Here is a 288,358-nt window from a genome sequence, read left to right on the forward strand (position 1 = left end):
TTTATTCCTAAAAACCCATTTAGTTCCAATAACCTTCTTATTTTTTGGCCGAGGAACTAAACTACATGTGTTGTTCTTTTCTATCTGATCCAATTCCTCTTTCATAGCTTTCATCCAACATTCATCCTTACATGCTTCAACTACTGATGCTGGTTCAATTTGAGAAATTAAGCATACCTCTTCAGCTGCCAACCTTCTTCTTGTCATCACTCCTTTTCTCTTGTCTCCAATGATTTGATCTTCTGAATGATTCAACCTTACATACCTAGAAGTCTTCTGACTTTCTATTTCTTTGCTCTGATCTTCAGTTATTGTTGAATTTTTTTATACTGTCGAGGTAGATGGTTCAAAATTTTGTTGTGGTACAGGTGCTATTGGTTCAGTTATGATCATTTCCACTTCCAGTTCTCTCTCATAAGTTTTGATTTGACCTCTGTACTACTCATCCACCTTGACATTAGCACTCCACAATTCTCTGCAATTTTTTGTTATAACATCTCTATGTTTTTCTTTCATTTGAATAACCAAGAAATATCCCTTCATCACATCTAGGATCAAACTTTCCAATAGAATCATCTCTTTTGATATAGCATTTACTATCAAAGATTATGAAATACTTAAATATAGGTGTATGGCCAAACCATAACTCATAAGGTGTCCTACCGGTGTCTCCTTTGATATGAACTCTATTGAATGTGTATACCGTCGTGCTCACAACTTCTCTCCAATAGATAAGAGGCAAATTAGCTTCCATCATCATAGTTCTGGCTGCATCTAGGATTGTTTTGTTCTTTCATTCCACAACACCATTTTACTGAGCTGTCTAGGGTGCAGACAACTGTCTACTTATCCCATTTTTCTCACAATAGTTGTTAAATTCATCAGATGTGAATTCATCACTCTGATTGGATCTTAAGCATTTGATCTTCAACCCTGTCTCTGTCTCAACCATAGCTTTAACGATCTTGAACTTTTCAAAGGCTTCATATTTCTTCCTTGGAAAAGTAACCCACATCATTCTATAATAGTGATCAATGATGAGCATGAAATATCTATCACCTTGAAAACTTATTATTCTAGCAGGACCACACAAATTAGTATGAATAAGATCAAGAATATCATTGGATTTGTCTTGTATACTCTTAAAAGAAGTTCTGACTTGCTTACCCATTTGACATTCCTTACATATTGGATTATAAGGCTTCACAATCTTAGGTATATGTCTAACTACCTTAGTTGAATTAATCTTTACAATGCAATCAAAATTCACATGACACAACCTCTTATGCCATAGCTAGCTCTCATTAATATGTGCAATCAAACATTTCTTCTCACCAGAGTTCAAATGAAAGATGTTACCTTTGATGAATAATGATGAACAACAGATACCCTAACTGGTAGTGAGAGGGGGGGGGGTGAATCAGTATAGACAAAAACTTTCTCAACATCTTATCAAGTTAAAGCAATACCAACAGGCTCTCATCATTACTGAACTTAACCATGGCAATACCAGTTAAACATAGTAAGACTTCAGACACCATAAACTGATAAGTCTGAACACTTCAAATACATTCAATACTTGATAACAACTTCACCCATAAACATATGCATGTGGTATACCAGTAATACCATAACCTATTAACACTGTATGCATAATCTTTCAAACAAAGAATACATAATCATCACATGAAAAATGCACAACTCATGACACATAGATTTTTCACATGGAAACCCAAATGGGAAAAACCACGGTGGGGATGAATACCCACAAGCTTGTTTTTGAACTCTTTCGAAGCTCACTCTGTTAGGAGCCTAGTTCGGTTAAAGACTTTACAATAAGGTTATGCTAGGAACTAATCCTATTAGAGATTACTCGGTTAAGGGATGGCTATATACTTTGTTAAAGGTTGAAACCCTGTTAAAGGTTACCCCGCTAGAGGATTTGAAGAACTTAATGAACTTGAGTCACCCGGTTAAAGGATTTACAATAAGCCTATTAAAGCTACCCGGTAAAGGGATTTTCCAACTGTTGAAATGGTTAGAAGACAATAGGTAAAATACTCTGATTTGATAACATCACTACATGCTAAGGCAGATCCTTTTCAGTTCCTCTACTCTGTAATCACACTCTGCAATTTTCTTTTACTGGTCTGGCAAGTATCTCATCACTCAGATACACACACACAACATTTGCCAACAACTTACAATAACAAACATCATCGACCTTATTGACAATAGTTAGGTCAATAGCATAGACCCTAAACCCTAAGAATCTTAGGTTTACAATACAAGCGGTCCAATCCTGACCATCCAAACACATTGCATAGAGTAATACAATTTCAAATAGATCACAAGATAATCTGCATCATTCATTCTTCACCGCACATGGGAATCAGTAACTCATCACGCTTTCTTCTCATACTGCCAAGAAGAATGTTCATTCCCGAGGTAGAAATTTAATGCAGTCGATCTTCTCATGCAAGATCCTCAAGGAAATCCTTCATGTGCACAAAACTGACATGGCACCTTGATCTTATCATCATCTCTTAGCTAACTCATCACAAAATGTCATCAGTTGCATCGCACAAGCTGGATTGCCAAACCAGAAACCCTACAGCTGAGACTACCAACCAGTAGTCACACTTAGTGAAACCTTGACACCGGTTCACTGCATCTCTTCATACCTCTTCATACCGGTTCACCAACTTCTTTTAATCTGCATACCAGTTTACTTGTACTTATTGACATCAATGATAACATACATTATCATCATATCAACATGTCGGTTCATCATATGCCAACAATATCCAACAATCTCCCTCTTTGGCATTGATGGCAATACTTAGTGTAGCATTGCAATTGTAGACATCATAGACTAGTCTATCTTTATCATCAGATATCTTCTCCCCCATACATCAACTCTCTTCTCCCCCATACATCAGATATCTTCTCCCCCTTTGACAACTATGCCAAAGTGGAGGCACAAGCTTCCATACTCTACTATGTTGCTCCCCCTATGGAGTAGCATCCTTCAACACATCAATCCTAAAAGATTTGTCACTGTAGTGCCTGATTGATTCAGAGCACACAAATTTAGTTGACTTCATGAAGGGGTAGAACCCCTAATTTACCTCTCAAATAGGTAAATGTAGTCTTCAGTAAGGGCTTAGTGAATATATCTGCTAGTTGCTTCTTATTGGAAACATGTTGAAGTACAACCTCCTTATTCTGAACTTTCTCTCTCAAGAAGTGATATTTAAGCTCAATGTGCTTAGTTCTAGCGTGCAATACCGGATTCTCAAAAATATTTATTGCACTTGTGTTGTCACAAAATATATTCACCGGTTCAGATACAGGTACTTTGAAACCTTCCAATACATGTTTCATCCAGATTGCTTGAGTGTAGTTCATGAATGCTTCCACATATTCTACTTCAGCTGTAGACTGGGAAGTATAGTTCTGCTTCTTACTCATCCATGATACTAATCTTCCACCAAGAAAGAACGCTCCATCGGTTGTGCTCTTCCGGTTGTCCACATTACCTACCCAATCAATATTGGTATATACTTTGAGGTTATAGTCACCATTATATGGATACCACAATCCATAGTCAACTGTTCCTTTCAGATATCTAAGAATCCTTTTGACATCTACCAAGTGGGATTCTCTTGGACTTTTCTGAAAATGAGCTACAATGCTCACTGCATGAGCAATATTCTGTCTGATGTGCACCACATAGTGCAGCTTACCAATCATTGACCGATACTCCTTTTCATTTATAGCACAGAATAATCTTCCTTAGTCAGTTTACAGCCGATCACGATTGGTGTTCCAACCGGTTTTCTCTCCTCCATGCCAAAGGTCTTCAATACCTCTTTGACATACTTGGACTGGGTAATAAAGATACCCTCTTTCATTTGCTGAATCTATAAACCAATGAAGAACTTTATCTCTCCAATCAGAGACATCTCAAACTCTTTCTTCAGTTCATCTGCAAACACATGACTCATTTTATCATCTCCTCCAAAGATTATGTCATCTACAAATACTTCACAGATCAGAATCTGATCACCTTCAAATTTTAAGTAGATGTTGCTATCCTCACTTGTTCTCTGAAATCCAATCTTCACAAGATGAGAGTGTAACCTTTCATACCATGCCCTAGGTGCTTGTTTCAATACATACAGGGCTTTGTGTAATCTACATACCATGTCACCATCTTCTGATAAGGCAAACCCTTCCAGTTGCTCAATATACACTTCCTCTTCTAGGATTCCATTCAAAAATGCAGACTTCACATCCATCTGATAAATCTTAAATCCTTTAAATTCTACAAATGCAAGTAGCATTTGAACACCTTCTAGTCTATCCATAAGAGAAAAGGTTTCTCCATTGTCTTCTCCCTCCTCCCGAGCATATCCCTTGCATACAAGCCTAGCCTTGTTCCTTACAACTGTGCCTTCTTCACTTAGCTTATTCCTGAAGACCCATTTGGTACCTATGACATTTTTATGTTCTAGTCTGGGCACCAAAGACCATGTTTCATTCTTTTCTATATGATCTAGCTCATCTTCCATTGCTTTAATCCAATCTTCATCTGTGAGTGCTTCTCTAGAAGTCTTGGGTTCAAATTCAGAAATCATGCAAGAGTTCTCCTTCACTTTTCTTCTTGTGAGTATCCCTGCATCTTTATCTCCTATCATTTGCTTTGGATCATGATGTAGTTTCACATATCTAGGAATGACTCTAGCCTAATTTGCTAGCTTTTCTTCGTCTCCTTCACTTACCTCTTCTTCTTCTCCTACTACAGCTTCTACCAGTATAGGAACACCAAGATCTTTAAAAGTTTCTTTCTTAACCGGTTCCCAGAAGGCTATACCCGGTTCATCTTCTACTTCTTTGCTGCAGGTTTCCTCAAGGGATTCATCAACCTTGACATTGATACTTTCAACAATATTCTATGTTCTATTGTTGTAGCACTTGAGAGCTTTTCTCTTAGTGGAATATACCAAAAATATTCTTTCATCACATTTTGCATCAAACTTTCTCAGATGCTTACCTCTCTTGATATAGCACTTACTACCAAACACTTTAAAGTAACTCACAATGGGATTTTTCCTAGTCCAGTACTCCTAAGGGGTTTTATCTTTGCCTTTCTTGATAAGTACCTAGTTCATAGTATAGACTGCAATGCTCACCGCTTCTCTCCAAAAAGTGTGAGAAACCTTTCCTTGGATCAACATTGTTCTAGCCGCTTCAACTTGTTGGTATTATAACAAGCAAGGAGAGCTTGTTGGCATTTCAATAAGGATATTGAGAAGGTTGTTGATGATTATGGATATAATTGATTAAGGATGTTTTACTATCTTAATATTATTATTTTGTCATTGATGTCAAGAAATTGATTTTCTAATTCATTATGATGTTGCCATATCTTGAGAAGTATGATTTGATGAGTATAAAGATGTCGGTAAAAGACACAGAAAGAATATGATGAATAAGGGGAGGAATAAGTTATTCAATGGGCAACTATATCGAGTTAGACAATGATGAGATCATGATGTTTAGATTGTTTTGATATCATACATATGTTATTGATTGTAAGGTTAATACTATATTATGTTACCGAGCAATGAACCTAGTCGGTAAACCCTAAGGAACCTAGTCAGTAAACCCTAAGGTTATCGCTATCGGTTAATGAAGGCAGAATGTCTACCGAGTGAAGTTTAGTATTTATTGAGTTGCAACTGAGTAATAACAGAATGCATTGAATGAATAAAAGCATTATTTAATGAAGGAAGCTGATGAGTTGGCTATGATTAAATGATTGGTATGTCGTGAATGAAGTTTGTTAAAGAATCTATGGCAAAGGAAAATCGGCAGGAAGATCTACAGCTTAGATTGAACCGCAATACCCTAGCACAAGTTCCAAGAAATATATGCAAGTTCCAAGGCGGGGTAAAACATTTTCAAATCGAAGGATACATTGAACCTGGTCAAAGTTTGAAGATCTGATGGCTATGATTGGTCGTGGGAAATGTGATCAACGAGATTAAGTGGCTGGCAAATTGTTTATAAATAAGGAACTGTTGATAAACAATGTATGCGGGCAAGTGTATGCATAGGGATGCTACATAGTGATTACCGAGCATAGAAGCTTGAAGACCTGTTTGAATAAACAGAGTATAGAGCCCAGCAGATGGACAAGATTAGTCCTATATTGTATTGAGCAAATAAGAATCTGCTTTAGCATTTTAGAGGTGAAGTTGCAAATAGATTTATATTACTGTTATTTTGTGAAGTGACAGAAAATCTCTTAATCGAGTGGACTTAACAGTCTTATTTGTAAAACCCTCTAGCAAGATGACATTCTGATTGAGTGTTTGAAATCCTTTAACAAGGTCACTTCTAACAAGGTGAAGATCCTAACAGATCTGAGGGAAATCCCTTAACCGGATCACATCTAGCAATGTTTTTGTAATCTTTAATATGATTTCCTTTTAACCGAGCATACTCTAGAAGAGTATATTTCTTAGTAGGTCCGAAATCCCACAATGGTTTTTCCCTATTTGGGTTTCCACGTTAAATCTGGTGTTATGAGTGTTATGATGTTTATATGCTTTTGAGTTTGCATGTTTAGCAGTTTTGGTTATATTACTGAAGCATATGTTACCAAGGTTGAATCTGTTGTTTTTATGGAAGATTAAGTTTGTATGATTCACCCCCCCCTCTCATCTTATTAGCTTGGCATCTATACTTATCTTTAAGTATCAGAACTATCAATTGGTATCAGAGCTTTGGACTCCGGAAGAAAAAGTTTAAAGGTACTTGAGAAAAAGATCCAAAGATGTATAAGAGGGATACAACGAAGCTGAACAAGTCAAGTTTCTCTACATGGCAGAAAAGGATGAAGCTGCACCTATCAGGAGTTGGAGAATATGCTGTATATTATTTGGAGAATGATTTCATCACACTGAGAACCTATCCATTGACAATGGAAGAGATAAAGGTAATACAAGAACATATCCAAGCAATGATTGAAATAACATCTGCATTGACCGATTTAGAGTTTAATGATCTAGAAGGCTGCAATGATGCAAAGGCAATGTGGGACAAGCTCATATCTGTGTACGGAGGAGATGAACATGTTCAAAGAAAAAAAGTGGATAGTCTAATAGGACAACTTGAATCTATGAGGATGAATGAAGGTGAGAACATAACCCAGTACAATACAAGACTAAAGGAGATTGTCAATTAAATCAAAGGAGTAGGTGGAACTATTGAAGAAAAGGATATAACAAGTAAGTTGTTAAGAACCCTTCTACCAGCTTATGCAATCCGAGTCTTTGCAATCAATGAATTGAGGTCTATACCTAATATGCCAGTTTCTTTAGATGCTACTATTGGTAAGCTACATGCATTTGAGTTAAGTAACTTTGATAATAGTGGGTCATCGGTAAATAAAGTTGAATCTGCATTTAGTTCTTTTCATCTTGATGAATCTAATGATTACAATGAAAGAAAGTATAAGTATTTTGAAGGAGATCATAGTGGAGCAAGTGAAAGATTTCGCAAGAACATGGAGGAAGTACACAAACTGTATGAGGAAATCAGAAAGCAAGAAGAGTTTGAAGCACTATTAGCCAGAAGGTTACCGAGAGGCAAAGGTAAGTATAAAGGAAAACTACCTTTGAATTGTTTCAATTGTGATAAGATAGGACATATGGATTCTAACTGTCCTGACAAAGATTCTACTGAAAAGAGAGATTACCGAGATGATAGACAGAAAGATAATCATTACAGAGGACACCAAGACTTCAAAAGAAGAGATAGAAAGTCATGCTTAATAGCCGATGAGGAATCCAATGATGATAAATCAGATGAAACTGATATAGAGGAAGTAGTTTATGTGGCTATCAAAGATGGATCAGATGAAGAAATGTATGAAGAAAAAGCACTAATATCTCACATAAATACTAATGATTCTTGGATCATAGATAGTGGATGCTCACATTATATGATAGGTGATAAACACAAGTTTGTTATGTTAGAAGACTATGATGGAGGCTATGTAAGATTTGGTAATGATGCACCATGTCCGGTAAGAGGTAAAGGATCTATAACACTTCTTGACAATGCAAGATGCAATGATGTTTATTGGGTTGAAGGTTTGGAATACAATTTGTTGAGTGTAGCACAGCTAAAGAATACAGGATACTGAATAGAATTTCAGAAAGGAATTGTCAAAGTTCATGACAAGCATGGAAAGTTAGCTGCTACCGGGACACAAACAAAAGGTAACACATTTCACCTTGACTCAACTCGGAATAAATATCTGTATGCAAAGATAGATGATACCTGGTTATAGCATAAAAGTTTTTGTCATGTAAATTTTGATAATCTGATCAAAATAAGCAAGAAGCACCGAGTAAGAGGTCTACCGAGTCTTGAAAAACTTGAGAATGCTATGTGTCAAGGATGCCAGATGGGTAAAATGACAAGATCAAGCTTTACAAGTAAGTCTTACACTTCTAAGGGAATTTTAGATCTTGTGCACACTGATCTTTGTGGTCCTATGAAAGTTCAAAGTTATTATGGTGATAAATATTTCATATTATTTGTGGATGATTACTCAAGGATGATGTTCATTATGTTTTTAAAAGAAAAATCAGAAGCTTTTCAAATGTTTAAATGGTACAAGGCAAGAGCTGAATATGAAATAGGAAGACAACTGAAATGTCTTAGATCAGATAGAGGAGGATAGTTCACATCTAATGAGTTCAGCTTATTCTGCAATGATCATGGTATAAAAAGACAAGTCTCTGCACCGAGAACTCCACAACAAAATGTAATTGTTGGGAGAATAAACAGATCTATTGTGGATTGTGTTAGAACCCTGATGATTGAAAAGAAAGTGCCATAAACATTTTGGAGAGAAGCAATAAGCACAACAGTTTACACCCTGAACCGAGTACAACTGAGGAAAGGAACTATGAAGACACCATATGAAATCTAGTATGACAAGAAACCTAATGTAAGTTATTTTAAAATATTTGGAAGTAGATGCTATGTACACAAGGATGATAGAAATGGCAAGTTTGATCAAAAAAGTGAAGAAGGAACATTTCCTGGTTATTCTTCTAGAAGTAAAGCATTTAAATGTTTGATCAAATCATCTAACAAAATAGTAGAAAGTGCAAATGTGAAAATTGATGAATTTACAGAAAGAAATGATGAAGGAAATTCCAAGGAACCAGAAGATTATGATGAATTTGTCTATGTTCAACCGAGAAAACTGCAGAAGGAAATGAAGAAAATATCCAGTTACCGAGTGATGAAGAAGATCATATAGAGCCTACCGAGCCTGTATTAGCCAAGTATGTCAGAAGACATCATGCATCAAGTTAGATTATAGGAGATAAGGATGATCCAGTGATGACAAGGAACAAACTGAGATGGAACACATGTCTGATATCTGAATTTGAACCAAGGATAGTGAAAGAGACATTTAACAGTGAAGATTGGATAAATGCTATGATAGAAGAGATTTATCAAATCAAGAAGAATGACACATGGACACTGGTCCCAAGACCAAAGGATAAAAATGTAATCGGTACAAAGTGGATTTTCAGAAACAAGCTGAATGAAAAAAGAGAGGTCATTCGAAATAAAGCAAGACTAGTTTGGAAAGGTTATGCCCAAGAAGAAGGAATTTATTATGGTGAGACTTTTGCACCTATGGCTAGACTAGAAGGAGTAAGAACATTGTTGGCATATGCTGCTTACAATAATTTCAAGGTATATCAGATGGATGTCAAATTTGCATTTCTGAATGGAGTATTAGAAGAAGAATTTTTTATTGAACAACCTGAAGGATTTGCTGAAGACAATAATAAAGATCAGGTATGTAAATTGAAAAAAGCTTTATATGGTCTGAAACAAGCACCTAGAGCATGGTATGAAAGATTGCACTCTTATTTAATTAAGATTGGTTTTATAAGAACAAGTGAAAACAACAATATGTACATGAAGAATGATGAAAATGGAATACTGATCTTAGCCATATTTGTTGATGACATTATATTTTGTGGAAATGACTCTTTATGTAAGAACTTTGGAAATGAAATGAGCAAAGAATTTGAGATGTCATTAATCGTTGAGATAAAGTATTTTATAGGTTTACAGATACTGCAAATGAAGAATGAGATTTTCATTACTCAATCCAAGTACATAAAGGAAATCTTGAAGAAATTTGGAAAGGAGGATTCAAAACCAGTAAGTACTCCTATGACTACCAATTGTAAACTATCAAAGAATGATGAATCTGCATCTGTTGATGAGACACTTTACCGATCCATGATTGGAAAGTTGCAATATGTTGTTCACAGTAGGCCAGACATAGCACATGCAGTAGGTATAGTTGCAAGATTCTTTGCAGATCCTAAGGAAACACACATGACATCAATCAAGAGAATTTTCAGATACTTGAAAGGCATTGAGGATTATGGCTTAATATATCAGAAAAGAAATGATTTTGATTTAAAAGTTTATACTGATGCTGATTGGGTAGGCAACATTGATGACAGGAAAAGCACAAGTGGATGAGCTTTCTTTTGAGGAGAAAGACTAGTGAGTTGGCTTAGCAAGAAACAAGGATGTGTTTCATAGTCAACAACAGAAGCTGAATACATTGTTGCAGCATTGAATTGTACCAACATAGCATGGATCAAACAACTATTGGAAGGTATACATGAGAAATTGCCAGTAACTATATTCTATGACAAAACTAGTGCCATTAACATTTCAAAGAATCCTATTATGCACTCTAAGACAAAACACATCTCTATCAAATATCATTATCTTAGAGAAGAAGCTCAAGAGGAGAAAGTGGTGTTGGAGTATGTTAGCACAAAGGAAAAAATAGCAGATATCTTCACCAAGCCACTGCCAAGGGACACTTTTGAGTATCTCAGAAGTAAGTTAGGGGTCCTACCCCTATCTTCTACTCACTGACCGAGTTTGGTGAAGGCATCAATTCGATGACTCTACAGAATATCTTTTAGGAGTTGATGCTGATTTACACACTTTAGGAGGTTTTCTAAAGGTGTGTAGGAAACAATACATGGAACAAGAATTAAAGACAAAATGCTTTGACTGAGACTAAGTTGATACATAACAATAGGAAATCACTTCATATAGGAAGAAATTATGTTTTAGTTCTTTACTTTTTGGCATTGTTGTCAAAGGGGGAGAAGACTGGAGAAGACTAGAGAAAAGAAGAAAAGAAAGACTGAAGAATAAAAAGAAGAGAAGACTAATGTATGGGGGAGAATTCTGATGACAGAAGGAGAGCATTTCAACATTTCAGAATCTCACAACAATCCAAACCAATTAGGTCAAATCAATTGGTTTTGCCATCAATGCCAAAGGGGGAGATTGTTGGCATTATAACAAGCAAGGAGAGATTGTTGGCATTTCAATAAGGATATTGAGAAGGTTGTTGATGATTATGGATATAACTGATTAAGGATGTTTTACTGTCTTAATATTATTATTTTGTCATTGATGTCAAGAAATTGATTTTCTAATTCAGCATGATGTTGCCATATCTCAAGAAGTATGATTTGATGAGTATAAAGATGTCGATAAAAGACACAGAAAGAATATGATGAATAAGGGGAGGAATAAGTTATTCAATGGGAAACTATTACCGAGTTAGACAATGATGAGATCATGATGTTTAGATTGTTTTGATATCATACATATGTTATTGATTGTAAGGTTAATACTATATTATGTTACCGAGCAAAGAACCTAGTCGGTAAACCCTAAGGTTATCACTATTGATTAATGAAGGCAGAATGTCTACCGAGTGAAGTTTAGTATTTACCGAGTTGCAACCGAGTAATAACAGAATGCATTGAATGAATAAAAGCATTATTTAATGAAGGAAGTTGATGAGATGGCTATGATTAAATGATTGGTATGCTGTGAATGAAGTTTGTTAAAGAATCTATGGCAAAGGAAAATCGGCAGGAAGATCTACAGCTTAGATTGAACCGCAATACCCTAGCACAAGTTCCAATAAATATATGCAAGTTCCAAGGTGGGGTAAAACATTTTCGGATCGAAGGATACATTGAACCTGGTCAAAGTTTGAAGATCTGCTAGCTATGATTGGTCATGGGAAATGTGATCAAGGAGATTAAGAAGTTGGTGAATTGTTTATAAATAAGCAACTGTTGATAAACAATGTATGCAGGCAAGTGTATGCACAGGGATGCTACACAGTGATTACAGAGCATAGAAGCTTGAAGACCTGTTTGAATAAACAGAGTATAGAGCCCAGCAGATGGACAAGATTAGTCCTATATTGTATTGAGCAAATAAGAATCTACTTTAGCATTTTAGATGTGAAGTTGCAGATAGATTTATATTACTGTTATTTTGTGAAGTGCAGAAAATATCTTAACCGAGTGGACTTAATAGTCTTATTTGTAAAACCCTCTAGCAAGGTGTCATTCTGATTGAGTGTTTGAAATCCTTTAACAAGGTCACTTCTAACAAGGTGAAGATTCTAACAGATCTAAGGGAAATCCCTTAACCGGGTTACATCTAGCAATGTGTTTGTAATCTTTAACAGGATTTGCTTTTAACCGAGCATACTCTAGAAGAGTATATTTCTTAGTGGGTCTGAAATCCCAAAGTGGTTTTTCCCTATTTGGGTTTCCATGTTAAATCTGGTGTTATGAGTGTTATGATGTTTATATGCTTTTGAGTTTGTATGTTTAGCAGTTTTGGTTATATTACTGAAGCATATGTTACCGAGGTTGAATCTGTTGTTTTTATGGAAGATTAAGTTTGTATGATTCACCCCCCCTCTCATCTTATTAGCTTGGCATCTGTACTTATCTTTAAGTATTAGAACTATCACAACTATAGTCCTGTTATTTCTTTCTACTATGCCATTCTATTGTGGTTTCCTTGGGGCAGAGAACTGCCTCTTGATACTGCTATCTTCATAGTACTTGTTGAATTCATCAGAAGTGAATTCACCTCCTTGATTAGTTCTTAGGCATTTTATCTTTTTACCACTTTCTTTCTCTACTAGTGCTCTGAAGGCTTTGAACTTTCCAAATGCTTCAGACTTCTCTTTCAAGAATGTGACCCACATCATTCTTGAGTAGTCATCAGTAAGAATCATAAAATACCTATTTCCCTTAATACTTCTATTTTTTATAGGACCACACAAATCAATATGCACAAGGTCAAGTAAGTTTTTTGCTGAAAAAGACTTACCTTTTAAAGTTGAGGAAGACATCTTCCCAAGTTAACATTCTCTACACAAAGAATTCTCTGGTTTGTTTAGCAAAGGTAATCCTCTTACTGCCTTGATCTTACTAGCTTTAACAATATTGTCAAAGTTCATATGACAGAGTCTCCTTGCCATATCCAACTATCATCAAACTTAGCCATTAGACATCGACTTATCTTGGCATTCAACTGAAATAGGTTACCTCTCATCTACTTATCGGTGGCAATAAGTTCATCACTCTTCCCAATTATATTATAGACTCTGCCTTTGAATTCCAGAATGAGTCCTTTGTCATTTAGCTGAGCAACACTCAACAGGTTATGCTTAAGACCTTCTACCTAGTAGACATCATCTGCATTGCTCTTTCCATTCAGTGAGATGGATCATTTACCTTTCACCAAGCATGGTGCATCATTTCCAAATCTGACAACACCTCCATCATATTCCTCTAGAGACAAAAACTTTCTCTGGTCACCAGTCATGTGGTGAGAGCAACCACTATCAATTATCCACTCATTAAAGTTGTCAATGCGAGAGACAAGTGCTTTCTTATCTGACACTTCTTCCTTTATAGCTACAAATACTATGTCTTCATTTTCTTCATCCTCTGATTCTTCATTAGTAACACCTTCATCAACAACAATGAGACAATTTCTTCTATTTCCTCCTTTATACTTTCTAAACCTCTCTAATTTATCCTTATTGTCATTGTTAGGACAATTAACATTTATATGTCCTATCTTGTTGCAGGAAAAACATTTCGAAGGAAGTTTACCTCTATATTTTATAGGTCCATTCGGAAGTCTTTTAGCAAGAAGAGCTTCAAACTCCATCAAAATCTCTTCATCATCCATATCTCTACATTGTCTGGATTCATAACTAGTACTAGTTTCTTTTCCTGTTCTGGATGGTGCAACAGATGCTCTAAAGGCTGACTCGGTCTTCTGAACACTTCCATCATAGTTATTCAACTCATATGCAGTTAACTTTGCAATGATAGAGTTTAAGGATACCTTGGTTTTATCAATAGACCTTAGTTCATGGATAGCAGCAACTTTGATTGCATAGATTGGTAACAATGATCTCAAGACTTTACTAACAACGGTGGTATCATCAATCATTCCACCAACACTTTTGATATCTCATACCACAGTCTTAATCCTTATGCCATATTGCTGAATGGTCTCACCTTCAACCATCCTCATGTCCTCAAATTTTCCTCTAAGGCTTTCTTCATTAGCTTTCTTTACATGTTAATCACCACCATAAATGATTTCCAATGCATCCCATACATCCTTAGGTGTGTCCTTGTCTTGTACATCAATAAAATCAATATCTGACAGGTTGCTGATAAGGGCTTCTATGACTTGCCCATTTTCCTGAATCTCTCTCTTCTAATCATCAGTCAGAGTGCCAGTGGGAATCGCATAGGCATTCTCAACATAGCTCCAGTGTTGAGAACCCATACTCTTGATATAAATTTTCATTTTGTCCTTCCATATCTTGAAGTTATCTCTATGGAACTTAGGACCTTCCCTCTTCATCATTAAGGCAAGATCTTTTACCTCAAGTGGTTAAGCTAATATTACCGAGGACCTGGAGTCACTTTGATACCAATTGATGAATAATGATGAACACTAGATACCCTAACTGGTAGTGAGAGGGGGGGTTAATTAGTATAGACAAAAAATTTCTCAACAACTTATCAAGTTAAAGAAATACCAACAGGTTGTCATCATTACTGAAATTAACCATGGCAATACCGGTTAAACACAGTAAGACTTCAGACACCATAAACTGATAAGTTCAAACACTTCAAATAGATTCAATACTTGATAACAACTTCACCCATAAACATATTCATGTGGTATACTAGTAATACCATAACCTATTAACTCTGTATGCATAATATTTCAAACAAAGAATACATAATCATCACATGAAAAATGCACAACTCATGACAGATAGATTTTTCACGTGGAAACCCAAATGGGAAAAACCACAGTGAGGATGAATACCCACAAGCTTTTTTTGAGCTCTTTCGAAGCTCACTCTATTAGGAGCCTAGTCTGGTTAAAGACTTTACAATAAGGTTCTGCTAGGAACTGATCCTATTAGAGATCACCCAGTTAAGGGATGGCTATATACCCTATTAAAGGTTGAAACCTTGTTAAAGGTTACCCCACTAGATGATTTGAAGAACTCAATGATCTTGAGTTACCCGGTTAAAGGATTTACAATAAGCCTATTAAAGCTACCCAGTAAAGGGATTTTTCAACTATTGAAATGGTTAGAAGACAATAGGTAAAATACTCTGATTTGATAACAACACTACATGCTAAGGCATATCCTTTTCAGTTCCTCTACTCTGCAATCATACTCTGCAGTTTTCTTTTACTGGTCTGGCAAGTATCTCATCACTCGGATACACACACAACATTTGCCAACAACTTACAATAACAAACATCATTGACCTTATAGACAACAGTTAGGTCGGTAGCATAAACCCTAAACCCTAAGCATCTTAGGTTTACGATACAACCAATCCAATCCTGACCGTCCAAACACATTGCATAGAGTAATACAATTTCAAATAGATCACAACACAATTTGCATCATTCATTCTTCACTGCACATGGGAATCAGTAACTCATCATGCTTTCTTCTCATACCACCAAGAAGAATGTTCATTCCCAAGGTAGACATTTAATGCAGTCGATCTTCTCATGCAAGATCCTCAAGGAAATCCTTCATGTGCACAAAACTGACGTGGCACCTCAATCTCATCCTCATCTCTTAGCTAACTCATCATAGAATATCATTGGTTGCATTGCACAAGCTAGATTGCCAAACCAAAAACCCTAGAGCTGAGACTACCAACCGGTAGTCATGCTTAGTGAAACCTTGACACCGGTTCATTGCATCTCTTCATACCTCTTCATACCGGTTCATGAACTTCTTTTAATCTGCATACCAGTTTACTTGTACTTATTGACATCAATGACAACATACATTATCATCATATCAACATGTCGGTTCATCATATGCCAACAATATCCAACGACCTTTAGTTTGAGTAATGGTTGCAATCTCTAATCTAGATCTGTTGATGATTTTACATTTTTCATTTTTGAACTGTAATTGAAATCCCTTATCCACCAATTTTCCTAAACTCAAAATAGTATTCCTTAAACCTTCAACATAATCGATATTATTAGTTTTAATCTTACAACCCAATGATATAGTTCCTCTTCCTTTGATCATACATGCTATGTCATCTCCAAATCTAACCAGACCACCATCAAATTCTTGCAAAGATAGAAACTTCCTTTTATCTCCAATCATATGATATGAACATCCACTATCTATCACCCATTCATCCTCGTCTTCAACTTTAGAAGAAAGGGCCTTCTCTTCATTGTGAATGATAGCTTCTAGAGTATCTTCCTTGATAGCTAAGAATACCCATTCCTTTTCATTGCCAGGTCCAATAGTTGAATATTTTGTCGGTTCATCATCAGAATCATTAGTCACACCTTCCTCATTAGCATAGTAGCATGATTTGTCTTTGTTCTTCCTGTACTTATGCTTGTTCTGATATTCATGGTTAGGCCTAAAAGATCTTCTATCTTTTTCTTCAAATCTTGAATTCCTTTCAGGATATCTAGCTGCAAAATGACCTATCTTATTACATGCAAAACATTTGAAAGGTGATTTTCCCTCATACTTACTTCCTGTCAAACCTTTAGGTACTCTTCTAGAAAATAGGGCTTCAAGTTTCTCAAGTTCTTCATCTTCTTTCTTAATATTCTCCAGTTCCTTTGCATATAGTGCTTTCTAATCATTCTTGCCGATTGATGATGTAGATTCATGAAAAGAAGATTATGTCTTTGCAGCTGCTCAAAGACCAAATTCTTCAAGCTCAAAAGCAAATGACTTTCCAACCAAAGTATCCCTATTGACATAAGTGTTAGACATTGTTCTCATTTTATTAATTGTAGTAGCCTTCATCTTGTAAGCTGGTGGCAAATCTCTCAATACTTTAGAAAAAATCTCATCTTTGCTCAGAGATCCACCACAACATTGAATTCCCATGACAATTTCATTGACTCTTTCCATAAAAGCAGCAATTCTTTCATCTTCCTCCATTCTCGGGTACTCATATCTCACCCGATAACCATCAAGTTTAGAAATTTTAACAGTAGGGTCACCTTCATTCAGAGTCTCCAACTTATCCCGTATAGCTTTTGTTGATGATTTGTTTGTTAATCCCATTATTTGCTGATCTGAAAGGGCGCTCAAAAGGGCTTCTCTAGCTCTACAGTAATTTGCAATGTTCTTATCCAAGTCTTCCGGAGGAGGATTGTCAGATGCCAGATCATACGGAGTATAGCCTTACTCATTGATTTCCCAAATATCCTTGCTAAGACATCTCAGATGTGTCTCCATCCGAAGCTTCCATACTTTGTAATTTGTTCTTTCAATCCCAGGGTTGTCCTTTCGATAAGCAATTGAAGTTGAATGATTATTCACCATAGGATCTTCCTCAAGTGGTTAAGCTTCTACAAAGAGGACCAAGCTCTAATACCAATTGTTAGGATAACTAGCAGACAACTGAGAGGGGGGCGAGATGAGGTGAATCAGTTGTTAACAGATTATTAAACTTTAAGCACACAAAACCTTTTACCAAAATGCATAAACCAAATACCGGAATAGCAGATATATCAATTAAGCATAAACATAAACCATAAACCAAATATCATGCATCCACAACACATAACAAGGTATATGCACAAAGTTGTGGTACCAAAAAGGTACCACACTTCAATTAAAATAAAAAATGGTCATAAGGCACGTGCCTTATGACTTTGCAAACTTTAAAAAAACCCAAGTCTGCATTTTGGATGCATTCTGCATTCCCAAACCCACGTTTTGGCAATTTGGGGTGCCATTTTATTGCGCTCGCCCTTTATAGAAGCTTGATATTGGGCACTAAGTTGTCCATCTCTCATCAAAATTCTACCATGCCATCAAAGAGCTCGAAGAGGTATGTATTTTTGTTTTCTTATTGTCATTTCTTTTATTAATTTGAAGACTAAACTAGTTTTATTGATTTAAATTTATTTTCATTATCAGGAAATGAGATTAGACAAGAAAATGTTGAAAACACTCAATCACCTCCTCATGAAGATCATATTGAAGAAGAAGCACGTCAAGAACCTCCTACAATCCCTAGACTTCCCATAGGTACACAAGAAAACCTATTAGGTCAAATAGAAAATAGCCAAAAAGTGCTTGAAGGTTTAATCACAAGGCTAACAGATCCCACTGGAACAAACTCCCATAGGACAAACCTTGCCAGTTCTTTGCAATCTATTGTATCTCACATACAATCTGTGAGTGGGAAAATAAATTTTTGGTCCAGTAAGAAGGAAGAACAAAAGCAATTTTATGTTGACAAATTATCATATGCGCGTTAAAGTAATCGGGTCTTTACTTGATTAATTAAACGATATTTGTTTAATTAATTAAGTTCCCCTTTATCTCTTGTACACTTAAGTTAACATTAGGTGCATAATAATTAATTCTTTTATTAATTATTATGTACAAGCCTAGGGCTTTCCCTTTTAGGGTTTTTTGACCTATTAGAGGTTGAATTCTTTTCTTCTGTATCATTATTCTATCACACATTTTTATGAATAAGAGCTCTCATATTCTTGAGCATTTCCTGTGTTTATATTTTTTCTTTGTTGCTTCCTTGCTTCTCCTTGTAAAAGGTTTATTCAGCTTGCAAAGATCATTTGGGCTCCTGTGGTGTTGTATTTATCAACTCTCACATTGTATCAGAGCTTTAGATCTGCAACTACCTATTCTTGTTTTGAGTTTTTTTGCATTGGAAGCAGATCTGGGGTGTTAGAAGTTTTTTTGTGCACCTAGGGATAGGCCTTTTTTTAGCACTTTGGGCCTAAACTAACCTCACCATCGTGCTCAAAAGGCCCAAAAACCCCTATGGTCATATAAAACTTGAACACTTTCAACACTTGAGCCTCTAGGGTTTTTTTTTTTGTTCTGTTCTAGGTCGTATGGCCCTGGCACGTAGTTTGAGAATTTTTTTTTCAAAAAATCATTTTTTTGCCTTTTTACGGTATTCAAGCCGAAATTTGTTTTTTTTTAAAAAAAAGCATCATTCCAAAAAATTTTGCAATTTTTTTTTTTAAAAAACAATTTTTTTGGGGGGGGGTTACAACCCATGGTATGCAGGGTATTGTGGGCCTACTAGCCCTACAGCAGGCCCATATCGCACGCCACTGGCCCTGACAACTTGGGCCCGACCGGCCTCCACCCACCCATCGCTGCTTCCCGGCCACCGCCCCCAGCGCCACCGGAGCGCCGCCCCCAAGCTACCTCTGCCCGACCCTGCCACCAGACAGCCTCTGTGTGCCCTCTCTCTTGCCTTTGTAGGGGGGGTTGGTTTTTTTCTTCCTATCTTGAGCATACAGAGTTATTTTTTTGAAATGAATAGGTGTCAGAAAGCTGGTTTTGAGCTGGACCTCATGGTATTGGAATTTGTTTTTCAATTTTGTTGTTTGACTATACTTTTTTCTAGTCAAAGTGGGGTCACTTTTCTGCATTTTCGGGGCCGTAGAATGTGCAAACGGGCTCCGTTTTTAAAAAATGAATAGGCGCTAGAAAGCTTTCAGCATGCTTTATTCAGATATATGATCTTGTTTCTCAGATATTTCATTAGGTACATGATATTTCAGTTTGAATTTTTTTGCTTATGCACTGCTTCATTCTCACCAATATGTACTAGGGTTTGGGTTTATCTCTTATGGGGAGTGTTTTTTTTTCTCTCTTTTTGTCATTTATATCTGAAATCTAGAACACCAAAACTCTCAAAACAAACAAACCCTTCTTCATCTTTTGTCTATTCTGAAAGATCACATAATAATAAAAAACACAAGCAGGTACAGGTGCAGAGTTTCATGGCAGACTCTTTAGTTGAGTTGTTGACATCACACAACTATCACACCTGGAAGCCTCGCATCACGAGGCTTCTCAGGGTACGATGGTTGTGGTCTTGTTTGGATGAGGTTCAGCCTCTGTTGCAATGTCCTTTTGAGATTCTTCAACACAAAAACAAGATGGATGAGGCCATGGGTTTTCTCTCATTACATGTTTTCGACAGTCTTTTGTTTCACCTTGATGCTTTGCTCACTCCTTGAGATATGTGGTTGAATTTTGAGACTCTCTTTGGGAGAGTTAATGAGATCCAGGCATTACAGATTGAGGTAGAGTTAGTTTCCTTGTTACCCGATTCCTTTCCCACCATTGAATATTTTTTGAACAAATTCAAGACTACCAGATCTATTCTTTAGGGGTGTGGAAATACCAAGACAGACCCAGAGTGCATGCACTTGATCCTTTCGAAGCTTTAGGGTCCTTTTCAGTTTTTTGCCTCTTCTTTCTACTCCACCATGGATGGCTTGGGTGCTCATTTCACCATGCCTACCTTTGATGTATTTTGTGAGTGTTTGTCTCGTGAGCAGTCTCACCTTTCTTAGCTGGACATGCTCTCAAGGTCCAAGAACAAAGCATTGGTTGCTCAGTCATCTAAGGAAAAGCAAAAGTAGAAATAAAAGCCAAAGAAGAATTCTGTAGGCAGTGAGCATTCCTCCAAGACACCTCCTAAGTCTGATTCTAAACCACCATTTAATATGAAACAAGGGAAATCTTAGCAGTCTGGTGAGTCTTCCTCCAAGATTAAGAAGAAATCAAGAGATACTTGCAGTTTTTGTGGCAAGGAAGGACATCCAGTTTCTAGGTGTTGGAAATGATTAGAAGCTTTAGAGGAAGCCATGCAGCAGCATCACATCTCCTCACCTTAGGCGTGTTCTCCTTCCATAGGGAAAGGTCATGCTCTCACTGCTTGAGCTTAGACCTATGGGTCCACTTGGATTTTAGATTCTGGTGCTTCTCACCATATGACTCACACTCAACAGTTGGTTACTTCTCTTGCCTCTTGTGGTACTTCACAAATTGCAGTGGGTGACTCTGTTCAGCTTTTAGTCTTGGGTTCAGGTTCTATCTATTTGGATGGGGGTACTCTGCAGGATGTTCTCGTTGTACCTGACATCTCGATGAACCTCCTTTGCATTTATCAAATTTTCCATTCTGGCTTTGGTAAGACAATTGAGTTCTCACCACATGATGTGGTTATTCGGGACCGCCATGACTCTGATTTGGTTGTGGCTATTGGGAGTGTTGATACTACATCTCATCTTTACAAATTTGATGGATTTGAGCCCTCTATAGGTACAGGTTCATCTCTTATAGCACATGCAGATTCAGTGAGTAAGCTTTGGCATGAGCGCTTGGGCCATGTCAATTATAGATATCTTCAGCAGATGAGTACACATGCATTTGTTCTCGGGCTCCCACAAATTTCCTGCACTGATGGTGTTTATCATGGTTGTGTGTTTGGCAAGAATCATAGGGATCCCTTTCCAAAGGGAAGAGCCCCTCATGCTTTGGCACCTTTGGAGTTGATTCACAGTGACCTCATGTCATTCCCTACTCCTTTTTCTAGGGCCAAGTATGTACTCACATTTATTGATGACTTCTCCAAACGCACATGGGTGTACTTTCTTAAGTACAAGTCTGATGTCTTTGATTCATTTTGAATCTTCAAGACATTTGTGGAGAAGCAATTTGGTTGTTCTATTCGACGGATATGTATAGATAATGGGGGGAGTATGTGAATCAGGCTTTCAGAGATTTTTGCACTAAGCATGGTTTACAGCATTAGTTTACTATTCCCTACACCCCTCAGCAGAATGTTGTCACTGAGAGAAAGAACAAGAATTTACGAGAGATGGCAAATTGTATGATTCAGTCTAGGTCCATGGATTCGTATTTTTGGGTTGAGGCAGTCGATTGTGCCAACTACATTCAAAATCGGATGCCTCACAAGGCGGATCGACATATGACTCCTAAGGAGGTTTGGTCTCATGAAAAGCCTGATGTTTCTTTTTTCTAAGTATTTGGAAGTAAGGCATGGGCATTTATTCTTGATGCTCAGAGGAGAGAAATGGAGCAGAAGAGCCGACCCCTCATTTTTGTTGTCTACTATGAGGATGTTAAGGTGTATAGGTTGTTTGATCTTGATTTTAGAGAGGTCTTGTTTCGACGGGATGTTCAATTTGATGAGCGCCTTCCCACAGTGGATACCCTATCTCCAGTGTCTACCCCTCTACCTACTTCTCCCACTGCATCTATTCAGGATCATTTTGAGGATGATTTTGATGATGTTGTTGATGATCCACCATCTCCACCTCAAATGCCCAAGTGGGCTTGCTTTCCTCTTGAGGCGACATGATCTATGGCCAGTGATCCTTCAGATACTCATCGCACCCGTTCTCATACTGTGGGTTCTAGTATTTTCAGTCATGCCATTTTAGATGATCCTCAAAAGTTTTCAGAGGCAACGGGACACCTTGAGTGGGATTGTGCTATGGAGGAGGAGTATTCTTCTTTGATGAGGAATAATACTTGGGATCTCTATCCTCTTCCTAAGAGTAGAAAGATGGTTTGGTGTCGATGGTTGTATCGCACCAATTATGCTATTGATGGTTCGATTGATAAATACAAAGCACGTCTTGTTGTGAAGGGTTTCTCACAGGTTGAGGGTATTGATTACTCTGAGACATTTGCCCCTATCACCAAGATGAACTCTATTCACTTTGTACTATCCCTTGCAACTTATAGGGGATTTCCCATTTTTCAAATGGATGTGAAGAGTGCTTTCTTGCATGGAGACCTATAGGAGGAAATCTATGTGGAGCAGCCTCAGGGATTTGTGCAGGATAGTTCTTTGGTTTGCAGACTTTGGCGTTCATTGTATGGTCTCAAATAGGCCCCTTGGGCTTGGTATGAGAAGATGGACTCTTTCTTGCTCTCCACTGGTTTCACATGCTATCATTTCGATCACACAGTGTACATTCAACATCTTGAGGTGAGATATTGATTCTTGTGCTATATGTTGTTTATCTCCTCATCACAGGTAGCTCATCCTCTATGATTCAACATGTTCAATGAGCTTTGATGGACCAGTTTGAGATGACAGATCTCGGTCTTCTGCACTATTTTCTTGGTGTTTAGGTGATTTAGTATTTTGATGGGATCTCCATTTACTAGCAGAAGTATGCTCTTGACATGCTTCAACACTTTGGCATGCTTGATTGCAAGCCTACCCCCACTCCTTTTCAGTCAGGGGTTGTTTTTATTACTACTTTCTCCACTTCTTTAGTAGATTCTACACTTTATAGGCAGTTGGTTGGCAGTTTTTTGTACCTGACACACACTCGTCCTGACCTTTCCTTTGTAGTTGGCCTTGTCTCTCTATTCTCCCATGATCCTCATGAGAGTCATTGACAAGCTGCCAAATGTATTTTGCGGTAAATTCAGGGCTCTATTTCTCATGGCATTCACTACACATTAGGGGAACCTCACGTTGTTGGCTACACTGACTCAGATTGGGCTGGTGATGTCAATGATTGGAAGTCTACTTGTGGCTTTGTTTTCTATCTTGGCCTTGGTCCTATCACATGGTCTTGCAAGAAGCAGACTGCTCATGCATTATCATCTACAGAGGCTGAGTACCAAGTTGTTGTGCTCGCAAGTCAGGAGATCTTATGGCTTCAACAGTTGATGACTGAGTTTGGTTTTCCTCTTGATAGTCCCACTATTCTTTGGTGTGACAATCAGAGTGTTATTCACATTTCTCGCAACTCGGTGGAGCATCAACGGACGAAGCACATTGAGCTTCACATGCATTTCATCTGCCAGTTGATTTAGGATGGTTCTCTCATTTTGGAGTACATTCCCACTGCTGAGCAGGTTGCAGACATCTTCACCTATTAGACCTATTAGAGGTTGAATTATTTTCTTTTGTATCATTATTCTATTACACATTTTTGTAAATACAGGGCTCTCATATTCTTGAGCATTTCCTGTGTTTATGTTTGCCCTCTGTTGCTTCCTTGCTTCTCCTTGTAATAGGTTTATTCATCTTGTAGAGATCATTTGGGCTCCTGTGGTGTTGTATTTATCAACTCTCACAATGTAGCATTGAAGAAAAAGAAAATTAATAAATTTGACTTGTGTGCTCTTTTTACGGGCCCCCAAACGAATCAACCTTTACACCCTGGATGTAGGAGATTCCCTATTCATTGGTGTCATCATGAAGGGATTAAGAACAATTTCTAGGATAGGTGGTGGATGGTATTTAATCAGCCCCCATGTAATAATCATGAGGTACCCCAATAATTTTTGAGAAAATTGTACTGTGAGTTTGTCCTTAATGAGATCCCAAACTATTTTGATTATCTAGATTTCCAAGGTAGAGGTGGGGGTTCCTCACATGATAGAGAGGGTGCACAGCTTGACCCAAATCTCCCACCAAGACCCTTGGCTAGACCTATGGTGGAGCGTGTTATTATTCCTTCCATTGTGAAGGAGAGTATTGAGGTCGAAACTCTAGACTCCATTATCTCACTCACTCAGACCCTTATACAGTATGCTAGGCCTCTAGTAGAGGGTGATGCGGGTGATGATGGTTATTCTTCTAGGCATCAAATTCCAACTCATTTTTGTCGATCTTGTGGTTCTCTTTGCACTTATGATCTTAATAGTTATGAGAATGCATGTGCACGAGTGGAGTTTTCTACAGAGAACATTCTCATCACAAAATCCTTGTTGAACAAAACATTTGACATTGATACCCAGGTGAATTTCATTACAAGTTCATTTCATTCTTTTTATTAAATCTTATATGGAAATTTGAGAATATATCTAAATTAGTAAATTATTATGATAAAAAATTAGGGTCAAAGTGTTCACAATACTAGCAACATTCCTGCAACACCCTTTTTCACGACTTCGTCGACTCCACAGGTATTTAATGAGTGAAGAAATATAATTATTATATGCAGATAGTTGAACCTTTTGTGAATTATTTTCTAATTACTCATTTTGGATGTCAAATAGTTTGATGATAGAGATTTAACATCAACACCTTGCAGTGTATTACATCGACAATCTTTGACCCAGGTAAGCAATTTATCTTTAATGTTGTTATTAAATAATATAGATAGTTTTGGCAATTAATTAATATAGTTTGTTTAATTTTCAGATGTTTACATCAGAGACTCCTCTTGCTATCCGTGTGTCAATGGAGCGTGGTGTTGCTGCAGCAGTAACAAGTTCAACTGCTTTGACAGAAGTATGAGACATATTTGTAAATTTAGTAAATTTAGCATTACATTTGTTATCTTATTAATATGTTATTGAAAATTTTAATGACACTTGTATTTAGTTTAATTTATATTGTGATGCTTACAGGAGGGGCTTGTCACTCCAGATCATGAACGTGCACCTGTTGTGGATGAACATCATGATTATTTGTATGCAGTAAGTGACTATTCTATTATATGCCATTCTAAAATTCAATTTTTGTATATGCTAACATCATTCTTTTCATTGTATCAGGTGGAGTTACAAAAAAGTCTGGAGAGGAGGTTGAGTGGACGTGCTCGAAAGACACCTGCATCATATACATCTCCATCCCCTCAACAGGAAAAGATATCTCATGATTTGTTTCCTTCCCCTAGAGGGAAATGAATAGAATAGGGTCCTATGTTGTATACCTATATGACAATTTTGTGTTTTGTATTACGAATATGTGACATTCTATGTCCATATGGCTTTTGGCAAGCTCCTATTTGACTTTATTGGATACCATGTTGTATGCCTATATGGCAATTTTGAAGATATGTTTTGTATTATGAATATGTGACATTCTATGTCCAAATGGATTTTGGCAAGCCCCTATTTGACTTTATTGAATATCATGTTGTATGCCTTTATAGCAATTTTGAACATATGTTTTGTTTTATGAATATGTGAAATTCTATGTCCATATGGCTTTTGGCAAGCCTATTTGTTTGTATTGGATATATTTGATAGTTTTAACGGTATACGATGTTGTATGGATTTGTAGCTTTTTGATTAATGTAAATCATTTATCATGGTTATCCATAATTGCAGTACAAATGATTAAATGAATAATTGCACAAAATTTATTGTTACTTAAGCTTTGAACCTAAATATGTGTTTGTAATCCAAGACACAAGCTTATGGAGATCAACACAAATTCAATAGTTATAGTTGAAATAAGAATATATAAAGGAAACATGGAAATAACCAAAATTAGACAATGTAAGACACCATTGTACCAATACCCATTCTAAAAAAACTGCATAGCCCATACACTTCTATTCATCTCATGCATGCACTTAAGCAATTTTGCTACTAGGGTGTGGCCCGCAATGATCGGGTGAGTTGGAGAGAAAAAAAAGCCATTCCTAGTGTAAATATAGCCACCCCGATGAGTACGAGCTGACGGTTCGGTGCCGCGACGAGCGGATTGAAAGATGGGGTATTGTGCAACTTTTCATTGAACTCATGTGACGCTTTTTGTCTCAACCGAGAAAGTGTCGCCATGAGCAACTAGATCCGAGTCTACCTAAACCAAGAGACGATTTTTTAGAGTGCCATAACTCGACCCCATAGGATCAAACGACTCATTCTTATGATTAACAGGTGCCGAGAAACGCAATGCCGAATATTGACAACTTTGAGTAACTTGAGCACTTAAGCGATTTCGCTGCTAGGGTGTGGCCTGCAATGATCGGATGAGTTGGAGAGAAAAATGAAAGCATTCTTAGCGTAAATCCAGCCACCCCGATGCGTACAAGCTGATGATTTAGTGCCATGACGAGCAGATTGAAAGATGGGGCATTGTGCAACTTTTCATTGAACTCATCTTACGCTTTTTGACACAATCGAGAAAGTGTCGCCACGAGCAATTGGAACTGAGTCTACCTAAATCAAGAGAGGATATTTTAGAGTTCCATAACATGACCCTGTAGGATTAGACAACTCAATCTTATGATTAAAGGGCGCCGAGAAACACAATGCTGAATATTGACAACTTTGAGCAACTTGAGCACTTAAGCGATTTCGCTGCTAGGGTGTGGCCCACAATGATTGGGCGAGTTGGAGAGAAAAAAAAGGCATTCCTGACATAAAATAGGCCACCCCGACATGTATGAGCTGATGGTTTGGTGCCATGATGATTGGATTGAAAGATGGGGCATTGTGCAACTTTTCATTGAACTCATTTGATGCTTTTTGTTGCAACTGAGAAAGTGTCGCCACAAGCAACTGGATTTGAGTCTACCAAAACCAAGAGAGGATTTTTTAGAGTGCCACAACATGACCCCGTAGGATCAGACAACTCATTCTTATAATTAACGAGTGCAGAGAAATGCGATGCCGAATATTGACAACTTTGAGCAACTTGAGCACTTAAGCGATTTCGCTGCTAAGGTGTGGCACGCAATGATCAGGTGAGTTGGAGAGAAAAACGAAGGAATTCCTAGCCTAAACCTGGCCACCTTGACGTGTACAAGCTGACGGTTTGGTGTTGCGATGAGCGGATTGAAAGATGGGGCATTGTGCAACTTTTCATTGAACTCATCTGACACTTTTTGTCACAACCAAGAAAGTGTCGCCACGAGCAATTGGATCCGATTCTACCGAAACCAAGAGAGGCTTTTTTATAGTACCATAACATGACCCCGTAGGATCAAACGGGTCATTCTTATGATTAACGGGCGGTGAGAAACATGATGCCGAATATTGACAACTTTGAGCAACTTGAGCACTTAAGCGATTTCGCTGCTAGGGTGTGGCCCACAATGATTGGGCGAGTTGGAGAGAAAAATGAAGGAATTCCTAGTGTAAACCCAGAAACCTCGATGCATACGAGCTAATGGTTTGGTGTCGCGACGAGCAGATTGAAAGATGGGGCATTGTGCAACTTTTCATTGAGCTCATCTGATGCTTTTTGTCGCAACCGAGAAAGTGTCACCACGAGCAATTGGATCCGAGTCTACCGAAATAGAGAGAATCTTTTTTACAGTGCCATAACATGACCCCGTAGGATCAAATGAGTCATTCTTATGATTAACGAGTGTCGAGAAACACGATGACAAATATTGACAAATTTGAGCAACTTGAGCACTTAAGAGATTTCACTGCTAGGGTGTGGCCAGCAACGATCGGGCAAGTTGGAGAGCAAAACAAAGGCATTCCTAGTGTAAACCCAGCCAACCCAATGCATACAAGCTAACAGTTTAGTGTTGTGATGAGTAGATTGAAATATGGGGCATTATGCAACTTTTCAATGAACTCATCAAAGTGTCGCTACGAGCAATTGGATCTAAGTCTACCAAAACTGAGAGAGGCTTTTTTAGAGTTCTATAACATGACCTTGTAGGATCAGATAGCTCATTATTATGATTAACGATGTCGAGAAATGCGATGCCGAATATTGACAACTTTGAATAGCTTGAGCACTTAAGCGATTTCGCTGCTAGGGTGTGGCCCGCAATGATTGAGCGAGTGGGAGAGAAAAAAAGAAGGCATTCCTAGCGTAAACCTGACTACTTGACGTGTACGAGCTAAAGGTTCGGTGCCACAATGAGTGGATTGAAAGATGGGGCATTGTGCAACTTTTCATTGAACTCATCTGGCACTTTTTGGCGCAACAAAGAAAGTGACACCACGAGAAATTCGATCCAAGTCTACCGAAACTGATAGAGGATTTTTTTAGAGTGCCATAACATGACCCTGTAGGATCAGATGACTCATTCTTATGATTAACAGGCACCAAGATATGCGATGCCGAATATTGACAACTTTGAGCAACTTGAGCACTTAAGGGATTTCACTGCAAGGGTGTGCCTGCAATGATCGGGCAAGTTGGAGAGCAAAATGAAGGCATTCCTAGCATAAAACCGGCCACCCCAACGCGTATGAGCTAATGGTTTGGTGTCATGACAAGCGGATTGAAAGATGGGGCATTATGCAACTTTTCATTGAACTCATCTGACGCTTTTTGTCGCAACCGAGAAAGTGTCACCACGAGCAATTAGATCTGAGTCTACCGAAATTGAGAGAGGGATTTTTAGAGTGCTGTAGCACAACCCCATAGGATTAGATGACTCATCTTATGATTAATGGGTGCAGAGAAACGTGATGCCGAATATTAACAACTTTGAGCAACTTGATCACTTAAGCAATTTCACTGTTAGGGTATGGCCCGCAACGATCAGGTGAGTTGGAGAGAAAAATGAAGGCATTCCTAGCGTAAACCCAGCCATCCTGACGCATACAAGCTGACAGTTTGGTGCCACGATGAGTGGATTGAAAGATGGGGCATTGTGCAACTTTTCATTGAACTCATCTGACGCTTTTTGTTGCAACCGAGAAAGTGTCACCACGAGCAATTGGATCCGAGTCTAACGAAACCGAGAGAGGCTTTTTTAGAGTGCCATAACATGACCCCGTAAGATCAAATGGCTTGTTCTTATGATTAACGGGCATCAAGAAACACAATGCCGAATATTGGCAACTTTGAGCAACTTGAGCACTTAAGCGATTTCATTGCTAGGGTGTGGCCCGCAACGATCGGGCAAGTTGGAGAGAAAAATGAAGAAATTCCTAGCGTAAACCCAACTACCCCGATGGGTAAAAGTTGATGGTTTGGTGCCACGACGAGCGGATTGAAAGATGGGGCATTGTGTAACTTTTCATTGAACTCATCCAATGCTTTTTGTCGCAACCGAGAAAGTGTCACCACAAGCAATTGGATCCGAGTCTACCAAAACTGAGAGAGGCTTTTTTAGAGTGCCATAAAATTACCCCATAGGATTAGACAACTTGTTCTTATGACTAATGGGCACCAAGAAATGTGATATCGAATATTGACACCTTTGAGCAACTTGAGCACTTAAATGATTTCACTACTAGGGTGTGGCCCGCAATGATTGAGCGAGTTTTAGAGAAAAATGAAAGCATTATTAGCATAAACTTAACCTCCTCAACACATACGAGCTAACAGTTTGGTGCCGCGATGAGCGGATTGAAAGATGGGGCATTGTGCAACTTTTCATTGAACTCATCTGATGCTTTTTGTTTCAACCAAGAAAGTGTCGCCACGAGCAATTGGATCCGATTCTACCAAAACCGAGAGAGGCTTTTTTAGAGTGCCATAACATGACCTTGTAGGATTAGATAGTTTTTTCTTATGATTAATGGGCGCCGAGAAACATGATGCCGAATATTGACAACTTTGAGCAACTTGAGCACTTAAGTGATTTCACTGCCAGGGTGTGGCCCGCAATGATCAAGCGAGTTGGAGAGCAAAAAAAAGGCATTTGTAGCATAAAATTGGCCACCCCAACGCATACTATTTGACGGTTTGGTGCCATGATGAGTGGATTGAAAGAGGGGGCATTGTGCAACTTTTCATTGAACTCATCTAACGCTTTTTGTTGCAACCAAGAAAGTGTCACCACGAGCAATTGGATCCGAGTCTACCGAAACCGAGAGAGAATTTTTTAGAGTGCCATAACACGAGCCCGTAGGATTAGATGAATCATTCTTATGATTAATGGGAACCGAGAAATGCGATGCCGAATATTGACAACTTTGAGCTGTTGGCAATATTGCATTATAACAGACAATGAAAGATTGTTGGCATTTCATAAGGATATTGAGAAGGTTGTTGATGATTATGGATATAACTGATTAAAGATGTTTACTCTCTTGATATTATTATTTTTTCATTGATGTCAAGAAATTGATTTTCTAATTTAGTATGATGTTGCCATATCTTGAGAAGTGTGATTTAAAGAATATAAAGATGTCGGTAAAAGACATAGGAAAGATTATGATGAATAAGGGGATGAATAAGGTATTCAATGGGAAACTACTACCAAGTTAGACAATGGTGAGATCATGATGTTTAGATTGTTTTAACATCATACATATGTTGTAAATTGTAAAGGTTAATACTATACTATGTTACCAAGCAAAGAACCTAGTCGGTAAACCCTAAGGAGCCTAGTCGGTAAATGCTAAGGTTATCGCTATCGGTTAATGAAGGCAAAATGTCTATCGAGTGAAGTTTAGTATTCACCGAGTTGCTACCGAGTTGTAACCAAGCTATAACAGAATGCATTAAATGTTTGCATGCGTTATTTAATGAAGGAAGCTGATGAGCTGGAACTGATTAAATGATTGGTGAGCCATGGATGAAGTTTGTTAACGAATCTAAGGCAATGGAAAGTCGACATGAAGATCTACAACATAGATTGAACCACAATACCTTGGCACAAGTTCCAAGAAATGTATGCAAGTTCCAAGGCGGGGTAAAACATTTTCAGATAGAAAGATGCATTGAACCTAGACAAGATTGAAGATCTGATGGCTATGATTGATCATGGGAAATGTGATCAAGGAGATTAAGCGGTTACCTAATTGTTTATAAATAGGAAACTGTTGATAAACAAGGTATGCGGGCAAGTGTATGCACAGGGATGCTACATAGTGATTACCAAGCACAAAAGCTTGAAGACCTGTTTGAATAACAAAGTATAGAAGCCCAACAGATAGACAAGATTAGTTCTATGTCTAGATTGTATTGAACAAATAGGAATCTACTTTAGCATTTTAGATGTGAAGTTGCAGATAGATTTTTATTACTGTTATTTTAAGAAAGTGACAGAAAATCTCTTAACCGAGTGGACTTAACAGTCTTATTTGTAAAAATATCTAGCAAGGTGACATTTTGATTGAGTGTTTGAAATTCTTTAACAAGGTCACTTCTAACAAGGTGAAGATCCTAACAGATCTGAGGGAAATCCCTTAACCGGGTCACATCTAGCAATGTGTTTGTAATCTTTAACAGGATTTTCTTTTAACTAAGCATACTCTAGAAGAGTATATTTCTTAGTGGGTCCAAAATCCCACAGTGGTTTTTCCCTATTTGGGTTTCCATGTTAAATCTGGTGTTATGAGGTTTATGATGCTTTTGAGTTTGCATGTTTAACAGTTTTGGTTATATTACTGATATATATGTTACCAAGGTTGAATCTGATGTTTTTATGGATGATTAAGGTTGAATCTTATTGGCTATTGGATCTGTACTTATATTAAGTATCAAAACTATCAATTGGTATCAAAGCTTTGGACTCCGGAAGGAAAAGTTTAAAGGCACTTGAGTTAAAGATCCAAAGATGTATAAGAGGGATGCACCGAAGCTGAACAAGTCAAGTTTCTCTACATGGTAGAAAAGGATGAAGCTTCATCTATCAGGAGTTGGAGAATATGTTGTATACTATCTAGAGAATGATTTTGTTACACCAAGCACCTATCAATTGACTATGGAAGAGATAAAGGCAAAGAAAGAACACATTCAAGCAATGATTGAAATAACATCTACATTGACCGACTCAAAGTTTAATGACCTAGAAGGCTGCAATGATGCAAAGGCTATGTGGGATAAGCTCATATCAGTATATGGAGGAGATGAACATGTTCAAAGAGCAATAGTAGATAGTCTAAGAGGAAAACTTGAATCTATGAGGATGAATGAAGGTGAGAACATAACTCAGTACAGTACAAGACTAAAGGAGATTGTCAATCAAATCAAAGGAGCAGGTGGAACTATTGAAGAAAAGGATATAACAAGTAAGTTGTTGAGAACCCTTCTACTGGCTTATGCAATCCGAGTCTCTACAATCAATGAATTGAGGTCTGTACCTAATATGCCAGTTTCTTTAGATGCTACTATTGGTAAGCTACATGCATTTGAGTTAAGTAATTTTGATAATAGTGTATCTTCGATAAATAAAGTTGAATCTGCATTTAGTTCTTTTCATCTTGATGAATCTAATGATTACAATGAAAGAAAGTATAAGTACTCTGAAGGAGATCACAGTGGAGCAAGTGAAAGATTTTGTAAGAACATGGAAGAAGTACATGAACTGTATGAGGAAATCAGAAAGCAAGAAGAGTTTGAAGCACTACTAGCCAAAAGGTTACTGAGAGGCAAAGGTAAGTATAAAGGAAAACTACCTTTGAAATGTTTCAATTGTGATAAAATAGGACATATGGCTTCTAACTATCTTGACAAAGATTTTACTGAAAAGAGAGATTATCGAGATGATAGATAGAAAGATAATCACTACAGAGGACACCGAGACTTCAGAATAAGAGATAGAAAGACATGCTTAATAGCTGATGAGGAATCCAATGATGATAAATTAGATGATATAGATACAGAGGAAGTAGTTTATGTGGCTATCAAAGATGGATCAGATGAAGAAAGGTATGAATAAAAATCCCTAATATCACACATAAACACTAATGATTCTTGGATCATAGATAGTGGATGCTCACATCATATGACAGGAGATAAACACAAGTTTGTTATATTAGAAGATTACGATGGAGGCTATGTTAGATTTGGTAATGATGCACCATGTCTGGTGAAAGGTAAAGGATCTATAACACTTCTTGACAATGCAAGATGCAATGATGTTTATTGGGTTGAAGGTTTGAAATACAATTTGTTGAGTGTAGCATAGCTAAACAACACAGGTTACTGAATAGAATTTCAGAAAGGAATTGTCAAAGTTCATGACAAGAATGGAAAGTTAGCTGCTACCGGGACACAAACAAAAGGTAGCACATTTCACCTTGACTCAACTCATAACAAGTGTTTGTATGCAAAGATAGATGATACTTGGTTATGGCATAAAAGGTTTTGTCATGTAAATTTTGATAATCTAATCAAAATAAGTAAGAAGCACCGAGTAAGAGGTCTACCGAGTCTTGAAAAACCTGAGAATGCTATGTGCCGAGGATGCTAGATGGGTAAGATGACAAGATCAAGCTTTACAAGTAAGTCTTACACTTCTAAGGGAATTTTAGATCTGGATCTTCTCTACTCTTTATCATGTCTAGTATGGCCTCATGGTCAGACTCACGAACCTTCCATAGGTTCTTGTTTAGTGGTCTACCCCCATATCTAATCAAATGAACATTTGAAGCTACAAAAAGGTTAGAATAATGAAGAATCTTCCTATGTGTCTCGAAGTCCTCGAATAACCACAAGTTAGAATTCTTCACTGGGTACCTTCTAATCCATGTACCAGTAACAACTACTGATCCTATGGGGTACTCAATATTTTCTCCATCTACTACAGGGCCATCCAATTTCTTTTTTGCATCCACACAATGACATAGGTAATAATTTGTTCCTTCTTCATTGTCTTTAGCTACAATAACCGCATAAACATTCCCTGCAATGATAAAGTGAGAAGAATTTACCAAACAACTAAGGTAAAATATTAAAGTACAAAAAATTGCATGTGGATAATTTACCTGGTTGGACTAAATCTAACACATGTTCAAAGTCAACTGATGCTTCCATCTGTGTTAGTTGTAGTGCACTCGGAGGTCGATATGTCTCAAGTGGGATTAGAGGCCTCATACACCATTCATCCACCCACTCCTTTGAATTACACTCATTATAGGAACCATCTCTACATGAAGAATAATAACATGCCATCCGTCACGTATGGATAGTCCATGAACCTACATTAGAGCTTTTGAAAGAGTGTAGCTCACTTGATCCTGTCAATGTACAACAATCTTCTAATTTTGCAATGTTAGTATCATCTACCAACCAAAAAAATCTATGGACTGAAGACTTACCTTGATTACCTGGACCAATTTTACCATTACACCACTGAACAATTGATTTTGCATCTTTCAAGTTTGCAGTCCCTTTGTACTTTAACTTTTCTCGTGCTAAAGCTCTTTTAATACATGCTCCTGCACCATCATGATCCCCTTTTCCATGCCCAGCCTCAGAGAAATTCCACACATGTTGAATAGTAGTCAACTTATGCATCCTACTCAACCAATAAAACATCTAAGAGTTCTTAAATTGCGATGCACCATTATCTGACCATATGATATGTTGATGGAATGATATGCCTTGGCTAGCCAAATCATCGTAAAATATCTAAAAACAACCCTTCACAAACTCTGTAGAGTGTGAGCTATCATCACTGATGTAAAAATGATACTCCCTCAATATCTTCCTATCCTATTCCATATTATCATGTGCATGAATGAATGCTATATGCACAAATATAGCAACTTGTGTGGAGTTGTAATATTGTGATTGCACCTCGTTCTGCGGTTGTAGTGTGTAGTTCTTTGCAAAGTCAACAATTGAAACGATTGTATGAAGTGGAAATGTGTCCTTGCATAACTTAAATTGTGAGTCCAACCAACGAGCTCGATGGTTATGCCTTGCATACTCATACACTATATTCTCATGAAAGATGCCCATAAACTGATACACTGGAATCTTCTCACTAACCAATTCACATCTTTTTGCTTCTTTTCCATCTTTTCGAATGTAGGCCACTGTCATATATTTTCCAAATTCCACTAATTCATTACCAATTTCTTGTCCAATATCCATATGTTGACAAATTTGTAAATGTCACAATCCACTGCAGTGAACACATGTGCCATCCAAGCAACACTTATTGTAATATAGTTGACCATCTACTCTTTCACATAAGATGCTAGATATGAATTCCCTTGAAGATTTCGATGGACCATTTATGTTGCATTCCTGCAAAACATTGTTAGCATGCAAATCTATACATATGTGTTGATAAAAATCATAATGATTAAAAAATTTGATATGTACTCTACAACAACAAGTGCGTGTGATTTATTTTGACATAAAAAGGCTTTACCATTTCAAAGAATCTTTGACTAATTTTAATTTGAGGATACATATGTTGAAACTTGGAAAAAAAGTGTGTTTGAGTCATATCCAAAAAATGTTTTGGATGTGGATCATGGATTTTACTACCAATCCTCCTTCTTACAACATCTCTTTGATTTGGAGAGACCCTTGTGTTATTCTTCCAAAAATCTTCAATTAGGGATCTCAAGGTTTCAACAATTGCTTTATCTTTCCGTGGTAATATACCGGAAAATGCCTATAACTCATTGTTATATGGATCCTCCACTCTTTGTCGCCTTCCCATAGCTCTCATTAGAGTTTGTCTACTTAGATTCAATTGTTTACTTGTCTTCCTAATGAGGCAAGCTTTCTTAGTTTGAGTGCTTACAATTGTTGATGTAATGATATGTCGTGTGGCATTACTATCTTTTGTGTGTGAGTTAGAACCAAAAGTATCATATGCATTCATTAGATTCTTCACAATAGATTTTTCACTTGATTCAATTGATATTCTTAGCCCAAGAATCTTCATTATGGGCCTAAATTTCAGATTTCTCATCATTTCAACAAATAGTTGACATCTTCCTATCTCATTTAAAGGCTCAAAAAATATTTTCCATATCCAGTTAGCATGTCTTTGACAAGTACGCTTTGAAATGGTGTCGACCATTGGTTTCAAAACATTAGCATCAATATCAATCAAATACTTAGGCTTTCTATGCAAAACTCTAGGAGGTGTTCTCAAACCCTGAGTTACCTCAAGATTAGGAATGTCAACAATTTTAGGGATAGGTTGCATACCTTCAACTGAAGGAAAATGATGACATACCTTGAAATTGAGGTGTACAAGATGGTGTATCTCCAATACTTGATGTCAATCATGAAGTACTTGCAACGTCAAATGTCATAGAGGGAGTGCATTCAATATGAGAAGTTGTAGAGACCAACGGTGTGCCAATAAGAGATGGTGTTCCTTCAACTTGAGATGTAAGAGATGGGGTGCCTTAAAATTGAATTGTGGTAGACATTCTCTCAACCTTGGGATTCAATTGTCTCATTGCACAAAGGTTTTGCATCCATTGCCTTTGTGTGGCCAGTTCTGTCTCTCTCTTAGATTGGATGGATATTTCATGTTCCTCTTCAATTGGCAACTCTTCTTCTATGGTATTCAAATTCCTTTCTTCACGAAGTTGCTTCATTCCTTCTCTTTTTTTTGCATTCTTAGCTTCACACTCTTCTGGTGTTATATTTTTTGGTCGTTTCCTCAGCATGATGATGATTTCTATATGTACATGCACATAAAAGAGAATAAAGTTAACTCATAAAGAGATTTCAAGAGGCATAAGGGGCAGTCCTAATGAATCTATGATTGTCCTAATTATGTTAGAACATTCCTAATGCATCTATGATTGTCCTAATTATGCATATGTTAAAATGGATATATGAAATTGAAATTATTTCATGTATTCCTTTTTTAAATTATTTCATAAGATCTTAAAAAGGATGTATGAAATTGCAAATTTTATTTTAAACCACTATACAAATAATTTTCTTATGCAGCTTCCTTCAAATTAAATCTAATGTAAATCTAATAGGATTATAATAAATTTTGACTCACACTTTTATTCTAACATTTAAAAAAAATAATGCTTAATAAGTATTTGAGTTCTAAAAACAAGAAAATATTACCTCAATTATTCAAATTTGATAAAAAACTATGTTCTTCCTCTTCAACATTGCCAAATGAAAAAAAAGGTGGTGGAGAGCTGATGGAATGTATAAAATAACCTTGCATAGAATGTCAACACCATGCAAAAAGAGTTTTTTTGTCTGATCATGCACAGAAAGCAGACAAAATGAGAGAATGTGGGCTTGGGTCATGGGTCAAGGGTCCCATATAACTGTTTTTTAGTGCAGCTCATTTGGCTAGCGCCAAATGACTTCCATTGAAATTTTCTAACCTTTGATAAATTTCTACTCTATACCCTATAATCTATACTCTATACCCTATAGTTTGATAGCCACAACCATAAAAATTAAACCATTTCAAACCTATAACAAATACCCTGGATTGTATGACCCAATATGCTAAATACTCGACCCTATACAATAACCATAGACCCTATAACCCGATATGCTAAACCATATGAGGTAAGGATGGAGGGTGAGATATGGAGGGAGGGGGGGGAATATGGTATCATAAGGGGTCATAGGACACTATATGACCCCTTAGGACACGATATGACCCCTTAGGACACCATATGACCCATAGCGATACTATATGGTGTTCTAAGGGGTCACATAGTGTCCTAAGGGGTCATATTGTGTCCTATGACCCCTTAGGACACCATATGACCCCTTAGAACACAATATGGTTTTGTTATGGGTCGTATGGTGTCCTAAGGGGTCATATGGTGTCCTATGACCCCTTAGGTGTCGTTAGGGATCATATTGTGTCTTAATGAGTCATATGGTGTGTTATGACCCCTTAAGACACAATATGACCCCTTAGGACACCTTATGTTGTCATTATGGGTCATATGGTGTCCTAAGCGGTCATATGGTGTCCTAAGGGATCATATGACACCTAATGACCGCTTAGGACACTATACGACCCATAATGACACCATATGGTGTCCTAATGGGTCATAGGACACCATATGATCCCTTATGACACAATGTGAACCCTAACGACATGTAAGGGGTTATATGGTGTCCTAAGGGGTCATATGATAGTATATGACTCGTTTGGACACCATATAACCCCTTAGGACACCATATGACCCATAACGACACTATATTGTGTTCTAAGGGGTCACATGGTGTCCTAAGGGGTCATCTGGTGTCCTATGACCCCTTAGGACACCATATCACCCCTTAGGACACAATATGGGTTTGTTAAGGGTCATGGTGTCGTGAGGGGTCATATTGTGTCCTATGACCCCTTAGGACACCATATGACCCCTTAGAACACAATATGGTTTCGTTATGGGTCGTATGGTGTCCTAAGGAGTCATATGGTGTCTTATGAACCCTTAGGACACCATATGACCCCTTAGGTGTTGTTAGGGATCATAGTTTCTTAACGGGTCATATTGTGTATGGGTCATATGGTCTGTTATGACCCCTTAAGACACAATATGACCCCTTATGTTGTCATTATGGGTTATATGGTGTCCTAAGGGGTCATATGGTGTCCTATGGGATCATAAGACACCTAATAACCGCTTAGGACACCATACGACCCATAATGACACCATATGGTGTCCTAAGGGGTCATAGGACACTATATGACCCCTTAGGACACAATGTGCACCTTAATGACACGTAAGGGGTTATATGGTGTCCTAAGGGGTCATATGACACTATATGACCTGTTAGGACACCATATGACCCCTTAGGACACCATATGACCCAGAACGACACTATATGGTGTTCTAAGGGGTCACATGGTGTCCTAACGGGTCATCTAGTGTCCTACGACCCCTTAGGACACCATATCACCCCTTAGGACACAATATGGGGTTGTTAAGGGTCATAGTGTCGTGAGGGGTCATATTGTGTCCTATGACCCCTTAGGACACCATATGACCCCTTAGAACACAATATGGTTTCGTTATGGGTCATATGGTGCCCTAAGGGGTCATATGGTGTCCTATGAACCCTTAGGAAACCATATGGCCCCTTAGATGTCGTTAAGGATCATATTGTGTCTTAATGGGTCATATGGTGTGTTATGACCCCTTAAGACACAATATGACCCCTTAGGACACCTTATGTTGTCATTATGGGTCATATGGTGTCCTAAGGGGTCATATCATGTCCTATGGGATCATAAGACACCTAATGACCACTTAGGACACCATATGGTGTCCTAAGGGGTCATAGGACACCATATGACCCCTTAGGACACAATGTGAACTCTAACGACATGTAAGGGGCTATATGGTATCCTGAGGGGTCATAGTACACTATATGACCCTTTAGGACACCATATGACCCCTTAGGACACCATATGACCCATAACAACACTATATGGTGTTCTAAGGTGTCACATGGTGTCCTAAGGGGTCATTTGGTGTCTTATGACCCCTTAGGACACCATATGACCCCTTAGGACACAATATGGTGTCATTATGGGTTGTATGGTGTTGTAAGGGGTCATATGGTGTCCTATAACCCCTTAGGACACAATATGGTGTTGTTATGGGTCGTATGGTGTCTTAAGGGGTCATATGGTGTCGTATGGGGTCATTGGACACCATATGACCCCTTAGGTGTTGTTAGGGATCGTATTGTGTCTTAACGGGTCATATGGTGTGTTATGAACCCTTAAGACACCATATGACCCCTTAGGACACCTTATGTTGTCATTATGGGTCATATGGTGTCCTAAGGGATTATCGGACACCATAAGACCATACTGACACCATATGGTGTACTAGGGGGTCATATGGTGTCCTAAGGGGTCATAGGACACCATACGAACCATACTGACACCATATGGTGTCCTAAGGGGTCATAGGACACCATATGACCCCTTAGGACACAATATGACCCCTAACGACACCTAAGGGGTCATATGGTGTCCTATGACCCATTAAGACACCATATGGTGTCGTTATGGGTTATATGGTGTCCTAAGGGGTCATATGGTGTCCTATGACCACTTAGGACAACATATGGTGTTGTTATGGCTCCTATGGTAACCTAAGAGGTCATATGGTGTCCTATGACCCCTTAGGACACCATATGACCCCTTAGGTGTCATTAGGGGTCATATTGTGTCCTAAGGGGTCATATGGTGTCCTATGACCCCTTAGGACCTAGAGAGAGGAGGGAGTGAGGAAGAAACTGAGGGAAAGAGGTGAGAGAGGGAATTAGATGGGTGTAAGGATGGAGAGGGACAAAGAAGAGTATGTATCTATAAGAATGAAGAGCCCGAGAAGAGGTAAGGGGAGAGAGAAAATATGAGATCTAGTTCATAGAGAGATGGAACTACGAGGGAAGGGAGATAAAGAAGGGAGAGGTGAGATGGGGGTTTCTATGTACACATTTGGCGCTCTCCATATTTGGCGCATGCCAAATGTGGAATATGGACCACATTTGGTGTGCGCCAAATAGGAAAACCCATTCATCAAATTTGGTGCACGCCAAATAGGGCAAGCGCCATATTTGGCATGCGATAAATGACCCTTTTTAGGAAACACCAAACCTATGGGTTGGATTTGCCTTGGGCATCCAACCCAAAGGTTTGGATGACCATTTCAGGCTAGAGACGTGTTTTTATTAGAACTTTGAAAATTTTGACATATTTTTGGTCGTGCTCTCCGTCAGGTTTGCACGTGTTTCAATGAAGTTAAAAAAAATACCATGGTAAACTTGAGCTCCCTCTTAGCTATCCAACAACGTAATTTATTTCAAATTTTGATTTCGTTAAGTCTTTCATCTATAATTTCTTTTGTCAATGTGTCCATTTTTTGTCAAAAACCAACATGCACTATTTTGGGTATAGATTTTTACACATTCATTAGATTTTGAAAAAACTTATATTTTTTAGAAACTAGACTCCATTCTACACAATTTTAAAAAAAATTATTTTTGATTAGTTTTCAATGATTTTAGGGGGGAGCACGCTCAAATTTTATTTTTTTCAGGATGTGTCCACTTCAAAAATTAGTAAAAAATCATATACTCATTAAAAAATTAGCTGAAAAAAATGGCATAAACTACAAGGTGTTAGCTAATTTTCTCACTGAAGCAATTTTAAAAATTCAAAAAAAATGTTAACATTTTAGGGGGGCCAAAATAGATGCTATGTTATGTTTTTTGCATAAAAATAGGACCACTTTTTGTGGCCCCCTTTTTTGAAGCCCTTAATCTCCACCATTTTCAAAACAAATTAGTAGTTTAGAAAGTAGACTTGAAGCACTCCGACTCTTGTTCTTGTTGCATCTTCAAATTTGGAGTGTAATTAGGTTCAATTTGTCATTGAAGTTCAGACTTTGCTAATTTCAGAAAAATAAATAAATAAATTAAAAAAAGAAAAAAGTGGCATCTTAAGACCCCCTTTTGGTACCACAACTTGGTGCACATACCCAACACCAAGATTTGTACGTGGAAAACCTGACAAAGGGAAAAACCATGGTGGGAAGCCTATCCATAGTGAAATGATACTTTTGTAGTAAGTATGTGATTACAATAAGGGACCTACACATGCAGTAAGGCACATTGCCTAGAGCGCACTCCTCATCACAAAGGAGCCTCACTGACTACAAAAGATCTCCATACTACAATCTGGAAATAAAAATGAATCGCAATAATAGCATCTCCTATGCCTGAGTATAGTTTTGATTAAGCTCAATATCGGAGGTCTTAAACCTCTTACACAAACCCAATTCGTTCACCTATGATCGACCAAAACCTTTGCATATCATTACAACTTTATTCGCACATAAATAATCCCATACCATAACCATCCCATCATAATCTACAAAAAGATCTTACATCATATATATATGAACTCGGGACCTAAACAATTAGGTCGGCCACCTAAAAGATAATACAATAATCCATTACACAAACCCGCAAACCAATAATAACCTAAGTCGGCCTGAGGCCGAAACAACATTAACTTTTAGAGTAATCCTTTATTAGCTAATAATTATTTATTTAATTATTAGTCTATTATACTCTATGCTTAAACTAAACTTAGGAATCTTATAATTCTTTAGGGTTTCGAGTATCCTTTTATAAGGATTATCTCTTTGTATTTTCATAACAACTGTAATTATTGAATTAAATTCTTGTTGCACAATCAATATGACTCCTCTTTTCTGGATCTCTAAATTCTAGCCTCCATAGCTTTTTTGCTTCTCTCCTTTTGTGATAGGTTTGTATGCAGGTGATCTTTGGGAGCTGTAGAGTTGATTTTTCTTCAACTCCAATATGGTATCAGAGCTCCAAATCTACATGCCCCTATTCTCTTCATGAGAGTTTTTGGCCCTTGTTCTTCAGATCTGTGTTTTCGGGGATTTGTGCAGTTGCTTTTTTCCATTTATGGAGGTAGCTAATATTTTGGTACATTTTTGTGCCAAAAGGACCTCACGGTTGGATTCAAGAGGTCATTTCCATGAATTTTGATATAAAATTCGATATATTTTGGTGTTAGGTGTTTTGGAGGCAAAAAAAAAAGGCCCCAGAACATACGGCCTTTGCATGCAGATCGAGAAAATTTTTTGGGCAATTTAATGACTTACCCAGGATGGATTTCCAAAAAAAATAAAATGTTGCAACACCTTTCATAAAAAAGGTTTCATTTTTTTTTAAAACTTTTTTTTTTTTGGGGGGGGGTGTCGACGACCTGTGCAGGTCTGTATGCCCTGCAGCAGGTCGTGGTCCCTGTCGCTGCCTGCACAGCCCCCCGTGCCCCCGACGTCAGCTGCCCCCACCCACCGACCACCAATCTCCCAATAGCCATTAGGTTCCCGCTTCTCCCACCGCCCGCCAGGCTGCTGCCCCTGCACCACTCCCACACCGCCCAAGAGCTGCCAACCTGTTTCCGGCCCCTCCTGTGTTTTCTGGCGATTGATATTTTTTGCCGAGCACCAGATTCTTTTTGGGTGAGTTTTTCTAGGCAGATTATTTTTTTGGTGGTGATGACCATACGCCCATCAAATTTATGCTCATAGACCGATGATGTCAACACTGTGTAGGTAACCTTTAGGCCTCTTCTAGGCCCATCCGAAGCACCTTCAGTCTTTTGGCCATATATTGGGCATACAGAGGCATTTTTCAACAAATATTATATCGTCGAAAATCTCTTTCCAAGCTCTATCCAGATATGGAGGATTGAAATTTTTAATTTATAATTTTGATGGTGTTTATTGCTATCAAAGCTAGAGGTTCATTTTTGTACTCCGGGAGACATAACTTGAGCATCCAAACTTTGTTTTTCGAAAACTTTATATCATTGGAAAGCTTGTTCTGTGTTCCTTCCATTCATATGAGTTTTCTTTCCAGCTTCTGCTCCAAGTATATTTTATTTAGTTTTTTGCTTTTCGGCACTCTCGTGAATATCCTAGATGTTTCAAGTCCTGGGATCTCTTTCTCAGAGTAGGATGTCTCGTCTTTGACTGTTATTTCTATTTCCAGTCTTCTGTCTCTTCTAATCATTGTAGCATTTTATTTATGCAAACACACTGAGATATAGTGCCACAATGCATTTTATATTTGGGATCTTGCACATCTTGTGCCTTATTGTACATGCACTATTTATAAAGTGCCATGGGGGGGTTGATATATGCCTTTGTTTTCCATCTACCTTGGTCACGTGAGTGTTCCTTCCATGAAATTAGCCTCTTGATGTGTTTCAATTGAGTTTTCCTTCCACGACATTATGTACTTTCTCCGCACCTTCGATGTTCTTAGTTCTTTGTCATGCAGTTCTTGTTGGTTAGTCTTTTTAGTGAAACCGTCCCTCTCCCTTTTCAGCATTATGGGGAGGTTTGTCTTATTGCTTCTAATGCTTCCTTGGTTCGATTGATCATCTCTTCAGGCTTTGGTGTTTCATGCCATTTGTATCTTCGAGTTTAGTTGTTTGCCTTTGTTTTCCATTTGATTCAAGTAGTGTCATTTGAGGGCACTCATGCAGATTATAGTCTTCTCTACCTGGTCATGTTCTATTTCAGTGGAGGTTCTTTAGATCAGTAGTTACTCTTCAATAGTGTTTGAAGCTATTTTATGCTTTAGTGGTGTTCTTCATGCTCCTTTTTTATTCCTATCTTCTGGAACACTCTTGTTTGGAGGCTTCTTAGTCCTTCACTTGAGATTTCATCTCTTCTTGGAGAGGAGTTTGTTCCCACAGGGTTTTCTCCTTTTTCTCCACTTCACAAAGATTTTATTGTACTTGGTTACCTCATCAGGCCTAGTTGGCGGGACCCATTATTGCTTTCCTACATTTTTTACATGTTTTTTTAGTCTTTAGTTATTTTTTAGCTACTCCCTAAGTTCATCTTAAGGGGGGTGTTAGAGTAATCTTTTATTAGCTAATAATTATTTATTTAATTATTAGTCTATTATACTCTATGCTTAAGCTAAACCTAGGAATCTTATAATTCTTTAGGGTTTTCACCTTTAGGGTTTCGAGTATCCTTTTATAAGGATTCTCTCTTTGTATTTTCATAACAACTGTAATTATTGAATTGTATTCTTGTTGCCCAATCAATAGGACTCCTCTTTTCTGGATCTCTGAATTCTAGCCTCCATAGCTTTTTTGCTTCTCTCCTTTTGCGATAGGTTTGCATGCAGGTGATCTTTGAGAGATTTAGAGTTGATTTTTGCTCAACTCTAATATTAACCAATCAATAAATCCAACCGGTAATGCATCAGGAGCATCCACCAACATGTTACATAAACCGGTCCATAACCTAACAAAATAGCACTGGACCTAAAAGAGGTCACCATAAGACAAAATTAACACCACTAATCAACTGGAACACAAGCATGATAACCATCAGCATCCTAAAAACCTTCTAGAAGCTACACCAACAACACTTATCAAATCCATAAAAAGATCTTCATTAAAGCTCTGCCGGTAAAACCCTTACCAGTAACCAAAAATCTTACTTGAACATATGATAGCTTTTGGATAATCAAATCCTAAACCAACTGAATGAGATACACATTTGAATCACATGAATGACCAAACCAAACCAATTCCACCAATTAGAACATACCAGAGAATACCGGAGATGATCTCTAGATCAACATCACAATCCAGCTACTCTACCAGAACCCGATAGACAACAAAACAAGCTAGTGTTGACATCAATGACAAACATCAATGCAACAAATAATCAATTCCTCCAAAATACCAACATGTAGACATACCGTCTCCACTTGACATTGCACAATTGACAGAGATTGATCCTTTGCAGAAGATGAGTGCACTGTTGTCTAGCGATTTATTGGATTCATATACACTTCTTTGTTTAGTTCTTGGGATCCCACTTGAGGATGTACCAACACAAGTGAGACGACATGTACATAGAGGTGGATCTAAGAGCCATCATGTTAGAGAATCTTAGGGTGATATGGGGAGAGAGGAGGGAATTCCAATGCATCCTACAACCCCTCCACCAAATACATCAGTTGATCCCACACATCATCCTCATCCTATACCAGGCAATCCGACACCTGAGCCACCATGACCTACACTGTTGTTGCCTATTATTTTTACACCTCCGACTTGAGCTCATGGTCACTATACTAGTCTTCTCATTGATGGTTTATAGGATGCATCACTGGATATAGAAATTGACCACATGTCCTTCCATTCACCTGAGGTCAGCAGGATCAAGAGAGCCTTTGAGTCTCGTGAGGTACATATTGTTTTTTTTGTAAGGTCATTTGTATTATTTATTTAATTTTAAATAGTGTATTTTTAATTCAAAATTGTTGGTACAATTTTAATTTTGAATTATATAAAACATCCTATTACATTGGAGACATTAGGATATTTGCAGCCTCGTTATGTTCCTGCACATGGTCATAGTTAGCTACACATTATTTTTTCTGTAACGTCATATTATTTAATTGATTTTAAATAGTAGATTTCAACTTCAAAAATGTTAGTTAACAAAATTTCTATTTTGAATTATATATGATCTAGGTTCATGGACCACATTTGAGTTCTTCATCTCGAATACCTATGGCCCATGCACACTCTGGTGGTGCAAATGATGGATCATACCAGGTAAAATTTGCATGTACTTATGTTGAAGTAAAATTTGCACACTTATAGTTAGATAATATTTGCATGTTCTTATATATACGCATGCTTACGTGTACATGTACTTTCTTGTGCATCCCGAACAACATTCAAAACATGGATCGATGGAGGATCGACCGACTTACTTTAAACATTATCATCTTTTGATGAGATTATATGTATAAAGCATGTAATTTTTTTTACATATATGTATCTGACACTTTTTTGATGAGATTATATACATATAGGACACTTGTACATGTTTTTTTATGTATCTGACACTTGTACATATTGGACACTTGTACATGTTTGATGATATTATATACATATCAAATACACACTTGTTTGATGAGATTTCTTTTTTTATTACACGTGTCTATGTGTCTTTATGTCTATGTTATATTTTTATAATTAGTTCAAGTTACATAGAATTGATCATGTTATTTTAGATGATAAATCTTGATATTTAGTTAGTTGAATTGTTGATTTAATAAAATGAATTGTTAATTGTTTATTTGATTTAGTTAGCTGAATTGTTGATTTAATTATTAAGTTAATCAAATCAATTCAAATCAAAAAGTGATTCAAATCAATTAATCAAATCAAATCAAATGAATTCAATAAAAATTAATTCAAATAAATCCAAACCAATTCAATGAATTAATCAAACTAATTCAAATCAATTCAATAAATTAATCAAATCAATTCAATGGATTAATCAAATTAATTCAAATCAATTAATAAAATCAAACAACTCTTTTTTCTTCTCTGAATTCTTCCAAGCAGAAGAAAAAAAAGAAGCCATTTAGTCCACCTATTACTCGGTCTTTGGCTTCTAAGAGGGATCTTCAAAGTGACTTTAATGAGGGAAATATATCTTAGATTAATGTTTGCGTGAAGAGGGGAGCTTTGGCCTCCCCTCGAGGCCAATGAGGATCATTTCATGGAATGTTAGGGGCTTAAATGCCCCTAACAAAAGATGCTTGATTAAATCCCAATTGGATTTAATGAAGTGTGATATTTTGATGGTGTAAGAAACCAAATTAAATCTGTCTTCTACCAAGTCCTTGTTCTCCTCTTGGAAATTCTGGAAATTTTGTGTCTCTTCTTCTGAGGGGGCTTCGGGAGGACTTGCCTTCCTTTGGAATGATTTTAGTGTTGACCTTTCTTTGGTTGCTTCCTCTTCAAACTAGATGTTATGTTTGGTTAAAAGTAAATTTTCCAGTGCTAAATTTTGGCTTTTCAATGTCTATGAACCTATAAGTATTGTTGAGAAGGAGAAGCTTTGGGAGAGGTTGTCTGTGATTGCATCTCTGCTTAAGAATAGTTTCTTGATATTTGGGGGGGATTTAAATACTATTTCAAGCCTTGAAGCAAAATCGGGGGGTATTATCCCAAATAAGCACATTATAGCTGATTTTTATCATTTCATTAAGGATATGTGTCTAGTTGATTGTAAAACTCGGAATGGCCCTTTCACTTGAGATAACATGAGAAAGGACTTTTCTCAAATTGCGGAGAGATTAGATTGTTTTTTGGTATCTAAAATTTTTTTTAACACTGATTTGGAATTTTTTTCCTTAGTTCTTCCTTATACTGGATCAGACCATTTTCCCATTTTGTTCTCTATCCTTGAAGATATGGCTCCCCAGAAGCTCCCTTTTAAATTTGAACCTATGTGGTTCAGAGACCAATCTTTTTTGTCCCTTTTAAAAGATTGGTGGATGTCTCCTCCTTATGTGAAGGGATCTAGGATGTATCAGATTGTTAAGAAGCTTGTTTATCTTAAAGGAAGGATTAGATAATGGAATTTCCTTCATTTTAAGAATATTTTTGGGGAGAGGGCTAGGATTCAAGGTGAAAGTGAATATTTGAATGAGTTTGTTTTGAATAATGGCATGATTATGTTTCCTTTAATAAACATAAATCCTTGAAAGCCCAGATTGAGAAGGTTTTAGCTCGCGAAGAATCCTATTGGAGACAAAAGTCTAGGGACTTGTTGCTGGCTGAAGGGGATAGGAATACTAATTTTTTTCATTCCTTTACTAAATTGAAGAGTCAACGAAATAGGATATCTTGCATTCTTGATTCTAACTTTGGGATCTGCTTATTTTATGAAGGTGCAATTGCCTCTTAGGCTGTTTGGTTTTTTAAATCCTTTCCTACAACTGACAAAGTTGTTTTGGACAATAATTTTGTTGATTCTATTCCTCCTCTCATTCAGGAAGAAGATAATAGATGCTCATGGCTCCTTTTACTAGTCTTGAGCTAAGAGAGGTGGTCTTTTCCATTTCCTCGGAGAAGGCTTCGGGCCCTGATGAATTTACTGCTTTGTTTTTTCAGAAATGTTGGGACTTTGTGGGGAATGATGTCCTTCTAGCTCTTGAGGAATCTAGCCATAATAGAACTATTTTAAAAGAACTTAATGTATGCTCAAATTGTGGTACCTGCAAAAGAGACACAAACACACCAATGGGGCATTGCATTAGAGATTAAAATAAACAAAACAAGTTAGTTAATCAAAAACTCTCAAAATTGTCTCATTGTCCTCTATCTCCAAGGATCTTTTAGATTCAAGGTGGCTCTCAACTTGGAAGAGCTCTTGATCTTGGGATGACTACTCAAAGAACGAGAGATATTGTATGATCTAAGATCTAAATTGATGCAACTAAGATCTTAGTGAAAAGCTAATGATATGCAAAACTAGATATATTACCAAAATGAGAGATTTAGTTTGAGATTAAACTAGCATGAGAATGAGAAAGATGATATGGAACTAGCATGAAATTGAAACTACCATGATACTCTAAGCATGATAAAAACTAAGCTATAATGCAACTAAAATGATCTAAATGCTTAAGAGATGACAAAATGATCTCCTTGATGATCTTGCACAAAGAAAATCAAGTATAACTTAGGTGCAAAATAACTAAGATGGGATCCTTGGATTGAAGAAATGGGATCTATTTAAATAGAAAAAATGGTCAAATGGATGGCCAAGATTGAATTGGCTTAAGAAGGGTCAAGATTGAAAGTTATCAGTCCATGTGAGATTTTCAACCCAATCTCATGTTGACAAGTGTCACCATGAGGAGGCTTGAGAGGATGTTAAGTAAGCATTAGATGATTATTAAACTTGGAGGGTTAACCTTAAGAGGATGAGCCATTGGATAAAGCTATTTTCTAAGGGTGAAGGTTATTGTCCAAGTGTTAAACTCTTGTGCAAAGTTGGAAGATGGTCAAAGGGACAAACCATCATGGGTTAGCATGGTGAAGAAATGATGTCTTTTAAGAGCATTAAAGGCTCTTTGAAGACTTTGGAGGTTTAGCTTGTGTGAAGGGAGAAACCTTCAAGGTTTTAAAATAACCTGTAAATGGTTTGGAAGACTTTGAGACAAATTTGTAAGAGCCTTACAAATTTGGGGAACTCAACAAGTTAACTTTTTGAAAAGGATAAAGTCTTAAATGCATTCAGAAGACTTTATTCCAAATTTAGAGAAGCGACTTCCCCAAATATAGGGATGTGACATGATTAGAAGAATTAAGGCTAGTTAAGTGAGATTTGAGAGGTTCTAGAAGAAAGATTAGGAGGCAAGTGGGAAATGTAGGAGAATGCAAATGGGGGGGATTTTATAAATAAATATTGATTTATTTATTTGTAGAAGGGATTTTAATTAAATGTAAATTTAATTAAAGTGAGGAAAGAGAATTTAATTAAATAAATAGAATTTATTCAATTAATGGAAGAAGGGGGATTTAATCAAATGTTGTATTTAATTAATGGCTAGATAGAAGAAAAGTGGATATTAATTAAACCTTAGTTTAACTAATAGGTGAATAATTAAACAAATAAAATTCATTTAATTAAATGTGCAAGTTTTAAGTGTCTACATTTTGCCCCTCTTTGAAGTAACATGTGATCACATGTTGATTCAAAGAAAATCACTCGATATGTCACCAATTTTTTTGATTTTGTTGTCGTTGTCTAAAATTTTCAATATGATGCCCCATATACTGATTTTTAGATATGAATACTGATATGATGTTGATATGATGATGATGCCCTCTCGGGAGATGAATTGAGAAAAAATTGACAGTTGGGTCGATTTTGTTGATTTTTCATGATTTTTGGATTTTTAAAATTTTTCGATTGTTTGGGTTTTTTTTTGGATTTTTAAATTTTATTCATTTTTGGGGTTTTTAAAAAAAAAATTCTGATATTTTAGATTTTTTAAAATTTTTTGATAGATCTGTTGATAAAAAATAATTAAATTTGGTTAAAATATGGTGTGAGCATGGTGTGAACATGCCCCACACGTCCATCTAGATAACATACCTTGCTTACATCACCATGGGCTATATAAGCCTAGGGAGTCCACTTCCAACTCATTTGTGCACATGGCATTTGAAGATTGGAGTGTAGAGAGAAAAAGAATAGAGAGAGCAAGATGGTGCCACCTCATCACCACCACCGGTTCAAGCGAGTTTGTCTATTTGAGAGGCCATAACGTATGGACCTCTGGTAAGTAGATTTTTGACTCACTTTATGTGATTTTTACGCATTTTAGATAGATTTTTCAAGATTTTTAGTCATTTTTCGTGCTTTCTTATGTGCCCTAGTTTTTGCATTCTGTAGCGTCCTAAAATTGTGACACTTGCAATTTCGACCGCATTTGGGTCTTCACGATGGCGACGCAACACTGAACCTGAATGGAGACCCCGAAACTTGCTCATGACATCAAAAACTGCATTTTTCTAGCACCCTGGCCTGATCCTCCTTGCACCCTGCTGTCCCGGGAGGTGGGACCAAAGCGCCCAGCGCCCTGGTCCCCCAGGACCATGGCGCCCAGCGCCCTGGTCCCTGGCCCTATTTTGGGCCCGGTCTCCTATGGGACTTCGGGTCTTTTTGTTTGCAAATTGGAAAATAACATTTCCTGGTCGGCCTAAGGTCGGGAAAATCAGTCTTTTAACCCTAATTGGCAAGTATATAAACTACTTTTCCTCTCTCATTTAGAGGAGGATGGAAAAAGGTGGAAACGATATTCAAACATTCAAGCATTCAAGCATTCAAGCATTCAAGCATTCAAGCATTCCTTCAAGCAATTGATCATTCTAAGTCTCCATTCAAGGCTAGGTGTTGCATTCAAGACAAGGATTCAACCATTGAAGAGGAGATCACATACTACAACATACAAAATACAACATACAACAACATCTATACCTTCGCATATAAGGATACAAACATCCTTACAACAAGGTTGCAAGTACGCGGCTGAAATTGAAGATCTGGAATCCTTGTGCAGAGACGAATAGATCCCCCTTCGTTTCGCGGATTTTTCGGAGGACCGTGTGCACGCCGGGCGCCATCGTCCTGTCAACTTTTGCTCAAATTTGCAGGACAACGCCATCTCGACATTTTACTGCTAATTCCAGGTCCGCAGCTTCATATCATATCCCTATCTCTATTTATAAGTGAATCTTTCTCACTTTCTATGTATTCCTAGCTTAATCTTTCTATCTACATTCTTTACAAAAGAGGGTATCCTTGCTATCACAACCCTTGAAACTCATATAGAATCCAATCTTGCATTGCGTGGGATTGGATCTTGCGGGTTTCAACCCCTCTTTTGAATGTAAAGTCCCTCCTAAGTGAAAACCATCAACCCTAGTGACTCTCCCTTCTCTCTCCTCGGAGTTGGGGAGGGGAGGACGACTAGGGTTCGATTTTTCCGCTTTACATTTTGGTGAACCCGACGTGAACATCCTTTCTGATTATTCATAGTTAGATCTGAAAATTGGATTCCTTGATTACATTTCCATGTTTGATCTTTTGCAAAATTTTAGAGGTTAATTGCATAAAAACCCTAAATTTTCTTTTTAAGTAATTAAACTTGTGAAATGTTTAATTGTTAATGCTTGTTTCAGATCTGCCCTTCTATTACAAATTATCAATTCATATTTGTGCTTTAATTTTGAAAATTAAGTGGTTAAGTGTCAAAACCCTAATTTTTGAAACCTTCTTGATTCAACCTTTGACTGATAATTTGACTGATCAAAACACCTCCAAATCGGCTGTAATTTTGGATTCCGCAATAAAATCACAATATCTTTCATCCCTAAAAATTTGGAAAAAAGTTGCGAGGATCGTGTGCACCCCGAGCGCCATCATCCCTGACATTTTTTCTGAAATTTCGGGAGCTAGATCTTACTGTATTTTTCTGCTAAAATCCAGAATTTTGGCTGATTTTATCAATTTTAACACTTTCAAAATTAAAATCAAAGTTGGTCTAGCGATTGCTTGGATTGAGGCTTCTAATCATTCAAAAATTGTTGAAATTGAAATTTGTGTCAAAATTGTGTTTCTTACAGTCCTAAATCTGAAAAGTGTGTTAGCATTCATTCGGAATTTCAGTGTTTCATTCAAATTTTTGCAGTTTGTGACTTTTGAAATTAAGTGCTTAATTACAACAACTTTGATTTTCGCTTTCAAAATTGAATTTTTTGTGAAATTGAGTCAACTTCTAAATTTCAAAACTTGCATTGCTTTTGGTATTCCCTCTAAAATCATAAAATTCAAAATTTCAGTTTTCCTCTCTTTTTCAAAATTCAAATTTTGCATTTTTCGACAATCTTGGTAGGGTTCAATTTTGAGATTGCAACTTTAATTTGGCCTATCTACAGATTGTAAAATCACTCAATTTTTTCAGATTAGCTTTAAAATCATCATAACTTTCATCCCTGCAAAATTCGAAAAAAGTTGCGAGGACCGTGTGCACCCCGAGCGCCACGGTCCCGGACATTTTTTCCGAAATTTCGGGAGATTGTCCTGATTGTATTTAACAGCTTAAATCTAGAAGATTGGCTGGTTTTACTGAAATTTGCTACCTCTAAAATTCAAAAATCTTCTCTCTCTCTTCAGTGCATGAGTTTTACAACAATAAGCCCTACTTACACTATTCCCGTTAGACGAAGCCTTAGAATTAAGTCCTTCCAAGGTTTAATTACTGAGGAGATGGAACCTAATTTGAATGGTCTTTTTAACGAGGACATGGGTAATTCCTTTAATCCTCTTAATGATGAAGAAGCTCTCCATGAGGTTTCTGTAGAACAACTTTCAAAATTGGATAACCAATTTGATGATTTTCGACAATGGATGTCTCAAGAATACCCCGATAGTCAAGCTCTTTCATTAATTGAGGGTCTAAAACGTATGGTTCAAAGTGATAAGAATGGAATTGATATTTTGCGTGGTATTGCACACATTGTGGATTCAAATGTGATGCCTATGAAAAGTTGTGCCGAAACCTTAGGTTATACACAACCTCCTACTCAAGACAATCATTCTATTCCTTTGACGACTCCTATTGCTAGTATACCTACTTTTACATCAAATATAATGACTACTTCAATACAAGACATTCCTCCTATGATCACCAGTCATGGGGGCAATCCCTCTTCTTCAATCAACCCTCTTCATTCATTCAATCCGACTTCTTCATTCATTCCTTCAATGAGTGTGCCTATTATATCTCCACAAATGAACATGACGCAAGGGGGCAATTCATTTAACCCTTCCATTCCTCCTTGTAGTGTTCCTCCTGTCCAATCATCCCCTATGACTAACTATCATAGTGTCCCACCACCTTACTCTCTACCTTCTTTCAATAACATAACACCTCCATCACAATCTAACACGTCTAATATGAACTCTTCGACTGAAGTGACCATTAACAATCTTGCACAAACTGTCTCTTCTTTACAGCAACAAATTGCCTCTATGAATCAATCTAAGTTTAGTGTGCCCACATTTGATGTTGCGAGCCCACTTTCTCTTGACATTGTTCGAGCTATCCCCCCTAAACATGTTGAAATTCCGCATTTGGAGCTTTATAATGGTAAGGGTGATCCTCTAACACATGTTAAGACCTTTCAAACAATATGTACTGATTTTGCTTATGACCAAAGGTTGCTTGCAAAATTGTTTACTAGAACATTAAGAGACAAAGCCCTACAATGGTATTGCTCGTTGCCTTCCTATTCTATTACTTCTTTCAAACAACTTGCAAATGCTTTCATTCAACAATTTCAAAACAATATAAGTCCTAAAGTTACTTTGATTGATTTAATGCATTGTAAACAAGGTGTTAAAGAAAAAGTGACTGATTTCATTGGTAGATATAAGCATTTGTATGCTCAAATTTCTTTTCCAGTGCCTGACAATGATATTCAAAGAATCTTTATTTCTAATTTACAAAAAGATATTCGAGACAAACTCCTATTTTCTGAGTTTACTTCTTTCCAACAGTTGTGCGCAACTCTTCACAATTATCAACTGACTGTGAGTCAAATGGAACAATCACATCCTATGACTCCGAGTGATAAGGGTGATAGTAGTCAACAACCATTTGGGAAGTTTAAACCGAACAGAGAGTCCATTAAATTCAATGAAAACATCATCAACAACAATGTGAATGCAGCATCAGGTGTGTCTCCTATTTCTAAGTTTTTCAAGAGAGAAAGAAAGTTTACTCCTTTGAATGAATCATTGCATAGTATTATGAATAAGTTATTGGAACAAAATGTGCTTACTCTTCCTCCTATAAGGCAAATTGATCCTGCAAAGATTAATTCACCTTATTTTGATAACAAATCTTTTTGTCAATTTCATCGTCAACCTGGGCATGATACTGAAAAATGTTTTGCTTTAAAAGGTAAAATTCAAGATTTGATTCATAATAATACTATCTCTGTTTCTGGAGTGAATGATAAAGGCAATACATCTGTAGCTCCCCCTAACCAAAATCTTCAGATTTTTACTGATCCATTACCTTCTCATACCTCTAATGCAATTGATACTACTGATTCCTCTGTCTCACCTGATGATCTTGTGTCTATGTCTCCTAATGTGATTAACTTTGTAGAGCAGCAGAAAATCCCTAAAGAACTTTCCATCACCTTTGATTCTAGTGAAACTATCAGGGCACCTGATGGTCCTTTATATATAGTTGCAAAAGTCAAGAATACACCTTGCCGTGGAGTGCTTATTGATCCTTCTTGTATGGTTAATGTCATTACTGAAGAATTTCTTTTTACTTTGCAATTGAATCAAGTGATCTATGATGAAACAAATGTGGTTGTGAAACTATTTGATGCATTTTCTTCTCCTACAATTGGTTCTATTACATTACCTATTGAGGTCCATAACAAATCCCTTGATGTGGACTTTGCTATTATTCCATCATCCGAACAATTTCGTGTGAAGCTAGGCTATTCTTGGCTATCTTCCATGAAAGCCATTGCTTCTCCTATTCATAAGTGTTTGAAATTTCCCCATAATGGTGAAGTTGTTACTATCAATCATAGTCTCTTTAAACCAGCTGAAAGAACTTCTAGTGTTCCTATAGATTACTTTTGGCCTAAACAATTCCAATCTCTTCCTCCGCGAAGTGATCATCTTTTCAAATCTTATCAAAAGTGGAAAAAAGACATGATCCTGTCTCTAAGTGAACCTAGAACACCCAAACTTGATATTCCTATCATTCTTGAGAAGGAATTTCTTCCTTTGAAAGATAAAACTAATGTCTTTCCTCAAGAAGATTCCCAACCCATCCCTATGGATGTGACTATGCCTATGTCTAATAAACTTTCTAAGGGTAGACGTATCCCTCCTCGTCATGATGGACTTGGTCTCCTTCCTAAACCAAATATTCCTCCCTTATATGGAGCAGTTCCTCCTCCTTCCTCTTATGGAGAGAAGAGACCTTCCTCTTCTCCTATTATTCAACCTAAGAGACCACAACCTAAACACCCAAGTGATAAGGATGAGAACATTCCTCCTCCTCAATCTCCACTTCCTACTAAGACTAGACGAAATCGTTCTGCACGTGAACGCCGACGAAAGCGTCATCTTAGAGCTCAGGCAGCTGCTTCTCAAACTTTGCAATCCCCAAAAACACCTTTAACAAGCATTATTCCATTTTCTCCTCAGCCGACGATTGAGCCAAAATCTCCTAAACATAAGATGCATGATGGTCTTGATCCTGTGCGAGTTAAAGATCCTATTTTTATAAATCTTGATGATGATATAGATGAAAATGTTATTCATGATGAAAATGCTACTTCTCCTGTTCATTCTGATAGTGAATATGAACTTGTTGATATTGATAACCATTTATCTAATGAATTTTCTAAAGCACTTATCCTAGCTCCTAGACAAGAACACCGCGGCTTGGGATATGAACATAGCCCTTGTTTGGATCTTGTGATAGCTCCATTTGCTGTGTTGGATGTTCCTCCTCTAGCGTGTTTCCTACCTTCTCGAAACATTGATCAGCAAGATCGGGGGGTAGATGACATGCTAGACTAGTTTCATTAGCATAGCAGATTCTCTCCCCCTCTCTTTTGTTACTTCTTCTATGTGTTATTCTCATTCTTCTATTTTGTTGTCCTTAGTGTTGTCTACTTGAGGACGATGCAAAACATTGAGATCTCTTTTGGTCTCTCTCATGTTGACTCAAAAGACACATGTGTTCTCTTCTTCCAGGTGACCTTCCTTGATTGGGGAATGAAGAACAATTATGCATACATACATATGATATACATGAATTATCATACAGCATACTGACCCCGAGGAAAGCGAAGTCACCTTGTGTTTTGTGTTTTGTGGGTTTATCTCACACTTGGGGGCTAAATCCTTGTGATAACGTACTCCTTTCTCATTTCTTATATGTATCACTACCTTAAAACAATCACCCTCAGTGAGGCGTGTGCGATCGCTTTAACGTAGGGGGGCATACATCCCATCCATATCTTTTCAAGATACTTGAAAATTTCTTGACAAATTTAGCTTTGCCTTGAAATTTTTTGATATCTTTCTTGCATGACTCATAGTGAGGGAACCTTACTACTGATAGTCATGGTTCTCCCTCGTGATCTTCCCTTTTACTTTGTCAATCGAAGTCGTAAGATCCTTAGTCCACTGCGGGCTTGGTGTATCTTGCCTCCTTGACGTGGTGAAAGTTTTTCAATATTGTTTCCTTGTACTTTACCGGAAGTATGAGCGTACGCTTATACTCCCGCTAAAGTGGGGGCTAAATGTAGCATCCTAAAATTGTGACACTTGCAATTTCGACCGCATTTGGGTCTTCATGATGGCGACGCAACACTGAACCTAAATGGAGACCCCGAAACTTGCTCATGACATCAAAAACTGCATTTTTCTAGCACCCTGGCCTGATCCTCCTTGTACCCTGCTGTCCCGGGAGGTGGGACCAGAGCGCCCAGCGCCCTGGTCCTTCAGGACCAGGGCGCCCAGTGCCCTGGTCCCCCAGGACCATGGTGCCCAGCGCCCTGGTCCCTGGCCCTATTTTGGGCCCGGTCTCCTATGGGACTTTGGGTCTTTTTGTTTGCAAATTAGAAAATAACATTTCCTGGTTGGCCTAAGGTCGGGAAAATCAGTCTATTAACCCTAATTGGCAAGTATATAAACTACTTTTCCTCTCTCATTTAGAGGAGGATGGAAAAAGGTGGAAACGATATTCAAACATTCAAGTATTCAAGCATTCAAGCATTCCTTCAAGCAATTGATCATTCTAAGTCTCCATTCAAGGCTAGGTGTTGCATTCAAGACAAGGATTCAACCATTGAAGAGGAGATCACATACTACAACATACGACATAAAACATACAACAACATCTATACCTTCGCATATAAGGATACAAACATCCTTACAACAAGGTTGCAGGTACGCGGCTGAAATTGAAGATCTAGAATCCTTGTGCAGAGACGAACAGATCCCCCTTCGTTTCGCGGATTTTTCGGAGGACCGTGTGCACGCCGGGCGCCATCGTCCCGTCAAATTTTGCTCAAATTTGCAGGACAGTGCCGTCTTGACATTTTACTGCTAATTCCAGGTCCGCAGCTTCATATCATATCCCTATCTCTATTTATAAGTGAATCTTTCTCACTTTCTATGTATTCCTAGCTTAATCTTTCTATCTACATTCTTTACAAAAGAGGGTATCCTTGCTATCACAACCCTTGAAACTCATATAGAATCCAATCTTGCATTGCATGGGATTGGATCTTGCGGGTTTCAACCCCTCTTTTGAATGTAAAGTCCCTCCTAAGTGAAAACCATCAACCCTAGTGACTCTCCCTTCTCTCTCCTCGGAGTTGGGGAGGGGAGGATGACTAGGGTTCGATTTTTCCGCTTTACACATTCTTTTAGTGCATTTGTTGATTTTCAAAGTGCATTTGAATTTTCATGTGGCGCATTTAAATTTTATCGTGGCACATATGAATGTTTATTTAGTGCATATGATCAAGGATGTAGCGTATTTGACTAGGTTTGTAGCGCATATGATTAATCTTGTAGCACATTTATTGACTGTTTTAGCACATACAATAAATGTTATAGCACATATGATAGTTGTAATAGCGCATGCAACAATTGGTGGAGCGCATATGATAGCTATAATAGCACATTTGATTTAGCGCATACAACAATTGTTGTAGCGCATATAAGATAGAGTTAGTTTTTTATTTTTTTTGATATTTTTGACATGTACAAAATTGATGATAATGATTGTGATGATGTCCAATCCTAGGTCCAATGATCGATTTGTCATGAGGTAGTCCAATTTGTTGAGAATGTTGATTGTTGATAATAATAGGACTTGGTGAGATGTCAAAATTGATGTTTTGATTGATAGAGAGTAGGATTGAAACTCTAGTGTGACTGGGATCACAGATAGGATACTTGATTTTGATATGAGACAATCGATTGTGATATGGATCACTAAATTTGAGATGGGTCATGTGATTTGATATGGGTTCATTTGATTTTGATATGAGTCATTGATGTCGATATGGGTCACTTGAGTTGATATGAGTTAATTGATTTGATAGGAGATAACTTTGTTTTTCATATGGGATACTCTTTTATTTGACATGGGATAACTTTGATTTCGATATGGTATAACTTTGATTTCGATATAGGTCACTTTTGATTTGATTTGATTTGACAGAGGATAACGTTGATTTTGATATGGGTCAATTTTGATTTTGATATGATAGACTAAGATGAACTGACTTGTATTTGATAGCGGGACTTGCATCATTGATAGGAGAGGTCTTTGTGATTATCGATAGGATAGGCTAAGATGAACCTACCTGACTGATAGGAGTTTACCACCAAAAATCCTGAATGATAGCGTGTTTGACGTCACTGATAAGGGCTTAATGAGATTGTTTAAGATCTCACACCGAGCTGATAGAAGATTGTTTGATTGACTAATGTTGATTGATTCATTTGATAGATAGAACCGATATGGTGTTGATATTGTGATGTAGGCTCAACTTGGTGTGTCAATGCTTCAAGAGCGATACCCGAAGACTTTGGCTAAGCGAGGAGCACTGATTGATGGGGATAGAGCAGTTATTGATGCATGTGGTTTGTCACACATCATGTTCATGCCTTCCTATCGGAAGAACAAGACCCTATTGACTGTGTTAGCGAAGAAATGGCATAGTGAGGATAACACCTTCCATCTACCAACTGAAGAGATCACGATGACACCCGAGGATGTTTACAGGATACTACAGATCCTAATTACTAGAGAGTTGGTATAGTATGATGTAGAGGAGCAGGGTGGGACTGCTGCATTATGGGAGGTGTTTGTTGATCCACACCTTAGTGGCTATTCAGTCACATGGCAGGACATGGTGGATCAATATGCCCCACTTTCATCTATACTAGCAAGTTTGATTAGTGGATTTCTTTGCCCAGATACGAGATCGCATGGGTTCTCATTTGGGTGGGGATGAATACTCCGATAGATGGTGAGACAACAAATGTGATATGCCTTGGGGATCTATGTGTCATCCCATTTGTACCACGAGCTACACCAGGTTGTATATGATGAGGGTGCTAGCTTAACAATGAGGATCACATTGTTACAGATTTGGGCCCAGGAGCACATATCAGTGTCTCACCCAGTAGTAGAGAGATCATGACCAATCAGACTACCCTATCTATTCATGTATTGACAAGAAGCTTCCCAACCCATGCTCGGGAAGTTGGATTACTGGAGATAGATTATAGATGACATGGACTCAGTGGTATTGGGACCTTACATAGATTGTGAGGCATGGACAGAGGATGTGACAGAGATCCCTATCTTATTTTAGAGAAGATATTTAATAGGGAGGACCCCTATATTATTGAGAGATTTATCTTAACTTGTGTGTACCGATATTTTGGTCGTACCCAGGGGATGCCTCATAGTTCCACTATATATACCTAAGTACACAAGGAGAGGAAAAAATGGGCTCCCCCTTTGGACTTTGATACAACATAGGTCGAGTTCTAGGCTCTTCCTTATGTATGGTGGGATATGCAACTAGCAGTGATGGATCCAGGGATGACAGCTCAGTATACCCAATATTTTGTAGAGCATTGTTTCCCACGATTGATGGGACTCGGAGAGCCAGTGTCAGCTCTTGAGAAGATAGATGATGATGATGATGTCTGGGAGGACTTGGAGGATGGAGGGGTGATAGGCAAGGCTAGGTAGAGGATGAGGTAGGAGAGGTGGAGGGGTAGGAAGAGTGAGAGGACAGATTGGTCAAGGAGGAGATGGAGGAGGTGGGGATGGTGGAGGTGGAGGAGATGCAGGATGAGGGTTGAGATGGAGAGGGGGTGGTTGAAAAAAACATCTAAACCGGGGAGGGCCATTGCAGCTAGGGACCGCCGAAGGGGGTTCAAAGTCTAAGGAGACTGATGAGGAGGAGGGATCTTCTAAGGAGATCGAGTCGAAGGAGGAGGTCAAGGAGGTTATGGGTGGGATATGATGGTTTGGATATGATAAGGAGGAGGAGGAAGAGGAGGATCCACAACCCTTGGTCAAGTGGAGGAGGATAAAGATGTTACCCCCTGGGGCTCCTATAAAGGTCAGTCCAACACAGATGCCACTAGTGTAGGATCCGTAACCATCTCAACTGCCAGTGGTACAGATTATAGTGCCTCCTCACTAGCAGCAGGTGCAGATAGCTGCCCTTTAGTATATGGTGCAGGGCTTATAGGCACAGTTGGTTCAAGCCCAGGGACAAATAGCTCAGCTTTAGGGTGTACAGGGTAAACTGATGCAAGCAAATAAATAGATTGCCCAGCTACAGGGGCATGTTGCTCAATTATAAGGATAGGTCGCTCAGTTGACAACTGAGCGTGATACAAAGATATAGTGATCGGGTCATGTAGAGAAGCTTGCACAAACAATCTAGCAAACCGCAACTTGGGGTTTAACTAATGATACCTTTAGGGATCTCATGCAATAGTTTGAGAGGGCCGAGCATTACAGGAGCTTGTACCATCAGGTCCTGCTGCCAGAGTGACGAGCACCATCATTTGTACCTAGCTCGCAACATGGGGGATCACAGAGGTAGGAGGGAAGTCAGGGACTCACAAGGCCTAGGAGAGATCCCAGAGGTGGTGATACACATGTAGGTGGAGGTGGTCCTAGTGCTTGACTGATAGATTCAGGTGGCAACCACTCTTAGATTTCCCTCTAATGATGTATTTTGCTCATGTAGATGAGATGATGTATACTTTGATATTCTTTCAATCATTTGATATGATGTACTCATTGATGTATGTATGATCTTTTGTGATATGAGGTATATGATTGATCTTGGATAGTGATGATCTCGAGCTCTTTTTGATGCAGATTTATTATTTGATATGATATTCAAGGACATTTGGACATTATTCTTTCTTTTGATTCATTCTGACATGTATTAGTGCTTTTCTTTTGGATTGACATGGGCCACACATGCATGATGATATGATACTGATATGCTTTATACATGATATGGATGCATTTGCTTTGATGATCTAGATTCTTGGATATGAAAATCTACATGATTTTGTTGTTATGATATTATTTATGTGATGTGTGTGATAATGTGATTTATGATGTTGTGATCTATATGTTTTGAAGGTGATATGCCTTTGTGATGATTTTTACTGATATGGAGATGCTTAATGATATGAAAATGAGTTGATGATATGGATTTTAGATGTGATGAATGTATGTTCTATCATGCTCCTAGGATGTATTGTCTGTGTTTCATGTGTTATGAATGCAATGCACCTATGATATTGATAAAAAATTCCCTTATAATGCTCCTTAATTTTTTGATGATGAGATGATAAATTCGCGTGAGATGTTTCTATATACACTAATGATGAAATGATATGAATGAGACTAGTGAAATTTGTATGAATGGATCTATGTTATTCAATTAACAATAATATTAAATGATATGATAATGAGAATGAACTAAATGATATGTAACACAACTATATGATATTGAGACCAAATGGTAATGCATCTAAAGGATATGAATGATAATAAAATAATAATGGCACAAATAATGCAAAGTTAAAATGATGATGAAATAATAGTGTAACTAATGCAAAGTTAAAATGATAATGACAATGCAACTAATGATATGAAAATGCAATTGTAAATGATATGATATGAAATGATAATATACCTAATGATATGGAATGCCACTTAAAATGATTAATGATATGAAATGCACTCTAAATGATAATGCAACTAGTGCAAAGTTAAATGCAACATTTCAAATGATATGAAAAATGATAATGCAATGAAATGCAAATTTGAATGATGTGCAAAAAGATAATAAGATATATCTTGAAAATGAGATGCAGAATGATAGTAATGCAATCTTTAAATGATGTTAACCAACCAATGATATGCAGCTAAGTGGACATGACTAATTAATGCAACTAAATGCAAATGACTATGATATGAAATGATCCTCACGTTACTGATATAGTCATCCTTGCGATCAAATTTTATAGTGATTCCCTTTTTTTATCATCATTGAGCCTTTGATATGTTGAAAGTTGATACAAGCATCATGGTATAATTGAACCATAATGACCTGAGTATAAATTACATGGATTTTGATATTGCAAGAAGACACAAGTGTTGAGGTATAATTGAACCAAGATGACATGAGTGTTGCTTACGTAAAATGGTCAAGAGTTAACCTATGTCCTATGCAAATCTGAAATGTCCTCAGTGATATGTTACCTGATCACGTCTTGAGACAAGCTTGCACAGTAATATGGCTTCACTCACAAACAATAGACAAAGAAAAATCACACTCCTTCCTTGCGTATTTAGTTTCAAGACATCCTTGAGTCGCTCAGGAGATATGATATCAAAAATAAAAAACCATAGGTGAACTTGCATGCTAATTGATGAATACTAAGAGGGGGGGTGAATTAGTATACCAAAACATACTGTAAACAAACTCTTAAACAGTTTAGCAGATAACCGGTACAACATATTTACTAATAAACTGGTTAAGATAAATGCAAACCAAATAGCAAACAAAGAATTCACCCACAAGAGCACAATCACCATAACACAAGATATTTGACATGGAAACCCAAATGGGAAAAACCACGGTGAGCAGAAATTCACAAGTAACTATCTGTAGAATAGTAACCAGACAAGTTAATGTTATACAATGTTCTTCACTAGAATAGATCATGTTAGGAATATAGATATATGTTAGGAGATAAGTCTTGTTAAATACTACCTTGTTAAAGGATTTCAAATCCATAGTTATGAACCACCTTGTTAGAGGATTTACAAAGGCTTTGTAGGGCCTACCTGGTTAAGGGCTCTAGACTTGTCGAAGATGTGAGTAATCAACAAGTGAATGATCTAGCTAATAGCACAGTTTGCTTAATTAGATCCTTGACAACTCATTATTGATGCACTTCAGCATTACTTCAGTCTTCAATATCTCCACACTCTATCTCTTCAGACAGACCTAATCTTTTCTTCTATGATCGCACATACAAAAACCTTCTTTTTAAAACCCTAGACATGATGTCCTTATAAAGGAATTTGATTTCATGTCGGTCCAATAGGATTTGACTACAAGTTCCTAGGTTCAGTGCATCTAGACACATTTGGTAACACGGCACAAAAAAATGGCCAAAGTGTCGGTGGATGATAACTCATCACACATTATAGTAATACTGGTTGGTAACTCATCACAGAGTAATACCGATTAATACAATATACCGATTACTGGTTGTCAAAAATGAAGACTGGTAGAACGTAGTGTTCCAATCAAAAGTTAACTACCACTTGGGTCCTTCGTACTACTTGAGATCCTCGAACCGCTTGGGTCTTCATACCGCTTGGAGTCTTCAGTCAATCTGTGATCGATAAACCTTCATCTGCAAAATACTGATAGTCTAAAGACTATACATTCAATAACATATAATATCGGTTGGAACAATTATTGGTTGAGCATAACTCATACATCAAGAAAGTGTGTGTCCATCAATGACAATCAAAACATCATCAAAATGCCAACAATCTCCCCCTTTGGCATTGATGGCAATACTTAGGAAAATTTTGACATCTAAGTGTTTTACAATAACAAAAAAGATGTTATAAGAAAAATTACTCCCCCTAAGCATATGCATTCCTACCTTTGCAAAAATTACAAGTAAGTGCATGAAATGGTATCATTCACCAAAATTATAATGTACACTTCTCCCCCTTTGCCAACACTGACAAAGTAATGCAAAGTAACCCTTGTTTCCTTATACAAAAATAGAGTAAATGTTCATGACAATAAGGAATGAAACTTATCAAAAACAGATTTAAAGTCCTACATAAAAGTTTTCATGGCCAATGTCCATGACTCAAGTAATGAGGTAGCAACCTCACTTTCAGTCTTCATCTGGAATTCTAGTTCTTCCATTGCATCAATGGTACTCATCTCTTGAGTTACAGTAATAGCTTCTAGGTTGAGAAGACATTTCTAAAGAATCTATAGTCTTGGCAATAGGAGTAGTTGAAGCTCCTGCAAATCTTTAGTCCTGTTTCTGATCTCTAAGTCCATCTTGTTAGTTTGAAGCTGATAATGATGAACAGTTTGGCGATAGGTAGTGAAGGAATCGTATGGAATCTTAAAATTGTTGATATATGCCTGTAACTCTGATTGGAGTTGAGTTTTCTATTTAAGCACATCGTCACATAATAGATAGGGTTGGTAGATTTTACTCAACAATAATTTACCTTCACCCATAGAAACACTGATGTCCTTCTGTTGCTTTAGTAACTGAGTCCTCAATTCATTCAGTTGCTTGACTAAGGAAACATTGAGTGCTTTTTCATGCTTCTTCTTTGCATTTGCTTCAACAACATCTTCCAAGCATTGTACCTAGTCCTCCATAATGATATAAAGAAGTTTGAGCTTGGAAAGAGAGGAATCAGTACTGGGGAGGTTGGTACCAGGAATTAGACTGGTAAGGCTGTCAACCGCAGTTTGTATGACATCCCTTTCCTTCTTCCTCTGCAACTCTTCTAGTATCTCCTGTGCAAGTTTGATGCCTCGCAGCAGCTTGGACTCATCTGCTGACTGAAGATCAATAGGACTGGTGGTATCAACTTGTTTGGTTTGATCACTGGTTGCCTTAGGAGTCTCTGCTTGTTTGTTCTTCTCTGCTTCCTTCTCCTCTTCTATTTTTTTCTTATCCTCTTCTTTCTTCTTCCTTTCTTCTTCCTTCCTCTTGTCTTCTTCTTGTTTCCTCTTGTTTCTTCTCTCTTTTTCTCCTCTTCTTTCCTCTTCTCCTCTTCTCTCTTTTTCTCCTCTTCTTTCCTCTTCTCCTCCTCTTTCTTTTTCTCTTCCTCTTTCCTCTTGTCTTCCTCTTTCTTTTTCTCTTCCTCTTTCCTCTTGATTTCTTCTTGTCTTTGTTTTTCCTCTTGCTCTTTTGCCACTTTCTCTTTTTCATCTTTTCCTTGTCCCGTTTCTCTTTCTCTGCATTCTCTCTGTTAGGAGTGACATCCTCAGTATCTAATGCATCCACATCAATGGGATAATTTTTCTCTGTAACTATTTCACCTTGACCATCAAATACCTCATCCGGTTGACTTAAGGATAGGTCAGGTGCTTGGTCAGCCTGGTTAGCAGCTTCTGATACTTCATGCATTATGATAGCAACTTTAGCATGTGTATGTGTGTCCTTTTCCACTTCAGAAGCTCTACCTTCTAGTAGCCTGAGTCTTCTCCTCCTCATGAAGAAAATGCCTTTGTGCGTATCCATTATTTCAAATAATTCAGAATTTGAGGTATCAGGAAAGTATTGTGCAAAATTTTTCTCCCTGGTCTCCTGTTCCTTTTCAATGGCAATGCACTATTTATTATCTAAAGAATTATACAAAGAATCTGGTGTAACCGATCTAATTTTAGACTGTTCTACTTCTTCTTTCTCACTATCAGTAAAATCATCAAAATACTCCTTCAAATCATCAAGCAGTTTCCTCCTAATATTCTTAATTGTTCTTTGACAATGTGTCAAAGGTTTATAAGAGGAAATATCTATGTTTACTGGTGCAGAAGTTGCAGGTGCATTACTGGTAGACTTTGCCTTCTTGCTTGATTGCCTTGTCTTCTTTGTTTGAATTTCTAGTTTAGTGTCCTCTGACTCTGGTGAGTTGGTTTAGGTTTTCCGCTTCCTCTCAAATACCTTTTTAGGTTTCTTCTTAGCTGGTGATCGCTTGGTCACTTTTGGACTGGTAGAGGTAACTGGTGCAGATGCCGATGGCACTTCTTTGCCCTTTTTCTTCTTAGATTCCTCAACCGGTGTGACCCTCTCTAAGTAGGTACCAGTTCTCTTTTTCTTTGCATCCAGTGGTCAGGTAAGTAGGGTAGAGGCATACCCGATCAAAATGTCATTCACCACTTCATATCCCATAGGTTCCACTGCTTCCTTTCTGGGTTCCACCACTTCCATTATGCATTCATCTATCTTTATTGTGAAGCATATGTCATCTTCATACTTCTTCACTATATCACCAGATATTCTTATTCTCTAGTTCATCTTCCACTTGAATTCATTAAAGTACTTGTTAAGAACCTCAGAATATCCAGTTCCCACTGCTTGAAGACTTTCCCTAATTTGTTTGGAAACCAGTAGGTTAGTAGGCCATTGAACATCACCTACTCTAGGGAAATAGCCTTGAAAGTAGAAGAACAAACCAAGCAGAAGTTGCCCAGACCTGAACCTTAGTGAATTATCCTGTTTGATGGATTTCAGGTTCAACATCAATTGCTTTTGCAAACAGGTACATACGTCAAATGTGGTGTTTTCCTTGATCATCCCGTAAGCGGCATTCACCACAACAACAGGGACAAAATTCAGTTTTGGTGACCTTCCGAAGAGCTGGTACCTCTCCAACATTACAGAAACCGGTGATGGAATGAATCGCTTTAGGTGTGATATCATGCATCCATTTGAGGTACATCTTGTCACCATGTACTCTGCCGAGGATGATGCGGATATGTTCTTCTGTGAACTCTTCCAGAAAATATATCACATTATGCAGTTTCATCTTCTCTAGGTTACTATATTCAGGTTTGATCTTCTTATCATCGCCACATAATAGACTTAGCTGGGAATGAATCACTAGGGATCCTAGGTGTTCCAATTTATAATCTATATACCCTGAAATGTCTCCCTCTACAATAACTCCGACGGGTATCTAGGATAGGGTATTGTATTTCATTTTCTTTTGGAGAAATTCAGCTAAATCTACAGGTGCACTAGAACTAGAGAAATAGCTTCACAATCCAAAATTTAGGGTTCGCCAATGTCGCTCACAATACACCACTTCGGTTGCTAGAACACCACTTAGTGTTCTTCACTGATAGATTGAAAGGATTACTGGATTTCTCTGCAAGATTTTTGAATTCTCTTTGAATCGCTAGACGAATCGCTCTTTGTCGCTCTGCTCTTGAAAATTCTTCTTTCAAAAAACTGATAAGTGAAAATGATGACAAAAATCCCTTTTAAACAATCTTTCACCTACCATAATAAATGCATCACCGCTAGGGTATAAACCCTAATTTTTCCTTTCACTGCTTCAAATATTCTATCGATTGATAGGTAACATGTACTGGTAAGGGTCTTTACCAATATAAACCGAGGGTTCAAAATATTTCACCGATGTGTTCCCCCTAAGCTTTTCTAAAGCTCAATTTGTCGGTTCAGAGACTTCCACATTAGGTGCAGAAGCATGTTCATCTCGTGACTCTCTTTCTGATTTCTTTTTCCAAGTTTTGTTCATTTCCACTTGAGCGGTTTCAACATCAATCTTCCCTTATGAAGTGATTGGTATATCATCCAATAGGTTCTTTCTCAGTCTACAAGTTCTGGCAGTGTGTCCTGGTTTGTTGTAATGATAGCATACCATTCCAGGTGTTCTCCATGGTCCGTTATTCATATTTCCATTCTTCCTTCTGCATGTTGCAGCTGTGTGACCACTACCATGATAGATCAAACAAGTTGCTCTCCAACTAGTTGCCGCTTGATAACCGACTGATGGTCATAGTTATTGTACCGGTTGGGATTTCGGTTCATAGGATGATTCAGAATAACTCCTTGAGTCCTTGGAGGATATCTACTGGTGTTGTGCAAAACTGACCTGCATTCAAATGCTGTATGCCCAAACTTGTTGCATGCATAATAGTTTCCATTGAATCTATTGGATCTAGGCATATTGTTTTGAAAGTAAGGAAAATTGTTGTAGGCCTTGCTTCTACACACATTAGCAGTATGTCCTTTGATACAATTGAAGCAAACAAGTTTAAATATTTTCTTACCTTTATCCTTGGATGTCGGTTGCTTCTTTGAGGTTTCAGCTTTTGTTTCAGAAGTCTCACCTTTCTCATACCCAAAGAAACCAACTCCAGTGGTATCCTTTACTGGCTTTACCGATTCCAGCTTTTGCTCTAGCTTAGTAGTACTTTGATTGAATTTGGCAAGTATTTCCTTTGACTCAGCAAGCTCCTTGGAAATAGCTATATTGGACTCCATCAAGGTTGCATTCTCAGAGATAGCCATGTTTAGTTCACCTTGTATTTCTTCTTTCTCCACTTTACTCTCCTGGAGATGAGCGGTAAGGGCACCGATTTCTTGCTTCATCTTGGAGATCTCATGATCTTTTTGTTTTACCAGATCTACATCTTTCCTTATGTTCTCAAGCTCTTGACTCATTCTGATAGTTAGTCCTTCCAACTCCCTTCTCATATTGGCTTTACATTCATTCAGTTTTTCAACTTCTTCAACTAGGGCATCCATGTCAGCTTCATCAGAAGAGCTATTTTTAGTATGTTCCATCAGTTTCTCAGCATGCTCTCTTCTTTTGGCCAAAGAGGCTTTATACTTGACTTTGAGTTCATCATAGGCTCTCTCAGTTTGAGTGAGACGATGAGGCAGATAACGAGTATAGCAGATTTACTAATAAACAGGTTAAGATAAATGCAAACCAAACAACAAACAAAGCATTCACCCACAAGAGCACAATCACCATAACACAAGATATTTGACGTGGAAACCCAAATGGGAAAAACCATGGTGAGCAGAAACTCACAAGTAACTATCTGCAGAATAGTAACCAGACCGGTTAAGGTTAGACCGGTTAAGGTCATACAATGTTCTTCACCAGAACAGATCCTATTAGAAATCTAGATCTCTGTTAGGAGATAAGTCCTGTTAAAGAATACCTTGTTAAAGGATTTCAAATCCATAGTTGTGAATCACCTTGTTAGAGGATTTACAAAGCCTTTGCAGGGCCTACCTGGTTAAGGGCTCTAGACTTGTCGAAGATGTGAGTAATCAACAAGTGAATGATCTAGCTAATAGCATAATCTGCTTAATTAGATCCTTGATAGCTCATTGTTAATGCACTTCAACATTACTTCAGTCTTCAATATCTCCACACTCTATCTCTTCAATAAACTCAAAACTCGAGAACCAAAATAAAAAAATTATACATGTCCATAGGACTATATCAAATCATTCCCACAACTTTTGGTTGTGTTCCCGCTATTTCATAGTATGTTCCCATGGTTTTACGAAAAATTATGCTCGAGCTGAAATGACTTCTGTCGAAGCGAAACTCGATTTGATATATTGTATTTTTGTCTTCAACAGTCCGGAATTTGTAAACAACACATTTAAAACAACAAAAAAACATTAGATTTGACCCATGAAGTGGGTCCCACTAGGCATGCCAGAAATGTATGCAGAAAATTGTGAGCAAATAAATGAGATTAAAACAATAAAGTTAACAACCTAATCAAAACAAAAATCAACAACACTCAAGATTAGGATGTTTTATTAAAAGAAAATTTAGATAAGAAAATAGCAAACAATAAATATGCAAACTCTAGGTATCCTTTGATTTGATGGTCCTTTGATTTAATGTGTGCTTGATTTCATGCTTCCAAGGTTGTTTAAAATTTCTCTATGATGGTCAATGCAAGATGCAAATTAAGTTAATTTGGATACAAGATGGATGCTAATTATGGATGAAAAATGGGATTATAATGATGTGCTCATATGAAAGTGGATGATTTGTGAAGAAAATGGAGGGATTAAATAGGAAGGGATCGAGAGGAGAGGATACTTGGGAATGTGCCACTTGTCCCACTTGAGGACAAGCAGGAATGCAAGAGGTGATAAATGTCCTTCTTAAGGCCAAGTGTCAATTCACATGGTGACAAGTGGAATAAGAGCCACATCTCCATTTGGGAAAGAAACACGCAAATATTTGATTCTTTTCCAATTTTAATAAATAAGGCATGTACACATTGTTTGGATAGGGTTGGTTAGGAGGATAAGGTTGGTTAGAAACCAAGGCCAGTTAATGGGTTAGGCTTAGAGGAAGGGTTAAATGTGGGTTAAGGTTAGGAGCCATGTGCTCAAAATGGAATATTTGAATTATTTAATTCAAATTAAAAGGCTAGGAAGAAAAGATTGACATGAATTAAATAAAATAAATAATGTATTTATTTTATTCTATAGAAGAAGGGGGAATAATTAATTAATAAAATATTTTATAAGACACCTTAATTTATTAATTGGGTGTGGGTTCTAATTAAATTAATTTAGTCAAAGGGGAAAACATTGATTAAATATATAAATATAATTATTTAATTAATAATACATGTGGCCTAAGCAATTTTTCAATTAATGGAATTAATCAAATTTAAGTGTCTACACATGTAAGGGTGATATTGATCATATGTATCTTTAGGTGGTGGGGGAGGAGGTATGTAGTTGTTATATGAGCCACCCGGGATGTGATTTTGATGTGGTGCACTAGGCCTTGGACAAATGTAAGTATCATGACCATGGGCATAGTTGGCATTGTAGGCATGTTCTTGAGTATTCTCATCAAATCAAACATGAGGTCTTTTGGTATGCATATTATCATGATGAGGAACTTAATTATCATCTTGTTGGGTATATGCATGAGTATTTTGGTGGCCATGAAAGGTTAATGGTTGTTCTTGATTTTGGCTAGTGTAGGTTGAATGAGCACGATCGTGGATTGGCATATTGGGTTTTTGCAAAAGAGATGAAGGTGACTCCGACATAGGAATATGCTCATATCCTTGTCTGCCATTATTTCCATTAAGGTGATTTGGGTCTTCTTAGAAAAATTGTGAAAAATAAAAATCATAAGGTAATCTTGCACTATCTTGAAGCAATGTGTATAAATATCATTTTGGATCCTTTCTCAAAACTATGTCAAGAAATCTATTGAGTCTAGCATCAAATATGCAATCTTGAAGTTCTATTGATGTTAAGGACTCATTCTCAAATTTTGGTACGTTACTGTGGTTCTCAAAAGATCTAGTGTTGTAAAACTCTTCTATGAAAACTAAATACTCATACCACATCAAGTGGTTAGGCTCACTCTTCAATAACATTTAACATTTTCTCATGATCATCACTATCCAGTCTCCACTTCTGACATCCAAATGAATGTGGAATTGGATGAAGAATTAGGCCAACAATAATTACTAGGTGGATATACTGATATACCTTGTTTGATATTTAGTAAAATGAATCCCATGTTGAACAATTTTGATTTTTTTGAAATATGTCCCTTGCACTACAACTGAACTTGCATGGGAAACAAAAAATTCCAAGGTGAGAATTTGTAAAATATATTTTATGCATTTTCAAATAATTTACACATGAATTAGTGAACTTGTGGGAAACGACATTCCATCACTTGTTTCAAATTTTGTTAACTTCTTCCTCTCTTCCATGCAATGCAATAAATAATAACTAACACCTTCTATCATTCCAAAAATTTGAGACCAAGTGCTTAACAACATTTTCAATCCTATAAAAACAAGGAGCTCTACACATAATTGCCCAATTCCCTTCAGAGGAACTATCATCCAGAATCTCTCTCCTTTTCACATATTTATTGTCTTTCGACTAAAACTAAACTCAGTTGAAAGTTAAGAGATATGTCTACTTTGGGCTATTTTTTCATTTAGTATAGATGTCAACATCACTCTTCTTGACATGGTCTTATATGTTGATCGAGATTTTTTCCCTATGGAACCCAAAACTTTCTTAACATTATTTTCAACAATAGCTTTTTGTCACTGAGAACTTTTCCTCTTTTTAATTATTGTATCTGCACACAACAACTTTAATGCCTCTTTTAGATGGAGGGAACAACGTTTGCAGGGGGAAATTTGAATTCAGGAAATGGAGGGAACAACAATGCTGGGTCCTCTGGGTCTGTATCCATTGCAGCTCGAGGACATACAACTGATGATGAGGATGGAAGACAGGATGGGGACCCACGAACATGGGACCCTCCTCCCGATCCTGAAAAAGTTAAAAAACAAGCAAGATTCTTGTCCCGAGGCGGTGCAGGCTATTTTAGGTTCTACTAAGGAGGGACGAATACCTAAACCATGGAATAGCCTCTTCGCTAGACATGCCTCTAGTAAACCGACTGGTAAATCCTCTCTCCCCTTTGTGAAGGATATATCAGACAATAGAATAGGTAAACTTGCGATAGAGGTTCCTGATTTGGTTATTGATCATAGCATTTCTTTAATGACTCTCTCTTTGGTGGGAAAATTTGTCAGACCTCGACCTAATATTGAGGATGTAAGATCCTTTGTTAAAAGAAAATGGAGAATGAAAGGACAGGTTGAAGTTTCTGCACTGCCAAGGGGTTTTTTTGTGTTTTCTTTTTCATGCGGGGAAGATTTGGAAGCAGTTCTAAGTGGAGGCCCCTGGATGTTTGGTAAATCATCTCTTTCTTTAAGAAAATGGACCCCTAACATGGAACTAAATGATTCCTTTTTTGAATCTACCCCGGTGTGGGTAAGACTGCCTAGACTACTGTTGGAATACTGGGTGGAGGATGTTTTCTCAGGAATCACTAACTCCTTTGGGGAGCTTATTGCGATAGACCCAATGACTGCAGCTCGCAAGAGACTTGTGTATGCATGCATCTGCATCAACATTTCACAGAATATGGATCTCCCAAGTACCATTGATATAAATTCCAAACTTGGGGTATGGGAACAAACCATTGAATTTGAATCTCTCCCTTTTGTGTGCTTCTCTTACAAAAAAGTAGGTCAGTGGGCTAAGGCTTGTCCCAGAAACCCTAAAAGACCTATGATTAAAGACAAAAATATTAATAAACCGGTATGGAAAGAAAAAAATAACAACAAAGTCTGCAATAAGGTAGAAGAAAAAAGTGGAAATCTGTTTATAGAAAATCAGGAAAATGAATCCAGTGACTTAACTAAAGACCCTACTTTGAAGGGGAACAAGAAGAATGAAAATAAGGAGTTTGAGATCAAAATAGGTAATACCTTTGAAGCCCTTCAGTTGCAAGAAAAGGAGGATGAAATCAGTACAGAGACCCTTGAGGATGGTGAGATTGAGGATATCACTGACTCGCATCATGAGGAACAAAATGAACCCATGTTAGCGAAAGAAGAACCCTGTTTAGGGAAAGAGCTTCAGGAATAGGAAATAGAAATGAGAAGGAGCAACAAGTTTGGATCACCACAAGGAAACTTAAATGCCTTATTCCAGAACATAGAAGTAAATATGACCACTTCACCCCGGAAGAGAGAAAAGCTTTGGAGTAACATACAAGATGAATCCAGGGCAAATGATGAATCTAGGGCAGAACAACAAGAAGAAAACATGATAGAAAATGAAAAGAAAATTAGGACCAAGAAGACAGGAGGTCCTAATGGAGTAAAAACTAGAACCAGATCCAAGGCAGATTTTGGGGCATCAAGATCCCCACTAGGATGCAAAACCATGAAATGGCACAGGGACCAGGAGAGTAAACAAAGCATAGCTGATGGAAGGCAGAGAACTATCAAGGAGTCCTGCCCCCAGGTCTCAAAATGAAGGTAATATCATGGAATATCAGAGGCCTAAATGGTCTTAATAAACATGATATATTAAGGAATCTTATTCGAGATCAAAATCCGGATATTATCCTGATTCAGGAAACTAAAATGAGCAAAGAAAAAGTGGAGAAAATTAAGTTTTTTAAAAATGGGGGAGTCTGTGGCAGTAGCTCAAATGGCACCTTTGGTGGAGTTGCTATATTCTAGAATAAAAGCACAACTTCTGGAGACATGATTGAAGAGGATGGCAATATTCTATCCTTAAAAGCTAGAAATATTTTTGATGAGAAGGAATTTGTTATAACTAACATCTATGACCCTAATTCCAAACATGCTAGAAGTAAATTTTGGGAAAAAGTTTAGCAAAAAAGGAAAAATTTCTCTATGAACAGTTGGATTGTTATGGGAGATTTCAATACTCCTCTGCAAGATAGAGAAAAATTTGGAGGTAGTCAAGCTCAACCTGAAAGCAGATCCGACCTGATGGACTTTATCAATGACAATGCTCTCATTGATCTGGATCTTAGTGGAGCCTCCTACACTTGGTCAAATCGAAGAGATGGGGAAGATCTTATCCAGGTAAGACTTGTAAGAGCTCTTCTCTCTAATGATTGGATTCTTTCTCATAGTTGTTCCCTTTCTGTCATTAATAGAATTGGATCAGATCATTATCCCATTTCCTTTGTTGCTGAGAACTCTAAGCAAAATCAAAGATTCCCCTTTCACTTTGAAAAGATGTGGATATCCCACCCCAATCTTGAAAAGTCCATTGCTGAATGGTGGAATCTTGATATTAATGGAACAACCATGTATAAAGTTGCCAAAAAACTTAAACATGTCAAAACCAACATTAAGACTTGGAACAAAAAGGTCTTTGGTGATATTTTTGATTCAAAGAAAAAGCTAAAGGAGGAACTGAACCAGATTCAAATATCCATTCAGAAAGAGGGCTACACAAAGTATTCCAGAGCCATGGAAGATAAGGTCCTTGACAACATTCATACCATAATTTCAAGGGAAGAAATATATTAGAGACAGAGATCCAGGGCTATATGGCTGAAGGCAAGGGACAGAAACACTAAGTTTTTCCACATGACCTCCCTAAAACATAAGGCAGCTAATAGAATCACCAAGTTAACTGTTGAGAACAACACTCTAACAAATAAGGATGAAATCAGGGATGAAGCTATTAGATTCTTCAAGCACCTGCTGTCTAGTAATGAGGAGCTTGATCAGACCCATCAACTCAATCTGGTCAGCAATATTCCTAATATTATAAACTCTTTTCAGAATAAGACCCTTGTTGCCATCCCGTCTGCTGAAGAAATCAAAAAAGCTGTCTTCTCCTTTCAAGGGGATAAAGCTCCGGGCCCTGATGGATTCCCTATGTTTTTCTTTCAAGAATTTTGGAATATTGTGGGGAAGGATATGGTTAATGCGGTAAAAGAATTTTTTGGGTCCAGAAGAATCCTTAAGGAGTTGAACTCCACTTTTATTGCCTTAATCCCCAAAGTTGCTGGGGCAGATTCTATGGGAAAATTTAGGCCTATTAGTCTATGCAACTCTTTCTATAAAATAATATCCAAAGTGATGAAAATAAGAATGTTGGCGATGCTTCCCTTCATCATATCTGAAGAGCAAAAAGGATTTGTTCCTGGTAGACAGATTCTTGATTCAATCATTCTTGTTCATGAGAACATTCACTCTCTTAGCGCTGCAAAGAAAGAAGGTTTCTTGATAAAGTTGGATTTGGCTAAGGCTTATGATAGAGTTGAATGGGATGTTCTATTTAAAATTATGGGGGCTTTTGGTTTTGATGGTAAGGTTATCAAAATAATCAGAGAACTAATCACTACTCCTATGTTCTCTATTTTGGTTAATGGATCTCCTACAAATTTTTTTAAAAACTCTAGAGGGCTAAGACAAGGAGACACCATATCACCTATCCTTTTTACCATTCTGGTTGAAAGTATGAGTAGAATGATTCATAAATTGAAACAAAGCAAAATTATCAAAGGTCTTCAACCTTCTTCTGCCAATGTGTTTTGCACTCACCAACCGTTTGTTGATGATACTATCATCTTGGGATATTCTTCAGTCAAGGAGGCTGAAGCCTTCAAAACTGCTCTCAACTCCTATGCTTTGGCATCTGGTCAACTGGTTAACTAGGACAAATCAGCTATGTACTTTCTCAATACTCCAGTCATAAGACAACAGAGAATAGCCAATATAATTGGTTGTAAAGTGGACTTGTTGCCTTCTACCTACCTGGGTCTTCCTTTAGGGATGGCTCCACCAAACTCTTTCTGGAATATGATCATTGATAAAATTAATAAGAGACTTGTAGGATGGAAAGTTTCAATGTTATCTCAAGCTGGGAAAATGCATCTCCTCCAAGCTACTCTTCAAAATCTCCCTGTTTATGCCCTCAGTTTGTTTGGTATTCCGGCAAAAATTGCTGAAACTATGGAAAGAATTCAGAAGAGATTCTTATGGTCAGGAGTTGAAGAAAAGAAGAGAATACCTTTGATTTCTTGGGACAAGGTGTGTAGACCAAAGAACAAAGGAGGGTTGGGGATTAAAATTATTAAAACTTTTAATAAAGCTCTTCTTGCCAAGCAATTATGGAGAGCTTTTGACATTAAGAAAGACTGGAGCCAAATTTGGTTTGATAAATACATTAAGAATCAGACTATCCAAGGGATCCTCAATGATGAAGATATCCTGGCTGGATCTTTCATCTGGAATAGTGTAACCAAAGCCATAAAAGTTGCAAAAGCTGGAGTTGGATGGGTCCTTGGAAAAGGTGACAGAATAAGGTTTTGGGAAGACCCCTGGATGAAGAATGAAGCCCTATTTGATCAAAACAACAATCAAGTCATTGAAGAATGTAAAAGGAGGTTTGGGCTGATGGTTTGTGACTATTGGAAGGAGAATAAATGGGTCAATCTTGAGGACATCCATCCTGGTCTTTCCTTTATTCAAAAAGAGTTGCTGTCCTTTTCCCCTAACAATAACTATGATGATGTTTTCCTCTAGAAAAGTGACCCTAAAGGTGAATTCACAATTTCTTCTGCTTATAAAAACACTTTTTCTCAAATTCGCAATCCTTTCTGGAATAAAGTTTGAATAACATCATGATCCCAAAAGTCAACATGTTCTTTTGGCTTGCTTCCTATAATAGTATCCTTACTATTGATAATTTAATTCGAAGGGGATTCAATTTCCCTAACAGATGTGAGCTCTATCAGAAGGAGGAGGAATCAGTTGATCACCTATTTTTTCATTGCTCCTACACTTGGGAAATCTAGTGTAAAATATGGGAAAAATGGAAAATTAATTGGGTCATGAACAAAAGCATTAAGGATATAATATGGCAATGGAATTTTCCTACCAATTGCCAAATTATTAAAAACCTATGGTCCCTGACCCTCCCCATGATATGCTGGGGCATTTGGAAAGAAAGGAATAACAAGATATTTAGGGAAGAAAAGTGTAATACTCAGGTTGTCTTTGAAAAAATATGCAGGGCTGTAAAGGAGAACATCAACATCCCTCACAAGAATAATCAGCAATGGGCTATTATAAATATGAATGATATGGAAAAAGGCATTATTACTAAATGGAACCTGATTGATAAGGTCTATAGAGTGGAAAACAAGAAGAAGAGAGAAAACATTGTTTGGAGGTTCCTTGATTATGACTGGATAAAGGTTAATTTTGATGGGGCTGCCAAAGGGAACCCTGGAAAGGTTGGTGGAGCTGGAGTTATCAGAAATGCTCAAGGAAGGTGTATTGTTGCTTTTGCTTCCCCTTTTGGAATCCAAAACAACCATGTGGTTCATCAAAATAATCAGAGAACTAATCACTACTCCTATGTTCTCTATTTTGGTTAATGGATCTCCTACAAATTTTTTTAAAAACTCTAGAGGGCTAAGACAAGGAGACACCATATCACCTATCCTTTTTACCATTCTGGCTGAAAGTATGAGTAGAATGATTCATAAATTGAAACAAAGCAAAATTAACAAAGGTCTTCAACCTTCTTCTGCCAATGTGTTTTGCACTCATCAACCGTTTGTTGATGATACTATCATCTTGGGATATTCTTCAGTCAAGGAGGCTGAAGCCTTCAAAACTGCTCTCAACTCCTATGCTTTGGCAACTGGTCAACTGGTTAACTAGGACAAATCAGCTATGTACTTTCTCAATACTCCAGTCATAAGACAACAGAGAATAGCCAATATAATTGGTTGTAAAGTGGACTTGCTGCCTTCTACCTACCTGGGTCTTCCTTTAGGGATGGCTCCCCCAAACTCTTTCTGGAATATGATCATTGATAAAATTAATAAGAGACTTGTAGGATGGAAAGGTTCAATGTTATCTCAAGCTGGGAAAATGCATCTCCTCCAAGCTACTCTTCAAAATCTCCCTGTTTATGCCCTCAGTTTGTTTGGTATTCCGGCAAAAATTGCTGAAACTATGGAAAGAATTCAGAAGAGATTCTTATGGTCAGGAGTTGAAGAAAAGAAGAGAATACCTTTGATTTCTTGGGACAAGGTGTGTAGACCAAAGAACAAAGGAGGGTTGGGGATTAAAATTATTAAAACTTTTAATAAAGCTCTTCTTGCCAAGCAATTATGGAGAGCTTTTGACATTAAGAAAGACTGGAGCCAAATTTGGTTTGATAAATACATTAAGAATCAGACTATCCAAGGGATCCTCAATGATGAAGATATCCTGGCTGGATCTTTCATCTGGAATAGTGTAACCAAAGCCATAAAAGTTGCAAAAGCTGGAGTTGGATGGGTCCTTGGAAAAGGTGACAGAATAAGGTTTTGGGAAGACCCCTTGATGAAGAATGAAGCCCTATTTGATCAAAACAACAATCAAGTCATTGAAGAATGTAAAAGGAGGTTTGGGCTGATGGTTTGTGACTATTGGAAGGAGAATAAATGGGTCAATCTTGAGGACATCCATCCTGGTCTTTCCTTTATTCAAAAAGAGTTGCTGTCCTTTTCCCCTAACAATAACTATGATGATGTTTTCCTCTAGAAAAGTGACCCTAAAGGTGAATTCACAATTTCTTCTGCTTATAAAAACACTTTTTCTCAAATTCGCAATCCTTTCTGGAATAAAGTTTGAATAACATCATGATCCCAAAAGTCAACATGTTCTTTTGGCTTGCTTCCTATAATAGTATCCTTACTATTGATAATTTAATTCGAAGGGGATTCAATTTCCCTAACAGATGTGAGCTCTATCAGAAGGAGGAGGAATCAGTTGATCACCTATTTTTTCATTGCTCCTACACTTGGGAAATCTAGTGTAAAATATGGGAAAAATGGAAAATTAATTGGGTCATGAACAAAAGCATTAAGGATATAATATGGCAATGGAATTTTCCTACCAATTGCCAAATTATTAAAAACCTATGGTCCTTGACCCTCCCCATGATATGCTGGGGCATTTGGAAAGAAAGGAATAACAAGATATTTAGGGAAGAAAAGTGTAATACTCAGGTTGTCTTTGAAAAAATATGCAGGGCTGTAAAGGAGAACATCAACATCCCTCACAAGAATAATCAGCAATGGGCTATTATAAATATGAATGATATGGAAAAAGGCATTATTACTAAATGGAACCTGATTGATAAGGTCTATAGAGTGGAAAACAAGAAGAAGAGAGAAAACATTGTTTGGAGGTTCCTTGATTATGACTGGATAAAGGTTAATTTTGATGGGGCTGCCAAAGGGAACCCTGGAAAGGTTGGTGGAGCTGGAGTTATCAGAAATGCTCAAGGAAGGTGTATTGCTGCTTTTGCTTCCCCTTTTGGAATCCAAAACAACCATGTGGCTAAAGCTATGGCCATGCTTAAGAGCCTCCAGTTAGCCCAGGAATTCAAATTTAAAAAAATCTGGCTTGAAGGGGATTCCTTAAATATTATACAAGCCCTCAAAGGGATTAGTTCAGTCTCCTGGAATATTGCTAATATTATTAAAAATGCTAAGACTATCCTTAATAACTATGTTAGCATTATTTTAACCCATACTTTTAGAGAGGGTAACAAGGTAGCGTATATACTTGCTAATGAAGGGGTTAATTTGGAAAAGGGGATCAAATATATAGGGGAAGATCACATTAAGTGGGAGATTAAGGAACAATTTTTTTTGATCGCCTTAATGGAGCATGCAAATATTATGATTGAATTCTGGGGAACGAGTACCAATGACAGAGTATGGAGGTGGATGAACTGCCAGTCGATGAGTGCTTCTAGGCATCATTACCAAGAACACATGTGTGCGAGAGGTAATTGTAATAATAGCCAGGTTCGTATGAACATGAAAGACAATTTCAAAATTGTGAAAGTATCTTTTCAAGGAGAAACCAGAAACATAGAGTTTTACTTTCGGGCCGAGAGCTGTAACAGAGGTGATTGTGACCTGAAAAGCAAAATGGGAGGCAGCCTTAACAGGAATGAACCATCCGGGTGTGAGCACTGGAAGAGCGAAAGGAAGGTGTGGAGAAGGCTCCATCGACACAGGTTCACGGATTACATGGAGAAGCTCCATGGTAGTAGAAGCTCTATTTCTTAGGGGTTCGCAAAAAGCTGGAGCAATAACAGGGCTACCCTGTTTGGGGAAATCTAGCACATTGATGAAAGCCTAATCTTGGAGGTAACGAGGCTCAAGATGGAGGGGACCAAATTCTATAGGGATAGAAAGTATGCCACTGAGGCCTTCAAAAACTTCCCTAAGACGGAGGATGAGAAGAGCAACCCAGAGAAGAAGGATAATATCTCTTACTTCACCCCCCAATAGGTAAAACCTTTATGGCAAAAAATTCTTAGGGCATTAATGGAATATTTAACTATGGATGGTAGGTTTACGAAAATTTACAATTATCACTTTTCCATCCTGAACCACTTCTGCCATGGGGTGAAAATTTCTTTGCCCTTCTATCTTGCTTCTTCTCTGAACGAGAGTTTGGCCGACCACATTAAAAAACCCATCTCCTACCCTCTTGCGCACCAAGGTCTCATCCTACTGATTTATGAATATATGAAGAATAAGACTAGGGCAACAAAGGATGACCCTTTAATTCTCAATGCTCAGACTTCTGAGAAAAGCATAGACTCTGGTTCGACTGAGGAGACCAAAACCCCTTCCCATAAAAAAAGGAAGATTAATGTACAGGAAGAAACGGATGTGCTTTGTGAGGAAGAAGAAGGAAAAAATAATGAAGAAATTTCTGAAAAGGAGATCAATAAGGAGGAGGAGTATGGGGAAGGAGAGGAAGGGGGCAATTTTGAGAATTGTCAACATAATATTGTCGGCTCGGAAATTGAGAAAGAGGCTCTGAAGCCTAAGGAAGGTGAAAACCCTAATGAGGAGGAGACAGAACAAAGCAAGGATTCTGTGGAAACCATACTGAATACTGCCCGCAGTTGCACCCTTGAATTCTTCAACTTTCAGAAGTGGGTGGTGGAAAACATTACCAGCATGCAGGGTAAACAGAGGGAGTTGGAAGTTAAGATCAACAAGTTGATCAACATGTCTGATTTTGGGAAGCAGCACGAGGAGATGGAGAATAGTGAAGCGAAGGAAGAAATGGAAATGGAAGACTGGCAGGAGAAAGACTTGATTAAAGGCGACCTAAAACACCTGGAGGACGTCATCAAAATTTTGAAGGAACAGGTGGAGGAGGATAAGGACAATGTCAATGCCCGGATGGCTAGAAACGAGAAAGCCCTGAAAAGCCTTATGGATCATAGCCTCCAGGTTCTAAAAGTCTCCTCCCAGAACATGAATGCGCTGGTGAACCACTTGGAAAAGAAAAACCAGGAGAAGGACCTCGTGGTTATTGAAGATGCTCCTACTTCCAGCCTAAAACACCAGACCTCTAGGCGTAGAACCAAGCAGACTACGACGAAGAAAGAAATGAAGATGAAAGATAGCCAGACTACTCAGGAAAATACTGATTTGAGGGAAGCGGCAAAAGCTATGATGCTTTTGGTATAGGATGCAGAAGAAACCATGAAGAATTTCTAATTGTTGTCTTTTGCTGGGCTTGAGGCCAATTTCTTGCTGGCCTTTTGTTGTCCTTTCCTTTGTTGCCGGTCTTTTTGCTGGTGTTTAGTTGCTGTTGTTTTTTGTTGCTATATTGAATATCTTTCTTATATATCTGGGTTTCGGGTCCCTTAAAACCTGTTTTTAATTAATCATAAACTTTAATGCCTCTTTTAACTCATTATGAACATGTACAATTGATAACAGTTGGGTTTTATCTAGTGTATCAAGATTTTTGAAATGAGAAACAATTTCCTTTGCAGTTTTATTCATTGACCTCCTTTTAGTATGTCTAGGTCTTTCACTATAATGTTTCAATACTCCACATCCATTTCAAGTAAATGATCTAAATTTTTATAAGAAACATTTTTCTTCACTTGTTTAGCTAGATTCACAATATGCTCATCCATACTAGTAGAAGGAAGTGAGCCTAACCTCTCTCCAACCTCCATTTTTTGGACTTGGGCCTCCTCCTTATCTTCAACTATGTGTTCTTCAACCTCGTTTTCTCAAATATCTAAATTTGCCTTAGCTTCTTCTTGAGAACTTTCTTCTTGTTGAGCTTGTTTTGCACATAAAAGTTGAATATGTGTGTGTGTGTGTGTACGAGAGAGAGAGAGAGAGAGAGAGAGAGAGAGAGAGAGAGAGAGAGAGAGAGAGAGAGAGGTCCTAAAAAGGCATAAGGCCAAAGAAAGAGAAAGAGAGAGAAGTCCTAAAAAGACTTAAGGGGGGGAGAGTGGGAGAGAGAGAGAGGTCCTAAAAAAACTTAAGGATCTAGAGAGAGTGTCAAAAGACTTAAGGATCTAGAGAGAGAGAGAGAGAGAGAGAGAGATTCAAACAAGATTCTTTTAAATAATGCACCAATTCCAAATGTTTGTTAATCTGAGATAGCACAAACACATTCAACTAATTAAATAATAAATAATAGTTAGGATAGAATAATTAAAATAATAAATATTTATTTAATCAAAAAAGGACAATTTTAGGTACATGATACATGTAAAATTAAACTTTATCTCTATTTCATTGCATTTTGTTCTTGATATCTTTGTTCCATCTCTAGTGAATACTTTCATGAATTCTTATATTCCCCTGTCTTATTATTTTCATGTCATTCCTTTGAAATTATGGCTCTTAAAAATTTCACGGAAAAAAATCATCTCAAAATGCCTTCTCTCACAAAAAATGTGAATTAAAACTACTTTTTAAATATATAATTTTCAATATTAAAAATTTATAATGCTAATTTAAACTCTATTAATATATTATAAACTTAAGAGAGAATACTTTTCTTTCAATTGACCAGAAATTTATTCTATTATTTTATAATATTTATTTGTTCATCTTTATTTTCCCTATGCAAACATCGAGAAACTTTGACACATTGTGTCTCTTGTGACACATTGCTTCTCCACCACACCATTAGATATTTAAAAAAAATAATAATAATAATTTTTTTAGTTAATTGCTTTCTACCTATATGAAATTGGTCATCTCCTATATGGAATTGACAAGCTCATCTTATCCATCAACGGTCCACGATGATTGACAGAGAGTGCAAGACGATTGCACTATCTTTAACCGTTGATTTACTTTCCGTCAACAACAATTTTGTTCAAATACCGGTCAAATTCCAAAGGTTTACGGGAACTAGAACAATTCCCTTTGCCGTGAGACTCAAAACAGCGCAGCAACAAATCTTCTAGATCCTTCGTCTCTTCAATAGCCATATCCAAATTCAAAGCCCTAAAACCTCAGCAACTTCCCTTATATCCTACAGATAACGCAATTTTCCATTTAAATTCCTCTGAATCCGTTGCAGCTTAAAATAAACTGCTAAAATACAACAAGACTTAACAGAATGCTTTTATCTCTCCTGAATTTCTCGAACCCTCTTGAAATAATCTCCTTTGAAATTCCCTCGGACGATAACAAATTCTTTGCCTTTGTCTCGTAAATTCAAATAAAGTATCATGGATTTAACCAACATTGAACAACTACACAGGGTTGCAATGATTAAACGATTTGAAGACAGAGGCTTAACAAAATTATTTGTGGCGTGTTGGATGTATGGTTTCCTGGATTCGATCCGTGATCTATTCATGATAGCGACGAGACCCTCAGCGTAATGATGCGATTCGTTTCACCTGCTTTTTCAAAGGATTGTAAACAATAAAATTGGAACGTTGTTCTCCTTTTCTCTCAAGATTTAGGTGATTGTTTACAGAATTAGCAATCTTCCACTTGGATTTAGTAACTTTAGCAAAATGCGATTGGCAGGTGTAGCGCAAAAATCTGCAACATTTTCCAGCGTCTTCCCAGCTTGTGCCAAAATCGAAGCTTTAGAATAAGGTCTGGACATCATCCTCATCCTCGTTCTCACCATTAATCTTTGCTTCTGAAGTATTCTCGACAACCCTATGAACTTAGCGAGTTAATTGGCATGCACGCTTAAGGGCATCCGTGTCTTCATCAAACTCATTTTCCATTGCATCATATTCATCTTCTTCCGCATCGTCCTAGTATGAAAGCGCCATCAAAACAGGAAATACAAATACAGGTCGAAAACAATGTATAGGTCGTTCTCTTCATCGAATGATATTAATAAAATGAATTTGTTCAAAAGGCTTTAGAAACTTCCAACCAAATGCAATTGACAGGCGTAAGGTTAGATTCCACAACCCACGTTCAAGTAAGCTTGCACCTTATAAGCACCATTTCACTCCATAAGCATGTTAGGATTACAAAAGCATTGACCCTTAGATACAAAAGTATCAAACTCAATGCACAAGTGACTCTTTTATAAAATTGTCTTTGTTTTCTCCTACTTCTACTCACATTTGTGATCTCTTAAAAGCGCATATAACTGATGTTACAAGACCAAAGCACTTGAGGCTCATTATCAAGCATATTAATCATTAAGATGCGATATTACAATTACAATAGTCTAATTTACTCTATTTCTCTTGCTTAACATCTTTATTTCTCTATTTTTCTCTCTATCTTCCTCTTGCTCCTTCTTTCTCCATCTCTTTGTATTCATATCTCTCTACCTCTATCTCCCTATCTCTCCCTATTCCTCTCCATCTCTCTATATCTCCCTTTTATCTATATCAATCCATCTCTCCCTCTCCCTCTCCCTTTCCCTCCATCTCTCCTACTCTATATCCACATCTCTATTTCTCCATTTATCTATCTTCCTCTCATTCCTCTCTATATCTCTATCTCCATTTCTCTCCATCTCTCTACCTCTTTTCCTATCTCTTTGTCCATCCCTTTCTATCTCTCTCTATATCATCATCTCTCTATATCTCTCCCTCTCCATCTCTCCCCCTACCTATTTCTCTCCCTTTCTCTCCTTCGCTCTCTTTATCTCTCATTCTACTCACTAACTCTCTCCCTCCCTCCCTATCCTCTTATCTATCTATCTATCTCTAGCAATCTCTCCCTTTCTCTTTCTCATATATCTCTTTCTCTCTCCCTTTATCTGTCCCGCCTCTATATCTCTATCTCTTTGTCTCTCTCCTCTACATTCTATATATCTCCTTATATACCTATCTCTCTATCACTCTATCTCAACATTTAGAAAGAATTTCCCTCTAGCTCTCCACTCCATATTACTCTATATATCTCTATCTTTTCCTCTCCACCTCTACCCCTCCCTCTCTAGTTCAATATCTCTCTATCTCTTGGTGTAGGATTATGTTCAGCAGCGTACTGCGTACTTAAGAATTTAATATTGCTGACAGTTCATTAAGAATTTAATAGGCAGAGGAATACTGAATTGTTGTATTGTCTTCCTCGCCCACTTATCTCTTGGTGTGGGATTATGTTCATTTTCCTTGTACAGGTCTGGAGATGTAAAGAAGTCTTGAATCGCAGTCAACCTTTCGCATTGGCGAACCAACTCAAAAAATTCCGAAATTTATGTGACAAATAGCTGGGTTGTAAAGCAAAGCAGCATGCAGAGAATGGGAAGTTCCTACTGAGGATTTATCATTGCTGTCTGAAATATAGTGTTGCCAGGTAACTTTTTTTGGCCACTGGGGATGTGCACGAAAATTTTAGTTGTAGCTTTCTTTTCTTCGCAGTCGTTTAGATACAGCAATTAAATTTCTTAAAGGCTTTATTTTTTTCTCTCTTCTTTCCTTAAGAAAAAGATCTTTTATTTATATTATTGGCTTTTATGATATAAAAGATTTATCTGAAGCTTTTATCTGTCACACTCCAAGAGAAATGAAGCTGCAATTTTGTTGTTTTCCCCATGATATATCAAGATGTAATGCAAATTAAATTAAATTAGCGCTATTTTAAAGAAAATATATGTATAGAATTTCGTGAATTAGTGCAATAATTTTAAAGAAAATTGTAGATCTATAGATAAACGTACCACTGAAATTAAATGTTCAATTTTTCTGTTATCATTGGTTAGCCATTATCAATTTTATCTATAAGAAAAAAGTGATCATGTACCAATATTTTTTTTGGTAAGTCACTCTAAGCTCAAGGTCTTGCAAAGGAATAAGAAGCTCTGTCGAAGAAAATGTAGGAGATGTAGCCTCTCATGACTCATCCATTGGGTATGCACTACACAAAGAAGTCAATCAATTTCACATAAATTCCCAGTAGATTGAAAGTGTGCACCGTAAAATAAATAGAATTGTGTCATATGAATACTATCTACATCAACTACCAATATTTTATTTTAAACAATTTTTGTATGCACATAACTGGTAGAATTTTATTAAAATTTGAGACCAATAAAAATAATTGAAAAAAAAAAATTATTTACATTTGATGCTTTTCAACAATATTTTTGTACTTGGTAGGATTCACTACAAACCTATGAATGGAATTGAAATTCAACAGTGAGTAATCTTGGTAGTTAGTATTACGACATAAAAAATGTTGGAATTGTGGAGGAGGAAATTCGACACCCTCGAGGTGACAAAACCCAAAGAAGTGAATAGGCCTATGTGAGGCCCTACCCCGACCCATCCTATCTTTTCAATTATTTTCATGTTGGAACTATTATGGATGCTTTATTTTGATACATTATGGATATAGAACTTTATTTGGTCCCACAAATTTGGTAATATTGATATATATTGATGCTTCATTTCTATGCTTGTGGATATAGAATTTTATATGATCCTAGAATAGGGTAACATTGAGACGATGTATGTCATTATCTGATTTGCAGGACTTGATTATGATGCTAAAAATATGTTTGCATATCTTGTAAATGGATCAAATTTTGAGGATTATGATGAATTGCTTATGGGAATTGCTTTGATATGTGATAATTGTATTGAATAATGTCAATTTTTTGCAGAATGATTGTATTGTATTCTAATTATGTGTTTTATATTATATGAGGCTATTGGAAAGTGCTAATGTTTAAATTGAGATGCGTAGGAAATAATCCATGTGACCATGGAAATATTATGGAGAATCAAGCCTAGGCCTATGTGCGTTCGTAAAACTAGGGGTTGTCTATTTGGAGAGACAACACCCCGTATGTATTGTATTTTATTCATAAATGTAAAATGTTGCATGAGTGTAAGTTGTATTTATTGAATTGTTTAAATCAATTAAGGGACAATTGCCATGTGTGTATTTGTGATGTGGAATTATTTTGTAGTGTCACTTGACACCTATGTTGTATGTTGTGTTGGCAATTTGTCATGTCACCTTTTTGGAGAGTTTTATTTTTTGTTAATTATTGTATCTCCTAATTGTCCTTGAAGGAACCAAGATATCTAGGTTAGTGAGTCACAAGGAGGGTCAACTCAGAGTTGACCCGTAGGTTAACTTTAGGTGGACTTTCTAAGGGTTAAATCAACTCCTAGAGTCAATTTTAGAGCATTTTTATTAGGCTTCATGGGGTACCTATGGGTGAAGGCCAAAATTGGCCATGTGTCTTTCCCTTAGGGCTTGTTTAACCACCCAAAAAAGTGGTTTTTCCAAGATGGACGAATTCCATCTATAGGAGTGCCATCCTTGGTAGGATAACCTTCTTGATAGGTGTAATCCCTCTTCCCCATTTCATTGCTCTTCTTTAGGTACCTTGGTTAGGGAGTGTGTAAGACCTAGGGAAGACCAACCAATGGGAGTCCCTCACTCTATCCAAGAGGTTGGAAGGAGTGAGAGAATCCTTCTTAGGCTAGGAATGGAAGCTTATTGAGCTAATCACCCACTCTCCATCCTTGGAGATTTTTGAGAATTTTTGGAGGAAAACTAGTTTGGGATAGAAAAATTGGCTAAGTGTTGCAGAAAAGATTGAGGATTGGGCTGCTCTTCATCAAGTTTTCCCCTAGAATACCCTTGGCAGAGTCAAGGTTGGTGTTTTCTTTTCTTACTTGTGTATATGAGAATCTGTTGTAGAATGCTCGAATGGAAAATGTTGTATTTTAGTTGTGTTGTACCTGCTCTTCATCAAGCTTTCCCCTAGAATACCCTTAGCAGAGTCAAGGTTGGTGTTTTCTTTTCTTACTTGTGTATATGAGAATCTGTTGTAGAATGCTCGAATGGAAAATGTTGTATTTTATTTGTGTTGTACTTGTGAAAAGCTTTATGTGATTTCTTGTTTATTTTCTGTTTTATGCATTGTTGTGTTTTGGGGAGTGTCCAAGACCATCTTTCCCTTAGGAGGGAAGATTGGTCTTGGGGGTGGAAGGAGTTTGACAGCCTTAGGGTGAGAGGCTCTCATTATGAGAGTGATCTCAAGGGTCTGTCCATGTGACCCTTGCTGCATTTTGTGTTATTTCACTTGGGGGTCATAAGGGGAGCAAATATGGCATGTTTGCCTTTTTGGGGGTCATAAGGATGTAGGGGTTAAGAATGAGTTTTCGTTATGTTTTCTTGGATGCCATGAGTTGGCTGTGAGTTCTATCTAGCAGAATCTCCCCTAGGGTACTTGGTCCACTTCCACCCTAGTAAAACATCACATTATGTGATGAAGTTTTAGCTTGGGAAGGGAATGTGTTTGTGGTGTTTTGTTTCCCCTTGCTTGTTGTGTGTTTGTGGTGTTTTGTTTCCCCTTGCTTGTTGTGTGTTTGCTTGATTGTAACCCCGTCTAGGACTTGGTTCTCCAAGATCGGGGGTGGCTTCTAGTAAGCCTAGGCTGGGAGGTGAGCACCCCATGGTCATAGTCTTATGATTTCATGTAGGTTGCTTGGAAAGAGGAAAGAAAGCTAGGAGTTGCAGATTTATTTAGTTGCAGATAAAAGAATAGGAAAATCAATATTATGCTTTAGTTGCAGAAATGTAAATGAGGAGCTTGATGTTGTTTTTATCTTCTGTATAAAGAAATATAATATTGTATTTAAGTCCTCATTATTGGAATGAGAGGCCAGTTGGGTTGTTCCACCCATTGTAAAAGTTGACTTTTGTATTTGAATATTCTATGAGAAAAGTGCATTTTATTTAAAATTCCGAAATCTATAATGCTGCTGTAAATATATTCAATTCTGTTGAGTTTTGTATTCTGTTTATTTCTGCAATTTTAAGTAGAGAAATTTTTTTTAAAAAAAAAAAGGGGGAGAAAATCAATGTGTGATTAAGTAATTTCCTGTAGTATTTGAATGTTGTTATTCTGTCATTATTATCTCTGTTTAGGCATAGTTGAAAACTAATCTATAAACAAAGTAATTTGTTGTAGATAAGCCTGTTAGTATAACTGTCAAAAGAAAAATATGTATTGCTGTAGCTAAACCTGTTAGTTTGTAAAGTCTTTGCTATATGAAAAAAAAAAAGGGAAATGAAATGTGTTTTAAGTATTTTCCTGCAATATTAAATGTTGTTGTTGTTGTCATTTTAGCTTACACAGAACAAAATAAAATAAACAAGAAACTAAAGTAGAACCATGAAGTTTACCTTTACTATAAATATCTAAATGAAGTTGAAAATGCCCCGCAGTCATAATTATTTCTGTCATTCTTTTACTTCTGTCATTTTTATATCTGTTTGTTCATTGCAAAATATTAATCTACAAACAAGAGAAATAAAAATTAAATATTATTTATTGTCTTTAGATTGCTGTTAGTATAACTGTCAAAGAAAATATATTGTTGTAAAAAAAAAAAGAGAGCTTTTAACCCTTCTGAGACTGATATATAAATATATATAAATATATAAACTTAAATATAAATGCAGACACATTTAAAAAAAAAAAAACCATTTGTGCAAACTGTGTGCATATATATATATATTATAAAACAAAAAAAAATAATGATTTGTGAGGGGGGGCCGAAACCCTACCCCTCCTCATGAGAGACGCCGCGGGCCACGCCGCCACTGTGGAAACCCATAGTGGGCAGAGCCGACTCCGCCACTGTGGGCAACCACAGTGGGCGAAGCCGAGTCCGCCACTATGGGCAACCACAGTGGGCAGCGTCGACGCCACCACTGTGGGTGTCCACAGTGGGCGACATCAGGGCCGCCACTGTGGGCTTCCACGATGGGTTCCCCGTGAATGCTGCCACTCTCCCTCTCCCCCCTTCTTCAAACGTGGCCTCCGCCCAAACTCGATCGCCGCTCTGCCACTCCATGGCCGCTGTCGTGCCCTAGCTCGACACTGTACCTGCACACACACAAACACACACACCACGAAACAAAAAAATATATATTATATTAAACCCTAACCCATTCCGGGTTAGGGTATAGGTAAATAGAAAAAGAAAAAAAAAAGAAAGAGAAAGAGCTTTAGTATTAAAAAAAGGGGAAATGCAACCTAACCCAATTTTGGGTTAGGGTTAGCATTTTAGTAATAAGAGAATTTTAGTCCTTATTATAAATTGTTTATTTTTAACTTAGGGTTTGCATGTAAATTGGGGGGGGGGGAGGAATTTGAATTAAATTTTTGAATTATAACTAATATTTAAGGTTACTTAATAGTTGAATTTTAATATTTCATTGACATAGTTGGTCCTTTTATTTAGAGAATTAAATTTTAATATAGTCTGTATTTATAATTTAAAATGGAGATTAATGTTAATTGGATACATTATTCACTTAATTGAATTAATTTATTTAACTAGGGAAACTTTATAGTTAAATGATATCTTCGATTAATTATGGATGTTAAGTTATATTTTAAATTGGGGAAAAAAGATTTATAATTGAAATTTGTTAATTATTTTTATGAATTATAGCCCTTGAGACCAACGTTGGCCAGATGAATTATATCATCAAATTTAAAGGTTTAGGGAAATTAAAACTGACTTTTGTTTAATATCGAATTTAGTTGGCAAATGTCATTATAGAATTTCGAACCCTTATCGATTAGATTTAAATAAGAAATTTGAGTGTGTATCAATTAATTAATAGCATTATCATTATTTGGTCGGGAATGATTTAAATGCATTTGAGATAACTAATTATTCCTCATTTTTAATTAGCGACAACTTGATTAAGATAATTGAACTAACTAACTATTTTGCGGCATTGATTAATCTCCACTAAATAAAGTCGCTCGTTGAGATGGTTAATTAATCATACCTTAGAAAATAATTTTATTTACATCCTAGTTAAGACAAAACTCTATTGAAATTATTATAATGTAGTATAAGTTATGAGTTTATGTTGTCAAAAAAAATAAAATTTGTTGTTCCATTTTTTGCCCAAAAGTTTGGGCATGACAGCGTACTCTACTGTACTAAACTGGCACTCTAGTGAGCCAAAGAGATACAAGCAATTAACTATCCAAACCTATGATGAAAATTATTGAATAACAAATACACAGACAATAGTAAAAATGTTGTGACTACAGAACCCTAAAGCATAAACCACAAAGATCTTTTGGTGACCTTCATTAGACCTTTGTCCAAGACACATGTGCGGGTCATGGATGAAACCATGGTGCATTGGCGTCCTATACGTACAAAGTTTCCAAGAAATTTTGAGTGATGTAATACAAGCTTTTAAATACTTTAAATATGATCAAATGTTAATAGAAAAGTAAACTAACTGTAAACAACAAATGAAATGAAAAAGGAAAAGAGAAGACACAACGTTATAGAGGGTCCATGAATGTAGCCTCCCACAATCAATGAATAAGCTTCAACAACCTGCACACAAGATGGCAAGAGAAAAGTGTTGGGGTTGCATTTAGAGGTTTGCCATAGTCAGAACTGCACTTTGGTGTTTCCACCTCCATGGTCAACCAAGATGATAGATAGATAAAATAAAATTAAGATGGATAAGAGCTGTAACAATAATGAGATGACATTATGTTAATGGAGATAATGAGAAATATGGAAATGAAAACAAAGGAAGTAATTCCCTTTTAGCACCAACGAAGCCAGAGCTTGTTGAAGTGAAGAAGAAGACACAACACTTGAAGAAGACCAAGTAATGGGCGAGGCCATTGTTGTCACTATACTCGAATCATTTCACTCATAATTATCAAATTGGGTGTGTCTAAAGCTGTATGTGATAAGGGCTATTTTCAATTTGGGGGGTTTTTGCTTAGAACATTGTGATTTTCTCTCAGTCAAGCTTCATCAGGAGCTATTAGTTGTAAACTATAAACATAAAATTCCTAATGCTCTCTTCTTCAAGTATATTCCACAATTTCCACTGAACTGACAATTATACTCTAGAAATACTGACCTAATTGCTATGCTCAAACCAAACATAACTTCATAGGAACCATCCATGGAATCGCCTATTCTAACACAAATTCCAAATTAGTTTCTAATGTACTGAAAATAAAATTCTAGTTCTATTTTGCAATAAAAGAACCTATTTTATGCTTGCATGAAGGAAATAAACATGTTTAATCTAGAAACACATATTGTAGAAAGTAAATAGATTCCAAGAGTGAGCACAATAAACCTTCTATCTAATCTTTACTAAAGCAAATTACCTTAATGCTTTCCAAGAATAAAACTATATAAAGTATTTTGAAACTGAATCTATTCTAACAACAATAATCATGCAACCTGAATAGTTTTGTTAAACTAAAATCATGTAAGAAAAACAATGATTAAGCTATAAACCTCTAGAAATACTAAGATGAATTATAAAAACTATTACGCATAGGAAAAGAAAAATGATAAAATGAACAAAGCCAACTTCCTTCAGAAGAGCAGACCTAGCTCTGCTTGTGGAGGGACTAGAACACCAAAATTAGACCAACTTCTTCAAACTTGAATTGAAATGGGCCCCCGAAGGGGAGTACAACAAAATGTCTGATACAAACTTACAAAAAATAATACTGAAAACAACTGGATAGCCTACTACAAGGGCTAACTCCTAAACTTACTACAGTTATGGGTAAATATACCCTTATTTAAAAATCAAATACAATAGGTGCCAATTCAAATGATTGAATGGCGATTATAACAAAAGGGACTTGGAGCTTCATGTTCCAATCAGGATCACAGAAGTAGAGATGGGAGTTCTACTAGCAAGAAACATTGCTCAACTTTTACAATAAATCCGTCATAAATTTAAAAGGCGGCTTAGAGCATTTTGGAGTGATTAGGGACTCTACATTTCACGACAAAATTCAAAATAACCCACCACATTAGGTAGAGACTATCTTATCAAATCTGGAATAGAATCACTTGAAAGAAGATATGCACAATATTTCATAAATATCATATTTAAACTGCACTAATTCATTAATTCGATCCATATAAAGAAAACATTTATATTAAAATACCATGTCTAATTTAATTCCTAATTAGAAAGATAAAATATAAAGGAGATAATATATGAGTCTTCAGTTTATTGCCATCCATACTAATTATCAAAATGTTATGAATTTTTTAGCAAAAATATAATTAATAAAACAACAAAATTGTAGACTCATCACCAAGAGAAATTTTGGTGATGGCGTGACAATGAAGCAAAATCCAAGATAAAGAAGTAGAAAGCTGCAAGTATGTGAGAAAAGATCCAAAATGCATATAGAAGACCAAATGAGGCTTAAAAAAGAAAGATATAGAGCCCAAGGAAGAATCTTAATGTTGTTGGTTGTAGAAGGAGGTGTTACACGACCAAAATTCGTAGGGGTGACACTCCAATGGCTGTCTTGAGTTTGTAGATTCATGGGATGCTAGCACAACACATGGACGTATTTGTGACACATGTTCATCCATAATCCATATAGTCATTAGGATTGCATAAAAGGATGAAGAATGTGGTGATAAATGTGGACACGCTAGCTAAGTGAGAAGAGGTCAAAGAAAGGTCTCCAGTTAGGGTAAAGAAAAAGTTCTGATGTAGCATGGAATTGTATGGGGTGCAATTTATAGCGTTACATTTTTCCCCCTTTAGTGAGCATGTCATTGTCAAGGGATGTGAGCTAAATTAAGTAGAGAGAAAAAATTGAAAAGATTTTATTGAGATATGAAGGGGAAGAAAAATCCTCTAACCATGCAGAGTTGCACCTAAGGAAGAGACCCAAACCCTTGTGAGATCTTGCTAAGTTTTTTCATCACAAACATATCAGTTGTAGACAAACATGTTAGACGAAAAATAAAATTTTGATAAAACCATGATATGATTAGACACAAAGATAACAAGATAGTGATCACTAAGATAAAAGATATGCATCGATATGGGTAGAAATTTGTGTTATGCTAGATAGTCATGCAATAGAGTAGCTTTCATCAATCGATGATTGATTAGATAGTGGTTTTCCCCTCATGAAGGTGATAAGATCAAATGAGATAGTGGATTGGCCCTGAAAAAAGATGATAAGATCAAGTGCTTTGGCCCCCACAAAGGTGATAAGATAATAAGGTCAAATGGTTTATCCCCCACAAAGGTAGCAAATAATAAGATCATTAGATAAATAAATGTGAGATATACTAGATGCAAATAAAAATATGCAACAATGCAGGGATACATATATGAAAATATAGATATAATAGTCTCCCCTTAGAATGGTATGCGTGTGATACATGTCATTCTAAGGAGAAGAGATGTTGTGTCATGTCAACATAGGAAGATGTTTCTATGGAATTCCATCATATAACTAATGACACATGGTACTCACAACATCATCAAAAACACCAAGGCACATGACAATCTGATTATTTGGCATCAAAAGAACTAATAGCAGTCAAAGTGAATAATGTGTATATCTATATATGAGCTACTCATCATGGTCCCAAAGTTTTTGGATCATATGAAGAAGGCACATGAAAACAAAGATAAAATAAAATTTTAGGTCAACATGGAAGAAGGCCTAAATACCCGTAACACTTTGCTCTGATACCACTGTAATATCCCCTAATGGAACCCTCTTATTCTTGTCCTAGAATCATAATTTTAGTACATAGAGAGAACGATAGAAGGTCACTAATGTCAGGTAAATCTTGGTTTGGTACCTAAACAAAAAATTAGACAACATTCTCATTATGTCATGATAGAACATATATTTATCATTCTTAATATATTGCAAAGTGTATATGAAGGATTCAACAATCCTTTCTCTCCCTACACCAATTCTCATTATGAAGCTCTAGGAGAATCACCCAAGGTGCCTCGAGTCTATCAATCTCCAACAAGCCCAAGAGCACCAACGACCTCATCAACTTGGCCTCTTGGTACACACTCAAGGTTGGCGTACCTGTTGGAGCCTAGTGCTCTTGCTTCCTTGTATTTTCCCTCCATAATTGGATGGTGTGATTAAAAGGTATTACAGACTCCGTCATATATTTTACTTAGTCATCATATTAACAATTAGTGATAGAAAGGCATTATTACACTATCATACATATTGTAGTCTATATTATTATTACTATTAAATTTTGCATAAGAACATTATTAGGTCTCATATATTAAGCACATCACCATGCATACCACCATGAACAAGGATGTTATTGCTTGTAACTTAATAATAGCTTTGATTTGATATGATTGATGGTGATGCCACTAGATGTTTTTGATTCCTTTCCTTTATATCTCTCAATGTGAGGGAGAGGTCACGCCTCCCCTTAAAAGGAACACAACCTTTCATCATCAGATCTGTACTTCTGATTCCACATTTATCCCCTTCTGAAATGAGGTTCTCTTCTCCCTTTTATATCCCATGTTTGAGAGAGTCACAACTTTTCCTTCCATGTCTTTTGACCATTCATTAACTTAATTAAATTTTAATTATATTTAATTATATTATTGTATATTTTAATTTTAATTTTAATTTTATTGTTTTAAATTTTAATAATAATATTATTTACAATTAAATATTATTCTATAGTGGGGATATTACAGTTCGCCCCACTCAAGATTGCTTGTCCTCAAGCAATGATCGTGGAATGTTAAAAAATGATTCCCAATATGAAAAGGCTTTGGAAACACTAATGGAATAAACATGCTACTACTTTTTTGTAAAAACCCTAGTTCATGGCCTAAATCACCATTTTATATAAAACTACAAATGGAACAAGATGCGTACATGATTGAGATTCTCCAATAGGGCAGGAAACCATTGAAATGTATATAAACCATAATATAAATCTTTTAAAAAGGATATTAAACATAAATTCTCTAAACCTAGGGTCAAGAACATTAACTTAACTATAGTTATATCATAATTCCTTATAGAAACTCAACCAAAAGAGAGTGGGAGTAAGGAGGAACGATAAGGTGTCTAAGAGATTCTCTATCCTAGGCCCAAGAGTGGAGTGAAAGCTAGAGCCCTCTTGCCCTGATGGGACTACTAGTCAAACTACCATGAGGTGATCTATCTAGGGAGGTATCCTATCACCATTCTCCTTCATCACTTCCATCCTTATTCTTTTCTTCTGATTGAAATTCCCTCAATAATCAACCGTGCTGGAGTTTGGAAAGATATAATAGGGTGTCTTGAATGTCCTTCCCCTTTAAGTCCAAGAGTGGAGGACTCTATCTACGCCCCCTTGGCCTCATGGGAGCATCGATCAACTGCTAATGTGAGGTGGTGTACTTAGAGGAGGACCTCATCACTGTTTTCCCTTCTTGTACTTCCTTATATTACTACCATGGCAGTTTGCTCAATATATGCATTATAGGATATTCTTCATAAAAATGATGATATGAATTATATATACATTTCATAATTATGTTATTTTTATAAACAAGTTTTCTCTCATCCTTGTTTCGCATTGCTTCTTATATGGTTTGCACAATATCATAGATATCACTTAATGTTAAGAGCTTATGATTAGAAGCATGACACACATCTATGACCTCAAATATAATGTTCTTAAATAAATATGTCTATAGTAATCATACACTCATGGAGCAAACAAACACATCAAATATGAATGAAACACAAAGATACACTTGAAAACACGAAGCATACACATGGATACCTAAAAACATGGAGCATACATGTGAATACACATATTGTTAGATTCTTTTGCATTGACTAGAATGATTGATTGATTCATCTTTAGATTCTTTACCCTACAAGATGGTAGGATCATTTCTCTAAAACCAGTGTAATGTCCCTTAATGGGACCCTCTTCTTTCTATCCTAGAATCACAATTTTAGTACATAGAGAGAATGGAAGAATGTCACTAATGTCAGCTAAATTTTGGTTTGGGACTTAAACAACAAATTAGACAACATTCCCATTATGTCATGATAGAACATATATTTGTCATTCTTAATATATTGCAAAGTGTATATGAAGGATTCAACAAGCCTTTCTCTCGCTACACAAGTTCTCATTATGGAGCTCAAGGAGAATCACCCAAGGTGCCCCGAGTGTATCGTGCTCTCCAACAAGCCCAAGAGCACCAAGGACCTTTCATGACCAGATTTGCACTTGTTATTTAAGTTAGATCTGCACTTCTAATTCCACAATTATCTCCTTCTCAAATGAGGATCTCTTCTCCCTTTTATATCCAATGTTTGAGGGAGTCACAACTTTTCCTTCCATGTCTTTTGACCATTCATTAACTTAATTAAAAGTTTAATATATTTAATTATATTATTTTATATTTTAATTTTAATTTTATTTTTATTGTTTTGAATTTTAATATTATTATTTTTATTATTTGCCATTAAATTCTATTCCAAAGTGGGGACACTACAGTCCATCCCACTCAAGATTGTTTTTCCTCAATCATTGATCATGGAATGTTAAAAAATGATTCCCAATATGAAATGGCTTTGGAAACACTCATGGAATAAACATGTTGATACTTTTTTTGAAAAAACCCTAGTACTTGGCCTAAATCACCATTTTATGTAAAACTACAAATGGAACAAGATGCGTACATGATTGAGATCCTACAATAGGTTAGGAAACCATTGAAATGTATATAAACCACAATATAAATCTTTTAATAAGGATATTAAACATAAAATATCTATGCCTAGGGTCAAGAACATTAACTTAACCATAGTTATATATAATTCCTTAACAAAACTCAACCATAAGAGAGTGGGAGTAAGGATGAACGATAAGGTGTCCAAGAGATCCTCTATCCTAGGCCCAAGAGAAGAGTGAACGCTAGATCCCTCTTGGCCTCATGGGACCACCGATCAAACTACCAAGGTGGTCTACCTAGTGAGGTATCCTATCATCATTCTCCTTTATCACTTTCATCCTTGTCCATCTCTTGTGATTGAAATTTCCTCAATAATCAAACTTGCTAGAGTTCGGGAAGATACAATAGGGTATTTGTTGATGGGCCTTTTATACTCACCTACATGCAAGTTTTGCATGTAGGTGAGTATAAAAGTGCTGGGATTATGAAATTTGTGCTCCCCAAGGTCATGTTTGTTGGGTGACAATGATGCTTGGGTAACTAAGGGTCTAGGTGACTTGTTCATCAAGGTAGTATTTCTAGTTATAGAAGACACTCACTCGGGTTGCTTAAAATAAAATGTAAAAGATATCAGGGCAAAAGACAATAAAAATAATCACACAAGCTATTTGAATTGGAGAAAATGATTCTAATGACCATACATTATCAATAACAATTCAAATAGCATCACATGAAACTTATGTCCGCATATGTTTTGCAAAATCCGTTATTTCCTCTGATATATTTTGGTGTGATAAAATATTGTGCTGAGACTTTGGGATATTGTCTTGGATGGTCTTGTGTATCTTCCTTTTAGATGGTTCATGATTTGGTTCTCCGCAAGTCATCTTTCTTTGCGATAGTTGCTAATTGGTTGTGTTCTTGAGCTTCTAGACATTGACCGATGAAGATTTGAAAAGGGGTGTTGGTGTAACTATTCTGGATGACTCTAACATACTTGTTGGTGTTTTCTAGTCATGTCCTATTTGTTTTGGTGATCCAAATTGATCGTTGTGCAAGTTGTTTGGTGATTTCTATGAACCAGTGATGATTTTCGTGGTATGCAGTATTTTTGGTGGTGTAGTGTGTTACGGTTGATATTGGCATGATTTTTGGTAGATGTGATCATTTGGGAATTTGAATTAGGTCTATGCTATGTAATGAAAATAATTATATTGGTTCGTTGGTCGATCTTTGTATCATGTAATGTAATTTCTGTAATTGTGAGATGAGGGTTGATAGCTTAGGCGACCTTGTTATCAAGGTTGATGATTTGCATATATAGGTGAGATACTTATGTAATTTAGGTGTCAGTATTGTGTCTGCACTATTAGAGAGAGGTGAATGTGACAACAAGATATTTATCATTTAGTGATGTGTTGAGGTGTGATTGGTGTTGCAAAACAGACAATTGTGCTTAACCAGAATTGTCATCAGGCATTTTTAGATGCTATCATTGCAGTTCATTTCTTTCGGATTGTAGTCTAAATCATATTGTAAGTCAGTGAGACTTCCTTGAGGGTTGTAGCCTTCTGGGCAAATATCTTTTGAGCAGTGAGCTCTAGGCAATGTGCCTAAATGCATGTGCATTCTCCATTGTAATATTTTCATATACTACTGCAAAGTATCATCTTACTATGGGTAGGTTACCACCATGGTTTTTCCCTTAATTGGGTTTTCCACATCAAAAATCTTGGTGTTGTGTGTTGTGCTGTTAATTTGCTTATCTATTTATTGCCACAGTTTATCAGTTTTTATTTTGGAGTTTCATTTGCTGTATTCGGTGAAGACTGAATCACCCCCCCCCCCCTCCCCTCCTTAGTCTTCCTTCTTGTTGGCTGCTAACAAGCAGTAGAATAGTCATTAATTTCTTGAAAATGTGATTGCAACAACTATCAAAGTACCTTTTACTCATACGGGAAATAGGGAAAGTTAAGACAATCTACATGTTCATCATATTGTCACTGTGTTATATGCCATTATACCCCTACCTAATTTTTTTAGTACTTTGTATGATATTTCTTAATAGGTAACAATAGAATCTTTTAATATGAAATTTACAATATAGCAAAATGTTTGTAAATATTACTGTAATTATAGGAAAATTAGGGTTAGGTTTAAATTAAGATAATAAAAGCACCTAATAACCTAATTAACCATTACATTAGGGAGGATAGGAATCTGATAGTCTTATCCTTAAAAGATCAAGATTTTGATCGGATTCCTAGTTCCTTTTGATAGGGCTTTCTCCTCCTTAAATTGAATTGAATTGAATTTTTCAAGATTATGGAAAAATAGGGGATTATTGAAGAGATCAAACTGATATAGTGAGCTACAAATTTCACATGGAGTGAACAACAAGGATCTGGGAAAAATAATATGTCTCAAATCTGTTCCCAAAAATTTGGCCTAATTTTTTGGGACCGGGTTGTATCAATTTGCCGTGGTCCTCTAAATTTTTTGTTGTTGAAAGCTAAAACTATTCGTCTTTGTGAACTTTGTCAATCCTCTTAAATGCAACTCTATTCTTGTTTCCTATACATAGAAAGAAAGGAGAAATCATTGGAAATAGGGTTTTTCCTAAGTCAAACCCCAGTTTAGGAATTAACCTTGAATGAAATAATGCTAATACTAAAATAAATGTTGAATGGATATACCTCAGATCTGCAATTGTTTGTTGATGATGATGCTTTGCTCATTGAAGGTGTAGACACCTAAAATTGTCATGTCTAATTAAATAAATATTTTATTTATTTAATTGTCTAAGCCTAATTCTTCTATTAATTAAATAAATCCTTATTTATTTAATTAATTCATTTATCCTCTTCTAGCCTTATTTCTCATTTAAATAAATACATTTATTTATTTAAATTGTCCTTTTCCTAAATTAAATAAATATCTCATTTATTTAATTGATCTCAATTCTTCTATTAATTAAACAAATCTTTATTTATTTAATTAATTCATTAGCCTTTTCTACCTATGACACATGTCATTCATCTCTTGATTCATACAATACCTACCCCTTTCAATATTTTATTATTTATTTTACCTACCCTCTAATCATAGCCGACCTCCTTTTACACCTCTCAATCTTATCCCTCCATTTCATATAGTGTCTTTTATATAAGGAGATGCTTCCTTCATTATCAAACCTGAATGAATCAATTTATGCAATTGACTACACTACGATCCTACTTGCAACCACATTCCATTCTTTGTTGAGCTCTTGTGCACATAAAATCTGAGAGCAAATATATCAAGCAAGATCAATGGAGATAGGAAGAATGGAGATCAAAACCCTATTGGACATGTGATGGTATAATCTTTGTGATTTCATGTGATTTGCATTGTCTTAGGTAATTTTCATATGTTATGGTGGATCTTTGTTGATTGTTAGGCTAGGGTTTTGTGGTTGAATTCATTTAGCCTTTCAATATTGTTATTATTGTTATCCATTTTCACCATATACATTTTGGCACGCCCGGTGGGACCCTTGTCCCTTTTGCGTTTAACCTTTTGGTTGCAGATTTTGTGTTTGAAGTTGCAGATCTGGCATTTCCGACAACATTTTTGACATTTCTGCGTTTGCGTACTTTCGGATCGCGTTTTTGATTTTCTGGCGCATCTACGACATCTGGAGCCGCGTCTGTGTTTTCGACAATATTTTATTTTGCAGGTTTCAGAAAACTGCGTCTGCGTCCGAAAAGCACATCTATGTTTTTAAGTCGCGTCTATGCTTCACAGAACCGCGTTTGTGTCACAAAGGCGCGTCTGTGTATAGGGTAACTGCGTCTGTGTTCACCAGTTTTGAATTTCGCATTTTTCATTGATTCAATTTTTTGGATTTTGCATTTGAGGTTTCAGATCTGGTTTAATTTTGAGCTAACATTTTCGGATCTAGCTAACAAAATTGGTGCAGCTTGTCTTGAAGGCAAAATCGTTTGGTTGAAGGCCCCTATTTTCACAAAGTCTTTTGGCTTTTAAAATTTACCTAACTTGTGTGCTTGCAGGAAGGGGTGATTATTTCAAACAAATCCAAATTACTAACAACTCCTTGTTGCAGGACCTTGGCAAGGGTTTTTTGATTTTTATTATGTGCCTTGTTTTCATAGACTAGCAAACACTTCAATTGGTGCACTAAAATTGAATCATTGTCTTTTGTGTCTTGAGCAATAGGCTCTTTTTGTTTAATCTTTAGAGGGCCTGTCTTCCCGTGTGGTCATTAGGACTTTTGGTGAGAAGAGAACGACCCAAGTGGTAGCAAAAGAAAATCCATCTTCTTCCGAACCACTATAAATAAATGTATTCATGGTGAAAACTATGAATAACGTGTGCTGATTAGTTCATACCAACACTATGTCTCCCCATAAACCCATTTGATCAAATTTATTTGATCATTTGTAGGGCGTAACCCCTACCGGCTGGGAGCCTTCTGTATTTATAGAGCTGAAAGTGCCGCATGTATGGCCACACGAGCGGATGCCCTTACTAGCACCATTTCGTTTTAGAAGCCCAAATCCTTCTAGTTGTTGGGGCAGGAGGTCGGACCTCTGGTAGCGGCCCACACACATACGGTTCTTAGTAGAGATACAAAGTTCACCACGGGGAGTTTTCGTGGGGGCTGATGCTTGGCTGACCCGAGAAGTGAGTGCCGAGGGTGGAGCCAGTGAGGTCAAGCATCTAAGTATCCGCTCTGAATAGTGTAGACTCGGGGGTAAAACCCCATGTGGGATCAACAACTATTGTCTTGGCCAGCCATAAGAATTGTGCTTGACTTATTTTAAACATTCAAAACATTCAAGACCAAACAGCAAAACATTGTGTCTTTTGTGTCTTCAAGTGTATGCAAAACATTTTTACATCAAACAACACACTTTCTTGGAGTCATTTTGGAGTCTAGACACTTGCAAACATTGAGTCCTCAACAACATTATGTCCTGTTGTCATGAAAATCAGTCAAACAGTCAGATTTGGTCACAACAAAACAACTTCACAGATTGGAAAAATTGCACAAAATTTGCAGAAACGCATCTGTGTTGGGCATAATAGCGTCTGTGTTGTCTAGCCGCATCTATGAAGGACAGAATCGTGTCTGTGTTGGGCATAATAGCGTCTGTGTTGTCTAGCCGCGTCTGTGAAGGACAGAATCGCGTCTGTGTTCCAACAGTCAAAATTGCATTTGGCAAACAAAAAAATCTCAGAAGCGCGTCTGTGTTAAACAGAGCGGCGCCTGTGTCGGGAAAGCGCGTTTGTGAAGTATACAGGCACGTCTGTGTCTAGAATTGAAAAACTGTTACAGTCCAACAAACATAAGCAAAAAGAAATCTCAGAAGCGCGTCTGTGTCAAGCAGAGCCGCATCTTTATTGGGAAATCATGTTTGTGAAGTATACAGGCGCGTCTGTGTCCAGAATTGAAAAACTGTTACAGTCCAGCAAACAAACACAGTCAGTTTCAGAATTCTTGAGCTTCCTAGGTCATCTCTCTAGGGTTTCATTTAGAATTCAACCTGTCCTTGGGTCTCACAAAGTCCATCATTGCTTCACATCTCACTTTGCATTCACAATTGTCTAAACTTGAGTCAAAAGGTCACTTGCTTGTCCTCATCATACTTTGTCAACACACTACATACAACAACACTTTGCTAAGTGGTCCCTCATCAAGGTTTCTTACCTTTGGGTCTCATTTGGTTTTACTTAGAGTCAAGGTCAACTTACCTCATCAAGAGAAACTATCCTCTCTTTGGAAGTCACACCTACTCTACTACATACATACTTGGTCTCACACTTTGGGCATTGCAAGTACACTTCAGATTCATTTACATTCCATCCAACTCTTGGTCTTCCATACTCTTTCCATTTTTCATCTAGTCTCACACATCTTGCTCAATACCTAGTTCATGGTTGAAACCCGTCTTCAAAAATCTAGGAGAGAAACTAAAGAGGCTCAAGAGTCCGCAAACAGGAGTTCTTATGAGTATGACAATGAGATCTTTTTCAATTCTGATCATACTACATTACCTGACATGGATGCCTATAGAAACATTCCAAATGTTGAGAACATGGACACTATAAACAACAATGCTACACACAATGACAATGTGGACAACTTTTCAGTACATTCATCAGATGTGGAAGAATCCATTATGAATCCCCATTTCAATCGATTGGTTGAGGAAATAATGAGGAGGGATAGACAATACTTCTTACAAATGATGGCACAAAGTGGAGCCAAGATACCTCATGATTTTGACATGTCTCAAATAATGGAACATAGACCTTTGCAACAACCTCACTCCAATATGGATCAAAGGAGACCTAATAGTGGAGGAAATAGAGGACCAGACATGGTACCTAAATCACCATCAACTTTGCTTCAAAAACCAGAGGTCCCACATACACATGGTCAAACATATGATACTCACCTTCACAGACCATTATGGAAGTTTTATGGAGAAAAATATGCTCAATCACATATCAATGCCAAGGATCAACCACCAAAGCAATTGGATATTCAAAGGCATGCTCAAAATTTGGACACAAGGAAACCTCATGTCAAATTTGGGGGCAACACAATGGAACATGACATGCCTGTAGAATATGGTATACATGCACCAAATAGATATGGTGTTCCTCAACATGAATCTATACCAAGTGGTCCATATGCACAACATCATTACAGACCTCCTCCATATGAACATGTGTATGATCAATATCATCCATATATGCAACATGCTCCTCCTCCAATTGGTGCCTCAAGTATGGGGTATGGTCCAAGAATTCGATCTCCACCTAAGAGCAATTTGGAGCAACAAATCAGGGACTTACAAAAGAAAATGGAGGACATAAATACACCGAAGCCAACATACACAATGAGAGACATATGTCCTTATCCATTTGACAAGAGCATTCCAATGCCTCCTTTTCCTACACACTTTGTGATGCCTAAATTTGATAAGTACAGAGGAAAAGGGGATCCTAAGGCACACATAAGACAATTTTTCACAGCTTGCATTGAGGTAGCAGCAGAAGAGACATATTTGATGAGATTATTCCCACAAAGCCTAGGTGATCAAGCTATGGAATGGTTCTCCCAACTTCCACCTAGAATTAAGTCATGGGGTGACTTAGCAGAGGAATTTATTCAACATTTCTCCTACAACATAGAGACAGACATATCAGTCACTATTTTGTGCAACACTAAGAAAAAAGGGGGAGAATGTTTTGCATCATTTTTACAAAGATGGAGAAATCTAGCCAGCAGATGCTCTTGTGAAATTCCACAAAAACAAATGGTAGAAATGTTCACACAAAATGTTAACAAAGACATTGGCTATGACTTAAGGAAAGCTTGTTTGTCCACCTTCAAGGACGTCATTGAAAAAGGCTTAGCGATAGAAAAGGTCCTAATTGAATATTCAAGGAAAACAACGATGACTTTAAAGGAAAAGACAAGCCAAGATTTTGGAATAAAAACAAGAACACAGTCAATGATGGTGTTGTTGATGCCAACACCGTGCGACCCAAATTCATTTTTTCTGGATCAAGTTCTACAAACAATCAAGTGAATACTCAAACAACTTCTAGATCACGAAGGAAGTATACCCCGTTGGGAGAACCACTTGAGTCAGTTTTCAAGAAGTTAGTGGCAAACAAGGTGATCACAATTCTAGATTTCCTGCCATATGAACCAAAGGTCAAACCAAATTGGTGGAATGATGATGAGTATTGTGAATTTCATAAGAGCAAGGGTCATAAGACAGGAAATTGTCATCGACTGAAGAACATCATACAAGATCTCATTGATAGAGGTGACATTGAGATTGAGGGACATTCGTCTAATCAAGAACATGAGATGTTTAAGGAACCATTCCCAAAACATGACAAGGGAAAAGCTAAAGTCACAGAGGATCAAACCAACTATACCAGAGCATCTTACAATTATGATTCAACCATAAATCACATCTTAATGGACAATTATGTCTCTACAATTATCATCAAGGACAAAGCGTCTGAGAATCCTACTCAGAGACCCAAGATTGTCCTAAAAGGTGTTGGATCCTCTTCGAAACCTACCTCTGAATGTCATGTTACAACCCATCGAGGCAAAATCACTTTGCAAGGTGCTCCAGCCAAAAACACCGCTTCTTCATCAACTAAACCTGAGTATGACCTTGTAGAACAATTAGGGAAGACACCTGCGCTCATTTCAATCCTTGAGCTATTACGCATATCTCCCACACATAAAGCCATTCTTGATAAAATCTTAAGAGATACTGTTGTTCCTACTGATCTAAACGTGGACCAGTCTCAAGCCATGGTGGGATACCTGTCCATTCCACACTCCCTTACTTTCACAGAAGCTGATGATGCCTCCGTAAGTCAGCCACATAATGCACCATTACACATTGAGGCCTTTATACACAAACATTAAATAAAAAGAGTCCTGATAGATGGAGGAGCAGGTCTAAACATTTGCACATTAAGCACTATTACACAATTGGGATACTCTGATAAAGCTGTGAATTCTACAAATCAAATCACCATCAAGGCATATGATGATGAAGAGCGTTCATCCAAGGGCACAGTCACCTTACCTCTCAGAGTTGGGCCAGTTACAAAGGATGTGGTCTGCCAAGTCCTGGATTTAAATCTCACTTATAACATATTGTTAGGATGCCCTTGGATTCATGAAATGAGGGCAGTCCCATCCACATATCACCAATGCATTAAGTTTCCTCATAATGGAGTCGAAGTAACAGTTAACGGTGATCCTAATCCATTCATATACTGCAATAACCTAAAATCAAAGACTGAGACCATCATTCCTAGTAATCGGGAGGCTGCTCCTTCATCGACATACATTGATCCTGAGTCATTAAAGCCTTCGACATCAAAACAAGGTGAACTTAAAGGCAAGTTTCAGGACAAAGGCATGGGGGAATATACTTTCAATTAGACCATGTACTTAAGACAAGTCATGAGTTCCCCAAAAGAATATGGAAGACCACATCCTAACAAGAAAATCTCCATCATGACGCTCAAATGGGACCCTACTACCTTTCAAAGATGGGGTGAATTAGAAGAGGAAGATTTATACCAAATGCTTTTCAGAGACAATGAAGAGGAAACACAAGACCACATCAATCTACCATGTGAGAAATATGGCAAAGGCTTCAAAATTCTACAAAAATTCAGGTATGATGGAAAAAGCCCTCTGGGGTTACGAAAGGAAGGCATCATTGAACCTTTACAACCTGAATTGACTTTCAAGAAGGAACACTCGAAAGGACTTGGTTTCTTAACTTCCAAGGTCCACAACCAAAGGACAAAAGAAGCCTTACAAATCAAAGTTGCCAAAATTCAACAAGAGAATTGCTATACCACAGATTCCAATGAATGGGAATGGGGTTCTGACAAGTCTTCCAGTGACTACGAGATCACCGAGACATTTAGAGAGCCAGGTGAACCCACAGAAGAGGAGGAGTTTTATAACAAATTCAGAGTTGGTCAAGAAACAACCCATGAGGAGTCTACATAGTCCTTGTCTGAAGGTTCTAGGTTGAAATCACATAGGATGAGAACACTTGTCCTAGAATGCGCTACTAGTGATGATAATTTGGATTCGCTCGTGATCGAGATTGATGAGGAGAGTTCCATCGATGACCTCGGTAATTACCTTGACATACCTGAATATAATCACATCTTCACTCTTAGCTCCCCTAACTTCGAAGACATTAACGACCTTCCCCTTATTCACCACCAACTCATTGACTGGGATCATGAAGGACATGCACAATTCGATACATTCCAAAATGATGAAGCTTTTATTGACTATCTGGGCATACGAGATGATTTTCCCCCTGGAGACCATAAAGCGGGATACACTATAGAACTCAATAGCGTGGCATATTTTGGTGAGGGTGTCGGACCTTCCAGTCGCAAAAATGTGAAAATAAGAACAAATCAAGGGTCTTATGGCGAAAACCACACTGTGGCGCTGTCTGACCCCAAAAAAGTAAAAAGAAAGGACGTATCTGAGGGCGAAAACCTCTCTGAGGCACCGGAAGATGGAAGGCTCGACATTCTCCCAGCATCATATGAAGAAAAGTCATCCATGTTGGTCGAGGAGACTATCAAAACAAAAATTGGTACAGAAGAGGTTCCACACAACATATTCCTAGCTCAATCATTGACAGAGTCCGAACGGTCAAAATTCATAAGTTTCTTCAAAGAACAACAAATTAATTTTGCCTGGTCATATGCTGATATGCCTGGATTGGATCCGGATTTGGTAATGCATCATCTGACAGTCAAACCGGGGGCAAAACCAGTAAAACAAAAATTAAGAAAAATGCATCCACAAGTGGCATTACTAGTCAAAGCAGAACTTGAGAAATTACTCGATGTCGGATTCATATGCCCAATCGATTATCCTGAATGGATCTCCAACTTGGTACCTGTCAGTAAACCAGATCGCAACATCAGAATTTGCACAGATTTCAGAGACATCAACAAAGCTTGTCCAAAGGATGACTTCCCATTACCAAACATTGACTTGATTGTTGATCTCACAGCAAGTCATGAAATGCTATCATTGATGGATGGATTCTCTGGTTATAATCAAATAAGGATCGCGCCCGAGGATCAACACAAAACATCATTTACTTGTCCATGGGGAACTTTCTGCTGGAATGTCTTGCCTTTCGGGCTAAAGAATGCAGGTGCTACATATCAAAGAGCCATGACTACTATCTTTCATGATCTCATGCATGTAACTGTGGAAGATTATGGTGATGACCTCTTGGTCAAATCAATAGACAGAAATACACATTTGGACATACTTTCAGTTGCCTTTGATCGGTTGGAAAAATACAAAGTAGGATTAAACCCTAAGAAGTGTGTCTTTGGAGTAACCTCTGGGAAGCTCCTAGGATTCATTGTATCCAAAAGGGGAATTGAAGCCGATCCAGCAAAAGTGAAGGCCATCTTGGAAATGCAACCACCAAGAAATATCAGTCAACTTTGATCCTTACAAGGCAGACTCTAGTCCATCCGAAGATTCATAGCACAACTGGCAGATAAGTGTAATCCTTTTCAGCACCTGCTACATAAAAACATCAAATTCAAATGGGATGACAACTATCAACAGGCTTTCCAGACACTCAAAGATTATCTTCTAAATCTGCCAGTTCTGATGCCACTAGTTCCAAATCAACCATTGTTACTATATATATCAGCTACTCCAATAGCACTAGGGGAACTCTTAGCGCAACAAAGTGTTGAAGGCAAGGAAAAAGCAATATAGTATATCAGTCGCACATTGGTGGGATATGAGTTAAACTACACACCAATTGAGCGCACATGCCTTGCTGTGGTCTTTGCTTCATAGAAATTATAACATTACATGCTCACTCATAAGACTAAGTTAGTTGCAAGGATAGACCCATTGAAATACCTTCTCAATAAGGCAACACTTACTGGGCGACTGGCCAAATGGGTGATGATCCTAAGTGAATTCGACATCGATTATGTGGACAGAAAAGCAATAAAAGGACAAGCCATCGCAGATCAATTAGCAGATGCTCCCATGGTAGATGATGTTCCCTTAAGTTCAGAATTTCCAGATGAATCCATTTTGACAATGTCACATGCAAAGCCATGGCAACTGTATTTCGACGACTCTTATACATAGCATGGGGCAGAAGTGGGCATCCTCTTTATAACTCCTCAAGGGGATTCTATACCAAAAGCATACCGATTATCATTTCCTTGCACCAACAATATAGCAGAATATGAGGCACTAACAACAGGATTACGAATTGCAGTTCAATGGAAGATCCAGGAACTTCGTGTTTTTGGGGACTCCCAACTCGTTATCCGTCAAGCAACTAATGATTACCAAACAAAAGATGAAAAGTTAATGCCTTATAAACAACTGGTGGATGACTTAAAACAACACTTCACAAAGCTAGACTTTGAGCAGATACCAAGAGAGCATAATCAAGCTGCAGATGTCATGGCTACAATTGCTTCTTTGATTGATTTACCTCCAAACGAGACCCGCTATGAGTTCTTGGTGGATAACCTTTTGGTTCCTTCATATGAGACCATGCCTACTGAGACTATATGTGTTGTCGGTCCCGAATCCCAGTTATACGGTTCCATTTTCACATACCTACGAGACAATACTTTACCTCCTGATCTATCAAATAACCAACGTCACACTTTCATTCGCCAATTCTCTTGATATGTCATTTTAGCTGATATACTATATCGGCGAGGTCTAGATGGCACTCTTCTTAGATGTTTAGAAAGCGACAAAGCTCAGATTGCATTACGGGAAGTGCATGAAGGGATATGTGGTCCACATGCTAGTGGTCCTACCTTGGCCAAGAAACTCATTAGGACTGGATATTACTGGCCCAATATGGAGAAAGACTCATATAAGTTTGTCAAGAAATGTAAGCAATGTTAGATTCACAGAGACCTTATACATGTGCCAACACAAGAACTTCAACCACTCACATCTCCTTGGCCCTTTTGTCAGTGGGGACTCGATCTCATAGGCAAGTTTCACCCTCCTTCTTCCAATAGTCATAGATTCATTATCACTGCCACAGAGTATTTTACAAAATGGATTGAAGCCATGCCTCTCACACAAGTTACTGGAAAACAGATTGCTACATTCATCCTCAACTATATCATTTGCCGATACGGTATTCCTGTCTCCATTATCACTGATGACGGGCGTCCCTTCAAAATTCAGGATGTTCGTGAACTCTGCGACTGCTTCCATATCTCCCATCATTTCTCCACACCATACTATCCCCAAGTTAATGGCCAAGATGAGGCATCTAACAAAACAATCCTTAAAATCCTAAAGAAGACAATCGACGATGCTGGTCGTAATTGGCATATTCAACTTAATCTTGCACTTTGGGCCTACCGCACAAGTGTCTGTACACCTACAGGAGCTACACCCTATTCACTCATCTATGGTTCTGAAGCCATCTTGCCTATTGAGGTCGAGCTACCCTCTTTATGGGTCTCTTTGCAAAACATCATCAATGATGAAGACTACAGGGTCTCTCGCTTACAAGACCTGGAACTACTGGATGAATGAAGACAAACTGCTTTCAATCATCTCAAGGCTTACCAACAATGAATGAGTTGCAGCTACAATCACAGGGTCAAGCCTCACACATTTGAGGTGGGTGACTTGGTTGTCACAGAAAATCCTAAAAATCAACAAGACAGAGAGAAGAAGGGCAAGTTTGAACCAAACTGACTTGGTCCCTACATCATTACAGCAGCATATGGATCTGGTGCATATCAGCTTTCAACTACAGAAGGTGAACCTTTGGAGGATCCTATCAACAGCATGCACCTTCGCAGGTTCTACACATAGCTCTTTGGAATATCCCAATTCAAAAATACAAAAAAAAATTATAAAACAAAAAAAATCGTTACTTGGTAAAAACCTGGCAAACAGGCGCCTTGTGACACAAAAAACATTGAAAAATTGAAAAAAGTAAAGAGAAATAATTTCGTCCAATGGTGAAAACCACTTCGGTGGCGCCCTGGGCAAGTACCATGGTGAAAACTGGGTCACCAGCACCATGCATAGAGACATTGCTCTTCCCTCCTTCAGGATTCTCTTTCATCATTTCACTTTGCACACACTCACAACCTATTTGTTCATAATAAACTTACCCATTCCCATCATGGCTTGTTATTGATCTACCCAAGATTGGTTAGCCATTCATAATAAACCTCCCTTTTCACCTCCCTTTCCATCCATAATAAATCAGATCCTATTTGTGGCTAAGGCAAATCCTATGTCTAGTGATGGGTGTGGAACTAAGAACATCACATGTTTCGAGGAGTATAGTTTCTTCCAGCTTCCTTCAGTCTGTCCGCACACAATCCGCAATAAAGCAACATCTGCATCACAGATCCGCAATAAAGTTGTCTTCTTCGCAATAAGGTATCAGTTTCATGGATTCAGTCAGTTTTAGATGAGACACAGCAGCAACAATGGGCTTCAACAAATCAAATCTTTCAACAGACTCAGACAACATCATGGTTCAGTACTATCTATCCTTTCTGTGAAAGTAAATATTGTGACCACAATCAAATAAGACTTATACAGGTGACAAGAGACACTAAACTTGAGGACTACAGTCGATGTTGGTGTCGAGTCTTGGTGCTATTTTGATTTTATCTTTCTGGTGACATGTCTTTTAGCTATTCCAGGATGTCTTTGTCTAGAGATTCTATCTCTAGGATGTCTTTGACTAGAAAGGTGAGGATGGGGTATCATCACCTATTTGTATTTTCTGTCTGTGGATTGTCTCTTACTAATGCTATGACTTGTCCAAGGATATGAGAACACTGTGAGTCTAGTGTAAACTGGGGCATTCTTTGTTTGTGACTATCTTATCTCCATGCAAATAGGTACAATGACTTTCTGGGTTGAACATATGCCTCGATTGTCATGTGAGGCCCTACCCCGATTCAGTTTGGCATTTTCAGTTATTTGCATATTGAGACTATTATGGATGCTTTATTTTATGCTTTATGGACTTAGAACTTATATGATTCCATGATTTGGATCACACTCACATATGTTGATGCTTTATTTCATGCATGATGATTATGAAACTTTAGATATGTTACTAGAATAGAATTACATTATGATGGTGAATGTCATTATTGGAAATTTGCAGGGCTTCATTTTGATGATAGAAAAATGATGCTTATTTATGAATGGTTCAATTTTGGGAAATTATGTTAATTGCTTATGTGAAATCGAATTTGAAACAAATGAGATATTGAATTATTGTTGTCAAATGTATGAGTGTTTGATGTGTAATGAAATCCATGTATTTGATTATGTATAATTGGGATTATTTGGAGTTACTAATGTGTTAATTGAGATGCGCAGGAAAATTATCCATGTGACCATGGAATTTATATGGAGAACCAAGCCTAGACCGATGTGCGTTTGTTAAGCCGGGAGTTGTCAATTTGGAGAGACAACACCCCATTGTAATGTATTTTATTTGTGAAGTGTATAATGCTTGAGTGTTAAAATTAATTTATATGTATATGTGTAATCCTACAAGAGACAAATTCCATGTGTGATTTTTATATTGTATTTTTTTATTGTGTCACTTGACACATGTGCTGATTAGTGTCATTGATTTTGACTTGTCTCTTAGAGGGAGTTTTGTTTCTACCAAAGCCATTCAAAAACATGAGTGTGGTCCCAAATTTGCCTTGGGTAGGGAGTCTTGGGAGTGGTCAACTCAAGTTTGACCCGTAGGTAAACTTCAGTTGGGTTTCCAAAGGGTTTAATGGACTCCTAGGGTCAGTTTTAAGGCTTTTCCAAGGGTCCAAAGGGTATACCTATGGGTTAGGGGTATTTTGCAACATGTGGCTTCTCCCATGTGACTATTTAGTCACTTCAAAAAGTGGTGTTTCCAAGATGAACGAAAATTCAACTTAGAAAGTTCCTCCTAGGATAGAGAACCTTCCCTTTAGATGTCAAACTCTCTTCCCCATCTTCTTCCACCTTTTCCCTTTCCAATTTTGGTAAGGTGTAAGAGTTTGGGAAGGGCAACCAATGGGAACTCACACCTCACCCAAGGGGTTGGGAAGTGTGTGAGAGGCCTTCTTAGGCAATAATTGGAGACTTAGTGAGTAATCACCCACTCTCCATTCTTGGAGATTATGCTTGTTTTGAAAAAGTTAGTAGGAGAATAGCACTTTTGGTGGAATTTGGAGAAAGTTAGTGTGGAATTGGGCAGCTCATCCCCAACTAATTTTAGCATACCTATTGGCAGAATAAGGTTGGTTTCTTCTTATCTCCTCTTGTTCATGTTGTATGAGTTAGTTTATGTTGTTTTGTAGGAAAAAAAAAAAAAAAGAGAGTTGCTTGTAAAGAAAGTGTTTTATAAAGTTTTGTTGTGAAGTAAAGAATGTGTAGTTTCATTTCTATGTGTTTTGTTTTGTGTTTTCTTCTTGTTTTTGGGAGTGTCCAAGATCTCCTACTCTTGGGAGGGTAGGAAGATCTTGGGGTGGAAGGAGTATGACAGCCTTGGGTGAGAGGCTCTCCTTATGGAGAGTGATCTCAAGGGTGTCCTTCAGGACACCCTTGTTGCATAGCCTTGTGTATGCATTTGGGGGTCATAAGGGGAGTAAATATGGCCTTGAGCCTTTTGGGGGGCATAAGGATTGTGGAAGTATTTTGTTGCATTTGTATTGCCATGAGGTGGTTGGTGTTGTATTTTGGCATGCATTCTCCCCATTGGTACTTGGTCCACTTCCACCCATGGAAGAGTCACCATGAATGTGGTGAAAGTGTAGCTTGGGAAGGGAAACTTGTATGTGAGTGTCTTCCTATGTTTGTTGTGGAGTTGCTTGTTTGTAACCCGTCTAGTGCTTGGTTCTCCAAGCTCGGGGGTGGCTTCTAGTAAGCCTAGGCTGGGAGGTGAGCTCTCCATGGTCAAAGATGTGTTTTGTTGCAGGTTGCATGGGATGGGAAAAGAAGGATTAAAGAACTATGTTGTTGTTTGTGTTGCAGAAAAAAGTTAATATGACAATGTATTCTCTTTTGGAGTTGTAAAGGAAAAGAAAAAAAAAAAAGGCTAGATTGTGTTATTTACAAGGAAAGAGGATTATGTATTCAATGTTAGCTTGTAAAAGAAAGAGATAGTCAATGTGGTATTTATTTTTCCAAAAAGTAAAGCAATGTATTCCTATTCCATGGAAAGGAAAATGTAAATGTTTTATTGCCAAAATCTTTGTGTTCATATTTACTTGTATTTAGATTGCAAAAAAAATATGTATGTTGTTCTCACTCTAGTTAGTGTTGCAAAGGAGTGAAGGAATGTACTAAATAAGGTATGAATCTTCATGATTTACAAAAGGGAAAATAAAAGAAATTTTTTTTTATCAAATGCAAATTTAAGATTTCTGCACCTAGATGTAGTTTATTACTGCATGTTCCTTATGTTAATAAGCTGCTGCAAATAAATAAACCAGTTATGTATTTCTCTTTGAATAGGAGAAATAAAATTTTTCTATAGCAGTCTATTTTTCCTTTCAAAAAAAAAAACACTTAGTTTTAGGTTTATTTTGTTATTCAAAAGATAACATTGTTATTTGCTAAATAGAATGCCTTGTTAGTGTTTAAAAAAAAAAAAAAAAGTGCTTACTTGAGTAACAATTATCCATATACAAATATATATATATATATATATATATATATATATAGATATATATATATATATATATATATATATATATATATATAGATATATATATATATATTTAAAAATTAAGTATCATTAGAAGAATCTGTTTAAAAAAAAAAGATATATTTACAGATCTGGTTTTACTACAAAAAAGAGAGGAAACTAACCCTCTTGCTAATTAAGCCAATATATATATATATATATATATATACCTTATGGAAAATCTGTTTATCAGTTTTCTTGTACATAAACAGATTTTCCATAAGGTATATATATATATATATATATATATATATATTCTTTTATGAGAAATCTGCCAATATGCATTTGTTTTACCAACATGAATATATATATATATATACATATATATATATATATCCTTATATATATATATATATATATATATATATATATATATATATATATATATATATATATATATATATATATATATATATATATCATTAAACAAAAAAAAACAACATGAAATTTAAACCCTAGCTCATCCCTGTTTTTTTTTGGCACAGCGAATATGTTTTAAGTAAGGCAGGTCCATGAAGGAGGCACGGGGGCCGCGGCCTTGGGCGGCGGCGCCCGCAGCCTGCGGGCGGCGCCGTTCGCAGTTCTGCGGTGCCCCGCCTGCGTCCCTCCCCGTGCCGTGGTAGCAAACGAAACCCTCTGCTCCGCCCCTTCTCCACTCCTTCGCTGCGGTTTCAACCAAGGGAAAATCCTCCGCCCGTTAACCCGTCATAAAATGCAACAAAAAGGGGGGTGGCTACGGATTGCCTTGCGCGCTACCTCTCAGGGCCGCCGCCCATTCCTCACCCGCACACACTCACAGTAGAAAAAAAGGGATGTTATCTTAATTGCCCTAACCCTAGTTCGGGTTAGGGCAACACCCACACAAGGTTTAAAATAAGAGTGTGTGAGTGTGGTGGGGGGGGGAAATATAATATAAAAAAAAAAAAAGGGTTCAAATTCCTACATTCTTTTGGAGAAGCAATTTAGTAAATGGTAAAAATAAAGAATAGTTATATATATATATATAAATATATATATATATATATATATATATATATATATATATAAATAAAATTATGTGTATAGGTATGTATAAACATTTATAAGAGAATTATATTTGCTTTGGAAAGCTAAACAAGCAATTAGTTAAGGGTAACATAAGGAATATTCTAGTAAAAAAAAAATATATATTTGCGTATATATATATATATATACATACCAATATGTATGTATATAAATATATATATATATATAAGTAATTTTAAATTTGTTGTAGATGTTTGATAACTCAAATGGATGTTGATAACATTACCTAATGTTCTTTTAAATTAGAAATTAAATGTAGGAGCATTATAAGAGGAAAAATTATAAACTCGTGGGTAGAGCATGCCCATTTGTATCAAAAAGAAAGGAGAAATAATAATAATATCACATAGCAATATTGGTGGGGTCAAGTGGCCCATTTAGAATTTAATTAAGAAGCGTTTTAAATTTATGGGGACATTTTTTAGTGAGGTTGTTAATCTTAAAAGAAAACTAGGACAAAATTAAATTTAGAAATCCTAGGTAGTTAAGGACGATAAGATAAATTTTGGGGCATGCAAATTTGAGATTATTCATTTTGCTTGAGGTTTTAATTATTTAGTATTGAAGCTTAGTGGTTACCTTTTTGGGAGAAATTTTAGCTCATAGATAACTTAGTTATCTTTATTACTAAATTGAATTTAATTACCTGATTGACACAAATGTAGTAAGACCAAACTAAGTTGCATTATTTTAATTAAGTCGTTAATTAGTAAAGTATATCAAAAAAAAAAAATTTCCGTTCGTGCCCAAAAGTTGGGCATGACATTTTGGTATCAGAGCAAGGTTGCCAACACTAGGAACCTTACTCCATTACGTTTCGCTATAATTATTTAATTAATTAAATTGTATTTATTTTTATTTTTAAATTAGCTAAAATATTTTCTCCTAAAATAGTTATTTATTTCATTTTATTTTATTTTCTTAAAGAGGATGCCTCCAACTACGCGACAAGCTCGCAAACGTGGTAGAGGCACTAGGCGTGAACGCATGGCACATGAAGAGGTCATTAGGGAGGAATCGGTTCAGGAAGTGAACCCAGCAGCTCCTCCCGAGCAATCAGTTGACCCAAACCGAGACATCTTGGTAGCTCTTCAGAACCTGATTGGACTAGTACAGGATAGGCTTCCAGCAGTAGATCATAATGTTGAGAACCAGAACTCAGGAAGTCATAGAACAGTAGAACGGGAACGGAGTAGGAGTCCACCTCCTAATCCCGTAGAGAGTCAGGCTGGGCATGATCCCGAACCCATTCACCTACCAGCACCACCTCCAGCCGTAGCACCAGTGTATATTGAGAGGGCACGTCGAGATCCAGGGGATCTAATCAGAGAGGTTATGCGTCTTCAGCCACCATCGTTTGGAGGATCTACCGACGGGGTAGAGGCAGAGGCATGGCTTTTAAGCCTAGATAGGTGCTTTGCATTGCGCTCTTATGAGAGCAATCTAAAAGCACGTGCAGTGGTCCACCTATTGCGAGGAACAGCCTCCACATGGTGGAGACAAGAAGAATATAAGTGTGGCTTAGAGATAGAGACCCTCACTTGGGAGATTTTCACAGAGAGATTCAGGGAGAGGTACTTATCAGAGCATTTCAGACAGCGTAGGGTGGATGAGTTTCATGACCTCCAGCAAAAGGGTCTTTCAGTGACACAGTACAAGAACAAGTTCTTTGAACTCTTACCTTATGTAGACTACCTAAAAGATGAAAAGCTTCTCGTCAACCGATTTATCAGAGGATTGAATTCCGGCATAGCAGGACCAGTGAGAATGGCCGCTCCAGGGAGCCTCCGAGTTGCCGTGGAGAAGGCTTTGATAGCCGAGGAGATTCAGGCCAGACCACAGGACTCAAAGGATCGGTTCCAGAACCGTAACCCTTCACCATAGACTTATGGGTTTCATAAACCCCATTGGAAAGGTAACAACAGGCAGTCATCGGGGTTCTCCAAACCCCCTCCTCCGCAATAGTCACAGCAAAACCAGAGGCAAAGGCCTCCGCAGAGTCAGCAGGGCTCGAAGCCCAAGCAGTGGCAGTCACAGGGTCAGAGGCGAGATCAGAGGTCTCAGGCTCCTTACACACCTCCGGCTAGGACTCAGCAGTCCTCTAGGGGTGGGTACAGTGGTTCTAGTAGAACAGGGGGACAGTCTTTCTCCAAACCTCAGGGAGTGCAGTTTCAGGCACGTGGCGCTTGCTTCACATGTGGAGCCATGGGACACACAGCGAGAGAGTGTCCTCAGGGTCAGATGGCAGGGAATCAGAGGATGGCAGCATCAGAGCCGATAGTTGGGGATATGGGCAAGTCCCATAGGGTCTTCGCAGCAGTTGACAACTGCCAGGCAGAGCATCAGGCCATGGTTATTGAGGTAGCAGGTATGATCAGAGGTAGCAGTGTAACTATATTATTTGATTCAGGAGCTATTGATTCTTTTATATCTCCATTGGTTGTGGAGCGTTGCGGGCTAGTGGCAAATAGGCAAGAGGTCAGTTGGGAAGTGGAATTGGCTTCAGGGGCTAGAATGTCAGTGGAATCAGAGGTTAAGGGTTGTTAGATTCAGTTTGGTAACACCACCACCTTAGTAGACCTTAGAGTTACACCACTCGGATCATATGGCGTCGTGCTTGGCATAGATTGGCTTTATGCCCACAGAGCCAAGATGGATTGTCGCCTGAAAAAGATCGAGTGTGAGGATGATCATGGCTCTCCAATAGTGATCACTGGAATTTAGAGACCCGTGTCTCTTCGTATGATCTCCGCCATGCAGCTTAAGCGGAGCATGCAAAAGGGATGTCAGTTATTTGCCATCACCATTAGTGATAGAGAAGAAGAAGAGGAAAAAGAACCATCTATTGACGACCATCCTATCCTTAGAGAATTTTCAGATGTATTTCCTTCAGAATTACCTGGTATGCCGCCCCGTAGAGAGATTGATTTTCATATAGACCTTGTTCCAGGAGCCGAACCAATTTCAAGAGCACCATATAGAATGACCACAAATGAGCTTAATGAGCTCAAGATTCAGCTTGAGGAACTCCTAGAGAAGGGCCACATTCGCCCTAGTGTATCCCCTTGGGGTGCGCCAGTCATCTTCATGAAGAAGAAGGATGGATCTCTCCGATTATGCATGGACTACCGTAAGTTGAACAAAGTAACCATCAAGAACTGATATCCATTGCCCAGGATCGACGATTTGTTTGACCAACTCCAAGGTGCCAAAGTATTTTCCAAGATTGATCTAAAGTCAGGGTATCATCAGTTGAGGATAGTGGAAAGTGATATCCACAAGACCGCATTTCGCACTAGATATGGCCACTATGAGTTCACCGTGGTCCCATTCGGTCTTACGAATGCCTCAGCAATTTTTATGAGTCTCATGAATGGAGTATTCCGTACATTCCTCGACCATTTTGTGATTGTGTTTCTCGATGACATATTGATATATTCACGAAATGAGGAGGAACATGAGGAGCACTTGAGACAGGTTTTGCAGTGTTTGAGGGAAAATCAGTTGTATGGCAGTTTGTCAAAGTGTGCTTTCTTTAGAACTGAGATCAAGTACCTCGGTCATGTTATATCCGGTGATGGGATCTCAGTAGACCCATCAAAGATCAGAGCCATTATGGATTGGCCAGCACCTACCAGTGTGACAGAGGTCAGGAGCTTCATGGGCTTAGCAGGTTATTACCGACGTTTTGTTGAGGGATTCTCTAGAATTGATCATCCTATCACTTCTCTTCAGCGCAAAGGGAAGAAGTTTGAGTGGACGGAGAAGTGCGAGAAGGCCTTTCAGGAACTTAAAAAGGCACTTACTACCGCACCTATCCTTGTAGTACCAGATCCATCAGCTGATTTCATGGTTTGCACAGATGCTTCCCTAGAGGGTTTAGGAGCAGTACTTATGCAGAATGGCAGAGCTATAGCCTTTGAGTCTAGGAAACTCAAGACTCATGATCTTAATTACCCTACTCATGACCTTGAGCTTGTAGCCGTAGTGCATGCACTTGTGAGATGGAGACATTTCCTTTTGGGTCATCACTTTGAGTTGCACTTAGACCATCAGAGCCTTCAGTACATATTCACTCAGCCGAATCTTAATGCACGTCAGCGGAGATGGATGGAATTCTTGTGTGAGTATGATTTTGACGTTCACTACATCAAAGGGAAAGAAAATGTAGTTGCAGATGCTTTGAGTAGGAGACGTCACGAGGTATACACCATGTCTATGAGCACGGATTTGAGAGATCGGATCATGCAGCAATTGCCAGAGGACAGATGGTATTTAGAGGTTTGCGAGGCTATTCGATCTCAGGAAACTTTAGAAGGGAAATATGTGGATTATTCCTTAGAGTCCGATGGTTTATTATGCCATAGAGGGCGCATCTATGTACCTTCTTTCGGGGGATTGCGGGAGTTCATTATCATAGAGGCTCATAGAGCTCCTTGTGCAGCGCATCCCAGAGTCAAGAAGTTGCATGCAGACTTGAGAGAACTATACCATTGGCCAGGAATGCGACAGCTTATTGCCGAGTTGGTAGCCCGATGCCTTGAGTGTCAGAGAGTCAAGGTAGAGCACCGCCATCCAGGTGGGTTGCTCCAATCTCATGCTATACCAGAGTGGAAGTGGGACACTATATCCATGGATTTCATCATTGGTCTCCCTATGTCAGCTCGCTGCCATGATGCCATCTTGGTGACGGTTGACAAGTTGACCAAAGTGGCTCACTTTTCACCAGTTCGTACCACCTTCACAGCACCAGCAGTAGCACAGGTGTTTTTGCGAGACATTGTCAGACTTCATGGTGTTCCACGTAAGATCATTTTCGATAGGGATTCCCTCTTCACTTCTTCTTTTTGGAAGGCACTACAGGCAGCTATGGGTACCAAACTCAATTTCAGTACAGCTTATCATCCAGAAACGGATGGCCAGACAGAGAGAGTTAATCAGGTGTTAGAGGATATGCTTCGCATGTATGTCATGGATCACTAGACTAGATGGGAGGAGTATCTTCCCTTAGTGGAGTTTGCCTATAACAATGGGCATCACACGTCCTTGGGGATGCCACCCTATCAGGCATTATATGGCAGGCCTTGTAGGACACCATTGAGTTGGGACCGCATAGAGGACAGAGTTGCTATTGGTCCAGAGATAGTTTGGGATATGGAGCAGTAGGTGGATTTGATTAGGCAGTGTCTTAGAGAGGCACAGGATAGACAGAAAAAATATGCAGATGCAAAGAGGGTTGATCGTAGCTACTCAGTTGGGGACAGAGTCTTCTTGAGAGTGTGACCGCATAAGAGTCCAATCCGTTATGGAAAGGGTTCTAAGCTCGCACCTCGATTTGTAGGACCATTTGAGATCCTTGAGAGGATAGGGCTAGTTGCCTACCGTCTAGCATTGCCACCTAGCCTGTCACGCATCCACGATGTGTTTCATGTTTCAGTTTTGAGGAAGTATATCTATGATGAGTCTCATATTCTAGATTGGGATGCCTTGCAGGTGGAGTCGGACGGGCAGCTAGCTTTGGAGCCCATTCGCATTTTGGCACACTGGACGCTGAGCCTTCGAGGGCGAGAGTTGGACCAGGTTAGGGTCCAGTGGGATTGCTATGATGAGGTCATAGCCTCATGGGAGGATGCAGCACTTATGAGATCATAGTACCCCCACCTTTTTGATGAACTCCAGGAGGAAGTTCATGCCTAGAGGGGGAGGGTGTGAGGCCCTACCCCGATTCAGTTTGGCATTTTTAGTTATTTGCATATTGAGACTATTATGGATGCTTTATTTTATGCTTTATGGACTTAGAACTTATATGATTCCATGATTTGGATCACACTGACATATGTTGATGCTTTATTTCATGCATGATGATTATGAAACTTTAGATATGTTACTAGAATAGAATTACATTATGATGGTGAATGTCATTATTGGAAATTTGCAGGACTTCATTTTGATGATAGAAAAATGATGCTTATTTATGAATGGTTCAATTTTGGGAAATTATGTTAATTGCTTATGTGAAATCGAATTTGAAACAAATGAGATATTGAATTATTGTTGTCAAATGTATGAGTGTTTGATATGTAATGAAATCGATGTATTTGATTATGTATAATTGGGATTATTTGGAGTTACTAATGTGTTAATTGAGATGCGCAGGAAAATTATCCATGTGACCATGGAATTTATATGGAGAACCAAGCCTAGACCGATGTGCGTTTGTTAAGCCGGGAGTTGTCTATTTGGAGAGACAACACCCCATTGTAATGTATTTTATTTGTGAAGTGTATAATGCTTGAGTGTTAAAATTAATTTATATGTATATGTGTAATCCTACAAGAGACAAATTCCATGTGTGATTTTTATATTGTATTTTTTTATTGTGTCACTTGACACATGTGCTGATCAGTGTCATTGATTTTGACTTGTCTCTTAGAGGGAGTTTTGTTTCTACCAAAGCCATTCAAAAACATGAGTGTGGTCCCAAATTTGCCTTGGGTAGGGAGTCTTGGGAGTGGTCAACTCAAGTTTGACCCGTAGGTAAACTTCAGTTGGGTTTCCAAAGGGTTTAATGGACTCCTAGGGTCAGTTTTAAGGCTTTTCCAAGGGTCCAAAGGGTATACCTATGGGTTAGGTGTATTTTGCAACATGTGGCTTCTCCCATGTGACTATTTAGTCACTTCAAAAAGTGGTGTTTCCAAGATGAACGAAAATTCAACTTAGAAAGTTCCTCCTAGGATAGAGAACCTTCCCTTTAGATGTCAAACTCTCTTCCCCATCTTCTTCCACCTTTTCCCTTTCCAATTTTGGTAAGGTGTAAGAGTTTGGGAAGGGCAACCAATGGGAACTCACACCTCACCCAAGGGGTTGGGAAGTGTGTGAGAGGCCTTCTTAGGCAAGAATTGGAGACTTAGTGAGTAATCACCCACTCTCCATTCTTGGAGATTATGCTTGTTTTGAAAAAGTTAGTAGGAGAATAGCACTTTTGGTGGAATTTGGAGAAAGTTAGTGTGGAATTGGGCAGCTCATCCCCAACTAATTTTAGCATACCTATTGGCAGAATAAGGTTGGTTTCTTCTTATCTCCTCTTGTTCATGTTGTATGAGTTAGTTTATGTTGTTTTGTAGGAAAAAAAAAAAAAAAGAGAGTTGCTTGTAAAGAAAGTGTTTTATAAAGTTTTGTTGTGAAGTAAAGAATGTGTAGTTTCATTTCTATGTGTTTTGTTTTGTGTTTTCTTCTTGTTTTTGGGAGTGTCCAAGATCTCCTACTCTTGGGAGGGTAGGAAGATCTTGGGGTGGAAGGAGTATGACAGCCTTGGGTGAGAGGCTCTCCTTATGGAGAGTGATCTCAAGGGTGTCCTTCAGGACACCCTTGTTGCATAGCCTTGTGTATGCATTTGGGGGTCATAAGGGGAGTAAATATGGCCTTGAGCCTTTTGGGGGGCATAAGGATTGTGGAAGTATTTTGTTGCATTTGTATTGCCATGAGGTGGTTGGTGTTGTATTTTGGCATGCATTCTCCCCATTGGTACTTGGTCCACTTCCACCCATGGAAGAGTCACCATGAATGTGGTGAAAGTGTAGCTTGGGAAGGGAAACTTGTATGTGAGTGTCTTCCTATGTTTGTTGTGGAGTTGCTTGTTTGTAACCCGTCTAGTGCTTGGTTCTCCAAGCTCGGGGGTGGCTTCTAGTAAGCCTAGGCTGGGAGGTGAGCTCTCCATGGTCAAAGATGTGTTTTGTTGCAGGTTGCATGGGATGGGAAAAGAAGGATTAAAGAACTATGTTGTTGTTTGTGTTGCAGAAAAAAGTTAATATGACAATGTATTCTCTTTTGGAGTTGTAAAGGAAAAGAAAAAAAAAAGGCTAGATTGTGTTATTTACAAGGAAAGAGGATTATGTATTCAATGTTAGCTTGTAAAAGAAAGAGATAGTCAATGTGGTATTTATTTTTCCAAAAAGTAAAGCAATGTATTCCTATTCCATGGAAAGGAAAATGTAAATGTTTTATTGCCAAAAGCTTTGTGTTCATATTTACTTGTATTTAGATTGCAAAAAAAATATGTATGTTGTTCTCACTCTAGTTAGTGTTGCAAAGGAGTGAAGGAATGTACTAAATAGGGTATGAATCTTCATGATTTACAAAAGGGAAAATAAAAGAAATTTTTTTTTATCAAATGCAAATTTAAGATTTCTGCACCTAGATGTAGTTTATTACTGCATGTTCCTTATGTTAATAAGCTGCTGCAAATAAATAAACCAGTTATGTATTTCTCTTTGAATAGCAGAAATAAATTTTTTCTATAGCAGTCTATTTTTCCTTTCAAAAAAAAAAACACTTAGTTTTAGGTTTATTTTGTTATTCAAAAGATAACATTGTTATTTGCTAAATAGAATGCCTTGTTAGTGTTTAAAAAAAAAAAAAAAGTGCTTACTTGAGTAACAATTAACCATATACATACATACATATATATATATATATATATATATTTAAACATTAAGTATCATTAGAAGAATCTGTTTCAAAAAAAAAGATATATTTACAGATCTGGTTTTACTACAAAAAGGAGAGGAAACTAACCCTCTTGCTAATTAAGCCAATATATATATATATATATATATATATATATATGTAGATATACACACACACACACACACACACACATATATATATATATATATACATATATATATATATATATATACATATATATATATATATATATATATATATATATTCTTTTATGAGAAATCTGCCAATATGCATTTGTTTTACCAACATGAATATATATATATATATATATATCCTTATATATATATATATATATATCATTAAACAAAAAAAAACAACATGAAATTTAAACCCTAGCTCGTCCCTATTTTTTTTTTGGCACAGCGAATATGTTTTAAGTAAGGCAAGTCCATGGAGGAGGCACGGGGGCCGCGGCCTTGGGTGGCGGCGCCTGCAGCCTGCGGGAGCCGCAGCTTGTGGGCGGCGCCGTCCGCAGTTCTGCGGTGCCCCGCCTGCGTCCCTCCCCGTGCCATGGTAGCAAACGAAACCCTCCGCTCCACCCCTTCTCCACTCCTTCTTTGCGGTTTCAACCAAGGGAAAATCCTCCGCCCGTTAACCCGTCATAACATGCAACAAAAAGGGGGGTGGCTGCGGATTGCCTTGCGCGCTGCCTCTCAGGGTCGCCGCCCATTCCTCACCCACACACACTCACAGTAGAAAAAAAGGGATGTTATCTTAATTGCCCTAACCCTAGTTCGGGTTAGGGCAACACCCACACAAGGTTTAAAATAAGAGTGTGTGAGTGTGGTGGGGGGGGAAAATATAATATAAAAAAAAAAAAGGGTTCAAATTCCTACATTCTTTTGGAGAAGCAATTTAGTAAATGGTAAAAATAAAGAATAGTTATATATATATATATATATATATATATATATATATATATATATATATATATATATATAAAATTATGTGTATAGGTATGTATAAACATTTATAAGAGAATTATATTTGCTTTGGAAGGCTAAACAAGCAATTAGTTAAGGGTAACATAAGGAATATTCTAGTAAATATATATATATATATATATATATATATATATATATATATATATATATATATATATATATATATATATGCATATTTATATATATATATATAGATACATACCAATATGTATGTATATAAATATATATATAAGTAATTTTAAATTTGTTGTAGATGTTTGATAACTCAAATGGATGTTGATAACATTACCTAATGTTCTTTTAAATTAGAAATTAAATGTAGGAGCATTATAAGAAGAAAAATTATAAACTCGTGGGTAGAGCATGCCCATTTGTATCAAAAAGAAAGGAGAAATAATAATAATATCACATAGCAATATTGGTGGGGTCAAGTGGCCCATTTAGAATTTAATTAAGAAGCGTTTTAAATTTATGGGGACATTTTTTAGTGAGGTTGTTAATCTTAAAAGAAAACTAGGACAAAATTAAATTTAGAAATCCTAGGTAGTTAAGGACGATAAGATAAATTTTGGGGCATGCAAATTTGAGATTATTCATTTTGCTTGAGGTTTTAATTATTTAGTATTGAAGCTTAGTGGTTACCTTTTTGGGAGAAATTTTAGCTCATAGATAACTTAGTTATCTTTATTACTAAATTGAATTTAATTACCTGATTGACACAAATGTAGTAAGACCAAACTAAGTTGCATTATTTTAATTAAGTAAGTCGTTAATTAGTAAAGTATATCAAAAAAAAAAAATTTCCGTTCGTGCCCAAAAGTTGGGCATGACATGTCATAACCTATTTTGCCATAATAAAGCTCAATGATGATAATGCACAAGAAGCTCTTTCACTTTCATATCTTCTATCTTTCATCCCCCTTTCTTGATTGACTTCCATCATCCTTCTCGAGTCCGCGTAGCCTGCTATCACATGACTGAGTATAATGACACACCAAAAAAACATTTGCATTTCATGTAGTTACACCTGCATCACCACATATAAGAATTTCATACATACATATAGATATCACAACTGCATCACATCCTACATACACCACATATTACACATTTTACATTTTCATCATGTAAATAATTATTTGCATTATCATATTCATCTACATTACATACATTTACATTTGCATTGGCATAACATTTTAAAACATAAAAGAACAAAACTATTGCATCATATACATATTTGCATCCATATCATAAGCATCACATAAGAACATCTCATCACATAGGTACACATGCATATAGCTGCAGCAAAAAATGAATCATCTCATATATATATATAAAGTGTCATGATACAATGATGTCAAAATCATATGGCTACAAAATCACCCGCAAGTGTCTACAATACAAAAATGGTACAAAACTGATACATAGGGAGCCCTCTATGGCTATGATGAACTCCCTCCCTCGGAGCCACCTGGCCTCGGTGGAATCTGAGCCCCTGAAGGACCCGCCCCAGGATCGTCTCTCCTGTCTCCCCTATCTGGTGGTGGTGGAGGACCCATGACCCCACCACTCGATGTCTGTCTCCTCCGACTCCCTCCCGTAGCTGTCGCTGTACGCGATGGTTTATGGAAGCTCCTCACCCGCTGATCTGCTAGCACTGCACCATAGTAGAGGTCCCTCCAGTAGGCTATCTCCTCTCCTGCACGTAGGACATAAGCATATCCGGCCTCTATGTCCTCTGCTGCCTGCCTTCCAGCCCTCAGTGCTGTCTTAGCCTCTGTGTAGCGCTGGATAGCCTGATCCTGCTCTCGCTCAGTATCCCTGAGCCTCATCCTGAGCTGATCCCTCTCCCTCTCCAGCTCCTGGATCTCATCTGCTTGGCCCTGGAAGATCTCCCTCAGATCCAGTGGCTCAGCCTCCACTGGGTCAACCCCCTCTGCCTCTGCCCCTGCTTGTGGCTCCTCCTCTGTGGGTGCCTGCCCCTGTGCCTGTACTGGTACCTATCTCTGTCCCTGTCCCTGTATCTGCACCTGTAAAGGCAATCCACCGTGACCCCTCACCACCCAAGCCTGCCTCTCCTCTCCACCCTCTGTCTGAGGAGAAAATCGCCTCTCTCCAACTACTCCTCTCCTCCTCCGTTGGCCTCGGCCCCCATCGCCTCCACCATCATCCTCGTCACCACCACCATCTCCCTCCAGTGCCTCTCCTGGATCTGTCAATCGGGGGAATGGATGCTCGGCCCAATATGCTGTATACTCAACATCCATCCCGACATCCTCGATCTCAGGCCACATGTCCCAAGGTAGAGGCATCACCTCCACTAGCTAAGTCACTGCCTGATCATATGACAGTAGCGGCCCAAACTATGCCTGATCCCTGACTGTGCGGGCATACATGCCTGATCCCCGGGGCATCCTCTGAATCCGGCCAAACTGTCGGCCAATCCTGTCTACCAGCTACCTCTCTAGCACATAGGGTGTCCGCCCAATCAGGTACCTGCTCCAAAAGGTGTATGGTAGCTCGACTGCATCATCCTCCCACTGCTCACAACCCAGATATGGTCGCCATATGACCTCATCAATATCATCAATCACTCACCGCCAGTACTCTAGCCTGCCAATCCGTGGCTGAGATGTGATCATATCATATAAATGCACAAAGCCGCATCCATAACCTCTGCCCCTAAAGTGTATCAGTCGGGTAACCGGTAGATGCTCGTAAGCCCATACCTACAGCAGTGTCACTCTGCAGCCCAATCCCACTGATCCATGATAAACAAACTGATGAAGCTCGTAATACAAGTGGGCCAACATACATGGTCCCCAGGCATATCTAGTGTGCTGTGTCACCAGTGTCTCCAGTGCTCCCCCCAGCCCACAGCCAACCCTCGTGTCGCCCTATCCGGACATAAGAACCCACTGATAGCTCCTCCGATCATTGTCGGCAATGCTAACCCTGTGGCTGTCATGGTGTCCCATGCCATGTGTCCTGCCCTCATCTCCAGTCTTGGATCCTAGAACACTCGTCTAAGGGCATCCCTGTCTTCGTCTCGATCGTACGGAATCAGCTCCCCATCAATCAGTATCTGCATAATCCTATATACATCCTCCAAGGTGACTGTCATCTCACCCATCGGCAGATGAAACGGCCACGTCTCGGAGTGCCATCTCTCAGCCAGTGTAGTCAGTAAACCCATGTTTGCCCGAAACTCAGGCACATACAGCACATGTCTCAAACCCATCTCCTCGATTGTAGCTCTGTCCTCGAGCGACAACTCAGGTCGCAACCTCTGCGTCGACGAGAATCTCTCCCATGACTCTAGCATCGGCAAATACTCCTGTAGTCAAACAACTCAATCATGTCAGTTATAGTGGCATTCATTGTTTATCACAAAATGCTACTCGCTATCTAAATGCATATGGCTATCTACCCTAGTGACACTCATTGTTCATCACAAAGTGTTGCTATTTATCCTAGTGGTACTCACTGTTCATCACAAAGTACTACGTGTGTGACACTCCCTGTTCATCACAAAATGTTACTCACATTTGCACTCCCTGTTCATCACAAAGTGCTGCTCATATTTCAGTACTCCCTGTTCATCACAAAGTAATCTATCTTGGTACTCACTATTCATCACAAAGTTCCTTGATCTATCCTAGTCTTCCTAGAGGACCTGCTTGAGTGTATCCCCTCAACAACTTATCCAATCGACAACATATGTTCATCACAGAACTGTCGATTTGACCTAGAAGATGCAAATTCATACTTTTCAAACGCAAACACGCTTACATGACATAAACGCGCTCAAAGACTACATAGACGCACCTGAACAACACAGACACGCTTGCCTAACACAGACGTGCCTAGTTGACATAGACGTGCCTTATTGGCACAAACGCGCCTGAACAGCACAGACGCGGCCGCATTTGACACAGATGCGGGTCCAGACATAGACGCGCCTAAACATTTTTTGACACTTTTTGGACCCTAGTCTAAGCACATTTATTACCCTATTTGACATGCATTCATGACAAAATTAAATGCGTCAAAGTATGAGGAGGTTTTATGGTACTTATTGGCTCTCCTGCCTCTACTAGTCTCTAGAATCAGCGAACACGATCGAATCTGTGAGTGAAAGCCATCACTGCTGACTACTCCTGCTCTATTTTCGCTCTGCAATATGCTCTTGTGGATGTGTAGATGACAATGAGGATGTATTTTCCCCTATGGTCTATCTTATAGCCTAACCTAGCCCTCGCCTTCATTTTCTGAGTCAGTCTTCATTATCCCGTGACTTTGTCACTTTATCCGGTCAATCCATTCTAGCCTTTATTTCTTATCGAGAGATTGTCTGCAATCTTTTTAGACATTTTCATCCAATCTCTCGAGGGGGCATATCATTCCCATTCTGGGGCAACTTTGTATCAGTTCATATTATCTTCTTTGAAACAACGCGACAAGCCACATTGTCTCAAAGAGGGGCAAAATGTAGACACCTAAAATTGTCATGTCTAATTAAATAAATATTTTATTTATTTAATTATCTAAGCCTAATTCTTCTATTAATTAAATAAATCCTTATTTATTTAATTAATTCATTTATCCTCTTCTAGCCTTATTTCTCATTTAAATAAATACATTTATTTATTTAAATTGTCCTTTTCCTAAATTAAATAAATATCTTATTTATTTAATTGATCTCACTTCTTCTATTAATTAAATAAATCTTTATTTATTTAATTAATTCATTAGCCTTTTCCACCTATGACACATGTCATTCATCTCTTAATTCATACACTACCTACCCCTTTCAATATTTTATTATTTCTTTTACCTACCCTCTAATCATAGCCGACCTCCTTTTACACCTCTCAATCTTATCCCTCCATTTCATATAGTGTCTTCTATATAAGGAGATGCTTCCTTCATTATCAAACCCGAATGAATCAATTTATGCAATTGACTACACTACGATCCTACTTGCAACCACATTCCGTTCTTTATTGAGCTCTTGTGCACATAAAATCTGAGAGCAAATATATCAAGCAAGATCAATGGAGATAGGAAGAATGGAGATCAAAACCCTATTGGACATGTGATGGTATAATCTTTGTGATTTCATGTGATTTGCATTGTCTTAGGTAATCTTCATATTTTATGGTGGATCTTTGTTGATTGTTAGGCTAGGGTTTTGTGGTTGAATTCATTTAGCCTTTCAATATTGTTATTATTGTTATCTATTTTCACCATATACAGAAGGTAATCACAAATGTTGTATATAATGACATGACAAACACATTAACATGAAAAACCCTAATCACACACACATGGTTGCTTAAGATTAATGTAATTTTATTCCATAATGGTTGAATGATGAATATGTAGCCTTGAAGACCTCTAAAAATGCTTGATGATGAATGCTTCATAGATGCATGAATGTTAGATTTCTTGTAGACAAAGACTTAGATCTAAAATAAATTTATAGAATGTTTTTATATAGGGTTTTCTAGGTAAATTACCATTTAGGCCGACCTCCAATGGTCATGTATAACTATGGGGATGAATTCTCATTAGGGAGATAAAACATCTATCCTATTTCAAATTTGGGCCCCATTGAGACGGATCATGGTGTTTTAGGGTGCCATGTTCCTAACTAGGACGTACCACATGCTGATTCCACCGTAAAGGGGGCCAAAATAAGGTTCCTAGGAGGTGGCTACCCCTTTGTGGGACCCACAACGGGTTTTACATGACATCAAAGTTGGGTAATAAGCACAAATCAGACCTAGAGTGGGGATGGGGATAGAGCACACTAAAGTAAGAGTACAAACATGAGATGTAAATTGTATTGGTAACAATTTATGATGCTACATTTATCCCCCACTTTAGCGGGAGTATGAGCCCATGTAAATACTCATGGTGCAGTAGATGAAAGATGAAAAATAGGAGAAATCAAGAGTGAGATCACAAGGAGTATAAGGCATCACTAATTTTTAGTAACCAAGCCCCCGATCTTAGGATCGTAACTGACATAGTCGCATGCAAGGTAACACAAAACAATACAAAGAAAAAAATGCAAATAAAGACAAACAAAGAGAAAAGGAAAGAGACACACAACACAAAAGCTAAAAATAAAAATAAAACCTCAAGTCAACTAGCTGAAAAGACCTCGATTATCAAAATATCTCAACCACTAATATCCTTCTTGAAAACCCTCATAAGAACACAAGTGATCACATAAAAAGAGAAAGAGAAAGCACCAAAACATGAAATACAAACAGAATAGCTATGAGCTCGTGATTAGAAGAAAGGAGGAAACATGGATGACATAGGCTAGCTATGTTTTGCTAGGTGATTCATGAGAGGAAGAGAAAGAAAGGACATGGATACCATGGGCTAGGAATATTTTGCTAGGTGATCTGTGTTGGGAAGGAGAGTTAGAATAATCTAGTTGTATTTTGCTAGTTCTGCTCAACTTGATGTGTATGCAACTGTCTAGTTTCAAGTGTTAAGAATCTCATATAAGAGTTTATTTTATCTAGTTTTGAGCATGAAACAACTTGTATAAGACATGAAATGAAAATACAAATTTGTGTGGTTTCGAGAACATCTCGTTTAAGACTTCAATGTTTTGTATGGTTTTGATTATGTGTAACCCTATGTAAAACAAATATATGCCTAGTTTTGAGAATATCTCATGTAAGATTTTGTTTTGTCTAGTTTCAAAAATGTGTAATCCCATACAAGACATATATAATTGTTGCATCTAGTTTCAAGAATGAAGCATCTCGTGCAAGAGTTTGTTTTCTTTGGTTTTGAGAATGAACGCCCTATTTAAGATGTGTAAAAATATAGTACAAAGAGTGCGATATGCATGACCCCCCTTAATATGGCACCATAGCCCTATATTGATGTCTTAAGAAAGATAGAAACAAGGATACCCACATTCAATACCAAGGAGATATCCTTTTATGCAACAATGTTCATAAATCCAAGCTAAAGAGGTAATACTCATACAAGCAATGACAAGATAGTTGAAAAAGAGATATCTTGCAATAATTGTAAAGAGGATCCTTGGAGGAGAAGAGATGTTTTCTCAAATGGCATCTACCCACAAGAGGATTTTCATGAACAAACATAACATCTTCTACCAAAAGAAAGTAAGGGGAACATAGATGCATACCTTCCCCTTATTGCTAAGTGAAAGGGATTCTTGATGAAGGATGACACATGTTTGACCCTAAGTAAGGGGTTTGTTTATAATGGATATACATTTCCAAGTGTAAAATAGGTTGTAGTCATGGATACACACCTCTTTCATAAGAGAGAATCCTTGATCAAACAAACAACTTCATACGAGGAATAACATTGAATCATAAGCAAACACCACTCAATGAAGGAAAAGTGGATCCTTAGAAAGGATAGGAGAGATCAATGCCCCCTAAGCAAAGGGACAAATGGTTTAGGATTACACAACCTCTAAGGAGAGATCATACATAAGAATATGCACTAATCCAAGCAAATAAAGACTCTAAACAAGGAACGCACATGTACTCACATGAAGGAATATTATATACAACAAAGATATCAAGATATGAAAAATGCAACTCTAAAGAAGAGATAATCTTCAAAGAGAGAAAGAGAGAATTAGATATGTATTGTCCTTGCCCCCCAAGTGAAGAAACAAGGGATAAATATGTGTTGTTTCCTCAAGATGTTTGTTATTAAAATAGCATCACCACTTGTGAAAAAGAGCCCCCAATTAAGTTAACTACTAATGTCATAGGGAGACAAGCAACATGAAGGGTGAATGGAGTGCTAAGACACTACCTCTTCACCATGAAAAAGTGCAAGATCATTTGTAAGAGCTATGCAAGCTCTATCATATTGGTCTTGAACAAATATTTTAAATGCTTTACATTTTCCAAGAGAATGAGAATAACAATGATGAAAAAGACAATGTTCATCACCTTCCTTATGCTTATAATTATAATTAAGTCTAATGAAAGGGAAAACAACATTCCTATCATACTTCAATCTACAAAAGATTCTATTAGCTAATTTCTCTCAGTCATCAATAGAAGTAGGTATTGTCTCTTGAGATGTAGGACAAGGGTTGCTAGAAGAAGATGGATTTTTTTCCATGATTTTGACTATACCATTATCAATGAGCCCTTGTAGTAAATTTTGAAAATTTGAACAATCATTGGTATCGTGGTCATTAGTTTGATCATGTGAGCAAAAAGTAGTTCTTGAAGAAGAAGCACCTTTAGATGGAGGATAGAGTATGTCTTGCAAAATACTCCTTAATTTTTTTAACTCTAAGGAGATCATCCATAGGAAAATTATGAGGATGACCTATCCCTTTGGCACTAGCTTGTGTAGGAGGGTTTATAGCGACTTTGATTCCTTTTTCAAATTTTCCAAGTATCTATCCTCTATAACCTTGTTTTGATATTATGTTATAGCCGCTCCTATAAGAGTTTTTAAATTGAGAAGAAGGAGTATAATAATGAATTTATTTAAAATTAGTAGTGTAAGTACATCAAGAAGGAACAAATGGATAAGTGGATGAAGAAGGAATATACTTTATAGGAAATTTCTCCTTTATATCATCATTCATATCCTCTTTGATAGGTTGGGAAGGAAGATCCTTATTGAATATATGGCCTCATCTATACTTAATTTTGTGGGGAGATAGATCATGAATGAAATGCATAACATTGTCTTCTCTACAAATGTTTTCATGGTTAAGATAAGCTCTAGGAGAATAAGGAGGATCTAGAGAGGTCGAAACACCAATAGTTGTACCTTGCTCCCCTTGCACTAGGGTATGTGTCTGAGAAGAAGATGGTGCCATGTTGCTCTTCAATATTTTCTCTCTATTAGAGAGATCATTGATAGGAGTCTTATCTCTTTCTTCATTCACATTAGATACCCTAGGAGAGGTACAAGTGTTAGGTTTTTCACTAGCATCTCTAGGATTATAATTATCTACAAAATGTTTTATGTGATCTATGTATGTAATGCATTTCCCTAAAAATATCACCATAAAATAACATGCATCATGGATAAAAGATTTGAGATTTAGTTGATTAATAGGAAACATTTTGGAAATTCTAAAAATGAAATATGCCAAAGTGCTATGAATGAGAAGAAGCAATGTGAAATGAAAGAAACCATTATCCAACACATGATTTTGATAAATATAAGTATAAACCAATGTAATCATATATGTGAAATAAAAATCTTAGATTTGTTAAGTGCCATTATGGATTCCTAAGGTCATATCCAAGAATAAAAGTTACAAATTATGCAACCCACAAATCAAATTAACCAAAATAAATTAGGGTTTTTAAAAAAATTTAACCTCTAAATTTATGCATTTTTTATTAAAATTATAATCTATGAGTACAAAATTGAAAATTCAAATGCCTAAAATCCATATCTGAGAACACAAATTAGAAATAGAAGTGTAAGAAGTATGGTTCACCAAAATGTAATGGCAGGAAAATTAAGGTTAAGGTTAAATTAAGATAATAAAATCGCTTGGTAACCTAATTAACCATTACATTAGGGAGGAGAGGAATCTAATAGATTGAGCCTTAAAAGATCAATATTTCAATCAAATTCTTGGTTCCTTTTGATATGGCTTTCTCCTCTTTAAATTGAATTGAATTGAATTGTTGAAGATTAGGGCAAAATAGGTGATTATTCAAGAGATCGGGCAGAAATAGTGAGCTACAGATGTCACACAAAGTCACCAAATTGGACTTGGATAGAAGAATATGTTTCAGATTTGCTCCCAAAAATTCAGCTTAATTTTTTGAGACCAAGTAGTATCAATTCATATCTAAACTTGTTCATCTTTGTGAACTCTATCGATCTTCCCAAACGTAGCTCTATACATGTTTCTTGCACACAGAAAGAAAGGGGAAATTGTTAGGAATAGGGGCTTACCTAGAAGTCAAACCCTGGTTTAGAAATTAACCTTGAATAAAATAATTCAAATACTCAATAGATATACCTTAGACTTCAATTTTAATATTACTGTATGTGTAAGCTTTGTAGACTCGATGTAATTTGGACTAAGGGCGAGGACTTGAAACTTAATATTGATTTTGTGTGTAAGCTCCATGGTCTCGATGTAATTTGGACTAAAAGCGGGGACTTGAAACTTAATATTAACTCTGTGTGTAAGCTTCATAGTCCTAATGTAATTTGGACTAGGGGCGGAGACTTAAAACATAATATTATCTCTATGTGTGTAAGTGTCTGAATGAATGTGTATACTTAAGTGAATGGACTTTTAATGGTCAATAGTGATGTATGCATAATAAAATCTAGTTAGGTTTCTTAATTGATTTATATATAGAAATATTTGACCATATTTCAACTAACCTAGACTAGCTAAATTGTGAATGTCAATGGTTCATGCATAGGTGATTGGGTGCATGGTAGAAAACTAGGAGATCTAAGCACTATAGATGAATAAATGCATAGATGTATTCATTCTTTTATTTTTTCATTTCTCACCAAAAGAAAAAAGAGCCTTCTTTAGATGATATTATCTATCAAGAAATATTTAAATCATGTTTTTGGATGTGTGATATATGGTTGAGATATACTTTTTCTTATTTTATGCTTTTGGATGTGATGATGAATGGTGGATAGATGCTTTACCAATTTTTGAATAAGGAAAAGGGATAATATTTTGTATCAACTTGTGTATGAATGAATAAAAGAAGAAGAGGTGATTTTGGGTGATCTTGTTAGTGAAAATGAATTGGAATTTTAATTTTTTGCTACCCATTTTTAAATAAAGGATAAAAGAGATTATTTCAAGGATGATCTTGTATATAATTGAAATAATAGATTGATATATGCGTTCAATTGATTAATTTGCTTAATCCTTTTTTATATGAGAAAAAGGAAACCTTTTTGGGCTGATTTGTTTTTTAATGGCTCAATTATAGTTATATGTTGTTTTTCATTAGAATTCTCTGGCTAGCCATTTCAATAAAAAAATATGGCTTCCCATCTATGTTTCACAACACCTATCCATCTTTCCTACTTCCTACAAGATTTAACTATGCATCACCACCAAATACCAGTGAATTTCCATGAAATAAGGGCATAAGATTACAGCCACAAGATCTCTACTTTGTTGCAAAATCTTCCGAAGTAGATTTCCAATGATAGTAATTGTGTATGTGAATATATCAAAGTTCTTAGTTTTAAGCTTGAAAAAAAAAGCCCCAAAGTTTTTTAAAGTTCTAAACAAAAATGGGAACAAAAAAATTTCATATGCCAAAATTTCATTCTATGCCAATGTTGCCACCAAAGAAATTGATCTCATATTACAAGACCTTCATAAATTAGGGCAAGAATATCAAAGAAAATTATAGATCTATAGAAAAATATACTGTAGACACCTAAAATTGTCCTAGACTAATTAAATAAATATTTTATTTATTTAATTATTTTATCCTAAGCCTTGTATTAATAACATATATTTTATTTATTTAATTAATTAATTTATCCTTTTCTAGCCTTTCCCCATTTAAATAAATATTTTTTATTTATTTAAATAAGTTGTGACTAAACAAAATACAAGAAGACATTATGTTGGTTGAAGAGAAATTTCTATCTTTTAAATGAAAACTCAAAAAGGATCAAGAGGAATTCAACAACGAATGTGGTGAGACTCAAGATGATCCATGGAAGATAGATAGTTATATTACCTTAGCAACGAAGTAGCAGAGAAGAGGGATATTGTAGCCAAAACTAATATGCCCTTCACTAGATATACTAAGGATAAGCATGTTTGATGGCTGGATTAAAAATATGTTGTACCCACAATAAAACAAAGGACTAAATTAAAACACCTTTAGCATTGGAATTTCCTTTATTTTACTATTGCAGCATTGAAGTTGAACAATGGTATCTCAGTGAGAATCATAGTATCAATCATTTGTAAATGTAATTCTCGATCACAACAAAAAATAGCATAAAAACTTAGTCATTTTCATATTAGTGCTAACAACTAGGCTTTGGTGTTGACATGAAAACGAAGCTCTAGAACTTTGTGTTGTATTTTTACATACAATGGAGTGGAAAAATAGTTATTAATTTGTTGATGGAGTGAATGAAACATATGGAAAATAGTGAGGGTCAAGATAATCTACACATTTTAGACTTATTACACTACTATAATATTGTTTGTCATATTATCACCGTGTTACGACATTATACTTGCACCTAGTTATCTATAGTTCTTTGCACGATATTTCTTAATAGGTAACAATATAATTTTTTAATATGAAAATATAATAGAGAAAAATGTTTGCAAATATTACTGTAGACACCCAAAATTGTCCAATCTAATTAAATAAATATTTTATTTATTTAATTATCCCACTTCCTCTATTAATTAAATAAATCTTTATTTATTTAATTAATTCATTAACCTTTTCTACCTATGACACATGTCATTCATCTCTTAATTCATACACTACCTACCCCTTTCATTATTTTATTATTTCCTCTACCTACCCTCTAATCATAGCTGACCTCCTTTTACACCTCTCAATCTTATCCCTCCATTTCATATTGTGTCTTCTATAGAAGGAGATGTTTCCTTCATTATCAAACCCTAACTACCTAGCTAATCAATTTATGCACTTAACTACACTACGCTTTTGAGCATATGCGATCCTACTTGCAACCACATTCCGTTCTTTGTTGAGCTCTAGTGCACACAAAATCTGAGAGCAATTATATCAAGCAAGATCAATGGAGATAGGAAGAATGGAGATCCAAACCCTATTGGACATGTGATGGTATAATCTTTGTGATTTCATTTGATTTGCATTGTCTTAGGTAATCTTCATATGTTATGGTGGATCTTTGTTGTTGTTAGGCTAGGGTTTTTTGGTTGAATTCATTTAGCCTTTCAATATCATTATTATTGTTATCCATTTACAACATATACATTTTGGCATGCCCGGTGGGACTCTTGTCCCTTTTTACATTTAACATCCTTGTTGCAGATTTTGTGTTTTGAAGTTGCAGATCTGACATTTTCGACAACATTTTGATATTTTCGCGTCTGTGTACTTTCGAATCGCGTTTTCAATTTTTTGGCATGTCTGCGACATCTAGAATCGCGTCTATGTTATCGACAGTATTTTATTTTGCAGATTCTGTAAACCGCGTTTGTGTTCCTCAGTCACGTCTGCGCTATTTTTAGACATGTCTGTGTCGAGAAGTCGCGTCTAGGTTCTGGAGCCGCGTTTGTGTCTTACAGAACCACATCTACGTCAGGAAGTTGCATTTGTGTTGAAGGTAACCGCATCTATGTGCACCGGTTTCAATTTTTTTTGGGTTTTGCATTTAAGGTTTCAGATCTAGTTTATTTTGAGCTAACATTTTCAGATCTAGCTAACAAAATTGGTGCAGCTTGTCCTGAAAGCAAAATCATTTTGTTGAAGGCCCCTATTTTCACAAAGTCTTTTGGATTTAAAATTTACCTCACTTGTGTGCTTGCAGGAAGGGGTGCTTATTTGAAACAATCCAAACTACTAACAACTCTTTGGTGTAGGTCCTTGGCAAAGGTTTTTTGGATTTTTATTGTGTGCCTTGTTTTCATAGAATAGCAAACACTTCAATTGGTGCACTAAAATTGAATCATTGTCTTTTGTGTCTTGAGCAATAGGCTCTTTTTGTTTAATCTTTAGAGGGTCTGTCTTCCCGTGTGGTCATTAGGACTACTAGTGAGAAGAGAATGACCCAAGTGGTAGCGAGGAAAACCCACCTCTTCCAGACCACTATAAATAACTGTATTCATGGTGAAAACTATGAATAACGTGTGTTGATTAGTTCATACTGACACTATGTCTCCCCATAAACCCGTTTGATCAAATTTATTTGATCAGTTGTAGGGCGTAACCCCTACCAGCTGGGAGCCTTCTGTATTTACAGAGCTAAAAGTGCCGCATGTATGGCCACACAAGCGGATGCCCTTACTAGCACCATTTTGTTTTAGAAGCCCAAATCCTTCTAGTTGTTGGGGCAGGAGGTCGGACCTCTGGTAGCAGCCCACACACATATAGTTCTTAGTAGAGATACAAAGTTCGCCACTGGGAGTTTTCATGGGGATTGATGCTTGGCTGACCCGAGAAGTGAGTGCTGAGGGTGGAGCTAGTGAGGTCAAGCATCTAAGTATCCGCTCTAAATAGCGTAGCCTCAGGGGTAAAACCCCATGTGGGATCAACAACTATTGTCTTGGCCAGCCATAAGAATTGTGCTTGACTTATTTTAAACATTTAAAACATTCAAGACCAAACAGCAAAATATTGTGTCTTTTGTGTCTTCAAGTGTATGCAAAACAATTTTTACATCAAACAACACACTTTTCTTGGAGTCATTTTGAGTCTAGACACTTGCAAACATTGGGTCTTGATCAACACTGTGTCCTCTTTTCATGCACAATAGTCAAACAGTCAGATTTGGTCACAACAAAAATGACTTCACAGATTGAAAAAATTGCACAAATTTTGCAGAAACGTGTCTGTGTCTAATATTATAGCGTCTATGTTGTATAACTGTGTCTGTGTCTCCAGAATCAAAAGCACACTTTACAAAAATCTCAGAAGCACGTATGTGTTAAACAGAACCATGTCTGTGTCAGGAAATTGCATCTGTGCAGTATACAGGTGCGTCTGTGTTCAAAATTGAAAAAAACTTTTACAGTCCAGCAAACAAACACAGTCAGTTTCAGAATTCTTAAGCTTCCTAGGTCATTTCTCCAGGGTTTCATTTAGCATTCAACCTGTCTTTGGGTCTCACAAAGTCCATCATTGCTTTACACCTTACATTACATTCACATCTGTCTAAACTTGAGTCAATAGGTCACTTGCTTGTCCTCATCATACTTTGTCAACACACTGCATACAACAACATTTTGCTGAGTGATCCCTCATCAAGGTCTATCACCCTTGGGTCTCATTTGGTCTTACTTAGAGTCAAGGTCAACCTACCTCATCAAGAGAAACTATCCTCTCTTTGGAAGTCACACCTACTCTACTACATACATACTTGGTCTTATACTTTGGACATTGCAAGTACACCTTAGATTCATTTACATTACATCCAACTCTTGGTCTTCCATACTTTTTCCATTTTCATCTAGTCTCACACATCTCGATCAATACCTAGTTCATGGTTGAAAGTCGTTCCCAAAAATCTAGGAGAGAAACTTAAGAGGCTCAAGAGTCTGCAAACATGAGTTCTTATGAGTATGACAATGATATCTTTTTCAATTCTGATCATACTACATTGCCTGACATGGATGCCTATAGAAACATTCCAAATGTTGAGAACATGGAAACTACAAACAACAATGATACACACAATGATGATATGGACAAATTTTCAGTACATTTAGCAGATGTGGAAGAATCCATTATGGATCCCCATTTCAATCGATTGGTTGAGGAAATAATGAGGAGGGATAGACAATACTTCTTACAAATGATGGCACAAAGTGGAGCCAAGATACCTAATGATTTTGACATGTCTGAAATAATGGAAAATCAACCTTTTCAACAACCTCACTCCAACATGGATCAAAGGAGGCCTAATAGTGGAGGCAATAGAAGACCACATCTTGTGCTTGAATCACCATCATCTTTGTTTCAAAAACTAGAGGTCCCATACACACATGGTCAAGCATATGATACTCACCTTCGCAGACCATTATGGAAGTCTTATGTAGAGAAATATGCTCAATCACATATCAATGCTAAGGATCAACCACCAAAGCAATTGGATATTCAAAGGCATGCTCAAAATTTGGACACAAGGAAACCCCATGTCAAATTTGGGGGCAACACATTAGAACATGACATGCCTGTAGAGTATGGTATACATGGACAAAATAGATATTTCGTTCCTCAACATGAATCTATACTAAGTGGTCCATATATGCAGCATCACTATAGACCTCCTCCATATGAACATGTGTATGATCAATATCATCCATATATGCAACATGCTCCTCCTCCAATTGGTGCCTCAAGCATGGGGTATGGTCCAAGAAGTCGATCTCCACCTAAGAGCAATTTGGAGCAACAAATTAGGGACTTACAAAAGAAAATGGAGGACATAAATACATCGAAGCCAACATACACAATGAGAGACATATGTCCTTATCCATTTGGCAAGAGCATTCCAATGCCTCCTTTTCCTACACACTTTGTGATGCCTAAATTTGATAAGTATAGAGGAAAAGGGGATCCTAAGGCACACGTAAGACAATTTTTCATAGCTTGCATTGAGGTAGCAGCAGAAGAGACATATTTGATGAGATTATTCCCACAAAGCCTAGGTGATCAAGCTATGGAATGGTTCTCCCAACTTCCACCTGGCATTAAGTCATGGGGTGACTTAGCAGAGGCATTTATCCAACATTTCTCCTACAACATAGAGACAGACATATCAGTCACTACTTTGTGCAACACCAAGCAAAGGGATGGAGAATCTTTTTCATCATTTTTACAAAGATGGAGAAATCTAGCCAGCAGATGCTCTTGTGAAATTCCACAAAAACAAATGGTAGAGATGTTCGCCCAAAACGTTAACAAAGACATTGGCTATGATCTAAGAAAAGGTTGTTTGTCCACCTTCAAGGATGTCATTGAAAAAGGCTTAGCAACAGAGAAGGTCCTAATTGAACAAGGAGTCATTAAGATATTCAAGGAAAACAAAGATGACTTTAAAGGAAAGGACAAGCCAAGATTTTGGAATAAAAACAAGAACACAGTCAATGATGGTGTTGTTGATGCCAACACAATACGGCCCAAATTCATTTTTTCCAGATCAAGCTCTACAAACAATCAAGTGAATACTCAAACAACTTCTAGATCACAAAGGAAGTACACTCCATTTGGAGAACCACTTGAGTCAGTTTTCAAGAAGCTAGTGGCAAACAAGGTAATCACAGTTCCAGATTTTCCTCCGTATGAACCAAAGGTTAAACCAAATTGGTGGAATGATGATGAGTATTGTGGATTTCATAAGAGCAAGGGTCATAAGCTAGGAAATTGTCATCGATTGAAGAACATCATACAAGATCTCATTGATAGAGGTGACATTGAGATTGAGGAACACTTATCCAATCAAGAACATTAGATTTTTAAGGAACTATTCCCAAAACATGACAAGGGAAAAGCTAAAGCCACAGATGACCAAACCAACTATATCAGAGCAACCTATAACTATGATTCAACTATCAATCACATTTCGATGGATAATTATGTCTCTACCATTATCATCAAGGACAAAAACCCTGAGAATTCTACCTGGAGACCCAAGATTGTCCTAAAAGGTGTTGGATCTTCTTCCGAACCTACCTCTGAATGTCATGTTACAACCCATCAAGGTAAATTCACTTTGCAAGGTGCTCTAGCCAAAAATACCATTTATTCATCAACCAAGCCGGAGTATGACCTTGTAGAAAAAATTAGGGAAAACACCCGCGCTCATCTCCATTCTTGAGCTCCTATGCATATCCCCAGCACATAAGGCCATTCTTGACAAAATCTTGAGAGACACTGTCATTCCTACTGATTTGAATGTGGACTAGTTTCAAGCCATGGTGGGATACCTTTCCATTCCACATTCCCTTACATTCACAGAAGCCGACGACGCCTCCGTAAGTCAACTACATAATGCACCACTACACATTGAAGCCTTCATACACAAACATCGAATAAAAGTAGTCCTGATAGATGGAGGAGCTGGTCTAAACATTTGTACATTGAGCACAATTAAACAATTGGGATATTTTGATAAAGCTGTGAATTCTACAAACAAAATCACCATCAAGGCATATTGTGATGAAGAGCATTCATCCAAGGGCACAGTCACCTTACCTCTCAGAGTTGGACCAGTTATGAAGGGTGTGGTTTGTCAAGTCCTAGATCTAGATCTCACTTACAACATATTGCTAGGACATCCTTGGATTCATGAAATGAGGGCAGTCCCATCTATGTATCACCAATGCATTAAGTTTACTCACAATGGAGTGGAGGTAACAGTTAATGGTGATCCTAATCCATTCATATACTGCAATAACCTAAGATCAAAAATGGAGACCATCATTCCCAGTAATCGCGAAGCTGTTCCTTCTTCGACATACATTGATCCTGAGTCATTAAAACCTTCGACATCAAAATAAGGTGAGCTTAAAGGCAAATTTTAGGACAAGGGCATGGGGGAATACACCTTAAATCAGACCATGTACTTACAACAAGTCATGAGTTCACCAAAAGAATATGGAAGACCACATCCTAATAAGCAAGTATCCATCATTGTACTCAAATGGGACCCTACTACCTTTCAAAGATGGGGCGAACTGGAAGAGGAAGAATTATACAAAATTCTTTACAAAGACATTGAAGATGATACACAAGATCACATTAGTCTACCATGTGAGAAATATGGCAAAGGTTTCAAGATCCTACAAAAATTTGGGTATGATGGAAAAAGCCCTCTTGGGTTACGAAAGGAAGGCATCATTGAACCTTTACAACCTAAATTGACTTTCAAAAAGGAATGCTCGAAGGGACTTGGTTTCCTGACTTCCAAGGTCCACACTCAAAGGACAGAAGAAGCCTTACAAATCAAAGCTACCAAAATTCAACAAGAGGATCGCTATTCCACAGACTCCAACGAATGGGAATGGGGTTCAGATAAATCTTCCAATGATTATGAGCTCGCCGAAACATTTAGAGAGCCAGATGAAACCACAGAAGAAGAGAAATTTTATAAAAGATTCAAAGTTGGTCAAGAAACAACCCATGAGGATTCCACATAGTCCTTGTCTCTAGGTCCTAGGTTGAAATCACATAGGATGAGAACACCTATCCCAGAATGCGCTACTAGTGATGATAATTTGGATTCATTCGTGATTGAGACTGATGAGGAGAGTGCCATCGATGACCTCAATAATTACCTTGACATACCCAAATATAAATGCATCTTCACTCTTAGCCCCACTAACTTCGAAGACATTAAAGGCCTTCCCCTCGTTCACCACCAACTCATTGACTAGGATCATGAAGGACTTGCATAGTTTGACACATTCCAAAATGATGAAGCTTTTATTGACTATCTTGGCATATGAGATGATCTTCCCCCTAGGGACCATAAAGCGGGATACACTATAGAACTCAATAGCCTGGCATATTTTGGTGAGGGCGTTGGACCTTCCAGTCGCAAAAATGTGAAAATAAGAACAAACTAAGGGTCTTATGGCGAAAACCACACTGTGGCGCTGTCTGACCCCAAAAAAGTAAAAAGAAAGGATGTATTTGAGGGCGAAAACCTCTCTGAGGCACTCGAAGATGGAAGGCTCGACATTCTCCCAGCATCATATGAGGAAAAGTCATCCATGTTGGTAGAGGAGACTATCAAAACAAACATTGGTACAGAAGAGGTTCCACACAACATATTCCTGGCTCAATCGTTGACGGAGTTAGAAAGGTCAAAATTCATAAGTTTCTTCAAAGAACAACAAATCAACTTTGCCTGGTCATACGCTGATATGCCTGGATTAGATCCGGATTTGGTAATGCATCATTTGACAGTTAAACTGGGGGCAAAACCAGTAAAATAGAAATTAAGAAAGATGCATCCACAAGTCACATTATTGGTCAAAGCAGAGCTGGAGAAATTACTGGATGTCGGATTCATATGCCCAATTGATTATCCTGAATGGATCTCCAACTTAGTGCCTGTCAGTAAACCAGATCATAGCATCAGAATATGTACAGATTTTAGAGACATCAACAAAGCTTGTCCAAAGGATGACTTCCCATTACCAAATATTGACTTGATTGTCGATCTCACAGCAGGTCATGAAATGTTATCATTGATGGATGGATTCTCTTGTTATAATCAAATAGAGATTGTGCCCAACGATCAACACAAAACATCATTCACTTGTCCTTGGGGAACTTTCTGCTGGAATGTCATGCCCTTCAGGCTAAAAAATGCAGGTGCTACATACCAAAGAGCCATGACTACTATCTTTCACGATCTCATGCACGTAACTATGGAAGATTATGTCGATGACCTCTTGGGAAAATCAATAGATAGAAATACACATTTGGACATACTTTCAGTCGTCTTTGATCAGTTGAAAAAATACAAAGTAAGATTAAACCCCAAGAAATGTGTCTTTGGAGTAACCTCCGAGAAGCTCCTAGGATTCAATGTATCCAAAAGAGGAATCGAAGCTGATCCAACAAAATTCAAGGCCATATTAGAGATGCAACCACCAAGAAATATGAGTCAACTTCAGTTTTTACAAGGGATACTCCAGTCCATATGAAGATTCATAGCGCAACTTGCAGATAAGTGTAATCCTTTTCAGCACCTGCTACATAAAAACATCAAATTCAAATGGGATGATAACTGTCAACAAGCTTTCTAGACACTCAAAGATTATCTTCTGAATCTGCCAGTTTTGATGCCACCAGTTCCAAATCAGCCTCTGTTACTATACATATCAGCTACTCCAACAGCACTGGGGGCACTCTTAGCACAACAAATTGTTGAGGGCAAGGAAAAAGCAGTATACTATATCAGTCACACCTTGGTGGGATATGAGCTAAACTACACACCGATTGAGCATGCATGTCTCGCTGTGGTCTTTGCTTCGTAGAAATTATGACATTACATGCTCACTCATAAGACTAAGTTGGTTGCAAGAATCGATCCATTGAAATACCTTCTCAATAAAGCAACACTTACTGGGTGACTAGCCAAATGGGTAATGATGCTGAGTGAATTCGACATCGAGTATGTGGATAGAAAAGCAATAAAAGGACAAGCCATCATAGATCAATTAGCAGATGCTCCCATTATAGATGATGTTCCTCTAAGTTCAGAATTTCCAGATGAATCCATTTTAACAATGTCACATGCAAAGCCATGGCAACTGTACTTCGATGACTCATACACACAGCATGGGGCAGGAGCTGGCATCCTCTTTATAACTCCTCAAGGGGATTCTATACGAAAGTCATACCGCTTATCATTTCCTTGCACTAAAAATATAGCGGAATATGAGGCATTAACAACTGGATTACGGATTGCAGTTCAGTGGAAGATCCAGGAACTTCATGTTTTTGGGGACTCTCAACTTGTAATCCATCAAGCAACTGATGATTACCAAACAAAAGATGAAAAATTAATGCCTTACAAACAAATAGTGGATGACCTGAAACAAAACTTCACAAAGATAGACTTTGAGCAAATACCAAGAGAGCAGAATCGAGCCGCAGATGCCATGGCTACAATTGCTTCACTGATCAATCTACCTCCAAATGAGACCCGCTATGAGTTCTTGGTGGATAACCTTTTGGTTCCTTCATATGAAATCATTCCTACTGAGATGTTATGTGTTGTCGGTCCCGAGTCCCAGTTATATGGTTCCATTTTCACATACCTTCGTGACAATACCCTACCTCCTGATCTATCAAATAACCAACGTCGCACTTTCATTCGTCAATCCTCTTGATATGTCATTTTAGTTGATATCCTTTACTGGCGAGGTCTAGATGGCACTCTTCTTAGATGTTTAGAAAGCGACAAAGCTCAGATTGCGTTACGTGAAGTACATGAAGGGATATGTGGTCCACATGCTAATGGTCCTACCTTAGCCAAGAAACTCATCAGGATTGGATATTACTGGCCTAATATGGAAAAGGACTCATATCAGTTTGTCAAGAAATGTAAGCAATGTCAAATTCATGGAGACCTCATACATGCGCCAGTGCAAGAACTTCAACCTATTGTGTCTCTTTGGCCCTTTTGTCAGTGGGGACTCGATCTCATAGGCAAGATTCACCCTCCTTCTTCCAATGGTCATAAATTCATTATCACTGCCACAGAATATTTCACAAAATGGATTGAAGCCATCCCTCTCACACAAGTCACTGGAAAACAAATTGCTACGTTCATCCTCAACTATATCATTTGCCGATACAGTATTTTTGTTTCCATTATCACTGATAACGGGCGTCCCTTCAAAAATCAAGATGTTCGTGAACTCTGTGACCGCTTTCATATTTCCCATCATTTCTCCATGCCATATTACCCCCAAGGTAATGGTCAAGCTGAGGCATCTAATAAGACAATCCTTAAAATCCTAAAAAAGATAGTCGACGACGTTGGCCGTAATTGGGATATCCAACTTAATCCTGCACTTTGGGCATACTGCACAAGTGTCTGCACACCTATAGGAGCTACACCCTATTCACTTGTCTATGGCGCTGAAGCCATCTTGCCTATTGAGTTCAAGCTACCCTCTTTACTAGTCTCTTTGCAAAACATTATCAGTGATGAAGACTATAGGGTCTCTCGCTTACAAGAACTTGAACTACTAGATGAATGAAGACAAACTGATTTTAATCATCTCAAGGCTTACCAACAATGAATGAGTCATAGCTACAATCACAAGGTCAAGCCTCACACATTTGAGGTAGGTGATTTGGTTCTCAGAGAAACCCCAAAAATCAGCAAGACAGAGAGAAGAAGGGTAAGTTTGAACCAAATTGGCTTGGTCCTTACATCATCACAGCAGCATATGGATCTGGTGCATATCAGCTCTCAACTATAGAGGGTGAACCTTTGGAAGATCCTATCAACAACATGCACCTTCGCAGGTTTTACACATAGCTCTTTAGAGTATCCTAATTCAAAAATACAAAAAAATTCAAAAAATTAAAAAATACAAAAAAATCATAAAAACATAAAAATCGTTACTTGGTGAAAACTTGGCAAATAGGCACCTTGTGACACAAAAAACATTGAAAAATCAAAAAAAGTAAAGAGAAATAATTTTGTCCAATGGTGAAAACTACTTCGATGGCGCCCTAGGCAAGTACCATGGTGAAAACTGGGTCACCAGCGCCATGTGTAGAGACATTGCTCCTCCCTCCTTCAGGATTCACTTTCATCCTTTCACTTTGCACACACTCACAACCTATCTATTTATAATAAACCTCCCTTTTCACCTCCCTTTCCATCCATAATAAATCAAATCCTATTTGTGGCTAAGGTAAATCCTACTTCTAGTGATGGGTGTGGAACTGAGAACATCACATGTTTCGAGGAGTACAGTTTCTTCCAGCTTTCTTTAGTCTATCCACACACAATCTGCAATAAAGCAAAATCTACATCGCCAATCCACAATAAAGTTCCATTTTCTTCGCAATAAAGTATCAGTTTCATGGATTCAGTCAGTTTCAGATGAGACACAGCAGCAAAAAAAAAAAGGGCTTCAACAAATCAAATTTTTCAACAGACTCAGACAACATATGGTTCAGTGCTATCTATCTTTTTTGTGAAAGTAAACATTGTGACCACAATCAAATAAGACTTATACAAGTAGACACTAAACTTGAGGACTACAGTGGATTTTGGTGTCGAGTCTTGGTTTTCTTTTGATTTTATCTTTTGGTGACATGTCTTTTAGCTTTTTCAAGATGTCTCTGACTAGAGATTCTATCTCCAGGATGTCTTTGACTAAAAAGGCGAGGATGGGGTATCGTCACCTATTTGTATTTGTTGTCTGTGGATTGTCTCTTAGTAATGCTATGACTTGTCCAAGGATATGAGGACACTGAGAGTCTAGTGTGAACTGGGGCATTCCTTGTTTGTGACTGTCTTATCTCCATGCAAACAGGTACAATGACTTTCTGGGTCAAACATATGCCTTGATTGTCATAACCTACTTGCCATAATAAAGCTCAATGATGATAACACACAAGAAGTTCTTTCACTTTTATATCTTATGTCTTTCATCCCCCTTTCTTGATTGACTTTCATCGTCCTTCTCAAGTCCGTGTAGCCTGCTATCACATGACTGAGTATAATGACACACCAAAAACATCTGCATTTCATGTAGTTGCACCTGCATTACCGCGTATAAGCATTTCATACATACATATAAATATCACAACTGCATCACATCCTGCACACAACACCTATTAGCACAATTTACATTTGCATTATCATTACATACATTCACATCTACATTTGCATACACATATAAAACATAAAAGAACACAAAAATATTGCATTTCATCATGTACATATTTACATCCATATCATAAGCATCACATAGAAACATCATAGAAACACATAGAAGCATCACATAGGTACACATGCATATGGCTGCCGCAAAGAAGAATCATCTCATATATATAATAAAAAGTGTCATGATACAATAATGTCAAAATCATATGGCTACAATCACCCGAAGGTGTCTACATCATCATACAAAAATGGTACAATACTGATACATAAGGAGCCCTCTACAGCTATGATGAACTCCCTCCCTCGAAGCCACCTGGCCTCAATGGAATCTGAGCCCCTGAAGGACCCACCCCAGGATCATCCCTCCTGTCCCCTCTATCTGGTGGTGGTGGAGGACCCATAACCCCACCACTAGATGCCTGTCTCCTCCGGCTTCCTCCCGTAGCTGTCGCTGTCCGTGACAGTCTATGGAAGCTCCTCGCCCGCTGATCAGCTGGCACTGCACCATAATAGAGATCCCGCTAGTAGCCTATCTCCTCCCCTGCCCGCAGGATGTAGGCATATCCAGGACCTGTTTCCTCTACCGCCTGCCTACCAGCCCTCAGTGCTGTCTCAGCCTCTATGTAGCACTGAATGGCCTGGTCCCGCTCCCGCTCAGTATCTCTGAGCTGCCTCCTAAGCCTATCCCTCTCCCTCTCTAGGTCCTGGATCTCATCTACCTATCCATGGCAGATCTCCCTTAGCTCAGTCAGCTCATCCTCCTCTACCTCAGCCCCCTATGGCTTTTCCTGTGGCTCCTCCTATACAGGTGCCTGCCCCTGTGCCTCTGCCTGTACTGGTGGTGGTACTTGTACCTATCCCTGTACCTATACCTATACCTATCCCTATCCTTGTCCCTACACCTATCTGGGACCCTGTGCTACTAGCACTTGTAGCGGTAATCCACCGTGACCCCTCACCACCCGAGTCTGCCTATCCTCTCCACCCTCCCTCCGTGGCACCACCCTCCTCTCTCCAACTGCCCCCTCCTCCTCTGTCGGCCTCTACCCCCATCATCTCCATCATCATCACTGTCCCCACCACCATCTCCATCTAGTAGCTCTCTTGGATCCGTTAGGTGTGGGAATGGATGCTCGGCCCAGTATGCTGTGTACTCAGCATCCATGCTGGCATCCTCGATCTCTGGCCACATGTCCCAGGGTAAGGGCATCATCTCTACTAGCTATGTAATAGCCTGATCATATGATAGTAAGGGCCCAAACTACGCCTGATCCCTGACAGTCCGTGCATACATGCCTGAACCCCGTGGCATCCGCTGAATCCTGCCGAACTACCTACCCACCCTATCCACTAGCTGCCTCTCCAGTACATAGGGCGTCTGCCCAATCAGATACTTGCTCCGGAAGGTGTAGGGTAGCTCTACCGCATTGTCCTCCCACTACTCACATCCCAGGTATGGCCTCCATATAACCATATCAATATCATCAATAACCCGTTGCCAGTGCTCTAACCTGCCAATCCGTGGTTGTGAGGTGATCATGTCATACAGATGCACGAAACTGCGTCTGTGACCTCTGCCCCTGAAGTGTATCGGTCTTGTCACTGGTAGATTCTCATAGGCTCACACCTGTAACAATGTGACCCCGCAGCCCAATTCCACTGACCCATGGTACACAAACTGATGCAGCTCATAATATAGGTGCACCAGCACACACGGTCCCGAGGCATATCTGGTGTGCTATGTCACCAGTGTCTCCAACGCACCTCCCCATCCCATAGCCAACCCTCGTGTCGCTCTATCCGGACATAAGAACCCACTGATCACCCCTCCTATCACTGCTAGTAGCACTAATCCTGTAGCTATCATGGTGTCCCAAGCCACATGCCTTGCTCTCATCTCCAGTCCTAGGTCCCGAAACACTCGTCTTAGGGCCTCCCTGTCTCCATCTCAATCATAGGGAATCAGCTCCCCATCGATCAGTATCCTCAAAATCCTGTATACATCCTTGAGGGTGACTGTCATCTCCCCCATCGGTAAATGAAAGGTGCAAGTCTCGGAGTGCCACCTCTCCGCCAGTGCAGTCAGCAGTCCCATGTTCGCCCACAAATCAGGTACATATAGAATATGTCTCAGACCCATAGCCTCAATAGCCACTCGGTCCTCAAAGGTCAGCTTAGGTCGCAATCTCTGCATCGACGGGAATCTCTCATGTGACTCCAACATAGGCAAATACTCCTGCAGTCAAGCAAATCAATCATGTTAGTCATAGTGGCATTCACTGTTCATCACAAAATGCTACTTTTTATCTAAGTGCATATGGTACTCTATCCTAGTGACACTCACTGTTCATCACAAAGTGTTGCTTCTATCCTAGTGACACTCCCCGTTCATCACAAAGTGTTGCTTCTATCCTAGTGGTACTCACTGTTCATCACAAAGTACTATGTGTTTGGCGCTTACTGTTCATCACAAAGTGCTGCTCATATTTTAGTACTCCCTGTTCATCACAAAGTACTATATCTTGGTACTCACTGTTCATCACAAAGTGCCTTGATCTATCTTATCCTAGGGCCTATGCTTGAGTGAATCCTCTTGAGAAGTTTCCTAATTGGCAACGTATGTTCTATCACAGAATTGTCAATCCTAGCCCTATTTGCAATCCTAGTCTTCCTTAGAGGACCTGCTTGAGTGTATCCTCTTAGCAGCTTATCCAATTGACAGCGTATGTTCATCACAGAACTGCCGATTTGACCTAGAAGACACAAATTCACATTTTTGGACACAAATGCGCTTTCCTGACATAAACACGCTTATAGACTGCATAAACATGCCTATTTTACACAGACGCACCTAAAGCACACAGACATGCCTATGCTCTGCATAGACGTGCCTGGGCGAAACAAACGTGCCTTATTGGCATAGATGCACCTACATAGAACAAACGCGGCCGCATTTGGCACAGACGCGTTTTCTGACACAAACGCCCCTGGCACAAACATAGATGTGCCTAGCGAGCATAGACGTGCCTGGCACCAACGCAGACGTGCTTGGATGTTTTTGACATTTTTTTGGACCCTATTCTAAGCACATTTACTACCCTATCTAGCATGCATTAATGACAACAATAAATGCAACAAAGTACAAGGAGGTTTTGTGGTACTTACTGGCTCTCCTACCTCTGTCGGCCTCTGAAATCGACGAACGTGGTCGAATCTATGAACAAAGGCCATCGCTACTGACTGCTGCTACTCTATTTCGCTCTGCACTCTACTCTCGTGGATGTGTGGATGACAATGAGGATGTATTTTCCCTCGTGGTCTATCTTATAGATTTCCCTAGCCCTTATTTCCTGAGTCAGCCTTCATTATCCCGTGACTGTCACTTTATCCGGTCAGTCCATTCTATCCCGTCTTTCTTATCAATAGATTGTTTGCAATCTTTTTAGACATTTTTTCATCCAATCTCTCAAGGGGGCATATCATTCCCATCTTGGGGCAACTCTGTATCAGTTCATCTTATCTTCTTTGAAACAATGAGATAAGCCGCATTGTCTCAAATAGGGGCAAAATGTAGACACCCAAAATTGTCCAGTCTAATTAAATAAATATTTTATTTATTTAATTATCCCACTTCCTCTATTAATTAAATAAATCTTTATTTATTTAATTAATTCATTAACCTTTTCTACCCATGACACATGTCATTCATCTCTTAATTCATACACTACCTACCCCTTTCATTATTTTATTATTTCCTCTACCTACCCTCTAATCATAGCCGACCTCCTTTTACACCTCTCAATTTTATCCCTCCATTTCATATTGTGTCTTCTATATAAGGAGATGTTTCCTTCATTATCAAACCCTAACTACCTGGCTAATCAATTTATGCACTTGACTACACTACGCTTTTGAGCATATGTGATCCTACTTGCAACCACATTCTATTCTTTGTTGAGCTCTTGTGCACATAAAATTTGAGAGCAATTATATCAAGCAAGATCAATGAAGATAGGAAGAATGGAGATCCAAACCCTATTGGACATGTGATGGTATAATCTTTGTGATTTCATTTGATTTACATTGTCTTAGGTAATCTTCATATGTTATGGTGGATCTTTGTTGTTGTTAGGCTAGGGTTTTGTGGTTGAATTCATTTAGCCTTTCAATATCGTTATTATTGTTATCCATTTACACCATATACAATTACTACCTGTAGACACCTAAAATTGTCTTGTTTAATTAAATAAATATTTTATTTATTTAATTATTTTATCCCAAGTCTTCTATTAATTAAATAAATCTTTATCTATTTAATTAATTCATTTTCCTCTTCTAGCCCTTTTTTCATTTAAATAAATATTTTTTATTTATTTAAATTGTCCTTTTCCAAAATTAAATAAATATTTTATTTATTTAATTGATCCTTCTTCTATTAATTAAATAAATCTTTTTTTGTTTAATTAATTCATTTTAGCTTTTTCTTCTATGATACATGTCACTTGTCTCTTAATCGTCTCTTACCTACCCTCTCACTATTTTATTATTTCTTCTACCTACCCTTTAATCGTAGACGACCATTTATCTTCTTCACCTTTTAATCTTATCCCTCCATTTCCTAAAGTGTCTTCCATATAAGAGGATACTTCCTTCATTATCAACCCTAATCAATACATCTAATCAGTCTTATGCAATTAAGCCTTCTTGTGATTAAGCTATCAACCACAATCCATTCTTTGACAATCTCTTGTGCACACACAAAATTTGAGAGAAAATATATTAAACTGTTGGATATTGTTGGCATATGATGAACCGACATGATGACATTATGATAATGTATGTTGTCATTGATGTCAATAAAGTTCAAGTAAACCGGTATGCAGAATAAAAGAAGTTGGTGAACCTGTATGAAGAAGTATGAAGACATGTAGTGAACTGGTGTCGGGGTTTCACTAAGTGTGACTACCGGTTGTTAGTCTCAGCTCCAGGGTTTCCGGTTTGGCAATTCAGCCTTTGCGATGCAAATGATGGTACTCTGTGATGAGTTAGCTAAGAGATATGAGTGAGATCGAGGTGCCATGTCAACCTTGTGCACATGAAGGATTTCCTTGAGGATCTTGCATGAGAAGATCGACTGCATTAAAAGTCTACCTTGGGAATGAACACTCTTCTTGGTGGTATGAGAAGAAAGCGTGATGAGTTACTGATTCCCATGTGCGGTGAAGAATGAACGATGCAGATTGTCTTGTGATCTATTTGAAATTGTTCTACTCTATGCAATGTGTTTGGACGGTCAGGATTGGACCGCCTGTGTTGTAAACCTAAGATGCTTAGGGTTTAGGGTTTATGCTACCGACCTAACTGTTGTCTATAAGGTTGATGATGTTTATTATTGTAAAGTTGTTGGCAAAAGTTGTGTGTGTATCTGAGTGATGAGATACTTGCCAGACCAGTAAGAGGAAAATTGCAGAGTGTGATTGTAGAGTAGAGGAACTGAAAATGATTTGCCTTCTGTAGTGTTGTTATCAGATCAGAGTTTTACCTATTGTCTTCTAATCATTTCAACAGTTGGAAAATCCCCCGGGTAGCTTTAACAGGCTTATTGTAAAACCTTTAACCAAGTGACTCAAGATCATTGATTTCTTCAAATCCTCTGGTGAGGTAACCTTTAACAGGGTTTCAACCTTTAATAGGGTATATAGCCATCCCTTAACCGAGTGATCTCTAACAAGATTGGTTCCTAGCAAAACCTTATTGTAAAGTCTTTAACAGGACTAGGATCCTAACAGAGCGAGCTTCAAAGAGTTCAAAAACAAGCTTGTGGGTATTCATCCCCACTGTGGTTTTTACCATTTGGGTTTCCACATGAAAAATTTGTGTGTTTTGTGTTATGCATTTTTCATGTGATGATTATGTATGCTTTGTTTGAAAGATTATGCATGCAGTGTTAATAGGTTATGGTATCATTGGTATATCACATGCATATGTTTATGGGTGAAGTTATTATCAAGTATTGAATGTATTTGAAGTGTTCAGACTTATCAGTTTATGGTGTTTGAAGTCTTAGTGTGTTTAACTGGTATTGCCATGGTTAAGTTCAGTAATGATGACAACCTGTTGGTATTGCTTTAACTAGATAAGTTGTTGAGAAATTTTTTGTCTATACTGATTCACCCCCCCCTCTTAGTACCGGTTAGGGTATCTGTTGTTCATCATTATTCATCAATTGATATCAGAGCAAATCTAGGTCCTCGGTATTATAAGCTTAACCGCTTGAGGTAAAAGATCATGTTGCAACGATGAAGAGGGAAGGTCCTAAGTTCAATAGAGATAACTTCAAGATATGGAGGGACAGAATGAAGATTTACATCAAGAGTATGGGTGCTCAACACTAGATCTATGTTGAGAATGCCTATGTGATACCCACTGGCACTCTGACTAATAATCAGAAGAGAGAGATTCAGGAAAATGGGCAAGTTATGGAAGCCCTTATCAGCAGCCTGTCAGATATTGAGTTTATTGATGTACAAGACAAGGACACACCTAAGGATGTATGGGATGCACTAGAAAGCATTTATGGTGGTCATGAGCATCTAAAGAAAGCTAAGGAAGAGAGACTTATAGGTAAATTTGAGGACATGAGGATGGTTGAAGGTGAGACCATTCAACAATATGGCATTAGGATTAAGACCGTGGTTGGAGATATCAAAAGCGCTGGTGTAACCATTGATGATACCATTGTTGTAAGTAAAGTCCTTAGATCATTGTTACCAATCTATGCAATTAGAGTTGCTTCTATCCAAGAACTAAGGTCTATTGATAAAACAAAGGTATCCTTAGATTCTATTATTGCAAAGTTAATTGCATATGAGTTGAATAGCTATGATGGCAGTGTTCAAAAGACCGAGTCAACCTTTAGAGTATCTGCTGCACCATCTAGAAAAGGAAAAGAAACTAGCACCATTTATGAATCCAGATAATGTAGAGATATGGATGATGAAGAGATTCTGATGGAGTTTGAAGCTCTTCTTGCTAAAAGACTTCTTAAGGGAACTGGAAAATCTAGAGGTAAAATTCCTTTGAAATGTTTTTCCTGCAAAAAGATATGACATATAGCTATTAATTGTCCTAACAATGACAATAAGGATAAACCGGAGAGGTTTAGAAAGTATAAAGGATGAAACCAAAGAAATTGTCTCATTGTTGTGGATGAAGGTGTCATTGATGAAGAATCAGAGGACGAAGAAAATGAAGACATAGTATTTGTAGCTGTAAAGGAAGAAGTGTCTAATAAGAAAGCACTTGTCTCTCGCATTGACAACTCTAATGAGTGGATAATTGATAGTGGTTGTTCTCACCACATGACTAGTGATCAAAGAAAGTTTCTATCTCTAGAGGAATATGATGGAGGTATTGTCAAATTTGGCAACGATGCACCATGCTTGGTGAAAGGTAAAGGATCCATCTCACTGAATGGAAAGAGCAGTGCAGATGATGTCTACTAGGTAGAAAGTCTTAAGCATAACCTGTTGAGTGTTGCTCAGTTGAATGACAAAGGACTCGTTCTAGAATTCAAAGGCGGAGTCTGCAGTATAATTGGGAAGAGTGGTGAACTTATTGCCACCGATAAGTAGACCAGAGGTAACTTATTTCATTTGAATGCAAAGATAAGTCGGTGTCTAATGGCTAAGTTTGATGATAGTTGGATATGGCATAGGAGACTCTGTCATATGAACTTTGACAATATTTTTAAAGCTAGTAAGATCAAGGAAGTAAGAGGATTACCTTTTCTAAACAAACCTATGAATTATTTGTGTAGAGAATATCAACTTGGGAAGATGTCTTCCTCAACTTTTAAAGGTAAGTCTTTTTCAGCAGAAAATTTACTTGACCTTGTGCATACTGACTTGTGTGGTCCTATGAAAACTAGAAGTATTCAGGGAGATAGGTATTTCATGATTCTTACTAATGACTGCTCAAGATTGATGTGGGTCACATTCTTGAAAGACAAGTCTAAAGCATTTGGAAAATTCAAAGCCTTCAAAGAATTAGTAGAGAAAGAAAGTGGTAAAAAGATAAAATGCCTAAGAACTGATCAAGGAGGAGAATTCACTTCTGATGAATTCAACAAGTACTGTGAAGATAAAGGTATCAAGAGGCATTTGTCTGCCCCAAGGAAACCACAACAAAATGGCATAGCAGAAAGAAATAATAGGATTGTAGTTGAAGCAGCTAGAACAATGTTGATCCAAGGAAATGTTGCTCACACTTTTTGGAGAGAAGCAGTGAGCGTTGTAGTCTATACAATGAACCGGGTACTTATCAAGAAAGGCAAAGATAAAACCCCTTATGAGTATTGGATTGGGAAAACTCCCACTATGAGTTAGTTTAAAGTATTTGGTAGTAAGTGTTATATCAAGAGAGGTGAGCATCTGAGCAAGTTTGATGCAAAAAGTGATGAAGGAATATTTCTGGGATATTCCACTAAGAGAAAAGCTCACAAGTGCTACAATAATAGAGCACAGAAGATTGTTGAAAGTATCAATGTCAGGGTTGATGAATCCTCTGAGGAACCTGAGGAAACATGCAGTGAAGAAGTGGAAGATGAATTGGGTATAGCCTTCTGGGAACCAATTAAGAAAGAAACTTGTAAAGATCTCAGTGTTCTTGTATTGGTAGAAGCTGTAGTAAGAGAAGAAGAAGAAGAAAAGCTAGCAGATCAGGCTAGAGTCATTCCTAGATATGTGAAGCTGCATCATGATCCAAAGAAAATCATAGGAGATAAATATGCAGGGATACAAGAAGAAAAGTGAAGGAGAACTCTTGCATGATTTCTGAATTTGAACCCAAGACTTCCAGAGAAGCTCTTAAAGATGAAGACTGGATTAAAGCAATGGAAGTGGAGCTAGACCAGATAGAGAAGAATGCAACGTAGTCTTTGGTACCCAGACTAGAACATAAAAATGTCATAGGTACCAAATGGGTCTTCAGGAATAAGCTGAATGAAGAAGGCATGGTTGTAAGGAACAAGGCTAGGCTTGTACGCAAAGGATATGCTCAGGAGGAGGGAGAAGACTATGGAGAAACCTTTGCTCCTGTGGCTAGACTAGAAGGTGTCTAAATGCTACTTGCATTTGCAGCATTTAAGGGATTTAAAGTTTATCAGATGGATGTGAAGCCTGCTTTTTTGAATGGAATCCTAGAAGAGGAAGTGTATATGGAGAAACCGGAAGGGTTTTCCTTATCAGAAGATAGTAACATGGTGTGTAGATTACACAAAGCCTTGTATGGACTGAAACAGGCACCTAGGGAATGGTATGAAAGATTACACTCTTATCTTGTGAAGATTGGACTTTAGAGAACAAGTGAAGATAGCAACATCTACTTGAAATCAGAAGGTGATCAGATTCTGATCTATGAAGTGTTTGTGGATGACATAATCTTTGGAGGAGATGATAAAAGGAGTCATGCGTTTGTAGATGAAATGAAGAAAGAGTTTAAGATGTCTCTGATTGGAGAGATAAAGTTCTTCATTGGTTTACAGATTCAGCAAATGAAAGAGGGTATCTTTATTACCCAGTCCAAGTATGTCAAAGAGGTATTGAAGACTTTTGGCATGGAGGAAAGCAAACCGGTTGGTACATCGATGGTGACCGGCTATAAACTGACTAAGGAAGATGATTCAACACTGGTGAATGAAAATGAGTACCGGTCAATGATCGGTAAGCTGTACTATGTGGTGCACAATAGACCAGATATTGCTCATGCAATGGGCATAGTAGCTCATTTTCATAAATTTCCTAGAGAATCCCACTTGGTAGCTAACAAGAGGATTCTTAGATATTTGAAAGGAACAGTTGATTATGGATTGTGGTATCCATATAATGGTGACTATAATCTCAAATTATATACCGGTGTCGATTGGGCAGGTAATGTGGACGACCGAAAGAGCACAACCAAAAGAGCACAACCGGTGGAGTGTTTTTTCTTAGTGGAAGATTAGTATCATGGACAAGTAAGAAGAAAACTTGTACTTCTCAGTCTACAGCTAAAGCAGAATATGTGGCAGCATTTATGAACTACACTCAAGCAATCTGGATAAAGCATGTATTGGAAGGTTTCAAAGTACCTATATCTGAACCGGTGAATATATTTTTGTGATAACACAAGTGCAATAAATATTTCCAAGAATCCAGTATTGCATGATATAACTAAGAAAATTAAGCTTAAATATCACTTCTTGAGAGAGAAAGTTCAGAATAAGGAGGTTGTAGTTCAACATGTTTCTAGTAAGGAGCAGCTAGCAGATATATTCACTAAGCCCTTACCGAAGGCTAGATTTACCTATTTGAGAGGTGAATTAGGGGTTCTGCCCCTTCATGAAGTCAACTAAAGATGTGTGCTCCACATCAGTCAAGTACTACAGTGACAAATCTTTCAAGATTGATGTGTTGAAGGATGCTACTCCATAGGGGGAGCAACATAGTAGAGTATGGAAGCTTGTGCCTCCACTTTGGCATTGTTGTCAAAGGGGGAGAAGATATCTGATGTATGGGGAGAAAATTTCTGATGTATGGGGAGAATATATCTGATGATGAAGATACACTAGTCTATGATGTTTATAGTTGCAATGTTACACTGAGTATTTCCATCAATGCCAAAGGGTGAGATTGTTGGATATTGTTGGCATATGATGAACCGGCATGATGACATGATGATAATGTATGTTGTCATTGATGTCAAGAAAGTTCAAGTAAACCGATATGTAGATTAAAATAAATTGGTGAACCGGTATGAAGAAGCAATCCAGCCCGTTCGATGCAACCAATGGTACTTTGTGATGAGTTAGCTAAGAGATATGAGTGAGATCAAGGTGCCATGTCAGCCTTGTGCACATGAAGGATTTCCTTAAGGATCTTGCATGAGAAGATCGACTGCATTAAAAGTCTACCTCGGGAATGAACACTCTTCTTGGCAGTATGAGAAGAAAGCGTGATGAGTTACTGATTCCCATGTGTGGTGAAGAATGAACGATGCAGATTGTCTTGTGATCTATTTGAAATTGTTATACTCTATGCAATGTGTTTGGATGGTTAGGATTGGACCGCCTGTGTTGTAAACCTAAGATGCTTAGGGTTTAGGGTTTATGCTACTGACTAATTGTTGTCTATAAGGTTGATGATGTTTGTTATTGTAAAGTTGTTGGCAAAAGTTGTGTGTGTATCCGAGTGATGAGATACTTGCCAAACCAGTAAGAGGAAAACTACAGAGTGTGATTACAGAGTAGAGGACCTGAAAAGGATCTTCTTTATCATGTAGTGTTGTTATCAGATCAGAGTTTTACTTGTTGTCTTCTAATCATTTCAACAGTTGGAAAATCCCTTTACCGGGTAGCTTTAATAGGCTTATTGTAAAACCTTTAACCAGGTGACTCAAGATCATTGAGTTCTTCAAATCCTCTAGCGAGGTAACCTTTAATAGGGTATATAGCCACCCCTTAACCGGGTGATCTCTAACAGGATCGATTTCTAGCAGAACCTTATTGTAAAGTCTTTAACAGGACTAGGCTCCTAATAGAGCGAGCTTCAAAGAGTTTAAAAACAAGCTTGTGGGTATTCATCCCCACCGTGGTTTTTCCCATTTGGGTTTCCACATGAAAAATCTGTGTGTTATGTGTTATGTATTTTTCATGTGATGATTATGTATTCTTTGTTTAAAAGATTATGCATGCAGAGTTAATAGGTTATGGTATCACTGGTATGTCACATGCATATGTTTATGGGTGAAGTTATTATCAAGTATTGAAAGTATTTGAAGTGTTTAGACTTATCATTTTATGGTGTCTGAAGTCTTACTGTGTTTAACCAGTATTGCCATGGTTAAGTTGAGTAATGATGACACCCTGTTGGTATTGCTTTAACTAGATAAGTTGTTGAGAAAGTTTTTGTCTGTACTGATTCACGCCCCCTTCCTCTCAGTACCGGTTAGGGTATCTGTTGTTCATCATTATTCATCATAAACAAGATCAATGGAGATTGAAACCTTACTTGACATGTGAATGGTAATATTGCTTTATTTCGATAATTTACATGATCTTAGGTATCTTCATTGGTGTATGGTGAATGTTTGGTTGTAGAACTAGGGTTTTATTTGCAGTTGAATCTTTATGGTTTTACAATAGGTTTTATCATCATATTTTCACTGTATACATTTTGGCACACGTGGTGGGACTCTTGTCCCTTTTTATTTCTAACATTTTGTTTGCAGATCTAGCTTTTTTGTGAAGTGGCAGGTCAGATTTGCGACGATTTTGATTTATTCCACATCTGCAATTGGTTTTTCTATGTCTGCATTTAGGTTTCGCGTTTATGCTTTTTGTTTTCACATTTCTATTTTTCAATCAGTTTTACAGGTTCTAGATTTCAAAATCACATTTGTGCATCATATTTTTGCATCTGCGATCATAAATCACATTTGTGCTCAATCTTTTCGTGTTTTTGTATTTTATGTTGCTGCAAGTGTAGGTTTATCAAAACTTACGTATGTGACTTATATTGTTGTGTTTTTGCCCAGAAATCGCATATGTGTCGCCTGTTCTTGCATTTGCATTTCATATTCTATTTTGCAGGGTCCATATCTTCAAAACAACATTTCAGTCTGCTTTTCCCATAGCTGTATTTAGAAGTTGCATCTGCATTTGGTATAACCGCATTTTTGTTTTCAGTTTTTGGGCATCTTTTTCACTTTTTAGGGTTTTCGATTTGATTTTGGCCCAACCCCTTGCATTGGACTAATGAAATGGTGTAGCTATTTTGGAAAAAAGAAATATCATATTGTCGAAGGCCCCCCCTTTCACATGTCTGGATTTGGATTTCTAAAATTTACCTAACTAGTTTGTTTACAGGTGGGGGTAATCTATCAAAACTACTAATCATTTATTGTAGGGGTAATCTAGGTGTGTGTCTTTGGATTTTTAGTCTAAGTAGGGTCACATCTTTTTTATTTTGGGGTTAAAGAACTTGCTTGAAGTGTTTGGTGCTCTTTGCACATTTTATGTTTATAGCCCTAGAGTTGATAACAAAAGTACCCTCTCTCCTCACCTTCCATTGGACCTTGGGTGTAAGAGAAATTGTTATCATCTTCTATTTAGCTAGGAGGGCCTATCTCTCAGATAACCCATAAGACCAAATGAGAGAGAACGACCCAGGCAATACTTCTTCTTCCTACTACATAAATTAATATGTTAGATGAAAGTCACGACAACTTGGTGACATGTGTAGTCACACAAATCTGTCCAGCTTAATTAAATAAATATTTGCTATTTATTTGATTAAAAATCCACTAGCCATCAGTTAATGAAATTAATATTTAATTAATTCTTCTTCAAACATTCTTCTATTAATTAAATAAATTACTAAATTTATTTTAATTAATTCATTAAACCAAATTCACAATCAATTAAATGAATAAATTCTATTTATTTAATTAAATCCCCATTGTTCCTCTTTTAAATAAATTAACATTTATTTAAATCATTTTAAACCCCCCACCCCCCACTTGCATTTTCCTACAAATGCAACTTGCACACACAAATTGAAATAAATTAATTTTATTTTAATTAAAATCCTATTTTCCCTCACCCACCAAATCCACTTGCAATCCTAAACCCCCTTCTAGATTCTTCTAACCCCTTCTTAATTAACCTAATCCATCCGCTAATTATTGTCACATTCCTAAGCAACTTGGAGTCACTTCTCAAAGACCTCAAAGTCTTTGAAAAGAATTTATGGCTTTGTGTGTTCAACAATTTAGCTTCCAAAGTCTTCTATGACCACTAATGGCTCTTACATGACCATTTATGGCTCTTACACAACCATTTATGGTTAATTCAACTTGCACTCATGGGTCTCCTCAAGCATTTATTTCTTTGACCATGGTTATCCCTTTTACCCTTGCACAAGAGTTTATCCATTGGATAAAAGCTTTATTCTTTGAATAAAGAATTTATTCACTCAACCCAACCTTGACCTTAACCCCCAAGTTGACTCCCAAGTCATGTCAAGCATTTAATGCTTATTCCCTCTCCTCTCAACCTATCTCATATGGACACTTGTCATCCTGGGATTAGGTTGAAAGCCCTCACATGGATTGAATATCATTCAATCCTGACCCTTGTTGAGATTATTCAATCTCAACCATCCATTGCTCCATTTTTCCTATAAATAGAGCCCATTTCTTCATAATCAAGATCCTAAAAAACTTGTATGCATTTAATCTATAGGCATTTCCATAAAACATTTAGCATAAATCACTAATATCTTGTCATTTTGGTTTAAAATAAATCATTTCAATATCAATAGCATCTAGTATTAGCTTTTTATTCACATTTAGAGCAAATACTTCAATTTCAAACCTCCATAAGCATCCATAGTGCAAAAAGTTGTTGAGAGCTACACTAGTTTGGAACTTGGAGAGGAGAGGAACAAAGGAGGAGCTAAGAGCATGGTAGAAGGCATTTGGAGATGTCTTCTTGCATTTACATTCATAGTTAAATGTTTTACTTTATTCTTGGTGTCTCTTTTGATATGCCTGCTTAGGTTGATCTTTGGTTGAATAACACTAACCTTAACACTTGTTTCTTGTTGTTTGTGTGTTATACGATCACAGGTTTTAGTCTAACACTTGCTCTTTTTGCAGAGCATCATTTGGTGAACTCGACGTGAATCCAAACACCTAAAATAAAAATAAAAAATTTGATAGCTAACATGTTTGAATGTTAAACTTGACACATAGGTTGCGCTTTAGCACTTTTGATCGCATTGTAGCACTATTGCAACTTGTTATTCTAGCGCTATTGTTCTTACAATAGCGCTATTGTACCAAGTTTGGCGCTATTGACCTTGTTTTAGCGCTTTTAAAATTGTTCTGGCGCTTTTGTGTTTTCCTGTCAAGTTTTTCTTTTAGCGTTGTTGTCTTTGTATTAACGTGTTTGTGTTAAATAGCGCTTTTGTTTAAACACAAACTAGCACTATTGTAACAGAACATTGTAAAAAAGACCTTGTAATCAAAAAAGTGAAAATTCTTAGGCTTGTGGAAGCCCACCATAGGTTCGGTTTTTACTAACTATTCGCTTTTTGTGTAGGTCTAAAGCCAACTTCCTTAAAAATAAAAAACTTGTTCTTGGTGTTTTAAAATTGAACAAAACAAAATTTACTTTCTTGCAAGTTAGAACAAAGAAAAATTGTTTTTTGGTGCTCTAAAAATTGAACAAAACAAACTTTTATTTCCTTGCAAGTTAGGATAATTTGTTTTTGGTGCTCTAAAATTGGACAACACAAATTTGTTTTCTTACAAGTTAGGATACACACTTTATTTGGTGCTTAAAACAAGACAAGGCAAAATTTCTTTCTTGCATCAAGCTAAAAATCACAATCCACACTTCCATTTTTGGTGCAAATAAAATTCACAATCAACTTGTTTCAATTGTTGCAAAGCGATTTTCCTTCATGCATACATGCTTCAAATTAAGTTGACCAGGATTTTCAAAGTTCTAGTTTACTCAAACCTTGGCATTTGAAGTTAAAAAGAACACCATGAATGTTGGAGCAACATCTCCAAATAGATAGAAAATCATTGCAATGACGAGTTAAAAAGAACAAGTGAATTTCGTGTTTGGCACACTTGTGCAAAAGAGTTGGCCGAGTGGTCCTACTTCTAACACACACTATCCTCTCCCTTGGCTCTTGTGGTCCTAGGTGCAAGAGAAAAGTGTTAGTAACACTCAAATTTTATCTTTTAAGAGAGGCCTACCAAGAGATCGATAGTCTTGGGAATAACCTCGCGCAGTAAATCCTTCGAGCCGCTATAGAAATCAGGTGAGAGTGAAAGCTGTAGCCTTAGGTATAGCTGTTCCTATAGTGTAACTCACCGAGAGGACAAATAAGCCCCACCACGAGTTACAAGGCTCTTAAGTGAGTCACTGCAGAATGAACTTATGTCTAAAAACATAAAAAATGACTAAACATCTTTAAGTAGTAGCCCACCTATTCCATTGATTGAGGATATTTGTGATATAATTTAGTGCAAGAGCATAGATGGTTTTGCTCCCAAGATACTCACCATACATATTTCTTTGAGTAGAAACATAGGTTTTTGAAAAGTCACTTGTGGCTTGATAAAAGTGGTGACTCCCCCATCATAGGGATCATCTATTTGTTATGCTCATGCAAGACTTAGTATATCACATCCCTACCTGCCATGGTGGGATTCATAAGGTATGTAGTACCAAAGTCGAAGAAATATCAAGATGTGGGCTAAATTTATCGCAACTGGCCATTTGACCTTAGGGATAAAAAGTGTTTGAAGTGTCTTCGTTTTTAGTCAAGACTAGTGCAAATTGAGCCGACTTCAGGCTTTGGAAATACATCTAAAGGACAGGGTCATAAAAAGTCCAAGGATTGGGTTGATCTAGGCCCATACTCATTTGTGCCTTTTAAGGCAACATTCTTGTGTTTGTGTGCTTGCTTTATTTTCTTGTCAAAGAAACATCAAAAATCAATTCCAAAAACAAAGTGGTTCATCCAACATAAACTTTTTCAAAATACCAACAAAAGATCAAAAACAAAGAGCAAGAGTATTAGATTTTATGACCATTCTTCATATCTTGAGAAAGAAGAATATTCATCAACATATCAACTTGAAAAGAAGATCATTAAGCTCAAAGGCTTTAATCAAAAGGAGGAAATTCTTCTATCTTAATAGACAAATTTGTGTCTCTCATAGAGCCTTCTTGTGTCATATGCGTCTTTATATTCAAGGAAAATCAAACGAATTTGATCAAGAGTCATTAAACCGTATAGCTTTTATGCAATATAGAGCTTTGAGTTACCACAAAAACAAAGAAGGAAAGATCAACCCAAACTTCTTTCCAGACATTTGTATCACCTACAACGTAGCTCAGGAAATGCCACCAACACCTGAAAAGGGAAGAGGTAGAATTTGTCCCATATGTGACACAAAGCTTTTATTGAAGTTAATCATTTCACCCCATTCACGCATCATCTCATTCATTTCAACTTTCAAAACACCAAGAGGTTTTTATCCTAAGTTCTCTTTAGATATTGCTTGAATCAAACATAGTTCATCACTTTTTAGAGTGTCTCAACATCTAGGATAAACTCATCCTAAAGAGGCATTTCTACGTGGGTTAACACTAGTCTTTGAGTGAATCCTCTCACTACTAGGTAGTTGAGTCTGTAACACATCTCAGATTCCTCTAAAAACCTTATCACACCAAATATTGTCAATCAAACACAACAAGAAAATTCAAGAAAGAACTTTGGTAATATCTACCTTTAGTGCTAGAAATTCATATGCAAACAACTCCATCAAACATAAATCTCTCATTTCATCAACAACTCATCATCATTTTTACTCAACTTCAACAAAAACTTGTAAACAAAATGGCTCATACCCAAACACGGTCAAGGCAACGAGAAATGGAAATTGAGGAAGAAGAGGAGGAAAACATCAAGGAATTCCAAGAAGCTCTTGGAGGAAACATGAATGAAGAAAATCCCAGTACTCCTACTCCTACGGCAATAGAAAGGGCACAACACAACCCTCTCTTTAATAGACTCTTTGATGAAATACTCAAGAGCAATGTTGATGCTCACTTCTTGAGACTTGCTCAAGAGGGAGCCAAACTACCCTCAGACTTTGATGTTGAACAACTATGACAAGCATCAGAATGCCAAAGTCGTAATGAGGATGAAAGAAGATGAGATCCCATCAGATACAACCTTCATCAAGGTAATCCACCACCTCCTCCTTCTCCTAATGATATAGACATGTTGCGGAAACAAGTCAAAAATCTTGCCCAACAACTTCGCAGTGGTGTGAAAACAAACCAATTTTCACTTGATGAAATTTGTCCCTATCCCTTTGATAGGAATCTTCATATGCCACCTTTTCCACGAGGGTTCGAAACACCCAAGTTTGAAAAGTATAGAGGAAAGGGAGATCCTCATGATCATGTTCAAGAATTCCATTCAGCATGCCTAGAAGTGGCATACGAGGATACATACCTAATGTGACTTTTTCCCCAGAGTTTGGGAGGAACAACCACATCATGGTTTTCTCGATTACCAAGTGGCATTAGGACTTTTGAGGAACTAATCCAGAAGTTCCTATCAAATTACTCACACAACATTGAAAGGGATGTCACAATGGCAGATCTGTGTAACAATAAACAAAAACTGGGTGAACTATTCTCAGTCTTTCTGCAACGATGGCGTCAAATGTCTAGCAGACGTTCACTTCAATTACCAGAACGTGAATTAGTGGAAATATTTATTTCCAACTTAAATGATGAAATGGAATTTCACCTAGACCTCAAAGACACAAATTCCTTCAATGACATGATCACAAAAGGTTTAAAGTGTGAGCAAGTTCTCATCAAAAAAGGGCTGATCAAAATCTACAATGAGCCAAAAGATGCCCCTCGTCCACGCTTCAATAGTGACAAACCAAGCTTCTAGAACAAAAACAAGAATGTCATCAATGACGGGGTTGTGGATGCAAGAACTATCAAAAGTGCACAACCTGTGGTTCGGTTTGCAGGACAGAATCCCCCACCCAAGACTAACACAGTGGTTCCTCCAAATCAAGGACGCATCACATCTCAAGATGAACCCAGACAGTGTCAACAAAAACCCAAGTGAACATACACTCCCTTAGGGGAACCCATCGAAACAATGTTACGTCAGTTGGTTTCATAGAATCTGGTCACCTTACCTAGAACATCAAATTATGAACCTCAAGTCAAACCCGCATGATGGAGAGATACTGAACATTGTGATTTCCATCAAGGAAAAGGACATAAGACAAGTAATTGTCACAAATTGAAAGATCTTATTCAGGATCTTATTGACCGAGGGGACATTGAAATCGAAGGACATGACCCAAAGACAACAAACAATGATCATCAAATGTTCAAAAATCCACTTCCATCACTAGATCAAAGGGGTCCTTCTAGTTCTAGGAGAAACACTGATACCACTGATTATACACAAGCAACATATAATTACATGGTAAACCACCTGTATGATGCTAGTGAACAAATTGCAACTATTACCATAAAAAATCCATCCAGTTTTGATTGCAATGTTGTTACATGTCGCGGCAAGGTTACCATAAAAGCAGCTCCACAAGGTACCACATCAATCCCAAAGCAGTGTAACCTTGTAGATCAATTAGATAAAATGCCCACACTGATATCTATCTTAGAGCTATTACGCCTATCTCCATCTCATAAAACAATCTTGGACCAAGCTCTCCAAGAGGTGTCAGTCCCTGCTAACTTGAATACAGATCAGTTCCAAACCATGGTTGGAAGTCTAAAAGCATCCCCTTGTCTCACTTTTTCCGAAAGTGACAATTCATCCTTCCAGCAACCACATAATGCCTCACTCCATATTGAAGGATTTATCAACCAGCATAGGATCAAGTGAGTCTTGATCGATAATGGAGCAGGTCTGAATATTTGTACACTATAGTTAGTCACAGCTTTGGGATATGCAATTGAATCAGTGGATCCCCGCAAGAAGATCACAATCAAAGCTTATGATGATGCAGAGCATTCATCCAAAGGAGCTATTGTACTACTAATCCGAGTGGGCCCTGTGGTAAAGCACATCATATGTCAGGTTCTGGACCTTCCTCTGCCATATAATTTTTTGCTGGGAAGACCTTGGATACACGCCATGCAAGTTGTTCCATCCACTTACCATCAGTGTATCAAGTTCCCATATAATCGTGTCAAAATCATGATCCTGGGCGATGCAAACCCCTTTGCATATTGTCATAATATAAATCATCAACCAGAGATTACCATTCCCAACAATAGAGAAGCCATCTCATCCACCTCATATGTAAGTCCAGCCTCTCTTTCTAGTTCAAACACTCTTATACCCAAGCAAGAGAAGCTCAAGATGAAAATAGCAGAGGAAGGCCCTAGAGAGTACAATCTAAGCCAGCTATTTTGTGTTGGACAAATGCCCACTTCTCCCAGAACTCATGGAAAACCACAACAGGTACTTCATACACCAGCAGTCACACTGGCATGCACTTTGACACCTTTCATCCTTGGAAAGAGTCAAGAAGAAGAGACCAGAGATGAGGACTTAGCAGAGTGGATCTACAAAGATCCTATCACCATGGACATGCCACAAGCTAAGCTTCCCATAGATCAATATGGAAAAGGCCTACTCATTATGCAAAGAATGGGTTATGATGGTCAAAGTGCTTTGGGACTTTGCAAGCAAGGCCGACATGAACCACTACCAATAGAAATGAAGTCTAAAGATAGCACAGGCTTAGGCTTTCAAAAAGAAAGCTTTCCTAAACTTAGATTCAAAGGGAAACCCAGCAAACCACTATATCAGCCTATTACAAAGAGGTCGCCTTTTATTATCAAAGCAACACCACCAATCATTCCACCAGTCAAACCAGCAACCCCATCAGTAGCAGTAATAACATCAGCAACACCATTAGCAGCAACCACTATATTCGAATTTTTGGCAGTATCTACAACACTAACAATTCCAGCAGAAGCCGCAGAATCAACAACACCAATACTTCCTGTATTAGATTCATTGATCCCCAAAATTCTTCCTTCAACACCAATCATTACATCTACAAAGATACATCAACTGATCACACCTGCAGTATTTAACTCGAAAAATATCCCAGTATGTTATAGCAACTGGATCCTGGATAGTGACTCAGAAACTGACTCACATGAGTGGGAGTTTGATTCAGCACATCTAAACACTTTAGATGAGGAATACACATCACCCCCTCCACCCCACAAAGACATCCCTGTTTATGGAGAAGCACAGATAAAGACCACTTGGGTTCCTGAACTGGAAACATCTTCCATAGACCCTACGTCACATCATGTGCCCGATTTTGACAAGGAGAGTACCATCGATGACCTTGCCCATAATGTCTTAACCCTCACTGAAACATCTCATGAACTTAACCTAATTGATGAGGTAATGCCCATTATCCATCCTGAACTCATCGAGTGGGACCAACCTAATCCCCCATGTCTTGACCACTTCCAAAACAATGAGGCAATGATTAACTTCTTGGAATTAAGGGATAACATACCAAGTAGGGATCATAAAGCTGGATTCACCATAGAACTAAATAGTGCAACATACTTTGGGGTGGATGCCAAACCTTTCAGCTACAAAAATATAACAATAAAACATGGATCTTCCAGTGAAAACCACACTGTGGCACTATTTGATCCTACAAAAGTAAAAAGAAAGAGAAAATCCAAGGGTGAAAACCTCTCTGACATGCCTAAGGATGAAAGGTTTGACATTCTCCCCTCTAGTACATAGCAGGAATGATCAATGATTCTGATTGAGGAAACCAAAGAATGTAATGTGGGAACTCCTGAAACTCCTCACCACATACATCTGGCATCTCTTTTGACTCTAGAGGAGCAGCCCAAGTTTGTTGAATTCTTCAAGAAACACCAGATCAACTTCGCATGGTCATATGCAGACATGCCTGGTCTTGATCCTGACTTAGTCATGCATCACCTCACAGTAGCAGAACGTGCTAAACCTATTAAGAAGAAGCTTTGCAAGATGCATCCCTAGATTGCAGTACTCGTCAAAGCAAAACTTAAGAAACTTCTGGATGTTGGTTTCATACGACCAATTGATTATGCAGATTGCATCTCCAATATTGTGCCTATCGGTAAACCATATGGGGGCATCCATATATGCACTGACTTCAGAGATCTAAACAAGGCATGTCCTAAGGATGACTTCCCCCTACCCAACATCGACATCATAGTGGACCTAATAGTAGGACATGCCATGCTTTCACTCATGGATGGCTTTTCCGAATACAATCAAATAAAAATAGCACTAGACGATCAGCACAAGACAACTTTTACATGTCCATGGGGAACATACTGCAGGAATGTAATGCCTTTCGGTCTCGAGAATGCAGGAGCAACCTATGAAAGGGCAATGACCACAATCTTCCATGATATGATGCATACTATAATGGAGGATTATGTGGATGACTTACTAGCAAAATCACTCACAAGAGAAGGTCATTTGGAAATATTGGAGAAAATCTTTGATAGACTTGAACAATATCACGTTCGACTCAACCCAAAGAAATGTGTCTTTGGAGTAACCTCAGGGAAACTTCTAGGATACATTATCTCCAGCAAAGGCATTGAGGTTGACCCAGCAAAGGTGAAAGCAATCATGGACATGCCACCTCCAAAGAACATCAGTCAGCTAAGGACACTACAAGGATGGCTCCAATCTATCCACAGATTCTTTGCACAACTAGCAGATAAGTGTCACCCATTTACACACCTGCTACACAAGAACATCCGCTTTCAATGGGATACTAGATGCTAGCAAGCATTCCAAATGCTCAAAGACCATCTCATGAATACACCATTGCTGATCCCACCAGATCCAAGTAGGCCTTTATTACTCTATATATCGACAACTAATACAGCTTTGGGAGTACTATTGGCACAACACAATGCAAAAGGGAAAGAGTGTGCTAAATATTACATCTCTCGCACGTTGGTTGGCTATGAACTCAACTACACACCTATTGAGCGAGCTTGCCTAGCAGTAATCTTAGCAGCAAAAAAATTGAGGCACTATCTATTGACACATAAGGTTCAACTCATTGCTAAAATTGATCCTATCAAGTACTTACTTAGCAAAGCAACATTGACTGGTCGATTGGCCAAATGGGTAATGATTCTAAGTGAATTCGACATTGAGTATGTGGATCGTAAGGCTATCAAAGGGCAAGTTATTATACATCAGTTGGCTGATGCACCCCTCATAAGCGATCATCCTCTTATTTCCAATTTTCTGAATGAAGAGTTATTCATGATCACAGAAGTGCAACCATGGAAGCTATACTTTGATGGTTCATACACTAGGCATGGCTCGGGGGCAGGCATTCTCTTTATCACCCCTCAAGGTGATAGCATCCCAAAGTCTTATAGGCTTACATTTCCATGCACAAACAACATAGTAGAATATGAGGCCTTGATCATAGGACTCAGGCTTGCCATACAATGGAAATTAAAAGAGTTATAGATATATGGCGACTCTCAACTAGTCATCTGACAAGTCACAGATGCATATCAGACCAAGGATGATAAACTCATATCATACAAGCAAATGGTGGACAATCTAAAGGCATCATTTACAACTATCACCTTTGAGCAGATACCTAGAGATCAGAATCGAGCTGCCGACGCTATGGCTACCATCGCATCTCTCCTAGATCTTCCATAGAATTCAACACGCTATGAGTTCTTGGTAGAACAACTTTGGATTCCCGCTTATGATATCCCCAAATCCAAGATGATATGTCACCTTATTGGTTCCAAATCCCCATGGTATGATGAGTTCTACACCTACCTCCATGATCACACACTTCCTCCTGACCAATCGAATAACCATCATAAAACTTTCATTCGCCAAACCGCTCGATATACCATTATTGCTGAAACCCTATACCAACGTAGTCTTGATGGTACTCTCCTTCAATGTTTTGAACAAGATGAGATAACAAAGGCCTTGGAAGAGGTACATGAAGGAATTTGTGGAACTCATGCAAGCGGTCCTTCACTAGCCAAGAAACTCATGCGTATTGGATACTATTAGCCATCTATGGAAAAAGACTCCTACTACTTTGTCAGAAAGTGCAAGAAATGCCAAGTTCATTGAGACTTGATACATTCACCAGCACAGGAACTGCAACCAATCACAACACCTTGGCCTTTTTGTCAATGGGGACTTGACCTTGTGGGTAAAATCCATCCATCTTCATCCAACGGCCATAAATTCATTATTACCACCACCGAATATTTCAAAAAGTGGATCGAAGTTGTTCCACTTACCCAAGTCACCGGCAAGCAGATCGCCTCATTCATCCTTAATTACATCATCTACCGGTATGGTGTACCCATGTCCATCATCATAGATAACGGTCTTCCATTCAAAAATCAAGATGTCTGTGAACTCTGTGAAAAGTTTCACATCCAACACCGCTTTTCCACTCCCTATTACCCACAAGGCAATGGTCAGGCCGAAGCATCAAATAAGAACATATTGAGAATCCTCAAGAAGACAGTAAATGATGTCATTCATGATTGGCATGTTCAACTGAATCCAGCACTATGGGCGTATCGAACTAGTATTCGAACCCCTACAGGCACAACTCCCTACTCACTAGTCTATGGTGTAGAAGCTATCTTACCTATTGAGGTTGAGATACCATCACTATGGGTTTCCTTGCATAATCTGATAGATGTTGAAGTATACAGAGTATCACGTCTTCAAGACTTGGAACTACTTGATGAGAAATGACAAGCTGCATACAACCACCTCAAAGCCTATCTGCAGCACATGAGCAGAAGCTATAATCATCAGGTTAAACCTCGTACATTTGAGGTAGGTGAACTTGTTCTCTGAGAGAATCCTCATAACCAACCAAATAGAGAAAATCAGGGAAAGTTTGAATCGAACTAGCTGGGTCCATATGTTATCACTGCTATATTTGGGTCTGGGGCATATCAGTTGGCTACTTCAGAAGGAGAACCGCTAGCAGATCCAATCAATAGCATGCACCTCAAACGGTTTTATACCTAAAAGCTATATAGAGCATCAGGCTCCCATACATACTAGAAAAACACCAAAAACATTTTGAAAAATGTCCTGAAGAAAATACAAAAACATCAAAATAGTAAAGAAAAATCATGCATCCAAACAGTGAACAACCACTCCGGTGGCACCTTGGGTAAGTGTGACGGTGAAAATCTAGTAAAAAGGTACAACTCGTAAAGGCTATGGCTCCATTGTCTTTCAGGCTTGTTGCAATCACATTCATTACATACACACATCCATCAATCCAACACCATAGCTTGTTATTGATCTGCAATAAAGAGATAGTACTTCACGCGTCTTGCATCCCACTTTTTCATAGTCATGCCTACACTGGGGGCAATGTCCTTAACCTATTGATGGAAGTGGATTTTGCATTACTTGTGATTTATTGGGTTATTCATTCAAAACTGTCTCACAAAATACCAAAAACATTCAAAACAATCATCAAAACACATCAAAAACATTGGAAAAACAGTCAAAACATTAAAAACATTCAAATATGTCTCACAAAATCCAAAAACATCCGAAAACATTGAAAATCAATCAAAAACATGGCAACACCCTGTACATACATTTTTCAACGCAGATGCCAAACAAACATTGCGACATACTCCAGAAAATGACCACTTATCAATCAAACCAAGCAAATCAACATCAAACACTCAAACTTTCTTCAACAAGGATGCATCCTTCCTTACCAAAACAAAGACATGATATCATTTTCTTTGACAAGAAAATTTTGTTTAAGCTATCAAATACTTGGTTAATTTATGGGTTATTCATATCAGGTTCTTACAACATTGTTTGGGTATCTTCTGCAATTAATTTCGATGAAATTTTGGGGCATGTACTAATGGTGTCTACATGGGAAGTTCACTAAGTTACGTGATCTTATGCGAAATGCAGACATAGATCACTATGGCTTGCTAACTATAGCGTATACCTCGACCATCTGAACATGAACCATTATCGAGGATCCATATTCTTTATTCTTTATTCTTTGTATATGTTGTTTGTTTGCAGGTACGAATGCTCTTCCTTTGGTTCCTCCTACCTCATCCAACTGGATAAAGGTTTTATCTCTTACTATGGTATGCACTTGTCTTAGGATATGATCAATTCAAGATCAAGGAGGACGATCCAAGTCATGCATGAAAGGAGATGATCCTTGTCTGTTCCGCAAGCAATACTCAGGTCAACTTGACCCATTATATCAAGTTGTTTGTATTCACTTGCTATATCAAAATCCATGTAAGGAATACTCAGGTCATCTTGAATCATTATGTTCAAATGCTTGTATTCTCTTCCAACATTTTAAAGCTCAATGATGAAAACAGAGCACTATGGATCATCATTCCATCTCATCTGTATATATTGCATTCCGTTGCATATTGCCCATCCATTTACTCATTCATTATTTTTGCGAATCAAGTTAATATGAACAACTATGTGAAAATTGAGCTGGTCTTGGATACAATCATGACTGAGTACTCTAATACATCATCAGTGCATCATACAAAGTCTAAATAGCCTTGCATTCATTTATCATGATCATATCCTCATCATTGCATTTTAGTTGCATTTGCATTAGGTACCTTTCATATCATTTTAGTTGTTTAAATTGCATATAGATTGCATTACCATTTAGTTGCATTAATCTTTTTATATCATTTCCTCATTGTATAAACATGATGTTTAGATTCATTTATATGATAAAATTGTGCTTGTTTGCATTTATTACCATGATTAGCCATTTACTATGCATTCATCTAGTGTCAGTTACCAATCATCACTTACCATCCTTTATCATTTATCATTGCATACATTCATTTATCTATCCATTAGTTAAAAGTGCATTCATTCATCCATTTTAGTGTGTCTTATTATATTCATTTTATTTCACTTAGAATTCATTTAGACTGCATTCCTTATCCCTTTTAATTGCATTAAAGTGCAGTTATTCATTTACAATAAGTTGCATTATCATCACATTATCATTTTTACTTCATCATATTTAGGCATTTAGCATCATAAAAACCATTTGTTTCCAACATTGGTTCATACATTATACATATGCATTTCATTTAGAAATCATCATTTAAACATTTGTACTTTACATTTTTTTATCCATCTCATATTCATTTAAAACCATCTAGATGCATATCCATAAATAAATCATTCATTTAAAACACATTACATCAAAACATCATTGCATATCACTATCTCATCCTTGTATTAATATAATGTATAAGATACTATCTATATCATTATATCATTATGCATACATCATCATCATGGCATTACATACACAAAGCATTACATCCATAAAGCATGCATATATAAACCTGCATTCACATGTTAGTATCCAACATCATAAATCATCATAAAGCATGCATGTAAAGAAGCATATAGGAATCATCTCATAAAGGCATAACATATACATGTGTCCATCTAAAGCATAACTCATATATCATCATCCTGCATAACATATCAAACATGCATACCAAAAATGGGATCTCCTCATATATATATCATATCACCAAAAACATACATGTATCAGAGTACAATCAAGTCCAAAAAATCGGCTACCAAGAGCCATCCAAGTTACAGTCCAAAATGACAAAATATCAAAATACATGCAAAATGCTCTCTTAGATGCCACTCTAACCAGATGCTGCATCCCCTGATCTATCTCTCCGTGGAGGACCCATCAAAACCCCACTAGCTCCTGCATCCCCTGATCTGTCTCTCTATGGAGGACCCATCACACCCCCACTGCTCTGCATCCTCTGAGATCGCTCTGATCTGGCCTGTCGCATACATGAATAGCTCAGTGCTCACTGACTAACTGGCACCACCTGCTCATATAATCCCGGCCAATACTCTATCTCAGCCTGTGCCCATCCAAACTGTCTCATCACCTCCCCCGTAGGACCCTGTGCTCCTACTCTAACCCGGACTCTCTTCTGCAGCTCCACTAATCTGTCCACCACACTATCCCTCTCCTGTAGCACTACACTCAGCTCTGACTCCTGTGCAAATAGCTGCACATCTCTAGCTGCAACCTCTGCCTCCAAATCCTCCACCCATGTCTCAGCAGCTATCAGTTGAGACTGCAAAAGTACTATCAGCCGCTCCCGAATGTCTCCACCCAATCCCTCTCCTGTATCCATGGGTGCATCACTTGTAGCTTCCTTTCCAGTGGCTCCCTCCCCTCTATCCCTCAGTATCTCCCTCTCCATACCTCATCCACCTAATCTAACTCCTCCTGGCACCAACGGTCCCTATGATAACTGCAATGGCAATTCGCCTCTCCCTCTCTGCTGGATCTGACTGCCTAAACCACCAAATCTGCCACCTCCTCCACCTCCACCATCCCCTCCTCCACCTCCACCAACCCCCCTCCTCCTCCATAATCTCCTCCTCCTCCTCCATCTCCACCATCCCCTCTCCCTCATCCAGTAACTATTGGTCCTCGACCTCCTCTCATCCTCCATCTCTGCCCCCTATCATCCTCAAAATTGAGCATCGGCTCTGCCAGATCTGATATCCGAGGAATCAAATGAGCTACCATATACTATTTGTACTCCTTTGAAACCCTTGCATCTATCACCCTCAGCCGTATATCCCAAGGTCTCGCCTGCAACATCCGAAACTCTGCTAGTGCCTGATCATATGGAAGTACTGGCCCCCATGCATACCTCTCTCGGACCACTCTGGCATACTCCCCCAATCCCCTAGGAAATCCCTGCTGCTACCCAAACTGCCTCATCACTCTGCCTAGCACCTGTCTCTCTACTTGATATGAGGTCCTCCCAATGAGGAATCAGGTCATGAATACATACGACAATGCCTCCGCATCATCCTTCCAGGGCTCGCACTCCAGATAGGGTCTCCAGATCATCCAATGTTCGCCGCCACCACTCTAACTTCCCCAGGTGGGGCTAACTCATCATACCACTGTACATGAACACATAGGGCTAGTCGACTGCTCGAAATCTCAAACTCACTGGTCAGGTCACTGGTAAGTGCTCCCACGCCCAAATGTGCAACAACGTCACTCCCACTGCTAATGAGCCCCTCTTGTGGTATACCACCTCATGTAGCTCTTGATATAAGTGTTCCAGTACGCATGGTCCCTAGGCAAATCGGGTCCCCTCTATAATCATCATCTCAATCACGTGCCCCCAACCAATGGCTAGACCATGTGATCATCTATCTAGGCATAGTAGTCCTCCCACAATGTCTGACACAACTGCTGGTAATGGCTCATACAAAGCAGCAATATCCTTCCAAGCTATCGAACCATCATCAATGTACATGTCCTCATCAAAGAATCTCTACACCGCTAAAGTCCCCCATGATCTATCATATGTAACCAACTCCCCCCAAATTGGAATATGCAGGATGCACCACACATCCTCCAGTGTCATAGTCATCTCCCCCTATGCTAAGTGAAATGTACATGTCTCACTATGCTAGCGCTCTGCCAAGGCTATCATCAAATCATGATTCATCCGAATCATGGGCATATACATCAAATCATATAGCCCAGTCACTGCAATGCAATCAATCTCAGCCTCTATCAGTCAATCCTGTAGCCCCTGTGTAGTGGGATGTCGCTTGCGCAACTGTAAGACGCGTAGATCCTCCTGCACACGTGCATCAACCATCATCAGTTGTTTTGTTTCAAACTTTCTTAAGTTTAAACCTAGACTATCAACAAATACTTTGATCAAGCATCTTCGGATCTCAACAGGTAAGCAATCATGGCACACCTAGACTTCATCAAATATTTATCCTAATGACCTAAGTCTCATCAGGGCTGCTATGGTTCAAAACAACTCCCACTTCGCATCGCCATCCATCCATCATTGGCATCGAGAGATTTTTGTTCATGCAAACTAGGGCATCTAGTTATCCTCAAACAAAAGCACTATCTTGCAAACAAAAGTGCTACTTGTAAACAATAGCACTAAACCCCTAACAAAAGCACTTAATCAACTATACAACAATGCTCAAACTACAAATGCGCTACAACAGCTATACAATAGCGCTGCTTAAAGACAAAAGCATTCAATTGACCCCTCAATAGCGCTAACAAAACAATAGCGCCTAAACATGCATGCAATAGCGTTAGTATTTGGGAAAAGCGCTTAAACAATAGCACAATAGCGCCATTGCGGCACAAAAGTGCTAGTTAAATTAGACAATAGCGCCAAAACATAGTTTCAGTGCTATTGTCCTGACTCAACTTGGACTCAACAAAAAACATATCAAAAATGCATGAAAATCAAAATTTCAAATTTGCGTACCACTGGTCCGAGATCATCTGGCCGCTGGAATCGATGGACTCACTCAAATCGATGCTCTACAATAGGTATCGGCATCCTAACTGATGTTTGCTCCTCCAAATTGTCACTATCAGAGCTTTCTTTTCACTATGGTCACAGAAACAAATGACCTTGTTTTCACCCCTTTCTCCTCATATATACCCTTCACCATAACCTAAATTTTCCCCCGCTCACCACCATGGTCCCCGTGAACTTCTCAAGTCCCCCATTTCTCCATTTTATCTCCGATTTCTTCTATTTTTCGCCAGCATTGCTAAATTCTTCTCGTCTCCAACCCTGCCAATTTTCATTCTTTTTCGAGAAATTGCCCGATTTTTCAAAAAATTTGGCCCATCTCTCGAGGGGGCATACCACCCACTAAATTAACATTTTATGGGGCATTTCTTCATACCTATTTTTTTTCTTTGAAACAACGTGATAAACTGCACCATCTCAAAGAGGGGCAAATGTAGTCACACAAATCTGTCCAGCTTAATTAAATAAATATTTGCTATTTATTTGATTAAAAATCCACTAGCCATCAGTTAATGAAATTAATATTTAATTAATTCTTCTTCAAACATTCTTCTATTAATTAAATAAATTACTCAATTTATTTTAATTAATTCATTAAACCAAATTCACAATCAATTAAATGAATAAATTCTATTTATTTAATTAAATCCCCATTGTTCCTCTTTTAAATAAATTAACATTTATTTAAATCATTTTAAACCCCCCCCCCACTTGCATTTTCTTACAAATGCAACTTGCACACACAAATTGAAATAAACTAATTTTATTTTAATTAAAATCCTATTTTCCCTCACCCACCAAATCCACTTGCAATCCTAAACCCCCTTCTAGATTCTTCTAACCCTTTCCTAATTAACCTAATCCATCCCTTAATTATTGTCACATTCCTAAGCAACTTGGAGTCACTTCTCAAAGACCTCAAATTCTTTGAAAAACATTTATTGCTTTGTGTGTTCAACAATTTAACCTCCAAAGTCTTCCATGACCACTAATGGCTCTTACATGACCATTTATGGCTCTTACATAACCATTTATGGTTAATTCAACTTGCACTCATGGGTCTCCTCAAACATTTATTACTTTGACCATGGTTGTCCCTTTTACCCTTGCACAAGAGTTTATCCATTGGATACAAGTTTTATTCTTTGAATAAAAAATTTATTCACTCAACCCAACCTTGACCTTAACCCCCAAGTTGACTCCCAAGTCATGTCAAGCATTTAATGTTTATTCCCTCTCCTCTCCACCTATCTCATATGGACACTTGTCATCCTGGGATTGGGTTGAAAGCCCTCACATGGATTGAATATCATTCAATCCTAACCCTTGTTGAGATTATTCAATCTCAACCATCCATTGCTCCATTTTTCCCATAAATAGAGTCCATTTCTTCATAATTAAGATCCTGAAAAACTTGTATGCATTTAATCTATAGGCATTTCTAGAGAACATTTAGCATAAATCACTAATATCTTGTCATTTTGGTTTAAAATAAATCATTTCAATATCAATAGCATCTAGTATTAGCTTTTTATTCACATTTAGAGCAAATACTTCAATCTCAAACCTCCATAAGCATCTATAGTGCAAAAAGTTGCTGAGAGCTACACTAGTTTGGAACTTGGAGAGGAGAGGAACAAAGGAGAAGGAGCTAAGAGCATGGTAGAAGGCATTTGGAGATGTCTTCTTGCATTTACATTCGTAGTTAAATGTTTTACTTTGTTCTTGGTGTCTCTTTTGATATGCCTACTTAGGTTGATCTTTAGTTGAATAACACTAACCTTAACACTTATTTCTTGTTGTTTGTGTGTTATACGATCACAAGTTTTAGTCTAACACTTGCCCTTTTTGCAGAGCATCAATGTGTATCTACACCGATGGTACTCCCTAGTATCTACACTATGTGTATGCACTTATGTGGAGAAAAAGGAGTGGGTTCTTAAATGAGTTGTCATCACATGGGTAAACACCAAGAACCATAGAAGTTCCCCAACTAAACACCTTTGATGTAGAGACCAAAAATACTTACATCTGATGGTTCAGGTGGTGTGGATCATACCCCATAGATACCCCTCATGTACCCTTTCATGTTGAGATAGGATTCCCTCATTTGATCTTTGATATTTTGAGGTAAGAGAATCTGGTATGCCTAAGAAGTGAGTGCCATGGTGAGGGAGCTAGTGCTACCAAAATCTCTAGTTGTCCACTTGTTTGAGGTATTTATATGTCATGGGGGCCCATTGAATGGTTTCTCTTTCTAGACTACGTTGTACATGTTTTCAAGTGTCTCTAAATTATACTATACCAGAGAAAATATTTTGAACATACACAAAAACATTTTGGACAAACAGACCTTTAGACATTGTGTCTTCATTGTTTGTTGTGTCTCTAAATCATGTCTATGTTTAGAAACTACATCTGCGCAAGGAAGAATCATGTCTTTGTTAGAAAACAAAATAGTCAATTCAATAGATTAAAACTACGTCTTTATTCCTTTAAATCATGTCTTCATTCAGAAACTGCGTTTGCGTAAGGTAGAATCATGTTTTTGTCAAGAAACAAAAACATTGTCAAAACAACAGTTAAAATTGTGTCTATGTCACCTAAAACCACGTCCGAGTTCATAAATCATTTTTGTGCAGAACAACTCCATGTCTGTGTTTCAAAAAAAATTGGAAAAGAGAAAACAGGTTTAAGTTTTGAGATTTAAAGAGCTTCTAAAGCATTTCCTATAGGGCTTCATCATTTTCATTCAACCAATCTTGGTCACATATTTTTCCTTTAATTTGCACTACCTCATATACATTTTCCAAACTAGAGTCAAAAGGATTCTTTGTTGTCCTCATCATATCTTGTACACTTATTACAATCTATCACTAAGTGGTTCCCACATCAGATCTATCATCTTATTACAATCTTGTACTTACCTCATTAAGAGATCTATCATCTCTTTCAAAGCCATATCTTACTTTGGATCACACATATCTTGGACTTACATTTTTGGATATTGCAAGACAATCCCAGATTCTTTCCATCTCATATCCTTTGTTGGTCTTCCATACTCTTCACATTTTCTTTTCATCTTTCATTTTAGCCAAGGTCAAGTTCATAGTTAACACCCATTCCCAAAGTTCTAGAAGAGAAGCTGAAGAAGCTCTAAAATCTCTCAACATGAGTACCTATAAGTTTGATGGAGATGAATTTTACAACCCATTTGACAACCATAGTAATATACCGGACAATGACAATGAGAACAACAATGATAATAAAAACGCATCTATCACTTCTGCAGACATTGAAGATAATATTATAGATCCAAGGTTCAATAGACTGGTTGAGGAGACCATGAGAAGAGATAGACAATACTTCTTCAAGTCATAGCACAAAGTGGGATGAAGCTACCTCATAATTTTGATGTGTCACAAACTATATAAGAGGATCCTAATCAAGGAAATCAAACAAATACAAATCCTGTTAGGTCCCGGAGACAACTGAGAGGGGGGGTGAATCAGTTGTCCAATAAATTCAACCAAAATCAACTTAACCAAAACTTAATGCCTAATACTGGTAAACAAAACTTTATGCCGGTAGATAGTCTTAACAGTTAATTGCAATACCGATAAAGATTAATACATGAAATAGAAAGACAATAACATCCTCAACACATAACACCAATGTTTGTATCTGGAAACCCTGTAAGGGGAAAAACCATGGTGGGAATCCTTACCCGCAATCAAATGATAGTATGTGTTTACAATATGGATTCTGCACATGTAGAAAGGCCAACTGCCTAGAGCTCACTGCTCAATCACAAAATGAGAGTCACACTAACTACAATTGGATGGTTAAATCCAATGATGATGTATTGCACAAAATAACATCTTCAAATGCTAGATTCAGTACCAGTTTAGTTCTGATTGCCTTCTTCAAAACCCTCCTTCAACCTTCAAATGATGTCTACATGTATAGCTCTGCTTATTTTCACATATACCTTATTGCAATCCTTTTCGCATTCACAATCCCATCTACATTCGATCTAACAAATAAGATCTTACATATATGCCATAACCTAGGACCAATTGAATAGGTCGGCTCACTAAAAGATATTACAATAAAATCAATTACAAGTAAATCAATATCTGATGCATGATGTTGGCTCAATGCATTTACAACAATAATAAATCATCTCCATAACATGTCGTGCCGATCTGGAATAGATAAGTCTGTCGATGCTTATCCTGGACCTATTTGCCAGTAACAACAAATATGCAAACCCGAATAAACAAATAACCAAATCGCCAAAACCAAGTGATTGAATAATGTCTTTGACATAACCAAGTAGTCTTCAAGTCATTCCAAGTGTTGGTGAACAATATAATCTATTGGTGAACCAAATACTAGTGACTTGCATAATTCTCTATCTTGTCGGTGAACATAACCAAAGTCTCCAAGTGCTGACAAGTGTTGAAAAGCGATGACAAGTGTTGACATCAATGACAAAACCATATCAGCATATCCAAAATACCAACAATCTCCCCCTTTGACATTGATGGCAACACAAGATGGAAAAACCATCAAAGTGCCAAAACAGAAATGCCAAAAACCAAAAACCAACAATCTCCCAAAGTACAGATATAGAGAGTAATCAATCTCTCCAACAATCTCTCCAAGTAACAATCTCCCGAAGGGATAAAGTCTCTCCCCCTAGGAATAATATGTGTTATCCATGTGTTTTTCCATATCAATCTCTCCCCCTTTGACATCAAATGCCAAAGCAATACAAAACCAAATACAAAATACCAACTCATTCAATATACCAACTACTCCCCCTGAGATGTAGCTCTCCTCATCAAAGCCGGAAAAAGATTTCTCTGTTAATTCTGTCGGTTGATGAGAAACATCAATTGTCTAAGTCTCTACTGGTGGGTGTAGGACTCCAAGTTGCTCTCTAAGATACTCAAATATTTCCTTAGGTAAAGTCTTTGTAAAAATATCTGCAATCTGCTCTTTAGTATTCACATAAACCAATTTCACTTCTTTTGCTTCAACATTCTCCTTTAGAAAGTTTAGTTTGATAGAAACATGTTTAGTTTTAGAGTGAAGTACCAGGTTCTTTGATATATCAATTGTTGTTGTATTGTCACAGTAAATAGTTATAGGTTCTTTGCAATTCACCTTTATGTCCTTCAACATTTTCTTAATCCATAATACCTATGTACAACTAGTTGTTGCTGCAACATATTCTGATTCTGTAGTTGATAAACTTGTACAACTTTGTTTCTTGCTCAACCATGAAATTAATCTGTTGCCAAGAAAAAATGCTCCATCGGTGGTGCTTTTTCTGTCATCCACATCTCTTGCCCAATTAGCATCTACGTATGCATATAAGTCAAAATTTTCATCTCTAGGATACCATAAACCAAGATTTGTAGTGCCTTGTAGGTACCGGAAAATACTTTTCACTGCTGATTCATGATTTTCTTTAGGATTACTCTGAAATCTTGAAACAATACATACTAATTCATAATATCAGGTCTTGTTTGTGTCAAATACAGTAAACCTCCTATCATAGATTTGTATTTAGTCAGATTAACAGGTGTAGATTCATCCTTCAAAGATAATTTATCATTTGGAGTCATTGGTGTGCTTACCAGTTTACAGTTTTTCATGCCAAATTTCTTTAGTAATTCCTTCAAGTACTTAGTTTGACATAGGAATATACCTTTATCAGTCTGTGAAATCTGCAATCCTAAAAAGAATTTTATCTCTCCAATCATAGACATTTCAAATTCTTGCTGCATTTTGTTAGAAAAGTCTTTACACAAACCATCTTCTCCTCCAAAGATTATATCATCAACAAAAACTTCAATAACCAAGATGTCATCATTAGTCACTTTGTAGTAAAGATTTATGTCAGCATTACCTTTTGTGTAACCAAGCTTCAAAAGATATTTGTCCAATCTAGCATACCAAGCTCTAGGAGCTTGTTTCAATCCATATAAATCTTTCCTTAACCTGCAAAACATGTTTGTGTTATCTATCAAAGAAAATCCATCAGGTTGCTCAATGTAAACTTCTTCTTCAAGATCTCCATTCAGAAATGCACATTTAACATCCATTTGATAGACTTTATAGTTCTTGTGTGCTGCAAAAGGCAATTAAAGTCTGATAGCCTCAATTCTAGCTACCAGTGCAAAGGTTTCATTGTAATCAATTCCTTCTTTCTAAGAATATCCCTTACACACCAATCTTGCTTTGTTTATGATTACCATGCCATCTTCATTAAGTTTATTTCTGAAAACCCATTTAGTTCCAATTACATTTTTATCTTTAGGCCGGGGAACTAATGACCAAGTGTTATTCCTTTCAATTTGTTCCAATTCATCTTCCATAGCTTTAATCTAATATTTATCTTCACATGCCTCATTAATTGATGTAGGTTCAATTTGAGAAATAAGACATACCTCCTCAGTTGTCAATCTTCCTCTAGTCATAACTCCTTGAAATTTGTTTCCAATTATCTGATCTTCAGAGTGATTCAATCTTACATACCAGGGTGTTTTTGCTTGTTGTTGTTCTTCAGTGACTGTTGAATCTCCAGATGATGCCAATGTAACTAGATCACCATTCTGTACCAGTGTATTCACAGTAGGTTCATTTGTGATTATCTCTATTGCTGGTTCAGAGTTTGTGTACCTTGAATTTCCTCTAAATTGTTCTTCAATTTTCACATTTGCACTCTCAACAATTTTCTATAATTTCTTGTTAAAACATCTATATGCCTTGCTCTTAGATGAATAGCCAAGAAATATTCCTTCATCACTTCTAGGATCAAATTTGCCAATATACTCATCTCTTCTAATATAGCATTTACTTCCAAATATTCTAAAATATTTAAGAGTAGGAGTATTACCAAACCATAGTTCATGTGGGGTCTTACCGGTTTCTCCTTTGATGTGAACTCTGTTGAATGTATAAATAGTTGTATTGACCACTTCTCTCCAGTATATATGAGGTAGATTTGCTTTTGATATCATACTTCTGGCTACATCCAAGATAGTTTTGTTTTTCCTTTCCACAACTCCATTTTGCTGGGGTGTCCGGGGTGCTAACAACTGTCTTCTGATCCCATTCACTTCACAAAATGTATTAAATTCCTTAGATGTGAATTCACCTCCTTGATCTGATCTCAAACATTTGATTTTCTTGCCAGTTTCATTTTCTACCATCACCTTGAACAGTTTAAATTTCCCAAATGCTTCAGATTTTTCTCTGAGAAAAGTAACCCAACACATTCTAGAATAGTCATCAATGATTAACATACAATATCTATCTCCTTGTATACTTCTAATTCTTGCTGGACCACATAAATCAGTATCAATTAAATCAAGAAAATTGTTAGACTTCTCTGGAATACTTTTGAAAGATGCTCTAACTTGCTTTCCCAATTGACATTCCTTGCATACCGGATTGTAAGGTTTAATAATTTTAGGTAAATCTCTAACTACCTTAGTAGTACTGATTTTCACAATGCAATCAAAATTTACATGACAAAGTCTCTTGTGCCATAACCAACTTTCATCAATATGTGCAATCAAACATGCTTTCTCATTGTTGCTCAAATGAAAGGTATTACCTCTAGTCTGATTACCGGTTGCAATTTCCAAACCAGTTCTATTTAAGATTTTGTATTTACCATTGTTGAATTGTAACTAAAATCCTTTTTCAACTAATTGACCAACACTCAAAAGATTATGCTTCAAACCTTCAACATAGTAAACATTATCAGTATTGTGCTTACCATCAAAAGATATAGTGTCTTTTCCTTTTATCAAATAAGCTTTATCATCTCCAAATCTTACTAGACCTCCATTGCAATCCTGAAAGGTTAAGAATTTACTCTTATCTCTAGTCATATGATGTGAACATCCCGAATCAATAATCCATTCATCCTTATCTTCAACTTTAGCTACCAGGGCCTGCTCTACCAATTGAATAGTAGGTGTCTTTTGATCTTCTGTTATAGCAACAAATGCCCATCCATTGTTTGCTGGATCCTCATCAGAATCATCAGTAACTCCTTCATCAACATAATAACAAGATTTGTCTCTATTCTTCTTAAACTTGTATTTCTGATAGTCAGGGTTAGGCTTGTATGTTCTTTTATCTTCTTCTCTTAATCTTGCATGTCTATCAAGACATCTAGATGTCATATGACCAATCTTATTATAGTTAAAACATTTAAAGGGTGCTTTGCCTTCATACTTACTTCCAATTGGACCTTTAGGCATTTTCCTTGCAAATAGTGCTTCAAGTTCTTCAAGTTCTTCATTTTCTCTCCTGCTTTCTTCAAGTTCTCTTGCATAGAAGGATTTTCAATCAAATTTATCATGTGATGATGATGATGTTGCATTTGATGATGATACCTTAAAAGCTAGATCTGTCTTGATAGTAGTAATAGGACCAAATTCCTCAAGCTCAAAAGCTAAAAGTTTTCCAACCAAAGTGTCTCTAGATACTGATGCATTAGGCATTATTCTTAATTCATTTATAGTAGTAACTTTCATTTTATATGCCGATGGCAAAGCTCTCAAAACTTTAGAAACAATCTCATCTTCACTTAAGGTTCCTCCACAACATTGTATACCAAAAACAATTTCATTTACTCTTTCCATAAAAGCAGAAATTATTTCTTCTTCTTCCATTTTTAGATTTTCATACCTGACCCAGAAGCATTCAAGTTTTGCAATTTTGACTGTGGAATCTCCTTCATTCAATGTTTCCATTTTGTCCCAAATATCTTTAGTAGTAGATCTATCTGACAATCCCATGACTTGTTGATCTAACAATGCGCTCAAAAGTGCTTCTCTTGCTTTGCAATCATTTTCTTTATCTTTAGCCAAGTTAGGTAGATTAGGTTGACCTTGAGTAGGAGCAGTATAGCCATTCTTTGTAACATCCCATATGTCCTTTCCAATGCAATTCAAGTGTGTCTCCATCCTGATCTTTCATATACCATAGTTAGTTCCATCAAGTTTTAGACTGACCTTCCTGAAATACTTAGAAGACATTGGATCTCCTCAAGCTGTTAAACTTCTGCAAAAAGAGGACTAGGCTCTGATACCAATTATTAGGTCCCAAAGAAAACTAAGAGGGGGGGGGGGGGGTGGTTAATCAGTTGTCCAATAAATTCAACCAAAGTCAACTTAACCAAAACTTAATACTTAATACCGGTAAACCAAACTTTATGCCGATAGACAATCTTAACAGTTAATTACAATACCAATAAAGATTAATGCATGAAATAGAAAGACAATAACATCCACAACATGTGGAAACCCTATAAGGGGAAAACCATGGTGGGAAGCCTTACCCACAATCAAATGATACTACTGCAGATAGTATGTGTTTACAATATGGATTTTGCACATATAGAAAGGCCAACTGCCTAGAGCTCACTGCTCAATCACAAAATGAGAGTCACACTGACTACAATTGGATAGTTAAATCCAATGATGATGTACTGCACAAAATAGCATCTTCAAATGCTGGATTCAGTAATGGTTTAGTTCTGATTGCCTTCTTCAAAACCCTCCTTCAACCTTCAAATGATGTATGCGTGTATAGCTCTCCTTATTTTCGCATATACCTTATTGCAATCCTTTTTGCATTCACAATCCCATCTACATTTGATCTAACAAATAAGATCTTACATATATGCCATAACCTAGGACCAATTGAATAGGTCAGCTCACTAAAAGATATTACAATAAAATCAATTACAAGTAAATCAATATCCAAAGCATGATGTCAGCTCAATGCATTTACAACAATAATAAATCATCTCCATAACATGCAATGCTGATTTGGAATAGATAAGTCTGTCGGTGCTTATCCTGGACCTATTTGCCAGTAACAACAAATATGCAAACCTGAATAAACAAATAACCAAATCACCAAAACCAAGTGATTGAATAATGTCTTCGACATAACCAAGTAGTCTTCAAGTCATTCCAAGTGCCGGTGAACAATATAATCTATCGGTGAACCAAATACCAGTGACTTGCATAATTCTCTGTCTTGCCGGTGAACATAACCAAAGTCTCCAAGTGTTGATAAGTGTTGACAAGTGATGACAAGTGTTGACATCAATGAAAAAACCATATCAACATATCCAAAATACCAACAAATCCTAGAGGATCTAATGGTGGTAATAGGAGAGAATGTTTTGTTCCTGTGTCACCTTCATCCTTATTTGAAATACCACAAGTTCACAATAACTATGCTCATGCCAATTTTACTAGGAACTCTCATGAACAACCCTGCAGTCATCGTTTCTCATGGAGAATAACTACCAATACACATGACCATGATAATACCCAAGATCATACCAATGCATACAATTACACTCAAGGCAACATTCAAAATCATGACACAAGGAGACCCTGTCTTAGATTTGGGGGCAATATCCAATATCATTCCTATGATACCTCCCATCCTCATGGTCATGACATGTATCAATCTAGACCTAGTGCTCCTCATTACAATAGCATACCAAATGGTCCATATCCAATCTATAACTATGTTCCTCCTCCATATGAACACATTTATGATCAATGCCATCCATACATGCACTACATCCCTCCTCCTCCACCTGGTGGCTTAGGCATGGGACTAGCTCAAAGAGAAAAGACGCCACCCAAGACTGACTTGCAACAACAAATCAAGGATTTACAAAAGAAAATGGCGGACACAAATACAACAAAGCAACAATATACAATTAAAGACATATGTCCTTATCCATTTGGTAGAAGCATTCCAATGCCTCTATTTCCTCCACATTTCGTGACACCAAAATTTTATAAGTATAGAGGCAAAGGGGATCCTAAGGCACACATAAGATAATTTTTCACAGCTTGCATTGAGGTAGTAGGAGAAGAAACATAATTGATGAGATTGTTCCCACAAAGTTTAGGTGGACAAGCTATGGAATGGTTCTCTCAACTTCCACCTGGAATCAAATCATGGAGTGACTTAGTAGAAGCTTTCATACAACACTTCTCATATAACACTGAAATAGATGTGTTGGTAACCACCTTGTGCAATACTAATTTCAGAAAAATGAGGAATATTTTGCTTCATTCTTACAGTGATGAAGAGATCTTGCTAGTAAATGCTCTTGTGATATCCCACAAAAATAGATGGTAGAAATGTTCACTCAAAACATCAACAGGGACATTGGATATGAACTAAAAAAGGCTTGTTTATCTACTTTCAAAGAGGTCATTGAGAAATGATTGGCAACTAAAAAAGTCCTTATTGAACAAGGTGTCATAAAGCTATTCAAAGAGAACAAAGAAGAATCAAATGGGAAAGACAAGCCCCACTTTTGGTACAAGAATAAGAACACGGTCAATGACGGAGTAGTAGATGCAAATGTTGTAAAACCAAAAGTGACTTTCCCTGATGCAAAATCATCCAATGCAAATAATCAAGTGAACACTCAAAGGCCATCAAATCCTCGAAGGAAATACACTACATTGGGAGAGCCATGTGAGACATCATTCAAGAAATTGGTTGCCAAAAAGCTCATAACACTACAAGATAATCCACCTTATGAACCTAAAGTAAAACCTATATGGTGGACGATGATGAGTATTGTGGGTATCACAAGATTAAAAGACATACAATTGGCAATTGTCATAGATTGAAGGATGTTATACAAGATCTTATTAACAAGGGTGACATAGAGGTTGATGGTCATACTTCCAATGAGGAGCATGCCATGTTAAAGGAGCCATTCCCTAAACATGATAAAGGAAAAGCCAAAACAAATAATCAAGCAAATTATACTAAGATGTCCTACTATTATGACTGGGTCGTTAACCACATTTCAATGGAAAATTATGTTTCTACCTTATCGTAAAGGAAAAAACTCTCGAAGGTTCTACCCAAATGAGTAAAATTGTTTTAAAAGGCATTGGACCATCCTCTTCATCTTCGAAAGACAAAACCTTCGAATGTAATGTCATAACTCGTCGAGGTAAAGTCACCTTGCAAGGTGTTCTACCCAAGACCACAACATCATCTTCTGCTAAAAATCAATATGACCTTGTAGACCAGTTAGGGAAGACACTTGCCCTCATTTCCATCCTTGAGCTTTTATGTATATCCCCTTCACATAAGGCCATCCTTGAAAAAGCATTCAGAGAAACCTCTATACCCATTGATCTAAACATGGATCAGTTTCAAGCCATGGTGGGATACCTTTCCACTCCACATTGCCTTACATTCACAAAATCCGATGATGCATCCATATGCCAACCACACAATGCACCTCTCCATATTGAAGCCTTTCTCCATAGAAACCACATCAAATGAGTCTTGATAGATGGAGGAGAAGGTCTGAACATTTGTACATTGAACACTATTAAACAATTCGGATACTCTGAACATGTTGTGGACTCAAGAAATAAAATCACCATCAAAGCATATGATTACAAAGAATGCTCATCTAAAGGAACAATCACCCTACCTTTAAGCATTGGGCCAGTAACCAAGGATGTGGTCTATCAAATCCTTGATTTAGATCTCATATACAACATACTTTTGGGACATCCGTGGATTCATGAAATGAGGGCAATACCATCAACATATCATCAATGCATAAAATTTCCTCATAGTGGAGTTGAAGTGATAGTCAAAGGTGATCCGAATCCCTTCATATATTACAATAACCTGCAACTAAGGTTAGAGATGATAATTCCAATAAATAGAGAAGAAACTCCATCATCAACATATGTGGATCCAAAATCATTAAAACATTCAACATCAAAACAAGGTGAGCTTAAAGGAAAATACAAGGACAATGCCATGGGAGAATATACTTTGAATCAAACTATGTATTTAAGACAAATAATGGATTGTCCTAAAGATTATGGATGACCACATCCCTCTAAAAAACTATCCACTATTACTATTAAATGGGATCCCACTATATTCTTTAGATGGGGTGAGCTGGAAGAAGATCTCCATAAAATTCTTTATAAAGACCCTAAAGAGGAATCTACACAAGATCACGTCAAGATACCATGTGAAAAGTATGGAAAAGGATTCAAGTACTTGAATAAATTTAGATATGATGGTAAAGGCCCTCTTGGATTACAAAAGAAGGGAATTGTTGAACCATTGCAACCAGAGTTAACATTCAAGAAACAATGCTCCAAAGGACTTGGTATCATACCATTTAGATTAGGCACACACAAATATAAAGAAGCATTACAAATCACAAACTCTAATGACCAACAAGAAAAGATTTGCTATTCCATTTACTCTAACCAATGGGAATAGGGTTCTGATAAGTCATCTAGTGATTATTGAGCTCACCAAAACATTTAGAGAACTAGGTGAGCCCACAGAAGAAGAAGAGTTTATTAAAAAATTCAGAGTTGGTCAATCGACTTTATCAAATTCTACATCTCAAGAAAAGAATGACAGTGGAGATCCATGGATAAAAACATTTTGGGATCCCGAACCCTTAACATCTCAAGGTTCTAGGCCAAAAACATGAAGAGTGAAGACTCCCATTCTTGAGTATCCCCTCTAGTGACATTAATTTAGATTCATCTAGGATCGAGGCTAATGAGGAGAGTTCTAGCAATGACCCTGATGATTATATTGAGATGCCCAAAGACTCTTGTGTCTTTACCCTCTCCCCCGTTGATTTCAAGAACATTGATGGCCTTCCTCTCATTTATCCACAACTCATCGATTGGGACCAATAAGAGCCTCCACAACTAGACACTTTTCAAAATGACGAGGCCTTTATTGATTATCTTGGCATAAGAAATGATCTACCTATCAAGGACCACAAAGTAGGATACATCATAGAACTTGATAGCACGTCATATCTTGGAGAGAACACCAAACCTTCTAGTCGCAAAAAAAACAAAAAAAAAATAGATTACAGGTCTTATGGTGAAAACCACATTGTGGCGTTGTCTAACCCTAAAAAAAGTAAAAAGAAAGGATGTATCCGAGGGTGAAAACCTCTTTGAGGTGCTTGGGGATGGAAGGTTTGACACTCTCTCTATGACATCATATGAAGAGAAATCATCAATTCTAGTAGAAGAGACTATTTAGATAAATATTGGCATAGAGGAGACTCCACACAACATATTCTTAGCACAATCTTTGATAGAAAAAGAAAGACCAAAGTTCATAAGTTTCTTCATAGAATGACAAATCAATTTTGCATGGTCATATGCAGATATGTTTGGATTGGACACTAATCTAGTAATGCATCATTTGACAGTTACTCCAAGAGCTAAGCCTATAAAATAGAAATTAAGAAAGATGCATCTGCAGGTGGCACTATTAGTCAAAATAGAATAGAGCTAGAGGAATTATTAGATGTGGGATTCATTAGACCAATTGACTACCCCAAATGGATCTCTAATTTAGTACCTATCAGTAAACCAGATTGTAGTATTAGAATATGTATAGATTTTAGAGATATCAATAAAGATTTTCCTAAACATGATTTCCCATTGCTAAACATTGTTTTAATAGTGGATCTTATAGCGGGTCATGCAATGTTATCATTGAAGGATGGATTCTCTGGCTATAACCAAATCAAAATAGCACCTGAGGACCAACACAAAACAACATTTACTTATCCTTGGGGTACTTTCTATTGGAATGTTATGCCCTTTGGATTAAAGAATGCAGATGCTACATATCAAAGAGTAATGATGATAATATTTCATGATCTTATGCATTTTACTATGGAAGATTATGTGGATGATCTCCTTGGAAAGTCGATGAAAAGAGAAACGCGTCTAGATATTCTATTAGTGGTTTTTGAACGTTTAGAAAAATACAAAGTTAGCTAAATCCTAAGAAATGTGTCTTCAGGGTGACATTTGGGAAGCTCCTTGAATACATTGTCTCACAGTGAGGAATTGAAGCAGATCTAACCAAAGTCGAAGATATATTAGAGATGCCACCACCAAATAATATTAGTCAACTTTGGTCTCTAAAAGGAAGACTTCAATCAATACGCAAATTCAACGCAAAACTTGTAGATAAATACCATCCTTTCTAGCATCTCCTTCATAAGAATATCAGGTTCAAATGGGATGATAAGTGCCAGGAGGATTTTCAAATTCTCAAAGACTATCTTTTGAATCCACCAGTATTGATGCCACCTATCCCGAGAAAACCCCTACTATAATACATATTTGCAACACAAACAACACTGGGGGCACTCTTGGCGCAAAAGGACAATGAAGGCAAGGAAAGAATAGTATATTATGTCAACCGCATATTGGTTGGCTACGAGCTTAACTACACGCTGATTGAGTGTGCATGCCTTACTATGGTTTTTGCCTCACAAAAATTATGACATTACATGCTAAATCATAAAACAAAGCTCATTGCAAGGATAGATCCATTGAAATATCTTCCCAATAAGGCAACACTCATTGGTAGCTTAGCTAAATGGGTTATGATTTTGAGTGAGTTCGACATCGAATACGTAGATAGAAAAGCAATTAAAAGACAAGGTATTTCAAATCAACTGGAAAATGCACCTATGATTGATGACACTCCTATTGTCTCAGAATTCTTAGATGAATCCATTCTGATGGTGATAAAGGCAAAGCCTTGGCAGTTATACTTTGATGGTTCATACACGTAGCATGGCGCAAGACCTAGCATCCTCTTCATCACACCTCAAAGGGGCTCCATTCCTAAGTCATATTGATTGTAATTTCCTTGCACCAATAACATAGCAGAATATGAAGCATTAACAACAGGTCTATGAATTGCAGTTTAGTGGAAAATCCAAGAACATGTTTTTGGGGACTCTCAACTTGTAATTCAGCAAGAAAATGATGATTATCAAACTAAAGATGAAAATTTAATTCCTTACAAGAAAATGGTGGATTAATTCAAGCAATATTTCACATAGATAATCTTTGAACAGATTCCAAGAGATAACAATCGAGCTATAGATGTCATGGCTACCATTTCTTCATTGATTGATATGCCCCAAAATGAAACCTGCTATGAGTTCCTCATGGATAATATTTTGGTTCCCTCATATGAAATTACTCCTACCAAGTTGATATGTGTTGTTGGTCCCGATTCCCCTTGGTACAGTGTCATTTTCAGTTACCTCCATGGAAATATCCTTCCACCTGACCTTTCCAACAATCAACGTCGTACATTCATTCATTAATCTTTCTGATATGTCATCCTAGCCGATACCCTTTATCGTCAGGGTCTAGATGGAACTCTTCTTAGATGTTTAGAAAGTGATGAAGCTAAAATTATGTTGCGTGAGGTTCACGAAGGTATATGTCCAACAGTGAAAACCACTTCAATGGCACCCTAGGAAAGTACCATGGTGAAAACCGAGTTACCGACACCATGTGTAGAGACATTGCTCCTCCCTCCTTTAGGATTCAATCTCATTCTTTCACCTTGCACAAACTCACAGCCTAGATCCATCCATAATAAATTTACCCATTCCTATCATGGCTTGTTATTGATCTACCTAATATTGGTTAGCCATTCATAATAAACCTCCCTTTTCACCCTTTCCTTCCATAATAAATCAAGTCCAATCAACAACTGAGGCAAAATCCTAAATCTAGTGATGGAAGTGGTACCCTGAGGATCACATGTTATGAGGAGCATCATCTTTTCATTCCTCCTTCTTTTCATGCACAATCTATACTAAAAGATCATCTTGAATCGTCGATTCGCAATAAAGTTTTGTTCTTCTTCGCAATAAAGGTATCAGTTTCATGGATTCAATCAGGTTTAGATGAGACTGGAATTTCAACAAATCAAATCTTTTAGTAAGACTTTGGCAACAACAGGGTTTTTCAGCATTATCTCTCCTTTATCGGGATAACAACATTCTGACCAAATCAAACATGTTAACATATGTGGCAAGAAAGACAAATAACTTGAGGATTTCATTGTGTTTTGGTGTCAAGTCTTGGTTTTCTTTTGATTTTATCTTTTGGTTACATGTCTTTTAGCTTTTATGGGATGTCTCTGACTAGAGATTCTATATCCAGGATGTCTTTGACTAGAAAGGCGAGGATGGGATATGTTCACCTAATTTTTTATTTTCTATGGATTGCCTCTTAGTAATGCTATGGCTTGTCCAAGGATATGAGGATATTGTGAGTCTAGTATGAACTAGGGCATTCCTTGTTTGTGACTGTCTGATCTCCATGCAAATGGGTACAATGACTTTCTAGGTTGAACCTATACCTAGATTGTCATACCCTATTTTCCATAATAAAGCTCAATGATGATAAGGCACAAGAAGCTCTTTCACTTCCATATCTTATATCTTCCATCCCCCTTTCTTTCATTGTCCCTTCCTAAGTCCATGTAGCCCGCTATTACATGATTGAGTATAATGACACACCAAAAATATATGCATTTCATGTAGTTTGCACCTACATCATCATATGTTAGCACATTTTATTTCATGCATACATATAGAAATCGTAATGACATCATATGTTGCATACATTAGTATTTGAATTCTCATATAAAGCATAAAAAGACAAAAATATATATCACACATTTCATCATGTAAATAAATCATAAGCATACATCCATTTACATTTTACATTTGCATCATGCATCTAATCATAACCATATACTCATATGCATTTAGTACAAACATATAAATCCAGAAAATAACAAAAATATAATGCATTCCATCATGTACATATTTGCATTCATTTCATTACCCATCACAAGCATTACAACATCATAATAAACATGTAACATGCATCACCATATACAATCATTGCATCACATCATAAAATCATTAAAAAGAATATAGAACATCACATAGGAACACATGCATATAGCTGCCGCAAGGAATGAGTTATCTCATATATATATGGGTATGTGCACAAAGATGGTGGTCATAAAAGTGGACACCACCCAAAAAAAACATGGAAAAACAAGCAGCGCATATGCGGTTCTAAAATTTAAATGATCACGTACGCGCTTAGGTTTGTTGTTCTCGAGCCTAGAGAAGGTAGCACATACACACTGCTTTTAGGTAAAGTAGCGCATACACGCTACCTCTAGGAAAATGAGTGCATATGCGCTACTTATAGGAAAATGAGCACGTACACGCTAATAATCCCAAAACAACTGCCTACGCAATGCCTGGCAAAAAAAGTTTAAAAAAAAAAACTGGGTCTTATTTTCCCGTGAATAATGCATTTTTAGTTTGATTTTTCTTCATTTTCTCTCCCAAACCACGAACGGGGTGCTAGATTTCTCCTCTAGACTATGGATCAAGGTTAGTTTTTGTTTATTTTTGTCTTTCTTTCCCGTTTGTTCAATTTGTTTTGCATTTTGAATTTAATTTCATTAATTTGATTAGGTTTTTTCATTTTTTGTTTCAAAAACCAGATTCTTCTAATCCACAACAAGAACAACCAAATGCACCTCCTGAAAACCCACAAGATACACCCCCAATTCCTCCTTTTGACCACACACCCAAAACACAGGAGCAATTAATTAATCAATTAAGACAAAATACGTCTAAAATCAATAGACTGATTGTTAAATTGAAAACATCTAAACTTGAGCATCATCAATTCCTTGCCACTAGCCTAGAAACATTAGCTAGTGGTGCCATAGTTGTTTTGACACAAATTACCAAATGGGGAAGCTTTAGGGATAGGTGTCATCAATTCTATGTTGATGGGCTATCATACGAGGGAGTAAAAAACAAAAATATTAGTAAAAAATAAATATGTGCCCTTTTCATTGATCCCAAAACTGGTTAGTCATTACCTCTTAATGCAAAGAGGTTTCCCATAGATTGGTGTACCAATGTGTAGATGAAGAATATTTTTTGGAATAGGTGGTGGATGGTCTTCGATGATCCACCTTGTAATAATTATGAGGTGCCATTATGTTTTTTGAGAAAAGTATATTGTGAGTTTGTGCTCAATGTGTGCCCAAACTATTTTGACATGAGAGAGTTCCATGGTAGAGGTGGTGGCTCTGCCCAAGATAGACCTGGAACCTGTAAGAGATTACCCACGGAGAGTCGCCGCCCTCTAACACCCAAACCCAAGGTGCATCAAGTTGTCCCAATAGAGCTAAAAGAGTCGATGGAGCTACAGACTCTTTAGGTGGCCACAACATTGACTGGTACCATCATCTAGCATGGGACGTCATTAGCACACCCAATTGTATTGGATGATGAGCCATTAGTTTCTCCAGGTGGCGACATAGAGCCCATCCAACATATGTGTGTCAGTTGCTTGGGGATATGCTCGAGGATAGATGATGTAGCCAGTGTAGATGGATCCTCATCTCATCTATGCACGATTTGCGGGAGTAGATGTCAGGCCCGCACAACTAAGGATTTTACGCTGATTGTTGAGTTGATGGACATGGGGTTTGCCCATGAGCGACAGACACAGGTGGGTTGATTTGAATTCATAGCATTTTATTTATCAGTCACTTTAAATTTGTAATTACATAAATGAATTTTCATTTATACATTGATTTAAATTGAGACAAATAATATGCATTTCAGGATGCAACAGTGGTATCCCATACTCCTCCCCTAGACTACAACTGCAACTTCGATGCCTGAGGTATAAATTTTGTAACATGTTAAAATAGTATAGTACCCTTTGAATTCAAAAAATTACAAGATATACTAACTATCTTTGATGCTTGGTCCAATTTTTGGTTTGTAGGTATTGACAGGGGACCAAATGTCCTAGATTGATGACATCACACTCTCAGCGATCGATTTTGGCCTACAAGGCTATACGGTATCATATTTTGTACAACCCTTTTTATGTATTGTTTTGATGGAATATGCAAGTAATTTCATTTTAGATTTTTAAAATTATGTTTAATTTATTATCTGTACTAATATCTCATGTTAATTTTGTTTTTTTAGGGTAGCCCCTCTGCGTCTAAGCCTCATCCTAAGAAAAAGAATTCATCGAAGACGCCAAAATTTGGGAAGAAGGTAATTGAACACATTTTTAGTTGTACAATTGTTTGAAAATGTTGAAATCAAGTATTAGTTGCGGTTTGTAGATTGATTAGTGTTTTTTTGTCTATTTTACATGTACAGCGGCCATTGAGCTATGTGGATTTGTTGAATGCACCTGATTCGCCCATGGATCAAGAGAGGGCAGAGGTATGTATCTCTACTTTATTTTCTTGATTTCATGATTATATGCACGTGTACATGTGAACTTGTGATATATTATAATCTTATAACTTTTTCATACAGGAAATATCCATACCTATTTCATCAATGGCGAACCCTCCTCCATGCACTGGAGAAGCATCTTAGGATCTAGTACACTTTTGTTTGATATATAAAATTAATTATTTTTAACCTACAATACTTATCATTATATTAATTGTATTTAGTCTTTGAACATTTTTTTTATAGGTAATAGTGACAATTTCTCCATCGATGGTGAGCCATCCTCAGTCCATTGGAGAAGCATCTCAGGCACAAGTACGTCATTGTTTTCTATATTATAGCTTTTAAGTGTTTTTGATATATTTATGTTAGTACATTGTATTAATTGTACATTTAATCTACACTAGACCCCTTTGTGGTACGACCATAACGTGGATCCATTTAAGTATGTCTTCAGGAAAACTCCTAAAAGTGACAAGGAGAGTAGAGCAAAGACATTAGCTCCTAGATCAGCCGATGAGGTAATCTACATTTCAATTGCAAAGGAATTATAGTTAAATGCATAGTTATGTTGTTAATTGTGAACTTTTTTCTACAAAAGAATTCTAACTTGGTTTTTGAATTGTGGTTTTGCAGCCATCTACAGATCCATGTACTGCATCGAAGAGGCTTGATTTTGATGATCCACCATAAGTTTAGGATCATATAGTGTTAGTTTTGGTCATAGAATGACCAATACATGTAGATATATTCTACATTTTTATTGTATATCGATTTGGACATGGCATATGCCACATTTTTGTAATACTTGTATTGACTTGGCAGACATACCTTTTTTTAATATATATAAATGTCGATATTCAATCCAATAAATGTGTACTAAGTTCATTATTTTGTATTCACTGTATTTTGTGGTTGTCCTTTTATAAATTTAATTGATCATTTGCTTATGTAATCAACAATATGAATATAAACAACAAAAATATATGATATAAAACATTGCAATCGTGGAATATGATTTGATAAAATTTCTAAAATGTTGAATTAACCCTACAAAACTCATTGTATTCAGTTCATTATTGTGTATTCACTATATTTAGTGGCTTCCCTTTTATAAATTTAAATGAAGATTTGCATATGTAATCAACAATATGAATATAAACAACAAAAATCGACAATATGAATATAAACAACAATATGTGTTTGGTGCGAGAGCACCCTCACACTCTCAATGGTGAAATTTTGTTCATTGTGTGCACAAACCAACATTGTGAGTGGGTCTAGGTGGGCAGGTTTATGCTAGGTATGCCCCTGTCGTGCATCCCAAAGTGTCGGAACGTCAAGAGTCATACCATACCGGTGCGATCTCTCAAGTGCCCTGAGTCCAAAAAATTGTCAAATTTTGATAGACTATTTCTTCAAATCCAGGACACATATGGTCGATCTGTTTGAACCCATGGGGTTGCGTGAGCCTCCTCTACAATGGCCTATCTTGGTTTTTGACGACTCAGAGCCATTTTCAATTGGTAGCATTTTTTAGCCTGCTGCAAAAACCGTCAATTGCACGCAATGCAAAGTTGCAAGATTGGCTAGAATTGATTCAGTTCATCATGTGCACAAATTGACATCACGAGCGCATCCGGGTGGGCAAGTTTACGGTAGGCATGCCCCTATCATGCATTCGAAAGCATCGGAATGTCAAGAGTCATACCATACCGGTGCGATCTCTCAAGTGCCCTGAGTCCAAAAAATTGTCAAAATTTGATGGACCGTTTCTTCAAATCCAGGACACATATGGTCGATTTGTTTGAACCCATGGGGTCACATGAGGATCCTCTATAATGGCCTATCTTAGTTTTTGATGACTCAGAGCCATTTTCAATTGGTAGCATTTTTTTGCCTGCTGCAAATACTGTCAGTTGCATGCAATGCAAAGTTGCAAGATTGGCTAGAATTGATTTGGTTTGTCGTGTACACAAACTGACGTCACGAGAACATCCGGATGGGAAATTTTACGCTAGGCATGCCCCTGTCATGCATCCCAAAGCGTCAAAACATCGAGAGTCATACCAGACCGGTGCAATCTCTCAAGTGCCCTGAGTCTAAAAAATTGTCACAATTTGATGGATTGTTTCTTCAAATACAAGACACATATGGTTGATCTGTTTGAACCCGTGTGGGCACATGAGGCTCCTCTACAATGGCCTATCTCGGTTTTTGACGACTTGGAGCCATTTTCAATTGGTAGCATTTTTTCACCTGCTGTAAAAACTGTCAGTTGCATGCAATGCAAAGTTGCAAGATTGGCTAGAATTGATTTGGTTCATCGTGTGCACAAACTGACGTCACGAGCGCGTCCAAGTGGGCAGGTTTACACTAGACATGCCCCTATTGTGCATCCCAAAGTGTCAGAACGTCGAGAGTCATACCCTACCGATGCAATATAGAAGTTGCTTGACAATGTTTTTGACAATTTTTTTGACAACAATGACAATTTTTGCTCAAATTATATCTAGTCTCAATCTATGACCCCTATGACCCGATAATGACTCAAATACTTTTTCATGATTATACAAGAATCAAGAATGCTCATGATTGACCAAGGACACATCACATATACTCAAAACATAGTCACAAAACATTGTCACATATTATTCAAAAATTTGCCTCTAAATATGGTCAAATCAACTCTTGGCTATTTGATTATACAAAAAAATGTCTTACAAATCATCTCATGGGCTTTTATACAAAATTTGGCATTACAATATGTGCGATTCAACTCATCGCCATTTTAATATACAAATCATCTTATGGGATTTTATACAAAATTTGGCATTACAATATGTGCGATTCAGCTCATCGCCATTTTAATATACAAAATTTGGCATGTACATATGTACAAATCAGCTCATTGCCATTTAAATATACAAAAATATGCCCCTAAACATGTAAAAATCAGCTCATGGGCATTTATATATACAAAAAACAAATTTAGAACAATTCGTCGACGATTTATACAAAATTCTCAAAATCATTCTACTCTAAACCATAGAATCAATCAAGTGAGCTTTCAAGATCGGCTCTAAACCGTATTGTGTCAAGTATTGCCTCGTGGTCAAATTCACGAACTTTCCATAAAATCTTGTTATGAGGTCTACCACAATACTTCATCAAATGAATATTCGTTGCAACAACAAGGTTAGAGAAATGAAGAATATGTTTGTGTGTTTCAAAGTCCTCAAACAACCAAACATTAGAATTCTTGATAGGGTATCTTCGAAGCCATGTTCCTATCATGACAACAGACCCTATTGGGTACTCAATACCCTCTCCATCAATGATTTTGGTTGTCAATTTTCTTTTTGGCTCAACACAACGATACAAATTATAATATGTTCCTTCTTCATTGTTCTCTTTTGCAATAACTGCATACACATGACTTGCATTTTATAAAGTGTTAATTAATACCAAAAATAAAGTATTATGTACAACAAAATGAACCAAAAAGAATACTTGCAAAAACAATAACTCAAAAAATCACCCGAATCCACTAGGTTGGATACATGGTCAAAATCCACTGATGTCTCCATTTGGCTCAATTGTAGTGCTTTGGGAATTTGATATGAATAAGTGGGAACCAACAGTCTATAAGACCATTTGTCAACCCACCCTTTTGATTCACATTCTTCCCACAAACAATACATGCATGAAGAGAAAAAACATACCAGCTGTCTCATATAAATTACCAGTGAAATTGAATTTGATCTCATAAATGAGTGCATGTCACTCGATCCTACAACTGTATAACAATCTAGATAGTTTTCAATGTAAGATTTAGTGATCAACCAAAAATATCTATGAACCATTGATGTACCTGGATTACCTAGACCCATCGTAGACTTACACCATTGCACAATTGTTTTTGCATCTATCAACTCAACACCACCTTCGTACTTTAATTCTTCTCTAGCTAGGGCTCTTTTCACACATGCTCTTGCACCATCGTGCTCTCCCTTACCATGTCCAGCCTCAGTGAAATTCCAAAAATGTTGTACACCGCTTGTCATATGCATCCTTGTCAACCAATAAAACATCCTTGCATTCTTGAATTGTGCGGTGCAATTATTTGACCATATTAAGTGTCGGTTCTATCATATGTTCCTTTCCCTTAAACTATCATAGAAAACTTTAAAGCATCCTTGTACAAAGTCCAATGAATGAGTACAACCATCACTTATGTAGAAGTGATACTCTCTTACAACCTTTCTATCCTCCTCTATGCTATCATCTGCATGCATGAATTCTATGTGTACAAAAATATAAACTTGTGTAGAGTGATAATACATAGATTGCACTTCATTTTGAGGTTGTAGTGTATAATTTTTAGTGAAATCAACAATAGAGACAATGGTTCCAAGAGGAAATGTGTCTTTACATAACTTGAATTGCTCATCTAGCCATCGAGCTCTATGTGTATGCATTATGTACTCATAAACTATTTTTCACTAGCTCACATCTCTTCAAATCTTTTCCATCTTTAACTCCATATGTGACTGTCTTATATTTTCTAGAAGAAACTAGTTTCGTACCAATTTCATGTGTGCTCTCCAAATGTACGCATCTTGGTAAATGTTGCAAACCACCACATATAGCACAAGAACCTTCCAAACAAGGCATCTTATAATAAATGGAACCATCATGTCTATTACATAGCACACTTGAAATAAATTCTCTTACCAACTTAGGAGGTTCTTGTATATTGCATTCTTGCAAAACATTGTTAGTGTGCAAAGTGGAACAAATATGACGAAAAATATCATAGTGCATGGAAAATTCAATATGCGTCGTACAACATGTGGTGTGTACATGATTAATCTTAATATAAAAAGGTTTTGTCATTTCAAAAAATCTTTGAGAAATTCTTATTTGAGGAAACTTTTGAAGGAATCTTTCATAAAATTTAGTTTGAGTCATATCCAAATAGTGTTTGGCATGTGGCTCATGATTTTTAGACCCAATTCGCCTTCTAACAACATCTCTTTAGTTGGGCGAAACTCTTGTGTTGTCATGCTAGAAATTTTCAATTAATGTTTTTAGTGCATCAACAACAACCTTGTCTTTGCATGGTAGTCTACCCGAGAATCCCCAAAGAGAATTATTGTTAGGTTCCTCTATTTTTTCTCACCTCTTTAATGCTTTACTTAATGTTGTTCTACTAACGTTTAATGACTTACTTGTTTTTCTTATCAAACGATCTTTTTTTTATTTTCTTGCTCATTATGGTTGATGTAATGACACATCGAGTAGCATTAGAATCTTTAGTACATGATTTTGAACCAATATCTTGATATGCATCAAATAGATTTCTCACAATAGTTCTTTTACTATTACTTTCAGATGATCTTAGGCCTAGAATTTTCAGTGTCTCTCTAAAATTCAAATTTTTAATCATTTGAACAATTAATTGACATCTTGCAGTTTGATTTAAGTTTTCAAAATAGTTTTGCCATATTCTTTTAACCATTCTCCTACAAGTTTGTTCATTCATTTTATTGGGCATTGGCTTCAATATATTCTCATCAATGTCAATTAGATACTTTGATTTCCTACGAATGATTCTAGGAGGTGTTAACATCAGTGCATTGTGTACATTCAATTCATCAAATAGAGAAGGTGTATGTTCATCATTTAATTGATTATTCAATGTGTTATCTTCTTCAATTGCATTAGGTTCATATGATAAATCAAATGTCTCTTCTTCAATTGCATTAGGTGCATTATGTTCATTTGGTAAATCAAATTGAGATGTTGAGGATGATGTACCTTCTTCTCCCATTGTTCTTATGTCACGTAATTTCTTCATACACTGCCTTTGTCTTTCCTTTTTAACCTCTCGTTGTTCCATTGTTCCTCACTTGTTCTTTCCCATGGTTGATATCGGTTGTCCTAAATAGAATCATATTACATATATATGTAAACAAAAATTCATAAACAAACAAATAACCATAAATATGCATCTTATCACTATGCTTTGGAATCAAACTATTAAACAGTCACAATACTATTGACAAAACTAATAAGAACAACAATTAAATTATTTGAAATCATGCAAAAACAAAAAATCCACTTACTTCTATGTATAAAACAATGATAGAGTGCAGACACAGTTCTAGTGGGGCCTTCAACAACCTCAAAAACTTCTTTTGAGGTCATTGAGGCTCTTGGGCAACTAAAACTATGTCTATGTATCACGTACATGATACATTAATAACTGCATACACGTTGTTAGTCCATGAAATGTTGGCAAGCCCAGCTATTTTTTTTTACCTATTTTGTATTAATAAGTAGCGCATACGCGCTCCTAAGCCTAAAAAATGTTATCGCAAGGTAGCGAATAATGGGCTCAGTATCCCATACGCGCTTACAAGTAAAAGTACCGCATACGTGCTCCTATGCCTTAAAAAAGTTATGGTAGGGTAGTGAACTAATAGGTTTAGTACCCCGTACGTGCTATTGGTAGTAAAAAAAAAGTGAATGAAAAGGGAGGGAGGGAGAGAGAGAGAGAGAGAGAGAGAGAGAGAGAGAGAGAGAGAGAGAGAGAGAGAGAGAGAGAGAGAGAGAGAGAGAGAGAGAGAGAGAGGGGGGGAGAGTAGGGGGAGGGAGAGAGGAGGGGGGGTGGAAGGGAAGGAGGGAGAGAGGGAGAGAAGAAGGAGGGGGGAGAGAGAGGAGAGGGGGGAGTGAGAGAGAGGAGAGGGGGGAGGGAGGGAAAGGAGAGAGAGAGAGGGAAGGAGGGAGAGGGAGAGAGAGGGAGAGAGAGAGGGGGGAGGGAGGGTAGAGAGAGGGAGAGAGGTAGAGGGAGGGAGAGAGAGAGAGAAGAGGGGGGATGGTGGGAGAGAAGAATGGGTATGGAGGAAGGGAGAGGGAGAGAGAAGGAGGGAAGGAGGGAGAGAGAGAGAGAGAGAGAGAGAGAGAGAGAGAGAGAGAGAGAGAGAGAGAGAGAGAGAGAGAGAGAGAGAGAGAGAGAGAGAGAGAGAGAGATGCAGGAGCATCCATTCAAGGCATTCAGGGTACCAAGGTGAAGAATGGTAAAAATTAATCCAATGAAGAAAGGAGACCTATAAGGTCCTCACATGATGTAATAATCGCCATTAGAGCCAACCAAATTGGAAAAATGTAATAGGAAACCCAAAAGTTGAAAATTGCCAATATGTGCAAAATTGACAATTTTGTCCTAGAACTTGGTTTTTCGGTAGGAGATGAATTTTATGAGTAAAATAGGTTTTTAGGGTCATATAATGACCGTAGGGACTGATTCCATGCATTGGATAAGCCATTTGAGCAAGTTGACAACTTTGTGTGACAACATGACAACTTTTTGTGCATTTTTTTGGTTGTCAAAAGTTGCAAAATTACATTTTTGGTGGTTAGAGGGTAGTTATCCATTTGGATTCGGTTTGGGATGATCCAAACACTATATAAACCTTTTAATAAATCCCTAAAAAGGAGAGAGAGGGGATTGGAGACCGAAATACAAGTTTTGATGCTTCAACAAAGGTGAAATAACCCTGTTTTTCTGCATTTTATCACGTGGCAGTCTGAAACTCTTTAATTTTCCATGCATTTGTGAATTGATATCTGTTCAAAGTTGATTGGAGGTTGATATATGATGTCTTAGCTTCATTTTTATACCAATATTGATTTATTTGGTGTCCATTTGAATAAGTTATAAGCATTTTTCTATAACCGGTTAAAACCCAAATTTAGGGTAAGCAGCAGGCTTGTAAATGTAATTTTTTTCATTTCATTGCATGTCTTGACCCCAAACTTGGAAAGGGGATTGGGGAAGGTGTATATTACCTTTTCAAACCATTGGCTTGAGGTTTTGTAGGGTTGACATCCTTGAAAGTTGCAGATTTGCAGGGTTAAGCATGATGAATATGCTTGGTAGGGTATTAATTTGACCAATCTACCTTAAGGAGGGTACCTTTTAATGAAGGAAACCATCTAGTAAGGTCCTAGGGATGGTGTAGGGTCCATCAATTTTATGGTAAGGTGCCTTGAGGTCAGACATTGACCAAGCCCTAGTTTCCTAGGGTCTACATGCTCAAATTTGGGGCTTTCTATGTTGCAGGTGGTTTGAGTCTAATTCCTCTCATATTTAAGCATTTTATAACATATATTGCCATTTTTCAAGAGATGGAGTTCAATGGTTAATATTTGAGGGGTGTTCCTTTGTTAAATGACCCACTCTTATGCTATTTTGCAGTCCAAAAGTTGTAGCAGCAGAGATATGGTCCAAAACAACCCCTATCAAGTTTCACATATGTTGAAGAAATTAAAAAAGAGTATCTAAAAAGACAAACACTTTGTCTAGTGCTTTGGAAAAGTTTTGAATTAGTTTCTCTAGAAGGTCGCTACAGGGCTACAAGAGGGGCAATTAGGCCTCTTTGGCAATTCTTGGTGTTTGAGTGCTTCTTTGGGTTTTAGGTCTCAAAGTCCACCAAGACCTATTCAATTGCTTTGTGTAAGGTGTCATGAAGTGTCTTAACCATTGGTGAGTGCCTCGGGGTGTTTGAAATCCATTTTGTGTCTTTTATGCCATTTGATCTTGTTTGGGGAAGGGCTTTGAAACCTTGTATTTCCCTTATATGCCTGATTGGTTTGAATCTCTCAGTCCACCACACTTACCTCTACATCAGAGAGAGAGGAAGGAGGGAGAGAGAGAGAGAGGGAAAGAGATGGAGAGAGAGAGGGGGGAGGGAAGGTAGAGAGAGGGAGAGAGGTAGAGGGAGGGAGAGAGGGAGATAAGAGGGGTGAGGGAGGGACCTATAACGATACCAAATAGAACACCATAGGACCTATAATGACACCAATTAGTGTCCTAAGGGGTCATAGAACACCATATGACCCTTTAGAACACCATATGGTGTTGTTATGGGTCATTGGTGTCCCGAGGGGTCATATGGTGTCCTAAGGGGTCAAAGGACACCATATGACCTCTTAGGAAACAATACGACCTCTAATGACACCTAAGGGGTCATATAGTGGGCTATTAAAATGATATATTAAATTTAAAGTTATGAATAGAACATCAGTAGTTTAGTTTTGATATAGCTGAGTTAGACCATTGTCAGCATAAGAGAGACTCCAAGCAAACAAACAATAAGGCTTCGCTAAAAAGCAAGTGTAAGAGCTTGACCTAACCCTAAGAGTACTGCCTAAGTTCTAAAACATATGATGCTATTAAATTTGCAAGGTTATAGGACTGATATCGATTGTGACTATAGGAATTATAGAAGAAGAGAAAGAGGGAGGGAGAGAAGAAGAGAAAGAGTGAGGGGGTATGGAGGAAGGGAGAAGGGGAGAGAGCGAGAGAGCGAGGGATGGGGTATGGAGGAAGGGAGAAGGGGAGAGAGAGAGAGAGAGAGAGAGAGAGAGAGAGAGAGAGAGAGAGAGAGAGAGAGAGAGAGAGAGAGAGAAGAAGGAGGGGGGAGGGAGAGGAAGAGAGATCAAATCCAGGACATAATATGACCCTTAGAATACAATATGACCCCTAACAACATCTAAGGGGTAATAGGGTGTCCTAAGGGGTCATATGACACTTTATTATCCCTTAGCATGCCATGGGACCTATAACAAGACCAAATAGTGTCCTAAGGGCTCATAGAACATTGTATGACCCTTTAGAACACCATATGGTGTTGTTATGGGTCATTAGTGTCCTGAGGGGTCATATGGAATCCTATGACCCCTTAGGACACCATATGGTGTTGTTATGAGTCATATGGTGTCTTAAGGGGTCATATGGTGTCTTAAGGGGTCACAGAACACCATATGACCTCTTAGGAAACAATACAACCTCTAATGACACCTAAGGGGTCATATAGTGGGCTAATAAAATGATATATTAAATTTAAAGTTATGAATAGAACATCAGTAGTTTAGTTTTGATATAGCTAAGTTAGACCATTGTTAGCATAAGAGATACTCCAAGTGAACAAACAACGAGGCTTTTCTAAAAAGCAAGTGTAAGAGCTTGACCTAACCCTAAGAGTACTGCCTAAGTTCTAAAACATATGATGCTATTAAATTTGCAAGGTTATAGGACTGATCTCGGTTGTGACTATAGGAATTACACACTTGATTTCTTTCATGGGTATGTATCATTCCAAGCTGTTTGACAAGTGATGATCATCATATACTACCACTGCCATGCATACAACAAACTTTAATTTCTTTAGGTGACAAGCATTGTGTAACAACATGGGAACTCTCACATATCCACCACTATCATTCTCCAGGACATCATCTATGTTACTCTCCCTCTTTCTCTTCCTACCAATTGTTTCCTTCTGAAAAATATATTGCAGGTACTCTGACTCATCATGTTTCTTTATTGACACTATTTTCCACATCTGCTCTGCTCATTAAACACACATTTGAGAAGAATATTGCTGCAGGTTTCCTTGTTTGTCATGGTAATGCACCCGTGGTTCAATTTCAAACCCTATTCCTCCTATTCAATATACACGCACAAATCCATCAGTCAATTTTCTTAGGAGAGCATACATGATAAAAATCAAAGAGGAAGTTGCAGACAAGAAATAAATTCACTTACTTCTATAGAAGTGCAGACACAGTTGCAATGGGGTATGGAGGGAGGGAGGGAGGGAGGGAGAGAAGAAGAGAAAGAGGGATGGGGTATGGAGGAAGGGAGAAGGGGAGAGAGGGAGGGAGAGAGAGAGGGATGGGGTATGGAGGAAGGGAGAAGGGGAGAGAGGGAGGGAGAAAGAGAGAGGGATGGGGTATGGAGAAGGAGAGGGAGAGAGAGGGGGAGAGAGAGAGAGAGAGAGAGAGAGAGAGAGAGAGAGAGAGAGAGAGGCACCTTGTATGAATTTGAGAGGGGGAGATAATACACTTATATGTGTATATATACTTAATATATTATATATTATTATATACATATATACATATAAAAATATTATATATTATATGTATATACACATTATATATACAATATCATACTATACAATAGCACGTACGCACTGTTTATAGTAAAAAGAGCATGTATGTGTTGTTTATAGTAAAAAGAGCGTGTACACGCTGTTTATAGTAAAAAAAGCACATACACGCTTCTTACACCATAAGTACCCCATACACTCTTTCTATACCATAAGTACCCTGTATGCGCTTTTGATTGTTTAGGCTTGGAAATAGGGCTAGATGACAAAGCTACGGTTTGGAAGTTTGATTTCCCTCCATTTCTTTCATTTTTGAAGTGTTTTATTTTATCAACTTTTTCATCATCAGGTTTACACTTAATCAAGTGGGTATTTCTAAAATTGCCACCATATTTTCACCGATCTCTGAGCTTTCTAACCATATAATTTTTTTTCAATTTGAACAACAATAACATATTATTATTGAATTTCTTTTACCAGTGTCTCCATAGTTCTCACAGACATAGGTGCACCATTTTTTTAATAACTTTTGATATACTTATCCAAATTTAAAAAACTTTATATATTATTGTAGTGCACTTGATTCTTTACAATTTTAAAAAAAAAATTGTATTTTCGATTTGTTTAGTGCAAACTTGTTGGTATTTTGGTATGGTTTTGTCATTCATGTCAACACCTACTGATAACTAGCACTTTGGAGATCTAGCAACATTCACCGGCAAGCAAGTAACTATTGCACAGTTATTGGTATATGGTTCACCGACAGGATATAATGTTCACCGACACCTGAAATGATATGAAAGACACTTGATAATGTCGAAGACATCGTGTGGACACCTTGTTTTGAAGAATTGATCATTGGTATATTCATATTTGCATATTTTCTTTTACCGGCAAATAGGTCCAGGGTTATCTAGGGTTACACCGGTAGGTTTATCTTTTCCAGATTAGCATGCAATGATATGGAGATGATTTATTATTGATGTAAATGCATTAAGCCAACATATTTAATCAGTTATTGCATCAGATATTATATTGTATGTAAAATATTTTTATTGTAATATCTTGTAGAGCCGACCTACTAAAATTGGTCTTAGGGTATGGTATAAATGTAAGATCTTATTTGTAAGATCAAGTGTGGAATGTGAAAAAGAATTGAGTGAAGGTATATGCGAGATTAAGCAGAGGTATACATGAAGACATCATTTGAAGGTGAAGCTAGGTTTTTGTATAAGCATATCAACATTACACCGGTACTGAATCCAACATATGAAGATGCTATTTTGTGTAGTACATTCTTATTGGATTTAACCATCCAACTATAGTCAGTGTAATTCCCATTTTGTGATTGAGCAGTGAGCTCTAGGCTGTTGGCCTTTCTGCATGTGCAGACCCCATTTATGTACACTTACTATCTACAGTAGTATCATCTGATTGTGGGTAAGGTTTCCCACCGTGGTTTTTCCCCTTACAGGGTTTCCACGTACAAATATTAGTGTTATGTGTTGTGGATTACTTTATGTTTATGTTTCATGCATTAATCCTTACCGGTATAATAATTTACTGTTAACTCTGTCTACCGACATATTTAACTAGTTTATCGGTATTAAGTATCAAGTTGGTAAATTAGTTTTTGGTTTAAATTTATTAGACAATTGATTCACCCCCTCTTAGTTGTCTCCAGGACCTAACAATTGGTATCAGAGCCTAGTCCTCTTTTGCAAAATTTTAACAACTTGAGGAGATCCAATGTCTACAAATTATTTCAGAAAGGATAGTCCTAAACTTGATGGAACCAACTATGCGATATGGAAGATTGGGATGGAGACAGATCTGAATTGCATCGGTAAAGACATCTGGGAAGTTACAAAGAATGGTTATATTGCTATTGTAGTTGGTCAGACTGCTCCAACTACCTTAGCTAAAGATGAAGAGAATGATTGCAAAGCAAGAGAAGCACTTTTGAGTGCATTATCAGATCAGCAAATCATGGGATTATCAGATAGTTCTACTACTAAAGCTATTTGGGATCATTTGGAAACACTAAATGAAGGAGATTCCATAGTTAAGATTGCAAAACTTGAAAGCTTCCGAGTCAAGCATGAACATCTAAAAATGGAAGAAGATGAAAGGATTTATGCTTTTATGGAAAGAGTAAATGAAATTGTTCTGGGTATTAAATATTATGGAGGAACTTTGAGTGAGAATGAGATTGTTTCAAAAATATTGAGAGGATTGCCACCGACATATAAAATGAAAGTTACTGCTATAAATGAGTTGAGAATAATACCTAGTACATCAGTAACTAGAGATACATTGATTGGAAAACTTCCAGCCTTTGAAATTGAGGAATTTGGTCCTGTTGCTACTATAAAAACTAATTTGGCCTTTATAGAATCAACATCATCTGCTCCATCATTTGACAAATCAGACTAGAGAGCCTTTTATGCAAGAGAACTTGAAGAAACCAGGAAGGAGAAAGAAGAACTTGAAGAACTTGAAGCACTATTTGCAAGGAAAATGCTAAAAGGTTCAGTTGGAAGTAAGTATGAAGGTAAAGCACCCTTTAAATGTTTTAACTGCAATAGGATCGGTCATATGGCTTCAAGATGCCCTAATAGACATGCTAGACTAAGAGAAGAAGCAAGAAGAACATACAAGCCTAATCCTAAATATCAGAGATATAGATTTAAGAAGAACAAAGACAAATCTTGTTACATTGCTGATGAAGGTGTGACTGATGATTCTGATGAGGATCCAACAGACAATGGATGAGTTTTTGTTACTATAATAGAGGATCAACCGGCACCTACTGCTCAACCGATAGAACAAGCCCTAGCAGCTAAAGTTGAAGCAAAAGATGAATGGATCATTGACTCAAGATGCTCACATCATATGACAGGAGACAAAGGCAAATTCTTGAACTTTCAGGAATACAATGGAGGTTTAGTAAGATTTGGAGATGACAAAGCCTGTTCAATCAAAGGTAAGGGTTCAATATCTCTTGATGGTAAGCATAACACTGACAATGTCTACTATGTTGAAGGTCTAAAGCATAATCTTTAAAGTGTTGTTCAATTAGTTGAGAAGGGATTTCAGTTACAATTTAAAAATGGAAAATGCAAAATCATGAATAGAACTGGTTTGGAAATTGCAACCGGTAATTAGACTAGAGGTAATATCTTTCATTTGAATAGCAGTGAAAAGGCATGCTTAATTGCACATATAGATGAAAGTTGGTTATGGCACAAGAGACTATGTCATGTAAACTTTGATTGCATGGTAAAAATTAGTACTTCTAAGGTAGTGAGAGATCTACCTAAAATTGTGAAACCTCATAATACAATGTCAATTTGGAAAACAAGTTAGAGCTAGTTTCAAAAGTATTCTAGAAAAATCCAATAATGCTCTTGATTTAATTCACACTGATTTATGTGGTCCAGCTAGAACAAAAAGCTTACAAGGTGATAGATATTTCATGCTAATTATTGATGATTGTTCTAGAATGTGTTGGGTTACTTTTCTTAGAGAGAAATCAGAAGCACTTGGAAAGTTCAAACTATTCAAAGCAATGGTTGAAAATGAAACTGGTAAGAAAATCAAATGTTTAAGATCAGATCAAGGAGGAGAATTCACATATAAGGACTTTAATACATTCTATGAAGTGAATGGAATCAGAAGACAGTTATCAGCACCTCGGACACCACAGCAGAATGGAGTTGTTGAAAGGAAAAATAGAACTATCTTGGATGCAGCAAGAAGTATGTTATCAAAAGCAAATCTACCACATGTGTATTGGAGAGAGGCAGTTAGCACTGTTGTCTATACATTCAACAAAGTTCATATCAAAGGTGAAACCGGTAAGACCCCTCATGAACTATGGTTTGGTAATACTCCTACTCTTAAGTATTTCAGAATTTTTGGAAGTAAATGTTATATTAGAAGAGATGAGTATATTGGCAAATTTGATCCTAGAAGTGATGAAGGAATATTTCTTGGTTATTCATCTAAGAGCAAGGCATATAGATGTTTTAATAAGAGATTGCAGAAAATTGTTGAGAGTACAAATGTAAACATTGATGAACAATTCAGAGGAACTTCAAGGTATATAGACTCTGAACCAGCAACAAAAATTGTGACAAATGAACCTACACTGAATCCACCGGTACAGAATGAAGATCCACTTACTCCGGTATCATCAGAGGATTCCACAGTAATTGAAGAACAACAACAAACTAAGACACCCCGGTATGTAAGATTGAATCATTCTGAAGATCAGATAATTGGAAACAAATTTAAAGGAGTTATGACAAGAGGAAGATTAGAAAATGAAGAGGTATGTCTTATTTCTCAAATTGAACCATCATCTATCAATGAGGCATGTGAAGATAAATTTTGGATTAAAGCTATGGAAGAAGAATTAGGACAAATTGAGAAAAATAATACTTGGACATTAGTTCCCCGGCCTAAAGATAAAAATGTAATTGGAACCAAATGGGTATTTAGAAACAAACTTAATGAAGATGCTAAGGTTGTCAGAAATAAAGCAAGACTAGTGTGTAAGGGATATTCTCATAAAGGAGTTGATTACAATGAAACCTTTGCACCAGTAGCCAAAATTGAGGTAGTCAGATTATTCTTGGCTTTTGCAGCTCACAAGGACTACAAAGTTTATCAAATGGATATTAAATGTGCATTTTTGAATGGAGATCTTGAAGAAGAAGTATATATCCTAATGGATTTTCTTTAAAAGATGATAATGATATGGTTTGTAGGTTAAGAAAATCTTTGTATGGATTAAAACAAGCCCCAAGAGCTTGGTATGCAAGGTTGGATAAGTATCTTTTAAAGATTGGTTTTACTAAAGGAAATGCAGATAGCAATTTATATTACAAAATAACTAATGATGACATCTTGATTATTGAAGTATTTGTTGATGATATAATCTTTGGAGGAGAAGATGGATTATGTATGAAATTTTCTATTAAAATGCAGCAAGAATTTGAAATGTCTATGATTGGAGAAATAAAATTCTTTTTAGGATTGCAGATTTCATAGACTGATAAAGGTATATTTTTTAGTCAATCCAAGTACTTGAAAGAATTACTAAGGAAATTTGGGATGGAGAACTCTAAACCGGTAAGGACACCTATGACTACAAATGACAAATTATCTCAAAGGGATGAATCTACACTTGTTAATCCAACTAGATACAAATCTATGATAGGAGGTTTACTGTATTTGACACAAACCAGGCCTGCTATTATGAATGCAGTATGTATTGTTTCTAGATTTCAAAGTAATCCTAGGGAAATCATGAATCAACTGTAAAAAAGATTTTCCAGTACTTACAAGGCACCACAAATCTTGGATTATGGTATCCTAGAGATGAAAATTTTGATCTATGTGCATACACAGATGCAAATTGGGCAGGAGATGTGGATGATAGAAAAAACACCACTGGAGGAGCATTCTTTCTTGGAAAAAGATTAGTTTCTTGGTTGAGTAAGAAACAAAGTTGTACATCTTTATCAACAGCAGAATCAGAATATGTTGCAGCAACAACTAATTGTACACAGGTACTATGGCTTAAACAAATGTTGAAAGACATAAAGGTAAAATGAAAGGAATCCATCACTATATATTGTGATAACACTGCAGCAATTGATATATCTAAGAATCCAGTTTTACATTCTAAAACAAAACATGTTTCTATCAAACTTAATTTTCTAAGGGAAAAAGTTGAAGAAAAAGAGATAAAACTGGTTTATGTGAATACCAAAGAATAGCTTGCAGATATTTTCATAAAACCTTTGCCTAAGGAGACTTTTGAATATCTCAGAGATCAGCTTGGAGTCATACCATCACTGGTAAAGACTTAGACAGTTGATGATTGTCATCAACCAGAAGAATTGAAAGACAAATCTTTTACTTCGGTCTTTGATGAGGAAGCTACTTCTCAGGGGGAGTAGTTGGTATTTTGTATGAACTTGATTTTTGTAACTTTGGCATTTGATGTCAAAGGGGGAGAGATATCTATGGAAAAACACATTATCTTTTTGAGGAGAGATTGGTATGAAAATAAATCTTTGGATAAACACATGTTGCTCCAAGGGGGAGAAATTGTTGTCTAAGGGAGATTGTTGGTTTTTGGTATTTGGCATTTCTGTTTTGGCACTTTGATGGTTTGTCCATCTTGTGTTGCCATCAATGCCAAAGGGGGAGATTGTTGGTATTTGGTATGGTTTTGTCATTGATGTCAACACCTACTGATAACTAGCACTTTGGAGATCCAACAACATTCATCAGCAAGCAAGTAACTATTGCACAGTTATTGGTATATGGTTCACCGACAGGATATAATGTTCACCAGCACCTAAAATGATATGGAAGACACTTGATAATGTTGAAGACATCATGTGGACACCTTGTTTTGAAGAATTGATCATTGGTATATTCATATTTGCATATTTGCTTTTACCGGCAAATAGGTCCAGGGTTATCTAGAGTTACACCGACAGGTTTATCTTTTCCAGATCAGCATGGCACAATATGGAGATGATTTATTATTGATGTAAATGCATTAAGCCGACATATTTAATCAGTTATTGCATTGGATATTATATTGTATGTAAAATGTTTTTATTGTAATATCTTGTAGAGCCGACCTACTAAAATTGGTCTTAGGGTATGGTATAAATGTAAGATCTTATTTGTAAGATCAAGTGTGGAATGTGAAAAAGAATTGAGTGAAGGTATATGCGAGATTAAGTAGAGGTGTACACGAAGACATCATTTGAAGGTGAAGCTAGGTTTTTGTATAAGCATATCAACATTACACCAGTACTGAATCCAACATATGAAGATGCTATTTTGTCCAGTACATTATTATTGGATTTAACCATCCAACTGTAGTCAGTGTAACTCCCATTTTGTGATTGAGCAGTGAGCTCTAGGCTGTTGGCCTTTCTGCATGTGCAGACCCCATTTATGTACACTTACTATCTACAGTAGTATCATCTGATTGTGGGTAAGGTTTCCCACCATGGTTTTTCCCCTTACAGGGTTTCCACGTACAAATATTGGTGTTATGTGTTGTGGATGACTTTATGTTTATGTTTCATGCATTAATCCTTACTGGTATAATAATTTACTGCTAACTCTGTCTATCGACATATTTAACTAGTTTACCGGTATTAAGTATCAATTTGGTAAATTAGTTTTTGGTTTGAATTTATTAGACAACCGATTCACCCCCCCCCCCCCCCTCTCAGTTGTCTCCGGAACCTAACACAACTTATGCTTCACGCACGAACATGTACCTAATTTTCAAGATGTGCTCGATTGGAAAAATCATAAAAAAAAATACTAAACAAAAAATTACACATCTTCTATTGCTCACTCTTAACTATCTTTTTGCCAAAGGATTTGTCAAAATACTAAATCTAACTATGACTTTTTGATGTGCACGTCAAACACTGTGTTATGTTTTTCAAAAAAAATCAAGGTCTATTTTTTGTGCGTGAAGGATTTGACCCCCTTAATCTTATCCAATTTTGAAAAAGTTTTATATTTTAGAAACTAGATTAAGAGTACTATAATATTTGTTGTTTGATTATCTTCATATCTTGAGTGGATGACTTTAAAATTTTACCTCCAAGTTCAGGTTCACCTCATTTCAGAAAAAAAGTGTCCACTTATACCCCCTTTTTGACCACCATCTTTGTGCACTTACCCATATCAAAAAATAAAGTTTCATGATACAATGAAATCAATATCATATATGGATACAAAATCACTCGTAGGTGTCTATATCATCATACAAAAACTGATACAAAATGGATCCAAGAGAGCTATGATGAAGACCCTCCCTCAGAGCCGGCAAGCCTTGAAGGAATCTAAGCTCCCAAATATCCAGCCCTTGGATCTCCTCATCTGTCCCCTCCTCCTGGTGGTGTAGGTCGACCCATGACTCCGCCATTAGATTCTCTTCTCCTATATTTGCCAATAGTGGTAATAGAGTATGACACTCTCCTATAGCTCCTTGCTCTCTTCTCTCGAGGTACTACAACAAAGTACAGGCTCCTATAGTAAAATATCTCATCTCCTGCCTGGAGACAAAAGGTGAACCCAGATGTTGTGTCTCTTGCTGTTGTTTCCCTAGCCACCCTCAATTTATTCTTTGCAGTAGTATACTTTGGATGGCCTCATCCCTCTCCTTCTGTATATCTGTCAGTTGTCATCTCAATCGAGTCACCTCTCTCTCGAGATCGTCAATCTCATCGCCCTGCCCTGCTATGAGCTCTCGTAGCACGAGGAGCTCATCCTCCTCCTCCTCCTCTTCTCCTCCTTAGGCTCCCTCTACCTATCCTCTCCGTTGTCGGATGGTCTGTCCCCATCTACCCTATACATATCCTTTCCTTCATCCATATCCATGTATCTATCTAGGAATTTGTAGGATATGTCCTCCTCTCCCTCTAGGTGGCCACAGTGGCCTACCTCCCTGTCCTATGTCTCCACCTCCCTCAGAACCCTCTTCTCTCCCCTCATCCCTCTGTCCACCTATACCTCTAACCACCCTCTTGAGTCCCTCTCGCCCCCATCTCCTTCGTCCTCCTCCATTATCTTATCTTCTTTGAGCCAATGCGACAAGTTGCATTGTCTCAAAGAGGGGCAAAATGTAGACACCTAAAATTGTCCTCTTTAATTAAATAAATATTTTATTTATTTAATTATTTTATCCTAAGTCTTCTATTAATTAAATAAATCTGTATTTATTTAATTTATTTATTTAGCATCATCTAGCCCTTTTCTAATTTAAATAAATAATTTTATTTATTTAAATTGTCCATTTCCTAAATTAAATAAATATTTTATTTATTTAAATGATCCCACTTCTTCTATTAGTTAAATAAATCTTTATTTATTTAATTAATTTATTATATTTTTCCTCTATGTCACATGCCACTTATCTCTTAATCCTCGCTTACCTACCCTTTAATCCTAGTCAATCATTTATCTTATTAACCTTTTAATTGTTTCCCTCCATTTCCTAAAGTGTCTTTTATATAAGAGGATACTTCCTTCATTATCAACCTGAATCAATGCGTTTAATCAATCTTATGCAATTAAGCCTTTTTGTGATTAACCTATCAACCCTACTTGACATGTGAATGATAATATTGCTTTATTTTGATAATTTACATGATCTTAGGTATCTTCATTGGTGTATGGTGAATGTTTGGTTGTAGAACTAGAGTTTTATTTGTGTTTGAATCTTTATGGTTTTACAATAGGTTTTCATCATCATATTTTCACCGTATACACTACCCATGTAAATCCTCTTATCTATATAGATAATAGAAATTATAATTCAAGAAGAAACTATAGGATCATTATTTGTATAAATAGAATTAGCAATTGATAAACCACAAAACCAGTGCTTCATTTAAACATAATAACATATTTGTTTTAGAATGAAATGAAATAGCTATAGAGTGTGACTTACCTCAATGTTCTATCAAGATGTCAATGAGATGGAAAGTTTAGGGTTGCAGAGGTATGTTTCTTTTGAGTGTTATCCGTTATAATTCTCTATCTTTCTCTTTGTCTAGCACCTCTTACTCTACCTTTCTTTTCTTCTATCTTTTGCTTTCATCATCACGGAAAGAAATATTCCTTTGCTTCTTCATCACCAAACTATTTTTATAAAGTTTGGATAATGATGGTTTCCCTTTGGTAGTGGAGGTAAAGAAATTAGATAATAGGTAAATTTGATTTATTTACATTTGTCTAGCTTTTCGTTAGACATCTAGAACAAGATTTTGTTTTCTTTGATTTACTATGTCCACGTAGGGTAATAAGGTATCTTCTTGTGAAGATATTGATTTACCATTTGGTCATAAAAAGAAAATTAAAATATAAACTGCATTTACTTCATAAATTTTTAATATACACCTTTTGAAATGCATTTTGTCATTCTACCATCACACCTTAGGAATCATGTTCTCCCTTCTTGAAATACTAAAAGCAAACCCCTAACAACCTAAAGCCACAAATAAAATCTAATGAGAGATGCACAAAAATTATTTGATCAATATCTTACATAAAAATTTTGTACTTTAACCCACTCAATTTAGAAATAGAAAACAAACCTTTAAGAAAATAGTAGTGGATGTCATAGAGTCAATTTATCAATGTTTAAGAGCATAGCCTAGGATACAATTCCATGTTTGACAAGAACTAATAAAATATATTATAAGAGATATTACACTAAAAAAAAAAATTAATATTCTAAAACTTTTGTATATAAGAGATCCTTATATTATGTTTGTTGGCATTATGTGAACCGGTATAAGAACCGGTATAAGAACCGATATGAGGACAATGACATTGTATGTTGTCATTGATGTCAATATGCTGAAGTAGTGAGAACCGGCATATGTGAGAACTGGTATAACACTGTGAACCGACATTTGTGCCAAAGTGAAGCAATGTGTTTGTTCAAGATGAACCGGCATATGACTATGGGAACCGGCACATGGAAGCTTTGTATGACTACTGGTTGGTAGTCTCAACTTTAGGGTTTCCGATTGAAGTGCTTCAAGCCTGTGTGGCTCAACCGGTGACTTTGTGTGATGAATTAGCATGGCAATGAAGAACAGACCGTGTTGCCACGTAAGCCTTGTGCACATGAAGGATCTTGCATGAAGGATATTGTTCCTATCTGCCTCAGGAATGTGCGAAGTCTATAAACGATGATAACTCGTGATGGGTTATCAGCTGCCATGAAATCGGTGGAAAATGAACGATGGAGAATGTCTTGAGATTGGATCAAGACTGTTGCATTTAATGCAGTGTGCTCAATGGTCAGGATTGAACCGTTTGAATTCCTTAACCTAATAGGTTTAGGGTTTAGGGTTTATGCTAATGACCTATCTGTTTTCCTATAAGGTTGATGTTATGTTTCTTTCTACGGTTGTTGGCAAAAGTTGTGTGTGTGTATCTAAGAGAAGAGATACGTGATTCTTGCCAGACCAGAGGAGAGAAGTGATATCTGCAGAGTGTAAGTGCAGATGGTGAAGAGGAGCTTAAGTGGATCTGCATTGGCATTGAGTGCTATTATCAGGTCATTGCTATACTTGTTGATATTTAACCACTTCAACAGTTGTGAAATCCCTTAATAGGGTAGCCTTAACCAACTTGCTGTAAATCCTTTAACAGGGTAACTCAAAGCTATTGAGTTATTGATTTCCTCTAGCTATTGAGGTCTTGAAATCCTCTAACAAGGTAACCTTTAATAGGGTTTAACCCTTAACTAGGTATTGTAGCCATCCCTTAACTGGGTGATCCCTAACAGGATTGGTTCCTAATAGAACCTATTGTATCTATCTTTAACCAGACAAGGCTCCTAACAGAGCGGACTTCTAAATAGTTCAAAAACAAGCTTGTGGGTATTCATCCCCACCGTGGTTTTTCCCAGTTGGGTTTCCACATGAAAAATATGTGTGTCATTTGTGATGTCTTCTTCATATGATGCTATGTTGTTTTCTGTCAAGCGGTGAATCATGTTGATCTAGTTGCTTATATGTATATCTTTGATTGTGGATTACTTGTTCATGCACTAGGGTGAAATGGAAATGAACTATTAAACTGTATGAGAAGATAAGTGTCAACCGGTTTATGCTTGTCTCAGTCATTCTAGGTTTTACCAGTTGTACTCTGTCTAAGGACTGGTGTTGCTATTTGTCTGTCAATGCACAGTGTCTGCTGCCAAACCGGTTTAGGAAAAGTGTTTTTGTCTGTACTGATTCACCCCCCCCCTCTCAGTACCGGTTTGGTACTAACCTTCCATCATTGAGTTATGAATTGGTATCAGAGCATCCTCCAGGTCCTCTGTGTTATAAGCTTAACCGCTTGAGGTAAAGATCCCAGTCAAATGATGAAGAGGGAAGGTCCAAAGTTTAACAGAGAAAATTTCAGTATATGGAAAGACAGAATGAAGATATACATCAAAAGCATGGGTGCTCAACACTGGAGCTATGTTGAGAATGCCTATGTTTCCCCTATTGGTACTCTCACCGATGACCAAAAGAGAGAGATACAGGAGAATGGGCAAGTCATGGAAGCCCTAACTAGTAGTTTATCTGACATTGAGTTTATTGATGTCCAAGATAAAGTAAATCCCAAAGAAGTATGGGATACTCTTGAAAATATCTATGACGGTGATGAGCATGTAAAACGAGCTAAGGAAGAAAGCCTTAGAGGGAATTTTGAAGACATGAAGATGATTGAAGGTGAGACTATTCAATAGTATGGAATAAGAATCATAACTTTTGTCAGAGATATCAAGAGTGCAGGTGGTACCATGGATGATTCCACTATGGTAAGCAAAGTTCTGAGATCCTCATTACTGGTCTATGCAATAAGGGTTGTAGCTATTCAGGAGTTGAGGTCAATAGACAATACTAAGGTATCCCTAGACTCCATCATCGCAAAGTTGACTGCTTATGAGTTAAACAGTTTTGATGGCAGTGTTCAAAAGACTAAATCAGCTTTTAAAGCTTCTGTTGTATCATCTAGAAAAGGAAAAGAAGTAAGCACCAGTGATGGAACAAGACAGGGCAGAGTAATGGATGATGAGGAATTTCTAATGGAATTTGAAGCTCTTCTTGCCAGGAAACTTCCTAAAGGAACCAGTAAATACAGAGGTAAGCTTCCTTTGAAATGTTTCTCTTGCAACTAGATAGGGCATATTGCTGTAAACTATCCTAATGGTGATAGCAAGGACAAACCGGAAAGGTTCAAGAAATTCAAAGGAGGAAACCGGAGAAACTGTCTTGTGGCAGTTGATGAAGGTGTCATAGATGAGGAATAAGAGGATGAAAAAAATGAAGATATTTGTGTTTGTTGCTGTCAAGGAAGATGCATCAAACAAGAAAGCTCTTGTCTCCCGGTTTGATAATTCCAATGAGTGGATCATTGACAGTGGTTGTTCTCACCATATGACTGGTGACTGGAGAAAGTTTCTATCCTTGGAAGAGTATGATGGTGGTGTGGCTCACTTTGGTAATGATGCACCATGCATGGTCAAAGGTAGAGGGTCCATCTCTCTGAATGGAAAGAGTAGTGCTAACAATGTGTATTGGGTTGATGGTCTCAGACACAATCTTCTGAGTATTGCCCAGCTAAATGACAGTGGTCTCACTCTAGAATTCAAGAATAGAGTGTGCAGAATCAAAGGAAAGAATGGTGAACTAGTGGCCACCAGCATGCAGACCAAAGGTAACCTATTTCAACTGAATGTAAATATAAGTACATGTCTTATGGCTAAATTTGATGATAGTTGGATATGGTATAGGAGACTCTGCCATGTAAACTTTGATAACATTGTGAAGGCTAGTAAGATCAAGGCAGTTAGAGGGTTGCCGGTGTTAAGAAAACTAGATAATACCTTGTGCAAAGAGTGTCAATTGGGGAAAATGTCTTCCTCAACCTTTAAAGGTAAACCTTTCACTACTGACAATTTTCTTGATCTTGTGCATACTGACTTGTGTGGTCCTATGAAAACTAGAAGTGTGCAGGGTGATAGGTACTTCATGATTCTCACTGATGACTGCTCAAGAATGATGTGGGTCACATTATTGAAAGATAAGTCTGAAGCTTTTGTAAAGTTCAAAGCTTTCAGAGCATTAGTGGAAAAGGAAAGCGGCAAAAGGATCAAATACCTTAGAACTAATCAAGGAGGGGAATTCACTTCCGTTGAATTCAACAAGTACTGTGAAGAACATGGCATCAAGAGGCAACTGTCTGCCCCCCAGACTCCATAGCAGAATGGCCTAGCAGAGAGGAATAACTAGTCTGTGGTCGAAGCAACTAGAACCATGTTGATTCAAGGAAAGGTAGCTCACACCTTTTGGAGAGAAGCGGTGAGTATTGTAGTCTACACAATGAATCAGGTACTCATCAAGAAAGGTAAGGATAAAACTCCTTATGAATATTGGACCGGTAAGACACCTATGGTTAGCTACTTTAGAGTGTTTGGTAGCAAATGTTGCATCAAGAGGAGTGAACACCAGAGCAAATTTGATGCAAAATGTGATGAGGGAATATTCCTAGGGTATTCCACCAAGAGAAAAGCTCTCAAGTGTTTCAATAATAGGACTCAAAGAATTATGGAAAGCATCAATGTAAGAGTTGATGAAACCTCTGAGAAAACTGAGGAAACAGGTAGTGAGCAAGCGGTAAATGAACCGGTTGTAACCTTCTGGGAATCGGTTGACAATCAACCAAGTACCAGTAACAGTGTTCCTACACCGGCAGATGTAGATGTTGATACTAATGGAGATGAGGATGAAGAAGAAAAGCAAGAGGAATCTATTAAGACCATTCCTCGGTATGTCAAGCTGAATCATGATCCTAAACAGATCATAGGAGATAAGGATGTTGGAATCCTTACAAGAAGAAAGGTCAGAGAAAGCTCATGTTTGATCTCTGAATTTGAGCCTAAGTCATTCAAAGAGGCACATAAAGATGAAGACTAGATCAAGGCAATGGAAGAGGAAATTGACCAGATAGAGAAAAATGGTACATGGTCTTTAGTACTCAGATTAGAGCATAAAAATGTCATTGGTACCAAATGGGTTTTTAGGAAAAAACTAAATGAGGATGGCACAGTGATTAGGAACAAAGCCAGATTGGTGTGTAAAGGATATGCCCAAGAAGAAGGAGAAGAATATGGAGAAACTTTTGCTCTTGTTGCTAGATTGGAAGGAGTTCGTATGCTTCTTGCATATGCAGCTTTTAAAGGATTCAAAGTATACCAGATGGATGTAAAATCTGCATTCCTAAATGGAGTACTTGAAGAGGAGGTATACATAGAGCAACCAGATGGGTTTGCCCTATCTGAAGATAGTGAGATGGTGTGTAGGCTACACAAAGCCTTGTATGGTCTAAAGCAGGCACCTAGAGCATGGTATAAATGCCTGCACTCCCATCTTGTAAAGATTGGATTCGAGAGAACAAGTGAAGATAACAGTATCTACTTGAAAACTGAAGGAGATCATATTCTGATCTGTGAGGTATTTGTTGATGACATTATCTTTGGTGGAGATGACAAGATGAGTCATGAGTTTGCAGATGAGATGAAGAAGGAGTTTGAGATGTCACTCATAGGGGAGATTAAGTTCTTCATTGGACTACAAATTCAGCAGATGAAAGATGGAATCTTCATCACTCAGTCCAAGTATGTCAAAGAGGTGTTGAAGACCTTTGCAATGGAAGATAGCAAACTGGTTGGTACACCTATGGTAACCGGTTTTAAACTATCCAAAGAGGATGACTCAGCCTTGGTTGATGAGAAAGAATACCGATCAATGATTGGTAAGTTGCATTATGTAGTGCACAACAGACTGGATATTGCACATGCAGTTGGCATTACTGCAAGGTTCCAGAAAAGTCCAAGAGAATCCCACTTGGCTGCAGTCAAGCGGATTCTTAGGTATCTAAAGGGAACAGTTGACTATGGATTGTGGTACCCATATAGCAATTATTTCAACCTGAAAGTATTCACAGATGCTGATTGGGCAGGTAATGTGGCCGACCGGAAGAGCACAACCTGTGGTGCATTCTTTCTCGGTGGTAGACTGGTCTCATGGATGAGTAAGAAGCAGAGTTGTATCTCTTAGTCTACAATGAAAGCGGAGTATGTTGTAGCTTTCATGAACTACACTCAGACAATTTGGATGAAGCATGTATTAAATGGCTTCAAAGTTCCTGTATCTGAACCGGTAAGCATATTCTATGATAACACAAGTGTTATCAATATTTCAAAGAATCCGGTTTTACATTCTAGAACCAAGCACTTTGAGCTTAAGTATCATTTCTTGAGGGAAAAGGTTTAGAACAAAGAGATTGTACTGGAACATGTTTCCAGTAAGGAGCAGTTAGCAGACATATTCACCAAGCCTCTCCCAAAGGCCACATTTACCCACTTAAGAGGTGAATTAGGGGTGTTGCCCCTTCAGGAGGTGAACTAAAGGTATGTGCTCCACATCAGTCAGGTATTGCATGATCAAATATTTTTAGGATTGATGTGTTGAAGGATGCTACTCCTTAGGGGGAGCAGCATAATGGATCAAGGAAGCTTGTGCCTCCACTTTGGCATTGATATCAAAGGGGGAGAAGATGTGAAATGAAGAAGGTATCTGCAGAAATTTGGGAAGAAGATGTGAAGTGAAGAGACATCTTCATATATTGCCATCAATGCCAAAGGGGGAGATTGTTGGCATTATGTGAACCGGTATAAGAACCAGTATAAGAGCCGGAGTGAGGACAATGACATTGTATGTTGTCATTGATGTCAATATGCTGAAGTAGTGAGAACCGGCATATGTGAGAACCAGTATAATACTGTGAACCGACATTTGTGCCAAAGTGAAGCAGTGTGTTTGTTCAAGATGAACCGGCAAATGACTATGGGAACCGGCACATGGAATTTTTGTATGACTACCAGTTGGTAGTCTCAACTTCAAGGTTTCCGGTTGAAGTGCTTCAAGCTTGTGTGGCTCAACCGGTGACTTTGTGTGATGAATTAGCATGGTAATGAAGAACAGACTATGTTGCCACATAAGCCTTGTGCACGTGAAGGATCTTGCATGAAGGAGATTGTTCCTATCTACCTCCGGAATGTGCGAAGTTTGTAAATGGTGATAACGGATGATGGGTTATTAGCTGCCATGAAATCAGTGGAAAATGAATGATGGAGAATGTCTTGAGATTGGATCAAGACTGTTGCATTTAATGCAGTGTGCTCAATGGTCAGGATTGAACTGTTTGAATTCCTTAACCTAATAGGTTTAGGGTTTAGGGTTTATGCTAACGACCTATCTGTTTTCCTATAAGGTCGATGTTATGTTTCTTTGGTTTTTCCCAGTTGGGTTTCCACATGAAAAATATGTGTGTCATTTGTGATGTCTTCTTCATATGATGTTGTGTTGTTTTCTGTTAAGTGGTGAATCATGTTGATCTAGTTGCTTATATGTATATCTTTGATTGTGGATTACTTGTTCATGCACTAGGGTGAAATGGAAATGAAGTGTTAAACTGTATGAGAAGATAAGTGTCAACCAGTTTATGCTTGTCTCAGTCATTTTGGGTTTTACTGGTTGTACTATGTCTAAGGACCGGTGTTGTTGTTTGTCTGTCAATGCATAGTGTCTGTTGACAAACCGGTTTAGGAAAAGTGTTTTTGTCTGTACTAATTCACCCCCCCCCCCCCCCCGCCCCCTGTTTAAGTACCGGTTTGGTACTAACCTTCCATCATTGAGTTATCAATGTTTCTAAAAGCATTTATTAAATTTATCTCGAAATAAATATTTTGATTGAATTCTCTATTTTTAGCTCCTTCCAAGGCTGGATACTATTTCATTCATTCAATATACTTTTTTAATTAGTTTAACCAATCAATACATAGTTTTAAAAAAATTGAACAAAAATCTATAGTCTCAATTTAATTTTTATTATAAATAATTATAAAATTAACATTTTTCTTTACTCCTATTGATAACAGTAAGATGTAAAATTCAATTTAAAAATATTTTTTAATATTTAAATATATAAATTTTATTTTACTTAAGAAATATTTTATTATATGTAAATAATTATTTATTTTGAATATTATATATTTATATGTTACTTTTTAAAAATAAAATATGTTGATTGATTGCTTTTAGTTATTATGTGAATGTATTCATGATATAATGTCTTGTGTCTTCTTATAATTACAAAAAAAAAATTAGTATAAATAATTTTAATAAAAGAATTAATTGTGTTTTTGTATTTGACTTTGGAATGGAAGTAAAAATAAATATTTGTTTTGATGTTAAACAAGGAGATTGATTTTACTATGATTGAAGATTCCTACTCAAAATTTCATGCTGCATTCATTAGAAATGTAATTTTTTTTTTCATACCAATCAAATTTAATAATTAAAATTTATGTGTTGCATTTCGATAGTTTAAAATTAAGAGTACATTTCATATAATTTAAATATTTTATTTATTTTATTTGCTATTGATTGGTGTAACCATAAAATTCATTTTAATTTTTATTCATTTAAAAAGTGTCATCTAATATTGATAATAGTTGTCCGCGTAGTTTTAACTAGCACTTGTACCTATAGGAGGTTCAAGAGATATGCCGATAGGAAATTATAAGTGGTGGCATTTCATTGCATAGAATTTGGGAAGATCTATCCTCAAGCTTGGTGGTTTTTTAAATCTATTAATGTTCTTTTGTGATTGACTTTGAAATTGGGTATTGACTAATTACTTTAATTTTTATTCATGTCAAAAAAAAAAAAATTGAGGTTGATTTCTTTGTTGTTGTGATTGGTTTTTGTTTGTGAATTGTGGTTATAGAGTTCTATTTTTTTCCTTATTTGGTTAAATTATAAGATTGTGGATTGTGATTATAGAATTGTGTTTTCTTCTTCTTTGGTTATATTATGAGATTGTTGAATATTGTTTGCTTAAAATTATCTTTTTTGTTTTCTTTCATGATAAAGTTTATGATGATTTATAAATTGTCTATGGAGCTACTAAATATGCATTTGACATTTTTGCTGCCTAAGAATGTTTAAGTGGGTGAAGCATGATCCTATGGAGATTTTGGAGAGTGTGAGGGCATGATTGCAAGTAGCATATGAGCAAGATAAAGCACTTGGTAGATAACTGGAGAAAGGCTTGTAAGATATTGGAATTACAAATCAAAGGGAACCAATCATAATGTGGAGAAAGAGCAAAAGGTCTCCTCTTTACAATATGATTGTTTGGATGGATGTAAGGACCTACCTAATTATACTACCTACCTTAGCAATGACAATTGATGGAATAATTTTCTTCATTTTAACTTTTTAGGAATGGTTTTATGTGTTTTTTTACTCATAGAATTGTGACACTCACCCACAATATGAATATTGCAAAAAGCTTAAATCACCACAACTTATATTGATGCTCATACCACCTATCAAGATGCTCATGCTAGAACCATCTCCTTATTGTCCTTATTTGAGTAAATATTATAGAGGGTCACCATATTTCCCTCTTTTCATTTCAAGTGAACCCCATGTCACATGAACCTATTCTCGACTTTATTATTATTATTATTTTTCTTTCCTCTACCCCTTAAGAGTGACGGATGTCACATTTGTCTTTTACAACTTTAAGTGTATTCTCATTGTTCTCTTCATGTCTATTTCACATATAAATTCATCATTCATTGAATGTCTTTAAATACTAAGACATAAATATGTGTAAACTTGACTCATAATGACTATTAGGAAGGGGCAAAATGTTAGAAGTAGAATTTGAATGACTTTTAGGCCTATTCCTATGTGTTTCATTATCGATCTCAAATATTATATAAATGAATTATGGCAATAGAGAGGTAATCTCAAGGTCAAGGACAAATAAATGGAAGTAAGTGCAAATGAGGATACAATAAAGAAGAGAGAATCATAGATGTATGAGAATTAATATATATTGAACTAAATAGTGATAGATATTAATAAAGATCAACTACAAACCTAACTTCATAGAAAAATGTGCCACCTAAGTAACTAAAAATTGATTATAAGTCTAGGACTTACAATTAGAAATAATTCTTTTAATCAAAATCCCCATAAACTTTCCACTACATTAATAATACTAAAAATCAGACCTTAAATCAAATATAATATAAAATATACTATTTATCAATATATTATTACTAAAATATTTCATCAAATAAAAAATTAAATAAAATAAAAAATGACATAAATATCAAACCATTATAGGTACATATATTCAAATAAAACCAAAACACTATGGTATCAAGTGAGTGCTAAAATAATACAACCTTTTAAAGTGTAAAAAGTGAACTGGTAATCCATCTAGATACAAATGTGATTTACACAATACTTATAATACCTATGCTTGCCTGCAACATTTTTTCCTATTAATGTGGCCCTCACAAAACTCCCCATTTTAACAATAAGCAGATGATGCTCATGGACTACCTATCAATACAGTTTCACGCGTCTTCCAAATATATATCTCATTTTGTTATAAGGAGATAGTGCTCAAGACAGAGGCACAACATCACTCAAAAAATAATTAGGATTCCAAAGTATTCTGAGCAATTTTTGAAAGTGATGGGGAAGATGGATTTGATGTTACAAGCTAGGGTTGCCATTGCACCAAAAGATCAACCTGTCAATGCTCGATACAACCACTAGACTTATAGAATCCACAAGAGGCTGTTAAACCATGTCGCGAATCCCCGCGAGGGACGCTAGCCCACTGCCAACAATCCTCCTCCCAACATCACTCGCCATGGCTTGCGTGATTCAAACCTATGACCAAGCTCTAATACCACTTGTTACAAGCTAGGGTTGTCGTTGCACCAAAAGATCAACCTGTCAATGCTCGATACAACCTCTAGACTTATAGAATCCATAGGAGGCTGTTAAACCATGTCGTGAATCCCCGCGAGGGATGCTGGCCCACTGCCAATATTTGATATAGATGTGACCGGACTTGACATTTCCTCCATTGGCGATGTTCTTCTTGGCATTGATGAAGATGTGCGTGTGGCTCTACTATTTCATATTTTCTGAGAATATGCAGGGGAAAGTGGTTCTAATCACTTGTTCATCTTCTAGAATTGCAGAAGTAGCTGTTTTGAAGAAAGCCCACTATGCAATGTTCAATCATTTTGTAAAATATGATATGTATTTAGTGTATACTTTGTTTGATGGCTGAAAATGTCTTATTAATATGCAAAGGAGGGAGCCAAATTGGCATTGGTTGCCAGATGAGAAGACCATCTTAAGGTTGTTTTTGATAAGTCCTCCAAGGGCATTTCCTCTGTTCATGTAATTGCTGTTGATGTTTACAAATAGGAGAATTGGTAAAAGTTTATAGATGAAACAATGGTCGCTTTAAGACCCACATAATGCTCATTTTGCCTTGAATCTGGTAGAGATGGTTTTCTATGTTTTGAAATTTCAATTTTGAAAATAAAATTTACAATTTATGATTTTTTTATTTAAAAATAAAAGAAAAAATAATAAAATTTGATGTTGAATCTTGAGGGCAAAATTGAAAAACAAATTTGAAATTTCAATTTTGAAAATACAATTTATAATTTATGATTTTTTTAATTTAAAAAAAAAAATTAAAAAAAAAAAATTGATATTGAATATTGAGGGAAAAATGATTCAACATCAAATCTTATTTTGAGATGAATAGGAAAATAAATTTATTTGTTAAACTAGGATGATTTTATTTTTATTTTTATTTTGTGAAATGCAGTTTCAATTTCAAAATGAGCTCCCAAGGCTTGAGTGCAGATGAGATGGAAATCCATTCTCATAGTGAGAATAATTTAGAATTTGAACTTGAAAAATGAGGAGGGTAATCATGTGGCTGATCCTGGAGCCCAATCTAGTTCTATGGTGAGTGCATCGAATAGTAGAGATTGCCCATCAGAGTTGTTGGTACTATATGCTAGGGGTCATTTTAATCCTGAGTCTCCTCTCAAACAGTTTGCTTCAAGAATATCAGTACAAGGCACATCACATTCAGGTGGGGGAACAAGAAAGTGGAAGTACAACATTTGTGACACTGAATGATTCGGTAGCATTAGTAGGGTGAATGTACACTTTCTTTTTCAGACAGGAAAAGGTGTGAGACATTGTAAGTTTTTGGAGGAAGCTAAAATTATAAAGTACAAAATTGAGATTGACAAGCTTTGGGGGATTCCAGATGACACAAATATTTTAATGCCTACTACTTTGTCTGCTAGGGCAGCCATTCAACACAGCCAAAATCTGCCACATACTTCTCATGCTTCACAGACTGGAAAAAATGATGTTTGCATCTCCATCCACTTCCACTTCTAGTGCCGCTAGGGCAGGGAAACATAGGTTGCAGACACCACAGAGTAACCCCATTGCTGATATGTTTAATGTGCAGCTAAGAGATGAGATAGATGAATCCATTGGCAAGTTCTTTTTTGCCAATGACATTCCATTTCATGTTACACGATCTCCTTATTATAGGGAGATGATGGCTATGGTGGTGAAGGGAGGATCATCATATGTGCCACCAGGGGAGATGAAAATGGGGACCTCGATCTTGGATAAATTCTATTCCAAGATCAATATTTTTATGGAGAAGATGAAGGCATGTTGGGTGGCAGCGGGGTGCAACATAGTTATGGATGGGTGGATGGACATTAGCCATCGTCCACTCATCAACATCATGGTCACATGTGTAGAGGGCCCATACTTCCTTTGAGAAATTGATTGTACAAGGAATCATAAAGATATTGATTTCCAGTTCCAGGTACTCAGGTAGGCTATTAAGGAGGTTGGGCCACAAAATGTTGTCCAAGTAGTGACAGATGCAGCCAATGTGTGTAGCACAACAAGGAGACTCATCAAGGCAACCTATAGACACATTTGGTGGACCCCATGTTGTGTGCATGCCATGAACAATGAACTCAAGGACATGGGGAAGATTGACTAGATTGGAGGAGTGGTCACCGATGTGAGAGATGTGCAGAACTTTCCAAAGACTGAAGATAAGAGAGCTAAACTTGTGAAGAAGACTGTAAGCTACTAAAATATCTCTGCGATCAAGAGCTTCTAGGAAAAACTACTAAAGGTAATTATGGAGTATTTAACCCTAGATGGTTGTTTCTCTAGAGTTTATGGACATCATTTTATGATTATGAACCATTTTCGCCATGGAGTCAAAATTTCCTTTCTGTTATATATCATGTCTTCTTTAAGGGCCAATTTCAAAGACCATAAGAAGAACCCTACCAAATTCCCCATCCTTCATGAAGGGTTTTTAGTCCTGATTGACTCCCACTTCCATGCCCTTCCTACTCTGAATGTTTATATCCAAACCTCTTTTGAGGATGCAACTAGTGCTGGGGAGTTGGGTGGTGAGGATTCTTGAATGGGAATTTGAAGCTGAGTCTCCTCCCCCTCTTAAAAAAGTTGTCTAAAAAGACCCTAACCACCAAGTCTCCTATGGGAAAAGGTAAAAAAGGGAAAAATAAAGTTGTGATTTCTTCTTCTTCTACTTCGACTGGCAAGGATACCCCTGTTTTCAGCGGTCCTAAAGATAACCCTAGGTTTTTGTGAGTGAGAAGGAGGTTGGCAAGGTGTCAAGAAACTAAAACCTCCAGTTTACCCCTTCTCCTCCCTGGCACTACGATTGTGAATATTGATGTTATGGCTCATGAGGATCTTCATCCCAAATGCGTTGAGCTCAGTGATAAGGAGGACTATGACAATGTGTTGGCTATGGGCAGGGAACATACAATTGATACCTTCAATATGTTCAAGTGGTTGTTTCATGAGCTAAAAGAGGTCAGACTTAATCAGAGGGCACTAGGAAGCAAGATGGAGGCCATTTCTATGAATAATATCCAAGGCAATCAGAAAGAGGTTGGGGAGTGGATAGAGGAGGAGAAGAAACTGGTGATAGAGTGCATTAAAAGGATTGGATAAGGTATTGACTAAATGAAAAAAGGGTTTGAATATAAAATCTCCAATGTGGAAGTTGGCTATGAGAAAATCAAAGCTACCCTTAAGACTATTATATCTTGTATCCATAGGATTGTTAAGCAAATTGCAGATGCCATTTATGCAATGGTGAACAACTTTGATAGTATTGAATGAAATGTAACTATTGTTACCATTGGAGATAATAATGATGTGATCCAGGATAACGAAGGACCCACTAAGAGAACTCAAGGCAATATGAAAAAGAAAGCGGCCACTCAAAACATGGACTACAAGGAAATAAAGGTTGCAGTTGACAAGATGAGTATCCTTGAGGTGGAGGTGGTTGAAACCCTCAAGGGCCTCATGTAGTTGGGTTGTTGATTCTGTTAGTATGTGGGTTGGGTCTCTTTACTGATTTTTTGTTGCTCGTCTGGGCTTTAGCTATCTTTTTGGTTGTTGTTTTTTAATGTTTTATATTTCACAACTTGTCTTGTTTTGGATACTCTTTATAAAGCTTTGATTCTAAATCTTTTAGAACCCTTTCTATAAAGAGTTTCAGAGCCCCTTCAAAACTTGTTTTTTCCTTAGTCCAGAACATTAAAATGTCAAACTGTAAACATCAACCAACACCATAGTAATTATTCAATTTACCTTTATTTCTTCTATTCAAAGCATCACTATCAACTCTCAAACTCACCTTACTAACTGCAATTTTAAATGGTAAAGAGAATGGTCTAACAAAGGCTCTACTATTGTCAAAGATTGTGAAAAACTATTTTTATTGCTCCATTGATTATAATCTTTTCAAGGTATGCGCATGGAAATGGGTGGCCCAAAGGGGGCCAAAAGTGGCCACATTTTTCTGGAATCGGGAAAGACTAATGTTGGATGAAAAATTGAATATTCTTATACTCAAAATTTGAAGATGCAACAAAATTGAGTCATAGTGTTCTGAATCTAAAAGAACATAAAAAGTGTTTGGTGTGGCCTATCTAAAATGTTAACTTTTTTTTTGTATTTCAAAAATTTCTTTGATGAGAAATTAGCTAACACCATATAGTTTATCCTTGATTTTTTTGATAATTTTTCATGAATAATTGCTTTTTTGCTAATTTTTGAAAGTGAAGAGAGATATTAACATTATTGTGATATTTTTTAACTTGGCATTAAAACACATGCAAACTTGATGGGGAGCATGCTCAAGATTCTATTTAAAAAATTACAATCTACAAAAATAGGTCTTTGGATGTTCAAAACTCAGACCAATCATTTGGGTTGGAATCCCAAGGAAAATCCAATCCAAAGGGTGTGTGAAGGATCATGGGGGTCCAAACTAGGTCCTTAAGTGGAAATGAAATTTTCGAAAATCAAAGTTAGGCAACTTGACATAAAAATTTGAATAGGTTATTAACATAATCTAAAAAATATGTGAGAACAAAATTTGTAAAAAATTGAATCTAGTTTCTAAGTTACTAGTTGCTTTCTGGAAAAATATAAATGTATTTGGTGAAAAATTGAAATTTCAATGTAGTAGTACTAAAATTTCAGGGAAAAAATAAAAACGCAAGTGTATGTCTACGGAACATAAGTACAATCAAAACATAATATTATTTTTTGAAATTTTTAATATAAGTAAAGAACACATGTCGTCTTATTGCAGAAATTCAATTGGATATTTGACAAGCAAGTATAAAACAAGGTCTGCCCCTCTCATTTTAAACCTAGCTAATTCAATTCCTAATCAACTCAAGGAGAAAAAATCGAGATCCTAAATTTCAAGTGAGCAATCAATTAGTCTTTCATCAAACATCAGAGCATAAGTGATGTCTAGATTCAAGCATTGGAGATGACATTCATGATCTATGTTTTATGAAGAGAACCTACATGAAACCCTAATTCCTTTGTGGAGACATTCAAAAATTCATTGAGGTATATCATTAGTGTTTCAAGCAATTTTAGTCTTTCCCTCAAAAGGAAAGCATTTTACGGTAGTCTTTCATTTACATTTATCAATTCAATTTCATGTTTAATTTCAAAATTGAGGTTTGTGGCAAACCCCTATTCTCAACATATTTCCCCTTTTATTTGATTTTTAGAACCAATATGGATCTATACTTGTTCTTGCACACAAATATGTTTGAACTGGTCCTAAAAATCAGCTCAAACTTCTAGGAACATATCCAAAACATATTCTTTTGCTCGGATCCAAGTTGGTGGCTCCATATGACATATGTAGGTTAATTGCTTTGATTATCACCTATTTTGTCGTAATCTTCAACAAATCAAATCAATTCAATTTAAGGAGGAGAAACCCCTACCAAAGGAGCATAGAATCTAATTAAAATTTTGGTCTTTCAAGGCTAGATCTATTAGATTCCTCTCCTCCCTAATGTGATGGTTAATTAGGTCATTTAGTGGTTTTATTATCTCAATTCAACCCTAACCCTATTTTTTCACCATTACATTTTGGTGAACCTAACTTCTTGCATGCCTTAATTTTTAATTTTTCATCTCATATCTGATTGGCATGCATTTTAAAATTCAAATTTGCATTCATTTTCTATTCAATTACATCAATTTAGAGGTTAAATTCATAAAAATCCTAGTTTACAATTCTAAAATTAACTTGTGGGTTGTATAATTTTTCAAATCTATTCTTAGAGTTGATCCTTATGATATGTTTTGCTATTATTTAGAGACATTTATCATGAAAATTCACAATTCAAATTTTTTAATTAATGGTTTAATCAATCATTCTTACAAAAAAATACATTGTTTAATCATAATTGTCAGTTTTTGCATTCAAATTTACCTCCTTTCTTCTTGAGTTTTGTTACCATTAGTAACACCTAAAATATTCTCATAGGAAGAATTTGTACAATTAAGGCTTCACAAGGTTTAATTACTAAGGACATGGAGACTAATTTGGATAACTTATTTCATGAGAATGTTGATGCTTCCTCCAACCCAACAAATGATGTCATTTATCCCTATTTTGTTCATAATTCCCATGATGAGGATAAATCACTAATTCGGGTAATTGTTGACCAATTAGAGAACATTGACATTGAATTTGAAAATCTTCAACAATGGATAAGTCAACAATATTTGGAAAGTGAGGAAATCCCATTGATTGAAGGATTAAAGAGAAGGGTGCAAAGTGATAAAATTGGTGTTGATTTGTTTTGTGTCCTTGCCCATATTGTTGATACTAATTGTAGTGTCATAAATTGTATGCCCTCAATTATGGTTGTCTAATTTAACGTTTAGGTTAGCACCCGCCTTAGTGTGTTGCATTACATTTTGCATTTTCAAGGTCCCTTTAAGCATTTAATGTTAGGTCTCGGAGACAACTGAGAGGGGGGGGGTGAATCAATTGTCTATAGATTTCAAACCAAATATAACTTATCCACACTTAATGCTTAATACCAGTAAACCAAACTTTATGTCGGTAAACAGTTTTAACAGTTAATTGCAGTATCGGTAAAGTCTAATGCATGAAATAGAAAGACAATAACATCCACAACACATAACACATATATCTGTATGTGGAAACCCTGTGAGGGGAAAAACCACGGTGGGAAACCTTACCCACAATTAGATGATACTATTGCAGATAGTATGTGTGTGCAATATGGATTCTGCACATGTAGAAAGGCCAACTGCCTAGAGCTCACTTCTCAATCACAAAATGGGAGTCACACTGACTACAATTGGATGGTTTAATCCAATGATAATGTATTGCTCAAAATAACATCTTCATATGCTGGATTCAGTACCGGTTAAGCTCTGATTTGTCTTCTTCAAACCTTCCTTGAATCTTGAATGATGTTTGCATGTATAGCTCTTCTTATATTCACATATACCTTATGCTCTACCACTTATTACATTCCCATAACCATATCCATGTCAATCTCACAAATGAGATCTTACATTTATACCAAAACCTAAGACCAAATGAGTAGGTCGGCTCACTAAAGATATTACAATAAAATCAATTACAAATGAATCAATATGTGATACAACATGTCAGCTCAATTCATTTACAATAATAACAAATCATCTTCATGATGTGCCATGCTGATCTGGAATAGATATACTTGTCGGTCCATAACCTAGACCTATTTGTCAGTAACAACAAATATGCAAACCCGATTAGACCAATGAACAAATTACCAAAACAAAGTGTTCAAACAATGTCTTCAACATTACCAAGTAATCTCCAAGTCATTCCAAGTGTCGGCGAACAATATAACCTGTCGGTAAATGAGATAACGGTGATTGTGCATAAGTCACTGAACATGCTGGTGAACATAACCAAGAATCTCCAAGTGCTGATAAGTGTTGACAAGTGTTGACATCAATGACAAAACCAATGCAACACATCCAAAATACCAACAATCTCCCCCTTTGGCATTGATGGCAACACAAGATGGAAAAACCATCAAAGTGCAAAAACAGAATTGCCAAAAACCAAACGCCAACAATCTCCAAATGAGATCATTAACCAGAAATCAAAATACAGATACAAAGAGTAACAATCTCTCCAACAATTATCTCTCCCCCAATAATCTCCCCAAAATATAATGTGTTTTTCCATAGATATCTCTCCCCCTTTGACATCAAATGTCAAAACAATACAAAAACTAGATTCAAATAGTTCATACAAATTACCAACATATCAATTTATCCAACTACTCCCCCTAAGAAGTAGCTCTCCTCATCAAAGCCAGAAAAATATTTCTCTGTTAATTTTGTCGGTTGATGACAAACATCAACTGTCTAAGTATCTAGCGGTGGGGGTATAACCCCAAGTTGCTCTCTGAGATATTCAAAAGTTTCCTTAGGCAAAGGCTTAGTAAAAATATCTCCAATTTGCTCTTTAGTATTCACATAAACCAATTTTACTTCTTTTGCTTCAACATTCTCTTTCAAAAAATTGAATTTGATAGAAACATGTTTAGTTTTTGAGTGAAATACCAGATTCTTAGATATATCAATTGCTGCCAAATTATCACAGTAGATAGTTATAAGTTCCTTGCATTTTACCTTTATGTCCTTCAACATTTTCTTAATCCATAATACCTGGGTACAATTAGTTGCTGCTGCAACATATTCTGATTCTACTATAGATAAAGATTTGCAACTCTGTTTCTTGCTCAACCAAGAAATCAATTTGCTACCAAGAAAGAATGCTCCACTGCTGGTAATTTTTCTATCATCTACATCTCCTGCCCAATTTGCATCTGTGTATGCACATAAATCAAATTTTTCATCTCTAGGATACCATAAACCAAGATTTATTGTGCCTTGTAGATACCAGAAAATCCTTTTCACTACTAATTCATGATTTTATTTAGGATTACCCTGAAATCTTGAAACAATACATACTGCATTCATAATATCAGGTCTTGTTTGTGTCAAATACAGTAAACCTCCTATCATAGATTTGTACCTTAACAAAATAACAGGTGTTGATTCATCCTTCAATGATAATTTATCAGTTGTAGTCATAGGTGTGCTTACCGGTTTAGAGTTTTCCATGCCAAATTTCTTTAGTAATTCCTTCAAGTACTTAGATTGACATATGAATATACATTTATCAGTTTGTGAAATTTGCAATCCTAAAAAGAATTTTATCTCCCCAATCATAGACATTTCAAATTCTTCTTGCATCTTTTTAGGAAAGTCTTTACACAATTCATCTTCTCCTCCAAAAATTATATCATCAACAAAAACTTCTATAACCAAGATGTCATCATTAGTCACTTTGAAATATAGATTGTTGTCAGCATTACCTTTAGTGTAACCAATCTTCAAAAGATATTTGTCCAATCTAGCATACCAAGCTCTAGGAGCTTGCTTTGATCCATATAAAGCTTTTCTTAACCTGCAAACCATATCTTTGTCATTTGTCAATGAAAATTTATCAAGTTGTTCAATGTAAACTTCTTCTTCAAGATCACCATTTAGAAATGCACATTTAACATCCATTTAATATACTTTATAGTTATTATGTGCTGCAAAAGCTAAGAATAGTCTGACTGCCTCAATTCTAGCTACCAGTGCAAAGGTTTCATTATAATCAACTCCTTCTTTTTGTGAATATCCCTTACACACTAATCTTGCTTTGTTTCTGATTACCTTACCATCTTCATTAAGTTTATTTTTGAATACCCATTTAGTTCCAATTACATTTTTGTCTTTAGGTTGGGGAACCAATGTCCATGTGTTATTCTTTTCAATTTGTTCCAATTCATCTTCCATAGCTTTAATCCAATTGTTTATCTTCACATGCCTCATTAACTGATGCTGGTTCAATTTGAGAAATTAAACATACCTCTTTATTTGCCAGTCTTCCTCTAGTCATAACACCTTGATACTTGTTTCCAATTATCTGACTTTCAGAGTGATTCAATCTTACATATCGAGGTGTTTATACTTGTTGATGTTCCTCAGTCACTGTGGAATTTTTAGATGATACCAGTGTGACTGGATCAACATTTTGTACCAGTGTACTCATTGTAGGTTCATTTGATATTATCTCTATTGCCAGTTCAAAGTGCATGTACCTTGAATTATCTCTAAATTGTTCATCAATCTTCACATTTGCACTCTCAACAGTTTTCTGCAATCTCTTATTGAAACATCTATATGTCTTGCTCTTAGATGAATAACCAAGAAATATTCCTTCATCACTTCTAGGATCAAATTTGCCAATATAATCATCTCTTCTAATATAGCATTTACCTCCAAATATTCTAAAATATTTGAGAGTAGGAGTATTACCAAACCATAGTTCATGAGGGGTCTTACCGGTTTCACCTTTGATGTGAACTTTGTTGAATGTGTAAACTGCTGTACTCACTACTTCTCTCAAATATAAATGAGGTAGATTAGCTTCTGATAACATAATTCTAGCTGCATCCAAAATAGTTATGTTCTTTCTTTCCACAACTCCATTATGTTGGGGTGTTTGGGGTGCTGATAATTGTCTCCTAATTCCATTCACTTCACAGAATGTATTAAATTCCTTAGATGTGAATTCACCTCCTTGATCTAATCTCAAATATTTGATTTTCTTACCTTTTTCATTCTCTACCACCACCTTGAATAGTTTGAATTTCCCAAAAGCTTCTGATTTCTCCCTGACAAAAGTAACCCAACACATTCTAGAATAGTCATCAATGATTAGCATGAAATATCTATCTCCTTGTAAACTTCTGCTTCTTGTTGGACCACATAAATCAGTATGAATTTAGTCAAGAACATTATTGGATTTTTCTGGAATACTCTTAAAAGATTCTCTGACTTGCTTTCCAATTTGACATTCCTTACATACTGGATTGTGAGGTTTAACAATCTTAGGTAAATCCCTTACTACCTTAGTTGTACTGATTTTCACAATGCAATCAAAATTTACATGACAAAGTCTCTTATGCCATAACCAACTTTTATCAATATGTGAAATCAAGCATGCCTTCTCATTGTTATTCAAATGAAAGATATTACCTCTAGTCTGAATACCGGTTGCAATTTCCAAGCCAGTTGTGTTCATGATTTTGCATTTACCATTCTTGAATTGTAACTGAAATCCTTTTTCAACTAATTGACCAACACTCAAAAGATTATGCTTCAAACCTTCAACATAGTAAACATTATCAGTATTGTGCTTACCATCAAAAGATATAGTGCCTTTTCCTTTTATCAGACAAGCTTTATCATCTCCAAATCTTACTAGACCTCCATTGTATTCCTGAAAGGTTAAGAATTTACTTTTATTACCAGCCATATGATGTGAACATCCAAAATCAATGATCCATTCATCCTTATCTTCAATTTTAGTTGTCAGGGCCTTCTCTACCAGTTGAACAGTAGGTGTCAGTTGATCTTCTATTATAGCAACAAAAACCCATCCATTGTCTGTCGGTTCCTCATCAGAATCATCAGTAACACCTTCATTAGCATAGTAACAAGATTTGTCTCTATTCTTATTAAATCTGTATCTCTGATATTCAGGGTTAGGATTATATGTTCTTTTAGCTTCTTCTTTCAAACTTGCATGTCTATCAGGACACCTAGATGCCATATGACCAATTTTATTACAGTTAAAACATTTAAATGGTGCTTTACCTTCATACTTACTTCCAACTGGACCTTTAGGCATTTTTCTTGCAAATAGTGCTTCAAGTTCTTCCAGTTCTTCATTCTCTTTTCTGATTTCTTCAAGTTCTCTTGCATAAAAGGATTTCCAATCAGATTTATCAAATGATGATGATGCTACAGATGATGATGATGCCTTGAAAGCTAAATCTGTCTTAATTATAGCAACAAGACCAAATTCCTCAAGTTCAAAAGCTGAAAGTTTTCCAACCAAAGTGTCTCTAGATACTGATGTATTAGGCATTTCTCTCAATTCATTTATACCAGTTACTTTCATTTTGCATGCCGGTGGCAATGCTCTTAAAACTTTAGAAACAATTTCATCTTCACTTAAGGTTCCTCCACAACATTGTATACCCAAAACAATTTCATTTACTCTCTCCATAAAAGCAGAAATCCTTTCATCTTCTTCCATTTTTTAGATTTTCATACCTGACCCGGAAGCATTCTAGTTTTACAATTTTGACTGTGGTATCACCTTCATTCAATGTTTCCAATTTGTCCCAAATAGCTTTAGCAGTAGATCTATTTGATAATCCCATGATTTGCTGATCTGACAATGCGCTCAAAAGTGCTTCTCTTGCTTTGCAATTATTTTCCTCATCTTTAGCCAAGGTTGGTGGAATAGGTTGACCTTGAGTAGGAGCAACATATCCATTCTTTGTAACATCCCATATGTCCTTTCCAATGCAATTTAAATGTGTCTCCATCCCGATCTTCCATATGCCATAGTTAGTTCTATCAAGTTTCGGACTGGCCTTCCTATAATAGTTAGAAGACATAGGATCTCTTTCAAGCTGTTAAACTTCCACAAAAAGAGGACAAGGCTCTGATACCAATTGTTAGGTCCCAGAGACAACTAAGTGGGGGGGAGGGGGGGGGGGGTGAATCAATTGTCTATAAATTTCAAACTAGATATAACTTATCCACACTTAATGTTTAATACCGATAAACCAAACTTTATGTCGGTAGACAGTTTTAATAGTTAATTGCGATACTGGTAAAGTTTAATGCATGAAACAAAAAGACAATAACATCCACAACACATAACACAAATATTTGTATGTGGAAACCTTGTAAGGGGAAAAACCATGGTGGGAAACCTTACCCACAATCAGATGATACTACTGTAGATAGTATGTGTGTACAATATGGAGTCTGTACATGCAAAAAGGCCAACTGCCTAGAGCTCACTACTCAATCACAAAATGGGAGTCACATTGACTACAATTGGATGGTTAAATCCAATGATAATGTACTGCTCAAAATAGCATCTTCATATGCTGGATTCAGTATCGGTTAAGCTCTGATTTGTCTTCTTCAAACCTTCCTTGAATCTTGAATGATGTCTACGTGTATAGCTCTGCTTATATTCACATATACCTTATGCTCTACCACTTATTACATTCCCATAACCATATCCATGTCAATCTCACAAATGAGATCTTACATTTATACCAAAACCTAAGACCAAATGAGTAGGTTGGCTCACTAAAGATATTACAATAAAATCAATTACAAATGAATCAATATGTGATGCATCATGTTGGCTCAATGCATTTACAATAATAACAAATCATCTTCATGATGTGTCATGCTGATCTGGAATAGATATGCTTGTCAGTCCATAACCTAGACCTATTTGTTGGTAACAACAAATATGCAAACCCGATTAGACCAATGAACAAATTACCAAAACAAAGTGTCCAAACAATGTCTTTGACATAACCAAGTAATCTCCAAGTGCTGATAAGTGTTGACAAGTGTTGACATCAATGACAAAACCAGTGCAACACATCCAAAATACCAACATTTAATTATTAATTTAATTAAATCTAAGGTCCTTTCTCACCAACTCACATATTATAAAATTGGGCCCTTTACCCTAAGTGTGTCCCTTTTTATTTCATTTTTATTAATCTTGTTAAAGTCCTAATTTCAATCTTCAAAGCGCATTTTCGCACATCTAAACACCTTGGATTGATGCACTGAGCTAGATTTGACTTTGTGATCATGATATTTTGCTTCCCTAGAAATTTGGAAAAAAATCAACTGAATGGTAGTGACTGTCTATATAGTCCCAACTTTTTCTCCCTACATTTTGAGAGCTTAATTTGGTGGTATTTTAATGTTTAAATCCTGATTTGTGCAAAATTTTAACAATTCTAGGTTGGTCTAAAGGTGGTTTTAATTATGAAATCCTTATATAAGGAATCTCTTTCAATTCATTTTTTAACAACTACACTTGATGCAAACAATATCATCAATTCAAGAGCAAATTTGATTCAAGGAGTAGCAAGCTACATCAAGACATCTTCAATTTATGTTCTATATATGATTTCATGGTGGATTTTATATGATTTATCATGTTATTTTACCAACACATGAAGGAATTATGCTAAGATAATTGCATCACCTATTGAAGGTATGATCATTTACATTCAAGCATTTTAGTCTTACCCTTAAAAGGCAAGCTTTCCCAATTCAGTTCAAGCTCAAGTTATATTTCAATTAGGGTTAATTCCAAATTCAAGTTTTGATACATAGGAGGGCTTATAATATTCTTCCTCACACAAGCCAACACTCATAGTTGCTCTTGAGCATAAATCATTGTTAGTTTCTTCAAAATTAGCATTCTTTCTTAGTAGCCCTCCAAATAGGGTTTTACCACCATGGCTTCTAGTGTAGGAATGATATGAAAAATATAAAAAACTTTTCAAATACCCATTTGGCTCTTACAAAACATACTTGAAAATCAGGTAGGGTTTCTTTGTACGGAAAGGGTCAAAATTTGGTTGTCCTCTCTTCTATTAAACCTTAAAAAGTGCAACAAATCAAACTTTTTTTGCCATATTTTTTGTTGTAGAATTGACCTAGAATATATAAGACCAATTTTGGATACCCATTTGGACCTTATACAACATATGTTATAAAAAAGGCAGGTTTCTTTGTGCAAAACTTTCAAAAACTGATTTGTTTGTTCACTATTACCCTAACTAGGGTTCCAAGATGTCTGTCAAGAAAATGTCATAACTTTTGATCTACTCAATGAAATAAGATGAAACCAAATTTGTCAGAAACTATATTCATTCCTCTTAAATTTCCAATTATTTTCAAGCAGGTATAGACCCATACAATTCTATACAAAACAAAAAGAAAAGAAAAACATGTTCAGATTTGTAGAATTATTGATGCTCTTTTATTGCAACCACTCCTCCAAATCAATAAATAAACAATCCAACCTTGGGATTCAATTTATAATATTTATGTATTCTATTACAATAAAATTTTAACTTCCCAACCTTTCAACTTCTTGACCTTTCAACTTCCCACTTTATGCAACATTGACCCTTCATATTCCATGTTGTGCTATTTGACAACATTTGCAACATTCACAGTTTTTGCAAAATTAACAACTTATTCAGTTTGACACACCAACCCCCCTAGTGACCTAATATGGACTTAAACCCACATTACATGGTTTTAAATGCCCTTATTACATAAATAATATTAAAAAAAAAATGCTACTTTTGAACCTACTAAATCTAGGATGCTCCTGCACTAGGGTTTGACCTAAGGCAAACCCCTATCCACAACGCAATTTCCCTTCTTTTGGTGTGCAGATGGTAGATTTCGGAGTTCTATAGGTGGAAAAGGATAAAGGAGATAAAATAAAAAAAATTTCTTTTGCAAAACTTCCAAAGACCCTTTGAGACCAGACCGAAATTGGAGGACTAGGGTGAAATTGCAGGATCAACATGAAATTGCAGGACTAGGGCAAATTCAAAGAACTAGGGCAGAAGGCACTCCGATATTTTTTTCCTAATTTTTTTAGGTAAAAGTCTTAACCCTCTTCTTCTACTTAGATCTCAATTTACAACTTTGTTTGAGTTCTACAAGATTCTATTTTCATCATTTCTTTTCAATTTTTCATTGTTTGTTATAGATTTAACATTTGCAATTCAAAACCTAATTCAAACACAACTTCAACTCAAACAAAAGGGGAAATAGGACCTCAATTAGAATTAAACCCTCTTCTTAATAAAATTAAGGTTGGATCTATTGAGTTCATCCTCCTTGTAATGTAATGTTTGTGAAAGTTAGGCCATAAATCCTAGTTTACAAATCATAACTTGTGAAACCCTAATTTTTCATCAACTACATTTTGGTGAACCCTACTTTTCTTATAATTTCATATTTATGATTTTGAGTTTTAAACCTAATTTCTAGATTTAGATACTTTCATTTCATATCTTTCTTTAACATAAAAATAAAATAAATTTTTTTAAAAATCATGCTTTATGCTCTTTGTGTGTTTGCATGCTTTATCTCATTTCATTGCAATAGTTAGCATTTCTTTTCAAAATGTCGTATTATTATTTTCAAGACTATTGTGCCTTTGAAAATCCATTTTCTTATAATTAATATCCTTTCCAATAATCATATAGTAGAGAGGAACTTGAGGAGGCTCTTGATGGTATCCTTTATCCTAAGTCTTTGAAACCATCCTTTTGCCAAATTTTAATCAACATAATGTATAAACCATTTAGTAGTGATTACCATGAGATGATGGATAAAACTCTTGATTACTTCATCCTTCCCTCTAAAACATCCTCTAAATCTCCAAAAACTCACAAGGATATTATGATGCATGACAATTCGCTTTATGAACCTTTACCTTCTATCAATCCTTTTTTTGAAGAAGCTTTTGTAATGAAAGAATTTGATGTGGTTGAAAATCCTATTTATAAATTTTTAAATTTTAGAGATGGGGCCCTAATAAACCATCATAAATCCTCTCCTAAATCTTCTCTTGTTCATGAGGATACTTTTGTACAAGAAAAGATTATTAGCACTCCTTTTACAACTCTTGCTCTTAAGGATAATTTTTTTAAAATTGATGTTGATCTTTCTCCTAAAATATGTCTCTCCCATAAAAATATCTTAGAGCAAGAGAATGATATGATAAACACCTTCCATACATGGTATCTTGTAATGCCCCGCTAGGAACCCCGAAGGAAAACCCTCAACAAGGGTGAAGCAATTTTTTTTTTTTTTAAAGTATAAACATCATAAGTACATTTACACAACATGCACGATAACACAAGCGAAAGACTACACTAGAATTCCTTAAGGGTTACCAACGAAGAATTAACTTCAAGAATAAAGTCCACAAAAACATAAATCCACACATGCATCATTAACTCAATGATCACAAGAAGCCATAAGCAAATAAAGATTCATCAAATAAAGATTGAAAGGATACAATATAATTTCCCCTTCAATAAGCATTTACTATCATCATCAAGGAAACTGATAAAAACATCCCAATATAGGATTACATTGCTCTTCCAATAAATAGCTTCTCAATAAACATATAAGGATAGATCTCACCCAGTTACAAGGTTACATAAGATCAATGATATAATGATACAATGACCACAAGGATCTCCAAATAACAATAATCTTCAAACAAGAGATGAAGCATGAGCCACGAACCAGAGGAACACCTACGAAGCCAATCCTCGCATGAAGGTACAAATTCGAACATCCGATGGGAAGTGGCACTACCACCAGACCATGTAATTCCCAAATGGAATCACCCCACCATGATAGGAGATAGTTGAGGACCCTCAAACAAGCATAAGAATGACATGGTCGACAAAACAATACGACTCCATGATAGCACAAAATGACCTCACAAAATCTAGGTGACTCAACATCACAAACACACAAGTGAACCAAATAAGAGAGTGTCAACGCATAGCTTAAGATGGGTACCATGGTACAGCCTCCATAGGTCCTGACTCACTATCCTGGTAAGCTCTCCCGAACCTTTGGTTCCAACTAAGTCTCATGTGGACCGTACTAGCCTTTCGTGAACACAAGGTGGTTGGTTTGCCATTCTAGGCCTTCTCGCAACATTATAAGCCCTATACTAGCACTCACCTATGCACTAGGTACAATTATCTTTATTAATGTTATGATACTACCCACCTAAACAATTCATTAGATTACTAGTTATTATCTGACTTTCGCTTGGTCGTAATGCCTACCACTTTGGGCACAACCCCCAAGCGAAAGCCACTCTCTCAAAGGACACTTAAACAAACATGGTCACTCCCCGAGGACCCTATGGCGAAGCAGACAACCATAACACCACTATCAGAAACAAGTGGTCAAACAAGGACATACTGACTCTTGGCTAACTATAAGGCAAAGACACTACATGGTTAAGACAATGAAGCCAACATATATCTCTTGGTCAAGGGTACCAAATACGCCTCCATAGGAGGACTGAACCACATACCAAAGCAACACATAATACACTTGCAACCTCATTGATTGAAAAATGAAATAAAACACTCTTGCAGCAGTCACATCTAATCAATTTCCAAATCAATATTCCATCAGGAATGAAATCCACATTAAACATTCAACCGGTTATAACATGAATTCCTAACAGGCATTTAATCCATTTCTAGAATATATCCAAAACTACCAATTTGAATCTCTAATTCATGCCTTGGTTTCCATTGATAAGTTTATTAACCACATAATAAAAATCACATGAAAAATCACCATTTATGATTAACATAAAACAACCACATCAACATGTTCACTTAATAAAATTAAAATTAAATAAATAACACATATCGGTTTGCACCGGTAAGGCACATGGTCAAGCGGTGGAAAAAGCCAACCCGCAGTAGTGCTACTGCCGAGGCAACAGACACTACCTGTCGATAGTGCTACTACCACTGGTAATAGCCCTACTGACCAGTAGTGCTACTGTCACCGGTAACAGCCACTCCTGACTGGTAGCAGTACTCTCGACTGGTAGTGCCACTACCGCTAGTGGCAGCCACTACCGATCAGTAGTGCTGCTACCAACCGGTAGCAGTCCTACTGATCGGTAGTGTTGCTACCAACCGGTGGCAGTCCTACTGAGCAGTAGCACTACTACTGCGTAGCGGTGCTACTGACTGGTAGTTCTGCTACCTGCGGGTAGCGAACACTACTGACCCACATGATGAGGCAATCCCATCACGGGAGCGGTAAAGTCTATGAAACAACAAAAACACATGCCTCCAAGGCATTAAAATCAACAAGTCACAAAATCAATAACCACAAAGAACATTCTATTTCCATAATCATTTCACGGGCACACACATACAGTGCCAATTTCCAAAATTTCAAGGAATAGTTTACCAGCAAGGTAGATGGTGAAATAAACGCACTAGAAAGAATAACTAGCCAATTCTTGACAGTACAGAAACAAGGATGCACCCAACAAACCCAATCTAAAATTCTTTCTTTCAAAAGAAGAGGTAAATCAAGAAGTTGTTTGCTATGAAAAAATAACACACAACAAAGAAGAAATGAACAATTCCTTTCCTGAATGCAACCATATGCTAATAGCATCACAAAACCAAGTATATCAGGCAATCTTTCTTCCATTTCAACATTCCAAAAAGAATCTACAGGCAAATTGCATTTTCCATTCACGTAGGAAGAACACTAAAATATACAAAATCAAATCAAAACATCAGAGTAAATTATCCAACCTAAAACAAACGTAAGTAAGGGAATGAAGGAACACCAGTCTTACAACCCAGGTCGAATCTCTAGCTCTTCTAGGAAGATTTCCAAAATTATTTCCTTCTCTCAAAATTCCTCTTCTTCTCTTGTTGTCCATCTCCAGAATGGATGCCCAAAAATATCTTTTAACCTAAGCTTCTAGGTTAAAGTTTACATCCTGATGCCCTCCTAAATGGCACAAGATTAGTCTATGATCAAATAACACAAAAACACACAAAACATTAGTGTTAGTCAATCGAAAACTAATCTAAAAAGGCATACCAAAAGAGAGACTACAAGCATGCAAACATATTTAACTATCAAAGCAAACATGATGAGGCATCTCCAAATACCTCCTAACATACTCTTAGTTCCTTCTCCCTTGTTCCTCTCCTCTCCAAGTTCCAAAATAGTGTAGCTCTCAGCAGCTTTTTGCACTATGGATGCTTATGGAGGATTGAGATTTAATATTAAGCTTCAAATATGAAATGAAAAGCTAAATACTATGCTATTGATGCTAAAATGATATATTTTTCAGGATCTATAGCCTAAATGCATACAAGTTTTCAGGATCTGGATTATGAAGGAATGGGCTCTATTTATAGGAAAAATGGAGCAATGGATGGCCAGGATTGAAAGGTTTAATCAAGGGTCAAGCTTGAAAGTTGGGGATCCATGTGCACAATTTGCACCAATGAAATGGTGACAAGTGTCAACATAAGATTGGGTTGAGAGAAGATGTTGGAGGCATTAAATGCCTGAGGAGACCTCATGGTTATCTAGAAGGTAAGGGTCAAGCCTAAATTAGGATTACCCACTGGATTAGGAGTTAATGCAAGGATAAACCTTTGTGCAAATGATTAAGAGATAATCATGGTCAAAGCATTAAAGGCTTGATGAGACCCTTGGGTTGGGTAGAGGTTGAGTCAAAACAAATATTTTAACCATGTAGGAGGGTTTGGGTTAACCATTAATGGTTTTTGAAGACTTTGTGGATTAAGTGGTTGAAGGTTGGAAGCTTTCAAAGGTTATCCAAGACTTTGAGACATTTAGTGGTTATCAAAGACTTTTAGGCTTTGAGAAGTGACTCCATTTTGCTTAGGAATGTGACAATAATTAGGGGATGGATTAGGCTAATTAGGAAGGGGTTAGAAGAATCTAGAAGGGGATTAGATTTTGCAAGTGGATTTGGTGGGTGAGGGAAAATAGGATTTTATTTAAAATAAAAATTCATTTATTTCAATAAATGTGTGCAAGTTGTATTTGGATAAATATTCAAATAAATATTAATTTATTTAAATGAAAAAAAGGAAGATAAAGCATTTAAAATGCTTGAAGACTTTGAGGGGAACCATTAAAGGCTTGAAGACTTTAAGGAAAACCATTAAAGTCTTAAGAAGACTATAGAAGGAAGCCATCAAGTTTGAAGACTTTAAAGCCATCAAGTTTGAATACTTTAAGGGAAACCATTAAAGGCTTCAAGTGGGTGAGGATAAATAGGATTTTAAATAAATAATTTATTTAAAATAGTTGTGCAACTTGCTTTTGTAGGAAAATACAAGTGGGTGGAGGATAAAGGTGATTTAAATAAATGATTTATTTATTTAAATGTGAGAGGTGGGATTTTGGGGGATTTAAATAAATATTAATTTATTTAAATGTGAGAGGTGGGATTTTGGGGGATTTAAATAAATATTAATTTATTTAAATGTGAGAGAAGATTTAATTAAACAAATATGATTTATTTATTTAATTAATGGTATGAATTTGGTTAAGTGAATTAAATCAAATAAATTGAATAATTTATTTAATTAATAGGAGAAGAGGGTTAAAATGAATTAATTAAATATTAATTTAATTAATTATTAATTGATGGTTAAATAATCAAATAAATACTAAGTATTCATTTAATTAAGTGGATAGATTTATGTGACTACATTTGCCCCTCTTTGAGACGGTGCAGTTTATCGCGTCGTTTCAAAGAAAGAAAAATAGGTGTGAAGAAATGCCCCATAAAATGTAAATTTAATGGGTGGTATGCCCCCTCGAGAGATGGGCCGAATTTTATTTTGAAAAATCGGGCGATCTCTCGAAAAAGAATGCAAAGTGGAGGGGAGGTAGAATAGAAGAAATTAGAACTAATGATGAAAGAATGGGAGAAAATGGAGTGAATATGAAGAAACAACAAGCCAGTGGGTACCCTGAGGTCATCCAAGAGATACATAGCAGATGTAGTGTGGGGTTTGGATTGATGCTATACAATTGATCAAAATTGGTTGGACAATCTGGTGCAATCGGTTTAATTGCCCCGGTCAAGTCAAAGCGTGACAGTTGATGTCAGTTGGTCGCTTGGACATGATAAAGTCTGAGTAAGTGAATCAAAGTGACCTGATGTGACTTAGACAATTGATGTAATTGTCTGATGAAGTCAAGGTATCTGAAGCAAAATACTCGTTGAGACTTAGACAATTGATGTAATTGTCCATTGGATTGTGTTTGATTGGTTGATCAATTGATAGTGTGTGCATGTGATAGATGGTTGTGGGGAATCATGGCAACCCCGTTGAGACTAGGTCATTATGATAAATGCCTGATGTAGTCTAGGATTACCATGATCGATTACCTGTTGAGACCCGAAGATATTTGATCAGAGTATCTGTTGATAGTCTAGGTGTGTGGGAGTCGATGTATCTGTGCAGATAGAGTAACTTTCTTGACTTATTGGATGACTTAGGATAGGAAACACAATCCCTCCTATTTAGAGATGGATGGTGATGAACGTGGCTTGATTAGGCTGATTGGGACATGATGTAGGGTATGTGATGGTGATTATCGAGATGGGGAGGGGTTCAATGTCAGATAGAAGAAATGGAGGACCTATTACATTCCTATGGAAGAAGAGGAAAATAGAGTATCCATTGTCATTACTATGTATGAATGATATGCAGCTATTTATGAATGTATGGATGGATGGAATGCAATATATATAGATGAGATGGAATGATGATCCATGGTGCTTTATTTTTCATCATTGAGCTTTAAAATGTTGTAAGAAAATACAAGCAACTTGACATAAAGATTCAAGATGACCAGAGTATTTCTTACATGGATTTTGATATAGCAAGTTAATACAAGCAACTTGATATAATGGATCAAGTTGACCTGAGTATTGCTTGCAGAACAGACAAGGATTATCTCCGTTCATGCATGACTTGGATCGTCCTCCTTGATCTTAGGCTGATCATATCCTGAGACAAGTGCATACCGTACTAAGAAATAAAAACCTTTATCCAAATTGGATGAGGAGGAACCAAAGAATGAGCATTGTACCTATAAACAAATAGTATATACATAAAGAATAAAAGAATATGGATCCTTGGTAATGGTTCATGCTCATATGGTTGAGGTATACGCTGTAGTCAGCAAGCCGTAATGATCTATGACTGTATTTGGCATAAGATTACGTAGCTTAGTGAACTTCCCACGTAGACACCATTAGTACATGCCCCAGAACTTCATCGGAAATAATGCGCAAACGATACAAAACAATGCTGAAAGATCCCGATACAGATAAACAAATGAATTACTCACGAATCAACCAAGCATTTGATAGCTTAACATAATTTTCTTGTCAAAGAAAATGTCACTTTTGTCTTTGTTTTGGTAAGGAAGGATGCATCCTTGTTGAAGACAGTTTTGAGTGTTGATGTTGATTGTGTGGTCGATTGATAAATGGTCATTTGTGTGAGTATTTTGTCAATGTTTGTTTTGGTATCTGCATGGATGAGTATGTACAAGGTTTTTGCCATGTTTTTGTGTGATTCTTGATGTTTTCTGATGTTTTTGGATTTTGTACTATTTTTGAATGTTTTTGGTATTTTGTGACACATTTTTTAATGTTCTTGGATTTTGCGAGACATTTTTGAATGTTTTTGTATTTTGCAAGACATTTTTGAATGTTTTTGCCAATGAATCACCAGTAATGTAGAATCCACTTCCATCATCTAGATTGTAAGGGCATTGCCCCCAAGTTGGACATGATTTATGAAAAAGCGGGATGCCAGACGCATGAAGTACTTTCTTGGATTACAGATCAAATAACAAGCCATGGTTAGATGGATGGATGTGTGTATGTATGAATGTGATCGCAACGAGCCTGAAAGATACTGGAGCCATTGCCTTTACAAGTGGCACTTGTTTGCCAGGTTTTCAACATCGTACTTACCCAAGGTGCCACTGGAGTGGTTGTTCGCCGTTTGGATGCATGATTTTTCTTTACTTTTTTGAATGTTTTTGTATTTTCTTTAGGACATTTTTCTGAATGTTTTTGGTATTTTCTTTAGGACATTTTTCTGAAAGTTTTTGGTATTTTCTGATATGCAGGGGAGCCTGATGCCTTGTACACCTTAGGTATAAAACCGTTTGAGGTGCATGCTATTGATTGGATCTGCGAGCGGTTCTCCGTCTGATGTAGCCAACTGATATGCCCCAGACCCGAATACAGTAGTGACAACATATGGGCTGAGCCAATTTGATTCAAACTTGCCTTGATGTTCTCTGTTTGGTTGGTTGCGAGGATTCTCTCGAAGAACAAGATCACCTACCTCAAATGTATGAGGTCTAACTCGGTGATTGTAGCTTCTACTCATGCGCTGCTGATAGGCTTTGAGGTGATTGTATGCAGCTTGTCGCTTCTCATCAAGTAACTCTAAGTCCTGAAGACGTGAGACTCTGTATGCGTCATCATCGATGAGATTATGCAAGGAAACTCGTAATGATGGTATCTCAACCTCAATAGGTAAGATAGCTTCTGCACCATAGACCAATGAATAAGGAGTTGCACTTGTAGGGGTTCGAATGCTAGTTCGATATGCCCATAATGCTGGATTCAATTGAACATGCCAATCACGACCGGCATCATTGACTGTCTTCTTTAGGATTCTCAATATGTTTTTATTGGATGCTTCGGCCTGACCATTGCCTTGTGGGTAATAGGGAGTGGAAAAGCAGTGTTGGATATGAAATTTCTCACAAAGCTCACGGACATCCTGATTTTTGAAAGGAAGACTGTTATCTATGATGATGGACATGGGTACACCATACCGGCAGATGATGTAGTTGAGGATGAATGAGGCGATCTGCTTGCTGGTGACTTGGGTAAGTGGAACAGCTTCAATCCACTTTGTGAAATATTCGGTGGCGGTAATAATGAATTTATGGCCATTGGATGAAGATGGATGAATCTTACCCACAAGGTCGAGGCCCCATTGACAAAAAGGCCATGGTGTTGTGATTGGTTGCAGTTCCTGGGCTGGTGCATGTATCAGGTTGCCGTGAACTTGACATTTCTTGCATTTGCTGACAAAGTAGTAGGAATCCTTTTCCATAGATGGCCAATAGTATCCAGCTCGCATGATCTTCTTGGCTAGTGATGGACCACTTGAGTCAGTCCCGCAAATTCCTTCATGTACCTCTTCCAAAACATTTGTTATCTCATCTTGTTCCAGACATCGAAGGAGAGTACCATCAAGACCGCGTCGGTATAGGGTTTCGGCAATAATGGTATATCGAGCAGTTTGGTGAATGAAGGTTTTTCGTTGGTTATTTGATTGGTTGGGAGGAAGGGTATGATCGTGGAGATAGGTGTAGAACTCACCGTACCATGGGGATTTGGAACCAACAAGGCGACATATCATTTCAGATTCGGGGATATCATAAGCGGGGATCCAAAGCTGTTCTACCAAGAACTCGTAGCGTGTTGAATTCTGTGGAAGATCTAGTAGAGATGCGATGGTAGCCATAGCGTCAGTAGCTCGATTCTTATCTCTTGGTATCTGCTCAAAAGTGATAGTAGTAAATGATGTCTTTAGAGTGTCCACCATTTGCTTATATGGCATGAGTTTATCATCTTTGGTCTGATATTCATCTGTTGCTTGTCGAATGACTAGTTGGGAATCGCCATATACTTGTAGTTCTTGTAATTTCCATTGTACGGCTAACCTGAATCCTGTGATCAAGGCCTCATACTCTGCTATGTTGTTTGTGCATGGAAATGTGAGCCTGTAAGACTTTGGGATGCTATCACCTTGAGGTGTGATAAACAGAATGCCTACCCCTGAGCCGTGCCTAGTGTATGAACCATCAAAATATAGTTTCCATGGTTGTACTTCTGTGATCATGAATATCTCTTCATCTAGAAAATTGGAAATGAGGGGATGATCGCCTATGAGTGGTGCATCGGCCAACTGATCTGCAATGACCTGCCCTTTGATAGCTTTACGGTCCACATACTCGATGTCAAATTCACTTAGAATCATTACCCATTTGGCCAAGCGACCTGTCAATGCTGCTTTGCTGAGTAAATACTTGAGTGGATCAATCTTTGCGATGAGTTGTACCTTGTGTGTCAACAGATAGTGTCACAATTTAGTGGCTGCTAAGATTACTGCTAGGCAAGCTCGCTCAATAGGTGTGTAATTGAGTTCATAGCCAACCAGTGTGCGAGAGATGTAGTAAACAACACACTCTTTGCCTTCTGCATTATGTTGTGCCAATAATACACCTAATGTTGTACTTGTCGCTGAGATATAGAGTAACAATGGTCTACTTGGATCTGGTGGCATCAACAATGGTGGATTCATGAGATAGTCTTTAAGTGTCTGAAATGCTTGCTGGCATCGAGCATCCCACTGAAAGCGGATGTTCTTGTGTAGCAGATGTGTAAATGGGTGACACTTATCAGCCAATTGTGCAATGAATCTTCGGATGGATTGAAGCCATCCTTGTAGTGTCCTTAGCTGACTGATATTCTTTGGAGGTGGCATGTCCATGATTGCTTTTACCTTTACTGGGTCGACCTCAATACCTTTGCTTGAGACAATGTATCCTAGAAGCTTCCCGGAGGTTACTCCAAAGACACATTTCTTTGGGTTGAGTCGAACATGGTATTGTTCCAGTCTATCAAAGATTTTATCTAAGATGTGGAGATGCCCTTCTCTAGTGAGTGATTTTGCTAGTAAGTCATCAACATAATCTTCCATCATGGTATGCATCATGTCATGGAAGATGGTGGTCATTGCTCTTTGATAGGTTGCTCCTGCATTCTTTAGACCGAAAGGCATTACATTCCAGAAATATGTGCCCCATGGACATGTGAAGGTTGTCTTATGTTGGTCCTCTGGTGCGATCTTTATTTGTTTGTATCCTGAAAAGCCATCCATGAGTGAAAGCATGGCATGTCCTACTATTAGATCCACTATGATGTCAATATTTGGTAGGGGGAAATCATCCTTAAGATAGGCCTTATTTAGATCTCTGAAGTCAGTACAAATGCGGATGCCCCCTTTTGGTTTGCCGATAGGCACAATGTTGGAGATCCATTCTGCATAATCAATTGGCCTAATGAAACCAACATCTAGGAGTTTCTTGAGTTCTATTTTGACTAGCACTGCAATCTGGGGATGCATCTTACGAAGCTTCTGCTTGACAGGTTTGGCTCCTTCTGCTATGGTGAGGTGATGCATGACTAAATCAGGATCAAGCCCAGGCATGTCTGCATATGACCATGCAAAGTTGATCTGACGCTTTTGGAAGAACTCTATAAATTTAGGTTGTTTCTCTGGAGTGAGAAGAGATGCCAGATGTATGATATGAGGATTTTCAGGAGTCCCCACATTGTATTCTTTGGTTTCCTCGATGAGAATCGTTGATCGTTCCTGTTGTGCATTAGCAAGGAGAATGTCAAACCCTTCATCCTCAGGTGCCTCAAAGAGGTTTTCACCGTTGGATACACTCTTTCTTTTTACTTTTGTGGGATCAAACAGTGCCACAGTGTGGTTTTCACTGGAAGATCCATGTTTCATTGTTATATTTTTGTAGCTGAAAGGTTTGGCATCCACCCCGAAGTATGTTGCGCTATTAAGTTCAATGGCGAATCCAGCTTTGTGATCCCCGCTTGGTAGGTTATCCCTTAATTCCAAAAAGTCAATGATAGCCTCATCGTTTTGGAAGAAATCAAGACATGGGGGATTTGGTTGGTTCCATTCGATGAGTTCAGGGTGGATAATGGGCATTACTTCATCGATTAGGTTAAGTGCGGGAGATGTATCAGTGAGGGTTAAGACATTATGGTGAAGGTCGTTAATGGTACTCTCCTTGTCAGAATCAGGCGTAGGATGAGACATAGGGCCTGTGGAAGATGTTTCCAGCTCAGGTACCCAAGTGGTCTTTATCTGTGCTTCTCTGTAAATAGGGATGTCTTTGCGTGGCGGAGGTGGTGATGTGTCTTCCTCATCTGAAGTGTTAAGCTGTACAGAATCAAATTCCCACTCATGTGAGTCAGTCTCTGAATCACTCTCTAGCATTTGATTGCTATACCATACTGGGATGTCTTTGGAGTTAAACACGACAGGTGTGATTGGTTTATGTATCTTTGTAGTGATCGGTGCTGTAGGAACTGTGATGGGGATTAAAGGATTTGTTACTGGAAGTATCGACAGTGTTGATTTAGTGGCTTCTGTTGGAATGGCTGGTGCCATAGATGTTGCTGTAAGTTTCCATACATTTGTTGCTACAAATGGTGTTGCTGATAGGATTACTGGTTCGTTTGGTGGGATGAATGATATTGATGACGATTGTGGTGGGGTTGTGAGCCTCGATGGGGCAGTGGGGATAGTGCTTGATGGTTCTTTGATTATGAAAGGTGTCCTCTTTGCAGTAGGTGGGCAAAATGGTTTGCTGGGTTTTCCTTTGAATTTGAGTTTAGGAAGGATCTCTTTTTCAAAGCCTAGGCCTGTATTACCTTTGGGCTTGAATTCTGGTAGCAGAGGTTCATGTCGTCCTTGTTTGCAGTATCCCAAAGCACTCTGACCATCATATCCCATTCTTTGCATAATGAGGAGGCCTTTGCCATACTGTTCTGTAGGAAGTGTAACTCACGGTTTATCAATGGTGATGGGATCTTTATAGATCCAGTCCGCTAGGTCCTCATCTTGTGTCTCTTCCTCTTGACTCTTTCCAAGGATGAATGGCGTCAAGGCACATGCTGGTATGATTAGTGGTTGCTGGAGTAACTGCTATGGCTTACCATGTGTTCTAGGAGAAGTGGGCATTTGTCCCACACAAAAGAGCTGACTCAAGTTGTATTCTCCAGGACCTTCCTCTGCTACTTTCATCTTAAGCTTTTCTTGCTTGGGTATAGGGGTGTTCAAACTGGCAAGAGAGGCGGGACTTACATATGATGTGGAGGAAATGGCTTCCCTATTATTAGGAACAGTAATTTCTGGTTGATGGCTGATATTATGGCAAAATGCAAAGGGATTTGCATCGCCCAGGATTGTGATCTCTGTACCGTTATGTGGGAACTTGATACATTGATGGTAGGTAGATGGAACAGCTTTCATGGCATGTATCCAAGGTCTCCCTAATAATAGATTATATGGCAGAGGAAGGTCCAGAACCTGACAGATGATGTGCTTTACCACAGGGCCCACTCGGATTGGTAGTACCACAGCTCCTTTGGATGAACGCTCTGCATCATCATAGGCCTTGATGGTGATCTTCTTGCGAGGATCCACTGATTCTATTGCATATCCCAATGCTATGACCAGCTGTAGTGTACAAATGTTTAGGCCTGCTCCATTATCTATCAAGACTCGCTTGATCCTGTGTTGGTTGATAAAGCCTTCAATGTGTAGCGAAGCATTATGAGGTTGTTGGAAAGAAGAGTTGTCACTTTCAGAAAAAGTGAGACAAGGTGATGACTTTAGATTTCCAACCATGGCTTGAAACTGGTCCGTGTTCAGGTTTGCAGGGACTGACGCCTCTTGGAGTGCTTGATCCAAGATTGTTTTATGAGAGGGTGATATACACAAAAGCTCCAAAATGGATATAAGTGCAGGGGTTTTGTCTAATTGTTCCACAAGATTGTACTGCTTTGGGATGGAGGTGGTGCCTTGTGGAGCTGCCTTTATGGTGACCTTGCCACGATGTGTAACAACATTGCAATTTGAGGTGGGATTTTTGAAGGTGATAGTTGCAATTTGTTCACTGGCATCATACAGGTGATTTACAGTGTAGTTATATGCAGCCTGCGTATAATCAGTGGTATCAGTGCCTCATCTGGAAGTGGAAGGATCCCTTTGATCTTGTGATGGAAGTGGATTTTTGAACATCAGATGATCATTATTGGTTGTTTTTGGGTCATGTCCTTCAATTTCAATTTCTCCTCGATCAATAAGATCCTGAATGAGATCTTTCAATCGGTGACAATTACTTGTCTTGTGTCCTCTTCCTTGATGGAATTCACAGTGTTCAGTATCTCTCCACCATGCTGGTTTGACTTGAGGCTCATAGTTTGATAGCTTAGGTAGAGTGACCAAATTTTGAGAGAGGAGTTGTCGCAACACTGTTTCAATGGGTTCCCCTAAGGAAGTGTATGTTCATTTTTGTTTTTGCTGACGAGGTCTTGGTTCATCATGAGACATGATGCGACCTTGATTGGAAGGAACATTTGTGTTATTCTGAGGTGGAGGATTTTGTCTTGCAAACCGAACCACAGGTTGTGCATTTTGGATAGTTCGAGCATCCACAACCCCATCGTTGACCATATTCTTATTCTTGTTCCAGAAGTTTGGTTTATCACTATTGAAGCGCGGGCGAGGACCATCTTTTGGTTCATTAAAGATTTTGATGAGTGCCCTTTCACATTTTAAACCCTTGGTGATCATATCATTAAAAGAGTCTGTGTCTTTGACATCCAAGTGAAATTCCATTTCTTTGTTTAAGTTGGAAATGAAAATTTCCACTAGTTCTTGTTCAGGTAACTGAAGAGAACGTCTGCTAGACATTTGGCGCCATCGTTGCAGGAATACTGAGAATAGTTCACCTGGTTTTTGTTTGGTATTGCATAGATCAGCCATGGTGATGTCGCGTTCAATGTTATAAGAGTAATGAGATAGGAACTTCTGGATGAGTTCCTCAAATGTTCTAATGCCACCTGGTAGTCGGGAAAACCATGATGTGGTTGTTCCTCCCAAGCTTTGGGGAAAAAGGCGCATTAGGTAGGTGTCTTCATATGCCACTTCAAGACAAGCGGAATGAAATTCTCGGACATGATCACGGGGATCCCCCTTTCCTCTATATTTTTCAAATTTGGGTGTTTCGAATCCTCATGGAAAGGGTGGCATATAAAGATTCCTATCAAACGGATAGGGACAGATGTCGTTAAGTGAGAATTGATTGGTCTTAACACCACTATGAAGTTGTTGGGCGAGATTCTCGACTTGTTGCCGCAACATCTCCATTTCATTTGGAGGAGGAGGTGGTGGGTTACCTCGAGGAATGTTATATCTGATGTGATCTCTACCTCTTTCCTCCTCATGGCGACTTTGTCTTTCTGATGCTTGTCTTAATTGGGCAAGATCAAAGTCAGAGGGGAGTTTGGCTCCTTCTTGAGCGAGTTTTAAGAAGTGAGCATCCGCATTACTCCTGAGTATTTCGTCAAACAGTCTGTTAAAGAGAGGGTTATGCTGGGCCCTCTCTATTGTTGCAGGAGTGGGAGTATTTGGGTTTTCGTCATTCATATTTCCTCCAAGTGCCTCTTGAAATTCATTGAGATTTTCGTCTTCTTCTTCCTCAATTTCTATTTCTCATTGCCTTGACCGTGATCGGGTTTGAGCCATTTTGTTTGCAAGTTTTGTGTGAAGTTGATTGAAGATGATGATGAGTTGTCGATGAAATGAAAGATTGATGGTTGGTGATTTGTGTTGTATGGGGATCTCTAGCACTTTAAGGTAGATGTAATCGAAATTCCTTCTTTGAATTGCTTGTTTGTTTTGAGGAGTTTGGATGTGATAAGGTGTAGAGAAATCTGAGATGTGTTACAGATTTTGACTACCTAGTAATGAGAGGATTCACTCATGAACTAGTTTTAACCTGTGTAGATGTGTCTCTTAGGATGAGCTTATCCTAGATGTAGAAACAATCTAAAAAGTGATGTGATGTGTTTGATTTCAAGCAATATCTAAAAGAGAACTTGGGACAAGAACCTCTTAATGTTTTGAGAGTTGGGACGGATTGATGATGAAGTGATGATGTATGAGTGAGATGATGGATGAAAATGTTTTCAACTTCAATAAAAACTTTGTGTTACAAATGGGACAAACTCTATCTCTTCCCTTTCAGGCATTGGTGGCACTTCTCGAGCTGTGTTGTAGGTTATACAGATGTTTGGGAAGAAGTTGGGATTAATCTTTCCTCCTTGATTTTTGTGATAACTCAGAGCTCTATATTGCATAAAAGCTCTACGATTCAATGATTCTGAATCAAACTCGTTTGTTTTACCTTGAAGGTATAGACGCATGCGATGTAGAAAGACTCTATGTGAGACAAAGATTTGTCTATTGAGATAGAAGAAGTTCCTCCTTTTGATCAAAGCCTTTGAGCTTAATGGTCTCCTTTTCAAGTTGATATTCTGATGACACTTCTTCTTTCGCAAGATGTGAAGAATGGTCATAAAATTTGTCTCTTTGTTGTTTGCACTTTGTTTTTGGTATTTTTGTTTGTTTTTGAGAAATGTTGGATGAATACTATGTTTTTGGGATTGATTTTCTGATTTTTCTTTGACAAGAAAACAAAGCAAGCACACAAACACAAGAATGTTGCCTCAAAGGCACAAATGAGTATGGGTCTAGATCAACCCAATCCTTGGACTTGTTTTTGACCCTTCCTTTAGATGTATTTTAAGGTGTATTTCCAAAGCCTGAAGTCGGCTCAATTTGCACTTGGTCTTTAAAACGAACACACTTCAAACACTTTTTATCCTTAAGGTCAAATGGCCAGTTGTGATAAATTTAGCCCACATCTTGATATTTCTTCGACTTTGGTACTACATACCTTATGAATCCCACCTTGGTAGGTAAGGATGTGATATACTAAGTCTTGCACGAGCATAACAAATAGATGATCCCTATGATGGGGGAGTCACCACTTTTATCAAGCCACAAGTGACTTTTCAAAAAGCTATGTTTCTACTCAAGGAAATATGTATGGTGAGTATCTTGGGAGCAAAACCATCTATGCTCTTGCACTAAATTATATCTCAAATATCCTCAATCAATAGAACGGGTGGGCTACTACTTAAAAGTGTTTAGTCATGTTCGATGTTTTTGGATATAAGTTCATTCTGCAGTGACTCACTTAAGAGCCTTGTAACTGGTGGTGGGGCCCATTTGTCCTTTCGACCAGTTACACTGTAGGAATAGCTATACCCAAGAATACAGCTTTCGCTCTCATCTGATTTCTATAGCGGCTCGAAGGATTTACCGCTCAAGGTCGTTCCCAAGAGTGATGTGTCTCTTGGCAGGCCTCTCTTAAAAAGATAAAATTTTGAGTGTTACTAACACTTTTCTCTTGCACCTAGGACCACGAAAGCCAAGGGAGAGGATAGTGTGTGTTAGAAGTAGGACCACTCGACCAACTCTTTGCACAAGTGTGCCAAGCACGAAAAACACTTGTTCTTTTTAATCTATCATTGCAATGTGATCTAACTATTTGGAGATGTTGCTCCAACAATCATGGTGTTCTTTTTAATTTTCAAAGGCAATTGTTTGAGTAAACTAGAATTTGAAAATCCTAGTCAACTTAATGAAAAATACGTTTGCATGAAGTAAAATTGCTTTAAAAATGAGACAAGTTGATTGTGAATTTTATTTGCACCAAAAATGGAAGTGTGGATTGTGAGTTTTATCTTGATGCAAGAAATAAATTTTGCCTTGTTTATTTTAAGCACCAAAACGAAGTTTGTTTCCTAACTTGTAAAAAAAATAAAGTTGTTTTTGTATAAGTTTGTGGTTCTTTTTACCTTGGAACAATGAAATTCTTTTTAAGAGCCCCAAACAAATATGTGATTCTTTTTTTTAAAAGCCCAAAGTTGAAATGTGAAGTTAATTTTAAACCAAAATAAAAAGTGAATTCATTTTTAAAACCAACTTCAAAAAACAAGTTAGTAAAAAAATATAAATCTACTTTTTAATCTAATTTAAATCTGCACAAAAGAGAAAAATAGTTAGTAAAATCCGCCTATTTGGTGGGCTTCTACAAGCCTAATTTTTTTTTTTTTTTGGTTACAAGGTGATTTGTACAACGTTTTGTTACAATAGCGCTAGTCTGCGTTTGAATAGAGGCACTATTTAACACAAACGCACTAAAAGAAAGGGAAAGACAAGAGAAGGCAAAAGCACTGAAACGGGGTGAATAGCGCCAAAATAATGTCAAACACGCCAAAACAGTGTCAAAAACGCAACCTGTGTGACATTTTCAACATTCAAACATGTTATTGGTTAAAAAAAAAAAAAGTTGATCTTTTTGGTGTTTGGATTCACGTCGGGTTCACCAAATGATGCCCTCCTAAATGGCACAAGATTAGTCTATGATCAAATAACACAAAAACACACAAAACATTAGTGTTAGTCAATCGAAAACTAATCTAAAAAGGCATACCAAAAGAGAGACTACAAGCATGCAAGCATATTTAACTATCAAAGCAAACATGATGAGGCATCTCCAAATACCTCCTAACATACTCTTAGTTCCTTCTCCCTTGTTCCTCTCCTCTCCAAGTTCCAAAATAGTGTAGCTCTCAGCAGCTTTTTGCACTATGGATGCTTATGGAGGATTGAGATTTAATATTAAGCTTCAAATATGAAATGAAAAGCTAAATACTATGCTATTGATGCTAAAATGATATATTTTAACCAAAAATGATAAGATGTTAGATTGCTTATGCTAAATGCTCTCTAAAAATGTCTATAGCCTAAATGCATACAAGTTTTCAGGATCTGGATTATGAAGGAATGGGCTCTATTTATAGGAAAAATGGAGCAATAGATGGCCAAGATTGAAAGGTTTAATCAAGGGTCAAGCTTGAAAGTTGGGGATCCATGTGCACAATTTGCACCAATGAAATGGTGACAAGTGTCAACATAAGATTGGGTTGAGAGAAGAGGTTGGAGGCATTAAATGCCTGAGGAGACCTCATGGTTATCTAGAAGGTAAGGATCAAGCCTAAATTAGGATTACCCACTGGATTAGGAGTTAATGCAAGGATAAACCTTTGTGCAAATGATTAAGAGATAATCATGGTCAAAGCATTAAAGGCTTGATGAGACCCTTGGGTTGGGTAGAGGTTGAGTCAAAACAAATATTTTAACCATGTAGGAGGGTTTGGGTTAACCATTAATGGTTTTTGAAGACTTTGTGGATTAAGTGGTTGAAGGTTGGAAGCTTTCAAAGGTTATCAAAGACTTTTAGGCTTTGAGAAGTGACTCCATTTTGCTTAGGAATGTGACAATAATTAGGGGATGGATTAGGCTAATTAGGAAGGGGTTAGAAGAATCTAGAAGGGGATTAGATTTTGCAAGTGGATTTGGTGGGTGAGGGAAAATAGGATTTTATTTAAAATAAAAATTCATTTATTTCAATAAATGTGTGCAAGTTGTATTTGGATAAATATTCAAATAAATATTAATTTATTTAAATGAAAAAAAGGAAGATAAAGCATTTAAAATGCTTGAAGACTTTGAGGGGAACCATTAAAGGCTTGAAGACTTTAAGGAAAACCATTAAAGTCTTAAGAAGACTATAGAAGGAAGCCATCAAGTTTGAAGACTTTAAAGCCATCAAGTTTGAATACTTTAAGGGAAACCATTAAAGGCTTCAAGTGGGTGAGGATAAATAGGATTTTAAATAAATAATTTATTTAAAATAGTTGTGCAACTTGCTTTTGTAGGAAAATACAAGTGGGTGGAGGATAAAGGTGATTTAAATAAATGATTTATTTATTTAAATGTGAGAGGTGGGATTTTGGGGGATTTAAATAAATATTAATTTATTTAAATGTGAGAGGTGGGATTTTGGGGGATTTAAATAAATATTAATTTATTTAAATGTGAGAGAAGATTTAATTAAACAAATATGATTTATTTATTTAATTAATGGTATGAATTTGGTTAAGTGAATTAAATCAAATAAATTGAATAATTTATTTAATTAATAGGAGAAGAGGGTTAAGATGAATTAATTAAATATTAATTTAATTAATTATTAATTGATGGTTAAATAATCAAATAAATACTAAGTATTCATTTAATTAAGTGGACAGATTTATGTGACTACACATCCAATCAAATTTAAATATTTTAAAACTAAAAGGCAATCAAACTTATTTCTTTCCCAAAAAAATAATAATTCTTTCCAATGATTAAATTAAAAAGGCCAAATGGAAAAATAACAAGGGAAGCTTTTATTTATTTCTTTTTCCATAAATACTTCCTTCAACATAAGCATTTAACCTTTTTAAATGGCTAGGCAATTTATTTATTTCACAAAAATATCAGTGCAACTTTACACAATAAATTAAGCCATTTAACCATTTAATCTAGCAATCATTAATTTAAATAAATCAATAATCACAAAGCATATTAATTAAATGATTACGCCAACACAAGATAGCATCATCCATTTAAATTAAATAACCATTTAAATAAGCGAAAACACACAAAACCAAGACAGATCAAATGACAACTCTCAAATGACCAAACCAAGGCACCATGATATGCATAATAGCCAGATAGGGAAACACAACCGACTGACAACACTCATACAAGTGTAACTGCAGTCAAGCTAGGGTACCACAACTATCTCCTCCACTCCCATCGGATATATTAGTCATGCTCAGACCTATGAAACCAAGTGGAGTCAATACCCCGTACCTACCCGGTACTAGTACCTGCAATGTCCTGCACCAATGAACCACACATGCATATAGACCAATATATATGTATATATATACAGACATGACATGCACACCAATGAAGGAGAATCATGACGTTCCCTGTCTCACCAGAGTGATTGAAGTAAAATCATCCCCTCGCATCCCAATACACTTGCAAACACGCAACATATAAATAATGCATCACAATATAGGGGAAAAGTGTCAGTCCATGATAAAGATCCATAAAATAATATTATTCATAAGCACTGAGATACTGCAAAAAAATCATACACCATAAATCCAGATAAAGCATGAAATAACATCACATGACATCTGAATCAATATACAATAATGTTACATAGAACAGTCACTGAAGTAACTCAAAACATAGAAAAAGAGGCTGATCGAGGAGGGGTACTACATATCTCTCCTAGAGAAGAAGTGTTGATGGACATTGATTTACCCTCTCCCAAGTTTGGATCTACCAATGAGGACACATTAGTGCAAGAAGAGGTTATGAGCACTTCTTTCAAAGATCTCCCTCCTAAGGATGAATCTTTGAAGAATGATGTTTATCCTAAAATGTACCTCTCCCATGAGGATAATTTGGTGTAAGTGGATGAAATCGTAGCTACCTTTCCTAGTGATAGCATATCTTCTTTTCATTTCAATGGATTTCCTACTAGAGATGAAGCATTAATGAGTCATGTGTGTCCTTCTCCTAAAGCTTATCTTACCCATAAAGATACTTTGGTGCAAGAGGATGAAATAATTAGAAATTTTCCTAATGCTCTCCCTTCTAAAGATCTATACTTTGAGAACAAAGAGCTTAAGCAAGTCAATACCATTCATGTTTCTAGTTATGAAAATCCTAAAACCAAAGAACCTCCCAATATCTTAAAAGTTGTAAGATACATATGTGAAAGAGGTGCCATGGAAAGACAACTAGAACAAAACTATGGTTCTAAAATACATCACACATTTAAAGCTTATGTCAGAAATCTAAAGATCCCAATTTTATTCTCACTTCTATTCCTTCCCCCCGTCATCTTAAGCTAAATGTTGATAAGGGACCTAATCTTGTTGGGAAACTCCATGATATCTTTGCAAAGACCTCCTTTTGGGACCTGATTCAAACTTCTCCTTCACACTATAGGTTGATCCAAGAAGCCTTTCATAAATTTCTCCCTCCTCCATCTTCTAAACCAAATGATATTACATTCTCACAAGATGAATTGCCTTCTATAGAGGTTAAAAATTGAGATGATCCCCTTATTATTACTCCTCACATTTATGAACAAAACATAAGAGATACCTTAATAAATAATGGGTCAACACTTAAAATTTGTAGTGTTGACTTATTAGACAAGATAAATTGGGAACATTCTTCTATTTATCCCAACCCTTTGTGTTCATGGCTAAGTTGATAATGTTCCTAGAGAGTCACTTGGTATAGCCATATTTCCTATCAAAGTAGGACTTGAGACTTTACGTACTCTTATTCATGTCATGCCCAACCATCTTAATTATAACCTTCTTTTAGGTAGACTATGAATTCATGCTATGAAATTAATTCCTTGTACTCTTCATTGCACAATAAAATTCATATATAACAATGAAATTCACACAATCAAGGTTGATCCTAATCCTTATGATTTTTGTTCATGATGAAGTTTTTACGAAATAATGCTTCAAACCCACATATCTTTAATCCATTTCCTACATAATCCGTGAGAGAAAAGCATACATACAAGCTTATGCAATTACCATAATGCAAAGATGAAATAGACAAGCCACAAGATAAATCAACATATATCCTAAGAAAACCCTCATGGGAGAAAAACCTAGGCTCCAAAATAATCCATACTGCATTATATTAATCAGCCATAAAGCAACAAGAGTTACAATGAATACCTTTGAACCTTCAAACCCTCCAATGCAGTCCCATGTGTCCAAGCATTAATCCACACATCCCATGTCATGCTTCACAAATACAATCCTCCAAAGGACTCAATACAATGACAACCCAAAACCACCAACCAACCTTAAACACTAAACAAGTGCTTTCTTATATAGTCAAAAGCTCACACAAAAACAACTAGTGGTAAAGTAAAAACCATTTGCCACAAAACCATGTGCTAACTACCCCTTGACCCCACATCTAACATTGAGTACTAAGTTTTCTCTTTTTTAAATATCCTTCCCCAATATTAAATAAATAAAATATAATAATCCCAATGTTACAATACAACTCATCAAGTGGCCCCGAGAATATTCTCAATGAATCTCTACATGTTACACATCTATGTGCAACATAACATAGTAAATATTACATTAAATGTTCATGGGAAACTCACATAATAAATAAATATTACAATTACAATATTATCATGCAAGGTGTACAATGTCCTCTCAAGTCCATGACAGGTGAATGCTCCTAGGTCTTCCTACTAAAACAAGCAACTGTCCCAACACATATCTCTAATCACAAGAGAATATTAGCATCACCTACATTTAAATGTATCCATGAGAACATGTAACTGATCAATCCATGCCAAAATCCAAATTCAATATAGTACCATCATGAAGTACCAAGCAAATGATCACACACTTAATACAAAGAGAACCAACCAAGCTCAATGGTAAAGCTCCAACTATGGAATCAAGAAGATAAACATGACAACATGATCTAACCATCCCCTCCAAGGAGACAACATTCTCTATATGAACATATCAAATAACTGTAACATGCCATAACTCTAATTCATAAGCAAGAGTATATTATGATGTAATATCAACCATCCTATCAAGAAAGGATACCATGTTAAATGATAGCATAAAACCACACCTCAACCAAGGACTCCATGAGTCCTCCAAGGTGTCCACATCCTCAAATATCATGAAGAACACATACTCCAAGTGAACATAACATGATCTCAAGAGAAATGTATCATGCCAAACTCTAAAGCGATAATCAAGACTAAACCATGACATAATAACAAACATACTCTAAACCAAATATCACATGTAACCATCTCCAGTCAACATGAAGATAACTATCTACTACTAGTGCACCTACAAATGTGAAAGACCCTTTGCAACAATAGGATCAAGAGCTCCTGCAACATCTACACACTACGAAGGTCAGCCAGTGTCCAATGGTGAATACACATCATTGCCAACAACTCCCACTAAACCGTGATATCGAGTCACACATGGCGTTGTGATAACCACCTCCTACATTAAGAACATCCAAGTCTACACACATACAACTAAAAATTTAATAGCATCTTGAGTGTAACCATGAACTCCAAGCTAATAAGATACATACAACCCCCAACAAACCACCAATCAGGAATCAATCCTACACTACCAATACATCATTGTCAAAAGCTCCCACTGAAAGTGTAATCAATAATCAACCAAGATATCATGACATCGTGATAAACCAAATGCTACAAGTCCCAACACCAACTATCTAGGTACTATAAACATCATCCATCCTCTCATCTCAAAAAAAACATACCAATGCACTAATGACCATAGACAAGGCCAACTAGTAAGTATGCACCATAATGAATCAATTGTGGTGGATATAGACAGTCAACATTTGAGTCATCCCACTACAACTGAATAAGTGATCGACCCACACAACTGCATAACTCGTAGTTCAAACACAGGACATAGTAAATTGTAAACTGAGATGTCAAAGAGAATAATCCTATACACAACATGAATCAAACACTAAATCAAAATTTGATCTGATTTACCAAACATGTTCACACTTTAGTACCATAGTCAAGGAACCAAACAAGCATCAAGGAGATAAGAACAACCTCCCAACATCAAACCAAATCACCATAAACATGAATATGTTGTTCCAATACAAAACATGTACCTACATACTCATGACACCATAATCATCACCAATGCTACATCTACACTCAACTATCACCCACATGAACCAAGTCCCAAACCATGTCCAACTATGTCCTCAAACCAAGAACAACCTATGTGCCTATCACCATCAAAGTCCAACTCTAAAAAACACCTGTAAAATTACACCAAGGAGCATCAAGTCTAATAATTAGTTGTAGCATCATAAATATCTCATAAAAATATGTACTCCTTCAAAGTTTTGCCTCATGACTCATCTAGATGCACTCACACTTACTCCCTAAATCTCAAGAACCTACAAGTGATCAACCAAGTATATACCTGTCCATACTTATTAAACTGGTAAAATAACAACACCACACTATAGTATATTAAACATTCTCTCCAACGCCTATTCAAAACCCAAAATCCAACTCTGTATGCAAAAATTATGACAAAAAATGTGTAACAGAGAACATCTAGCTTCCATGCTCCAAAAACATGCCAAAATGGAAAAATCAAGGAACCAAACTTGTACCAAAATGTAGCTCAAAATCAGCTTTCCAATGATTATAAGAAGTCCAAAATCCGACATCCCCAGTGAAAGTTATGCCAATTGGAAGAAAACTAATTTTGGAGGACATGTGTACAGGATAATATTACACATGGCTGTGCAGTTGTCCTTTTTATAATGATTATTTTTTTTGTATGTGAGGTATTATAATTGCAGAGTTCCATGGATTCGTTGTATCTGAATGATGTGAATGGATGTCTATTTGGGCATCTATGAAGCGTGTGGACTTCAAGCTGCATAAATGCTTAAGTTAGGCAGTATGTGGGCTGCTATGTAAATGTGTACAACTTTTGTGATGTTTTGGTTCAGACTTTATCTTGCTGAACATACTCCAGGAAGCATTTGATAATTGGGGATGATTTGTGGCATTTGGTATTCTGGACATTATGAGATAAATTGTATCTTTTTGGCATATTAGGGATATAAGCTTCACAACCTTTCTATGTATTATCAAGCAAGGATCAGAGTTTTTCTTTCTGGTTCTTTTCTCCGCGAGCTCTTTGAACCAGCTTTTTTAAAGAAATATATAAATAAAATATATTAAGTGCCACTACCACCTTTTTTTTACAAAAAAAAACGTATTTGTTAATGATTATTAATTATAATTATTTTATATTTTCTAACGATTTATAAAATATGTTCCACCTTAAAAATATACGCATTAAATTATCATTGTTTGTTAATTTCTATAACTTAAATGTTTCCAAATTGTTTCTATATTATTTAAAATATACATTTAATAATGTAATTGCTAATGATTATTAATTCTAATTATTTTATATTTTCTAATTATTTTAAGGCCGAGATTTCCCAAAGACCTTAAACCAGATGACCACTATTTCAAGAAGGACAAGGAGTCTCTAGATGATGTTTTGTCTATAGCCAAAAATGGAGCAATGGACCTCTTTAGGGTTTTTAAATGGGTCTTTTATGAAATCAAAGACATTAACCTTAAGAACAGGGCACTTGCAAGCAAACTGGATGAGCTAGTTGAAAAAGGGTAGCCTCAGAAGGTGGAAGGGGTATTTTGGACCGAGGAAGACAAGCTTTCCATGGTAGAGTGTCTACAAAGAGCTGTGGAACCTATGGAAAAGATGAAAGAGAAAATTAGAGAAAAACCATGCAGTTTGAAGGGGAAGTTACTAAAATCAGGGAAACTTTGAATGCAATTATGAAACAAATCTACAAGATTGTTAAAAACTCTGTGACCACTATGAACACACTAGTGGATAAGCTAGATAAGTCCTAGTAGGGTTCCTTGATCATCGACCTTGATGCTGACAGAGAAAAGAGCCAGAAAGAGGAGTCCTGTCCCTCCAAAAGAACCAGAGTAACTTGAAGTGAAAGGCGGAGTCCTCCAATCATGAGTTGCAGGATCTGAAAAAGGTGGTCCAAGAGATGAACACTTTAGAAAATGAGATAGCTAAGAGTTTGTCTTTTGGTTAATGTTTATTTGGATTTAGTTTCTGCTATCCTTTTGTTTAGCTTGTTGTCTTTTTGTATGTTCAACAACTTTTCTGTATTGGTGATAGACTGTTTATTTTAATTTAGTTTGTAACTATGTGGTTTCAGGTCCTTGTAAAACCCGCTTTTTCCCTAATCAAAAACATATTTTCTAATGATTATTATTAGTTATTTTAATTTTTTTTAAAATATAGTCATCAGAAATATATAAATTTGAATAAAATCAAATATGATATTTATCAATTAAATAATATATTTTAACGATAATATTTTACTTTGAATTTAATGTCAAATTATTATTTATCAATGAATAGTTATAAATTATTTTATTTTAATTATAAATTATTATTTTATTTTTTATACAAAAATTATTTTGTTTATATAATATTTCAAATTTTTTTTTGGAATATATATATTTCATATTAATTATTATATTATATTTAAATATCTAATTTATAAATAATTTTTAATTAAAAAATATATATAGACAAATATCAAATAATGGTTGGAAACTTATATAGTTTTAATTATTATAAAGCATTTCAACATTGACATAATAATAATAAATTTGATAGTTTTATGATTGATTGTTTAGAAAATAATATATAAAGAAATGGTCATGGAATTTATAATTTTAATAAATATAAAATATTATAACAATAACATAATAAATTTGAAACAAAACCTCCTTTGTTAATATTTTTACTCAAAAGAATGATGTGAAAGCCCAAATTTGAGCTCTATAACTTGAAATGGGATTCTTGGGTGCTTCCCCTGACAAAGTTAAGGAGAAAAAATATATTTTAGTTGACCTCCATAATATGATTTTAAAAGAATATATTTTTTGGAAACAAAGATCTCGGGTCCAATGGGTTAAGGAAAGTGATAGGAATATGAAATTCTTCCACCAATCTACTATTTAAGATAAGAATGGGATTTGGGTATGGGAGTTGGTTGGTGTGGATGGCTCCCTTATCACTAATGAGGTTGATAATAAAAAATGAGGCAATTAATTACTTCATCTCCATGCTCAACCCACCCCCCTCGACCCCTGGGATGGATGTTTTATCTGAGGAGCTTATCAGGGTTGTCCCCTCTATTGTTAGCCATGAAGACAATAGACATGTGACTAGAATTTTTTTTTAATAAGAGGTTAAGTCTATACTATTATTTATGGGCCCCTTTAAGTCTCCAAGTCTAGACAGTTTTCTTCCCTTCTTCTTCAAGAAATACTGGGACATTTGGGCTAGGATGTCACCCTAGTTGCTCAGGAGTTTTAATCTTCTACTAGCCTTGTAAGAGAGCTCAATAACAAGTATATTGTTTTAATCCAAAAGAAGAATGGGGCTAATAAGATGATAAATTTAAGGCCTATTAGTCTTTATAATACTCTTTATAAGATTTTTTCTAAACTTCTTGTCAATAGAATTAAAAACCTTCTTAACAAGCTTATTCATGATCATCAAAAAGGTTTCATCCCTGGCTATCAGAATTTGGATGTTGTTCTTCTGGTCCATGAATCCCTTCACTCTATGGAGAAGATAACAAAATGTGTATTCTCTTTAAATTCGATATCTCCAAGGCATATGATAAGGTTTCTCAGCCTTTTCTTTCTAAAGTCCTCAAAAGGTTTGGCTTTGATGGTAAATTCCTTAAGTTGTTGGAAGTGTGCTATGGTTCACCTATGTTCTCTATTTTAGTTAATGGTTCCCTTCAAGGGTTTTTCTAGTCTTTTAGCCACCTCAGGTGGGGAGAGACTTTATCTCCCTAGATATTTTCATTATTATGGATTTTTTTAGGCAAAAATATTGAGGATGGCATCCTTCAGGGATCCTTGAAAGGAATTAAACTTTCCTTTGCTCCTTTGACTATCTCCCATCAACAATGATACCCTTTTGCTTGGGGTTGTGTTAGTTTCATAAGCTAAAGAATGTAGCTCTATCTCATCTAAGTACGTATTTGTTGTCCTTATTCCATATTCTTGTTGCCTAGGCTTAGAAATTAGATCACATCCAAAGGAGTTTTATGTGATCGAGCATGGAATAGAAGAATAAAATTTACTTAGTTGATTGGGGAATGGTATTCTCCAATAAATATTTTGGTGTTCTTGGCATCAGAGGTTCTCACTCTCTAAACTCTTCTCTTATTGCTAAGATTGGCTAGAGACTTATTATGGAGAAGGTGGATTGGTCTATTTTTATGCATAATAAATACCTACATGGTGCTAATAATAGATTCTTCCTCAATAGTTTTGAGCTTTCTAGGGGTTCATATATTTGGATCAACTTGATTAATTCCAAGCCTCTACTCCAAAAAGGTTTACTTTGGCAGGATGGGGATGTTAGGTGTACTAGGTTTTGGAGGGATCCTTGGGTGATGGCTTTCTACTTAGAGTTTCACCTAATTTGTTTAGCTATCAAGAATGTTTTGATGGATAGATGCAAAACTCTTTTAGTGAATTATTAGTTCCCTTGCTCCTTTTCCTCAAAATGGAAATTTTCCTTGAAGGAGTTTGCCCCCATGCTAAAAATGGTTGTTGAGGAGCTTCTTAGGATTTTAAATAATTTTAGATTCCTGGATTGGATGTGAACAATATGTTGGTATGGGCTAGTTCTAAGAATGGATAATGCTCTATTAAATTGGATTTTGAGTTTCTCCTTCCTCCCCCTCCTTTCAATTGTCCACATATTTGGAGGTTGAAAATGCTCTCTAAGGTTTTCTTTTTCTAGTGGACTGCCTATCATAAAAGGATCCTAACTATCGACAACCTTCATAACATAGGCTTTCAATTGGTGAATAGGTGTGTTCTTTGTGAGATAGTAGAGGAAAGCATCAACAACCTTTTCTCTCATTGTCCATTCTCCTAGTTTTTAGACAAAAGATTAATAGTTTATGTTTGGTTTCTTGAGTGTGGCACTTGGATCCTAAGTTTATCTCTTCTAGCTAGACTCCCCCATCCTCCTATCCTCTCATCTATGAACTCTAGTGCAGGACTTCATCCACATGAGTTAGACTTTATGGAAAGAAAACAACAACATAATATTTAGAGATAGCAAGACTCACTAGGATTCTCTTTCCTTTTCCACTATTAAATAAGTTAAGGAGTATATAAAAGGCTTTGGTAAATCCAGACACTCCCACCCACCCTCATTTTTGTACTATAATATCGCTAGGAAGTAGGAGTTGGAAAGAATCCTTTTTAACTTCATCTTCACACCTATTGGGTTTTAAAATAGCATTAAATTCCCCCATGGTGCTGATTGGTTGAAACTTAATTTTGATGGGTCTTCTAAAGGTAACTTGAGTTAGGCAGGTGGGGTTGGGGTCATCAAATGTCAGAAGGGATAAGGTCATGGTGGCCTATGTAGAAAATTTGGGCTCTTACACATCCAACATGGTGGAACTAATGGCAACTTTCTTTGGCATCATCATTCCAAAAGACAAAGGTTACCAACGAATCATTATTGAAGGTGATTCAAAAAATATTATTATGATATTGCAAGGGAAAGTGAAGCTGGGATGGTGGGTGAAGGATATTATCACAAAGTGCCAAGACATGATTGCTATGGTTGGCCATGCAGATACCAACACACCATTAGAGAAGGAAATAAAATTATAGATATATTGACAAACTTAGGCCCTTTTTTCTAGGGCCTTAAAACATGGATGACATTGCATGAATTACCTGATTGTGTTTGTAACACGATCACTAAAGAAAATCATCCCAATGAGATTTAAATATTTTATTATTACCTTTTTACTCTCATTCTTGGCTACATTGTACTATAAAAATTTATTGGAAAGGACTAGCTTTTTTAGACCTTGTTATAGCTACACTTTTAGCAATACTACCCTTTGTTGTCTCTTTCCCAAAGATGGTTTTTTCTATCCCTCTTTCGGTGATTTTTTAGTGGCTAATATTTGCCAATTGGCTATTTTTTAGTTTTTTTAGAATTTTTATATGAAGACACTATGTTGATTCCAGGAGATGAGACTTGCATGAATTTTTTTGGGTTTGTGGTTTAAAGTTCTGCTTCAATTAGGATAATCATATATTTTTGTACCATCTAGTTTAAAGGAAGAATTTTAATGTTTGGCTGGAATTCTGCTACCCCTTATGTAATTTCTAAAATTTTCTATATAATATCAAATCCTTGGCTTTGTCATTTATCAATTAAAAAAAAATGGGAATCAAAATTTGGCTAATAATTTCAAATTTTAAGGTGACCCAAATTGCCAAATTTTTACAAATTTTTATTTTAGTGTTATTTAAAAATTCCCAGAGTATTTATTTTATTAAACTCAAAAATTTGCCACAATATTCAATATATTATTGGCTAATATTCGCCAACAATTTATAATTTATTGTAGAAATCTAAATTAATTCACCAATAATTTATCATAATTATTAGTTACTTTAGAATTATATCAACAATATTTAGTTACCACCACTGATTTAAAATATAATATAATGACCTTCATTGTATTCCATGAGGTAAATTGTACCTACATGTTTTTTTATTTTTTTTCAATAAAGTGGGCTAGCCACTAAACTTTTTTATTATTCATAAAATATTTTTACAACGGGTTCAAAAGGCATACCAGCAGGAAAGAACCCATAAGAAAACCTTTGGTTGTAGCCTTGAAATAGAAAACTAAAAACTACCCTTATAGCATTTGTAACATATCCAGTAAAAACCACCCAAACCTCTACATTTGAAATTATAGAAAGGTCCCATAGGACTTACTTAAATATAAAAAACCAGCTCACTGCCAAATAAAGTGTTGGATAACAAAATCCCATCAAAAGATCGTGTAGAACCACCAAGGAGACAAAAAACAATATCAAAGTAGGAGCTTCTGCCAATTACAAATTCAATATATGGATACCAAAGAGAGCCTCCTCAAAAGATATAATACTACCAAAACTCTAGCATATCAGCAGCCAAAAAACTCCATATCTGCATCAAAAAACCATACCACCAACTCTAAGATAAAAGCAATCAGATATGTAAAAACCAAGAACTAGTGCTCTCCACCGGAGGATCATGGGCTATATCTAGAGGAGGAACAACCCTCAGTGGAAATGCCAAACAAGTAGGAGTGGTGTACAAGAAGCTCAAAGAAAGCAGTGAGTGCAAGGCATCAAAAACAACCCAGACTTTGTCCACACACTGATTAGGAACCAGATACAACAGAAAATCCATAAAAGCTCGTGTATCTTCTAGGGTGTCACATATCAGCCCCATTCTTAATTCATACAATAATTGACCAGACCAACCATTACCCATGAGCTCATGGCGAGGAAGAAAACCACCATAATAAAAAGACCCCACATCAAAATGATAATCAGCCAATGCAGAAGAAACCATATCCCAATTACATAGTGATGGAAAAATGAACGTGGAAACCAAGAGGCAGACCAAGTCATCGTCAAGTAAAACATCATAGCATATTGTAACAAACAGAGACAAAAGCTCAGCATAAGAAATATGAGGGCAAATTTCCAGCCAACGATACCCTAGAAGTTTGCGGAATTCAAAAGCCACCGCAGGAGAAAACAGATTAAAGACCTTACCAAGCTTGTCACAATTATCCACATTTTCATCCTCCAAAACCCCAGCTTCAAGCACCACTTTGTATATACCAGAGGCCAGGGAAGACGACATTTGCAGAAACAAAAACCTCTAGAAAACCACAGAATCATAAAACACAAAATGCAGCCTTTCCCATACTAAATAAACGAGATAAACACATGAAAATATTAATAAAAAACCGTCATCAACTTATCATAATGGCGAGAGCAGATTTGTAAAATTATCCATTGCAAACTACCATGATTTGAATATTTCACATGGGTTAACAACTATGAAAACTGACAACCATTAATGAAAATCACGAAGGAGAGGACGCCACCACCAAACAAATGAACATCGAATAACCAAATCTGCCATGGCCGAAAAAACTCACAGAAGGTGAGCTTCAATCCAGTACCACTCCTCAACAAACAATAATATCTCAAGAATGTACCACACACTAAACTTACAGACATGCCAAATTCCCATGAAGGACCGAAAACAAAAGACATTCAAAACACACATGCCGCCACCCTTGAATATTTCATGATTAGCCATGTCCTCACCCTATAAGTGGCATTATATATGACGAATACTTAAAATAGAAGTATGGTTCCTACATCAGATATTAGGCACATACAAAGTCATCCATAAAGTTAGAAAGAAGATAAACCTGACCAATCAAGGAGGGCAGGCAACCAATCAGCCAAAAAGCAAAGAACTTTGAACACCCTCCCAAACTATCAAAGGAATTTCAGATGAATCAACCAACTAGAAATGAGCCTTACTCTCAATGGCAAGATTTGCCAGGAAATCAACCACTATGTTAATTTCCCTATAGCAATGATAGATTAGGAAGGAATCAAAAGAATCTAACTTTTGTAAAATTTGATCCAGCAAGTACTGCAACTTCCAACAATTAGATCTCTTCTTCATAACACTCTGAATAATAACCAAAGAATCACCTTCAATTACTATGTTCTTGATCTTTAGAGAAATTGCCATATCCAACCCCAAAGATAAAGCTTGAAACTCAACAAAATTGTTAGTTTTATATCCAAGATCATGGCATTTAGCCAGAATGAGCTGCGCATTATGATCAAAGATAGCCATCCCCACCCCTGCCTTCCCAGGGTTTCCCCAGGAGGAACCATCAAAATTAAGTTTAAAGTGACCCCAAGGCGGAGGTTTCCATTTAGCCAGTGCTCGCTTTGCAAGAGAATTATTACTCTTGGAGATTGAGCCATGAGAGGGTAAAGTCGAGAGGGCTCCCCAAACCCTGGTAATCTAATTATCCCAATGTGAGAAAGAAGATTGATTTCCCAAGTTCTTATATATATATGACAAAGCAACCTCTGAAATAGAGGCTTCTATTTTTTGCAGAACATCTGATACCGAGGAACTAACCTTCTTAAAAATCCTGTTATTCCATTCAAGCCCAATATTCCAGATGACAATAGATGGAGAGATAACCCAAAGACATGCATAAAAAGAAGAAGCAAACATGAGAGGCCAAGAATGAAAGTGAGAGGCAAGGTCCTTGCCAATAACAAAAGATAAGCCCAATTTACTAAGCAACCAATTCCAACAATCATAAGCAAAGAAATAGATGTGAGGAAGATTCAAGGTTCTTATTACAAATAACACAAGGAAAAGCCATAGTAATGCCTAATCTATCCAACCTCATGCATGTTATAACTCTATCCTGGACGGCCAACCAAGCAAAAATGCCAGCTTTGGGTAAACAAGCCAAATGCCAGAACAACTTATAAGGCCAGTAAGAGCCAGAAGTTGTAGGTAAAAGGGAAATATAGCCTCCCTTAATAAAGTATTTACCAGAAGCATTCCCAGACCAAATAAATTCATCTTCAGAATCCGAGAAAATAATAAACCTTTCACTCATTATCTTAACAAATTCTTCCTTCAAATGCAGATCCACATCAAGGAAATCAATCGACTTCCATTTGGCTAATTTCAGAGGACCATCCTGAACAATATCAAAATAATCTACCACAAACACACCCCAAAGAGAGGTGAGGGGACCAATCAAGGGAGACCAATCCCTAATACTAATCAAAGAACAATGACTGTTGCATGATTCATCCTAGAATCTAGCTTTCCTTCCATTATGAACAACCCAAGAGAGGCGGGGAATAATAATTGATCTACATTTACATAAGAAATTCCAAATGATAGAACTGGAAGGTAAGTTTGAGAATTTGAAAATACTCTCGTTAGGACCATTATTTACGTATTTGGCAAACATAATCTGAGCCCAAAAAGAGTTTGGCTTCTCATACAATCTCCAAACCAACTTGGCCCCTAAGGCTAAATTTTGATTCTCCAAACTATGAACACTAGTACCCCCTGAATCCTAAGGAAGGCAAATTTTATCCCAAGCAAACAAAGGCAACCTCTTTTTTGCCATCTTTATTGTTATCCCAAAGAAAAGATCAAAGGGTATCTTGTAAATTTACAATAACAGACTTGGGAGATTTTAAAACTGACATTAAATAAATAGGAATAGAACTTAGAACAGATTTAATAAGTGTCAAATTTCTAGCTAAAGTCAACCATTTATAATTTCAAGAATAAATTCTTTTTGAAATGGCCGAAGTTACCTTATCCCAAAAACCAAGCTTATCTTGCTTAACAAAGAAGGGAATCCCAAGATAGGAGCAGGGCAGGCTCCCAATCTAAAAACCCTAAAAGGAATGCAACCTCTGCTGCATCAATGGTGAAGTATTAAGAAAAAATATTTTAGACTTATCAATATTGACTTTCTGACCCAAAAATGAGGCATAATCCTGAATAACACCTGAAATAATTTTAGCCTCAGACAAAGAAGAATGCCCAAACAACAGGGTATCATCAGCAAAGAGGCAATGAGAAATAGCTTGAGGAAAATTCTGAATCCTAATACCTCACCAAAAACCCTATGATCTAGCAGCCCTGATTGCCCAACTAAAGGATTCGGCAAGAAGAATAAAAAAAAAGGAGAAAGGGGATCTCCTTGTCTCAAACCTCTAGAAGAGGAGAAGAAACCACAGGGAGAACCATTGAGGATTATTGAAAATCTAGCAAAAGATATACAAGAGCGAATCCATTTTACCCAAGCATACGAAAAACCCAAACTCAACAACACTTTACACAAAGCATGCCATTCTACTCTATCATAGGCCTTCATCATATCAAGATTAAGTATCATAACTGAAGCCTTCTAGGAGGAGATAGAATGCAACACCTCCGCAATTTCCCTCCCTGGAACAAAACCCCCTTGCTCCAAGGAAATAAGCTTAGGTAAAATCTTTGCTAAACTTAAAGAGATAGCCTTGGTGAATATCTTATATAGGGTATTACACAAAGAAATAGGTCGAAAATCCACAAAAGACTTAACATCCTCCTTCTTAGGAATGATAGAAATCAAAGTAGTATTTAGTTCTTTCAAAATAGACCTATTCCGTCTAGCATCTTCAAGAGCCAAAATAACATCATTACCCACAAAATCCCAAAATTTCTGAAAAAAAAATGGTGTATAACCATCAGGACCAGGAGCCTTATTAGGATTCATGGCAAAAACTGCCTGTTTGAATTCTTCTAGAGAAAAAGGTGCCATTAACATCTTATTATCTTCCATGGATACCAGAGAAGGGACACGAGAATCGAAATTGCTAAAATTTGTTACTTCAGAAGACATAAGGGTTTTAAAGAACCTTACTGCCTCCTTAGCAATATCATCCTGCTTAGTCAACAAATTTCCTTATTGATCCTGAATACAAGTGATTCTATTCCTACTCCTCTTCAACTTGGTGTAGGAATGAAAGAACTTTGAATTCCTATCCCCCTCCAAAAGCCATAACTCTCTATACTTTTGTCTCCAATAAATTTCTTCCCTAGCCAAAATCTCATCAAGTTGAGATTTAAGAGACTTTAATTCATCAAAAACCGAAGGAACCATGCCATGTTGAATCACATGGTTATTCAAACTTACTATCATGTCCTGAATTCTCTATTTTTCTTCAAAAATGTTTTTAAAATGAACCAAGTTCCAATCTCGAATTTTCAATTTTAAAAAACTTAGCTTTCGAACAATTTGAAACATTCTAGAACCCGAGACAAAAGGAGCAGAATCCCACCATGTTTTAAGCAACGAAAGAAAAGAGGGATCTCTGAACCACATAGGCTCAAACTTAAAATGAGATTTATGAAGAGGTCTATCTTCTAGAATGGAGAAGGAGATTGGAAAGTGATCTGAGCCCATATTGGGAAGATAGAAGAAGAGAAATCAACATCCAATCCAATTCTCAGATAATAAGAACCTATCTAACCTCTCAGCTATTTGAGAAAAACTCCTCCTCATATTAGTCCATGTAAAAAATCCATTCTGAGACTTACAATAAAAAAGACCCACATCTTCTCTGAAGGACCTAAAATCATCTATAATCCTACTATTAGGAAGGATACCACCATCTTTTCCTCTAAATCAGTAATAGCATTAAAATCTCCCCCAAACACAACAAAGGAACCTTGCCTCAAAGGAGAAGAGATCCTTCCAAGCTCCCTTCATAATTTACTTTTACCTTGAATGCCTGAAGGAGCATAAACATTGAAAAGCCAAAATTTTACACTAGAGATCCTACTCTTGACAAAGGACAACATCCAATTAGTATCAAAAGCCACAAGATTTACCTCAATATTATAACTATTCCACAAAAGAGCCAAACACCCCGAGGCCCCTGAGGAAGAAACCGAAACATGATTCCACCTTTTCCAAGAAGAAAAAACCCTATCTGCAGACTCTAAAGCCATCTTAGTTTCCTGAAGCAAAAAGACATCACACTTAATTAAGTCAAGCTGAGACTGAATTAAGCGTCGCTTGTTAGGGGCATTTAAGCCCCTAACATTCCAAGAAGTGATCCTCATTGTCCTCGAGGGGAGATAGAAGCTCGCCTCTTCCCAAATGATGGAGAATTTTTACTATCTCCAAAAGAAGACTGCAAATTCCTTTTTACAGCCACCAACCAAGTAACTGGAGGGCTAGAGACTGAATTCTTAGCCCTTTTAGCCTATGATTCAGAAAAAAGACCTAACTTTTTAGGTCTACCCACATAAGAAGAAATCTTCCCTAACCTATCAATAAGAGATGGTGATAGAGTCGTTTGAATACCTGCATCAATCTTCATTTGGGTTTTACGGTTCTTCGGAGCTCTCCCCCTACAAGGAGAAACCACTGGGGATGTCAAAGTCATACTTGATTGGATAATTGGCATATTGTTACCTGAATTAGGCAACACCATTTCTCCTACAAATTCCTCAGCATCTTTAGTAGCCAACACCTCAAAAGGATTCACAGAGGCAGATAAAGGAAGGGTCTGATTAATTTTGTCCAAATCACATTCAATTGAATTAACCACGCACTCAATTACATGCTCATCAAGGTGATGGTCCTAGGAATTCAAAAGGTCATTAACCTAAAGGACTGCATTAGCATCCAGGATAATAATTGAATCATCTGAAGGCACATCATTGCCCCTCATACCTTTGTCTTTTACTAAGACCTGAATCTGATGAATCAGGGCCTCCTCATTTGGAAGGTTCATAAAAAATTTTGAGGAAGGTGCCTTATACTCATTTGCCAATTTCAGACCTAAACCCAGATTATCATTATTCGTATTAGGGTTGTTATCCTGGAGCTCAATAGAGTTAACATCATTGCACTTAACAAGGGACACCACATCATTCCTAGAAGGATCTAAGATATTGACATCAAGCTTGGGGAGAGGAGACAAAATTTTAGAATTCAAAAAATGCTCACTAGTTTTAGGCCCAGCATCATTGTTCATGGTAGAATGATCTACCACTGTATTTGAATTAATGCCTATCTTAAAATACATGAACAAAGGAGCGTTGACAATTAAAGATCCCAAAGGGATCTCATTAGGCAACTTATCAATCGATTGCCGCCATATCCCATCATTGGATTTAAGATTGCAAGTCCAAGGGCAGACAAAATCAGGACTAATCAAAACATAAATTTTTACCAGAACCACCCCATTCACCATGTCTGATTTGGAAGTTAAAAAAGAGCCAAAATTATCACCAATCATTTGTAATACCTCCGGATCCATGAATTTGAAAGGAAAATTGGGCAAACCAAACCAAACTGGACAGAATTTAGGTTTCGACCAATTAGGCACATAAAACGGTTTCCAAGCTGAGATCGAAATCATATTATTCCCAAACCAGTGATGTTCAATTTTAAGAACTTGGTCTCTGGCTGAAGGAGAATCGAAAACAATGATAAACGAATTTGCAGATAATAGCTGAAAATAACACATACCCGACCAACATTTTTTCAATTTATGAAGCAATTTAGATAAACATGTCTCTTGACCCCCAAAACCCCCAGAGATAGAAATTGAATGTAAGCTACTAGCTTTCTTAGCAATGTAAGACCCAAAAGGATCCAAAAAAGGAATAGGATCCCAAACCCGAGGAGAGGAATCATCAGCCAGATTAGAATTAGAGGTATTTTCACATACCTTATCCCCCTGCAGATTAGAAGGAACCACCGGAAGATCCTTATCAGCCTTTTTCAGTAGCATTTCTTTTGCATTTTTTGAGGATTTAACAATCTCAGTAAAGGAAGCTTGACCCCCCTCACCGCAGTCCTCAACCTCGGTCGACCTAGAAAATGGGACTGAAAACGCCTGTGGTTTAAATTCTTCCTGTCAATATGGTAAAAATGCTCATGAAACCCATGTCGAGAGTGACTGCGAAAACCATGAGAACCATCGTGACTATCCCAAGCTCCCGAACAACGAAAACCAAAACCCTATGGTTTCTTCCATAAGCCCCGAAAATACCTAGAAGATGGTCTGAAAAAATTAGCATTGTCTCTCTGATCAGCCAAAATTGCCATGTCTACCCAGTTGCCCTTCTTGAAAACCCATTGCGGGACATGTGGCGGGTCCTCCCAAGCCACATCCCCCCACACACCAACACCTCCCTTACCGCCCATGGAGAGCGAAAATTTGCAAAGCGTTTTCTTTTAAATTATTTTTAAAATAATTGTACCTACAAGTTGTAATGATTGTGGGGGTTGAACTTGCTTTTGAATTGTTGACCTCAATGAAAATCGATGGTCTAAAAGCAATTTTTGGCCCCATGGGTATTAAAAATTGTTGGTACATTTTATCTCACAAAATACAAAGAGGGTCTATTAGATTATTTTAAATTAATTGTAGAAACTAAATAAAGTAGAGTCTACCCCTTAAACTCATTAATGATTTCCACATTTAGGCCTCTACATTTCTATTAAAAACTATTTTTAAAAATGAAAGGATTTGTAATAGTAATTAATGCATACTCTTATTTTCGAAGATTCTCCAATATTTTCTACTAAAAAAATTCATCAATAAAAGTAACATTTTTCTTTAAAAAAAAGAAAGATTCGCCAATAAAAATTATTATTATTTTTTAAAAAGTTAAATATTTGCCAAGTTTTTATATAATTTTTTGAGAGGGGGTTTCTTAAAATTATAACTTCCCTCTTTGTGTCTTATTATTGGTTTTATTATGCATACTATGGGTGGGGACCTCATCCAGATGAAACTCGATAGTTGCAAAAAGTGTAAACATAATGGAGTTCTTTGGTATAAGGTGGTGGAAGGAAATTTGGCAACCTATGTGAAAGGTCTGAAGGGATTAAACTTCACTCTATTAGAACAATTTGCCAAATCTTGGGTGGATGGTGAAGTTCAGGTTGGTGGTGTGAAATTCACTAGTGTCTACGGAGACTATAGTGGCTGCTATGGGTCTTGTGGTTGACGACACGACCTTCCCTAAGAAGCTTAAGGGTAATTATAATATTCTTTGTTTCTTTTATATGGAGGGACTAATGAAAAATCAAGGTATGGATACTTTTATTTTTCATTGGTCTTTTTGTTGTCTCTTTCCTTTAGATTAAACTTTGTTTGTTTCTTTTATTTCGTTCATTTCCTTTCCTCTTGTTATTTTTCCATATTAGTT

Source organism: Cryptomeria japonica, chromosome 1 (genome assembly GCF_030272615.1).
Source record: "Cryptomeria japonica chromosome 1, Sugi_1.0, whole genome shotgun sequence".
Taxonomy (NCBI): domain Eukaryota; kingdom Viridiplantae; phylum Streptophyta; class Pinopsida; order Cupressales; family Cupressaceae; genus Cryptomeria; species Cryptomeria japonica.